The sequence below is a fragment of the Ammospiza nelsoni genome, chromosome 5 (genome assembly GCF_027579445.1).
Source record: "Ammospiza nelsoni isolate bAmmNel1 chromosome 5, bAmmNel1.pri, whole genome shotgun sequence".
Lineage (NCBI taxonomy): Eukaryota > Metazoa > Chordata > Aves > Passeriformes > Passerellidae > Ammospiza > Ammospiza nelsoni.
In genome coordinates this window covers 29,603,332-29,874,835 of record NC_080637.1, presented here as the reverse complement: position 1 = coordinate 29,874,835, position 271,504 = coordinate 29,603,332, and the positions used below count along the sequence as shown (strand labels likewise).

Sequence of the window (271,504 nt, the reverse complement as noted above, 5' to 3'; positions counted from 1 at the left end):
TATTTCCTGCAAACAGATATTACTTCAGTTTCATGTACTCCAGGAGATCAAAGGAAACTCATGCAATTGCATGTATCCAGTATGTATTCCCTAGAACCTGGATGATTTTGGATTAGGGGATACAAGAGATGCTAGGCCACAAAATGCTAATAGTCTAAAGTCCAAGAAACTAAAAATCAGGGGGAAAAATACCCAAATGGATATTTTACATTGAAAAAATAAAGTTATGAAGATGTCCAGGCCAAATAAAACCTTTTCCTCACCTAGTCCACAAATAACAGGTATTCACAGTTTTTTTTTGTTTCTGTTTTGTCCTATTCCTGGCAATCTGCAATCACTATTTTTAAAGAAGAGAGTTAGCTCCCTCCCAAAAAGGATGCTTTCTATGCAATGTTTTCTTGCCTGCTAGTAATTGTCAGGAGGTCAGGTTTTCGCCTCAGACTCTGAGGCACATCTCCAGTGGATTTCATGAGCTGCTGCTTGCCTGTTTCTGAGAGAAGGTTTAGCAGAAGTTGTGTACCCTCTGAGAACTGCACTTCAATTTAATTCAAGAATAGGTACAAGATAGACATAGCAAATGCATGAAGACCAGAGGTTTTTTTTAAAGAATGAACATTTTTCAAGGACAGAATCCTTGAGCTCTGTGAGTGGCTGAACAAAGCTCTGAAGAGAACCACTGGCTGGTACAGCAGATATCCACAGAACATTGTAAGTAACATTGTAAGCATCCCTGTTTTGGCAGTGAATAGAAAAGTTGCAGGTGAGGCAGTGGTCTCTGTCCTAAATCTGGTTCTGTGCATCTTCTGACTTTGGTTTCAGAGCTCTGAAAAATTTGAGAACTCCAAGGAAAATTGTCTCCAAAATATTTCCTCAATCCTTTTTCTAATAAATACTGGTGTTTGGTACCAGCTTTTAATCAAAACTGAAATGGTGTATAGATGACAAAACACCATCCATTTTCTTTGTTATTTACCATGACCTGAGTGTTGGAGGATCTTTCTACTATTGTGGGTTGTACACTAATAGGCCAAAAATCCAAAAATTGAGACATAAGGTAGTAGCTGAAACTTAAATCTGATCCTTGGAGAGACACTCAGTTGCATGGATGTAAAGAGCAGAAGTCATACTACTGAACAAAGTCTCTACTAAATAAAAAATGAGAATGGGTTCAGTGAATATTGTCTAATTTATCAATGCTTAAGGTTACTAACCAGTTGGGAGTTCTTCTAAAGGTCAGCAAACTCCAAGAAGGCATATTGGTGACCCTCATTTTCATTCCTTTTCACCCCATCTTCCCCCCGCCCATCATCTCCCTCCTGTTCAGCCCAGCCAGTAATTAGTACCTTTTATTAGTACTAATTACTGGCTGGGCTGAACAGGAGGGAGATGCTGTTAGTGCTTTTTATTTTCCTTGAAAAGTAAATTTAAATATGATGAAAAACTGGTGTCTAACTTCTAAGCCTAAATTATCTGTTAGACAATATAGTCAATAAATAACCCCAAAACAATTCTGCATGATGCAGGTACATTGTGCTGTCTTACTGGCCTTTTGTTATTGATGCACTGTTTGCAGTACCAAAATTCAATAACTTCCATAAAGGAATTGTCACCTCTCTGCAGAGTAATTGCCCTAAGTTAATAGACTTACAGATACAATGGCAGAGATATCTTCAGTTACAATGCTGAATTCAGTGCTATGGTGAAACAAGTTGACAAAATTCAGCAGCATTGTAAAACTGTTGAAAATGGACTTAACTGTGAATTTCTGGTACGTACAAATTTACTAGGGGTAATACCAGCCATTGCATTTTTATAGGATGCCTAAAAGTGGGTGTTTGTGCAGGGAGGGCTGTAAAAGTGCCCTCCTTCATTTCCAGCTAGGATCTCACCATTAGCTCCTCTGGCCTACAGCAGGTTCATCCTGGGTCACCTCAATCTCGTGAGCCACACTGAGCTGGCTTCAGATGCAGGATGTGCCTGCAGTGGGATCTCCCCCTGCTCCGATTCTCCAAAGTGCAGCAAATGGCAGTGCTGAGCTCACATGCCCTCTCAACAGGAGGGAACTCCCTTGGTTTCACAGATAAAAATAGCAGCAGCTTTAAAGTAGGGCTCTGCTAGTTATTTTTTAATAGTGTAACTTACTCACAGGCAAATGCAGTTTAGCTTGTCCCCAAAGCAGTTAATAATTTAAGCTAAAAATCGCTAGCTAGCTTTTGCCAGCTCTAAAAAGAAAATGTTTCAGAGTAGTGCAAGGAAGAAGGCTAGAACAGCTCTGGCATCTCCTGAGTGGGTGGCCTGTGTCTCTCCTTCAGTGCACCAGTGAAAAGCCACTGCAGTTGTGTCTTCTACCCAAGCCACAGTCATGTTCACTAAGTCACAGTGCTGGCTATGTCTCCTGTTGCTATTTTAATTTCCAATTAAAAATTAAAACCTTCTTGTTGATTTAGCATAGTGGCCAAACCTCTGTCCTGGGAGAAAAAACAAAGTGTACTACTGCAGTTTTGAGTAAGGAGAAGCATTTTAGAGAGGGCTTGAAAAGAAAAAGGTGGTGTTGAAAACTGTTTTTCATCTCTCTGTGGCTGTTTATCAGCCTTGTGAATGGCCGCTAGCATGTCAGTGTATTTCACTTTTTTTTTCTTTTTGACAGTAAGGTGCTAATGCAGAATGATAAAAATAAAAAAAATCAGCTATTGAAATCACTTACTCATCTAGGTCTGCACTAATCAGTATTTTTATATTGTCAGAAATTATATAGTCTGGAAAATACCAAACAGGCATTGTTTACTATAGCAGGAGATCTACATCCCTATATCCTACTAATCTCTTCATAGATTATTTATATAACTTCCAACTTTAACTACTACAAATAATAAAAATCTATTGATTGCATAGTTTTTGTCCATAGGATAGCAAAACTCAAAATTTGAGATGAAGGATAGTTATTGTTTTCACAGTAATCTCATGTTACCATTCAAATATAACTCTCAGTATGTCATACGTGTATCTGCAGTATTGCTTGGAATTGTAAACTAAAATCATTTAAGGGCTTATTTAAGGACTGAGTCATATATGAAAACAAGAATAACTAGAATTGCATCACTACATGTAGAGAGCTTCCATCTAAGTAGAACAACAAAGTAGACTCCACTGCAATTTCATGGTGAGGAAAGAAATTTCATGGAGAGGAAGAGGGAACAAAACAAAAAAACCAATCCCACTGATGTTAACTTGGTCCTGCCCTCTTTTAATGACTGCTGCTCTGAACAAGAAGTGGGATACAGCCTTGTGCATGGTAACCTTAGTTTTCACAAGAAGCTCCTTAGCTGATGCTGCTTTTGAATATTTCATCTGACTGACTGAACCACAGCATTTTACTATTTATTTTCTTTCTGCCTTTGTTAAAAATATAAAAAATGCCCAAAAGGGCCAGTGCAGGATGGGTGTGGCTCCCTTTGGAGCATGCACTGTATCACAGCTGGAGCATCCTGCCCAAGGCTGTTGTAGGCACCAGCCAGGCAAGGGTGGGGGGAGCACCACCCTACCCAAAGGTGTAATCCTGCTGGCTTTATCAGCTATAGGTAGTTGGGTGCACCATGAGCAGTGACCAGAATGACCCAGCTCATACTGATTCCTCTTGCAACCTTGCAGGCAAGGCAAAGCCTCCCCTTTTGCTGCTGTATGTGGATTTTGCAAGCCACATGGTTTGTCAGTGCAAAGAGATGCAGGGGTGGGATTGGTGCTGTCCCAAGAGCTCCCATATCACCCCAACATGTGCAACCCACAGCCCAGATGGGTCAGTCTGGTGACAAATGGATATCTGGTGTTGTGAGGTCCCCAGGACAAGGTGAGAGATGAGAATTTGACTCCATGTTCTCAGAAGGCTGATATATTATATTATATTATATTATATTATATTATATATATTATATTATATTATATTATATTATATTATATTATATTATATTATATTATATTATATTATATTATATTATATTATATTATATTATATTATATTATATTATATTATATTATATTATATTATATTAAAACTATACTAAAGAAAGAGAAAGGATTAATCAGCAGGCTTGAAAAGAATGATAATGAAAGCTGGTGCCTGACTCCTCAGAGTCCAACACAGCTGATGGTGATTGGTCATTAATTAAAAGCAATTCACATGGAAGCAATCAAAGATGCACCTGTTGGTAAACGATCTCCAGACCACATTCCCAAGCAATCAGGTAATTATTGTTTTCATTCTTTTCTGAGGCCTCACAGCTTCCCAGGAGAAGAAATCCTGGCAAAGGGATTTTTCAGAAAATATCATGGTGACAGATGTCAAAGTCAGTTAATGAAGAAGGTGTTAAAATTTGGCCTTGCAGACAGTGCTGGTGACAAGCTGAGGGGATAACACTGATACTACTTTAATGATCTTTTTAAAATCAGTCTCTTTTTAATTTTAAATTTCCATTGGGCAATTATGACATTTGATGGGCCCTGATGCGCCTTTGAAGAACTCAGCAGGCGAGGAAGAAATGATTCTTTCCTCTCTTGGTAAGCTTGAGAGGCTGTTTGGCCGCTGTTGCGTTCAAAGGAAGGAGAAGTGCAGCTCACAGAGCCTGTGACCCCCCAGCACTGAGCAGAAACCCACCCTGAGCACTGCGAGTGACACTGGCTGCCTGCTCTGGGCAGCCCCCGGCCTCAGCAGCAACAGCACTTTATTTTAGCATCCCTGTCACAATAATGGGAATTATCTGGTGCTGTTCCCACCCCCATCTCCTCTGTGGCCTCCAGTGTCAATACCTGCCAGATCATTTTCAGTGTTGGCCTCTCTCTGCATGGCTTCCATAACTGGTGGTTTTATTCTCCCACCTTTTCAAATGTTCTTACATAGAATTTGTCACTCCTTGGGCTAGAGATCACTCATGTTGGTTTAGAGGTTTTAGGCAGTGTTAACCATCCCTTTAGAAAAGCTCAAATATATGGATTCCCGCTGTGCATATGTTCCTAATATTCTGTACAATTAAGGCCAATGAATTTGGATAAATATTGGAGTCAAGTTCTTACCTTAGTCCGAGTTTTCACATTTTAGGTTCATCTGTGTTTTCTATTGCTCTGGAAATTGAACCAAACTGAGTAAGTGGTTGTGAAATTCTAATTAACTTTGTTTTCTTTTTGAATGAATAAAGCAAACCAAGAATCCACTTCTGTGCTTTTTTACCAGAAGCAGTTTCCAAAATCTGCAGCTCAGAAGGCCAGTTTGCACCCTCACAATCAGAGGTCTAATTTCTTAATCCCCTTATACCAAAATTTAAAATGCTTCATCAATTCCCAGAAAAGCTATAGATATTCAGACATTATATGTCCCATTTAAGTGATCTTTTTGTTTCTTATATAGCAAGTTTTTGTCATTTCTGAATCTTTCAAGGGATTTTTGCATGCTTCATGTATTTGAATTGCTTCTTGCGGGTAATATCCTTTTGCACATAAAGCTTCTCGGCTGTTGAATTTTTTTAGCTATTAGAATTTAAGGTTCATATATTAAATATATTCCTGAAATATATACACCTGGTCAGCAAAAGAAAATATTACAGAGAGATGAATTTTGCCCAATACACATAATAATGAAGGCAAAACTGTGTTTGATCTAGTACTTGAAATAGTTTCTGTGTTTTATTGTGTTCTTCAGCTGTGTTACGGCAGGTTTGCATTAATCTACTTTATAAGTGTAAACCTGGATTCTGAACAATCAATCACTACAAGGTCAACTGCAGCCATTGCCTGCCTGGTGTGAATCAAAACTTAAGACACATGGACATTTATGAGAAAATAGAGAAGCAGAGAGTTCACTGTCACCAAAATGCTTTTCGTGTTCAAAAATAAATATATGGAATGGTTGCAACTGAATTAGGTAATAAATTTTTTCCAGATTTTGAGAGTAAGATCAGGGGAAAACCTGGAGGTGAAGTTATAGTGTATTTGCCGAGTACTGTACTGGTCAACACCAGAAAATCCTGAGATGGCATTGACTGAATAGTGCAGATATTGGTCAGTGGTTAAAAAACTTCCTCAGGGTAAAAAGTGTCTTTGACTGAAAAACTCCTGGTGCTGAGCTTTAGACATGTTGCAGAAGTGAATAAAGGCAGCTGAACACGGCCAGGGGATGGTGGAGGAGAGTTTAGGGGTGCTGCTGTCCCTGCTTTGCTCAGGCACAGCTGACTCCTCTGCAGATCTCCTCACAGTGGGGCTGGGGCGAGCACATGGCAGCTGCACTGCTGTGGCTCAGGTTCCTCAGGAGGTGGGCGCTGCTTCTGGCTGTGTGGCCACATCCTGTGTGCTGGTTTGGGCCAAAAGCACCTGGTTCTGACAGCAGCCTCCTGCCACGGGGAGCTGGCAGCAGAAGGGGAGCCGCCACAGGTGCTGGCACCTGGTGGCTTGCTGTCTTGAGAATCAGTGACCTCTGCCAAGGAGACACCAACACACTTCAGGGAGCTGATCCGAGAGCCAGAGAAGTCTGTGGAGATTTTCCCTCATATTTTCCCTGTGTTAAAATCTGATTATTTTGTTTATTGGAGAAATACCTCTCTAATAAGAGAGGAAGGATCTCCCAGCAATGTGCCCCCTGAATTAAGGTGCAAACTGACCATATGCTGAAGTCTATAACAAGGGCTTTATTTAATAATAAATGTGAGGCAGAGATAGAAAGAAATAGAAAAAAAGCAGGGGGTGGAGAGAAACAGATTAAGTAGAAAGGTATCAGGACCCATGGATCCAGAAGGTATCCTGTTGGTTCTCCCTGGTCTTCTTGGTCGTGGGGGTGCCATGAAACATGGGGTTCAACGGGTTAATGTATGTTCAGGTGTATGTGGCAGCATCCAGGTACCTCCCTCAGAGTGGGTTAGATTTACACTGTCTTTTGAAAGGCTGGGGATCATGTGCAGTCCTCTGGTGAAAGACATTCAGTCTCTCACAGAGCCAGGCCCTGAAATATTTATTCACATGCTAAATGAAAGAGTGCTACCAGCCCATTGTTTTTAGTATGGTTGGAGCTCTTACATATCATATCTGGCACAGTGCAGATGTTCTCCTCCATCACTTTCTCCACCGCGATGAAGTTCAAAGAAGCTATAAATATATATAAATGTGAAAATTATGACAATGAGAAATAAATTTGACCTATTTTGTTTGACTGAGGCAAAAAGAAAATGAGTCAAATGTGTCTTTAATGTATTCTGGTTTCCAAGAGGAAACTAGGATGGCAATGTCAGGAAGGCCCTGTCTGTGTCTCTTGAAGTGTCCTAAAGAAAAGGATCAATTTCATGTGGGGCAGCTTTCCAAAGAGTGCACAATTAGGGGCAGCGATGCAAAAAATCACCGACACAAAGAACAAGAAAGACTTGCAGAAGTGACTGAAACATCATGGCTGGGAAAAGCATGGGTCCACACCAAGTTGTGTGCCTTGGTGTCTCTAATTACAAATGCAACCTGTTGGTTTATCTTCAATGGCTTAGCAAGATTACTTTCACAGTGGTTGCCTGATAAATGTCTGCTTGCTCATTAACATAGCTGACATTTCCTAGCTCTGCTTAGTTATGCAGCCTCAGTTAATTCACATCCTTTTTAGTTGATAGGCCAAAGTTCAAATGGAACAAATTTGAATTATTTGTATGGCTGCGTATACTTTCCCTCCTGTATGGTCAGAATAAGAACTTCAAACCCAGAAAGAAACCCCAAACCCTGAAACAGCAGAAAGCTCATTTACATTTATTCCGGGGCAAAACTTCTTTTGAACTCTGAATATAATTTTTTCTTCTTAATCACTTGTACCTTTATCTCTACAGTACAGTAGTAGTTCCTCAAATCTATATTGCTTTCCTACAAGTCCTATGCTATAATTATACATCTGTACCCCATTAAAGCAGCAAACATTTTTTCAATGTATTTAAAGAAAATAGATATATAAGCTCACTGGATAATATGTGTTGTTAGAACTGGCAATGTTATTGATGTGTGACAATGGCATCATTTGTCAAACCAAAGCCTGTCTTTAAAGAACTCTATTTATCATGACCTGAATTTGAAAGGTATATATCAGAAAATTTTTAGCCTAAAGAAATGAATAGAAATAGAGAAATTTTTTTTCTGAAATGTTTGCTTCAGCCCTGTAAATTTTCAGAGAGCGGTCTCTGAAATGGCAGAAATGAATGAGGTGAATGTTTGCTTTCAAGGACCCCTTGGGAAGATCTAGAATCGCCCACCTAAAAAGAAGCTGTATGCAGCTGAGCTGTGTTGTCTCAGTGCTCTTCTGGGATGGAGCAGACTGGAGTGCAAGACCCTTCTGTTTCCTTCTTCACTCACCCGGGAAGTAAGTGCCCAGCCGTAACCTCCTGCACATTTCTGGTCCCATTCCCACCTTTTCCTTTTCCCTATGCTTCTTTTTAGTCTGATTTTTTTAAAAAAATCCATCTCTCCTCCCAGCTAAGGGCCATAGCCTAGAACTGAGCTCAGTCTCCTTTTTGCCCAAAACACTTGCATTCCTGGATGTCCACTTGCTGCAAGGCATGTGGTGGATGAGAGGACCTTCCCCCAAGCCCTGCACCATCACTTTCAGATGCCCTTTAGTGAATGCCTCTGAGGAGACAGCAAGCTGAATTCCACAGACCAAGGGCCCAACGTCAAGAGTTTTTCCGCACTGCCAATGCACACAGATTTAGAGCAAATCAAACAGCAGAATGGCAGCTGATCATGCATTTGCCATTTTCATTCATGGACTTCTAAATTTTATTAAAAATACTGTCTTACAGTCACAGTCTCTTAGTATTTAATTTTTAATTTAAAAATATATACATGGGATATAATCTTAGTGTCATTTATAACATACTGAGTAGCTTTCATTCGCTAGACTGCACAGTCTTTTATTAACATCCATGAAACTTCAAAAATGCCATATTAGTCACTGGAGAGCTTTCAGTTTACTCCCAACCTACATTAGAGACAAATGCAGAATTACAGGAAAAGCATTAATAAAAAATTGACACTGAGACTACAAGGACTGTTGCAAAGTGCATTTCCTAGTATGCATCAAGAGCTAACAATATAAAAAATTCTCTAAAATTCATGCTTAATATAGTATGGTTTGTTTTTTCCAGAGGAACAATGTATTTTACACTAGGCCTAAGATGGTCTCCATAAATAATAAACCATTTGGAAGCACTAGGTCAGTGCAGATGAGCAGAATCAATGGCATCATGGTGTTTTTTTCCTAAAGTCCCTTCCATGTTTAGGTGGCGACAGGTAGGTAAGGTCCTCTCTTTGTGATCACAAGTTATTTACATTGACATGAAAGATTTAAAGCCAGTGAATGAACTGCAGAGGACATGAGCTCACAGGCAGTTCAAGTGACCAATAAGGGAGCCAATTCTGGTTCATAATTAAAAAACAAAGGAAGTCATTCCCTTCACTTCTATGTGAAGGACTTCTCACCTTTCTTTGAGGACCACTAGTGGGACAGAAAAAAACACAATAATTCATCTGGGACATTTTTCCTCCTCCTTTTCCTTTCTCTGCTCTTGTTTTTCCATGTTCCTGAGGTTTATCTGCCGAGGTTCCTGGCACTGTGTGTACAATGTTTTCACTCATTTGTCTTGCATTGCTTTCAGGTTCTCTGACCACTAAAACCAAGCCATACTTAACCAAACAAGCCACTGAGGAGTATCTGGAAAAATCAACTGAGCTGTTAAAAGAGACTGTGCATTGCATAAATGAAAAGCCATTTAGAAGAACAATGTCTTATCTTCATAAGCAAAAGTGGCTCATTTTCCATGTATTGGCATGCTTTTGAGCTTCCCTCTTGCCTTCCAATTATATGCTTGTCAAAGATAGAGCCAGAAGGTCACAACCATTTTACTCTCCCCACTGTACAAATCAGCCAATGAAAACTTCCACTTCTTAGTGTATTTCAATTATTTATGATAACCACTTTGAACAAATACACTTCTAGGCTTGAATCTGGAAGCTAAAAGGGGAAAAAAAGGCATAGCAACTCATTCAAAATGGACAATACCAGACTGGAAAATAGAGAGAAGTTCTCCTAGGATGCCTTTGCTGGACAGCAAGTCATGGGAAACATAAAGCATCTGGCTTTCTTTACACCGTTTGAAATGATCATTTGAAACTATACCATCCTTATACACTTCTAAATATTCTATTTGGAAGTACAGCTGAGACACATGCAAACACCTGCATTCTCCCAAGCAAATAGGGTGGGTTTAACTTGTCAGACTAGATGTGCTAGACAGCTGAGCATCTAGCTCCTTCTGAAGCCTTGATGGGAGCTAAAACAAGCATCTTGTCAATAAATACATCTGAGCTGATGTATATACTCGCGAGATGCCTGTGAGAATTTCTCAAAAGCAAGAGTTGGAGTAAACCACTCCTGTTAGAGAGTGCTGAGCCTGGTGGCCCCAGGGTGGGGAACCTGCCATGGCTCCCTGCCTTCAGACCATGAATTCACCATATGCCTCACTCCCAGAGCCATCCCCTTGGCCCCCAGGCCAGGCGCCTCCATTAACAGCTGCTCCATCTTGGTGCTGGTCAGGGTCAAGCACTGGCAGCACACCCTCACTGTGCCCGTGCTGGCTCACCCCTGGCCTTTGTGCTCTTGGGTCTGCAGGAGTGAGCCCGGCATGGGCCTGTGACACCAGGATGAGCTGGCCAGGGAGGTACGGGTGCTTCCCAAGCTGTGGTGCTCTTTGGGAGTGTGTGTGCAGCTGTTGTCATGTAACCCCACACTCCCTATCCTCCCCTAGCCAAGAGACCACCAGACTGTTGGCTCAGAGGGACTTACAGCTGGATATTATATGGCTATAAGCCATATGCGATTCTGGATCAAAATTCTCTCGTCAGAAGTCAGTTGTAATAAACTCTGTAATGCCAAAGAATGCCACTGAAAATGAACCAGAGAAGAAATTCTTATGAACCTCTCATAGATATAATGAATTTTTAAAGAAGAATGATCATGTTTCCATAGAAGGAAGCAAGTGTCAGGTCCTGTGAAGCTCTCCAGGACAAAACAGGTTGTAGCTAAACAGCTCTTCTCTCCTGAACAGCAAAACAGAGTAGAAGGGCTATTCATCAAAGTAGGGACACAGTGTTTTGGACACAGTATTCCAGATAAAAATTCAGCAGATGTGTTCTGTTCCTGGGAAAGCCCTTAGTCCTCGTTGGCTTTGGAAGGATCCACTTACAAAGAAAAAAACCCCAAGTGTACAGTCCAGCTAAGAAGAACCTTCACCCTAGTGCCTGTCTGCAAACCACTGATGAGTTGAGTAGACATTCCCAGGGTGACATGGGCACAGGAAGTCCCCAGATGCCTTCATGGAGCTCAGACCCAATGTGAACCTGCAGGAGACCTGCATGGGAAGGGTTTGAAGGGATGGTGGAATTTTTGACCTTGTTACAGGGGATGTGCATGCTGTGCCCAGGGGGTACCCACAGCCCCTGGCTAGCTAGCATATGCCCCAGGGTAGGGTACAGAACCCTGAACATAAATAAAGGGCACAAAGAAGGGACTTTCACCCACTCCATGTTCTCAGCTTAGTGCTAGTCAAGGCTGGACTCTATGTCTCACATGTTTTCTTCACATTAGATGCATGTACAGATGTTGAGGCTTGTCTCATTGTGAGGGTTGTTTATGCAAATTGCTGGACTTGGTTTTTTCATGTTTTATCTCCTCCCATATGATTACATGGTCAGAATCACTCTGCATTTACAGTTGGGTTTTTTTGGGAAATATTGAGGAATATTCAACTCCTCCTTTTGAACTGGCTTGCTCCGAAACAACTCCCAGAAAAATTCTTGTCAGGAGGAGCATGGTGTTCTCCATGGTGCTCTGAGCAGAGCAGCTCCCTGCCTGCCTGCCTGCCCATGGGGATCTGTGCCTTTCACTGGGGCCGTCCTGCTGGGCCTTTGTCCTTCCCACTGGCAACACTCTGGGAAACTGAAAAAAGCCTGTTTATCCCCTTGCTCATTTAAATGCAGACAGGCTGATGCCGTGGCTATTTAAAGTAATGGCAGTCAGCAGAGCAGATGCTTAGAACGTGAGTGCTGGACTATCATTAAAAGATATGGTCTATGATTAAAATATGTTTTTCCTATGGGAAACTGCAGCCCTCTGGGACTTTTTGGCTTATTAAGAAAGTTTTGAGCCACCGTGTCTCTCAAGCAGAGATAAAATAATGCAAACTTGCTACTGATGCCAGGAGCATGTTGATCTCATTCCCGCTGCTGTTTCTGGATCTTCAAACTATTCTGTTTCGATTCTTGCAACTAATTGACTTTGAGTAGAGAGAATGAAATAGCTTATGTTCTTGTATACTGAGATCTTAATTTCTTGTAAGTACCTACAGGTACTCTTGACTTTACCCTGTGATTTCATAATATAATATAATATAATATAATATAATATAATATAATATAATATAATATAATATAATATAATATAATATAATATAATATAATATAATATAATATAATATAATATAATATAATATAATATAATATAATATAATATAATATAATATAATATAATATATAATTAATATAATATATAATTAATATAATATATAATTAATATAATGCAATATATAATAAATCCTATTTTCAACTTTGATTTCCTCTTGATCATTATTTTCTAGATAAGAGATCATTCTGGGTGCTTAGATTGATAGTTTCACAGGTGCAGAATGGGTTTGGCTGCACACATTTCCTTGAAATGAGCAGCAACTGTGCTTCTAATGTAATGGAGTGATTCTGAAACATTTCATACTTACAGCTTATTTTTAACAAAGGAATTATTTCCTGTCAGGAACAAATCCTCTGTAGCATGGGAAGCTGCAGCAAGCCAGTTCCTAACTATATAAATTCTCACCAGAAGCAAATCTAGAGGTGTGTGTTCTACATTTCTTTTGTTAATAATGTGAATCAAGTTTTATTTAGTAAATAAAAAGATACGTGTTGCAAAAATTTTCCAGCATCTCATTGAGAGTGTAATAAACTGTGTGTTGTTTGCTAGTCTTGTGGCTCCTCTTAGTTTCTGATCGTATGGTATCAGAAAAATCAATATCTCATTTCTCACATCAGCCAGATGGATAGGCCAGGCAAGGGCTTCATCCAAGCCTTTGTGCCATTCTGACAGGGGAAAAAACACATTTTCCCTATTTCAAGCTCTACTGTTTACAAGCAGCTATTGACAGCTTTGCAGTACTTTCTCTCAGTAAGATCTATCACAGTAGAACTTTGAAGTCTTGCTGGCTTGGCTGTATTGCTTATACCTCCTCACTTACCAAGTACAGCTACAAATCCTTAAAGTGGTTACTATTGCATGCGCTCACTAAATGTTAAGATCAGCCACACAGGTAAAGGAAGTGTTCTGAATTTATGGTCAGCCTGACTTATGCTGATCCTTCCAAAAAAAGCTGTCGGGAGATTTTGGCTTACAAAATCCTGGCAAGCACACTGCCATGCCTGCTGATGAAATTAGTTTCCCTGCATGGCTGTGTGGCACAGCTCTTTGTATCTGTTGCAAAACAAGCTGTTTTAGAACCAACAGGCAGTAGGAAAAGTTTGTTTTTCTGCTCTGTGGATGTCATGGTACGCATTGACACAAAGGGTAAATTTTTTATACCACAACTTGGGACAATACTAATATTAATATAAAGAGTATTTTCAAACTTAGAAGACAGATGAAAAAAGTTCTATTTTGAAATGTATTGACTAAATCTAAAACATTTCTAGTGAAAGCATTGTTTTTTTACTTTTATGCACAATATCTCATAATCACATCCAAATGAGAGTATTAAAAGATAAACAGACCTTGTGATTGCCAAGTGAATTATGCAATGTATGTGAATATCAAATAAGAATTATCCATTTAACTCTGGCTGGCAGCCCTACACACAGTGCTTATTACACATTATTTTTTCCACAGAGGCACTGCTTGTCAAAATAAAACCCCTGGAATTATTTTCTCTCTCTATTAACAGTGGCTGAGTGCATGCAAAGTTCTCCACAACAGTTTCTTCACAGTTATGTCACTGCATATGAGATGGTTGTAAAGCTGGCTTCAAGAAAGTCAGTGCTGGCATTTAGTGAATCTAAAGCACTATCAGTGTAGTAATACTAATGGTAATTCCCATGTAATACAAGAAATTTAAAATTCAAATGCAGGTACTCCATTTTCCACATGTCAGCCTCAGGAGAGCTAGAGAGGCAGCTCAACTCACAAAGGGAATTTGTGTGCAAATTCGGACCCTTCACAGACTGGTGGAAAGCAGCAGAATACAAACCAGACCTGTGCAATACTTTTACATTAATCCTTATAAAACGCCACCAGTCCCTGTCCTGTGGTGAAGCTAGCAGTCCCCTTGGACCTGGAGATGTCTGGGGAGGGCAGCCCATGTCCGGACCCAGAGTGACAGCATGACAACAGCCCCCCAGGGCTGAGCCTGGTCATCCCAGGGCCGCGCCAACACAGCCCTACATTGTGTGCTGTATTCTGGTGCAACTCTGTAACATCAGGGGCATTACCCTTCATTTCCCTCTGAGTTTGTAGGTCCAAAATTTTAAACTCAGACCAGGAAGCTCAAACCCAAAGCAATGTTCCTGTGACTCCCAGAGAATGAAACCAGGAGCAAACAATGCCACAGCCTTCTCTGATGGCTGCACAAAACTATGAAACACAGTGGGACTGCATAAAGATTCTTAAATGACTGAGAGAAAGTTATGGGATCTATGCTTAGGTTTGAGGAATTAAATATAGTGAGGTATGGATCCATTTTCTTTCCAACTGCAACTTCTGAAGTGCAGCTGATTCAGAAGAAAGGCTCTTTTTTGTCTGATATCAGTTGGAAGCTCAAAATCAATGACACCATACCTCAACACAAGCAAAGAGAATATAATGTTCCCTACAATACCTTTTGAAGCTTACTTCTCTTAAACATAAACTGTATCATTCTTTTGGAAATGAAATTTAAAGATCATTTTGTCAAAGATATCATAAAGTGCAAAGAAACAACTTTTGTACATTTTTAGCTGGTCTAACTTCAAGGTAGAAATCAAAGTTAAGAAAGGAAAATAAACCATGACATAAAAGCAATGTTTCCTCCTTTTCTGGATGATTGCATGCTCAGATTGCGCTTAAAATTCCCAGGAGATGTACAGATAGAGATGAAATATTGGTTTGGTGTAATGGCAGCATGGAGATCATAGCTATAAGCAGTTTTTGTAAATCATAAATCAATGTCTGAGCACCAAACCATGAGAGTCTAGCATTCAATTCATATATTATCACTAATTATAGGGGTTTTTTTATTTGACAATGCATCATCACTCATGCAAGTAGCTATAAGCTATTTTTTTCACCCATAACCACACAACTTGTACACAAGACAATGACTCCTGAAAATTGTCAAGCATAAATAGGAAAAAGGATATTTCTGTTATTGGTAATTCTGTACCCAGCTGAAAAACTGTTTCTTCTCACTACAGCCCAGGGCACTGAACAGTTCCTTTCCCAAAGAGTTTATCTTTCAACAAGGCAAGGCAAGAGATTCTGAGAATGAGACACAACAGCCAAGAAATTGAGACTGAGTGACAGTTTGCAGTCAGCATGTTAATTCAATTCTTTATTTCCTTATAAGAAGAAACACCTGAGAATACTGTAAGTGAGGATGGGGTAAAGAGCCTGTGAAAGAGATTCTTGACAGCCTTGTAACGTGACTAATTAGCAAGGAGGAGGAAATACTTAAACTTCATTGTGCTTCTTTGACTTGTTTCCCAAACTGTTGGCTGTCCTGATCAGTTAATTTTCAGCATGTGCCCTCATCCTCAACCTGCTGCTGAGAACATTACCTCTGGAATTGGGGTCTGCAGAGCATGTGCCACTGCTTTCCCTCTGAACTCTCAACTCATCAGCTGCTCACAGATGTCACCTGGCATGAGCTGCAGACATGATCCTCACTGCAGCCCTTGCTGGAGCTGTCTTTATCCCTGCTCCCCTGGATGAAGATGTCTTTTCAATCTCCCGTGCTGCATCCTTTTTCTTCCTCTCCCACATCTATCTGGGCCCAAGCATGGCATGCTTATTCTGTGCAGATCTATCTCAAATCACTCTTACAGTGTTTTGGGTTTTTTTAAGGACTGTGTCTTCCCCATTACCATTATAATCAAGCTGCAGCAGCTCCAGATGGCCGGAATCACTCTGATATGACAAAGAGGAGCTCAGGAGACAAAATGGGCTGAGCTTCATCTCAGTCCCTTGCCTTTAGTTATGTTCACCAAAGCCTCCTACATTACAATAAATCTTGGCAATCATGCTACTACAGTGAGATCAGTACTGCCAGCAGCAGCCTACTCAGATGATGTGAGCCCGCTGTGTGCAGCCAGCATGGTGACATCCATGGGCACAGTGGGCTGTGCGGGGGATTTGGGGGTGTGTTCTCACTGTGGAGAGTCACAGAGTGGGGACCCCAGCAGCACCATCTTCCATTCTTCCATTATATTGACAGTGAGAGTAGCTAACCTGTGCTCTCTGAGACTGAGGAGCATTTGGCTGGCTCCAGCACAGAGAGCCAACTGGTTCTGAACCTCATGAGTGCCCGGATGGATTATGTCATGAGGTTGGACTTATAGGGAAGAGGTTTCCTGGGGTGGCTTTAGCAGGGGAATCCTGAGCTGGACTATGACAAGAGCATGGCTTGCACCAACCAGGCTGTCTACATCTCCAAAGCTATGAATTTACCCATAGAGGGTGAAACACGGGAATGAAGCGCTGGCTAACCAAGCAGCAGCTTTGCACTGGACTAGGAGATGTGAAGTCAGAATTTTTCCAGTGTGGAAAAAGCCTTCATTTGCCAGTGTCCATGTGCTCTGTTTTTGTCCCATTCTCATTTTCACATACATCATGTGGAAAACCAGGGCTTTGCAATTATCTGTCATGTTGTACAGAAAGCAGCATCTGAGAGTGTGACTAGTTCCCCATGAGCAGTATATGTGAAGTGAACATTTGTTGCCCACAAATCTATAACAATCTTTCTAGGAGCAGGTAGGAAACTTTCAGTCAAAAGCAGATCACTGAAACATTCTTTGGTCATCTAAAATTCTTGTCTTTGGTGTTCTTGACCAACATCTCAGTAAGTTTCCACCAGGTATATGAGATTTTTTTTATTTGCAAATATAGTAAAGGCATTATTAGAGTTGCTTCTGTATCTGTACTGAGAGACAAGAAAAATGCGAGACAAACACTGAAAACACCTATAAAAGTGTGATCATTTCACTGAATTGCAGAATCACAAAGTAGTTTAGGTTAGTTGCAGGTCTTCTGGTTCAACTCCCCTGCTCAAGCAGGGCTATGCAAAGCCTGTTGCCCAGGATCATATCCAGATGGCTTTTAAATTTCTCAAGGGAAAGAGACTCTACAACCTTCCTGAGCAACCTGTTACACAGTGTAAAACTGTTTCCTGATATTCAGAGGGAACCTCCTGTGTTTCAATTTGTTCTGATTGTCTCATCCTGCCGTTGAGGAGAGCCTAATTCTGTCATCTTTGCACCTTCCCTTCAGATACTGTACAACCCAGCATGCACACACATAAATGCAGAGCCAACTATGAAAATGTACAAATCCAATAAAAAGAGTGAAGTCAGTGGGATGCAACAACCAGTGGGGTGTAAGACAGTGGATTATTCCAGGAGATGCTTAAAGCAAACAGTAGCCTCCTAGAAGGTGTACTCTGCTTTCTCAGCTTCTGTTTTTTAGGGTGTGAGAGACTGAAATGTAATGGTTAATGGCTCAAACAGTTGACCACTTTCAAAAGCAGGGGTGCTTTGCTGTCAATGTGCAAGGTAATAGCCCAGGTGCAGAAGGGGTAAGCACCAGAGGATGACCATGACAAACCAAATTTTGTCTAGCAAAAAATCTGGGTTTTGAGTGAGATAAGGGAAGAGGCCAATAAGAAGCAGATCCTGCCAGGTGGAATAATGCATTTTATCACATCCTCCCTTACACAACTGGCTCAGGTATGAAAAGTTCCCTCTGGGGAACTACTGGGACATTTACACATAGGCCTGAAGGTATTCATCCCTTTTGAGGGGGTTTAACTGGCTAACAACACTGATGTGAGAGGCAGCTGTCATGTCTTAGAAGGTGTCATTAACCATCAAAGACCCCTGAAGCACCCACAGACTCATTTCTTGGGGCCTTCCATCAGAGGCCTGTCATGATCCACAGTGTCGCATCTGACAGTGTAAAACTCCCCCCACAAGGGAGGTATGTGGGCATTCCCCCCTACACCTGAACACATATTCCCACCTATACCTGATACCCACTGAACTTTGTGTTTCACAGGCTTCCCGCTACCCCAGCCTCAAGACTGCAACCATTGCTTTGACGAAGGGACATCTAAATTTCAACAATCAAGCCTCATCACTGGATCCATGAGCGGTAACATCTTTCTACTCTTATCCTTTCTTTCTCTTTCTTTATTTCCTTTCTTTCTCTTTCCTTCTCTCTTTCTTCTCCTAACTTCTCAAAATATTTTAAACCAGACTAAAAAAAGCTCCAGTCAATGCCTTGTGTCTGAGTAAGTTTAAAGTTGGTTATGCTTAAGTTTGCTGAGTTAAGTTTGTGAAGTGCCTTACATAGTCTGGATGTTGTTTTAAAATTTGCCAGGTGCCTTATTCTACCTTAATGGTCTGAAGTTTTCAAGTGAAAGTTTGTTGTTGAGCCTCCTAAGAATTTTGCTGGTTTTCCCACATATCACCCAGAGTGAATCCAACTACCTTTCCCTGCACCTGTTGAGTCGACTGGGGAGTAACACAGGCTCTGCTGGGAATCCTGAAATTTAGTCTGCAGGTCATAAGTGGTTGCTACCCTAGACTAGTTTAGTACTGAAGTTAGATAGTGCCAATATGTGGAAACTTTTGAGCTAAAACCTACAGTAGTCAGACTTAATTTCTTCTCTGACTTGGAAGCTCTGCCTCATCCAAAGGTCATTTTCCCCTTGCACATGCATTAGGGTCTTAGCCTTGATGTACTGCAGCATGCTGATGCTTCCTGTACCCTACCAGATGTCACAATTCTTACAGAAAAGAGGGGAAAAGTTGAGTTGGAAAAATAATTTTTTTCATTATAAGAACAGGTACCTGTAAAATATCTCCATTCACAATCTTTTCAGTTAAAGTTCAAATCTGTATTTTGCCACCTACATATATATTAATATTCTCAAAAGGGTTGAGCACCCACATCCATCAAGACATGCCAATGCAGTACACTTTTATAACAGATTTTGACTACTGTAACTCAGTCCTTTTCCTCCATTTTCAGCATTGATCACATCTTACTTGCCTGTTGAAGTGCTCTAAAAAGTCCAAGAAAGCCATTTTAAAACATTAAAGAAATTACGGATCTGACCCTTCTTACCCCAAATACTCTGTGCCCCTCACTGCTGTTTGAACAGATTGCTGCTTTAGACACTCAGCTGCTGAAATTCTCTTGGTAGCCTGTTACTGTTGAGCGTTTGATCCTCCTACACGCCCTACTTGTGTCACATCTGATGTCTCTCTAAGAAGGGTATGTGCTTGCATGCAGGTGCCTGCTGACATGTTACTTTTTAATCCTGGTAAGCCATGACACTGCACAAGAAATTGAGTCTGGTCTGTCTGTGAGATAAAGACTGCTCAAGGAACTGACTCCTGCAAGTCCTGGAATATCACTGGTAACATCTCTAGGCCAATTAGGTCCAGAAAAGGAAGAGTTTCAGTACTACCAGGGAAAACCAATCTCATGACCAGGAGAAACCTCTCAGTGAGAGCAAACCAGAAGTGGGAGCTCCCCGCACTGTGGGCAGTTTGAAACTCTCCAAGGACTGCTGTGCAACATCAGTGACACCCCAGGAAATCCCTCATGTGCTTCATAGAAAGGTTGCCCCCAAGCCACTCCTACCAGCATCCTCTCTGCACTTTCCCCATGGCTGCAGCCATCATCTCCCTTGACGGGCTGTACGAGGTGCAACACTTTTTGAATGAGGAAACACATTCAATTATTTGAAATTGAGTTAATTTTTCCAGTGAAGTTCCCAGTGCTGCTGAAAACCAAGCCTCTGTGTGGTGCCTCTGGGAGATGACTCCTGGGAGCACCCTCCGACACACACAGCTGCTCAGAAACTTTCCATGGTGCAATCAATCCTGTGGTGTGGTTTCAGGGGGTTTGTGGGGAGATGCTTCACTGTAATGGGGCTCACATCCCTCAGTCAAAGGGAGTCAGGGAACACAAGCGCACCTTTGTATCCAGGGTGAATTCAGGGACATTGCTTATGGCCACCATCCTCCACCATCATCCAATGGTATGTGTAGGAAGTTAATCATTGATTAGACAGCAGGCACAGTTCAAAGAGGTGATGCAAAACAAGTCAGAGAAAGTGTGATCAAAGCTGTACATAGAATGCAATCAGTATCTGAAAATCCTTTTACACCACAGGACCTACATAAGCTCTGCACACAAAGCTGACTTCTCAGGCTACACCTGCAGTGAGAACTAAGAAATTTCTTCTCTTTCTGTAAATTTTGGGGCTACAAACCAGACCACTCACACTAATCCCAGCTGTAGATCATTCTGGGAGAGGAACATTCATTTCTTTCAAAATTAGATTGCGAATCTGCTGACAGTTCAAAGTCGTTCCTTCTACAAAAACAAGAACAATGCTGAAATAACTTTGTGCAGTATGATGTAAGCGCCTCAGGTTTCTACAAACTGCCAGAATAGAGAACATGACTTTTTTAATATTACAGTTATCTAAGAGGCTGATATGTTTTAGTTTCCTCCCTTTTAGATTGTTTTAAAGACTTTTTTCCTTCAGAGATAGAACTCTGAAAATATGGCTATGTTATCTGTTGCTTTTCTTCCCTAGCTGTGAAGAAGAAATGTCCAGGCTTTTCTCTCAAAAGAATATCCAATTTATATTATTAAAACTCAAGGCATCTTTGAATTGATCTCCAGAAAGGTTCAGTCAGTAGGACAAAATTCTAGCAGTCTCACATTCCCCAATATTATTCAAAGTAAAGTTTTGGCTCAAGAAACTAGGAGAAAGAAAACCTTAAGTCTGGATGATAAAGCTGCCAGCAGATATATGTGTTAAAAGTGCTTATCCCACCACCTGCCTTTCACCATTCCCTCCATCTGCACACATTGACCTTGACTGGCAAAACACTCCAGCCTTGCTGTGTGCAGGCAGAGATGTAGCACAGTACTTGTCACTTTCTGCTGCTCACCTGTGCTCTCACTGGCCAAATGTTTCCCCTCATCCTGTCTTAATCTGATACTGGCAGAATTTCAATCTCAGACAAGACTGTGTACCAGGACTCTAGGTGCAGAATCCCATTACAAATAGATTGTTGCTTTACAGGTCTCTCTGTTTCATCATTTAAGAAAAAGTTAATGTATTCACAGTGTACATGACAGGAACATGTTAGCAGCATACTTTTTGTTGCTTGTTTTTTGAACTCCCAACATTGCTCCTCAGTGACACTTGATAGAGTTGAAGGAAAACACAGTCCAGTATAAATTTTGAAGTTTCAATCACAAAAATGCTGTCAGTCTTTGCTATTACTAAGAAAAGGAATTTAACTACTTCCTGTTTGCAAAGGAACAATAGGATGTCACTATTTGAGGTCATAAAAGAGTGGCTTTGTAAGTCCTTTGCATGTTACTCGCTGTTACTTGAAGCCCTGTTGAAGTCTGTTTTCCAGGTCACAGTATCTGAAAGCAGACTGGTTTCTTCTGAAGGAAACTCCAAAAGGCAATTGAGGAAGAAATGAGGAATTTACACTTCCAGTGCAGCTACCCTGAGGCAGTTTCATGGCATGAGACAGCGGAGATCTGATGCTAGCAAAACTGCCTTCTGATTTCAAAAACCTAATTTCTCCAGCAAAAACTTATGCAAGGGTGGAATATGCCCAATTCTGTTCCTGGGATATTTCCTGCCATGTCCATGTATATGTGAATCACATGAAGCAAAGAAAACATTTGACAGCAACAAACTAGAAAGACTGAAGTGCTAATAAAATATGCAAGCAGGGGATACCTGACATGTATGAAATTGAGTGAATAATTTAATGTCTTAGACTTTTAATTTTCTTCTCTACTTTTACATTTCTCTTGCATTGCAAAATCTTCAAGCAGTTTCTTTCCAATCTCTGTAGCTGTATTTGTCTGAGAGACTTACATGCAACAGTCGTGCCGTTATAAGTGCAATACAATGAGTGGATAGTTATAGTAAAATACAGTTTCCAGTGACCACAGAAGATGGGGAGAAATCTCTAGGAAAGGTCTTGTAAACTTTGTAGTTAATGTCTCCAAAGAGTTGGTGGGTATTTCTGTGATATGAAGCTGAAACCTTTAAAACCCCAAGAGGGACATTTGGGCTATACGTATTTATTCCTCCATGTGCACTTTGAAAGGCACTAAAGTACATCCAAACGAGCAGACACCTTTGAAGTCTAGTCAGATCAGTATTACACTGTGACACTCCTCAGAGCAACAGGGCCACACTGTTCAGGAGCAGTGACCTAAAATAGCCATATAGCCCACACAGATCTGAGCTTCTATCTTTGAACAGAAGAACATGTTGGTACAGACTGGTTGCTAACTAAGGACCTATCACTGTGCTCTTATCCCTGGGATTGAAAACTGAAAAAAACCCACTTGATTTTTAAAGTGCAACAACACATATTTCTATGGAGGTTTCATTAAATACTACACCCTAAACCTACCTGTGGCTGACAGGTTCATGCCCTTCTAGGGGGGCCAATATAATTATGGGGGGGGGGCTATTAAAATATAATTATAATGGGGGGGCAATTGCTATTGAAACAGAGCAGGAGGTTATTGCCAACTTCTATTGCATCCGCTTTAACTGTTTTTTATACAAATACAAACCTCCTTAGACCTTAGAATCAATATTTCTTTCTTTTTTCTTTTTTTTTTTTAATTTGAATGAATGATGTCTGAAGTCTCTCCAGGACTGCATAGGAAAGAATTTGATTGTTGTCCCCTTTGGGGTTATTTTTGAGGAGTAGCTTTGCTGTGGATCAGCAGGTCAAAATTGATGGAAAGGGCGAAAAGGGAGTAAGAAGGTTGCACAGATGAAGCAAAAATGGCTAGATTGTCTACTCATGATTTAGCTTTAACCTTGCAAAGATTTGGAAGACATTCTGTTTTTTTTATAGCTTCATGAAGCAAAAATAGAAAATTATCGATGTAACCATGGAAACATGGAAACAATGATCACTGGAAATTATCTCTACTTGTGCTATCATTAGATGACACTTAAGTTAAGGCACACATGCATCCTCAGCAATGCTGCCACAGCCAACACAGGGAATGAACCTCACAAAAGTCCTCAAACATCTGGAGCAGCTGGAGCCACTGCAGTTTTGGAATTTCTAATTCGAGCTGTTGGGGGTTCAAGCTATACCTGTTTGGCAAGTGATTCTGTGAACAATTAAATACTGAAACTCCAGCCATGTCTGACTATGTGTTCTGCTGACCAAATGACCTAGTAGCCACCAGCACATCAAGTGCCTTTATGTGCCCTCAGAACTCTCAAAGGAAAGGTCAGCAAGGCATGCAGTGTCTCAGAGCAGCCACCATCGATGTTAATCCCTATTGAAGGGGAGGGAGAGGGATCCAGATGGTACCAAATCAATAACAGCAATTTTGGGCCTTTGGAGGGTAACTCGCCGTCCAGGTCACTAACAATAAAAGTTTATTGGAAATAAAAACAGAGGAATGAAATGAAATGGACTTTTAGTGGGAAAAACGAGAGAAAAATGAAGATAAGAAGAAATTCAATACGAAGAGAAGTGTTGCAGATGTCACAAACAGCATGAGAGCTGGGTCTACAACCTGCCTGCCAGAATCAGATAAGCTGCTCTTATGCACACCCCAACTGCTACACATTAAAGGAAAAGCATGAGATTAGAAGTACCTCTGTGACTGTGCTGCTGATATATTCCTGAAAGGATTTGATTTTGCTACTTCACTCCTCTTTGCAAAGCAGCTGGATTCATGCTTTTCCTTTCTTCAAGGAGTTTGCTGTCAGGAGTACCAGCCTCATGAAGCATCTCCCTTACAATTTCTTTCCCACTTCCTTTTCAGAAAACTACTCCATTCTCCCAAACAGTGAAAAGCTGCTGACATCCCCCATGCAGAGGAAGTGTTAGGAGGGAATGATGATGGTGTTAAAACCTAGTTACCCAGAAGAGCTACTCACCCAGAAGTCATCTGGAAGCTGGGAACTGTTTGTGAACATTTGGAAACAGGGACTTGCTGCTTCTGTTTGAATATCTGAAGGGGATGGAAAAGATTTCTAGTGATTTCCTGTCTCTCCATTTGTCCCTTTGTGTTCCTACGAAACAGGACTTCTGCTTATATTGATTTGCTTCTGAAATGGTCACGTAAGTGACATTCTTCACCTCAAGGCCGTAAAACTGACAGACCAGACTTCCCCCTTTTGCCTGCCCTTGCCTGTCCTTCTTGGGAGTTGTATATTAGGCATTGCAATGACATGCCACAGCACTCTCAGGTAGCCCAGACTCCCCACTGGACAGTTTTGAGCGCACGGGGAAAGGAGCAGCTCCTTTGTCACTTGCAAGTTAGCATGGACGGACAGGACAGAGAGCGTATGGCAGCAGAGCTGGTCTGTCTGGGGCTGGCAGGGACGCCTCTGTTGATAAAGGTACTGCAATTGTTTGTTAATAAATGCACTTTGAATCTTTGCATTTATCCATCATTGCAAGCACAGGGCCACTCACACATCTGACAAAAGTGTTTTGTCTCCATCCTGAGCTGGGAAGCACAAAGTGAATCACCTTCATATTCTTACTCACAGTGTTGTCTAATTTTTATGGTTTTTGCAATCTGCTCAAAGTTTAAGTTGGTTACTTTTAAATGCACACTAAAAAGTGGAAACCTTTACCTCTGTTTGCAGGATGTACCTACTTCAAATTTATAGTCTAAGATAAAAAGTCCTCTCCCACTGAGCCCCTTCAAGAAGGTTGTTAAAATTAGGGCCAGTGTATTAAAAATCTGTTACATTTTTTACTAGTGAGCCATGACCTGCTCACTTGTGGGAAAATGAGCTTGCCAGACTACTAAGGAACTGGCTTACTACCTTCCCAGTCTTTGTGAGGTGTCTGCTCTTTGTTCCCAGGTGGTTGCCATGATGGATGCTGTTCAATGCAGGAAAAACAATAATTTAACACATACTGTAATCCAGTGCAGTAGCCCAAAGTATCATGATATTAGACAGAAAGGAAAGAAATCTTTTAAAACAGAAAACATTTAGCTTCTGCAATAAATTAAATTTGACAAAGAAAGAACTTGAGGACACAGACAGTGCAATTAAATGCTCTTTCTTTGGTGTTATATTTTCTCTGCAAAATAAGTAGAGGCAGAGGAGATGAAACAACCTGGAATAAGTAACTGATGGAGCAATGTAGCATGAAAAGGGCAGTAGTAAATTGCCTTGTGGAACTCAGCATTTTTCCCAACAAAATCAACTAATCCCTGGGCTCCTAATGTACATACACATAGACATTTTATATATGTGTTTTTGAAGATATCTATACACTTCCATAAGCATGAATATTATATTTAAGGTACTTTCTACAAAAATTCTTACTTTCTACTTGCTTCATGTAATTTCCATCTCAGTAAAGGTAATTGTTGAGAATATTAAGGCAATTTATGAGAACCTGTGGGCTCATAGATCTTATGTGCTTATCCTAGAGATGTATCTTCTATATATATACTATATCAAGTGGTTTCTATCATCCATCACTGTAAAATGTATCTATGGTAAAAAAAAAAAAAGATACCAAATCTGATCTTTGTCAAAGCAGACACTGGCCAACCCTGTAGTGATGGAAGCTTCTAGATGGTTCATTACAGAGGGTAGATTGGAGATGTGTAGTTTGTGAAAAAACTGACACTTCCTCCAGTTTCTCCCCTCCTATGGGTTTTTCAATGTCCTCAGGAAAAGAAATAGAAGCCTAATGAATTTATCCAATAGTTAGGTTTTCAGGAGAAGGTCAAATGTGGGTACTAGACTAGAAAGCAGTTCAGACTGTTTTGAGATAGCAACATGTTTTAGAATGTTAAAAGTGAACAAGTTGACAATAATGAATTGTGCTTGGAGAAAGAATATTTCCATTTTGGGAAGAAGACTCAGAATGACTCTGCATCAGCAGCTAAGCTCAGGAGTGAAGTTGTGATTGTGCTCACTGGCTCTCCTCCAGCTCAGACCCTGAGAGGTCCTCCAGCTCAGGGTCTCTGCATGTAGCCCAGCCACTATCCTTCATTCACTCTATCAGGACCAAACAAGAGCTAAACTGATATAAACCCCTGAAATGCACAGACAGTGGGCACTGGGTCCTCAGCACCAACTCCACATACCTGCTCTTTCTGGGTTGCACTACTCAGTAACGCAGAAATAAATGACTGAGTTAGGTACTGAATCATCTTTAGGGTGTGTGGCAGCAGCTCTGGCCATAGAGAGCAGGTACAGGCCTTCCCAGGAATTCTCCCTGGGGAACGCTGCAAGAAGCTGTGAAAAAGCTCAGAGAAAGAATTAAACCAATTCTTATCTCCACTTGCTGCACCTGTTGCTAAGCAAATGTGGAATGTGTTATAGAAATTTGTTTACCAATGGGTGGTAGTGTTTTAGTTAGTTGACCAATGAGGTCAAAGTTATATCAGACAAGCTAGAAGAAGTTATGAGTTTCTTAAGAATATAGTAGGAATATAGTATAGAAGAATAAAGCAATGGTTCAGCCTTCTACATCACAGAGTCAGTGCTCATTACACCTGGGTCAGGAGACCCCTGTGCTGACAAGGGTGCTCAGCTCTCTGCCTCCTTCAGAAGGTGCTTGGGGCAAGCCTGGCCATCTAACTCAGGCTTCTCAAACCTAACACTGGAAGTGGACAATGAAAATACTCCTCTCTTCTTCCATCTATGTCTGTGATTACAAATGAGACTCCTACATGACTGAGAAGTCCTTTCTCCATTAAATAACTAGATGAGTTGACCATGGTGAGTGGTTACACTGAATCTTTAAACCTCTTACAAATGATAAATAATATAAGCAATCTCTATGCTTGGCCATTATTTAAATACTCATGCAAAATCTAGGATTACTTGATGTTTTTCTCTCTTTCATGAAGGCTTATAATGACCTTAAAAGCATTAACTCAATATAAGGTCAAGGAATTATTTTAGCTGTGAAATCAGTTGCTTAATAATGTTTCCTCAGAGTCAAGAAATCATGCAGGCTGTAAGGCTCAAGTAATTATTTCATTTTTTCTGCCTACATATTCATGTCTTTAACTACTACTCTGCAAGAATAGAGAAATGAGTCAATGAGAGATTTTCAGTACTTGGGTTTACAGTGTCCAAAACATACAGAGAAGCATGTATCTGCAAAATTAAACAGCTATTTCTGTAACTACTTAAGAGATCAAATGCTGTTTTAATGTCATACATCAGTATATCAGCTCTTATACAGTACAAGCAGGATCTCACGCTGGTTTATCATTACTTATTAATGGCTTGTCTTTGATTATATAGTAAGTCAATTAAACAAGCTTATAGGTTGCAGTAGGCAAAAGAGAATAAATTTGGGTTTAGCCATAATTTTTAATTGATAAAAAATTACTATGATTACAAAATTAGTTTTTTCTGATAAAACATTAAATATTTCATTTAAAATATTAGATTTTGACATCACTGTGATGCTGTCTTTTTTAGTGTCAATTGAAATAGGGCAATGCATGGGTAAAGTGGTTTGAAAAATTGCAAAATTGACAGAGTGTGTTCCTGCCTCATAATAAACAATTGTTGAATGATGTTTATTAAAACTGGCTCTCAAGTGACAGTTAATAAATGCACAGTTCTATTATGCATGCTAAATTCAGCATTCTGAAAACTTAAAAGTAAATAGATCAAAACCAACAGAGATAAAAAAGTCACAAAGACCAAATACAGCAACACCAGAAAGTGACAGGGAATAATTCAGTCTTAAAAATTACTTATTTTATGGTAACTTGTAACAACAATTTTATAGAACTGAAATAGAAGCAAATCAGAGTCTTCTGATGTTTTAGATATGTGATTTCTCTAGTGCATATAGTTTGATCATATAGCAAAGAAATTTACATTACGAAGTACCCTTCAAAAAAGCAAAAACCCAAGTTTCCCTCTGTTTCTGATTTCAAGTTATGAATAGTCATGAATAACAAATGAAGGACAAAAAAAAAGGTGCAATAAAATTTAACTATTAATTTATGTTAATTAAAAACCTTCAATATTTTTTCAGTATTTGGAGAAATTAGGCTACAAGCAGTGTGTTACACATATACCCTGACCATATCTGCACAGAATTGCAAAAATGCTGGATTTAATGGGCTTTGTGTCCTTTACTACAATCATTCCATTGGCTCTTTGATGTTGCATGGGGTTGGTGTGATGATGGAAAGAGTTGCTTCAACCCTGTATTTTCACCTCTGTTTCTAAAAGGTGAAGGGCAAAACTTTAAATCAAGGAGCAGTTTATCTTTAATTAAGAAAAACATAATTACGCATTATCACATAATTGCTATTACTGATGGAGAGACTCATATTTTCACAACTAGTGACCCATGTCGTATTATGTCTCTGCTGTTTACTGCATAATAAATCTGTATTTGTGTTTGGCAGCTAGCCAGAAAAATTAAAAGGTAATCACCATGCTTCTCTGCAGTCTGGTCATCAAAATCTCTGACTTCACAGATGAGTAATTAACAAAGTCAAGTTGTGGTATCCTAACAGAAAACCTTTAGGAATAACTATATTTTTCTCCTCTGTCAAGATATCAAATGACACTTGAAACAACTGTATACAAAAAGCTTTGCAAAACAGATGAGAAGAACTGTGCTATACACCTGGTGTTGAGTTAAAAAACAGTTTAATGTCTCAAGGCACCACCACGGTAGAATTTTATACCTGCAAGTAATCATCTAATACACTATTATACAGTTAAGGTAATGTATTAATAAATAGCTTGTGCAATTTTGGGAAGCAATCTATAAAGGAATGTTAGATATACAATAGGCACATACTATAATACAAATAAAAACCAAAATTCCTAGAAAAAGCATGCTGAGCACCTCTTGGTATAGGTTGAGTTTCTTATTCTAAACACTATGTAAATCTTAACTTACAAAAGGTAAAACTGAAACCTTAGAGTAACTGCTTATTTAAACTGATTTTCCTGGGTATTTTCCTCTATGTCACAGGATTATTCTTAGGGACAGAGGAGTCTGGTACTGGCTGTAAAGGGCTGTCTTGTTTGTTCAGTTGTGCGTTCAAGTTTTCAGAAGTTAGAAGAGAAGAATTAAAAACTATTTCACTTAAGTCTGATTTTATGGATACCAGGTGTGGTTCTTGAAAATTCAATGGTTCTTCTAACACCTGTGTATTTTCTCGTGTCATTCCCATATCTGATGGTGACTTTCGTTTCATTCTTGTGTACGATTTGTCTAAATTCTCCATGCCTTGGTCAGTTTTCTGAAATCGCCCAAAGAACCAGATGAAGAAACCAAACAAAGCAAAAGCCAGCAAACTTGGAATAAAAGCCAGGCATTTGACATCAAGGCTGGAGCCTGTGAACCTGCTGTGCAAGAACATGTCCCCTTCAGCATAGGTCCGGTTCGTCAATGGGTTTGTGTTATTGGATCTCCACTCCCAAGATAACTTAGTTCTGTTAAGGTCTTTCAAGCTCTCTGAGTCCTTCACTGTGTAGATCTTCTGTCCAGGACCGATATATTGACCATATTCATGAGGTTTGTAAAATATTTGGTTCTTCCACATATTCAGATCCAAGATTAAAACAAGGAAGATAATTCCATAGTTAAACCATTTGCCTGTTTGGAAAAAAAAAATTCTGTCATCTGATATATCCATTTTAGAAGCAGTACAAATGCCATTACACATAAAAGATACTCAGAAAACAAAAAGTTCATTTTTATTAATCTGTAAAGATTAATAAAATAAATAAATGTATAAATATTAAAAATTAATAAATAAATTTCCACCACAATCAGATTTATTCTGAATATCCTCTAGTATTTCACAATTTGGTCTGGAACAAAACAATTTTGTAGCACAAGCACAGAAGTAGAACCATTCAATTGACATTACAGTTTGTAAGTGACCAGCTTATTAGATCGCTAGGTGATGTGTTATAGAGCAATAAAGCTAGAAAAAGTAATTAATTCCACAGCTTTAAAAATATTCACATGGAAATTTTCCATAAAAATGACAAGCTGTGATTTATAGAATTACAGTGAGATTGCTGAGAAATAGCAAGGGCTGATTGTAGACTTCTGAGTCTAGCCTAGGTTTTTTTATAATCTGTGTCAATGAATACGCATAATGAATTATACTATTTTCACAGTCATAGCATATCTTACATTTTAGTTAGACATATGTTAAGATCTCACCTGTGCAGTGATGACTGCTATCACCCAAGAACCTGGCAATTCTACATGGCAGCATTAAGTGAAAATAAATACATGGAGGAATGTTTCTGCTGGTGATGAATGATCATGGTCTTTGCTGGAATAATATCTAAGTATGCTTCAAGTGAAAAAGAAAATGTATCATAGGATCTATCAGATTATTTAGGCTAGTGACTTGCACCGAATTAATAGATTCCAGTTCCTGAAAGTATGTGTGTTCAAACTGTCCAACCAGAATTCTTCAGGAGAGTAAGGAGACTAACTTCATGCATTCAGGAGTTATGTTTAATGGTTCTCTTCAGTTCAGATTAAACAGATTGAAAATAAACTAGAATATTTATTCTCTTGTTATTCTCTTATGTTGAACAGTCGTCACTGTTTGGAAACAAAGCTGAACTGAAAAGACCTCGCAGACAATCCTATAATTCCTGAATAACTCCTCTATCAAAGTCAAGTTGGATGGGCTTTGAACAAACCAGTTAGAGGAGGGTATCCTGCTCACATCAAAAGCGCTGGAACCAAATATCCCTTAGGGTCCCTTCCAACTGAAACCATTCTATGATTTCTCCCTGTGATTTTGTCAATTTTATAATTGACATGTTAAAGAAAACTATCTTTTCATACTATTAACACTACATTTAATATTTTAGTTTCTTAAATCAACACCCAAGAGCTTAAAGTAATGCTAAAGCATGAAATAATATAACAAACAATTCAGTGTAACTTGATGTTTCCTGTGGATGTTTGCCATGTATTTAATGTTTCTATTTTTCCCATCACATTTGTCTTTCAACAGAAAGACACAGGATTCACTGATCAATTGCTGTTGTCAAGCAGAATGTAATTGCTGACTTCTTGTTTTTACCTCAGCTGGGCAATTAGGTGACTCCTTTTTACCTTACCACCATTTCTTAGGACACAGTGATAATAGCACTATTTTTCGTATTTTCACTGTCTGAAAATGTTTTGAAAATGGTTTCAGAAGTTATTTGATGCTGAGTGTTTGATAGAAAGATACACTGTTCCTGTCTCATAGAAAGTATGAACTTGAAACTCCCTCACTCAGCTCCTAGTCAGAGCTAGGCAGGCAGAAACCAAGTCCTGAGCTCAGCTGCTGTGATTGTTGGGTCCATGTGGGCCATACAAACCACTCAGGTCCATCATCCCATTTAGTGAGGATGAGCTGTCACCTGCATATCTAAATGGCAGGTAGCTGACTGAGAACAGCTGCTGTTCTATAGCAGATTTTCTCAAAAATCCTTAAATTTCTTATTCTCAGCCAATTTTTTCACCTTCTGCTTCACTGTTATGCTTGATGAGCTCTATAAATTTTCCTTTTCTTTTGAATACAGTTGTCACCAGAACCAAAGGCTGTGTATGAGTAACAGTCTCACTATAACCATATATGAACACAATGACATCTTTCTGCTCCTACTCAATGATCCCTTTATCCAAGGGCTGCATTAATGTCCTTAGAAACAAAATGACTGAGTTAGTGCTGTCTTGGGTACTCACAGAAAGTATTTACCTCTTTCGTGTCCTCTGCCATCTATCCCTCTCCAGGACAGGTATTCACTGCTGTGCTAGCTAGCACGACAGCCAAAGAAGCCAACCCAGCCATCCTTCTAGATCTGAGATGCTTTGGAGCACAAAGATGTCATTGTGCTCAAATGTGGTTATACAGAGATTTAATATATTGCCCAACCTTTAACATTATAACTTAAATGTGTGTAATGTATGTATATTAAATGATTGTCTATTGCAACTTAATTTTAGCATAATCATTTTCATAGAAATCTTTAAGTCATATACCAAGCTTATATAGAAAACAGGCTAAATAAATGAAAAGTCAATCACAACCTTTGATCTTGCACATGAACAAACTCAAGTTTGTAAGTTTGCAAAGGATTATAATAAATGTATTATGAATGTACAGATACTAATTTTATTTTAAAAAATTTCAAGTTTCATTACAGATTAAGAGTGACAAGGGAAACTGGATCCCCACACTACAAAGTCATTTAAGTTGTCTTTTACCCAGCTTCTGTAGGATTAGTATTACTGCTGCTTTAGGGTTGGCCCTACTTCAATGAAATTTGTGTGGCCAATACTGGCATATACCCGACCCCACTTAGCCCTTCTGGGATGGAAAGTGGTTTATTCAAAGACAAAATCTGAAATGGAAGGATGTAATAGGATCAACTCTCAAGACTGGAAGGCTAGTCAATCATTTCAGCAAACTGAAAAGAATTTTATCCGGTCTTAAATAGTTAACAAGTTAACAATGAAGAAAGTCATGTGGGAAAATAGGTTGTGTCATTCAGCCATGCACTACCTGAAAAGTGACCTGGTTAAAAACTTTATAACTTTCACAGCACTGACATCTTACATGCTGCACATAATATTTGGCGAATTAAGAATCTGATTTGGTGTATTTGGAAACACGGTACAATACTGCAATTTGATGCAACAAAGATCCTCCAAAATAAAAATTGGACCCAAGAGTGTTAGTGTCCTTGTAAGGCTGTGATGTAAAATGTGTCATGATTTTATAGGCACTGTAGACTGCAACCAGTACTTGGGGATGAAAATTCACTCCCGTTTTCTGCTAAAGCATGTCTGTCAAAGAGGATTGTATCCTCCTGGCTAGAATACTCACCAGAGAGGAAACCTTGACTCTACAATAACCTCCACTTGTGACAGCTTGGACCTGCATCATAAGACCATGCTCTGAGCATCAGCCTGTACAGAAGTCTGCTTAGAAACAGTCTCCCCCCACTGCTGAAGCTCAACAACTGTGCACTACACATGAATGCCAGGGGTCTTCTCATTTTGAAAGAAGTATGGATTTTTATTTTTCTTTTTTCCAGAAATTCACATATTTTCACCATCAAACAAGATTTTTGGGCAATCCTCCACACAATATTTGGAATATATCTCAATATTCCATAACAGCTGCTGATTCTGGAGCAGTTTTATTTTTGTATGCCCACTCTGGAACAGACCATTCATTTCCCAACAAAAGGATCTCATGTAGAAGCTAATCCTCAGGAACTTTACTGAGGTCAGGAGGTAATGTGAAAATTCTACTTAATAAGGCTAGACACAAGCAGCCTCATGCTGTGCAACCACAGCCAGAGGCTAGTGTAGGACATGTTTGCTTTAGACTTCTACCTCAACTGTAATTTGTGTCTAAAACCACTCAGACGCTGCTGTAAAACATTTGAAATGTTCTTCCTATCTTCTGTCACATTGGTGCTATTAGCTAGATACATGCATACAGACAGACCACTCACAGCTGATCTAAGATGTTAATCCTCTGAGGTTTTTTCATGTCTGTGTGCATGGAAAGCTTTGGTTTTACCTCTAACCTTTCTATTTATGCCCACAGACTCCCTCAGGCTACCCTGTGTAAGCTTGGGCTGAATCTAGAGACGCTGTTGGTTTAACTCCACCAGCCAGCCATGCTGGAAACTGCCCAGCTATGAAGGAGATGATTCCTCCTTTGGGTGGAAGGGTACTTGGGTCAGAGAGCCCTCAGAAACATGTTACAAACACCCAGAGAAATCTCCCATCTCTTCTGACACCTCAACTGTAACGTTTTCAGTTTGAAAATTACCTGCATACTTGACAGTAGATGCTCTTGGATTTTCAATGCTGCCATTAAAGGGTACAAGGCAGGCCCCCTACCCAGTGTCTTTTAATCACAAAAAAAGCTGAACAAAATTCATTTTAAGTTTTACAAATTTCCCTGGGTATTATAGAAACTAGGATAGACTATGTATTTTCATAAACATCAGCCTAAAAAGGAAAACACACTTTGCAATGAACCATCTGTCAAGGGAAATCCAGATGAGCTAAGCAGATGCAGGAATTCAAGTTTTTTTAAATGTTCACAAAAAAAAGTGGCTATCAAAACAGAATGAAAATATTTAATACTCAGTAAGGAGTATTGCAAGGAGTTCCTAGCTGCAAAGAAATGAGAGTAAAATGAGGTACTCACCAGTAAAAATAAGATAGCTTTTCACAATAAATTCAAAATTACACTGAAGAGTCAGAAGATGTTAATTCACTATTACTGCCAACAACATTAAGAAATCATAAGTCAGGACTAAGGAAGTATGTTATTAGTTTAAGGTATCATGGGTTAAAATAATATATTGTATAGCTGTATTTTTCTGCCCTTCTAGAAACTGAATTATGCAGAAGCAAATTTTAAATTCTTTTTCTCTGCAATCATGATCTTTATTTTATGAAAGCTGAAATTCTCATGTACTCACTGTATTCAGGAGATAAGTTTTTAAGACAAAATAATAAAAAAGGAAAAGAAAAAGAATAATAAAAAAGAAAAAAAGAAAAAGAAAAAGAAAAAGAAAAAGAAAAAGAAAAAGAAAAAGAAAAAGAAAAAGAAAAAGAAAAAGAAAAAGAAAAAGAAAAAGAAAAAGAAAAAGAAAAAGAAAAAAAAAGTGTAACTGCCTTAAGACTTGTGACAAAGTCAGGAGAGCAGGCAACACATAGCATGGAACTGAAATTATTCATCTATACACAACTTGCTCAAAGCCATCGAGGACAAACCAACCATCAAGGACAAACCAACAGAATGGTGGCTTGAAATCCTTGACTCCTCAGAATGCTGCTTTCCTTAGAGCTGCTCCTTTGTGGGACCATTGCTTATTTGAAAAAACAATATTGAATAGGATTGCTTTTATTCATATCAATTAACAGTGACTAAACCAGACTGTGTAAGAACTAATAAAGAATAAACTTTGCCAGGAAAAGGATGGCAAATGTTATTTCAGCCATGCTTTCTTTCTCCTTGCTATTTGGGAGAAAATGGTTTTCAGTTTCTAAAAATTAGAGCACAAGTCATAGATTTACAGCCTGGATTTATCTATGTAGCTAGTACTAAAATAAATATTTTTCAGGCCTCAGTATTCATGTCCTGCTTGTTACTTAAAAGTCCTATGGGTAAATTTAAATTCTGGATTCTGTGTATTAAACAGGTCTTAAATAAAGCTGGCTCCCTGTTGTTACCATTGTTCTACCCCCATGTAGAATGCTGTAGTTGCATTCATGTCTATAATTTTAGATTGAATTATATTAATCTTGATTTTATACATATATATATATATATATAAAATTAGGGGTTTTTTTAATTTCAAATATTCTACACCTTGATTTGAGTAGAATATTCAAGTATCTGCACATGCAGACAGTCACTAGAGCTTGCAAATTATCCAACATGATGCCCTAACCTAAGACAAGAACTGATGGCAAGAACAGATGGTTCAAGCAAAACTTACCCAAAGGGAGGTTTCTTGTGCCATGTGTTATGGCTGTTTATTAGATCTCCTAAAGGGTGGACTAGCTCTGAGATAAAACAGGCTCTCAGTAGACAGGATACGTGATGTGCAGTCAAATGGATTGATTTGTCTAGCGAATCTAATAAATGGATCTTGTTAATGCTGAGCAGGGAAAAATTTTCCTCGGCCCTCATTCATTATCTCATCCTCATTAAAAGAATGCCTTCTCACTAGAAAATCAGAAAGGATTCCAGTCCTCTCTGCAGAAGACTACAATGCATAAATATTGGTTTTATTTGGTTGGCCTGTTTTCAAACAGCAGCATTGCTACTGATTGCATTTCTGATCACTAATTTATGTTCTTTGCTCTTGTTTATTCTTTGATTATACCTGATTATCATCTATGTCTCTGTCTCTTCTGCAATGCAAAACTGTTCTTTGCTCTTCAATTCCTCTTCTATCACCCATTAATTAAATGCCAAGTTTCTGTATCTGGTGACACAGCCCAACCTACCATGCCTCAGCCATTTTTCCTATTCCTCTGTGCATCCATTCCACTACTTTTCCTGATACAATGGAATAACAGTATGGCATCTGGGAACCTTGTGGGACTGAGCCGCTCCAAATTAATTCCCTACCCTGAGAAAAAGGAAAAAAAATCATTTTTGCTATCCCTGAATTTCATACCTGTAATTCACATAAAATATCTGATGCTTAAACTAATTTTTTTTCCTCTGCTCCTTTCTCTTTCTGCTCACTTGGGAGAGAAAAATGTGTTCATCATGTACACATAACATCATCTCCTCTCACCCTACACCTTCCAGTCACTGACTGGTCGTAATTTATTTTATCCTGTTCCATAAACCACTAATGGCTCAATGGTCTCTCTCAGATATGTACCAGCTCTTCTTTCTCCTCGTTAGCTGGCTGTTCTCTGTCAGCATTCCAGCAGGGCACCTACCTTCAATTTTGAAAACTTTCTATCCCTCCATCTGTAATTCCTGCTGGCCCATTTGCCTTCCCTCAGTCAATAGCCAACAGGTACCTTCTGCACTATTTTTATCTTCTTTTCTGTTTTTTTAATCTCATTTCTGCATTCTCTGCTGAAAACCCTTCTTTCTGAGGCCTCATTCAGTCTGCCTCAGTTCAGTGCTGGTGTCATTCTTTCCTTGACACATTTTCTTCCCTCTGCTTCAGCTGTCTGCTGAGCTTGTGACTCACCTGCTAACTCTTGGCCTTATCTTTGTATCACCTCTGAATGCTCCTTTTGTCCCTGGTCTGCAGGGGTTTCTTTTGGCTTGTCCTTGGTTGCCCTCATCTATTTTATTTCTGTGTGGCGTCATGTGCTGTGACTTTTTATATTAGCAGTTAAAGACCCCTGCCAATTCACACCTGCATTCTTCTGTTATCCATTATTATCCATCTCTTCTCAATGTAGAGAGAGGAGCTATACTCCTTTTGTATAGCTTGAAGGTAATACCAAAATATTTATCCCTATTTAACCTCCTTCTCTTTTTCATTCCCTACTGTTATTAAAATACTGATTCACAGTATGCAAGGATCAGGTACTTTTTATCTATATGTATCATCCATTTCAATAACTGCAATTCTATTTTATTTGAGGTTATTTAACTGTCTGCTTCTTGTTAGATGACTGATGGAAGTAGGGTTATGAGTGGCTTTTGCCAGATGAGAATGACCGAAGTTATAAAAAGATATTAGCATAAATCATAGCAAAGGCATCTGAAAGCATAAGAGATTTGGAGATGAAATAAGCTGCTAATTTTCCTGAGAGAGCAATTTTAGATAAAAGATGTCTGAAGTTACATTATGTATTACTTAACGTCACAAGAAGTTGCTGAAATCTGTGAGAAATAGCAGGCCGCTCTGATTTGTAAGATACAGATTCCTCATTTCCTTGAAATGGTTATATATGGAGAATATGGATATGGACAGATAAAGAGGCAGAAAAAGTCTGGGACAAACACAAAAAAATACACATTTAAGACCATGGTAGCATACATTTGTTACATAGAAGCAGCTCACTGTGTGACTGAGTCACAATCTGTAAGATTACCTACCTGTTATGTGTATGTGATATTCCTCTTTCAGCATCTTTTGGAAATAAGGTACTTTGAATTGCATGTGTGCTGAAGGCAAGCCTGGAAGATTCACTTCAACATCACCCATAAAATGTGGAAACTCCCAGTCCTGTTAAAAAAGAAAAATAAGAGCCTAAAAGTAAGATTTCACAGTATATTTTTGCCTTTAAAATGTCTCAAATTAATAAAACAGAAATGTTCTGTATTTAAGCCTCCATTATTGGATTTTCTTACTTTAAATTTGACTGAACTACTTAAAATAGAATACCTTATTTATATTAGATATTACAATATAATTTTTACCTCAACTCCATGTAATTGTATAAAATGTGTATACAAAGTTCATCTCAGAATGACGGTACTGAATCCAACTTACCAGCTGATAGTACAAAACAGAATAAGGATAAGAATACTTATTTAAAACCTGGCAACACTATGAATACTTATATAAAAACCTTGCTATGCTACTTACTCTTAGTAATTTGTAATTTGGCAAACAGTTTACAGGTATGAGATTGGCAAAGGTGGCCTAAGCCTTTCAAACACCACATATATCTGCATTCTACTTGTTCAACTTGCAGGGTGTTTTCTGTATTTTGCCTTCATACATTTAAATAAACAATCACTGCGAGTGCAGGCCCTTCAGCATAATCTGCCTGAATCAACCCAAGCACAGTTTTCTCCACTGCTATATTTCAGCTGACAAGGTAATGCTGGAAATGTGGAAGCTCTTACCTAGCATTATGCAAATTTTTGTAGTGTGTGGTACCCCAGCTGAGGAAGAGCTGCATTTAAAGGAATTTTTCACTTGGTTATCTGTACCCACCATCAGTCACTAGAAAATGGGTATGACAGCATGGCTCATTAGAGCCCAAACTGAAAGCAATAGTGCTAGAATCAGGATGATTACTGCCAGTGTCTTTACTCTGTGCACTGCAGATTGTTGATGATCTCCTGTTACAAACACACTGCCCCTCTTCCCATGCACACTCCTGGATTTGTATTCAACAAGCTGGTGCCACAAGCGCCTGAATTACTAAAAATAAAATAAAGGAATCCAAAATGTGAAGAACTCTATGAACGACTTCTGATTCTTTCACATGAAAACCATTCCAGCATAGCTGTTTTCCTGTGACAACCAATTCCATTATTCAATTTTCAGTTTTGTAAGGATAGGAAGTTTTCTTACAGAGTAATAAAAAAATATTCAAAACTAAGAATCATTTACTAAACTGGGAGGAGCTGTTGACTCCCTCAAAGGCAGAGAGGTCCTGCAGAGAGATTTTGGCAAATCAGAGGGCTGGGCAACCACCAACTGTATAAATTTTAACCAAGACAAGTGCCAAATTCTGCACCTGGGATAGGGCAACCCTGTCTGTTCCCAACACACTGGGAAGTGCAATACTGGAAAGCAGTGCTGGAGGAAGGGACCTGGGGGTCCTGATCAATGGCAAGTTTAATTTGAGTCAGCAGTGCCCTGGCAGCCAGGAGGGCCAACCCTGTCCAGGGTGCATCAGGCACAGCATCACCAGCCAGGCAGGGGAGGGGATTGTCCTGCTCTGCTCTGCTCCTCACCTCGAGTGCTGGGGGCAAGTTTGGAGGCCATATTATGAGACAGATATAAAGCTATTACAAAGTGTCCAAAGGAGGACAACAAAGATGGTAAAGGACCTTGAGGGGAAGCCCTGTGAGGAGTGACTGTGGTCATTTGGTCTGTTCAGCCTGGAGGAGACTGAAGAGAGACCTCATTGCAGTTACAGCTTCCTCATGGAGGGAAGAGGGGGGCAGGCACTGATCTCTGCTCTGTGGTAACCAGTGACAGAACCCAAGGGTATGACCTGAAACTCTGTCATGGGAGATTTATGTTATAAGGTTTCTCCCCAAAGAGTGGTTAAGTACTGGAACAGGCTCCCCAGGCAAATGGTCACAGCACCAGCCTGACAGAGTTGAAGAATGTTTGGACAATGCTCTCAGGCACATGGTGTGATTCTTGGGGTTGTCCAGTGCAGAGCCAGAAGCAGTCCTTCTGGGTCCCTTTCAACTGAGGATATTCTATTCTATATATGACCTCTGAAAGATTAATCACTATATATAACTTAACTTCCAAGACTTGCTAAGATCTCCAACATTTTCTACAATGAAAGGGAAATGGAAGAGTTTTATGATCTGGAAAACACACGGCCTGATCACTAACAGCTGATCTGTGCTAACTATTTGTTATACTGAGTTAAATGGATTAACAGAAGTGCAGGCAAGGAGAAAATCTGACACCCTTTACCTAGTTCTTAATGTTCACAGAAATGCAGAAAGTGCCGGTTTACAGATGTAGAAGATAAGAAAATAAGGATGCTCTCATTTTGCCTCATCATTAATGCAACACATGCACTCCTGGTAATACCTGCCCAGCTGCAGTCCCTTACCCTGCATCTGTAGACATCCTCTTGCAGGGGGTAGGCATTCAAAAAATTTCCAGAAATAAAAATTTTATGTGTGCACACTTTCAGTTCACTCCTTCTAATATACATCTCAGGACTGGTGTCTCTTTTCAACTCATACATACTCTCACCCAGGAATAAAGGGGAAGAAATAAATTACATATTCCTGAAAGTAAATGAATGGAGAACTATGAACTCTGTGTTAGTTATAAGTAAACACGGGTCTATAAATTTGGCCTCCTGTTCCTGCCTTGCCCCAAGGCTCCTACTGTGCCTTTTGCTGATTTACAGATAAAATTCCACCATGCAGAATTTTGCAATGGTCTGTGTCTCTGCATCTGAGTTTTTCATTGAAAAGAGTTTTTTCTCATCTGGATCTGAGTGATAACATTTTCTACATATATGCCCCATACTGTGTGAAGCACGCCTGAATTGTATCGTGGCCCTTATTACACTGAAGCACTGTAAATGTGGTGTGGCCATAACTGCAGAGATGGGCACAGGCTGGTGCTGCAGACCTCACAGCTATAAACAACTCACTGGTGTTCAGCTAAAGAAACGCAGATCTGGGCTGGGCAAAACTACTTTTAGGGGTAACAAGGAGAACAAAGTATCTCACATAAGACGCTATCTGTAAAACCTATCTGTAATGTGAAGCTTCAGATCAAGGAGGAAACAGCAAGGTCTTAACATGTTATCAAACATAAAACCAGCCCCAAGCAACTTCTAGCACAAGAAAAAAGAAACCATCATGATGAAGATCATATCCTTCCCAACCAAGGAGTCCAGATGCCAATGACATGCATAATGCTCCCACTGAACCCCATCAGGCTGAAACTGCCCGTTTCAAGAACCACAGGAACAGAGGGAGAATGGATGAAATATCAGGAAAAGCAATAGAAACTAAGAAGTGTGTGCATAAGACTTTAGACATTGTTATTATTATTATTATTAATCACTACTACTATTACTACTACTACTACTACTACTGAAACTTCTTTCTGCACAGAAGTATTCTTTTCTGTAATGATTAGATCTCAACTAATAATCAGTGGATTACACTGTTTAAAAATAACACTTATAATAAAATCTTGGCTTTATATGTAAAACCTTCCTCCCCCATAAATAAAATTTTGAATGTAACACCTTTATCAGAACATTTATGCAGTCTGTTTTTTAAGAACAGTCCCATGAAATTACAGAAATAAAATATTTTTTAAAGCCACCAACAAACAATAAAATGTATTTGAAAGCAATTTTACGATAAGGAAACTAAAATAATGAGTTAAACCTACTGACTTCTATGGAAGTCACTACAGATGCAGCAGTTTGGAAAATGAAGCTTTAAGTTAGGGATTAAATAGCCTTTGGATCTTCATTTGACTCACAGCTTTGCGAAGTGTTAGTGTCAACTGTCTACTGAAATTATCACTTGCAGATACATAGCTGTAGTATTATTACTGTGCCAAAGAAAAGTAGATTATTATTACATTTTCAGGCTAATGTCAATATCAGGCGATCACATCCAAGCCCAACAAAGTGGCCATTTTACTATCTAGATTCTAAGAAAATGTTGTCCAAAATCTTTTGAATGTGTTTGGTTTTCCCTTACTGACAGCCAAAAGACAAATTAATTTCAGCAATATCCAGAAAAACATTTTCCTAAGAAATACAAGATGCCTTGTAGATATATTCCACCTCACTTACAACAGCTTCATGAAAAGACCAAATGTTCAAGCCCATAAATAAAAACACTTCCCACTCTGGAACATAGCTCAGGCCTGCATCACCTTTCCCTACACACTGTTTTCTCTCTATGGCCTCTGGTATCAGTCTGTGCACACCACTGGAATATGAGTGCCCTGTGTTATGTTTATAAAGATTTCAGCTCATAATTATGCAAAGTTCGCTTGATCAGCTTTAGTCCTCATTGCTGAGGTGCTTGTACTGTGCCATTTGTGGGGTCTCATTAGGAACTGGGCCCAAAATACCATATTTAGAATGCACTGCAGAATTGTAAAAATAAAGCTGTACAAGCACAAGGTTAGCTCATATATGTACCTTTCATACTGCACAAACAGATAGTTTCTCCTTTAAATCCATCAGCATCAGATTTCTAATATTCATTGACTTCATTGACATCAGATTTCTGATATTCATTGAGTTCAGTGGTTCCCAGCCTGGGGGGATAAGGCTGCAGCACACATCCACTCTGTGTGTGGAGACAGAGCCAACCCAGAACCAGCAGGCTTAAATCAGCCGCTCAGAGGTCTCTAACCTCAGTGGAAAGTTCTGTGGCATGTGCAAATCAAATAAGGTTATTGCCTCATTTCACTCTAGTCATTGAGGAAAGGGCAGCCAGGGGATGAATTTAAAATCAGTGAGGGTCTCATCCTGGTGTTGCAATGGGCAGAGAGTACCTGTGATTTCCCTCAGCTACCTCATTAAATGCAGAAGCACAGAAAAAAACTGAGGACATCATGGTATTTTGATTCTCTTTGCTTTGGTTCTAGCTACCCAGGCCAAACAGATGCACATACTCTCTGCTGCAATGCCAGGTGTTAGTTTAAGAGCCTGCAGTGCAGCTAGCAGCATCAGTTTGGTACCTCTTTAAGTAAAGATATTTTTAGAATGGTAACTAAGCATCAAAGCCAGACTTTCCGATATGATCTGGCCATTTTTTGCCATTGTCTGAGGGAAAGAGAAGGCATTTCCTGGGCAGCCCTCTCCTGACCATTCAAGCCAGGACACACAGCTGCCCAGGAGCACATTTGCAATGCCTAGTGTCCTGGTTTGTTCAGGATGGGTCCTTGGTGTTTTTTGTTGCAGGTTCTGGGCCATGTCCCCAGAGGATGAGGAGCAGGTGCTGGCAGGATCAAGTCAGGATCATTAGCTGTCTGGGAGGGGAATGCTAGCCCTCAGCAAACCACATCCCATGCATCATGCACACACAGCCCCACATGCCTCAGCCATAAGCCTCTTTCTTCCCAGGGAAAAATGCCACAGAGAACATGGGACCATGATTAGAAAACACTGACAACTAATGGTGAACAAATGTGCCACGGTTTTATCTCTCTTCCTGTTTGCATGTAGGTCTTGGTGTGTTCATTAAATATGAAATAACACTAAGAACGATATTAACACTGCTGAAATATCAGTGTTAGAGAGGAATATCAGGGGAAGAGAAATAATGCACTGAATATTTCTGCTTTAAGTAATGATGACATATGCTATATTTAATGCTATGAACATACTTGTACTTTAAATGTCTCAAAACAGCAAATAAAAACAGGGCAGGAACTGAGAAAATGTGCATTTGAATGTGCATGTGAATAAATGCCTATAGCAATTTTTATGTATTTATTAAAAGCATTTTGAGGTGAAGACTGTTTTCAGATATCTTTGCATCTTAGAACATGACGGACAGACATCATGAGGAAATTTCAGGAGATGCAATGGTTTTGTATTTTTGCAAGTGTTTGAAGTAAGAAATGAACAGCCAGAATTCAGAGACAAAGGCCCAACTCCTTTGTGGTTATGTCTAACTTCATTGCAGTGCTGCAACTCACAGTGATGTCTACAGCTGACAGATCTCTGAGCCACTAAACTGCAAACATATTTATAATATTTCATTCAAACATAGGTAAGAAAGGAAGTCAGCGGCCATGACTAGAAATCACTTTCATGCTTGTGAGATCAAGCTTACTGCTCACCTTCTGACCTTCTGTTCTTTGACAAATATAGGAAGACAGTTTGATAGGCAGTGCTGGTTTTAGCCCTTGTTAAACAATAAAATACATCTACTCTTAATGTTACCACCTGTATACCTGAATGGCTTCAGTGGGGCTACTCAGCTCCCACAGTGAAAGATGACACACTATTCTTCAGAACTCTTTCATGTTGGTACTATCAGCGCTAATCTCTTCATATTTTTCAAGTCCATAAAATTTTATTTGATCTGGTCATCTCTTTTTGCTTCACCTATCTGGATTGTTACTGACAATAATGATAACAAAATCCCATCAGGAACTGTGGTACCAAGTCCCTTATTGGAGACACTGCTTCACCTTTTATCACTTTTATCACTCAGTGTTGATTTAAAGAATTTAAAATATGGAAAAAACATTGCGGTGGTGGAATAACTGCTTCAGTTGAGATCCAAGGTGCAGAGATAGAAGATTGAAGACAACTCCCAGAACCAGACACAGGTATAGAAAGGCTATCCCTGCACTATATGGCAATGCATTAACATATACACAACCATTCTGTTGCTCTCCATAATTTTTGTGCTCTTCCCTCCTCAGTCTTTGCTTAGCTTCTTCAAGCTCCTGTGTCTAGAAAGACCACTGCAAATCTTGCTGGTTTTCTCTCATTTGAGAAAATAATAATAAGACTGCAATAACTCCCTCTATTAGAGAGCAGCAATGCATGCTTGGCCTTGAATGACCTCTTCCATGAAAAAAATCATTAGAGAATCCTTTGTCTATTATCTATTTCTGCTTATTTAAAGGCAACAGTTCCCAGGCCACATAGGACCCAAATAAGCACTCTGCACTCTGAATCTACACACTAATGCAATTTGAGCATAGACAAAGCTGCATATGCATATGTCCTCAAAACAGTACAATTTGTTACTGAACTGTCTGTATTGGTATTTAGCCTTTCTACAGGAAGCTCAAAGTAATCTCAGTAATTTCAGTCCACCCAAAATAAGGAATGCTTGCATTTTACTGAAAGTTGCATTTCTATGCCTGATTCATGACAGATGGCACCTCCCTCTCTTCCCCCTGTGACTGTGGCCTGGATATCATCCTCTATTCACTCCTCAGAACCTTGCAGTGCCTTGATACTGCAGATTTGTTTCACATAACATGTGACAGATATGAAGATTCCTACCAAACCTCACAGCTAAAATTTTTATCAAGGCTCTCATCATCTGCTATTCAGTTACATTGGCACCTTTCCCTCTGGCCTTCATGGGTTCTGTTCTCCACTGATACAGAAATGCTGCTGCAAAGACCTTTCTCCTAGTGTGTTTTTTGACCAATAAATTCTTCTCTTTCATACACTAAAGCACAGGCCACTTCCTTTCATTTAAATTATTTTCGATCTTTCAACACCTATATACAGACAGTTGCTCCTTCAATCAGTCTATGAGTTCAGGCTATAATTTTTTTATCTATTTAGAGATTTTTTTCCTCCTGAGCAGTTGTTCTCTATCAGCTGAAGAGCTTTAGCCTGTCTCATTCTTCTTTATTATTCTATTTTTTCATGACAAAACATTAGGATGTCATGAATTAGGTATCCTGGCTTACCTGTCATCCTGACCAATAAAGTTGCTACTACTTGTACCCACCTGTCTAACCACTTCTAACTCTGGGATTTTCTTTAGCAGTGAAATTCTCTAGGACTGGAGTTGTATTCTGGCTGTCTTTAATTATCTTTTAGCACAACACTGCCCTGGTCCCTAGTGATAGTGCTAGTTTCTTGATAGGACAAATACTGCTAGTAGTGTGAAGACTGAATGGCTATCCATTAATTTTCTTACATTACAAGCAAATTGTGTTTGAAAACAAGCCAGTGCACAAGAAAGGACAGACACTAGAAGGTCTCACATCTTGAGAAGTGTAGTGACCAGGATAGCAGTGGTCACCATTTCCTGCTGGGGGCAAGGACTGTTCTGTCCTACAGCTACCCTTTAAGTTTTAAGTACTTATTAGTGCCTAACAGGAGCAAGGTGAAACCCCTTTATCCATTCCTGAGCAGTGGCAGGCACCATAAAGCAAAGCCTCTGTGCACTTACTGCCAGGATGTCCTAGGAGCAAGTCCAGCAGTTTTTTCATCAGGCAAATGTGAGGCTTTATACATCCAAGATGACACTCTGAGGATTCTCTTTACTATAAATCACTCTTACCTGTTGAATAGCTATTCACAACTGCTGGCAATGCTGATTTAAAAAATGTACTCAAAAGTAAATGCTCTTTGCTTTTCAGTGTCTATATTTTCTGTAAGCTTTTACTCTTTTACTGTCTCACTCATGTCTGACCTCAGTTGAGCTTATCAGTTGAGATAATCCATCTGAATGAGAAACATCAGTCAAAATTTTTCCAGTTAATTCTTGACTCTGTTAAACTGTTAAACAGTGTGTTAATGTTACAATATTGTGTATCTGTAAAAGACAAAGATATCAGCTCCAGTAAAGCAACTGTGTCTTGTTCTCTACTTGAAACTTCCCTAAACCACCAGCCAGTTGTAATGGCTTTTCTAACTACCTCAGTGACACACTTTATGAAAGCCATTTCTGTGGTGAATAGGAGAAATGAAGATTCACTAATAATACACAATACTTATATTTACACATTAACTGAGACTACATCCTACTGTCAAAGGAAATCACAACAGAATAGTCAATCTTTCTGGTACCCTAGAAAACCAAATATCTGACTATGATGTGGAGAATAAAAATAAATTTAAAATATATTGTTGTACAATCATCTTCAACAATATCAGAATATTGCAGAAGTACATGCAATGAAACATATACCACTGCATTGTAGGAAATATATGCACACTGCAGCTGAACAGTAAAATGGTATCTGGGGCATTTCAGGATTTGTAAACACTGCTAATGACATTTGTACCTATTTGAGAATAGCAAGCTCTACTTAGGTTTCTAAAGTAATTTTACATTAAGACAACTGTCTGCAGCAACTTCAGCTGTATTAAAATGAATATTGTTCCTTCTCCTTCCAAGCACCCACATACATGAATTTCCTTGTTGCCTGATATTTAAATTTTAATGGTGTTTTTTAGTGTTACCTAAACCTGAGAAGAGACATTTGCTGTCAAATACCTGAGCAGGTATTTCCTCGCTATAAGCTTTGCAGCACAATAAAAATGGTGTTATAAAAATAAAGAGCGTCTGGAGTAAGGGGATTACAGTGTGTTGTTCACTGTAGGTGGAAAGTAAATCAACCCAAAGCTGCATCAATGTTAGAAATGCATGACTGAGGAGCCAATCTGTTCTGGACAAAATTCCTTTGGATTATTATATGTGCTCTGAAGAGCTTTACCATCACCTATTCTGAGTCCTCAAAATTTGTGTCTGGTTCCAAAGAAAACTATAAATTGCCTTTGGGTTTCAGTGTGATCTGAAGTGGCAGATTTGGACCAATGGTCTCAGTTTGAAACTTTCATCCAGCTTGTTTTGGTTTAGCTATAACTAAAAAAAAATAGCATGTGCAGGGTTCAGATTGCTGCAATTAAGGTAGTGAAAGAGTAATATTAAATTTCCATTGGAAAAAAACCCAAGTATTACATGCTGCATTTGACTGATATTGAAAAAATAATAGAGCGAAGGTGACATAAAGTAAAAACATTGAATGCATATGGAACACAGAGAGAAATGTCTCATGAATTTAAATGTGGAGTTTGCAAACAAGTCAATGTGAATTCCCTTTTCCTTAAAAAATGGTAATAGCTCTTTTACAAAATTATTTTCCTCTTCATAACTTGTGCTAATTAATATATCAGTTATAACATATAAGGAAAGATAAAGGAAACTGTGTGCAAATGTTGTGAGAAGAAAGGCTGACTGCAAAACATGGATATCTGTACCTAATTTTTGTTTCAGGGACAAGAGTAATATGGAATATACTTGGTCTTCCTAATTCCCTCAGGTTTTTAAGTTGAAATTTAAATATTTTCTCTGTCCTGAATTTTAGCCTGCTAGTAGGATCCACAGAATCGGCATACTGTTTGCAAACAGAACATTTCCTGAAGGCAACTTATCCCAACTCCTGAGCCCCATCTCCATTCTACCCCTCTACCTCCAGTTTTACCCTCAAAAGCTGTGGTATGGCCATTAGGCACATCTGTTCCAGGCCCTGAGAAAAATAAGAAAACTGTAAGTCTCCCTGTGTAAGTACAGGCCTACTAGTTTTATCATTTTTGGTAAATAAGAGGCTACACAAAACTGGTGTGTGGCTGGGATTACTGCAGTGTATCTTCCACTGAGGGCACAGCATTACATTAGTCATTCTCTGCAGTTCAGTGACATGGCATATCCTCTTATTAGAGACAGTGCATGCCTCTTAATAGTTGCAGAATTATTTGCTTAAGCTCTCTCTTTCCTATCTGCCCTCCCCTCTCCAAATAACCCATTCATTTTCTTATCCCTTGAGGAAGTGATGCTAGTACCTTATGTTACACATACATAAATTACATCCCTTAGAGAATGAACAATATCATAACCCAAAAGGATAGTCTTCAATGTGAATAAAAATTAGGGAAGATAACTCTTTTCTACAGCCTCCTCTCTGATGCCCCATGTGAAACTCACTTCCTGAGCATGAGAGAGGAAAAATGCAATTTCAGCTTTTTATACTAGAGCAATATATCTGCCTTTGCCAAGCACATGCAGAAAACATGAACTTCATCCTAAAAGGTTTTCAGTGCTTAGAAACCTCATGGGAGAGCTTGTCAAAAACACAGTGAACCAAGTTCTAATTGCACAAACTCACCCTGGTCTTGGCAAACACAGCTGTTTGGTCTGAATTTCAAAACTGTTCCCATCAAAATCCTTAGGAGCAGAGAAAATGTTATTAAGGTGTGTTTTTTAATCTCAAAGACAAAATCAAAGGCTGGTGGAATGCAATGAATTGAAGTATTCTCCTAGTGAGATTTTAATCTAAATATAGCAACTATGTTGACCATAAGGTAAGGCTGAATTAAAATATAATAAAAAAAAAAAGAAAAAGACAGATGAGACAGGGTGAGACAGGGTGGACAGGCTTAAAAGATTTGGAAATTCAGTGTAGATAAGAAACCATATATACAGCTCTTGGAAGAAACTTGTCCAAACTAACAGACACTCTTGAAGGATGTCCTCCTGCAACCCTTCTCTTTAGTCTTTACTTTTGATCTGAAAGACATTCCTTTCCCCTCTTGCTGATGCTACTTTTGGAAGACAACTTGCTAATTTCTATTCAGAGAGAATTTCTTTGAGGAAAATCATAAGTGCCCCATGAGCCACTCTTTTTGGAGGGGAAGATGGTCTCTTAGACTATTTCTCTTTTCAAAAATTTTGCTCTTTCATCTACCCACATAACACTGTGTCTCTCTAATTTTTGCCACAAACAATAACACTTAAATTGTTTTCCTTTTACTGTCTTTTCTCCCACAACTTCCTCTGTAACATCTACAAGTGATAGACTTAATTCATAACTGCATGTTTTTAATTTTAGGAACTTTCCTGACAAAAGTTTTGGGAACTGACATGTTGACTGTTCTCAGAGACACTGTTATGTGGGCAGTAAATAGACACAGGATCATGCCTGCAGATAAGTGCAGGGTTTCCAAACTTCCAAACTCCAAAACTTTTAATTGCTGCCATCAATGAATCAGGGGAACTGCAGCTGAGTGATTACTCTGTCAGTCTGATTAATAGGCCAGGTGGAGTTTTAAAGCAAGGTTCTCATGTGTATATGCATGCAGGCAAGAGGTAGATGTGTGTGGGTTTTTTCTGGGGAGTCCAGTTTAACTAGTCAAAACCATAACAGTGGACACAGCTACTGAAACTTTCTGAACAGGAAAGTATAGAATTCAAGCATTGTTTTCAATAGTTTAAAGAAATGCTAAATCAATTTTCTCATCAGAGGAGCTGTTTTAGAACAATTCACCCAGTCAAGAAAATGAATGAGCTGTTCTTTCACAGCATTCCTCAAGGAGGAATTATCCCAAATGATATGGTTACTTAATACGAACATTTATAAAGGGACAGTCATTATGTGAATTATGTATTTTACATAATTTATTTCAACTTTCAGTTTATAGCAGCACTTTTATCTTCCTTTCATTCAGTGATAAAAAAAGCATCAATTATAATTCTCCTAACACATCTACAGAACAAATGTCTGCTACTGAAATTGCTGTGCTCATTCAAACATGTCATTATTCATCAGAGGGTCCTAGGCAATCTACATTTACCAAAATAATGAATAGATAGAAACTGCACACTTACATGTAGCAGTTTTGGTACACAAGAAATGCTCTGCAAAACATATGTAGGGATGTGCTGGTCTGTAGCAGTGCTACCTGCTATGTGTTGACTTGGCTGGGTACTTCTGTTATTAATTATGTAAATGCAATTAGAGCCCAGAGAACAATAGGCTTGCTGCCATGTTTAAAAAAAAAACAGAGACCATTGCTTTGTTGTCTCCTCAGACACAGTACATTTTTCCTGAGGCTTATCCACTTTACATGTACAAAGCATGGCTTCAAGATATGCAAATATGAAAGAAACACGAGCAAACCAGATTATTACAAGTACTACTGCAATTTCAAAGAATCTATAATCAGAATTGGAGAGTTACAATGCAGGGAAAAATGTAGAACCACATGACAGGTTATTATTAAAGCCATGTACTATTTAGAAATTAAAGACTACTGGGTTTTTGGTCTGCATCAGCATGCCTGACAGCAGAGGTTGGCCAAATGGTCTGATCTGCCTAAAATTCAATTTCACTGGATTCTGCAAGCAAGAATTCAAAAGCTAAGTTACTAATAAAAAAACATTTCTCATGTCCTATAGTGAAGACACCCTTGCAGATGCTGAAAACACCTGAAAACTCCAGGTCATGGTCTTTCTACTTAAAATGTCGTTCACAAATGAGACTTCCTTGATCAAGGCTACAAAAACCACTGACCAGAAAAGATTTTTTTTTAAGTTTTTGCTCAAGTGAGCCATAGAAGATTACAAGCTGCTATAGGAACATAGCACAGGGGGATACATAATGCTTAAGTACACAAAATTCATTTTAACATTTTCCTGTCTTGTATTCTTGACCAATATAAAGAGCGATCAAAGTACTGACTACTCCCTAACAGTCACTTAGAATGACCAAGCCTTTTGTTAGAAACTCAGAATAAGAACTCGTATTATATTTAAATGCTCCTTCCTAAAATAATAATTTTTTTGCCTCTCATTCCCAATTATCTTCTGAGTTTTCCTGCAGCCAGCTGCCAAACTTTTTGCTTTAAATGCTGAGTCAGAATTCAAGGAAAATATCTCTCATTTAACTCTTGTAGCAATCATTTAAGAAGCAAGCAGTGCTATTTCCTTCCTATGATAAACATACTATTCAAGCCCACATTCCCTCATGCCTAATTTTTAACACTTAATTGTTTCCTATGAACTTATACTAGATACTTGGAAATCCTTTTGCTAATAAATAGAGTGAAGCTCCCTGAAACAGATTCTTTGACAGAAAATAGAGTTATTAGAGGCTTGCTATTTAATTAGCACTAATGACAACATTCTACTTCCCTAAAAAAGCACTGAAAGTGTTCACTGATTTCCATGATATAAGGGCAATTACTAATCACATAACTGATATCTACATTTATCTTTTCATGAGTGTGATTCTGCACAATGATTTCTACCAGAATATGTTACCTTTTTGAAACTAAATCACTAAGGAAAATAAAGTGCATGTTCTCATTCTACCTTTAATATTACAGAAATCTATGATTTAGACACAAAACACAGTAATAATTTCATTTAATTTTCTTATACAACCTGAAGGCCCACCTAGCCTGTATGGTTCTGTGTATGGCTATAAAGACACAGTTACTCTATCCCCAATGGAACTTGCAGTTTAGCTATAGTTTTTTAAGATTCTCACTACTTTTCTGATTTTCCAGTAGCAATCTGGAAATTCTTATCAAGAACTCTTAGAAACAAAGAACACCCTTAATTGATACAGTAGACAAAATACATTTGCTGGATAATACTGTCCTGATTGCCTCTCACTGTCCCAGTGAGCAGCACTTTCTGAAGAGCTCTTTGCAGAAGAAACCTCACAACTGTGTATATTTGCATTGGGACACACTGTAGAAATTTATTTACCAGAACTGTATGCGGAACAAAAACTTCATTTCCTTTTTTTTTTTTTTTTTGACAGTTCAAAGTTTCTTATACCTACAAGCACTATGTAAAGGAAAAGCAAGATTTTTACGGCTAGAAAAAGGAATACAAAAATTAGGTTGAGAAAAGTTGCATGGAAGTGGCTACATAACAACTCTGCTCAGACTCTGAGCATCACCAATATGAACCAGGCATTTTGTCTGCAAATCAACACAGTTGTGTCAAGTTGGAGCCACCATCTCAGTGAAGGCTAAAAATGGAGCCAGGATACTGGAGCACAGATGTGTAAAGCTGGGAAAAGTCTCACCTGTTGATCTAAACTTCAGCAGGTCAAGGGAGCAGAGGCTGTTCTTCCTTCCAGTCCCCTCCCACAGAGCAACAGAGTGAGAAAACTCAGCCCTTAGTGTAGTTTTATAAAAGCAACTGAAAGAAATGCAGGAAGTTCCTTGCAGTATGAAAAGAGAGTGGTTTCGGGTTCATTTTGCTATAAAAAATGGCACTAGAGGAATTCATACACGAGGGCACCCAGCTACCACTGTGGCAGGTGCCATATGGAACATGCAGAAATCACAGTGCTGCTGCTTACCATGCAAGTGAGCTTGTGCACATACTCATCTCATTTGCTTATAACTTTTCCAAATATAACTGCTTGGGCTGAACACGGCCCATGCCTGGTGTGTGCCTCAGGCTGGCTTTTGTTTTTTTTTTTTTTTTCCTACCTGGTTCTGTGTTTCTGGGTTAGGGTTTTGACAGTTTCAACTAGCACCATGTAATCACTTCTGAGAGTGAGACCTAACAGAAGATAAGTTGCTTTGCTCTGTAGAGATATCTCAAGTGGAGACATATAGTTTAGCAAGGGAGCAACTTTGTATCAGAGATGTGCCTCTTGCTTCCCTGTAAATACTTGCCCCAAACTGAAAAAGTTTCAGGTACCTTTGAAAAGTCAGTAATTTTCATACTTGCAAGAATCTAAAGGTTCAGAAATGTGCATCTTTCCAAACTGTGCATCCCTCAGCATGCCAAAGAGTCCCTCAGCTCCTAGAGCATCAGGCTCTATAGTGAAACTGCAAATAGAAGGGAGACAGAGCAGCCTCCATCTCCCCTTTGTCTCCATCCCCATTTTTTGCTGCTGCTGGAAGGACTCTGAGCTGCTCTCAAACAAGGACTGAGCTGGCCCTGCACAGCAGCCAAGAGACAGAGAGCCAGCTTTCCTCTAATTACTAATCCTAAGTACTCTGTGTGCAGCTGGAGCTAGTCAAGTGCAGCTTGAGCTGAGGGAAGATGCAAATGCAAAAGGGCATTTGGCTCTGGGTCTGAGACTGAGTGTAGCAGGGACTAGTTTCTAAAATTAATTTTAATATTTTGGTCTTTTTCTTTTTATTTTACACATAGCACAACACAGCAGTATGTTGAATCAAAGGAAAGGTATTTAGACCTTTTTCAAGCTGTACACAGCCAGAGCAAAACTTTGTATTATATGCACTGGAACAGGCTGCCTGGGGAAGTGATTAAGTCCCCATCCCTGGAAGTATGTAAAAGACACTTAGATGTGGTGTTTAGGGACAAGGTTTAGTGGTGGACTTGGCTGTGTTAGATTAATAACTTGATCTTAAGGGTCTCATTCTACCTAAATTATTCCATGCTACACCCTGTCCTCCTCCCTCCCCAGCAACCCTCTCTAAAGGCTGAGCAGAAGGCTTGGCATTTCCATGGGCAGCCACAGCCTGGGCCATGCTATGAAAGGAAATGACCAGAGACACAAGGGTTTGATAGGAAAATTGGAATAGACTACAGAAAAGGAGGGGGGAAGAGAGGAGAGACTTGAATGAGGGCAAGAGGGTAGGGATGAGAGCAAGAGGTTGGGACTGGCTGGTTAAGGAAAAAGGGGGAAGGGGAAGGTAGATGAGGAGTGATTCTGGTTTGAACAGCAGCTGCAGGGTAGATGAGTCGGATTCACTAAATATGGAGCCTAGAAATAAGAAACATGAAGACTTAAGGCTGGAATTGGATATAAATAATGGGATATGTAACAGAACAGGACTCAGGACGGAGACAAAAAGGGAGACACAGAGAGAGGATTTGGAAGTGACAGGGAGGAAAAAGCCATGCTTGGGGATGTGATCAGAAAGTGTCAGTACCACACTGGCTCTGGAGTTTGGACTGGCCACCATGCCTCTAATTATCACCACTCTCTGCTGTTAACAAGCAGATGTGAAGTCCAGAGCAAAGTATACTTCTCTTCTTTCTTATGAACTGTGTCATTGGAAGATAAAGCACACACTGCTATTAGCAGTTGCTCACATGGCAAACATCCCTTCAGGGGAGGTAAGAGTTCCAGTACCTGATAAGACATATTGAATTCATATGGCAGGCTTTTGATGTTGAGATTACTATATTTTTGTAAAAAGATATCAGATTTATGCACACAGGAAGTCGTGCATTAAGGCATCTGCCTGAATATTTCAGTGGTGAAGACTCAAGACCTAGATGTCAGACTAAGGTTATCTGTACCTTTGGGTAGGCATGGTACAATCCTCTCTTAGTTACTGGATCACACAGAGAAGTAACAACTTTTTTTCATGAAAGAGTATCTAACTTATGATTGTGAGGTGAAAATATATAGTGACAGAGACCCCTGTAGTTCTGCTGCACTCTGCATCTGCTGCACAAGCTGGAAAGTGTGTGGGAAGAGGGGTGTAAATGCAGGAGACAGCAGCAGATGTGAAAACATTTGCCTCCTGTTACAGAAGTCATTGCTGCTAGGAGAAACTGCATTTGACCAGCTCTGCTATGACACATCTCTCAACCTACTCTGCTATGAGACATCTAAGAGACACCAAGTGAATTTCTAGAACCAAACTATTATTTTTTCCCTGTGGCATTGCCTCCCCACCCTACCTAAGCTTAGATTTGTACAAGTGACAAGTGCCCATGGCTGGTATTGAAACTAACAAGAGCTGGACCTGAATTTAGCTTCACTTGGAAGAGATGACACAATATTTGTGGGGAGAACAAAAGTCTTGTAGTGCATGGCACTGTCCAGATAGGACTGAATTGTACTCCTTTAAGATCAGCATAAAAAAGTAACCAGGCTTTTTATGGAGCTAGATATTTGACACAGTTATAAGCATCATTCAAAGCAAGCAAAGAAACTGCTTTTAAAATAGTTTGAATGCTACAAGAGAAATAGGGCTGTCAGTATAATTATATATAAGATTACATCAAGTAAATATGTGGCTCTGTCTGTTACTGATGAAATAATATGCTAGGCCCTCCTCCCTCAATTAGGTAACTGCTCAGATAAGAGATGGGTAATAATATGAATTTTCATAATAATGTCCTCAGACATCTCAAATTAGGGGCCCTTTGACTTTAATTTCTTTGTGCTTCAGTGTAAAATGTGGACAATAATGGACAATAATACTCCTGTTGTGAAGGCTATTGTGAAGATAAATATATTAATACTTGAGAAGCCCTTAGGAAATACAGCAATGAGTGTCACAAAAAAAAGTCTGCAAGGAAATGAATGATTTCATCTTCATATCAAGGTTCCAATCATGTGCAGTAAGTAAGGCCTGGGGCCACAGGCTGCACAGAAAAGGTAAACCAAAATATCGAATAGCTTCTCATGAAGTGAACACCATTCATCCAGTGCAGCAAGTGAGAGAGGTCCTGTGGAAAAATGGAATGTGAATAGATAATTAAAGATTGTATCACAATGCATGGACAAAATAGGGGTGAAAAGTTTATACTGGTGACTTAATTCTGACATCTCCTAATTCCTGAATGCATGATTCTGCAGCTTCAGTGGTGTTGTCACATTTTTAACACCATTTTTTACACATCACTGTATTTGTCTTGCTTAAATTATCATCTGCTCATTTCTGATATTAGGCTTGTTTGTGTGATGCTTTTTTTTCTCTAATCCCTTGTATTTAGAACATATTGTCCAGATATGAAAGTCTTTGCAGCCTGACCTTGAGGAACAGTAAGAGTTTGTGTAATTTAGATTAGTACAGTAATTGTTTGGCCCAGATGCCAGAAACATCCCCAAGGGTATTTAGCATTCATTCAGAGGATGTAGCTGTTGCTTTTCAACTTAAGGTCAGGATGAAAGCACAACACAGAGCCAGAAGAACATGCTGCCGTTCTTGTCTGGGAGGTGGCACTTGCAGGTGGCTGGGACACCACCAAGCAGCTGCCTTCAGAAATGTCACCCAGCACCGTCTGGGGAGTCTGGGCAGCTTTCTCCAACACACAGTCTGCAAAAACTGGGCCAAATCAAGATCATAAAAATGTACACGTGCATTCCTGACAGGGAACCAGTCTTCTTGGTTTCCTCTAACTCTAGCTGTCTGATAAAGCAGATCACTTAATCACGTCTTTTCTGCCACCTACTCCTTAACAGATTGTATTTTATACATGGGATCAGTGCTGTTGTCGAGAACTATTTCTCCACTTTGGGCACAGAGTTCTGAAGTGGAATGAAATTTCATTATAGACCAAATGCGTGCTGCACATTGTATATAGTCAAGTCCAAAAACCACCTGAGCGAAACTAAAAGTAAAGAGCCATCCAAGGAGGATTATAGGATTATATCCTTAAATCCATAGTGAGATACATTAAACAGGGATGTACACTGTTTTCTCATTTTCATGTACAAGCAATAGAATGGATTACCTAGCCACAAATTTCCATCATTTAATTCCTTGTGTGGTACGTGATGCAGGAAACAACATCACAGCAAAGCTCAGTGAGACCTGATGGAGAGTGAAATCAAAGCTGGGTTTATATGAAAGAAAGAGTTTTAATGTCTCTCCTGAAAGATGAAATAAAATCACAGACAAAATGACCATTACCAGCCAGAACAACTATAGTGCAGTCTTCTGACTTACTGTATCACTAAATTAATGCTGGCAGGGGTGCAAGCCATGAATTCACTGAGAAGTGCAGTGTTTCCATTGTTTAAAAAGAGATGGAAACAGAGTTGACCAGGACAGAGTAAAAGCTTCTTGAAGGTGATGGCCAAATTTGGCTGGCCACAGCAGAAAAGCAGCCCTGCCAAGGCTGGGTCACTGAAACCATGAGTACTTCCCCAGGAGCAATTGCCTTTGGTCTGCGCCTCCTCCTGTGTCTCTGGTGCACCACACAGTGCTGCTGGATGGAGGGAGACCATTGCAGGGGATTAAGCCAATTTCAAACCTTTCTCTCTGCTGATGTGCTACCATGCACAGCAAGATTATCATGCTACCACCATGATCTTAATGCAGAGACAGGGAACTGCTTTTAAATGTCTGCTATGAGCTGGAGGTGGCCAGGCTTGAAGCTGCAGCCAAGACTGCTGGGCCTGGGCTTTTTCTACCTTATGGCCCTCATAAGTGCTTCAAACCACTCCCAGCTTTGGGCTGCCTTAGGACACACACTACCTTCCCCAGAGCCAGTCCTGAAAGCAGCTCTTTAATTCAGCTATTTTCATCCAGGGAGAAATGGATTCCATGCCTGCTGTGACTGATTTCAGAGGCTCTGACAGCTCCACCTTGCATTGGTTGCTAATGGATGGTCCCCTCCATGCCTGTGGCTGCCCCCTCTGCTAATGAAGCGGGAGATGAAAGCACATGGCACCATCACACACTACCTGAGGCTGTGTCATTCCAGCATTAGAGGTATCAAGACAAGTTCAGCATTGCTGGCTACTGCAGCAATCAAAAAAGTGTTGGGGAAAGTGAGGTGAAAACTACAACTCTTTCCCAATTTGAGCAGCATCACCTTTGTCTCTGTTTGTACCGTTTCAACAAGAGCAATGACGTGTTGATATGGCTACAGCACCCATTGGCTCAGGCATGGCTCAAAGGGAACTGAATGAAAAATTATATTGCAAATACTACCTGGGTACTAGGAAGAGATAAAGAAGAGGTTAATTATTTGGGGACCAGCCGAGGCATAGTGCAGTCCAAAGCCAGCTGCAGGACACTACTGAGACTTTGTGAGACTCTATAGGCATATTGATTTCATTGTTTTGCTGCTCCAGTGGGAAATACAGAAATTACACTATGTTATGTAGTGCTGGTGCCCAATCTATCTGTCAAACCTGGTGTTATTCTGGGGAATGTCCTTTTCCTAAAAATCATTACATGACAGAGAAGCAAACATGGTCTGATTCCAGAAGGAGGAAAGTTTTTAGCTTCTGACCTGTAGGAAACTAGAAACCTGGTTGACTGAAGGCCGAACTTACACAATACCTATGACCCACAGGGACATGATGCCAAACACACTAGCTGAGTAATTAAATGATAGTTGAAAATCAGAAACCACCACAACCTATAATTTCAAATCACTAAAAGCACTAGCGAGTACTTCCCCTCCTCTATACGTATGGAAACAAATTATTTCTTGATGAGCTCAGTAAAGTCTGGATTCTAACAGATGTAAAATATCTAATGCATTTGGTATCTCAAGACACTCAGTGATTAAATATGTCTGTTTTGTTATACAAATAAAAGCAGAAGCTTTATAGCATGTTAGAGAAGTCAAAGGCAATAAAAATAATTGTCTTTTTGTTAATGTTTTATATTATGGGCTTCAAACTTTTTGAGGAAGTATAAACAAATGCCATTCAACCAGCTTTGCAGAAATAACTCAGCTAGACTAACAATCTCAAGCATATTCTTGTTTCTTTTCCCCTCTAAGGTTTGATTAAGAGCAACCAAGCTGTTCTTGCTCCCTATTCTTGCTTGAACTCAGTATTATTGATAGGTGGATCTGTATGCTCTGTACAACCTGTCTGTAAGTCTTGTATGTTCAATATGCCACGTAGCTAAAGGTAAGATACAGATGGGCATGAAACTTGTTGCCAAGGCAGTGCTCTGTCTAATGATGGCAAACTGAGGTTTATCTTTCTCTTTTTAATTCATTGCTTGCATTTAAAAATTGCAAGCAATTCTATCACTTAGAAAGCAGCTGAACTTGTTCCCTCATCTCAGAATTTTTATTTTTACATAAAAACCTGTGTAACGCTAATAACAGAGCAGATTTCTACAGTCAAATAATACATTCCAGAGCATTGCTGTGGAGAGCTGAAATTATCTGAATGTCACCATTACTGTTATACCAACATAAATCACTCCAATATACTCTTAAGCAATGCAACATTTCTTACACATGCACCCAGCAATAACAAAGCCTATCACACACTGATTACAGCAGAATCTATGAAAAGGCTCTCCTTGCTGTTAAGGATGAAAATATTCCTGTGAAAGTTTTGCAAATAATTCCCAGATTTTCTTGTTCCTATGAGTGCATGTTTTTCTGTGAATTTGGGCTGGATAGGTTGGTTTCCAGGGGCAGTATGTGAAAATGCTGGGTCTGCTTTCAGACAACTGCTTTGTTATTTCAGGCAAACACCTGCACTGGCAAAGAAGGGCCTGAGTGTCACATGTATGGCATGTACCCGTTGTCAGGGTAAAAGGGAATGACTGTGACAAATGAGAAGCTTTTCTAGCTAATTCATTTTGTGTGTAGTCATCTCAGAGCCATGAGGCTCCAGCTGGGACTGGTGCCTGATTACACTAGAAGCTGTACCAAGTCAGCCTCCTTCACTGAGCACCTTGGGGGCTCAAGCAGACAATCACATAAATAGTGAAAGAAAAGAACTACAGTTGTTCCTCTTCTGCAAATGAGGAACTAAGTGACAGAGCTAAAAAAAGGGCTAGCCCTCAGCCAGTATAAATTGGCACAAGAGGATTCAGGTCATCACAAATACACCAAGTTACAGCAACTAAAGAAAACACTGGAGTTGGATTTATAATGCCTGAGATAAATATAATGCATCCGAGCAAGATTTAACCATCTGCAATCAGTATAAAAGATGAAATGTACTTAAAAATACTGTGCTTCACATGTCTTGTTTAATAAAATCCCCAGCATAAAATGATGGTGCCAGTTATCAAACTAGACACGCACAGAATGGTAACACTGCAAGAAAAACCAGACAGCTCGTTAAAATGGTAAGGTATATAATGTGCAATAAGGGACAAAATACACCCACCTTTTCTCAGCAGAAAATGATTTTGCTTATCATTTTCTTAGTCCCAAAGTAACTAAAAGACTTGAAGAAATAAACTCTAATTTATAGTGGGGTCTGGCAGGGGGGCAAAAGAATATTTCAAGGATTTTTAGAAGGAATTTATATATCCTGCTGGATCTTGAAAATATTTCAACAGAAGCTTCTGAGTTTTAATTACATATATCAATGCTTTTTGCCCTTCATCACCCTTTTACGTAAGCATTACCTACACTTTCATTAAACTCTAAAGTTTTTTCCTTTAAAATAAAACCATTGGATTGCCAAAGCATTATTTCATTCTCTGATCTGAAAACATAATACATTTCCATTCTTTTTGCCCTACCCTCAGTAAACAACAAAGTGAAGGAGGCTCCATGCCCTGGTTACTCAGAGCCTTACTTCCCTGCCAGGAGAAAGGCAAGGACATTTCACTCTGTAGGACACTCCATTTCTAAGTGCTTGTTCCTGAGGTGGCCATTCCTGGGACCACACTAACTAGTCCCTCCTAGCACACAATAACTCACTCCCTTGTTACCAGTCGCAGAGAGATGAGACAGGAAAATTAAGAGAAAACAGATGCCTGATGAATGAAAGTGGAGCTCAGGAGAGCTAGTGCTCTATGTTCAAAATTGAAAGGAAAGAGACTTGATATCATTCAAAGCAGTAACTATCAGGGAAAAAAAACCAGCACTTTGGGACTGGGGAATTCAATGAAGCTATAAATCCATAAGTAGCAGCTGTAGAGGCAGATTCAAGAAAAGAAATCTAGGATAGGAAAGAAAGAGTCACATCTGACCCACTACAAAGAAGGGCCATGGTGCCAATAATGGCATGAGAAACATTGTACTTTTTTTTGTTAAACGGTATTTAGGAATATACTCAGGTATGTCACTTGAACGTCATAATAAGTACAAAGGGAAGCTTTGGGTCAAAACTATTCTTTCCTCTCCTTTAATTCACTTTTATTTCTTTTATTTTCAGGATTATTTTCGAATGGTTTACATCAGTACTGATAAGGAACACTTCCACAATCTATAGATAGATGAGGATATAGAAAGGACACAAGAAGAGGGGGAAGTCTTTACTGTGTGAGAGACTGCAGGAAGGAAATTCTATTACTTGCTACAGAAAGGTTTCTCGCAAAGTCACCCCACTTGAACCTGTCCTTTCTCCTTTAAAGATCTGCAGGCCACCAGGGATGCACTACAACAGAGCCAGCCCTAACAGCAGGATTCCTGGGCAAACATTGCACAATTAGCTGAGTACAAGTGTGTCTTCAAAATGTTTATCCATTTCTGTAATGCTGTTTGACAGGCGTGTCTAAAATCTGCTAGGAAGAGCAATATACTCTGAGTGGAATGAAACACTCCACATAACTCTGACAAAAGTAGTCCAGAGTGTATGGCTCCTCCCTGTAAAACCTGCCTCAGAAATGGAGCTGGAGCTGGATCTGTCATCAGTTTTGTTAAAGGCAAAGTTCTATCTACCCCGACTCATCTGAAAACCTCTCACTGGTCACCTGCCCTTATTGCTAAGTTCACATCTGAGAGATGACCTTATCAATCTCTGTCAGTATCTGAAGGGAAGGTGGCAAAAGGATGGAGCCGGGCTCTTTTTGGTGGTTCCAAGCAATAGGACAAGAGGCAATGGGCAGAAACTGATGCACAAGGAATTCTACCTGAAAATGAGGAAGAAATTCTTACTGTGCAGTTAACCATGCTCTGGAACAGGTTGCCCAGAGAGGTTGTGGAATCTCCCTCACTGGAGATATTCAAGAACCTGTGCCATGTACTCTAGGATGACTCTGCTTGAGCAGGGAGGTTGGACCAGGTGACCCACTCCGGTCACTTCCAACCTGGCCCATTCTGTGATTCCATGTGATTTAATACTTTGCTCTCTCAACACAGCATTATTGCAGTAGCAATGCTAAAACTACACTTTAAATAAAATATGCCACCATATTTTCACAGTCCAAATAAATAACTTAAACAGATAACTCCATCATACAAATATCACTTAGAAATGCAATTAAAAAGAGCATCTTGCTTTGTGTTATAAAAATATGAAAGAGTACTCAGGACAAGCTGTTTCACATAAGATTTTTCTCTATATTCAGCAACTCCAAGATCAAAATACTGGGATTTCATTTTTCAAAGCCAAAAGGATGGTTTAATAGTTATTTTATATGAAGACAGCTCTGTTTTTCTAGCCTGCATGCAATATCAAATTCAGTATAGCTTGATACATTTTCATTCATACTTTCATTACAGCTCTATAAAGTACAATAATTTATTATACTTTCTCTTGAATCTTTTTGAAACATCAAACAAAATGTAAAATTCAAAGGTAGAGAAAGCAAAGCAACAGAAATCTTACAAGAAAAGCAGTATTATGAGAAAAACAGTATTTCCTTTCTTATCCTCCCAGTTCTAAACATGAACCACAGTGAGCACTTAACAGTAGTGGACATTGGAAAACAAAACTCAGCTGTAGGACTCTATGCACCTTGCAAGTCCTAGTACAGCAGTGATAAAATCTGAGTGCCATCACTGTCACCTCTATGATAATTACTCAAGTAATAGATAGCTTTTAAAAAAGAACTGAGTGTCTCAGAAACGCTCTCTGCTGGCAGAATTAATAATATATTGGAGAGGATGGATCCATTGGTTCTTGTCATGTTCTTTGCTGACCTTCAGTTCAGCAGTATCTAGAACAAAGATCTAACGTGTCTAGAACTAAGAGCAGTCATGGGCCTTCCATGCTCCTCTTCCTTACCTCAGCCCAAAAGACATAATTTATAACAGAGCTTTGGGTGAATTATTCACACAGGGCTCAAACCACATGCAGATACAAAGGGGAGAGGACAGCATCACATGAAGAAGGTTTTTGGCCACATAATTGTGACCCAGACTGCTTTCTTAGCAGGTAGATTCAAAGGAGCAGACATCAGGCAGATTACAATGAATCATCTCCCCAGTTAAGCTTTCAGGCAGAAGTCATTACACCACAAGGACCTGTCATCAAGTAAAAAAAAAAATTCACGTAGAAGTGGAAAGCTGAATCTTAATAGCAAATACTCATTTTCATCTATTAAAGTATTTTAGTGTGTGTATAGCTAATATTGTAAATGCTTGAAATTTGGAAGCATTTCTTTCTTGTCTGCATATATCTCATCTTCCTAAGAGAAGATTTGAATTTACAAAACAACCAGCTGCGGTTTCTTTTCCTGATGTAATTTTTGCAGAAAACACTTTCTAATTTGGAAACTCATGCAGTTCTTCTAAGCACTCTAAGAAGAGAAATCAGCAATATTTTCGCAATCAAAGGCCAGAGGCCTTTTTTGAAAAATTACTGAGAATGGTGTTATAAAATGCCATTACTTGTAGTGATTGCAAACTAAACATTTATTTACCTTTTTGTAGCCTTAGCTAAACACCATTTGCTCTAGAAGAAATGGAATGACTAGGCAGCCTCAACAGCCTGAGTGGAACATTAGGAGAGTGTACCTGCATGACAATAAGAAGGTCAAACACCAAGATGAAAGAAGCCAAGAAGGCTCTTGAGACCTCATCACTTGGCAGAAATCCACGATTCAGCTTGTCCCAGCTGATCCAGTCAGTAGTGATGACAAGCACAACTACAGAGGTCAGAGTAAACAGAACCGTCCTGGAAGGAAGAAGAAAAAATAGTTCAGAGAGAATACGACAGTAATGAAGATGCATCATTCTATTTTATCTATCTTCTAATGGTCAGCTAGTATTTTATCAGCACTTTCCCGCTAATGAAAACAGACTAAAAAAAAATTAAGTGCACAAAAAAAACCTTTTAATTTAAGAAAGAAAGCAGTCAGCTGTATCCTTAGTGAAAATAAATTTAGTATCTAGTAATAAGCATGTTGCAAAATTAGCTGGAGTATATAGCTCTGGTTCTTCATTCTGTACTTTCCACTGAAGACGAAAACCAGTTAAGTAAAGTAAGAAAGAAGTAAAATGTACCAAGGTCTGCATGATGTAGGCCAAATTCAAATCAACTAATTGAGAAAACATTGTCTAAGGCACCAAAGACATTAGAACCTTTGAAAATCTTTTCTAAGCTGTAGGAGCTGTAAGACACAAACTGTGAAGTCTAATTTTTATACAGAAACATGTCTCCATTTAAAAAAAAAATCAATGCATAAATTAATTGTTTTCAAATTCTGGAGATTGTAGAAAGATTTTGCTTTATGTGTGATAAAATTTCCTTTGTAAAAGTTTTCAACTATTTTATGACTTTTCTGAGAAGTCAGTGAAGAGTGAATCACAAAAGTATTAAGGCCTCTGTATAAATGCTACAAGAATTCCAGAAGACACACCTGACTAATTCACACAATTTTGAAACACAGTACTTAAAAAAATCTATTTCTAAGCTATCCCTGCAAAATACCTCTGCATCATTTCCAGCATCACTTTGGTAATACCTTACACAGCTGGCAGCAGTGACTGATTGAATTTCTCGTTCCGTGGAAGCTGGAAAATTTAGCTGGTAATTTAAGGGTGAGCAAGGCTTCTTCCAGTAGCCATAGCTGTCAGCAAATCTGTGCTATAATAGTGGCATATCAAAATCTGAATGCATGCTCATGGCTAAATAATTGTGGCAGGATTTTTTTTCTACAGCAATAATATCTCATTTTCTCCAGCTACTGAGGGTTGTAAAATAAAGCGAAGAATATTTCCCATGACATTTCCAAACAGGACCAATACTCAGCAGAGGGAAAAAAATGTACACCAGCAGTCACCCACTACCAGTCTGTATGCATTTATTTTTATACAGCAGTCTTGTCTGTATCTGTGAGGAAGGGAAACCAAATATGCACATAGGCAATAATATAATACATTTAGACTCATAGACATTATTCTTCTGTGACATGATAGGCTGCACTTCCTCAATGTAATGAGACACAAAATTACTTGATTGCTACCACCTTTACCTTGGAATTTCTATTTTTGTTCTTAATAAATTAACTCAGTTACATGCAACACTATGGTTGACACCCTAACAATTTTCCTTGAAAGAATTATGAGCACCTAGGCAAGAAAAAAACCAATAAATGAGGCATATTAGATGTAATCAGACCTAAGGAATAGTCAAGCCCTCTCATCCCAAAACATTTGCCTACCTACCATCTCAACTGTCCATACCTGAACCTGACTGACTTTTCTACAAGCTCTACTTTGGTACACACACAGAACATTTTAGTTTGGAAAGACAGTTCTCTCTCTTTTGCATATAGTCTCTTGAGACACACAAAGGTTTTTTTTTCCTACTTATGTCACCTTCATATCTGAAATTCTCATGGTTAATGTTCTTACTTTACCTGAAAGGTTCTCCAGAAAGAAAGCAATCCTCAGCACTTGTCTGCTGACCAAGGCAGACTCCCCCAGCCACTAGGCACCCTGATTTTCCTTGACCTCTTTCTGTGGAACCACCTCTCCTGGGGCAGAGGAAGTTTAAAACCATAATTCGAATCTGAGTATTTTGCTATAGGAAGCATATACCCAGAAGTTATGCCCAGGACTATTCTGCCTCAGTCCTCTTGAATTATGTATTTGCATTTTGGAGCAAGAGTTCAAAGCATGGAATATCAGACTTTGGCATGTAGACAAGCAAAGGCAGGCTTATTTTTATTCATGCTTTGTTGGCATGCATGCAAAGACCGATGTGTGTGCTCAAGTCCTGATTTCCTTGAGGAAATGCATATGCACTTAGAAAATGGCTTTGTTATTCATTCTGAAATGTCAAACAGGGAGGGAAGGGAGCAGAAAATGGGCTGCTAATAGAATAAGAAAATGCAAGACCAACAAAGAAGGTTAGAAATAGACTTTCAAAATGGTCTCATTAAACAGCATAATTAGTATTCAGTTGTATTTTTGACCTATGATACTGGAACACAGCACGATATTCAATACGTGCTTTTGGAGTTATTATAAACTGAGTTTTTTTGGGTTAGAGCTCAGTTCGCTTCTTGTGAAAGTACAGTGCCCTGGAGATTAAGAAAAAAAGATGAGGATTTAATTTTACTTGACATAACTTGTATTGGATAAACCAGTGTGAGATGCCCTGCTACACCTAGCCCAGTATAGTTTCCCTTTATTCTGCAATGCACATTATTGAGAAAGAGCTACACCGTCAAATTATTCCCCATATTGCTGGCAGGACCTCTCCTCATTACAGAAGGAGAAAGGCTACAAGGTGAAGGGCAAGAGAGGACTGACTCTTCTCTGTACCAGGCATTAAGAAATGCAATTTCTGTCTCTAGTTCACGAAGGAAATATGCTTTTATATTTCACTTCTAACTTGCTGTATTGAATGATTATGTGCCCTGGACACCTATTCAGCTGAAATAACACACATTTTACAACCTACTGCATACTCCTTAAGAGTGCAAATAAACACTGTCTAGACCAATAGCATACTGAATAGTTAAAATTATTAGGTAGGTCCAAAAAAGTCACTACTGTGCTTATCACCACCAGCGATTATTCAAAATCCACAGTGCTACTGGGGAGGGATAAAAAAGGAGAGGCTGAAAGAGAAGAACTTTTACTGCCAGAAACCTCTCAAAAAACAGGCAATTTCTTAGACTGTATCTCTATAATAATCTTTAATTACCAGGACTGAATTTGTCAAACCAAATCACTCATGGCAAACTGAATCCATGCTACAGGCCCATTTGTCAGCAGACTAATCTGGTTCTCAAGATTGGCAAGGTCCAAAACAAGTGCATCTTCCCTTCTGCCCCTTTCCACAACACTTTCTTGCACTGTAAGCTTTGATCAAACCGACCAACTTTATGTCTATCATCCAGCATATTATACATTATGAGAGGTTGTGAACCACATGGACCAGAAGCCTGAGCAGGTTTTAGTCATTGGTGATGGTTCCCTCATGGCAGACAGGATCACAACCTAAACTTGTAGAGAGGAAGCATAATGAGCTGCTGTTATCTTAAATCATGGATGTTTGGAGACACTCTTCTGCTGTTTAGCATGTCCTACCTCCCTCATCAGGAACTCCTAAGCAGAGCCCTTGAGGCCACAACTCCTTATCCTACAGCCCCAAGGCAGCACCACAAAGCCATTCCAAACCTACAGCAGAGGTATCTTTGACTCCATCCAGCCACACCCTCAGGAATCAGTCTGTTATTTGAGTGAAGACCTGAACAATCCAGAAAATGTCCCTGGAAAGATAAAAGACAACCTAATAAATGTATGAATTCACAAAACATCTAATGTTGGAAACAAGAACTGTTTCTAATTGGAGTCTCATGATTCTTCATGTCCAAATCAGCCGGGCAAAGTATATAAAAAATGGATTTTGGTCTGTAACTCAAACTGTAACATAGAGAAAATGAAGTTTTTAATTCAAAGGCTAAATACAATTCTCTGCACAACACTACCTTCCCTTTGCTTGTGACTTTGAGCTGCTCATTTTTGGAGATATTTAGAAGTTTCTTCTCTTACATGACCCTCTGCTAAATCTTTTGTGATGCTACAGCTTTGAAGATCAGATAGTAAGAGTTCTGTTAAGACCAACTGAAGAGATGAAAGACAAACTTTAGTTATTTTCTGCATTTTCATTTTGTCTTTTTCAAGAGGCAAAAACACTATCTGGCCCTTTTACTACACATTTTCCAGAAAAAACCAACTTGTACTTAAAAGTAGCTCTCAGATTTGTATGGCTCAGCATCTTGAGAATTTTTCACCTTAATTTCACACATAATTGTGACTAAGCTGGGTCATTTGTAAATCATGAAACATTGTTAAGAAGAATTCCAAGTATTGCTTAATACAATGCTTATTTGGGATGGAACACAGGACCAAGAAACTGGTCAGTCACACTCCTTACGGCTGCTCTTTGTGGGAGTGGGTGTTTGCCATTACTGCTGTCCCACCCACATCACACAGCCAGCTCCTGGCATGTCTCTGCACTTGCCCGGGGTTTCCCCAACTCAGAAACCACCCCCCATATGTCACAATCCCTCACTTGCTGTGGAATGCACCTCCACTGGCTCTGATTGCCTTGGCAACTTCTCATGAACATACCCAAATAGTAGCAAATATCCTGTGAAAACAGATACAGAAAAGGAACAACAAATTTTACTGCTCTTTATATTTAAAAAGGGCTTCCAGTCCTCAGCAAAGAAAGATAATCCATTGAGTCAAATACTCTGCATAATTTTTAATCTCAGAACTAGCACTGGCCAAATACACAGTCACACAGTATACGATAACTATAAAGAATAATGCTACTGCAGATGTTCATATACAAATGCCAACACTTTTTATTTCACTCATTTTAATTAAGAAGGGCTCTGTCATTTAATCTGTCAAAAATAGCAACTCTAAACCCATTCAAAATAAAATATTTAGTCTGCCTGTTGCTTGGTGTCAGAATCACTTCTGCAATTAAGCAAATATAAGGGACAGATGCTCTGGTGGTGGAAAGCATCTGTGTTCCCTGGAGCAGCATAACGTCAATCCTCCAGCTGGCCCCTGCTCTTCTGCCCCTACAGGACAGTTCTCTAAAGAGAGAGCAGGGCCTCGAGATTCCTGTGCTACCAGCAGCTACTGCAGTGCCACAGAGTGACACAGTTGGTGCTGAGGATCCCATTTTCACAGTGTTTGGGTAGTGTGGACTGACCTGAGCACACATCCATAACTTTAGCACACCAGGTGAGATCCCAGTCTCCACTTCAGACGTATCCAGAAGAAAACCCACCTGTGCACCCCAGAGCAATCCATACCATTAACCAGAGGGCAGATGGAGAGGTAACAGGCAGGTCGATCCCAGAAATGTGCTACTGAAGGGAATTGGTAATACATACAGACCCTAGAAATCTAGGAATATCTGGTGAGTTGATTAATTGGAACTCTTTTGTTAAAGCAAGGTGTTTGAATCTGATGGAGACAAGTACGTGGCAGAGATATGGAGCAATACTATTGTCAGATTTCAGAGCACCACACTCCCCATGGCATACTCTGCAGGCATGAATAAGTGGGAGAAATTACATTAATGCAGATTACCATCAATGAGACTTAATTATCTGAAGTTAAATATCAATTAGAAGAAAATGGTTTATAATTCAAATGTTGAATCACATTATTTTTTAACATTCTTGTCACCACAGAAGTGTATGCCTGACTTCTGTCCTGTTGAAAGTAATGTATAAGTAATTCAGCATTTGCCAGTAACTACCAGCTCTGAAATACCTGTCTGAAACTCCCTACACTGTGTATGGCTCATAACTTCTTATCAATAGCAAACACTGCACATTTTGAGAACCACAGGTTCCCAGTTAAGTCTTCTAAACAATGCTTCTTGTCATTCTGACTGGTGAGCTGAAGAAATTGGACACCACAGAGTATAAAGGATGCTCTGAGGCGGCAACATTGGAATTGGTTTTCTGCTTTTTTATATATTCACACTATGGGGTTTCTAGATCAGAAAGATGTAGGAGAAGCAAGGCTGGGGCCCTGATGGGATTGACTGTATGTCTTTTCCAGCCAGAGTGTCCCTAGAACTTGAGGCTCTTTCAATCTCTCATCCCGAACCTTAAGTATAACCCTAATCCTAACCCTAACACCAGCTTCAGCTCTAAACCTAACAAAATCCTATGGGTTTTCTAGACCAGAAAAATGGAGGGCCAGCAACACTGGGGCCTTGCAGGGATCATGCAGGCATGGCTTTTCCAGCCCCAGTGTTCCTGGAGCTCTAGGCTCTTTGACTCTCTCAACCCTAACCCTAAAGCTAACAATAACCCTAAACCTAATCCTGGCCCCAGCACTAGGCTAGCCCTAACCCTACACAATGGGTTTCCAGTTCAGAAAGATGCAGGAGCAACAAGGCTGGGGCCTTGCTGGGATGGCGCTGGCATGGCTTTTCCAGTCCCAGTGCTCCTGGAGCTCTAGGCAATTTGACTCTCTCAACCCTAACCTTAAACTGAACACTAAAACCTAACCCCAATCCCAGTTTAAGCCCTAACAGTAGCAAATCCTATGGATTTTCCAGATGAGAAAACTGGAGGGGCAGCAAGGCTGGGGCCTTGCTGGGATCACCTTGTCTTGCCTTTTCCAGCCCCAGATGTTCCTGCAGCTAACCTAATTCCAACAGCCCTTCCCACAAACCTTGCTTTACATCTATCTTTTGACTGTAACAGTTTTGGTTTTATTAGAGTGTATCAATATGATTCCAGAGCTATTTGGGATTTTTGCCCAAAGATTTGTATAAAGCCTGAAATTACATTTATGTTAATATATAAAGGAAACATTTTGCTATGTTTCATGTAATAAAATTAATAAGATTAGGTAATGTAATCACATGGTGCGAGATCAGAATTCTAGAGAGCATAATTTTTTTATTACAGGTAGAAGCATCTTTGAGTTTCTTTTTGCCACACCATTAATTTACTAAAATGAAAGTGTTATCTATTTCAAACAGCAGCTCATTTAAATTAAACCCACCACCACAAGCTTTACATTTCAAATGCTATTTCCTATCTGTGACACAAAAAAGCAAAACCAGTTTATGAAAGTTCAGGGTCTCACTTGTAAAAACATTTTCAATCACTATCATATGCAAGGTAGTATAAAATTCACATGAATCATATCCAATGAATTCTACTTCATGTTCAAATTCCAAAGTTAGAAGTTAATTGCTTAACTCCAGCAGAAAGCATCAGGAAAAAAACCTGAAACAAAACAGAAAACCAAACACAATTCTATATAAGGTAAAGAGAAGCCATTTTTCTATTTTAGTTTCAGATGGATACATCACCTTATTTCATCAATAGAATGGGGAGTGGAAGACAGCTGCTCAAAAAATCACAGAAAAAAAGATTTTAAAAAAATATTTTCAGAGCAACAATATGCCTTAGGATAGACCTGCCTGGCAATTATTCAGCAAAAATTGTGTATATTCAGACAAGTGCAGGTCATCAATATGCAAAATTTATCTGTGAAAGGGATTATTTCTGCCATGTGAGGGAAGCTGTGTCAGAACCAGGCACAATCCCTGCAGCTCATTGTGGTTGAGAAGCTGGGCAGCATCTCAGTTACACAGGATGATACAAACAGTGCAGAGGCCATTACCTGCTGAGTAAGTCAGACCAGCTATTTGAATATTAGTGTTAATGAGACCAGCTGAATGCAATAACAAGAAGATTTTTACATGCTACAAGGCACTATTTGTTCAGATTCTCTAGCTGGAGTTGGTCTGCTTACTATACATGAGTCAGCATTAGTCATGATATGACATTAGTCATGAGTCAACAGTTCAGGACACAGATTTCCTACACCCATGTGTCTTAGTGCTCAGTTATTCCCAGTCCCTGGTTAGAGTGAGGTAAAGGCTGTTTATCATAACAGCAAGACATGGGATATATGCCAAAACATACAAAACAGGGACTTTGGCTTTCATGTTTCCAGCATCCTCAGCAATTGCTAGAAACTCACTATGAGAAAAAAAATGTTATTGGACTCCATTTCTCAGTTAGCATGAAATATTCAGTAAAGTCTTAAATTCATTGCAATTTAGAACAGGAAAAAAATTTTGAAATGGAAAAGATATATGTTTTAACATTTAGAAGGAAAAACCTATTTCAAGTGCATTTCAATGGTAATTGAAATGCTATTCTAAAAGCCTAAAATGAAGCTTTTCAGACCTAGAGCAGGAGCTTGAAGTATGTCTCAACATCTCCTTGATTTTCCTGAATTGAAACACACTATTAAATTCTAATTTTAGAAACAAGAAAGAGTGTAAGTGTGGATTTAACACCATATTTTCAATCCTGTGTATAATCTGCATTATTTGGATTTCTAGAAGATTGATTTAAGACAAACTGATTGATTTTCAGAAGCACAATTGAAAACATCTAAGTAAGAAAATGGTAAAAATTATTAATTAATAAAGTGAGTCTTTAATGAATAATTGATTACTTCTCAATTGCTGAATTTATTAGCATTGCTTCTGTTCACACTTAATTTAATCATTAATGGAACTTTAAACCTGATCACTGTTTTACTATATAAACAACACTCTGAATGTTTCCTTCAGGATATTTTAGACTCATATTTCTTTTCTGCATTTAAGTTATTGCAGTTTTTTCTGAAAGCACAGTGAGATCTGCTACATTTTTTTAGAGCCAAGCAAAAAACTGATCGTTATATTTTAAAAAATACATTATTTTTACATATGGATTAGTTTAGTGCAATTAGAAAATTTTATAAGGAATTCAGAATCAGCCAGAAACCTAACCATTGAGGGGTTTTTTTTTCAGAAGTCTACATGTGAAATAACATATCTAATCTCTTGTGACAGCCAACAGAGATGTAGTGTGAGATTTGGTTGCCTAAACCAAATTTAGTTTAGTGTGATTTGGGCTGCTGTGGAGTACTTTGGTTGGTCTTCAAACTTTGCAGCAGAAGGTCACCCCTGAGCCCTGTGTCCTGTCCACCAGGCCTGTGCACTGTCTCAGCATACCACAGCATTCAAATTGTAGCCAATGCCCATGTCTAGGGACCTGAATCCCACCTTTATTTAAATGATGGAGTCTGGAAAATTATGCAGGTGACTACAGGTAAGTTTCTACTTGTGGCAAGCTGAATGATTGTCACCTGCATTGGCCAGAGCTCCACTGGCTGTAGCAGGAGCTGGCATGTTGATAGCCACGATCAACACATAAACACCAGACACCTGAACCCAGGACTGGATCTCAAAACTGAAGTCAGTTCTTGATGTTTTAATTTCTTTAAATGAAAAGCCTTTGAATTTTTGAATTGAAAAACAAATATATTTTATGTAGGAATTAACAACACTCATGTTTAAGTAAAATAATGGAAAATTTGTATTTATAAATGGTCACATGAAAGCAGTCACTGAAAAGTTGGGGTTTACCTGCTTTTTAAAACATATTTTAGAAAATTGAAATGATTTCACATATAATTTTGATGTGGAAGTCATAAAATTATCTTCACGAGTTTTTGGAAAAGAAAACAAGAACAGACCCTATAGAATTTTCCATAGTATGCGTGACTATAAAAATATCACTCTATGGTTCTAAGAGTTACAAAGCATAAAGGATAAAAATGGAACTTATTTTATCTAAGCAGAACATATGGAACATGTTGTCCTTGCCCAGATTCTGTCATGTTGCTACTCTTAGAAAACATTTATGATAAGTGGGGAGGAGAACTGTACAGTACACACTTACACAGTCAGGGCTTCTCAGACAATATATTAGAGCCAAAACTGAAATTTAAAATGCATTTCAAATTTAGAATAAATTAAACATAACAGTTTAATAGCTTTCTACGTTCTAGACTAGATTAGCTGTATAATCTATCTATACAGTACTTTTATGGAACAAGAAATTTCTCAATATTTTAAGCTTCATACACCATCATATCTATGGGATACAGTTTCTCATTCATCAAGATGTTGATGAATGAGAAACTGTATCCCACAGATATGATGGTGTAAGAAGCCTAAAATAACAGGATATATCATAGATACATCTGTGCAAACCCTATCACAGTTATATATAATTGCAATTGTTTTAAACTGCTCTTCAGGTTTTTTTCCCCAAAGCATTTTAAATAAATATAGGGTTTTTCACCCAACAACTTAATTCTATTTTGATTAAATGTATTTCCAAAACAACTGCAACATAAAAAAAAAAAAACAAAAAACCAAACAAAACTTTAATCTTGCTTCCTGAACAACACTTATTTGTGTAAAAAATCTTTCAAATAATATCAATTTTACCTCAGTGAGAAAAGGGTATTAGTAGACAGCAAGCTGAGTGCATGCCAGGCATGTCTGCTGGCAATAAAGAAGTTCCAACAATGTCCAGGGCTGCAATAACAGAGGCACAACCAGTAGATCAAGAGACATTACTTTGCTCATATCCAGAATATCACATCCAGGTTTTGGCCAACATTAAATAAAAAGTAGCAATAAACTAAAGTGGTTTTTTTTTCAAAGTGGAGCATTTTAAAGCTTTACTGGTTAGGGGCTGAAGCATTTGTGCCATGAAGAGAGCCTGGGGGATGGGAGGAACTAACAGTTGCTCCCCACCAAATGCCCTGGGAAGGTGCACAAGAAAATGGAGCCAACCTATTCCAAGAAAGCAAATGACAGGATGAAAAGAGAATTTATACTAACTCAAAAGTTCTCTAGAAAAATGAAAGTTCATATACCTTATTTTTCTCAAGTTGAGCCAGTTCTCGTATAATGCTGACAGGCCTTCTTAAGAAAAAAAGAAAAATTGCATGCAAATTACTGTGATTTTGACTTCCTGGAAAGTTAACCTTTCTAATAGTAGAACAGGACTAGAAATAAGATTGAACAAAAAGAAGTTAATAAAAAGACTCACCAAAATGCATCCTGACAGTCAGTGCTGTTCTAATAATTATATTCACAGCTCTATGACAATGTGAATATATTGTCACTTTTTCAGTGGAAGATAAATATTAGAAATTTCCAAGAAGAAGGTGCATAAGGGAACTTGGTAATTATTATGGCTAAATTCACTAAGCTGCCCAGATACATACTGGATAAATTTGAGTTTTCCAGGAAATAGTTATCCCCCTCAAACAGAAACATTTCAGTATTTCAGAAAAAGTCCTGTGTTCTATCCTGAGACTAATCTGCACTCTTTTCTAAATTGTTCCAGTAAACAGAAACCAGATAAATCTTGGAAGGAACAGCAATATTCAGGGAACTCAGCAAAGATGCAGTGAAACCTGGGCTAAAGCTTGTCCCACACCAGCCCTGCAAAGAGAAGTGCAGGGGCTCAGATCAGCAATCATCCATGCGGACTGGATCATCATGCTGGCTACTCTGAGGAGAGAGGGGTCTCACTACTTCTGCTCAGAAATTTCTTCCCGTAGATGAGAAACATTTATCAATGAAAGTTTAACCAATAATGATACTTATTTTAATTTTTTTTGTTTTCTTAAAATACAGCAATCAAAAGCTTTATTGCAAGATTCCCAAAAAAGTGTAAGCAAAGATCCCTTTCCTCAATAAATAATTTGTCATCCTTTACTCTCCAGTCTTGGTCTCTTCAACTTCTAACATCCTAACAAGTAATACTTAGCATTCAAGATGCTCAGAATTTACCATCTCAGTCACATAATTCTATGTTGAAATAAAAACCCATTTGCTTTTAGCTCACATTCCCTCCTTGCAGTCAGTACTCATTCAATTTTAGACCCATTTCTCCCTCCTTACCTGTCCGCTTGACCTTAGTTCTGAATGGATTTCCAGGTGGTTTTTAACTTGTAACAGAGCCTCTTTGGCCCTAAGATTTGATAGTTTTTTGCTGATCTGGGACTAATGCAAAGGACTAAGGACACCTCAGCAGGATTTAAGGCAGGGTAGTGGTACTGGACTGCTGAATGACACTGCAGAGCTCAGGCAGTAGGGATTGACAGGGACTGCTAAAAGCCGCCAGTTTTCATTTTTTTCCTGGGGTATAATCAGAGGCATTTGTTTCTTTTCCCACAGTTTTCTCTCATAGATCTCCTTTAGGGTTATAACCATCTTTTAGAAAGACTTAGAGAGTAATTGATTAATCACACCTCTTATACCCATCCAACAAGGTAATTCTTTCACCAGACCCAGGCTACAAGCTGGGGACAGGCCTTTTACCTTGCCCAAGAAATAGATGAGCTGTCAGGACAAGGGGCCACATCTAGGTGAGGTTAGGTATCCACCCAGTTTATTTCCAGAGACCCAAATAGTACATCAGATTTTGCTTTGCTTGCATGACTATACTGTGCTTAAAATAGTTTAGCTGTGGCTAAGGAGACCCCAAGTTTGATAGAGATTGTGCTGATCAAATTTTTTTAAACATATATTCCATGTTTAATATTCTCTTAAACACTTTTACTCCTCACTGATTGTGTCCCCTCTAGTTTTACAGCTCTATGATCCTTTTCTTCCTGGTAAATGCTTCAACACGTGTGTTTGACAACCATAAATGCCTACAAGCTGCCACCCCACCATGTATATGATTGATCAATCAATCTCCAGCAAGCACCTACAGTGAGAAGCTAGAGGAATACTTTTGGAAGGGCTATATTTTGCAGCATCTCACTTTCTCTCTAAACAGGGAACCTTTGTCTTGTTGATGAGACTTTGAAACAAATCAGAATTTGGAATAAATGGGCTTCTTTGATCAACCACTGGAAAGACTAGAATCAGCCACATTTTTAGACTTTTGTATTGCAAATAACTGCATCCATTTCACAGAGGTTCTAAGAGGGAAGACAGCTTTGGGGACTAGATAGAGCATCTCAGAAAGCTTCACTTAGTCATTTGGATTAACTTGGTTAGTTATCTTCAGTTTTCTCCTAGGTCATCCAGTCACTGTACAGAGTTGACATTAAATTAATTTGACCAGTTCTTCAATGAGATTTTTTGGTTTTATGTTCTTCCTGGGAGCCCTGAAAATAACTGTCATCTCTAGCTAAGAGGCCGTGAAAGATGAATGTGACTTAAAATCATCCCTGGGCCTTTCCATCCATTACTGGTAATCTATCACAGACATTTCTGAGTTGATAACCCCATCAATGTCTACTAAAAAAAAATCTATTTCATCTGAAGCAGAAGCTATCTTCACTAAGTTAAAGCAGGTTTTCAGTGCACAGGAAGAGTATTCTGATATTTATTTGGGGAGGAATAGACTTGCCATTCTGTTTTTTTTTTAGTTTGAAAAGTGTTCATAAATGCTATAACCAATGATTGTTTATATAGGCATTTCATTCTGCATTTAAAGGTGGCTTCAGATATGGGTTGTACAGGACTGGGGTGACAACCAGTTGCAATTACAAAAAGTAACTGCAGAATGCCACAACATCTTCTCTGAAGCTACCTGTCTGCTAAGCAAGATGCCCTTAACTTCATTCAGAATATTCTATAGCCCACAAGAGCTTGAGAATATGCTGCTAGAACAACTTTTAACAATGCTTCTAGACACTAATGCTGTTACCAATTTCTCTGTCAATCAACTTATACCTTCCTTGAATTTGCATAAATCTAAATGATGGGAAAACACATATTTAAATTTATTTAGATTTCTGTAATTACATTTGCATGAAATTTGTTTAAAGGATGGGATATGTGTAATGAACGACACTAGCAGAGCTCTATTGCTTTACTTGAACGGGAATAAGTGAATATATGAAGGGGTCTGGTTACAAGGCATAATTCAAAGAGAGTGTATAGATCACCTCTCTCTAAAGGAAAAAAAAACCCAAAAAACAACCAACAAACCAAAAAATAAGTTTTCATAACTCAGTTTGAAAAACAGAATAGCTCACAAAGCCAGAAAGTTTGGAACAAATCAGTAACTTAAAACCTGTGAAAGCTGATTAAAATCTTAGCTCCTGCTTAACATACTATGCTGGTGGTGTGTGTGCCTGCTGTGTTGACACCTTGGACCTTGCCATCGATTACATTCCAAATAGGTCTGACCTAGGTGCTCTTTAGAAAGGAATTGTTTAAAAATATCTCCAACAGCTTTCTACTTACATTATTACACTTTGTAGTGATTTTTTAAAGCCCATTCTTTTTGCAACCCAAGGCCTGCTAGTGATTGTGTAGTTTCATTTATATTGAAAAACTTAATATTAGGTAGCAAATTAAAATACTTCTTTAATTTTGAATTGTTTCAGAACACAGTCACACCTGCTGCCAACTAGTGTTATTAATGCTCATTCAGTCTGTTCATATTGCAAAGAAAAATAAAAAACTGAGCCCTAATTGCCAGTGTCCTAATGAACACAGCTGTGTCACAAGGCCAAAAGGTTCCTGAAACAATCCAAAGCCCACACCTTAGAAGGCAAAATAGGATAATAATATCTTTTTTCCTCTTTCTGCTCATGCAGGGAGAGACATGAAAGTTGAATTCTTCCTCTCTTGGTTCAAGGAGCTCTGGTTTTGTCCATGTACTAGGAATTACCTCAATCACAGAAATTTATATCACTGCAGATATCCACAGAGCATGAATGATCTTAAAAACAAAAATGATAAAAGTGAGGAGATAAAATAAATAATGGCATTACAAAGTAGTGATTCCTCCCTCCTAATTTTTTTAATTCTGTTTCAATTTCCAAACTGATCAGAAAACACAAAAAATGAGCATAGTAAGGTGGCTTGACAAGATGGATAGATAGTTTAAATTTTCACAAGGTCCATAGGAAGATTTTATGATAAAACTTTAGTTTGTGACTGAAGCTAGGGTCCTATATCCATAGCCAGAGAATTATATTTAAATGGTCTGATTATCTTGATTACTGCAAGCCCCACAAATATGTAGGTCAAATTCAAGATAATTTTTAATATATTTTGATGCTTAAAATAATATTATAGGATAGTAAATTCAGATTGATAAGGTATGAATATTTTGGCTACATACACCTAGATATTAGTGTCAGCTTTCTTTATTAGTCTGTTCTTCCATTGAGAGACAAAACCTGCTATCACAGGTTGTATCATACAAGGTAAGTATGTAACTTCTGGCACTGATAAAGTCAGATTATTTCCCCACATATCACAAACAATAACCCCATCAGGTTTCTTATATAAGAATCATAAAGATATACATGTTAAGAATATTGTTATTACTCAAAATCAGAAATTAGATCTGTAAGAAAAAAATAAATGAATGTGAAAAGGAGCCAGATAAGGTGGAAACAAATAAAAACTCCAAAAAAACAAAACACGCACTAAGCATCAGAATTTTGCTTATGGAATAATGAGAAGATAAGAACCAACACTGTGAAGAAAAAAGTATAGAAGTTCTTAGAGGGAAGTACTATCGAAGTTGAGAAAAGGGTTTAAGACTAAAGAAATCAAAAAGGACAGGTATTATTGTATGCTTGAATAATCTATTTTTATGGATGCCATGGAGCTTATTAAACACTTCAAGGGAAAACATCCCCTACACCTAACTGGAAAAAAAAATCTGTCAGTATCAAAAGGAGGATTAAAGTTTCACTGACGACTACTGGGCTTCTGTCATTGATTTTCAAAAGACAAAGGTCAGGTGCTTGTTTAAACACATGTGAATGTACCTATTCACTAAAAAAGTCAATCGTCTTGATGGTTAAAGTCAATATCAAAAGCCTTGGACAACAACTGTTCAGAAGCATAAAGATTTTCTTAAATTTGCAACTTCACCAAGATTGCTTATTCTATGCATGAATTGAAGGTCCTAACTAAATTCTGTCTCTTTACAAAATTAAATTATATTACATACTGCTGGTATCTCTGGTAATATGGGTGATATTAACAGTATATTTCTTTCATCAAAATTATTGATATTATTAGCAGTTACAGATTGACTATAGATAAAAAAAGATTTTCCTCTAGACCTAAAGAAAATCTTCTGGAAGTTCTGAGGTCTCAAAATCTCATTGCATTTAATAAAATAATGCTAGCGTCGCTAGAAAGCAAATTTTGCTTCAATAACAGCCTTGAAACTATATAAAGAAACAAAACCACATATCTGGCTTTAGTTCAGTGTTTACCTCACACAAATGCCTTTGCTTCACTGTTCCATTATCCACCAGCAGAGTATGCCATTCCTGGAAAACAAGCTCTCATTCCACTAATGGTATTGCTTAAAGAGCATATTAAGATGCTGGTGTTTTTATTCAGGAGATATCCATACATCTTGCACAAGTAATTTTATTACCAGTAATCCTTTTAAAAGGCTCTCTTTGCTCAGTTGCTTTGCCAATAGCCCTTGGCTTGGTTACACGACAATGGCACTCACTCGTAGCGCATGAACTGATAACAGATGAACCAGCTAATACACTGGTGCTCTCTGATCACTCAAAAATCACAGAACCCCAACCCATCAAAGGAAACAAACATGCTTTACAAAGCCCCAGATAGTTTTGTTTTATTTATGGCTGAAAACAGCAAAGAAAGCTGAATAGAGCATGTCCTTTTACACATTTTGCGAAAAACAGCAATTACCAGGAAACAGAGCCACTAACTTTTTAAGGAGAGCTGGCATACACAATGATATAAAAAAATCAGCCTCTAACTGCAGGACAAGCATCTCTTTCATGAAGGAAAGAAGCACCAATATGAAGGTATGGACTACAAGGCATATAATGAAATACTCTAATCACACCAAGAGATTCAGACTAAGAAGTTTTGCTAAATATTCAAACACTGCCTGAATTAAATCTGAAGACTATTTTCCATACTATGAATTATGTCAAATTCATTAATGAATAAAAACTGTTAACCTCAATACTAACCTTGCACTTTTCTACTGTAGAGTCTACTCCTTGTTCCTGAGATAGTGATTAAAAATAGCAACTGTCATTGTATGTATACACAGATGATGCAGGAGGCAGTGTGCAGAAGTGTTTTAGAATCACCAAGCAGCAGTACACAGAAAGGCAGAGAATAAATTAAACCAAAAAATAAGCCTCAGGCTGATGTGTTTGAACTTCACTGCAAACATTCTTCATACATATTTAATTGCTCCATTGAGACTGTGACTGTTCTGGAGATGTTCCAGGCATTATTTCCATTCCATTAGTACACTTGCAGTCTGTGTACTCCTTAACCCAAAATGATTGATTCTATAAATGTCTTCCCACTTACTGACCTGAACACTAATTGAGGTTGTGTATAGATTAAAAGACAGTGTATGCTTTTTGAAACCAGCCAACATATATTGTAGTCACTGAAAAATCTTGTGGCACAAGAAGAAAGTGGTGCTCTTAACTGAAGACATCAGTATGTGGTTTCACAGAAATGTTTCAGGTAGGAAGAGTTGGAAATCATACAACAGGTTGACAAACTTTGCTAAACAACACTTAATACAGAAGCTTAATTCTAAGTCCCACCTTTCTGAAACATAAAACAATCATTTTTTGAAATACAATTATCACGTACCAGATGCTTTTGTCTGGGCTTGCACCTTTTAAATTAAATTTCTTTGGGAGAAAGTACAAATTTTTTACATTCCATAAAAATAAAACTTTAGGATTCAGATAATATTATGAGTTCAGATACATAAAAGAGGAAAAGTTGAATTTTTTAAAACACCCTAATTAAAACTAAGATAATGTTGTACCCTACAAATTATTCTACTATGAACCAAAACTTTTCCTGTTCAAATTATTAAAGTTAAATATAATTACAGTATATCAGCTAAAATTTTGAGTAAGCCACCCTGAGGAAGCAATGCTCAAGATCTCCACAAGTACTGCCCTGATTCTGGATTAACCTTGAGGTGCTGGAGTATGCATATTCAAAGAAGGACAACAAAACCTATGAAGGGTCTGGAGCACAAGTCCATATCACAAGTATATGGAACAGCTGAGAGAAATGTGATTGTTTAGCCTGGAGAAAAGGAGAACTTTTTCAGGGGAGACCTTACTGTCCTCTACAACTGCCTAACAGGAGGCTGAGGACAGGTGGCATCAGTCTCTTGTAACCAGTGATATAAGATATGATATAAGATGAAAGAATGTCAAATTGTGCCAGGAGAGGTTTAGATTGGCTATTAGGATAAGTTTCCCCACTGAAAGAGTTCTCAAGCATTGGAACCAGCTGCCCAGGGAAGTGCTTGGAGGTATTTAAAAGACATGTAGATGTGGCACTTAGGGACAAGGTTTAGTGGTGAACATGGTAGTGCTGGGTTAACGGATGGACTTGAAGGTCCTTTCCAATCTCAATGATTCTATAATCAACCTGAAAACTACAGACAGTCTTAAATCCTTAGCATTTAAGACATTACAATATCAGTTGTGTCACATTTTAAAAGAAAAAATGCCTTATAATAGAGGTATGCTCATGCAGCTTGGTCAAGCCTGTATCAGAAATTGAAAGTATACTTGGGAAGCACTAATACTCATATTATATTTTATTTATAATTTTTACAAACATGAGTATGTTAGAATTCATGTGACAGAATACTAAAGAGAAGCTCAGACAAGAAATCTGGACCTGTCTTTGAGAGAAGTTTCATCCTGAGAAATAATGCATTAAAAATTACATTGCCAGTGCTGTCTTGCTCCAGACCCTCCAGATCAAATTTATTCAATTTAAAACTGATTGTTTCCCACTTAAATTCCATCTCTCAACTCAGTATATCATTTAAAAGCCAAATAAGATATTTCCAGCTTGTTTACTATCATTGAAAACATGCATCACTCTATTTCCTTCCCAAGACCTATGCTTCCCGTGCTATGCCAACTGGCCTTGAATATTTCAATAGATGAGGTCAGGTCAAAGCATGCAAATAACTGGAAGCTGAGCATGTGTTCTGGTCCACTTTTTTACTGGCACACCACTTCTGTGAGCTGCAAGTATATGTTTATAGTCAAGGGATTTAGCACATTTCTGTGCCATGTTTCTTTTTAAAATTACAATTCCAGGCAGTAACCTCCATGGGGCAGAGTTCACTTCTGGGCTGTCAAATGCTGGCACAATGGAGGTCCCCTGTAAGAGCATTTATAACAGCAGTTTGTTTTTAAACCATGGTCACAGGTGTTTGTTTATACCAAACTAATTTTCTAAAAATTATAAAATTATTGTTTTATTTTATAGTAGGGATCACAGAAGCAGAATGGTTTGGGTTGAAAGGGAATTTAAAGATATTCTTTTTCCAACTCCCCTGCCAGCACCTTTCACTATATCAGGCTGCTCAGAGCATTGTCAAACCTGGCCTTGAACACTTCCAGGGCTAAGACATCCACATGTTCTCTGGGACAATCTCTTCCAGTGCTCCACCACCATCACAGGAAAGAATTTCTTCCTTACATCTGGTCTAAACCTATCCTCTCCTCATTTAAAGCCATTCCCCCTCACCCTACCTTGACACCTCTTAGTAAAAAGTTCCTCTCTATCTTTCTTGTCAGCCCCTTTAGTCACTGCAAAGCTATGATAAGGTCTCCCTGGAACTCTTTCATCTTCAAGCTGAACAACTCCAGCTCTCTCAGCCTGACTTCAAGAAGAGGTGCTTTAAAAAAAAATTCAAACAAACCCATCTAAATGAAAAGTATCATGAATGAAAAAGGAGCTTGCACTGGAGCCAACAAAAGTGCACACTCTCAAAGAGGTTTGTTCAGAACTGGGACAAAGCTGTATCTAGTATTTTTAAAATAAGAAATTAATTACTTTTTTATTATTTTAAGCATAGCATTGAATAAATTAAAACTTCCATAGCAAGTCACAAAAGTGAAATTAAAACCTCCTTCATTTTAATGTAATAATTTGATAATTTCCTGGTCCTTGCCCTTTATCTTCTCAATTGTAGGATAGTCTTTAACAAATGAAATTAAATTCAATTTTTTCTATAGCAGAACTAGCAGAATCTGGTAGGATGTGTAAAAAAGAAATGGGGAAGCAGCAAACAAGAGTACAACAGCAAAAAGCAGGAAACAAAGCTTTGAAAAATATGAAGCTTTCTCAAGGCTGAATAAGTTGTTTTCCAATTGTTTTTCACTGGCTTTGCTTTACCCCTTGGCCATCACAAACAAGGGCTGATGCCCTTTTCACTGAAATCCAGAAATATTTACTCTTTGTCTGCATGAGAAGCAGCACTGTGCTGACCAATGCACCAACACAATCAGTAATACAAAGCAAACAGCAGTAAACTGGAGTCAAGGTGGTTTTGATTGAAGGAGTAGATAAATCATTTCAGTACATAAAGAATCTGAAAAGATGGAAAATGTCAAGTATTGTATTAAAAGTATTGTTTACTGAAGCTCTTTGATTAGTCAATATCACAAAATCACCCTGTTCATCAGGATAACTTCCTGCTAGACAAAACATGCTCAAATATGCATGGTCTGAAATTTAACTGGCAGCTGGTTTTGTAAAGGCTTAACTGCTAACATGATTTTTTGTGTTAAAAGAAGAAAAATCTAGCAAAGATGCTAAAGTATCAAAATGTACATAATGAAAACAAGAGCCCTGCAGGGCACCTTTTGTTAACAACCTTTTGTTGTGATTTCATTGAAAATTTAATCTACGCTTTGTTTTAGGCCTTGCTTTTTCCACAGTCACAATTGCAGTCAGACAACATGCAATTATCTGAAATAAAAATATAGCCACAATATGGTTCTCATTATGGTACCCAGCCTAAAAAAGATATGACTTTGAATGCCTTGATTAAGATAGCTGTCAGCAGATGCATTTAATTTTACAGCCATACCAATCTCTTCAAAGTAGAAAAGCAAGTAAGAAACAAAATAAAGGCTCCTTACATCTAAATTGAGGTTTTATACATGGACTAAATAAGTTTATATACATTCATATTTATAACTGTTTTAAGCACATCCTAAAAAGATAGTTTTAATTAAGTTTGCTTTTGTATTGAAAGGGGTTCATTCTGAAAATGGTCATGGAGTGTAAGAATCTGAATGGGGACAGAATGGGATAGAGGATGAAGTTGGCAGTACTCAAATAATAACTTTTTGCTCCAACTTCAAGTCCAGTCTTTACAAAAGACAGAGTACTATAATTCCTTTTTTAGGCCTAAATTTGGCTTTGAATATACCAAGGTATTTGAATTGAATTTGAATATACCAAGGTATTTTTTCCTTCTTTTAAGGCATCTCAGGTTAGAATTTACAACCACATTCTGGTCATGTGCAGCACTTTGAATCTCAAGATGTAATTTCACTGGAACCATTATAAATCTGTGGCTGTTAGCCTGTTTGCATCAGAAAACAGGTAGATATGGTGGAGAGTTTCACTAATTGTATTTGAAAAATTGATGCCCAAAACACAACAGAAGTCACATCATAAAGAACTATAAGGAAATCAAGAGGAATAAAACTTTTAAAATCAGATACTCAATGCCATATCCTTCTGAAAACTGCAGAAGATTAATAAGCTCATCCAAAGTGTCCCCAGGAAGACTGATTTCAGTTCCCACTGTTAAAAAATCCCATTGATACTGGTGGAACAGTTTCACTGTGCTAGTGTGTTCAGTTACACATGAAACCCACAGGTGTTAAAAACAGAATTTCTAGCTGACCTTCACTGGGCAACCAGTTTCAGAATTGCTTCTTCAGATGGATCTGAAAGCCAAGCAACATTTAACATGATAATGTGTAAATACTCAGTATTTACAGAAAATACAGGAATACTGATTTTATCATTAAGGGAAGATTGGTGTCTGACAGTTTCAGTGGTCTACTATGATGGCATTACAGCATTGGTGGTTAAGGAAAGAGCAACTGGCATCATCTACCTGGAATTGTACAAAGCATTTAACATTGTACTGCATGACAGCCTTCCTTCAAACTGGAGAGATGTGGACTTGAAGGATAGACCAGTGGGTGGAATGGCTGGATGACACTCAAAGAGTTGTGATCAGTCACTTGTGATGGGTTATGATCCCAGGGGTTGGAAGTGGGGCGGGCACTGTGTCACATCTGTGTTGGTGACTTGGACAGCAGCATCAAGTGCACCTCAGCAAGGTTGCCAAGACCAAACTGTGTGGTAGAATCAACATGCTGGAGGGAAGGGGACTTTCACAGGATTAAGGGGTGGGTCAGTGCAAACTCATGAAGTTCCAGAAAGCCAAGTGCAAGGCCCTGCACCTGGGTCAGCTTAATCCCAAGCACAAGTACAGGATGGGCAGAGAATGTACTGGATTACTTTCTCCCCTTGGTAAAGGAGCCCTGGGGAGAAAAACTTGCAGGTGTTAATGGACAAGAAGCTTAATGTGACCTGTCAATGGGCATTTGCCCAGAAAGCCAAACGTGCCCTGAGCTTCAGCAAAAGCAACATGGGCAGCAGGGTAAGGGAGGAGATTCTGCCTCTCTACTCCACTCTCAGGACCCTACTGAAATGCTGCATCCAGCTCTGAGACCCCCCAAAAGAAGGACATGGACATGTTGGGGAGAGTCCAAAGGAGGAACAAAAAGGTGATCAGAGGGTTGGAGCACCTCTCCTATGAAGACAGGCTGAGAGAGGTTGGGTTGTTCAAAACAGAGAAGAGAAGGCTCCAGGGAGACTTACTGCAGCCTTCCAGAACCTAAAAGGGGCTACAAGAGAGGTGGAGAGGGACTTTGCACAAGGGCATGTGGTGATAGGACAAGGAGGAATGGCTTTAAACTGAAAGAGGGCAAGTTTAGATTACATATAGGGAAGAAATCCTTTCCTGTAAGAGTGGTGAGGCACTGGAACAGGTTGTCCAGAGCAGTTGTAGATGCCCCATCCTTGGAAGTGTTCAAGGCCAGCTTGAATGGGGCTTTTGGAAAACTGGTGTAGTGCAAGGCATTGGCAGAGGGGCTGGAAAGAGATGATCTTTAAATTCCCTTCCAACCTATGCCATTCTACAATTCTAGGAGAAAGATGAGTCAGAAGTTAAGCTAAGTACATCAGCAAATTCTAAGGTACAAATTTAAACATGCCATTAGGGAGAAATATATTTTTTTAAAAATACTCCAGCATTCCAGGAAGGCAAATAATTTCATGACTTTAATCATCACATTTATTTTAGAAAACTGTATTGATTTTTGGCATCCAGCCATGACAAAGTCTATGAACTCTGGCTGTGAGCATGAGCAGCTGAAACACTCACTTTCTGATCTCCATTGAACTTTTTGGGCTTTCAGAGTTCACATCTTGCACAAAACCACTGGCTGACACTGCAGCTTCTGTATGTACCAGGTCTTTGGTGTGATGGATTCTTTACAGCTTTCCCAGAGAAATGAGTTTCACTTGAACTGACCGTGTTTTGGGCTATGATTTTGCCAGGCTTCTGCACACTGCAGCAAGGATGCAAGACTGAATTTCTCCATTGATAGTCTGAAATGTTTCCTTTTGTTGTAAGAATAATACTCCACAATATGCATGCTGATGTAATTGCAAGACTTGGAACTTCTATCTTGGAGTGGCTATCTCAATTATCAGACTATATATTTCTATTTTTATATTATATATTTCTTTATCTTTAGCACTTTTGTCTGACTATATAATCACATAATGTGTATTACATGACAGCTAGACTCATCCTGATTTTGGGGTGGACCAAGAATGAGGCCTAGGCTAGCTGTAAATGCTGAAGATAGAAAACAAAGTCTAATAACAAACAAAGGAAGGAAGGTAAAGAGCTCAAGCAGAAAGTGGGCAGTGATATAACAACAATCACATCACTGATTCTGCTCTTCTAGAAAATCTTCCAGTGCCTGAGTGGGAGAAGAGGTGTCTCCTGCTCAGCAAGAGTTCTGCAGAAAGTGGAGAGAAGGTGCTAGAAAATAACTTGCTCCAACTATGGTTGAACAAAGAACTGCAACAGCCCATTCAGAGAAAAGAACTTTTTGGAATTTCACAAAGAAAATTTTTATCAAAGAATTAGAGCTTTTCAGGTTTTGGCATAGAATGTGATTTTATGAAACTACTGTCATTTGGCAGTACTGTTATTACTGAAACATTGGAGACACTGCACTTAAAGAAGTTTTATTAAAGCGATACACTGGATGAAATATTTTTAGTAATTGTTCATGATATACCTCTTTCTCAGTAATAGAGATGGAATAAAATGTACTTTTAGACTTTTAGAAAGAGGTGAACATGAACTGCCATACCCATCCAATTACGAAGACTATACTTAGGAATCTAGCAATTATGTAGGAATAAAAACAGGTTTTTTTCCTAGCAGGCTCTCAACTACTGAATTGCAAGTATCTACCAAATATAACTCAAAAAACTTAAACAGGATGAGGAACCGAAAAGATATGGTATAAAATAAATACATACTACAGTGGTTCAGGGAATTTAAACCCAAATTAAAGGTGAAATTTATGTCTGTGGGCCCAGTGCAAAATCCCATTGCAGCTAATGGATAATGCTTTTCTCTCTTCAGTATAATTATCTTTCAGCCACACTGGTCTGTGAATAATTTTTTTCAAGCCCAGGACATGAAATGTTTTCACATGAGCCCTTACCAGGGAAATGGTGAAAGTGCAGGGGTGTTAGGAGCTCCCTTTCTGCCCTTTGCTGCCCTCTCAGGTGTGTGGTTGAGTGTGTGTATGTAGATGGGCACGTGTGGTGTACTTCATGCAAGAGGAAAGCTGCCACACTATACTCACTCTCCTCCTCTGCCTCCTGGTCTTATTCATGCCAATACAGATAAGAAGCCACATATGTTTTTGTTTGATTTTTAGGAGTCTCCATTAGAAAAAACCAGGATGAGACTGCTTTATGTAACTTGAATGAGACAAATAAAGCACTTAATCTTCAAGCTAAAGAGATCTCACAATTTTTGTTTGTTGCTTTGGTTTTCAAGTTGGTTTTTTTTTTTTTTAATCTCAGAGTTCAGATCTCCCTAAACTCAATTATATATCTCTCAAATGCTTTGCCTTGAGAAGAAAAGTGAGATGAAGAGTGATTTGTCTCACTATTCTTCCTATCACAACTAGGGTGTGGGAAAACGCATGACACAGCCTTTCCAAACAGAGACTGGCAAGGCAAGCCACAGATTTCTTTCTTGGTAGCTGAGACAGATGGGAGACTTCCACCTGCATGCCCTCCCATATGCATACCTTTTCTGTGCTCATACATAAATAATGTCATGCAAAGCACCCTCCCCTCGTGCAGTGCATTAGCAGTCTGTGCAGAACACGCTCCATGCGGCCACATGGGAGCCTGGCAGTGATTGCAGTCCCTGAGATGCTCCCAGGAAAGCCAGGGAAAGGTTGAGACAGACCACAGGGTTAGATCAGCAAATGCAATGTGGGAAGCCACCCTCCCCACAGCTGAACTAGGGCCCCAGGTCATCCTGACCCTTTCCTTTGGCAAACAATGCAGCATTTTGGGCTATTGCTGTGCTGGAGGAAGGGAAGAAGGGAAGAAGGGAAGAAGGGAAGAAGGGAAGAAGGGAAGAAGGGAAGAAGGGAAGAAGGGAAGGGGAAGGGCAGACATTCTGCAGGGACTGAGTGACACTTCCAGCCCTTTCCTTTTGCAAACAATGCAGCATTTTGGGCTACTGCTGTGCCAGAGGAAGGGAGGAAGGGAAGAAGGGAAGAAGGGAAGGGCAGACATGTTCCTCTGTGGACTGAGTGACACTTCCAGCTGACAGCAGTACCCACTGGGGAGAGCAGGCTGGTGGGAGAACCCTGAATTGCTGATACAATAGTTTTCATGCACTGAGGAGGGCTGGCATCTGAGAACAAGGTCCAAAAATTGTATCTGACTCATGTGGTTCCCAAGCCTCAGCCATTCTGGTGAGTTTTGACCACCTTTACTTTTCCATACTAGAACTGTAAAAGCACTTTTTTATCCTAGTGGAAAAGTTTTCCTCAGGACATGAACTTTTTTTACAGGACCAAACACAGATATGAATAAAAACTTTCCCACAAATATTTCTGATAATACAATATTTTTTGAATTTTTTCACTGTTTTCAAATATTCAAGGTAATAAATAATGAAAACTAAAAATAGGCAGAAGTCTTAAACAACCCTCATTTACATGAAAGGAAGTTCACCATTATGTATGATAATGAATTATTTTCAACATTTTTTCATGCTAACAAATTGTTATTTCACAGCATACCTTAACAATGATACCCAGGATTAAATAAATGCTCTCAAAAATCTTTTAGCCATTTCTTGAAAAATTATAATCGTACAACTTGACGGCCAGACTAAATGTAACAATCACTATTCATGGACAGTTTTATCCTGACAGAATATATTTAACAATGCCAGACAAGATTAGTAGTCAGATCACTCAATATAAATCATCTATGGAGGACCTTATTGAAATTTTTGTATTGAGACAAAAAGGAAACCATAAGAAACTTATGTATTGTCTTGCTTATCCAAACTGATATTATTGACTTGGGTTATAGTATAAGATTTACTGTGAACAATAATATTGGAAAATATTTGTATATTCTTTTATACTATTTATGCTATTTACCAGGAAATCTGCCTTACCTTTGGGATGATTCTAGGTTTCTGTTCAGTAGTCAGTACCTTATACCAAGATAAATTACTTAAATATGAAAGAATTAATAGATAAACTTAAAAGCCTTCAAACCAGAAAGAGAATACTGTATATGTATCCAAATGCACATATATCATACATACATTTATTTCATTGTTTCATGCAGTTTTATTTGTGGGAATGTATCCCAAAAACTTTTATTCAAACTTAATGAAAGGTTTGTTTTGTTTCGGTTAGCACAGAACTTAAATTGACTGAGCTATAATGTGTAGTTAGTTTTTCTCAATTAAGCCTATTGTGAGGAGAATGAATGTGTTTAGAAGCCATCTTTAGAACATTCATATATGTGAAAAGAACATACTTTTCCAGTATAAACTTATCCTCTTGATTGTGAAAACATACAATATGGAAATAAAATTTATGAAACTAAACATAAACATAGGTGCAAACTAAACATAAACATAGGTGCATAATAGAAAATCTCTTATAAAAACTGCTTTTATTTCTTTGTAGGTGATGTGGCTATCTAGCTCATAAGGAAGCTTTCTCTAGTTCCAGGGTACAAAATATTGTCCAGTTAAGAATACTAACCTAAGCTATGTTTGACACAATCCAGTATAAACATATGCACATAAATTAGAACTCTCTAGTAATTCTGCAAAATTATTTTTAATAAAAACTTCTAAACCTATATTACTAGCTTGATTTGCTAAACTAAAATACTGTGATTCCTAACACACATTTCTGAGCATTTATAGCTGTTTTTTTTTATTAAAGAAAGCTAGTGGGAGCTTACGGAAATACATACTAATATAAGAATATTTAGTTTGCAAAGTCAAACAGCAAACATAGAGAATCAAAAATTTACAACTATCTGTATTACTTTATTTCTTTTCCCTGTAGGTATCTGTTTTGCATTATTTCAGACAAGAATCCTGTGTCAAAGGACAATTGTCTTTATTGCACCAATAAAGACGGATCATTGTGTACACATACAGTGAATATCTAGCCAGGGACATCACAGAAATGGATTCCAGCCTGGAACTTGCATATTCAAAATTTCAGTTTGTGTATATTGTTCCATCACCCTGTCTGCAATCAAGATCCAGCTGCACAATCCACTCTTATCTCTACATTCCCCCATTTTGATAATCTACCTTTGAATATCAATTTTCTGTTACCTGCTTACACAGACCTCAGAAGCTCTTTTCCTCTATTGCCATAAACTTGTTTCTTTTTGACTGTGCTCTTTTTTTTGGCTAAAAGTTCACATTCTTTATGCTTTGCTTATTATAAACCCTCCATACTGTGCTAGGAAAATTTTGAGGGCAATTGATATTGGAGCAGTTTGTCAAAATAGAGTATTCAGGTCTTGCCTCTATTGAGCAAACTGTGCCCACAGCCCAGAGACGTCCTTATGATTTGATTCCAGCTACTACAGTCAGGTCCCCCCAGGATGTGGCAGGTGAGTGCAGCAGACACTGTAAGGAGGAGACAGTGATGCCAGGCACACAGCAGGCAGAGGCAAGCCCGGGCCTGGTGGCAGGGGCTGTGTGTTAGCATGGGCAGTGGCTGCGCAGCCCGAGCACCTACTGGGCACAGCTGTGGCTGCCCCTGACAGCACCACCAGCCGCACTGCTGGGGACAGCTCACTCCTGGGCAGATGTGTAGGGGACACCTTTAGTGTAGGTTGGGCTTATTAAATGGTTGGAGAAAAATAAAAATAATTATTTTTTAATACAAAACAATCAGTCCTCTCAAATTCTACTTCGGCCCCTGCTTCATCTAATACAAAACATCAAGTATGGTTCTATATTGTCTTATTTATTTATCTTACCACTAGCTACAGCTGTTGACTTGTCATCAGTCTTGTCTAAGATCTTTTTTTTTACTTTATTCAACAAACTTATTTTTGCTTCTTTCAAATGCCAGCCCTCTCTTGCCATATATAATTTATCTCTCCCAAATCAGCCAAGTTATCAACATATCAAAAAAAATCAGCCTGTTTCAAGTAATGCTTATAATTTTGTAATACTGATGGTGATGACAGAGTACTGGAGACAGTGGTCTGTAGAGAGACTCATCTGACAGCAGGAGGTGCAGATATTTGACTCCTTGTGTGTATCTTTGTTTTGTGACCCACAAACATGAATGCACTTCGTAGTAATTCCATCAGTGTTCAAGATGCTTCATTGCTACCTAGAAGTCCTCTTGACAACACACTTTCTTAAATCCATGAGAAAGTGTGTTTGTATTTGCATTGCATCACTTAGCAATGTAACAGCATTACACAAAGCTGTCTCAGAAGGCTGCAATTAGCCATGAGCAGAGCTGGAAACAACCAAAATGGGGACCTTTATGGAAAAAAAAAAAAAAAAAAGACAACCTCTGACTTCCAAAAAAGTTGAAGGCACTTCAATGAACTCCTCAGTGATGGACCACACAAAGGCAAATAGCAACTGATCATTCTTTAGCTAGATGAGCTGTTTGTGGAAGAATTACATTGTGAAGAAATTCACAAGTCAGCCAGAATCCTCAGGAGCAACCAACAAGCGGCTGCTGACAATGCTTCCAGAGAATGATTTAAAAGAGGAGATGATAAGATAAATCAAAATATTTCTGAATTAGTTGCATTGGAGAGCTGAAAACATTTACAAATGAAAAACAAAGCAGACACAAATTAGCTATCATAAATAAATGGATGGTGCATTAACCACCTTTACAATCCATCCATCTTTGGTACATTTACAGAAGTTTTCTAATTTTGCAAAGTAAACACAAAAATAAAAAAGACACTGGCAGAAAAGCAAGTCAAGTTCGTATCTAAGGTTTTCATATCATCAACCACTTTAGACTGTATATCATGTATCTATACTAGGAAAAATAAAAATAAGTTCACAGTGTTGCAGTAGCTCTACTAAGCAGGTGTGCTACTAGAAAATGTCCTGAATAAATGGATTTTTTGACCTACCAGTATCTGTGCAGGACACACTGTTGAGGATGCTTCATTTAGGACATTTGAGAAATGAGGCTATACACATCACATTGCTTAAGCAACAATAAAGTAAATACAAAAACCCTATGTTACCATGCTTAATATCATCACTCCTTTATTTTTCCTATCTGGAGGAGAAAACAAAAAATTTGCTGATGTCTAATTTGCACTATATAAATAATGTCTACAGAATATAAACTATCATCCAGGCTATTTTATTTCACTGCTTAAAGCTAAAAATAAAAGCATCTATGTCGCCCTTTAGGTTTTGAGCATACCCTTTTGTATGAGGTTCTTGCATGAAAACCCTTTTTTTTTTTTACTTATCACTAAATTGAACTTTTGGTAGGATTTGTCTCTGACTATTTTTAGAAATAAAATACTGATTTTTAACATTTCAGAGTAGAAGAAAATTGCTTGCAATAATATTTAAGTAATTTTAATACGGTTTTATTGGTCTCCCAGTCTGGCATATAAATTTGAAAACTATCATGTCACCTTGCTTTTTAATCCTTTTTAACAATTTTTCCAGTCTTTTCATGTAATTAAGTTTTTTCTTAAATCTTAACTAATCTCCTTTTCAGTCTTTCAGACAAAGCTTTCCTTCAGACAAGGGTGAAAAAAATCAATGATGTTTTAGACAGGGCTTTTTGCTCAGATGACATTGTAATCATTGGCTGCCCACTTGGCACCTGTCTGTGAATTTTTTTGATACATCTGCTTTACCTTTTTGCCCATCCCTACACAGAGACAGAATCTTCCTCTGCACATTCTGCAATGATGACAAGGAGCTGCTTGAATCCCCCTACCCCCATCTATAACTTAAGTATTCAGTCACATTATTTTTTTCACCTAGTTTTCTAAGATCACTCTTTCATGCATTTTTCAAATTATTAACTTGATCTTTAAATTCTGTCACGTCACTAATATTTATGATGTATATAAATAATGAATACTACTTCAAACATTAAATAGCATAACTCCTCAGCCTTATCAATGTAGCAGAAAATTATTATTTTATTCATAACTTTCACTGCACATTGCTGAGATTATTTCTAAATGTTAGTACACTTTGTCTTACCAGTTTTCTTAATTGCACTCAGTAAAGAACTTTGTCAAAACCCTTGGGAAAATCCAAATAAATTATACCAAGTATTTTTCCTTCAACCATTACTTGGATGACATGTGCATACAGTTCTAACAGATCTCAGAAGGTTTTCTTTCAGCAGAGATTCCCTGGCTTCCTTTAGCAGAAATTAATCTAAAGTTTTGCTCCTAATTCCATTATTGAAATATAATGATCTATAATATATACTCATATATTCAATCTATTTAGCTAAAGATGAACTCAGACTTACAGGCTAGTAGGATATTATTAGTTTGCTGGAAAAAAAAGGCAGAAAAAGCAAAACAATATCCAAATTTTAATATTCAATTTTTCAATAGGCAACTAAGTGCTAATAAAATTTGCATCAGCTTAACTCCTTCAGTTCCTTATAAGCTTTGTGTGTAGCCAATCAGCCATCTCATTCTAATTTCCTTTCAAATGTCTCTTACTATTTCCTTTATTGCCTCAACTTAATAAAATAGCTAATTTTTACTCTTTAAAGTGCAAGATAGCTAACTGCATTTTTTATAGGAGACTTCACACAAACAAATCTTTCAGCTTCTTTGTAAGAGTTCTTTTGACATCTGTTCTTTTAAAAACAGCAGGTCTGATAACATTTTCATGAGTTTTTTTGGTTCTGATATAATTGAAAAAATCTTCGCTATTTCTTATATCTTCAGCTATAAGGTCTTCAGAATGCTTCTTAGAATATATATTCTCCATCTTCCATTTTTCCTGTCATAATTTGTGTTCTGTTTCAATAGCTACATTTGTCTGGAATTTATCTGGAAGAGACTACATTTGAGGTGAAATAAACTCTTAACCCTCACATCTTTCCGTGTTGCTTTTTAATATTTTTCTTAATTATCTGAGGCAGATGTGATATTTTGAATCCTATTAATGTGGTAGTTCAAAGAATTTCTATAATTAAGTTCATGGCCACAAAAGGAAGTTCAAATATCTACTTTATTACAAGGAATTACAGTGGGAATTACACCCAAATATTATTGCATATTATCAAATATTTGATAATATGTGGGTGATTATATTATATACATATTATATATTATCAAATATATATGTACATTATATATATAATATGTATTATATATATATATTGTCAAATATATAGCAAAAGTTTCACAACTCAATTATAAAGCACCAAAATAGAAGAAAAGAAAATTTATAAATCACTTTTAAAATTGTATTTCTACACCAACTCTTTCGACTAGGAATTCCTCACTCATATACCATTTTTGCAATTTTTACTTAGACCAGATTTAGCCTTTTTTTCAACCATATCTCTTTCTGCCACAGACAGTCATAGAAGACATGTTTTTCAATGCTCCATAAAAGGTTTGTTTACAGTAGTTTGATTTTACTGTTTTCCTACCAGAATAAAATGATCCTAATATTTCCTTTCTTCCAGAAAGCTCTGGCAGACTTTCCCCAGTCTGGGTAGGGTTTATCCTGAAGCATCATATCTGTGACCTACAGAGAAAGTAGAAACAGTAGACAGTTACACTAAGGCAGTACTAGCAAGGACTTTAGGAACATTTTATTTATGTGTGGCACAGCTGCATCAGTTCTGATAATGATAACAGACAGTGCACTAATAGTGTGCCCAGTGTTATTTGCAATCAAGATAATGAATATTGGGCTACATATTGTGCCTCTAGAAGTGCATGCAACTCCTTGAGAAACAATGAAACCTGTAGAGATCCAAAGATAAGAAGATAAGAGGAACCAATCTGAAAGTTACAGCAACCTACAGGAGGTGAGTTACATTCCCCTGTGGCTGTGGAGCTTTCTGGCCCAGTCTGGGAGAGGAGAAGCACTTCCCTGAGAGCAGCATCAGCAGAATTTCCACTCCTGAGACCAGAACTGCAGCTAGGGAGTGGAAGCCTGTGCATTAAGCACTAAATAACACTTATAATGTCCTCTCAGTTCCTGCTACCAGTATAAAAAGCACACTTGGGACTGGCAACAGAAAAAAAACCCCTTAAAACTGGCAAAAATTTTTAAAAGTGTGAAATATTTATTCTCATTTTCATAATTCCTGTCTAAAGAGACCATCTGTTTCTCTGTCCAGATACTCATATGTATGCAGTACTTCTGGGTGGTACATGGAAGGATTAAAAATGACTTTCAGCTCACTGAGGGAGGTGAATACCCCTCAGGCACCTGCTTCTTTGGGAAGCTGTGTTTTCATATCCATTTACTTCAAATTAACTGTACTAAAAAGCACCAGAAGTTACACCACAATAAACTCATAAATTCTGTTGTGCAAAAGATGCAGAGTGGAAAGCCTATCCATTTGTAAAGATTTAAGAAATAATTGATCAGATAAAGGAAAATTGGGGTGACCACCTGCTTCAAAATGCAGATAAGTAACCAAATTCCATATCACTGTTATCAGTAGAGAGTGGGAAATTACTATGTGTTGTGATCAAAATGAAAATAAATATTAAGATTCCAGAAGGAAATAATTTCAAAGACAAAATTTCACACATGCTTTAAAATCCAGTTTGTCATACAGAGTGTAAGCTACCACTTTCAATCAATGACATTAAGAGGGTTTATCAAAGAGAACATGTGGCCAGTGAGTAAATTAAAAATAGATCCAAGTGCTAAATTTTGGCTTCAAATCCATTTGGGGTTAAAAGAGCTCAGTGTATTAGCATGGGCTGGGTCCAAAGGATAATGACTATGTTAAATAAATAGAAATGCACATTCTAGAATTGTATTATTCCATTAAACCTAACCTTAACAAAGAAAAGATAATATTCTAAAATACCACTTTTAATAGCTGTTTAATGTGGGTAAATCTTTTCTCTGATCAGCAAGCTATAATATTTTTTAATAAGATCCCAATTATCTAAATAAATATTTCAATAAATATTTAAGGTGGAACAAGACTTCTGTAAAGATTTGATTCAATTCATTTAGTAACACTTTTTTGTCCTCTTAGGAATAGTCTACCTAGTAATGAATATTTGCAAAGAAGAGCAGCTATTTCAAGAGGCTTTATACAAGTTTCAAAATAGTTTCTCCAGATGCTTTCTGGAAAATTATTATATTTGGGAGAAGGATGCAATTTGCAGCTCTATGACCAATTACCAAAGGAGCATGTTTCATAAGAATGACATTCGAGATGGAGATATTTTCTGAGGAAAATGGCAAGATGAGGCAGGAAATGTTCTTTCTGATACCAAATAGCTGGTTTTCATCTCCCAACTTTGGCATTTTTTTAAAGTCATATCACCAGATCAATGTCAGGTCAGTTGCAGCTAAATTGGCTAAAGCAGAGACAGTCATTAAAGGGATGCATTCCATAAAGAGAAATCCAATTACCTTTTGCATTAGAGAAATCAAATTCATTTTCTGATTTGGTCAAGGACAGTCACTGTAGAAAACAGCTCACAGGAGAAAAGCACTCAACACTGTCATACAGCAGAGAAGTTTTAAATATATATTAAATACCCATTGTTTTTAGAAAAAGAAAAAATATAAATTTTAATTTAATTTGCAGAGCTTCATGAAAAGAAATGTGGGTTTTCTTCTTTCTCTATTTGTATTTCACAATGTTATTCCTGGACAGCATATATTTATTTCTGCTTTGCTGGACTATGTTTGAAAACATTGCTGATACATGGGAATAGAAAAAAATTGGACACTTTAGTAAATGTCTGCCTGCATCTTACATAATCAAAATAAAATAGGGAAAGCTACTTGCAATGTAATTAAGTAATGTATTTTTTTCTTGAACTAGGACATGCAATACACTTTAATCAATAATTACACTGCTTCAGTTCAAAAAGGAATGGCCCCAACATACAGGCAATATATACATTTTTGTTTCATTTAGTGTCTCATGAGAGAGAAACAGCTACACTATATTAAATTTCAAAAGCAAAACTATATCACACATACTGTCTGATTTTATAAGTTACACAAATGCCACAAAAATCTCAATTTACATTAATAATTACTATGTTTTATATATATTATGACATCTTAATTTTTATTTTGTCCTATAAAATATGACTTTATCAACTATTCATATTACTCACATTATATTAATTATGAGGCTAACTCCTAATGGTTTAAAAAAGATATATTGTTGTCAGTAATTGCAAAATGTTATGATTCCCATTTTTCATTACAGAAATATAAAATTGTTCATTTTGATATGCTCCTTTTGATGTTTGATACAATCATTAAACCACAGAAAGGCTTGGGTTGGAAGGGACCTTACAGATCCTCTATTTCCAGCCCCTCCCTGCCATAGGCAGGGACACCTTACACTAGACCAGGTCGTTCGGAGCCCCATCCAACCTGGCCTATGATAGATACTATTTTACAATATATAATACAATAATTTGTAATATTATATTGTATCACACAGAAGAAACAATCTGGGATTCAAAATCATTCAGAGCAAGTAAGTTACTCAGACAAGAAGTGCAGAAAGCAAAATCATAAAAAACTTAAAAAAAAAAACCCCCGACAATAGAGTAAGGTACCTAAGATATCTGAGAGGTACCAAGTGGTGCAGGAAGACACCTTAAGGATCATTATTCCTTCCATGCAGTTACTCTTTGAGCCTATTGCTCAGGATATGCTGCACATACTTTACATCTCTCCACACACACTTATGTCAAGTGACACTGCGTTGCACCTCACAGGGTCCTTCCCTTCCCAGCAGAGACAACCTCTGCACTGGGAGTGTCAGCTAAGGCAAAGTATCCCTTCTAAGTTAACAGCAAGTGAAATTTCCTTGAAAGAAAAAAAAAAAAAACGAAAAAAAAAAAAAGAAAATGGACTCATACTTTGGTCATGCCTACAAAGTATCATCGAAATACTCCACTACCAGGAACTATGCTATCATCATCTTCAGAGCACTAAGAGATAACCCACAGAAAACTCATGTGGCACAGGCTGCTTGCCAAGCTGCTTTCATCTAACAAACTGCATTTTAGAAATGCAGAAATATAAAACTACATCAGTTGGTTTGATAGTAGTGCTTCTTCATATAACCAGCTGCAGAAACTGTTTCTTACTAGAGAAATGGGCTTTGGGCTTTAGGACACAGTATATTCTATCCTGCAATATTCATGAAATGGAGACAAGCCCTTAACAGAGAATTTTCATTGCTTTATTCATACTTGGATAAAGCATCAAAACAGGGTAAGAGCAGCACTCCAGAATTCAACATTAGGTAGAAGAATCTAAGATCCACAAGAAAAGCCTCAAAACACAAACCAAATTATGAAATATGAAATATTTTTGTATTCTTTTGATGTCGCAGTGAGTAGCAAAAAGTCTAATGGACAGCAGGACTCCAACATAAAAATCAGTAAAGAAGCTGTTTGTTTGTGTGCAACTACTCAGCCAGAAGGACATGACATCACAGTGTATTGTTGGAAAACTGAGTACCCTGGATAACTGCATTTGCCAAAATATACCTATCTCTACCACTGTCAAATACATGATTCAAGCATTAAAAGTTTTCATTTTTTTCTATTTTTATAATCTTATAAATTTAAATATCTTGTTTTAAATCATGAACCGCTTTGCAAGTAGCACTGTATTAAGTAACCTCTATATAAGTAGCACTTGACACTCAGCCTTTAAACAGTGCATAATGTGCCCATCTCCACTCACCCCAAACTCAAACCAAGAAACATTATTTTCAGTCCTGCAACTGGGGCATTTCATTGATAACAGTAAATATCATAAATTCCAAAATCTTTTAGAAATTATAGGGATGCCATAGTGACAGGACAGGCCAGAGGGCAGTTTCCCATGGCAAGATTATGAACATTGCATTCCTCATCAAAAGAATCCATCAATAGTTTTGCAAAGACTGAACACTGCCTATATGTTTCTGAAAAGTATGTGAGTTTTATTTCTAGAAAAAACAGGGGCTAAATCAGGTTAAAGTAATTATGTTTTCTGAAGTCAGAGTGTGAAGTCAATGAGAGCTAATGCACACCGCTGAGGGGATACACTTCCCTCGCCTTGCTGTTATGTGCTTTTAGGTAAGAGCTAAATATAGGTGTCCCACTAACTGCACATCAATTCTTTATCATATCTCAGTCTTCAAGTACTGTACTTCACCACAGTGATCATATACAAAACATTTAGTACTCAGTCATTAAAAGTTTCCATCCATCACTTTTCTCTTCTTTGAAATATGTAAAAATTGTGGAGCTGTTCACTTGATGTATAAAAGTAACCTATAGGGAAAATGTTTTTACACTTTTTTCATCTGGATTTCTGGGAGAAAATTATCTTCTGTGAATCGAGTCTGATACTCCTCTGATGGCATGACAGGATGGGTCAGCAAGGGGAGGTTAGCTGATGTTGTCTGTGTCAACTCCAGCAAGGCTTTTGACTCTATTTCCCATAATAACATCATGGATAAGCTCAGAAATTGTGAGTCAGATGAATGCACAGTAAGGGGGATCAAGAACTGGCTGAATGGCAGAACTCAGAGGGTTGTGGTCAGCCAAGCAGGATACAGTCAGTGGTGTTGCCCAGGGATCAATATTGGGACCAGCCTTAACTTTTCTATCAGCAATGTGGACAAAGGGATAGAATGGCACTGGAAGCCTGATAACATAAATCCCAACATGGTTTCCTACATTTTTTAGTGTTTCTCACAAAAGTGTCATTAAAACCTCATCAAGTTTGCAGAGAATGTAAAACTGTGGGGAGTGGTTGATATACTTTAAAGCTCTGCTGCTGTTCAGTGGGACCCTGGTAGGCTGGAGAGTTGGGCAGAAAGAAACCTAATGAGGCTCAGAGAAGGCAAATCAGGATCCTGCACCTGGGGAGGATAACCCCAAGTGCCAGCACAGGCTGGGGCTGACCTCCTGGAAGCAGGTCTGTGGAGAAGGGCTTGGGGAACCCGGAGGGTGTGAGCTGACTATGAGCCAGCAGTGCCCTTGTGGCCAGGAGGGCCAATGGTACCCTGGGGTGCGTTGGAAAGAGTGTGGCCAGCAGGCTGAGGGAGGTGATCTTGCTCCTCCACTTGGCCCAAGAGAAGCCACATCTGGAGTGCTATGTCAGTTCTGGGCTCCACAGTTCACAAGGGCAAAGAACTACTGGGGAGGGTCCAGGGGAGGCCACAGTGATGATGAGGGGTCTGGATCATCTCATCTTATGAGGAGATACTGTGGGAGCTGGGCCTGTTTGGTCTGCAGAAAACGAAGAGGGGATCTCAATACATATAAATATCTCAAAGGCAGGTGCCAAGAGGATGTGCCAGACTCTTTTCAGTGGTACCCAGAGACAGGACAAGGAGCAATGGCCATAAACTGAGAAAAAATAAGTTCTACCTCAACATGAGGAGGAACTGCTTTACACAGAGGTTTGCAGAGAACTGGAACAGGCCCACAGAGGTTGTGGAGTCTCCCTCCTCTGGAGACATTCCAAACCCACCTGGACACATTCCTGTGTCACCTGCTCTAGGTGACTTTGTTTTGACAGGGGTTTGGACTAGATGGTCTTCAGAAGTCCCTTCCAGCCCTTACAATTCTGTGATTGTATCTCAACTGTTACACATCTTACACATGAAAATATGCGATGCTTCTTTTAATTCTGAAATAGTTTTGGCAGTTGAGCAGAAGTGTCAAGAACTTTGTTACAGATTCTTCTGAAATAACTGTTAATTTATTTCAATCCCCTCTGCTGCATTTTGGAATAAACAAAATGTGTGTTTGAAAACAAATTTAACAAATATTTGTAATTAGGCTTACAGATCCATAAGGGGGGCAATATTTTTCAAGCTAAATATTATTAGTCAGCTGTAAATACACTACTAGATTTTAAAGTTTGTCTGCTTCCTCTATTTTGTAACATTCCTAACTTAGTTGATTTCTACCCTTAAAAAATTTAATCTTCTTTTAGGTTTCTTCTCCTTCAATTTAATTGCAATGAATTTTTTTCATATTTGCATTTTCAAAGCAACAACAATCACAGAGATAAAATGGCCCCTTCAATATACTTTTTATTGTTTTCTCATTTTAGTCAGAGCCAGAACATTGTTCTTGTCTTACGAACACATACTGTTCTAATAAGTAAACCCTGAAAAATAACATTAAATTGCTGTCACAATTCAGTAACCAAGATGGGTGATAAAGAATATTATGGTTCACTTTTGTGGCTCCCACAATGGCCTCCAGTATAATTTTGTGCATTTGCATATTTCCCACCATGCTCTAAGTATTGCTCTTATGAGCTTTTATGCTCCCAAACCACAACATTTGGACATGTGCACTATTTTACACCCAAATATCCACCAAAACCAGTTAAAGAACTTCTTCTGCATAAACATGGAGGAGGCTTATGTTAATTAATGCTATCTTTACTGATCCCTGCAAATTTATTTCTCCACCCATTGAGGAAGCAGCAAGCCTCTTTGTTTTTAGCTGGAATGTCTTGATTTGGTTCTGGTATTGTCATAATAGTTTCTGTTCAATCCATGCTGGGATAACAACTCAACAAGATGGCAAGAACTAAAAATATATAGACTTTAGGTTCAACTTTAGAAAAGTCACTACTGCCAGCATTTCCTTTCAATTTCCAAATTCATTTAGGACAGAATGCTCCACAAAGCCAACATCTAGACCACAATGAATTTCTGGTAAAAAACTTTAGATATCAAAAGATGAGTTAGAGAGAAATCTGGTCTGCAATTATTTTAAGTCTATTCAATTTTTCTGGAAATTATACTTTGTATTTCAATACCAGGAGAAATAATTTCTAAATATATTCTGCTTTTCTTAAATGCCTAATCTAAAATGAAAAAAAAAATTTAAAAAAAAAAATTCTTTTAACTGGAACTTCCTTGACAGTTCATACATATAAGTAATTGTTTAGGATCAATTTTTCAACTGAAGCAGAGCTTCTGCAGAAAATCTCTAAGCTGTGCCATTTCATTTCCTAACATTTCAAGTCCCTACTGTGCACATAAATCACTATATATGTGCAACAAAATGTCCTGGCTGCTGTGTGGCAAGCACTTGCTGTTTATATAATCATTGATAGCACATTTCAGAAGACTTTTTTCCTTGCTTTACAGCTTCCTTATTAGTGTTACAAATGCAGAAGCAGAGGTCTGGGTAATGTCATATATTACAGACAAAGGGCAAGATATAAAGCCACATCATGATTTTCATTTAAGGTATTCGGCTCAGTTCCATTTTAGATAGTCATGACAGGAAAGCTTGCTTTACTCATTTAGAGAGCGTGGTGGTTCAGGTCAAAGGCCAGAGACAGAAGTCATGCCATGTTTGATGCAATGGCACATACATCTAAATCAATGTAGATTCTTTTTATAGTCACTGAAAAGAAAAAAAACATTTCTGGGGTGAAATTCACTTCAAAATAGATTCTGTTGTGAAGATGTACCTATTTTTCTACACTCTAAATCAGAACCCGCTCAGATGATCACACTGCTGCCACTGGAAGTCTGATAGCATAAATCCCAATATGGTTTCCTACATTTTTAAGTGTTTCACACCCAAGTGTCATTAACCCAATTAATGACATCTATGATGGCTCATAGGTGATGAGGTTTTGTCACAGGAAAGGGCTGTATTCACACATCGTATGCCTAAAAAGTAGGCTTTTGTCCTCAGCAGGCTGTTTCAGGAAAAGATACTTAGAGAATCCTTAGAGTTCCTTTGGCAGGTCCTGGAGGATTTTAGCAAAGGATTTTAGAGAATGTAGAAGTCATATCACAAAAGGGTAACACAACCTAGGGAGCAGAGCCAGACAATGCAAATATCAGAGACAGAGGTACTTTCCTATGATTCCACAGGATGTGTTTCTATATTTTTGAGACTAAAACTGCAAAGTTCTATAGGGAATGATGCTAAAGGTGCATTGGTTTTCTTCTGTGCAGTAGACTATTGCTTAAAGCAGTCAAATCAGTGTGCCCATTTTTAGTCTTGGATCTAACAGTGCTCATATCTTAACCAATGTCATAGGCATTATCCATTGACTTTAATTCTAAAGACACACCTAGGCAAAGTAGCAGCCTTCAAGTCTCCCCATCTTCTGTAGCTGCCGATTCAGACTCTTCACAACTTATCCTTTCTTTAATCCTATGATTAAACATTGTACAGCTATCTACTAACCAAAGCACTGAAGAAAGAATTGAGCCAGCCCCTGATTAATATAGAGGTAGCCTATGGCAGAAGGTCCAAGATGAGTTCATGCTCAAAGGGAATTTTTATGCAAAATTCAAATAACAGTTTTTAAATTAGGTTTGGATCCATAACATTTTGGAATATTGGATGAATGCAAGCACTTCCTCATTTACCTCAGCATTTACAAGTTCCCAGCTTTGAGCTGTACAATCACATCCCATAATCACAGAGGTTTTGTTTTAGCATATATTAAACTATACATCAAATGGTGGCACTCAGTAATTCAGGTGTGGTTCATCCTCTGAGATTGTCTTAACCTAAACAAAATTTTTGATGTCTGAATGTACCTGTCACAGACAAGTCCAACTGCCTGGTCCCACACGGAACATAGAATTCAGAGCAGTCACTATCTGCAGCAATGAAACCTGGGAATAAATTCTGGTTTGATCTGGCACAATACAACACAGATGCTGAGCTGTTCTGGATATACTGCCAGCCATTCTGGAATGACAAGGAGTAGTTATGTCTCTAAAGACAGTTCTTCTGGACTTTGCAAACAGGAAGCTTACTGGAGGACCTGCTGTAGAGCAGAACATCAGCTTAGGCATGGAATAAATATCAGTACTCAAGACATGAAGGAGTCCCATGCCAGACAGGTTCATAAGACAAAGGTTTCTACTTATCAAATTCAATTTCAGGACTGTCTTCCTTCAACATCTCCATCGAACAATATTCTCAGTAACACCTGCACATACCCATGTGCTGTAACAGATGCAGACAGCTTTCTGCATGCGCCATTAGCTATTACTCTTGAGCAGTGCCATCATTTTTATTTCTATCATGATGCCCTCAGAGACTCACAGTTAGAGTTGTAAACTGTCAATGCAACGTCTGTGTAGTCTGTGTTTTGAGTGCCAGAAGGTCAGCATTTGCTGTTCTGACAATCGTAGTTTTGAAGTTCTTGCTCTTCAGAAAAAAGTGACAACATGCATGTCACTTGGTGCCTTTCACAAGCCTTCTCCTTTCCCACAAATATTTTAAAATTGTGTTTGGTGAGTTAAGGGATGAAAGAAGAACAACAAATGTATAAATAACACTTGTGCAACACTTGAGTACACAGTGTGATTCGGTGACACATGAGGAAGCAAAAAATGTAACCTTTCTGACAATATATTGTGACAATAGCATATTTCCAATTAATTATTTGGGAGGTTGCCATTAACTTCCACTTAGGGACTAACGAGGGAGTATCTTAATATGAATGAGTGAATGTGAGATACAATGGGTGTTTCTGACACGACTTTTGGGAATTGATTTCACTTTACACAGTTTGTTCTAGATCAACAGTTAAATAGGGTAAATATAAGATAGAAAAAACATATATTTCAAAATTCTCTATTGTTGTCTACATAATGCAGAACCTAGTAAAGACTAATGAATGTGTTTGAATGAAGAGTGTGACTTCAAGCTCTGATGTTTACTCTCTGCACCCAGGCACAAAAGCACAGGAGAACCATCTGAACACAGGGATGCCCCCGGCGATGGGCAGGAGGCACACTGGCCACTCTGCTGAGACACTCGCCTGTCTCCTCTTGCCAGAACAAGGCACCTAATTAAATGAAAATCCATCTCCATGCTGCTGGCACCGTGCTGCTTTTCCAGTTGATTCAAGGCTGTGATGTACTGACAGCTCAGAGTGGTTTCAATCCATTTCATTTCTTGAGTAAGTAAAGGGGAACTTGAAACTTCCTTTACGTGGCCTTTTCTGTTCTGCACTCAAGGCAAACACAGCTACTACATGACAATATTTTCAGTCTAAATAAAGAATGAGAGAAATTCTGCACAAAACAAGTTTCTCATGCAAACTCTTACTGGAAAACAAACTGAAAAAAATCATGAAGCACTTCTGAAAAACCTTACATTGGCTCTTTCCCATATTTTCTTTATCATATTGTAAAGGATTATACAACTAGAATAATATTTATGTGCAGCTGCTGGTCCTTTGACAGATTTTTGGGCAGCATCATTAATTGTTTTTAATTACATTTTTATACTGAAGCTACAATCACACTGAGAACATAATCCACCAACAAGTTATAAATCCTTCTATTTGTCCCCATTTCCTGTGCAATTCTGCACTTGAGGTGCAAGCATGGCCACAGTTTTGTTCAATCCTCTTTAAATGGTAAATAATTACTTTGGTCTAACTTCCAGTCTAAAGAGTACTCATGGAAGGTATTCAGTGGAAGGTGATTAGTACCAGTTTCATTTCAACAGCAGAAAATCTCCAGACTCTGTTGGAAAGTCATTTGCTATTCTGAATAACGAATATTTTGTTTTGAAAAGTCAGTCAATTATTTTTCCTGTTGGATTATGTTCTTTAAGAAAACCTAGGTAATTTTTTAACAATTCAGATTATAATTAAAATGTAAAAATACCCATCAAAAATTCACAAGAGGATGTAGCATCTTATTAGAAAGCTGAGAAACAATGATTACTCTTAAACAGTATTGGCATTGTTCGAGGAATTCTCAGTGCTGAAAGAAGAACACAAAATGAATGTCCCTATTCCCTAAATAGGGAACTTTTGGGATTAGTTATTAAAAAAATTGAGATCATAACTAAAGTTGTCTCTATTAAAAATTCATAATATTGAAGGCCTTGAGGATTTCAATTGATATTACTATTCCCTTAAAATTGTGTGATTGGCTCAGCTCAGATATACCAAATTAAGAAAGATATCACCATCAAGTTTCATTTTATTTTCAGTCAGGTTTTAAGGTTCATGTTTTTGTAGACTCTCCACCAAATGCGATGCCTTCAAATAAAGCAGAGGATAAGACACTCTTATATCACACAAAACTCCACTTTGGCTTTCAGATAAAATTTCTGCTCCTTCCAAGTCAAGAAAAAATATTACAAATTTTAACAGCTCCAAATATTGATATTTTTCTGTACAGTAAGCACCAAAGGGGAAGCTGGTTATTAAACATTAATGGATACAACTGAAAATGTTTCACACTGATCCTTGTTTGGGAGGAATATTGAAGACACACAGGGGATAAGGGTTTGTGAAGAATTCCTAAGTACTTGTTGGGTTGCTAGAGAGGATTTCAGAAAAGGAGGCGCAGCAAAAAGAGAGCTGAGAGAAATCACAGTATCTCTAGGGACAGAATTTTACACTCCCTTCTGCACTTGTGCTGAAATATGTTCCACAGCCAATTTGACAGTAAGTAGATAAGAGGTTCTGCAGACTGGGAAGTCAATGATTGCTAGAAATGATTGGTAGTAACACTGCATTCTCACATGCCCTTGGCTATAGAAAATAGCAGTCTTTAACCAAAATGCTTAGTTACTGAGCATAGGCAGAACTTTGTACCTTTGTTGGTTTTGTTCAATAAGAAGTGAAAGAATACCAGGACCTCTGGGCAAAGAGAGCATTCAAAGAGAATGGAAAGAAATTTGTTCCACTTTTAGGGACACTTGAGAACACAATCCTTAAAATATACTTGTTTTTTAGCCTCTGGTACACTTTCATTTGAAATTTAATATCTCTTATATAAACAAAGAATCTAGGTTGTTTTTCAGCTTTTATTTTTGGCTTCTTATGTATGACTATCCATCTGCAAACATTAATCCCATGGGGATGCAGGACTGATGTCACTTAGAAGAAAACAAGCAACATTAGATCATGGCTGCAGTTATTTGCCATTAGTTAGACATGTTTGGTTTCTAATCTACTGTCTACATACAAGACCATGGGAAATCAGCTAATGGTCACTCATTAAAACATACTTTTGCCTTATACATATTTATAAGAAACACTGTAGTGAGAACCAATACATTCTTTCAAAAAAGAACAAAGGAGAAAAAGCTCAAGGAGACCAACTTTACATGAAAGGGAAAGTTAGTTTTCTTAAATGTTCAGATGTTGCAAATTAAAAAATGCTGCTTTATCAACATGGTGTAAAGCAGATATTTTTATCAGATTCTCTTTTGAACAACAATTTGTGGTCAATTACTACTTCCCATGTGGATATTTCTCAAGGCTGAGCCGTACTGTGTGCACAGCTGATATGGTACAATCATTGCTCTACAGCTGCTCTTGTTTGTCATCTCAGCTAACTTGATTAAGTATTTTAATCAGTGTTTTGCTTAAGACCATGCATCTTCTGTTGAAAATTGTCTGGCTGGTATTTAGTTGAAAACCAGTTGACTTCTCAACATCTTTCTTAGACTTTGTCCGTTTCTCATGCCATAATTGTTGAAGGGTTTATAAATAGTACCTTAAATTCTTTCTTACAAAACAATAATGGATGTTCTCTAATACCTGCAAATTCTCTACTGATAATGATGATAAGCAGCTCCCAATGAAGCTGCTAAGCTGTTTTAAGTTTAGTATAATGCCATGGAGAATATATAACAAGACTGCCTTATTTTGCTTTAAACTTTCTGACTCTAAAAACCAAAATATTGTTTTTAGTAAACTTATCTTCCGACTGTTTTGTTAAGTTACCTCTTTTATTCAGCCAAATCAGGTGTTTTGATTATTTTCTTGGACAAAGTAGTTCTGTTTTTTCTCACAGACTTCTCTGGAAATGCAATGCAGATTATATTTACATGCTTGAACTAGCTTTGATGTACAATCTGAAATCACCTTTATTCTAGTCATGCTCCCTATGTTTATATATGTCTCCCTTATGATATTAACATAACCCAGGAGCATTATCATTTGGGCTTTTCAGAGTAGACCATTTGGCTGAGCTCCAGCTGTTTGCCTTTCTCTCTTAGCAAAAGGAGGGAACCACCACATTTTTGGGAAATGTAAATCTGCCCTCCAGAGCCCACAACATATATTTTCTTAATATCTTCTAGAAATTTTTGTTGAGAAATGAGAAACAAAAGCTAAGAATTAACAGAAGGACTTCAAAAATTATATCTTTACCTTATGACTGTGAAGAGAAGGCAAAAACTCAGATTATTAGTGTTCTCAAATAGTAACTACATATTCGCGAGTGATATGAGACAAAAAATTCTCTTTAACTGGGAAAATATACATATACTATCTTTACTGGATATCCACTACTGCAGTATTTGAAGTAAATTTGTATCTACAGATGATTTACTTTAAATTACATCACATCTTGGATAATTTACATCTATCAAATATGTGTGTTCTGCTTTACTCAAGTTTCACCCTCCCTGCCTTAGGTCATCTTTGAACCAGTCCTTAGACCACAGTTTTGATGCCTCTGAATTCTCACTGTTAATCCTGTCCTTGCTCAAAAAAAAGTATATTTTCAAATTACTCAGCCCAGGACGATGTAGCTCATTGGTATGAGAGCACTGTGACATTTTATCTGACAACTCCACTCTAATTCCAGTTTGAAAGACAGTCTGTTGAAAACTAAGCTTGGGCTGGTGCACTTCCATTTTAGCCCAGGTGGATATTAACCTAGGAGGCACACTGCTGGTTTAACTACTACCTAGCCTAATTACTGTGCTGCCACTTCAAGCATAAATGACAAATATAAGTAGTGATGCTCAGCGTATGTATAATGCATAAAGCTGAAATACACATTCCCTGATTTCTTTTGTCACATAAGCAGGAATCTCATGAAAATGTCCATGTCAATTGGCTGAAAAATTGGAACAGAATTTTTAAGGTTTATTTATATAAGCATATAAAATTTATCTATATATGCTTGAAAACTAGTAATGTCTGTAAACAGTTTTATTAAAATTGCAGCTCCTCTCTGTATATTGGCAAAACCATTTTATAACAGATGAATAATGAAATATGATTACAGTTCTAGATTAGCTAAAATTGATATGACCTTAGGTCTACTATGAAGCATTTTTCATGCAAAAATACAGTATATACAGGCATTTTAGTTTGCAACAGGGCCTCCTGAATCCTACGCAAACCCAAAGTTTAATAAATACCCTTATCAGCTTTGAAAACCTTTTTCATTTTTTGATAGGAAAATGAAACAAGAAAATAGACAGTCAAAGATGAGTGAAAGAGATTCTAGAAAGAGAGTGAGATGGAAGACAGAGTGAGAAGTGTGGAAAAGATATAATACTAAAAATGAGAGTATGAGTTGAAATAATCTTAGCAAATTGACATAGGAATCTATAGTTGCAAAAGAACAGAGATCCAATTCAGAGTTCTTCACACTTTCTTCAAAAGAAAGAAGGATTGACACTGACAGGTAGATTATCCCTAGATTAAAGAAAACTACAGCTTTAAACCAGAATATTTCATAGGACATCTCAGATTGACTATTAATTACTGAAGTGTTTGAAGGGGAATCCAAACAGCTGTTCAAATAAGACAAACTACCAACCCACAGGACAAGAATCAGGCCAAGGCAGATCAAAGACACAACTTCCAGGAGCAGAAAGTTCATGTCTAAGACCCCAGTGTCATCATATGCTTGAGAGACAGGCAGAAATTAGATATTACCTGAAGTTATTAAATATAAAATGCACCTAACTGGAGTAGTCTGTAGATTTTTCACATTCATGAGTAATTAAAATATCTTCAAAACACACAGAATCCAGTGCTGTCATGTGAATCATTGAAGATACAGAGAGGAGCAATGGAAAATTGCTTAGTGATTTATAAGCCTTACTATCTCATTGGATAAGCATGTGAAGAGACTTTATAGAAAGTCTTCAAAAACCTCTGGTCCACTATGGAGCAATGCGAGAGCCCAGCAAGGAAAACTCAAAACTGGCACCAGCACAAGGCAGTGTCTCCTTGTGGACTGCAATGCCATCGACACACGCTTAGCTTTGGCTCACAGGCAGCTGATCTAATGTACTTCAGCCTCCTGAGACACAGGCAGATTAATTCTGAGGGACCACAACACATTGCTTTCATTTTTATGACCCAGGTCTGACTTCTATGCATTGTGCACCCTTGTACTTCTTATGCTGGGTTTGCAAATATGGATTTGCTACTTTTTTTTCCCATGCCAAATGAAAAGTAATTAAAGTAAACTGATTCATGTTTATGTGAATGTTTCATTCCAGTTACTAGGCTAATAAGTTAAACCATGTCGTAATGCTGTAGTCAGCAGTCAGCAGTTCAATTAAATTTGGCATGAGAAGACTTGAGTTTTTCACTGCTCTGAATGATGTTCTATCAACTGTTGATTCATTGGGGCTTCTTCTGTACTAGTCTACAAACAGGAAGGTGATTATCACTGTTGAATGAATATTCTCTGTGTCAGATACCTCTGGTAATGCATCTTCAACCAGAAAACTTCTGGGTTCCAATAATATTGGACATAAACCTGAACAGCTCTTGAATCCAGTATTGCAAAGCCACCTATCCCTGGCTTTCCACATAGATATGCCTGCTAACAATCATTTTCAATGCAAAAATAAGGCTATGAAAAGTCTGGGACAATCCTGCAAACAATTTATACACAGAATTTGCAGGCAAGCTGGGGATCAGGCTATGGAAGGACTGACTGCAGAATCAGATTCTTCAATCTCAGTTCTTTAGCCATGGCTAATATTAAAAGTTACAGCCAGTCACTATTAAAAAAGCAATATTTCTATGATTTTCAGTAAAATTTTCTTCCATTTCTGACACAATTACCAAAAACCCCACAAAGCCCAAAACAAAATAACAAAAAAAAGATGAGAATTACCAGTAAACAGGACATATTTATAGCTGTTACTTGCAACCTGGTGCATACAACTGATTAAAATAATTAGAAACATGATTATTTGTTGGCTGTTTCAGTGTAACAATCAAGGTAGCATAAAAACAGCAAATGGGCATTTGATTTCCTGTGTCGTATATAATACACATGTATCTATATATCTGCATACTTCTGTCAGATACTTATATTAAGCAGTCTCACAAGGAGAAAAAGGAGGAAAAGGAGGATGTAGGCTTTTGGAAAAATAAATGACTTGATGAAGTTTTTAAAATTACGTTAGTTTATCTTAATGGAGAATTTTTAATAGCGGTAGTCACTTCGTAGTGACTACACATGCAAGTACAAAAATATTAATTTATACATAAGAATAAATTATGTATAAATTTATACATTTCCCTGTCTGTCCTCCTATGATCTGACTGGCAAAGACTAACACCCTGAAAAAATTAAACTGGGACATAGGTCCCAGTGCCACAAAGACTTTACAGTCTGCAGTTTACAGACTGCAAAGTCAAATGCAGTCAGCATTCCCAGGCTCAAGCTCTTGCCCCAGTCTCTAAGGCAGGGAAATCTATTACACTGGACTATCTACCTCCCTTCTCACTGTCCTGTGTGCCACCTGCCTCCCAGCAGCATGCCATCCTCAGATTTGTCTCGCTGAATATCTTTCCATTCCTATAATGAAAGAACATTACCTAATATATAAACAAAGGATCTCAAGGCTTAACACCCGAAGCTCAAAGATTAATTTTGTCCTCTGTGGGTTTTTCTCCATTGATGCTTCTGGTTACAAAAAATTATCTAAAAACATTCTTTGGGAGTCAGTGAGAAAGCTCAAAGTATGCCAGCTTTCTGGCAATCTGCATTGTCCCTACACTGCCACAACTCCACTGCAATTTTCACTTGCAAAATAAATTCAAAATACTAGAAAACAGAAATGGGCAGTAAGAAAATGCTTCTAGAAAGCAGGCTGACAAAGAGCTGAAGATACTCTGCTGCTGCAGAAATGTTACTGAAGCAAAGACCTAAGTACTTCAAATGGAAAAATTAGTATCAGTTATAAGGGCATACACAAGCAAACCAAGGCATATTTACATGAGTTTTTAGGCCACGGCATCATAGAAGTCCTCATTTCAGCACTAAGCAGGATATTTCTGAAGGGTGTTATTTATGAAGGGCATTTCTCTGCCAAAATTCTTATATGACATTCTAAATATATAGTATTTACACATCTATACTATTTTTACAGCAGAATGTCCAGTCAGCGCAGACACCATACATATGGCTGCCCTTAATAAAATATTTCACAGTACTCATTCTGCTGTAGGAAGATACTGAAATAGAACTAAAATACCTTTTGCCTCTGGTCATTCTTGCTTTTCTAACTGTTGTTAGACTATTTGATTAGTTTGAGTGTGTCTTCTTTCACATTCTAGAGCTTGTATTTTTTTGATCCAAGAAGTTTCTAGTTTTTTAATTCTTGCACTGTTTTATTAGCACTGTACATATTAGCATTATACAAATGTGTCATCCTTTAGAGAAATATCATTAAGCATAATTATTTTAGCAGTTTTTAGAAGTTTTATAGGTAAGGAACTTGCAACATATTTTCTTTCTTTTTTAGTAGTGTGATAGCAACAAAATTCCATCTTGAAAATAAATCCTGTGGTTTCTGACTATGCTCCTTTCTCATTAACTGCACTATAAATTAGAAACTCAACAATAAATATTATGGAACAATAATTAGGAATAGATTAAATTGTCAGTTGGAATATGACTAGCAGCAGATTCCTATAGCTCACATTGTTTCATGACAATTTTCCATTTATGAATAAAATTGGGGACTTGAAAATCTATTCTTAGCTTACTGAATCAAAATAATAAAGCTTTTGGCTTTTTAAGCTGACTTTGTACTGAAGCTGATGGAGAAGGTTCATATGAGCCATTCTGCTGACTCATGTGTGGTTGGGAAATCTGAAACTGATGGGTAGTAAAAGAACACTGAAGAGGCTGTTTAACAAAGTTCTGCATGGCCATGACCATCTTCATTTCCAGACTTTTATTTAGTCTCCATATCATCATAGCAATAAGAACATGCTGCTTTATAGTTCCCAGAGGATAAAAGATAAGAAAACCAGATAAGCAGTACCAACTACATGGAAATGTTAAGGAAGGCAAATGAACAAAGCCCATTTAATTTCAGCTCTTTCAAAGGTACTTGCTCAGACAGCTCTACCAGTTTGCTATACTGGAGATTTTATTGCTTTTTCATCGCAGTAAGTATTAAATTATGGGAATATTTTGGGCATGCTTTATTTTTTCTGAAGCTGTCTTTGCAGACACATGATATTTGTTTCTGTGTGAAAAACAGTCTAATGTGACTTTCATTTAAAATCATTTCCTAAGCTAACAGTATTTCTTGGCCCAGATCCCTAGTCCCAGACTTGGGCATTAGAAGACAGTAAAAGCTTCAAACTACACTTGTACTTTTCTGCTCCTACCTACCCTCAAGCTCTGATTCAGCTCTCAGTGTTTTGATTGATAAACAGCAAAGTTGTTTGATCCCTCTTCAAGGCATCACCATCAACTTGCTGTCAATCTGCCAGGCAAAAGTGTGATCTTTTTACACCTGAAGTTCCAGTTATAAATGTGCAAACTCCATTCCTCTAAGAGCAGTAAGGTTCACACACCTGGACTGATGAGGTGTAGCTATGGCTGTCCAAAAACCACAGATTTCCTTTTCTTTGTTGGGATTTTAGTAACAATATGCTGCAAATACAGCAGATAATGGAAGTATGGCTCACCATCCAGATACCTACTGGAGGGTGACCTAGTGTGAGAATCCTCCCAGAAAAATGTAGGATGTTGCACATGCATGCAAACTATAAAATATCTCTTTGGAACTGCCCTTTGCAAGGTTAACATTTTGATGTTTGATGTGCAAGAAATGTCTCAGCTGTTTTACACATTGCAATAGAAATGCCTTTTCCAAACAAAAACAAAAATGGAGAAGTTTATGATTCACATGGGATCTCAAAATACCTTCTGCTCATTTTGAAGGTTAACAGCAGGTCTGACTCAGGAACTACATCTTGCCAATATCAGTGGAAAGTTACTATGAAAAAAGGATGAAAGGGCTGAATTCTGCTCTCCATTGCACTGATTAGAGCAAGTCCATTAATGTGACTGTATGGCAAGAAGGACCCTTATTCTAAATCCACCTAAAGAGAACAGAGTTCAGCCTAGACTTTACTGTTCTGCCTGCACTCTTGTCCTTCACAAGGCAGTCAGACTTTGCTGTCATGTTTTATTGTACTCCCATCAGATTTGTTTGACACAAATTGCAGATCTGACACTCTGGGTGCCTGTCACTGCTCCTCATTAACAATATGTAATGCATATAGCACAACTGGCACCAATGGGGGTGGCATGCTCAATTTAGGAACAGGTATGCTACAAAGTTGCTGGAAAGTACATATGAAATGCAGAACTTAAAATTACAAAAAATCTTCATTAACTAAATTAAATTCCAATCATGGGTCACAGTTAAAAAAATTAGAAAACCAGCTTTAGAGATCCTGCCAGCTGCAAAAAAGTTTCTAAATATTAATTAAAGGTTCTATTTAGAAGTATTTCACGCATGATTTCCTTACCATCTGTATTTGAAAAGTCTGAAAAGAAGAAAAATGCAACATCTGGTTAAAATTGCTTGAAGGTACTAATACTACACTGCTTGAATCCAAATTCAATAAAGGCATTCACCCTCCTTAAAAACACATTCTTTTCTAGATGAAAAGACTACCAATATATTATCTTTGTAGACTTGTCAAGTGTCTACAAGCAGTGTCAAACTATATTTTTAGCTATGGAGTTTACTTAATCCCACAAGGTTTTATCTTGCCTTTATGTTGACAAATGAACAAGGCTGAAATATACAGGATCTGAGCTTCTGTCAAGATTCACCCTGTTTCAAAAGCCATTGTTCTTGTGCAGCTGTTTCCTTTAAGCTGTTGACTTAAACACAGTTTTTATTATTCTTCTGGGCTTATTACTGAATTCCTCAGTAGATGCAGTTAATTTTCTCCAAGCTTTATCTTTGTTTGTAGACAAGGCAAGAAAATGCAGCAGAATTATAACATGATATACCAAGATGCAATGGGGTTACTTGGATAACTAATTTAACACAAATGGCTGTGTTGTGGCTTGGTTTTCTTATTCCCATGTTCTTGTTTTTCAAAATATACTTGCAACATACTACCAGATGAGAGTGAAAATGCTACATGCATTGCTTGTAACACCTTTTAGTTATTAGCACAGGCAGTAATCATTAGTAGCACATAGATGCTGCAGTGAAATGTTAAAGTTAGCAAGTTGGCTTGCTGAACACAGCACAGGAGACAGATTCCTTACCTTGAATTTTCATGTCCTTTCTAACCACCATTCTTCACAAAAAGTTATTTTTCCTAGATTTTAACATTTCTGGTGAATTAGGGGTTGGTAGGCTGCCTATAAAATCAGTAAGGTGCACAAATACTTGAAAATAAGTGATTTGCTCATTGTTACCAATAGAAGACAGTGCAGGAAGATCCATAGAATCCTACAGTAATGTCAGAGGTGACAGTAGTGAATTTTCTTCCTTTTATTCAGTATCTATGTCTGGCAATATATTCTCTGCAGAAACGTGATTTGGAATAATCCTTCAAGGTCTTGTTAACTGCTCTGTGTAAAAATATTTCAAGAGTATGACAAGAAAACTGTTTCCACAGAGTAGTTAGTCTAGCTGTCAGACATGCTTTTGAATCTCCTCTTTTTTCATTTAGAAAAAGGATACTCATGGTTTTTTCTTAAAGCACCAATTACTTTAATATAAATACTTCTTAGTTGATATTTTCAAACAAATTAAAAGATAAAGAAAACACTGAGAAGCACAAAGAACATTCAGATTACAGACAGGCTGTTTTTCCCTAGTTATATAGACATGAATACAGAGGTAAATTTGAACTGCAGTTCTTAACAGGAAATTCTTAATCATCTAGTCAACAGCTGCCATCCTATGAGCAAAGTGGGGAACCCATAAACCTCGCACTGTACCCATGGAAACTGAATATTCTGATGTATGGGATAGATGGAATACAAGAACCACTCCTAAATCCTGTCAAACTACTACTTCTTCCTCTTCACTCCCAACAAAGACTACAAAGAAATGAAGAAAATCTGCCACCTTACTAAACATCAACTTATTGTTGAATGAAGTACTGAAAAAATATACTTCTCTTCAGAATCAATCTGACAGAGACTTGGCAGCAGGGATCCACAAACCTATGACCTCCAGACTGATTACTGCATCTCATAGTATCCAAGACTGAAAAATACATACTTGGAAAAGAACTCCCACTGCTACAAAAGCAGCTGCTAGTCTGCTTAGCAACACAAGCCGCTGTGAATGCATCATTCTGGCACACCAGTCTCTGCACCAGCTCCCTCACGATTTCAGAGTCCACGTGGAGGTTATTTCCATGGTCCTCAAAACTCTCTGCGGGCCTGGCCTTAGGTACTTGAGAGACCTCCATCCCCTCTGCAGTGATGACCTTTTCTGACAGCTCTGTTCCCTTGGAACAATGAAGCTGTCAGCCAAAGGAAGAAGCTCAGCAATGCAGAAGAACTAATTTTACAGAAGCTAAATCTTGGTAAGAGTGCTACCATTAAGAGGGAAACTACTAAAACTCACCAACCAAAATCCTCAGATCTTCCACAAGTTTCTTCCCCACCCAAATGCAAAATGGGCGGATGGATTGGATACCAGTCTTCAGTGTATAATCATTGCCAGATGTAAATACAAAATACACTCATAGTGAGAGATGTAATACTTTAATAACTGCTCCTATTTTGTGGTTCCTAGACTAGGAAAAAACACAGAAAACTGCCTACCTACTCTGTCTCAAACATCCTCTCTTGAGGCCAATGAAAATTACTGAAAAGTGAGTTTCAAGTCATTCTGCCCAATTTCTTGCTCATTGAATTAGAGTTACTGGTAATTAAAATTTAAGTTTTTTCTCTAGAAAGACAATGGTCCTTACTCCCAGTAAAAGCACTTCTCTCTCCTTCTCCCATAAAGTACTTTTACTTTAGGAAACAACAGTGATAGGAAATTCAAAGCAGCCAACTTAGAAGTGCTGTGTTTTAAACAGTGCAGTGCTTCAGATGGACAGAAAAATATCCTCTTGAATACTTTTGTAAAAGGAAAGGAACGTTCAGTCTCAGAAAATTTAACTCACTTTAACAAGTGTTTTCAGCATCTGAAAGAAAAATAGCACAGGCTGTCATAAACAGTTATTAGGATCAGAAGGAATGAGACAACTTTTAACACTCTTCATACTATCACAATGTCACACTTCAGTCCTGGGACTTTATCCTTAACTGAGATATGTGTGTTACTGAAGAAAAGTGCTGCACACAGTTCAAAGATGTGTCAGCTGGTGGAAGCAACTGGACTGAGTAAAAAACCTCAGGGTAATAAGATGACCTGGTATGAATACAAATGCATATCATTCACTCAAGGGATCACACTTCTCACATCATACACTGCCTAAGTGCTTTATGGACAGCAGCAGAACCCCAAGAACAAAATCAACACTGCTCTCTGAAGTCATTCAGTATACTGCATAGAATAAACTGTGAGCTCTTGAACATCTGAAGTTCAAAAATTTTAAAACCACAATGAATAATTCAATTTTTCTCTCAAGTGACCTCATGCAATGATGCTGGGGGCTGGATTCAATGTTTATAAGTGAACTGAAACCAGCTACAAAAGCAGCAGCTACAAAAGCTACAGAACAAGGAGTGGGAGCTCTCTTAGAACTTTTAAAGGGCTCCTCCAAATTTACTGGTTTGTAGGCTTGATCTGTACACTAATTTTTACACAAATACTGCTGTAAAGGTTGTGGGATGATCATTCTCACATTGTCAAACTAGTTTTGATAAGGATGCAGCTAAATTATTATAAAAGTGCATGTGGAATCAGACTTTTCTTTTAAAAATACCTCGGCTCTAATGTCATCAGTAATAAAATGATTTTTCTGACTTTATCGGTACTAATGCTGATAGTCAGGGCACTGCACAGAGGTTCACAAGCTATAGCTGCATGGGAGGCACACTGAGCCCTTCTGTAATGTTGACATGTTTTGCTGCCTGGTAATGTTCATCAGTGAACTGTCCACAGGTTAATGCAGCAAAGTGGGTACATCTTCCTGTCCTACTACTAAGTTTTAGAATTTATTTTTATTTAAATACAAGCTATTCAATCTACTCCTCTTCCAAAAATGAACTGATCATTTGCTGCAATTGTATACCTTATTCTGAAATGCATTATGATTTTAGCAATTAATTTTACTTAATTAATCAAAATTTCTAATGCCAATCTGAGTTTTCTCTGACAAGTCTGCCCTGCATTGCCTTGTTGCAGTGAATGTATGTCACCAGCATCTGTGCTTCATTACAAAGAGCAGGTGTAAAGTTATAGTTTAACCTCAGAGAAAGGACCACATTCACCAAGGCCCACCTCATGCAACTCTATACAGGTAAAAGTTACAGCCAGGGTTAATTCAGCAATCTGTCTCCTGCAATTTCCTTTAACTGTGTTATTAAAGTATAGCCATTAGAACTGGCTGGCAGATTGCTGTGGCCATGCCCCTGCTGTATTCCTGTAAATCTCCTCATTTTAGTTTCTTTTGTATAGTCTGGTGGGGCACTGATTAAATCCTCAGTGAAAAGGATTCAACCTTCTCCATAATATTGACCATTTGACAGAGAGGTCTCTCCTGGGCTGAAGAGGAGCGTGTAGATATCAGAGAATACACATCAGGACTGCACAGCCAGGACAGCCCTTGGTGCCAGTGAGAGCTGTAAGCTTGTACACTGTCCCCTCTGAGCCTCAAAACAGACTACTCATCATGTTTATCATTACAACAAGAAAACAGCAAGTGTGGGGGGTGTGCAGGACTTACTCCACTGCCCACAATACATGAGGAGAGTGAACCTATTGTGTTAATGCTAAAAAATTCAACTAGCACTAATATTTATTATTGCAGCATAGCTTTAGCATTGTATAGTTTGCAAAACCCCACACAGTCAGTGAAAAAAAATCAGTGCCTTTTTTACATCACAGAGGTGTCAAAAGATGAAACAGAGAAGATAGAAGTACAATAAATGAATAGATCAATTAAGCCATCATTAATTAAGTGGTCAGAATTTTAATTCCTGTGAAAGAATTGAAGTGTAATGCTTATGGAGAGGCTGTTCAGTGTAAAAAATACTGAACAAGAGATTCAGAATGAACAATTTACAAAGACAGAAGGAAATATGAGGAGTTTAAGACATTGTGTGGTGCACAGAAAGGATGAGAGCAGGAAGAGAGAAAGGCGGAACCAGAAATAAAATATATTTGGGAACCACTCAGAATATCCCAGAATACTGACACACAGAAATAAGAATAGAAAAAGACAATCTTTTTTTAGCATCTACAGCTTGAAATGAATGACAAGCAATGAGTTTTAAATAAAATAAACTTAAGAGGAAAAAGCTGATTTCTGAGGCAACAATTAGAGACATCATCATTCATTGGTTAGATTTCAGAGCTTTTAATACAAACTCCACATTACAGCTAAATTCTCAGTACCTTCCTTATTATCCTTTCTTGTCAAATAACTGGATTTTTGTAATACTTGTTGGTAATTCAGATTTCATTTTTGCAATGCAAAGTTTTATTCCAGCGAGTGCTAGTCTTCAATAACCCAACAGGGCAACACCATGTAATGTTAGAATGGCTTGGAGGTCTCACTACATTCTATTTTCAGCTCCAAATCTCTACGCATTTCCAAAGGAGAAAGAAGGTATAGAGTTGACTAGACAAGGAGCCAGAGAGAAGACCTCACAGAGGAATAGTCAGCCAGTGTTGGCATCTGTTCTGAAATCATTCCCAAGTATCTGGCTTTGAGCATCATGTGGCTGACTGAGGCCCTTCATGCTACCTCAACTCATTTAATAGTCCTTCATCTACCAACTAGTATAAGATAACCTTGTAATAGATTAAATCAATAAAAATAGTAGGTTAGCACAGCATGAACAAACAGCATGATACAGGCCCAGTCTGGCTTTGGTCACACCAAAGAGAATGTACACGAAAATCACCACAGGACAGAAAATTCAGGGGAAATCAATGAGCCAAAGCTTTCTGTGGCCACAGAACAGCTTAGTCTGAATAAATAAATGTTTGCCTTCAATTGCCTTATAAAGATTAAGGCTGTTTTGTATCAGTAACAACACAAAACAAGAAATGCTCCCTTTCAGGAACACACACACTCACAAATTACTTCCCCTATTAATGCCCGATATCCTTTGAAATACATCTTGAAATTTAGATAACTTCAATAACATTTCTTCTTAACAATTTTCCTAACTTCAAGGCAAAATATAAAGTTCTGGAGGATACTCTGACATGCTTATTCTCATTACTGTCCATACAATCCTTGATTTCACACTGCTGTTGCATGTGGATTCCTGCTGGTTTATTTGTGTTATGGTTTCACATTTACCCACTGCTGCATGAACCTCTGACTTTATGTGAAGTTCTTTTAATGCTTCATCAGGAAGTCCTTGACACTCTGAAAGTATTCCTTTACCTTCTTTAATTCCAAGGGATGGTTAACAGTAAACCATTACATGTTTTAATTCTGCTGGTTTGTGGGACAACTTCTGGCATTTCTCTAAGTGTCCTGGGTTTTCCCAGGACACAAAACCTGAATACCTTGAATATAAATATCTGAGTCGCCTTATAATTCCTTTATTACCAGTGGACAGAAATATGCAGTTTTACAATATGATTTATTTGCATCATTTTAGATGTCAAATATAGTCCAATGACTTAGCAGGACTTTTTCTCTTCATTGACCATTAAGACAACCCAGAAAATCAGCTCAGAATAAAATATCAAAATCTGTAACTGTCCAAATGTAAATCCTACCAATTCTGAGACCAAGCTACTACTTGGTCACACAAATCCTACCTTCATTCTCTGGGTCAAGTGATGAGCCAAGCAAAGTACAGTGTAAAGCCATACAGGTATAAAGCCTGTTCCTCATCTGCCATGGATATTCTGGAGGTCTGTGAGATATAAAAGGAAGTGCAAGCAAAACATGTCTGCACTCTGAAAATGATGGTCCTGCCTAATAAAACACTGAAGTGCTGCAACCTGAGCTGTGCCTTGCACTAGTGCTGGACCTTTGTGAGTGCTGCACCACCATAATCACACCTACGTTTGTCCTCATTCTGATAATGCTCCTGACAGGACTCTGTCCATTATGAAGTAGATTATCTTGTCTAATAACACCACTTAAATTGTTTCTTTACAATAAAATTAGGGTGGTGGGTAGTAAAACTAATTTTGCGTCATTACGTGATGAGCCAAAAAGTTTAAGCAAGAACCTCTTCAGGTTAAGAGATAGAGAATATGTGCCTTGATTCTCTGCAACCACACATTAGTATGAGCTTCATCCCTTTGGTACAGTTATACAAGCTATATACAAGTTATAAAAGAAACACAAAGCAGAAGAGAAGACAGGCCAGAAATGAGCCCAGAACAAGCCATCACAGGAAAAAACCATATACTCTGGGTTCACACACAGCTGAAGCCAGGGGAAAAGGGAGCACAGTCCAGGGGCATTCACCACTTGGAAGTATCTCCAGTGCACATACATTCCATTGCAATTTTCCACAGATGAAATTATTCAGCATCTTTGCAGAGGCAGACACCACTTAGAATGCTGCCATCAATGGGGATAGAGAGAATAATTATCCTTAAAGATTTGAGGAGAGCAGGGATGGGATTAATACAAAACTGAGGGCAGGGTCTTGTCTCAGCTCCATCACCATTTCCCTTTTTTCTTATCCCTTTTCCTTTGTTTCAGCTCTCTATTGTAAAACAGGGGCATATTAGCATATGTATCTCCATGAGTTGCTATAAAGATCAATCCCTAGTGTCTGGAAATGCAAAACCTTTTTTATTACTGCCAGTGTAGGAGGCAATGATTTCTTTTGTGATTTGGAGAAGCGTAGTACTGTAAGAAATTACAAAAATAGCTTTTTAATGGAGGTTTTAAAAGTACTTAGAAAAGTTTAAGTGAAACTCGACAATCCCTCTATCCATTAAAAAAAGTACTTCAAGTTCCCACTTCAAGTAATGTAAAATAAAAATAAGAAGAAACCAAGAGATTAGACTCATCTTACTGAGTGCTTTCTATTAAATGAAGCTTTATAATGAATTTTAATTCATATCCATTGAAACTTTTTAATATCTCAGTTTTTAAGAAGCAATTGTATATTTTAAGTCTGACACAATCAGCATAATTGCACCCAAGTTAGACTTGGGTTTTGACAGCAAAGAGCTTTTGGAAGCCAACCAATCTGATTAATTCTGTAAAAACTGGGTTTAAACATACTGAATTTTCATTCTTTCTTGGGCACAATCACAAGTACTGATATCAAAAAAATTACCTTTGGCTAGAGTATCATAAGCCTAAATTGGACGGTTTCTAAGATTTCTCTATACATGCAAGAAAGAGCTAGTGATTTCACTCAGAACTCAAGTTTCCTTGATTAATTCAATTTAGGGCTCATAGATGCGCTGTTAAGAGAAGACTTCTCACACCATAATATAATTCATATATTATGCAGTACTGCACAGGAAACTTAATTCTGCTCTCTATTTGCTCAAGAACTTGTTTAATTGCTTTGCTGACATATTGTGAGTTAAATTGACCTACAATAACATGGAATACAATTTAAGGTACTGTAGCTGCTGTGACAGTAATCTTTCATTTTTAGGCATAATGCAACATAAAATGAGTAATATTCTGGTAACTTGAGTGGTTTTTGGCCATTACTTTCTAGACATATTCTAAATACATTTTCTCTACAAAACAGTATCAGAGATAAAGTTCCTGAGCTGAACACCCACCCATAAAAATTACGCAATTTAAGATCAGAAAGAGTATCTTTCTTAATTTACCAGTTTTAACCCTGCTCTTCCTTGTAGAGACAAAGAGATAATGTACAACCATTCTCAACATTATTTTAGGCAAGAGTGCTGTGATATATTTTTTCATAATAAAAATCCTTCTTTTCTTTTTTCCCTTGTACACCGTGTACAGTGTCTAATAGTTCATCCCACAGATTATGAAGGAATTCAGAATTAATGAAATGTATTGCTGTGTACCACTGCCATCTGCTGCTAATCTCTCCCTGTGGATACAGAAGGTCTTCCTTCGCTATATATTTAATCCAGTAAAGATCTTCAGCTGAATGTGCATGGTTGGTCCAATACTCCTTTCATAATACTTTTTAAACCATCTTTCCCCATTTGATCATAGACTTCCTGACTGCACATCTTAGCTGAATCAATTGTTTCAATTTCAGTTTCAGAAAGAAAATTATTTTCTTCCCCCAGTCAGTGAAAAAGGTTTGTGCTGCAATCTCATCCAGAACCAGACTGTTCCAGAGAGGAAGTGTCCATCTTAGAGACTCCAACAGTTTACACATTTGCCATCTGTAATCAAAGATCTTCAGTAAGAACATGTTATTTCTAGAGTCCCACTTCTGCAGCACTTCTGACACCCACTCATTCACACCATTTCTAAGGAGTACATCATGTCAGAATGCAGAATTGCTGCATAGCTACTTTAATTTATATGCTGCTCTGACTTCAGTTTCTAAATACATATAACCAGGATATATCAAGATGTGCTGCATAAATATCATCAAGAAGCAAATACCATTCCACGTGAAAAAGAGCAAAGGCGAGTATGACAACAAGGAAGAGAAAATAGAGGTCCCCCAGGCTCATTTATAGCGGTATGGCTGCCTGAAGCTACAACACAAATCAATCAAACAAGATTTGAGTTGCAGGAAGACATATCTTCTCCTTACAGTTTGTCTTTTGACTTCACGATATTTGGAGAACAGAATTTCTCTTATTAATATTTGATATGACCCTTCCTTCATTTTTAGATGGGATCCAGACTGCAAGAAAAGTGTGCACAAGGTCAGAAAAAGCTGTGTATGAGTTTATGAGCACTGAAATTTAAAAAAAGATAGTTGGGAAAATGTCACCTATTTGAAAGAACTCCTACTACATTTGCTTATAATTGGAAGATGTCAGTAGCTGCTTTGGAGTATACTAGGAGATATTTTGGGGCCTGACTTTGGGGTTTGCATTTTTTACTCTTCAGCTCTGAGGTACAGCTCTCTGTGGCCTTCTTCAAAAATAATCCTGAGGCTTTTACTCCTAGATATACTAAGCACATGTTTTAGAGCCCAGAAAATGGTTATCAACAAAGGTAACTGCTGTAGCAATGAGCTGAAGGAACTCACTGGTGGGGAACAGACAGGGATGAAGTAACACCTCTGGCAACGCCTGGTCAGGACTGAAATGACAAAGTAACAGGGGAATACAAAAAAAGATCAAGCTTGAAAAGGCAGATAATTATAATCTAGAGCATATGAACAGATGGCAACACCATCAATCAATGAATAAATAATAGTGCAATCTGACTTGATGGAACGATTGGATGAACTCAGATGACACCAGGCACACTCCACCTTATATAACTAAGTGGCAGTCAGGAAGCAGAGCAGGATATGAGCACATTCATGCCCCAGAAAGTGGAAAAAAACAAAATTAGCAGCTCTCATATGACTGGATATATTTGGACTGCCATTGTGCTGATGAATTTACTAGTGGTTATCACCTAGAGACAGAACGATTAACTACAGAATGTTTCTGCAACTGGACTGGCCCTCAAGAAAAGAAATTAAAACCCAAACAAGATAGACAGGTGAACAAAAGGGGCAACTGGCTTTTGTATGCCTCTCTGAATGGAAAGAAACATATTGCCACTAATAATGTTATTAGTCACATTTCTGTGCAACCCTGGAAAGTGAGTTTAGGAACAGGTGTCATCCACTTTGCTCCTTCCAGTTCATGTTTCATAGTTTAATTTCATTTCCGCTACTCAAGAACAGCAGAGTTGTTAGCTGTACGGCACTTCGGATGCTGCTCCAAATTCAATTACAGTTTTATTTTGTCATTTGATATGCCAGTGGAATAGAAACAATCAAGAAGATTGACACTGATCATAATCTAAATTGTCATGCCCAAACCTTGACAGAGGCATGAGTTAAAAAAGGTGCCAGTCATTCAAGACCCCCGACTCTTCAAACTGCCTTGTAATGTGCATCAAAATGGACTCTTCACTGCTTGCAAATAAACCTATGCACTATTTTTGCTAAACAGAATTTCCTGGATAGAATAATTACTTTCCAAGAACAATATAAGTTTAAGAGTTAACATTTTTGGCTATTATTTTAGTCTAAAAGTTATATACAAAATCCTGGAAACTTTATTATCTTTAATGATGATGTGATGTTTTCTTTCAACATAGACTTTATACTGGTGTCCTTCCAGTAAACTAAAGTAAACTTCATTTTTTAGTCACATTATTATTTTATTTTGTCTATATTTTCACTGCAATAAGTTAGTGTGCCTGCTATTTTCATCAATATGATAATATTTTCAGCATCGATGTTGCTCACATTGTGTGAACATACCCTAGCAACACATATGCATTTTGAGATTAAATAAAATGAAGAGGTAAATTAATCTAGTTTCTTCAGAGTGGTAATGAACTCTTCATTACTCTAGGATGTTGACATAGATAGTTACATCTCAGCAAAAGAGGACAAGAATAATATTCTCTCTTAATGGACCCAAGAAAAGCACTTTGAGATCATTGAATAGCTTGCTATCCTACTCTACAAATAAATGTTTTTTGTCATGATCACAGAGGCAACAGTCCAAGCAAATATCTCCAAATACTGTTAAAACTCTTGCCAAGAGATTGCAAGCCATTAAAAATGTTTTAATGGCAATAAGTAAACATCTATTCTTATCACAAAAACTGTTAAAGAAGAAAATACACAAAGAGTATTCTACAGGTACCAGGTATCTACCAGACAATAATATCAAGTGATGGATTTACTAACATGTAATGCATGTACTTCATTACTTCACCCTACACTGCACATTGTATTAGATCATTATGTTTGTACTTTATAAAGAAACACCATAACATAATTTACAAAGTCAAAATGAAGTGACAAGTGAGAATATATTTGGGGAAGTTGAGTACTTCCATCCTAAAATACAGCAATTAGATTGAGTCCACTGTCTGTACAGTAGGGAATTAAGAAAAAGGCATTTCTCAGCAAGCCTACCAAGAGGGGCTCAGATTCAAAAAATCACTTTAGCAAACACATGTCACTGTGCTCAAAATTATGATTCAACAATTCCATCCAATCAGGAAAATATCAAAAACTTCTTAGGAGCCAAAGAAATCCACAGACTACACAAGATTTCTGGAAAGAGAGGTTATGTATCTACGGTTGATGTTCTCTAAACATGGAATCCAGGCCCATACTCAGAATTTAGGTCTTACCACAATCAGGGACATTTCTGTCTTCGACATAACAGCAACATCCATGTTCAGGCTCTGCTGAACATTCTTTTATATGCAAGAACATACAAAACAAAATACACACCGCTTAATTTTTTTTTTTTTCACATGCAAAATAATGCCCAGGCCATAAGACAAAGAGGTGTTGAGGAAAAATGACAGAGAAAAGTAATGATGAGGTAAGGTGAACATGAGGAAATAAGCTCACTGTCTTTCACTGATAAGGCAGATGAAGATGGCTCCATACTCTTTCACACATTCACAGCTCCTGAGCTGTGACTTTGTCTTTCCTGCAAACAGCATTTTCAGGGCCAGCCAACATTGCTAGAATACCTCTTTAATGGCAGAGGGAATATCTGAGGCTGCAGAAGGAGTGCTAAGTGGCTGGCTCTGTAAACAACGGGAATGGTGATATTTCAGAACAGAATAACTGAATGAGGTCAACAAAACTCATGGATAAAGGAGATGTGTTTAAAATAGGCAAAGCTGAATTTTCTAGTAGGCTTTTGAAAAATTCCTCGTCAAAGGCTTCTATGGAAACTCAACACTCAGAGCTTTAGGGAAGGTCTTTATGTTGATAAATAACTGATTAAAAGACAGGGAACAGAAGGTAAGTAGGTTAGCCAGAAAGCTCTAGCAATGGAGGGAGGTCATTACCAGAGTTCCACAGGGATTTTTGCAGGGGATGCAGTTATTTGTCATATGCCTAAGCAAACTGGGAAAATAGATAAGCAGTGAGGTGAGAAAGCTTTATAATTATATTAAATTTTGCAGAGTGAAAAGGATGATGGCTTGCTGGATGTGAAGAATTAGGCAAGGTGCTTATGGAAGAAAGTCCCTAGGCAATAAATTGGCAGATGAAATTCTTTGTAGTTGAATGCAAAGTGTTACAAAAAGACCAAAACAATTCTAAGATCAAGAGTCATTATGTACACAAAATTGCACGCATTTCAGGAGAGCGTTAGAGGACCCTGCCACATACTTTTGGCTTATTCTTACTGTCCTGTTTGGCTTCTGCTTATAGTCATAGTTTGAGGTAAGATACTAGCCTGGGTAGATTTTGGTCTGACCAGGTGGAGGAACTGGGCTTTTTTACAGTTGTAGCTCAAGATCTAATATGGTGCATGTGACAGAAAAACATTCTGGTTTAGGACTCTACAGATTTACTGTGTCCTTGTACGGCAGTAACTATGAACTTAAACCTGTCAACAATTGATGTTCATAGCATTTAGAATCTCAAGGAAGGTTTCAGCCCTTTAAAGTATTCTTTACAAACTAGCCACAGACCCCTCTACTGGTTACACTGTGACTGCCTAGGTAAGACACGTTAATCACATAAAATGCAAGAATACAGAAAGTTTCTTCACCAGAGGATGAAGACAAAAATGTTTAACAGAGGAATGTGAATTTAAAAAAAAATTGAGAAAATCTATTTCTTTCACAACCAGCAAAGTCAGAACACAAAATGGTGTGAGGTTTTCCCCTGGAATTATAAGGCTGAAAAACTGGAACTTTTACAGCTAATGCTGATAATCTCAGAGAACAGAAAATCCTTCTTGCATAAAATCAGATAATCTTTATCAAGGGGAGGAGCAGCCCACCAAAAGTTGTATTTCAGAATGCCACCCAATGAAGTGACTCTTTCCCCTAAAAGACTTCAAAGAAGCCCAGGCAACTTGTGTATATGGGAGTCATTATCCAGTTCCCCTATTAAAGAAAGGGAGGTGTAGATTCACTACTCAGTACTAACCTTTTGAAATCCCAGTACTGTGTCCTGACAAGAAGTCTTAGGCAGAAGGTCTTTACCTCCATATCCATCCATCCATCCATCCATCCATCCATCCATCCATCCATCCATCCATCCATCCATCCATTCATCCATCCATCCATCCAGATACGATGTGTCTTAGTCAGCACTGGATTAGCAGAACAATAGTGATCTCTCACTCTGCCATCTATGCTGGAAGTACTGCTTCCTAACTTCCTACTAATTCATCTGCTAAGATGATGAAAGAGAAACAGTCCCAGAATTCTTCATCGTCCCACACAAGGCAGAAGTCCAACTGAAGTCAAGCAAAGGTGTCAAAAAGAACAGCCAGGAATTGCTACAATGATTCAGTTCACACTCATTGTGGCAAGTGCTCTGCTAAAGCACAGTGATGAGGAAATTAATGGCTTTTCTTTTTAAAAAGAATATGCTGATACATCTTTGGTAAACACTAGTTTGATGAATAATGTACTAAACCATCCCTAGAGCTTATCATTGTTTCTGAGAACAGGAGCACACAGTCTCTGCTGTTCAGTGATTCCTCAAATATTCCCAGTTCTCCCTAGCAATTAACATGGGAAAAGAGAATCTCAACTAAATTGCCATTCAGAAAGAAGGTAAATAGGAATAGGATCCCTTGTCAGGAGGATCAGCCTGGTATATTCATAGAGATCAGACACTGGCTGAAGACAACTGCTTCAGATTCTGATAATTCTAGCAAGCAATGTCTAAGAAAGGTATAACAAACTTCTAAACTGTTTAGCCTCTTTCACATGTATGTAGGGTTTGTAGGCAGCAATATGTCTTTAATGCAAAGCTTGCCATGTGTACGAGTATAGTTCACAGCTCGCGGTCAATCTTTGTGGAGGCCAAAAAGCCACCACCAAAAGGGAACAGTTTTGACAGTGTGAAAGCCAATACTACCCTGCTCTCTGTGTCACTTTTCAGTGCCACTCACTAATTCCTGCAGCTATCCTCTGAGCATGCCTTACTCCACACGCCCAAGACTGTGTCCCTCACAAAAACACAGCTGCAGCAGGTTGCTCATCTTCACAGAGAGGCCACCATAATCATCAGAGATTCTGCCCTCAAATCAGCTCCCTCCTCAGCTTGCTTGCACTCTCCCAGAAGGCAGCTGTAATTGCTAGTTTATAGATTTGTCTGAGTGGAATCCAGCCTTTCTTCCAAGGTGTCCTACTGTGCAAAAATCTGTAGTGTCTGCCTCAAAAGCAGTCTCCATGAGGACAATGGACTTTTTATGGGAGCAGGAGGGCATGTCAAAGCAGGTACAAGATTGCAAGATATACTTCCATGGCTTCAAAGAGGGAAAAGTGCAGAGACAGTCAGTGTACTGAACAGACTTCACAGCCTTCAGAATATCTAACACTTACTACAGATTTCAGCAAAGATGTTTATTAGTAGCAGATGCTCCTGTCCAGAGGTACAAAGGAGAAGGTTCAGTGCGCCCGTAGCATGGCCCCATTCTCATTACACACAATGGAAATAATATTGCTGATTTTGTGACAGATCCTGTCACAAAACTAGTCAGTCAGCTAGGAAGTGTTGAGGAGAAAGTCTTACTTCTGCCTTTTCAATCCAAAACATATTTTCCCATTTTAATCACTTTCCTGATTTAATAAGTCACTCCTGTCTTGGGGAGAGTCATTAAATCAGGAAAGTGATTTAACAGTATTGTGTATTGAATATTCATTTTTTAAATGGAATTCCATCCATTTTATTTCTGCTTCTTCCCAAAGTTTCCAATGAAATAAGGAATAAGATCCTAATTCCAGTATGGTTCAAACACAGTGAAGTGAAGGCTACATCTCCACATTTATCTTCTGATTTAGAGTCTATGGATGGACTCCATACATAAAAAAACTTCTTAAACATTAGAAAATATAAACACTGCTGTGAATGGGAAGATATGCAAAGGTTCCTTTATAGGTTTTTTTCTTTTCTGTTTCAAAACAGGATGAGGAAACTTCATAAAATATAATACCACAGAAAGACTCATATTACTTTGACATCAATTCCACACTGGGCTTTACAAGCAGAAGGTCAAGTAAATTCAAATATAAATAACACAGCAATTTCTGTTCATATAGAATAAGATGGATTGCTTATATTAGATGCCATGGAAGATGACTTGTGCCAATGTACACATCCATGCACCAACATACATATCCAATCTCATCTTTTACTAATTGAGGTAGAGACCTTGAAATTGTAGTAGTTTTGTTTGATGCTCCCAGGCCTAGCTGCCCTTGAACACTACATTTCCATTGCATGGTTGATGTACTTTGCCAAGAGATTTGTATTGCAGAAGCAATATCACTATTCTCTTTTGCCCTGAAGACCTAAGCATAAATCCCTACACCTCTTAATTCTCCTCATGCAATCAAAGCATGTCCTAAAACACATTGACCCTCCAATCCCATGTTCTCTACTCTTCCTGAAAATTAATAGAATCAGACTAATTTAAACAGTCTCCTCTAATCAAACCACTTCTGTCGTTTCTCCTAGTCTCTCTCCCACTCTTCAGTGATACCTCCATCTGCCACAGGAATCTGCTGTGGCACAATCCAGTTGTGACTCTGCTGTTGAAGAGAGCTGAGAGGGCTTTGGGTACCCAGAAAATGATCAGGATTATGCCTTTTGAATCAACTCTTTCCATGCTTTATACAATGTTGCACAAAACAGGAGGTTTTTTAAATGGAAACAAGAAAAGAGAGACTGAAAAAAACCCACATTACCTAATGTAGAACAATTTGTCTTTAATCTATCACTGGAGCCCTAAGTCACATATGTAGGATGTACATGATCTCTCTCAGTTCAGCTTAGTTTATGCATCATCTCTTCTTGGATAGTGGAATAAAGGTGTGGAAGCCCATGAGAAAAAAGCAAGCTAAAGGTATTCAGAAGTACCCATGAAATTTATTACCAATTCAGAAGAAGTCCAACATTAATTGTCAACATTAGTCAAGGCACCAATTCTGTGATGTCCTTACTGTAAAGCATATACAAATTATTTTCTCTGCACTTGCTTTTCATGGCCACCATTTCACAGAGTACAGTTTGTCTTGGACAAACCACAGACACATACTGAACAACATCCTGAAAAACCCTTGATGCTTTTTTTTTCCCTTCGTTCTGTTGTACAGTATGTTCCAAATATGAAGGGTAGAAGACATTGTTAAAATCCAATTGCTAAAAATCTTACCTCTGCAAATCTTAAAAACCTAATCTTAAAAAACAAATTCACTTTTTATCACTTTGTGTTTAAGAAATGCTTTTTCTGAACAATTAAAATGTGCAGATGCTTTATTTTGTTCCCAAAAATCAGCTGTCATTTTCTGGTTCTCTTTCACTAAGCTGATCTTTGGCTTGCACATAGAAGATGCTTTTGTAAGAAGTATAATCCAAGTGAAAATTTTATTTTTCTAAGTCCTAAATTAGATCAAAATGAATCAGTCGGATCCGACTACTTTCAAATCCTGGCATGTAACTGGCTTGCTTTCCTCCTCTCATTCAATTTTTCTCTATCATGTCTTTCAGTTTAATTTTTCTTCTAATTCTTTTCATTAAAATTATTTATCCTTAGCTGTTACTCACTGTTTCATGGGATAGCAAGTTGTGATGCTACTTCATAACAAAGGACAGCCACCATGCAGAAGCCAATGGCAAAACTCCCACCCACAGAAAAAAAAAATCTCCCCGATACATTTTAACTGAAACTCCTCTGGACTGTCAATTGAATACCTGCCATTATGCATTTGTTAACTTTTTACATTTCTGGGTTGAAACACTTGAGTTAGAGAAATTGAGTTTTCTCTCCTCTCCTCTTTCTCTTGAAAGCAACAAACATATTTCTTTCCTTTTAAAATGTAATTATGTTTCTTACCATCCATGCTGTGACAAAATCTCCCATCCAAGTCCCAACTGCAGCTACCTTCATAAAATTTTCATTCCTGATGCCCATGAAGTCTGTTATAATGTATGCACTGTGAAAACAAGAACACAAACATAAGATATACATATTTGCTCAATGTGGTTACAAAGAACTTGGATTAGTGACAAAATTTATGATTATCTGTGAAAGATTTCCCATTGCTTCCATAATAACTTTTCTGCTAGAATCTGAGTCTTGACATAGAACTGAACCCATATGGGTCGATTTCAATTAGAAATGCAATGTGAATCTGATTTTGAAGTCCATGTCTCTTTTGAAGGTGCTAAAATAACAGTTGGCAAAGATTTTAGGATTATGTAAAGCTTCTGGAAGCAGAAAATGATTTATGCTTTTTTATCTTTTTCCTTTATACAAACAGAATTACAATTTTTCAAATCCGTGACTTTGTGAAATCTTCATGGAGAAAAATAAAAATCTTTAAGGTATCTTTAAAAAGATAATTGAGCTGCTTGACTTTTCACTGTATCAGTGATGCAACCATGTTTTTAACACATCAGCGTAAGCAAGTTTTGTAAAATTTCAGTGGGATGCCACTGTTTCTAGATTTATACAATTTATTTTCACAGATATATTTACTTAAATCCAAAAGAAGTATTTCCATTTTGCTTAAATAATGAGATAGACTTACAACCTCAATTGGAAATCGACTTCAAGTTCACCAAGATGCTATAAGGACAATTAAGAAGGTAAAGTTACTTGTTCCAGATTAAAACCTTTCTGAAAAAACATATATTTTAACATACTGTTATCCCTTTCTAAAAGACTTTTGTAGTGGTCAAGAAGAGGCAACTCTCCTCAAGAGCTAATATGATGATAATGAATATGAATGGCAGTTGTATTTTAACTTTACAAGTGATGCCTTTGCTTTCAAGATGCTTGTAAACATTTTTATGTATTGTTATGCCTATTTAGGAGTGTGCATAAGAGACGCAATTACATGTAAAAGTGTCCTTGAACACTGTGCTATCCATTATTCAAATCTTACCATTGTTACATACCAAATATTGCAAGGTCTAGGAGCTATACAGACCCTACCTCTGCAATTGGATCGGTGCAAACTGATTCCACTCTCTGGGCCAGTTCTGTTAAAATCTAAATATCCAATCAAGATAGAAGGTCTTGCTAGCACTAATCCATGCATAGCATATTATAATTTCTTAGAGAGAATTTAATATGCTGTAGAGCAGAAATATTATTGTCAGTGAATAGTTTCATGACACATGAAAAATGTCCTAGTGTAATAGCCCTTTTCATTATACATATTGTGACCTTTCAGCTGGTATGTCACTAAAAAAAATGCCATCTGTTTATTTTTTCTGTTGAACAGCATATAAATGCTGGCTCTGATTTTCTGCTGGAAAAAAAAATCCAAACTATTTTAACAGTATTCCATGTAGTTCAGAGATCATCAGTATCCTAAATTCATCATGTTACAAATAAGGATGCATTCCTGTGAACATCGGGTCAGCCTAAAGTCTCCCAGCTTCAATGTTCTGTCTCCAAGAGAGGGCAACAGCAGAAACAAAGGAAGACTGAAAACAGGCAAGCACAATCCTCCCAGATATATTCTCCTAGAATCTTTAGAACTGGAAAATATTTGGAATTCCTTTTTTTCTGTAGCTTGGACATGCCATTCTTGTAGCATCTGTGAAGGCAGAAAACTATCAAGTCTGCATTCCTTAAAAAGATGTCTTGTTCACAAAGAAGGCATGGCAATAAGCGTCACTTGTAAGGAATGGCCTTCAAATGCAAAGCATATCTTAGTAATTTCCATCACTGGGAGACACATACAAAACCCCAGGGTTCTCACCTTTTCTTATGTGCACTGCACATTCTCATTTGCATTACACAGGTGTACAATAAGAAAACACTTGCACAACATCCCCAGAAAATGGGCCACTTGGGCCATTCCTATAGCCCTGCACATAGAGCAGGCTGGCCACAGCCACCCTGTCCAGCAGCCTGGTTAACCAAAAAGGCTGAGAGGTCACTGATCCCTGAATGCAGGTATTAGCTAGCAGAAGAGAAATCAACCCAGACATAAGAGATTCTTTTTAATGGAAATTGAAATTCTCAGTGTAATCACTTGTTTTTATGAATGCTAGAAGTACCAGAAGGCTTATAATAAGGTTGAATGAACTGGATACAATACTTAAATACACAGAAAGGCCTTGAAACCATCACATCCTCCCAACAGCTCTTACTGTCATTTAGAACATGAAAACATCAAAGAAGCCTAGTATAAATTGGGCATTTCAGTCTACAAGTAATTAATGCCTGAATTAAATATGCAAATTGACAAACCTTCACCTAGTGTCAAAATAGCATATTATTATAAAGAAACTGTTAGGAATATAAAGTGTGCATGGTTTAAGTGCATTTACTGATTAAAATACAGCTACAAATTTTTATGAACAGGAAGAATATTTTTAGCATTGTCATCTTATTAGAAACAGTAATGAAATACCTCACTATTTCATTAACTGTTAGCATTGCACCCTCTGTCTTTTATTCTCTCTGCAGTATTATTTTTCTTTCAAAACACAAAGAGAAATTGACTATTTTAAAATAGGGATCTGGGGCTGCTTAAAATGAATTAAAAAAAAAGAAACCTAACCCTCTGGTTTTCATTTTCAGGTTTTAGTTTAAATAGGAATAAGAGCACTTGACATTTTCAAAAAAGACATGCTTTCCTGATGATACTAGCAGGGTACATATTATAACAGTACCAAAAGTAAAATTAATTCTGTTGTGGAAAATTCTCACATTCTTCTAGCTTTAGCTAGCGATTAGAGTAGTTTTCTTTAATTATTTAGTCTTATTCCTGGCTAGGACCCATGTCTGCACCTTGCAGGAGCATTAAGGTCTGCTGGGTTCCAGTTAAGAGTCATGGCCAGCCCAGATTTTCTATAGTTTTTCAAAAGGCTTCTGTTTGCTTCCCCATATGTGTACTGAAGCAAGGCACCAGCAGATTGCATGAGCATCACAACCCAAGGAAACACCAAGGGAAAAAACACCGCGGTTAAAGCCCAGGGTAAGAAAGCTCTTCTGAGACAGACAGGATAAGTGTAAATAATTACAGTCTGAGGAGCCAATACTTGTGAATATTATAGATAAAGGACAAATTTGTGACTGGGATTTGGGAGCCTTTCACAGTAACACTGGAAGCTGCAGCTCCAGGGAAACTGCTCTTGGCAGGCCAAAGTCTAAAGAAGGTAGAGCAACATTTTAACAGAACAGAGCAAAAGAGAGGGATCGAAAGACAAAGGAGACTGATAAATACAACTCTAAACACATTTTAAAAAAATCATAAGTAACTGTGTACATCCATGTTGATGCAAAAGGTATGTTAATGAGTCAGTAAAAAGACACATAGCCCAGTGTATTTGAACAGTTTCTGGAGTCAGCAGCTGTGTGCACAGAATGGATAAAGGGGAAGACAACCACGCTAGCCTGGAGATTTTATTCAAAGGAAGTTCTCAGAGCATTTTCTCAAAGAAGGATAGCACTGTTAAAATGACAAAGTGTGAAAGCAAACAGAAGGTTTTAAATTTTACATTGGATTAAGATGCACAAGTCACTGTGGTGCTAATACTGTTCCAAGCACTGGAAAAAATGTCATGACTGAGACTCAGTGCTGAGATGGTGCTTTCTTGAACATCACAGGATCTAAGAAAGGGTTTTAGCTTGAATAGAGACACTTAAATGTAAGAGTAAACCAGGAAGTCAAACTCTCTATGGAGCTTGATCAGACTGGGTCAAGGATTTAGTTGCTTTATATTACTTCTGGACGGCTAGCATGTCAAAAAAAAAAGATGTTCACATATTAAAAGGCATTGTTAAACCTATGTGACTAAGTGATTTCAAGTGAAGTGACATAACTTGATCTCCAGATGATAATCCAAAGAGTTCTGCATCCCTTGTGAGGTCTGTGACATAGCTGACAACCCAGGCACATCTGAACTGAACCCTGGGTGTCCAGGGACAGCAGTGAGTGCATAGACACTTTGGGGAGGTCTTAGTTGCCTTTTAAAGCAACTTTAGGAAGCTTGATGCATCTTAACTAAGCTTCAGCTGGTTCTTTGCTAGAGTACTGAAGGCACTGGGCCTGTACACAGAGCACAGTGCACATTCTGCAGTGAGCCAACAAGAACTGCATCCACAGAGAGTGATAACTTAATGCTCTTTGAAAAGGAGGGGAGGCCCAGGTATCTTTTATATCGAGTAACAAAAAGTCCATACATGTTCTCCAATCCAATATGCACTTTTCTGGGGTGGTTTTGTTATCTGGCCTTCCCCTTAAACAGTTGATTATATCCATATGGAACTCATCTTCCTTGGTGCATCTGACAAGTTAAATGCTTTGACATTGGCAAACAAGTGAAAGCACAGGAGTTTACACAGGCTGCAAAGAAGGATGTGTTTAGATGTGGCACCACAAGCTTCCATTACTGTCAATTTAGAAGAGGCAGAGAGTGTCAGAATAACTGAAAACACACATAAAAGACCGCAGATACAGCTCCTGATCTGTATTTGTCACTCTAAAATGACAGAATGGCAAATGAGACACTTGGTAGCAATTCACTCAGTTGAAAAGCTATTCTTCTAATGTTAGGAATTGAAGTCAGAGCCACGGGGAACTGGAAGGTGCCCAGAGACAGCAAGACCTGCTGTCTGAAAAACTGGCACATGATAATGAGGATGGCATAATGCACAGCTACCAGCAAACAGCATAGAGAGCACAACAGCGATTCATCCAGTCCCTGACCATCCCCAGTGCATGCTTTAGACATACAGACAAAACTTCTCCTATGACACCAGAACAGAGAGAATTAAGAGGCACTGAACCAGGGATTTTGCTTGACAAGATATCAAAGAGGTAACAGCCACAAGAGGATCAGCAGGCTAATCTCCAAGACACAAAAATCTGAGAAGCAAAACCAGCTTGGCTATAGTGCAGAGGATCATGGCACAGTGCAGAACACCTGAGACTGACAGACCGATTCTGTAACTGAGCACCACTGCTTGGTAACTATTTATACATGCTTTTTTTTAAACCAGGCAGCAGAACTTTAATTCTGCAAACCTCTCCTCATCATTCTACAGGCTAGAGGGCTGTGTGAGTTACTCTGGGGACTTTGCTTGTAAAGCTCCCAAGCCATGAGAAGTTCTGCTCCTCACTGTCCACAGGGACAGGCCATTTAGCTTCCAGCTTTGCATGCCTGCCTTTGAGACAAGGCCCATTGAAAAATGCAGCAATTTCAATTCTGTCAATGTAGAAGAGGTGTGCAACTTAAATGGCAGTGTACACATGAGATCCAGTCCCTATTCCAAGAGACACTGGTTTAATGCCCTTCAGAGTTAGAGAACTGAACCTCACTGTCATTCTCAATGTGAAAAGATGATGACACAAGAGGATAAGAAATATGTGTTTCAGGAGGCTGTCAGGTGAGGTGAAACTGAAGCTGGATATTCCATATTTTTTGTATAAATATCATCTTTCACATATAAGAAAAATATTCCCTTTCCTTCACTTTTAGAATGGATGCCACTGGTCAGTATAGGTGTTCAGCTGGATGATCTATAAGGTTACTTCCAATCCAAATCTTTCTATGATGCCATGATTCAGTTATGTATATTTGGCTTTGAATCTGTTTAAGATGACTGGTTTATATCAGTCTTGCTTCAGTCTATAAAATCAGACAGAGATATAGAAACTAGAGTTGTTAAACAAAAATTCTTTACCATGCTCACAGGTACCTTTGAGAAGAAATGGAAGGAAAATGAGGTTTGACAACTCAGGGGCTGGTCTGAGGATTTGGTTGGCTTCCCTCATGATGTACTATCAGTAGCAGATTGCAGAGCAGATGGAAAAGAACTAGACTTCAAGCAATGTACAAATTATGAAATTGAGATTGTTTCTTTACTGTATTACTTGAAAACTGTATGTAAAGAACAACTGTGTCTAGGGCCAGTCACTTGACAGGAGCTGGCATGTAATTGCAGCAGAGAGTTTTACATGGAAAACACAGCAAAGAGCACAGTCTGCTCTTCCACTCCTTGGCTGCCAAAGCAAACACCTTTGCTGTGACTTCTTAACCATCCAATGGTTGATACCAGTCCAACACTTGATATAACTTTGCTCTGTATTGTATTGACTGTTTTATTTTCTGGTCCCTACAATACTCAGCATTTTAAATAAAATTATCATTGAAATATAGAGGGAAAAGTGACAGAAGTTTTTAATTGATTTTACCCTAAAATCAACAGCTCTCTATTGCAGACTGTCCATTTTACAATACAGTCTTCTTTTAATGTCTTGCACATGAGTTATCAGAAGACAAACACATCAGAACCACACATTGGTCAGGTTTTTACTCCACCACTGTCACTTGTAATACAATATAAGACACCCAAATGAAGAAAATACAGAATTTGTGGTCTGAACTTCATTGAAAAGAATATTCTCCTAACTTTCCCTAAGGAGAAGCACATCTTCAAACAATGGAAAGAGATAGAAAGAGATAGAGATGCATGCACATGCCTTTTTGACATCCAGAAACTAAGCTTTGGTGCTTTTGGCTACATTTTTAAGGTCAGTTAGTTACAAATACTATTGAGTTTCATCTCAGCTACAGACTTAATAAAAGTCTCAATTTCAGCTGGGAATTCTAGGATTCTCTGGTAGAGTCCACTTCCTTTCAGAGTCAATGGAGAAGAATAAGCACTTTAGACATAACTCATTAGATTTATCTTAAACATCTGCACTGGGTTTGGCTGAGATTGAGTCAATTTTCTTTAGAGCATCTCATATGGTGCTGTCGTTTAGATTTGTGACCTAAAGAGTGCTGATGACACACTGATGCTGTTAGCTTACCTTGTTAACATGCAAGAACACCTCTGAATCAGATGAATCATCTTCTGGGGGTTACAGTTCAATTAAATGTAAAAGTAGCTAGTTAAGTGCAAACTCATCTTTATTGGATTCTTAAACTGTGAAATATGACCAAATATGGATTTTTATGTTTTGAGACTAGCACTGTTCAGATTTCTAGAGTGAAGGTCTAACATTCCTTATAGGCCTACACATTTACCAAACTGCAATTAAAGCCAGTGACTTCAGTTAAAATATGTAGTTTGGAAAATACCATTCTAACTGAAAAAAATTATCCTTATACAGAAGATTGAAAAATACATTTCCAAATAATACAAAAGATTACATGACAGAACATTGTCAATATGAAACCTTTAAAAGAATGAACAAACTTCAGCTAGGATTTCATAAAATGTTATGTTAAATCTCAAGTTGAAAAGAAGACATATAATGATGCTCAATGTGGAAAAACATTTCACAATGCTACTTTTCAATGATAATTTCATCCAGAAATAGTTTTATACTGACTGAATGTTATCATCCACATGTTACTAGCTAAATCAAATGGGGGCATTAATAAGGATACCTTGAGATCTTTATCTTGAATGCTCCCAAGCTTCAGGAACACCATCACTGTATTTTACAGTATTTTCTAAGTTTACAAATTGATTATGTGGGAGATTTTCTAACTAAACTGGTATTCTACACTGATGAGTGGAAGAAGTAGAAGGTTGCTGAAAGGCTTGGCAGAGCAATTCTAAACCCTCCCCTCTGCCCAGGAACAACAGTGCAAAAATTCTCCCTGTCAGTTGAAGCCATGAGAATGCTTAGAAGCAGGTAAGATCAAACGTAACTCTTCAAATAAAACCAAGTATTTTAAGTCTCACACAATAATATTGGGTCTTTTAAAGAAGAAGATAGAAATAGTAAACAGCTCACTTTCAAGCAGCAATGCTCACACCACTAAGAAGGTACATGGCAATAAAGTAATTTGAGACCACATCAATAGAAACCAGTCACTACAAGGAGAGTATGATTAAATGATCATATTTCAGGACTTTTAAATCTTATTTGCAAATAACTTTTAAAGACACTTTACTGTAAACTTATATTTTTTTGCCGAAATAAATATTTTCTAGGTATATGTCAGATATATTGCTCACTTTTTTTCCCTTTTTTTTTAATGTCTTTTTCACACACTCTCGTGAACAAAAAAGGATATGCATTCTAAATACAGCTTTATATCAGACATAATACTGCACATCTTCATTGCTACACACATTGGGTCTGATTGAGATAGACTTTTCTTTCATTTTGCAGCCCATGCAGTGCTGTGCTTCGCATTTCTAGCTCCAGGGGTGCTGGTAACACGCTGATGTTTTGGCTATTGCTGAGCAGTGCTTGCACAGCACCAGGGATGTCTCTCCAACCCACCACTCAGAAGGCCAACCGGCTGCAGACAGGCAAGAGTTTGGAGGGACACAGCTGGGGCACCTGATCTGAACTGACTCAAAAGATATTCCACACGGTATGCATCACACTCACTCATAAAAGGGAGGGATATTTTGGGTTATGGTGCTTGCCTTCTGAAGGAATTGCCATGTGTACCAATTCCCCAATTCCCAGAAATTCACTGGACATCTGTCTGCTGGCATGAAATGGTGAATAAATTTCTTCTTTTTTTTCTTCCCTTCCACAAGTGACTTTTGCTTTTTACTTTTACTAAACTGTCATTACCTCAACCTATGATCTTCCCCATTTTATTTTCTTTCTGCAATGGCAGCCAGCCAAAATCAACCCTCCACAATATATTCTGTTCATACTGACTTTCTACGAACGAAAGGAGTCCACCACTGATAAAGTAGTAAGTCCTCTGGTTTAGCATTAATTTAAACATTCCTAAGCAATATTTCAAATACAATCATAATGCCAAATTCCTGGTAGGACTTTCAGAGATCCCCAGTATCTACATTAATCATATTTATCTCTCAAATACATACTGTTAAATAAGATTATAGAGATTTTTTTAAATTAATTTTCTTCATTTTCTAATATCAATTATTTACCAAACCAAACTGCTCCATAAAATTTAATTTTTATATCTTTTCCAATTTCTTTTAATCTAGATAGAAGTACTAAATTCTTACATATAGATTGTATCATCCCCTTCTGGCCACTGTCTGGCACGTTCATACCATTTACATCCTCAGTTCAAAATTTATGAACCAGAAAACTTCACAATTATATTTATGATAAATGTGTTGACCTAGTGAGAAGTTTTAACATTACATGACAATGCAGACAATCTACAAAATCTCTAAAAATAAGTATCACCATGTCTGTGAGATACCGCCTGCAATGTTTAAAGAACATTTTCTTGGATTTGTTTGAAGCCTGTTCAGTCAGTAGTCTGTCACATTTGTGAATTAAATCCCATTTCTTGTTCTGTACTGAAAATGAAAACAAAATCCTCTGCTAGATAAGAGAAAAAAGAATGGATTGTGACACTGTCTCTTTTGATTTACTGGTTGTACAGGCACACTGTGCATTACACTGAGTCATCTCTTTAATTTCCCCAAAGATTGTATCTCAGAACTGGCAGGAGATCTTTCCCTTGCAGGAATCCAGTTCCACTTTTTCATATCCGGTTTTCACACTTCCTATTATACTGGAAGGGGGTCATTCACCAGCATTTAAAGATGGTAAATTTTTACTCTTTTCTGGCCAGAACTCAACTGCTTTACAGGTGCTCCTTTATTGCAAATAAAAACCCAGACAAATAACACTTCAAATATATATTACATATTTTCCTATTTTTATACTTCTCATGAACACACGAATAATTTAGGTCTGAAGAAAACTCTGGAGATGACCTAATGCAAACTCCTGCTCAACTCAGGGTCAAGATCTTCCTTCCCTCAGCAGCAGAGCACAATCCAAATGGTTGCTGAGGTTGGCGACCTCCCCAGCTGCTGTGGTCAGAGGTGAGGAGTAGCACAAAGGAAAGCCACTGCTGTGCTGAAGGGGCCACTTGGGAGACTATTTAGGGTTTTATTAGGATAATACTACAAATATTCCTGCCCTCTTTTGCAGCTTGGATGACCAATTTCAGGAAGACTGACAGGAGCAAGAACTCCAAAAGAAAAGTTTACTCCATGCTCTGCATACTTTAAATACATTTCAACTGATCAGATTTGGAATGACAAATACTATTCATCTAAATTTGAAGTAAAAGTTATATCTCCTTTTTATTTTTTTTTTTTTTTTGGTCAGAAGTGTATTAGTCTGCTGTGTTTTTGTGGAGGTTTTTTGTGATAAGCATTTTGAACGGATGAAAAAATGCACTCAATTTCTGAGAATTCCAGATGAATTACATTCATCTTGGAAGTAATCATGTTGTTAGATACAGAAAAACACAGTTGAAAGTACAACCAAATGCATTAACTGGTTTTGGACAGAGAAGCCCACAAAGACTTCTTGTTTAAAAAGAATTGACTAACAGAATGATAAATAAAAAGCTATAGTTTTGGATAGTTAAGAAGAAATCTTCACTGATCAGGCTTTGGTCTTTAACTGAACTGCTGAAATAGAGAGCAATTATAATTTTTTTAAGTATGTATTTTTCTATCCCCCTTAAAGGAAAACAAGATTTTGGCATTTATTACATTGTCAGGAAGCTTTCCTAGGGCTGAGAGAATTCTTTCTTATTAACAGACCCCTCAGGAGTGAAAGAAACCCTGCCCCCGATGAGGAGCATACTGGTGTCCTCTGGAGCACAGCTGGATTCTTATCATGGTGTGGATATGATACATTTTCATTTACTTTTCCAACATACTTTTTCACCTTGTGTTCTCTCTAATCAGTTGCAGGCTGACAATATCTGGCACAGCCCCACATCCATCCAGTGAGTGGTATGGCTGGCTGGGACAGTGAGCACAGTGCTCCTTCCTACGCAAAGATACCTGTGGGAAGACAGTACAAGCCATGTGGCTTTTTCCAGATAGCAGAATAAGTTAGTGTTTGGAAAAGAAGTACATGAACTCTGCTGGTATCACACCTTCAGTCTGCCAGAGGAACAGCCAACAGAAGTTTTCTGAAGGTTTTACACCACTTTTCTTAACGCCCTTTGTTTTAGAGTCTTATCATTACACACTTTTCTCTTTGTGTCCCTCAAAAAGATGTAGTCATCAGTGGTTCCTTTTCTCACAAAATGGTATATGACTACCATGAGATAAAACTGAAACCTCAAATAAAAACTTATTTATAGAAAATACATAAATAGACCTTTTTTTTCCCCACAAAAGAGATGATCATTAAACCAAAAAAAATATTGTTCTTTAAGTCAATGGGGAAGTAAAGAAACCCCATATGATTTGGCCAGATTGGCAAGGTACAAAATAGCAACATTTCAGATGCACTTCTTATCAGGGATTTGTTTTCATTTAAAAAGGTCATGTTTTCCCTTATGGAAACTTTGTGACAGAAGCGTCCCCTCATTAAACAAACACAAGCAGTTTGCTTCAAAACAATGAAGAGAGAAGACATTATTTTTGGAGTAAGACAAATAAGTCAATCCTGTTTCTTTAAAAGCTGAATAGACTGTAGAGACAGTCAGTGTTTCAAGTCCTTCAAGAGAGAAAGTAATCAAGAGAATAGAATTTTCTTGATGCCACCAGCAGTGCCAGTTTGGAACAAATATTAGCTTTCAATAATATCAGATGACCTCCAGGGCATAGAGAGAGTCAAAAGTGGAATGGATCCTGTGCTACTAGAAGAATTTTTTTCCCCTGGATAGTCTGGGGATAAGTTCCCAAAAGATGAGAAAGATAAGTAATATACGACGACCTGTTTGACAGGCCAAATTTGAAATGCTGACACTTTTTGTTCTTAGTGTTGTAAGATACGGATGCCAAACGTTTGTTTAGAACATTTGAATAACTTTTCTGATGCATTTTCAAATAATTATAAGCCCTGTGGTCAGCTTGAATAAAATATATACAAAATATAAGGTAAAAATGGGGTCTGCATCCAATATACTACATCCTGAAGTACTTCTGCGCAGGGGTGCAAAAATGCAGAAGAATCTGACTGGATACAGAAGAGATCAGCTCTAATAAAAAACTGGCAATTAAAAGATTTGCTATCAGTCCCTCTTCTCCTGGGCAATGCAGGCACTACAGTAAACCTTCTTACTTCAAGGATGTTTTTGCCACAATAGAGGCCTTTGTTATTAATTGGTAGTTCTTTCAAGAGTTGATGACTATGGCTGCAAAAAGAAATTTATGTTTAAGGCAGGCCAAGTGAGAAAGTGACTACTGCTTACTGGAATAAGACCCATGAAACAATAGTGTAGCAAGTGCCAAAAAGAGAAGTGATGCTGAAAGAGAGGAACTCATCTATTTCTATTTCAGACTTTGTGTGGCCTCTAGTCGAACTCATGAGTCTTTTCTTAGAGTCGATCAGTTTATAGCTGGAGAAAAAGGAATGTTTCTTGAGTTTTGTAGTACTAATTTCAGGCTCTGACTACTACTTCCTTGCAGATGCTGCTTAAATAATTTTGTCCTTATGCATGATGTCTACCTGAGGAGAATTTCTTTCACACTTCATGTTTTAAACTACTTTTTAACAATATTTTGTCTATAATATTTGAGTTTCAATTTAATTGAAACTATGCGTTGATTAGCAGTATAGTTTTTGATTTATGGATGGGAACTCAATGGCATTTATGAACTCGTAAACAGGAAGAGGGGACAGAGAACTTAAGAAATTGAAGTTTGGGGGATAAAACACTTTTAGGTTTGGTCTGTTATCCCAGCACTGACCTTTGAGAAGGTTAAGAGATTAAAAGTTAGCACAGTTGATCGTCAATTTTCCAGATTAATCTGCCATTTCAAGAGCAGGAATGCAAGCTCTGCAGGTGGGCAAAACACTTTCAGTACAGTGGAACACCAATTTTCTACCCTTCCAGTCTCCATCAGAGAAATTTTTAGACTAAGATCCTGAAGATAAAACTGTGAAATACCAAAGTGAAGCTGCTGATCAGAATGTAGGTGGTATAAGCCAACATGCTTTGGTTTAATAAAAATGTTTTAAAACTTTTTGAACTCATGAAGGTTCAACTTCTGACTGGGGAAGTGCTTCCTATAATGAAGTTCTTCGGACTGGAGGAGAACTTGCAGTGGTAACAAAAAAAAATATTTGGAAATTATTTTTAGAGTGGCATACAACTGATTTACCAGAGTACAAACAGCAAATGGAAATACTAATAGCAGATATCATTATCACTGTTTTTCAGAGCCTTGGCTTTTTACTTTGTTTGTTTATGGGTTTTAGAAACAAGCATGTTTGTTGGCCATTAACTAGTCTCTGAAGGTCCACCTCTTTCTTAATTGCCATTCTTACAGTCTTGAGCAATATAAAGACAACTCACATGGTGATCTAAGGAGGATCCACACTAATGGTGGATTTGTAAAGTTAAACCAAAAATGAAGAAAGCACACATTTAACCTGAATTATATTTTATAATCTACATAACCTGAGTAATGTTCATACTTACCTTCTAACATCAGTGTGTATGAGGCATTCTGAGCCTGATTTTATGCAAGTTCTTTATGGAAACAAGACCAAGCCACCTCTGTTCAATTGCATTGCTCCCTTCTCTCCTTCTTGAATGAAATTGACTACAGTTCATTTTCACTCCTTTTAAAATTCTAAATATTGCATTGCATTAAGAAATACAAATTATTAAAGGCAATAAATAAATTACTCACTTCTGCACAAGGGCATTTAAGCTCATTTCAGACTGATATAATCAAAATAGGATTTTGTTACAACATTTTGGATAGAAAAGCTGTTATGATCAAAATTAATGTTTCTCAAAATCTCAAAATGTAAGTTCCTTTAAGACAATCCTGTACAGAACTCACACTGTTCTTGTGTTAGTAGGATCGCAACCTTGGTCATATACAGGCAACTTTGCTGGAAAATAGCTTTGTAAATTCTGCATTTCACCAAATCAATACTGCTGTTAACAGGAAAGGTTGAGTTACATAGTAACTCTATGGGTTACTATTTAATGTCAACAACACATAAAATGGTTTGTGCAATGAGTTTTTAAATAATTGCATTACATGGACATAAGATAGCCTAAAATATCAGTATGATATTTATTAATTTATTCTGACAGGATTTCATTAGTGGAATTGAAAGGCATCACACCACTAATTTGCTAGGCTTCCCTAAAATAATCTGACCAACAAGATCAGGGATTTATGTGTATCCCCTGTCCAAAGGCTTTTATCTTGGATCCATTCCAGCCTTGAAATAGGTCCCCCTGAGAATTATTTACTTCCAAAGTGGTAACAGTCAATAAATCTAGAAGCTCAATTGAACAGTTTCAAGTCAATGAAATCTTAAAAATAGGTTCAAAGTTTACAGTGCTTGTTTAGTATTATCAGGTTACAAGAGTCAGTAATTTTTATAATGCTTTGCAATTTTAAGCTAACCATATTTTTAACTGTGTTCTAACCTTTTAGAAGCCTACACTCAATGTCCTAATAAAACCATAACACAACTGAAGTAAACAATATTCCAGCAACTATAGTATTTCCATGGGTTTATTAATTACAAATAAGAACAAGTACTGAGACAAAATATGCAGCAGTGATCCAATGAAACAACAGATCCAAATACAAGTTGCATTAAGGATGTAAGGAGTACATTACAGCATGTAAGGAGTAGTGAAATACATAACTGGCCCCTACATCTATGTGACTCCCAGAGAGAAAGTGAGAACTTAGGTATTTTACTAGCAGTTAGGTACTGAAATATACTTTTTGGTTTTGAAATAAATGTGCTGCAAGCTGGCTGCTATAGTCAGCTATAACAGAACACTTACCTTCAGGTGTATCACTACAGCTAGTTATATCAGGAAGTGTGTACTTAAATTAAGCATGGTTCCCTGAACCACAGTATTCTGTTAAAACAGTTATTTGGAAGTAACCTAATAATTCTGGGGAAACAGAGGCCTTTTCTTGTCAGTCACTACACAGCAGATGTTTCTCAGCTGGCTTAGGTGATACAGTCTGCAGAGTGCCCTCAGCACTCATATAGGAAAAGAGAACAAAACCAGAATTGAATAAACAAAAAACCAAAAATATTTTAAAACAACTGTTCCAAAACTACAACCATTACAGGCCTAGATCTCCACTACTTTGTGTCATATATGTAGGGCTTCACAGAAAGTGAATATAAAGTTACTAAGGAAAGTTGAATGCATTTTCTTTGGCAGATTACTGGACTATTCTCAGGATAAAAATTCCTCACACACATAGGTAAACAATACAAACTAAGAACAATTCACAATATATACCCATGGTAGGAACATACAAAACCAGAAATAATGTCTAAGTAGATGTTATCAATTGTGACAAAGCAAAATGTAATACCAGGTATTCGTCTCAAGAATTCCATGGAGAGACTTGCTTGAAGAAAGACAAAGGTAACCAGAAGACACAAACACTGGATTAGATGGGCAGCTAAGGAGAGCTGCATAGTTCCTTGGATTCACAAATTTAAACAGCTCATGGTTTCATCTCAGCTGGCTCTCCTTTTAGTGGACTCCTTACATTTTCAGAGTCATGGAAGTTGCAAATAAGAAGCAAATCCAATTAGAACAAAAAGGGCTAAGGTTGAATATGGGCTTCTAAATTCACAAGTGCCATTATAAAGGCTTTAATCTAATCAATCCAATAGTAAACTACCTATTCCTGGACCAACAAAAAGGGTAAAATAAAAAAAAAAATGCAGAATTCAGGACATTAATAATTAATGAAGCAGACATGTAAGCAAAAGATCAAAATTAAACAGTATCTGTTCATGACTGATTCACTAATGAAAGTAGTTGTCAAATAAAATATTAAATTCATAGGTATAGCTGTAGTTCAACTTGGTATTGGCAGCCTCAAAATAAAACTTTATTCATTGACATAAAAAGTATTTTGAATGTATTAATTGAATTACTACTACATGTTAGTTTTTTGTCAAACTAGAGCTAAAAGACTATCAGTAATTTAATGTTACAGCAGGTAATCCTGAATCTCTGCACAAGGCCATGAAATGCTATAAATAGGTACCAACTGGACTGGTTTAATTTACATTCACTGATGAGGTGACCCTACCTTTACCTCATTTCATTAAGATACATTAATGCTAGAGACTATCCAGTAAAGAAAAGGAATCTCAATATGAGATAGATGGTGGTCATTAATAGTGCACATTACCTTGTTGTTATACTGCATACAGACTGATTTCACCAAATACTAGCTTTAACATATAACAGAAGGCTCAAACAATAATACTTAAGAAAATTTCTGCTAGATGAAGAATGTAATATCTACAAATTTGGGCCATTACACATTTGAATATGCTCTGCTGAAACATCCTTATCAGCAAATCATTCAAGGGCACTTTTAAGTTACTGTAATTTAGGAATTAAATATACATACTTTCTCATGCAGACCTAAAAACAACAGTAATTTTACTGAATTTTCCCTCTTTTACTGCATTTTACAGCAATTGGCACTGTGTGCAAATCTCTTATTAACACAAGTGTGGGGGAAATGATATTGATTCCTTCATTCGCATTCCAACTCCTGAATATTTATCTACATTTTTTATTTACAGGCTTGGTTCTGTCATCTCAGTCTTTTGGTTTTCTATTATTTCTCTTTATGTCACCATGCCTTAGGCCTGCTTACACTGTGGATTACAGTGTAAGCATTGGATTGTGAACCAGGAGATGCTGACACTGCAAAAATGCCTGGCTGAGGAGGAAATAATTCTGTTATGAATTAATATCCCAGACACAGACAGACCAAAGAAACCACATGGAGCTGACAAGAGATAAATAAGATCATGCTGCTAGAATCACTTGCCTTGCTCTAGAGAATGCCAAAATGAGGAGGGCTGACATTCCCACTAACATTTCCAGCTTCCAGACATAAATAGAAATAATTTACTTTAACTCCTTGTAGACAGACACTCACTCACAAAAGTACCAAATGCAGTTGAGCAATTTAACAGATGTCATTTAAAATGAATCCTAAAGCTACAGGGAAAAAAAAAAACATTGGCTCCATACATACTAGGACAAAGGTACAGTTCTAGTCAAATTTTATTTCCTAATGGGATATGGAACTTGATGTGTTTATCTCAGAACAGTTCAGTCTGTTGCTTATGTTTCTGGAATTAATAAATTCCAAAGTAATTCTAATGACAGAAAATAATTTATGTATCTTTAGCATTATACATTTTTTATTTTCCAATAAATGACAGCCTGGGTTTCACCATCCAATGAAAAACAGCAAAGGTACACCAAAGATCAGATGCAGTTGGGCATTTGGGAACGTTTCACAGAACCAGAGAATCACAGAATGATTTGGGCTGCAAAGGAGCTTAAAAGTCATCTGGTTTCAACCCCCCTGCCATGGGTGGGGACACCTTTCACTAGCGGGTCGCTCAAACCTCCTCCAAACTGACCTTGAACTCTTCCAACAATGGGATATGCACAACTTTGCTGGGCAACTTGTCCCAGTGCTTCACAGCTCTCATCAAAAAACAATTCCTCCTTCTATCCAATCACTTCCAGTTTAAAAGTGCTGACCTTTCTCCTGTCATTAAAGACCTTGGTAAAAAGTCTCTCTCCATCTTTCTTATGATCCACCATCAACACTTTACTGATGGTGCTGTTCCTCAACCTGCTGGCCACACATCTTTTGATGCAACCCACAGTAAGACTGGCTTTCTGGGATGCATGTGCCCACTGGTGGGTCATGGGTTTTTTTTGGTAATGCAAGCATTTTTTTGGTAATGCAAGAAAGGAAACCCAGAGATATTTCCCACATTTTTATTTACAAAAACGTCTAGCTTTAAAGCCACTGACAGCAAAAAACTTAATAAAAAACTAAATACAGACATGCTTCATACAAGCAACAGTGTTAATGAACTGTTTGCATCACTTGAAGCAGGTTAAGACAATTAAGCCTTTCTTGCTGCCAAGTATGGCAGATAGATTTGTTATCTAAGAACTTGTCAGAGTGTCTCATGGTAAAGACATTTTTACATTCTCTAGTCATTGGTTAGTAAAAAGTATTTGCCCAAGATCACTAACAGATTATACATGTCACCTATATGGCAGCAGCTTAAAAGTCTGATTTTATAAATGGTCTATAGCTTAAAGATGACTAGTTCTCCTCCTTGGTACATAAGGGCCTAAACTGGACCTCACCTTCCTGGTAGTGCCTATTTTTAACAAGCCAGTGAATGTCCTGCCAAGTCTTCCTAGAGCTGCTTGAAAAATGTATGAATAAATCAATTAATTTTACATGCACATTTAAGCTGGCAAAAAAAAGATAATTTTCCAATTTTTAATGAATTAATTATTTAAATGCTCATTTTCCCTGAAATAGAGGCAAAACATTGATATCAGAAAATTTTCTATGGAAGATAAGTTTAAAAACTCAGTTCCAAACTTGAATTTTGAAAAAATATCTTCTGTGCTGTGTTGTGGACTATCCTGCTACCAGAGATGATTCACTACAATGTAAAGTTATAATTGGTAACAAGAAATTATGAAGACAGGAGTTATCCAAACTATACCTCCTATAATCCCATAAAGCACCACAGTGACCTAGATTTATGGAAGCTGTAATGGAAAACCCTTTTATAAGCCAACATTTTAAAACTATTTTCCTTAAACATTAAAAAAATATAGTGCCTTTTTGAAAATTTTATTTTAGCAGAAAATACAGTTTCTGTAGAAAATTCTTAATTAAAAGTTTTATCCAACTGTAATACAAATTTATGAGGGTTGATTAGTTGCTTTTTTCCCCCTGTCTGGAGCAGCAGATTTTGGTCGAACAGCACACTTGAAGAGCCACAGCATTTTCCACCTCGGTTTAGCTACAGTTGTCTTGACAGCAGACGTCAAGAAAAATCTGCCACAGGGAAATCAGACACATATGCAGACCAAATTTGGGGAAGACTTCAGGAATGGCAATGTGCAAACATTTTTAATGACATACTGCAGGAATGCTGAAAACGAGTAGTCCAAGAGTTTCAACCCACTGTTGAAACCAGTAACTTTCGTAAATACAGGCACATCACCCAAGTTCTCTGCCACAGTTTCTGCGGTAGATTTAGTGGCTGATAGAAGAAATATTTACATAAAGGGTGCATCTCCTTGTAGCTTAAAGAAATTACATAACTGCTAAAGAGAATTACTTTTATTACTACAAAATTTATTTCTTAAGAGATTAGAATTACTTAAAGTTGCTGTAAGGCCTCATTACTAAGGTATCAGTAAGAAAACATACACAGACCTAACCTTGCGGTTTTTTCCACTCCAGTGGTCAAAACAAAACTAAGTAAAAGCAGAAAATAAGGTATTTTGAACATAGACATCTATGAGTATCTACAAGGACATGTGAAGAAGTTCTATTACATAAAACCCGATTTAGAAATATTTATACTTTGCTATTTCCATTTCTTCTCTCCGCTCTTGGCCTCATGTAGTTACCCTCTCCTGGCTTTCAGGGTCTGAAGTGGCTTCTCAAGAAGCTTTCTACCTTCACTCTGTTTTGCAGCTGCTGATGCCAAAACTCTATGTACACAAAGCATGAGTAAGATTCTCAACAATGTGCACAATTAGATATAAATGTACCTTTCCTTCTCTCATTCCCTCTCCTGAATGTATAAAGCCACAGACAGATGCTGTCTCTTTTCTTTCTCAGTGGTCCACAGGCAGGAGGATATCCTTGGAATGGCAGGATTTTCAGCCAGACTGTCCCTTTCAAAGCCTTCATTACTGAGCAGTAAATAGAAAAAAGCCCTAAAGTCTTCCTGCAAAACTTCTAAAGAGAGGACATACCTTGCAAAATTAATGCTTTGTACTGAAACTTGTGTGATGCCATGTGTGATGAAACTCAGATGTGCTTGCACAGAGCAACCCTGGTCTAAGCAGAGCTCATCACCAGCTTCATAGAAGACCACACTGTGTTTTTACTCTATCATACTCTGAACTATTCACTTTATTTCAGTTTCAAACTGGTAACAGCAGTACAGTGTTACCCTTCAATTTCACTGCCTTGTACCATGTTAAAGTAATTTGTTCATTAAAGTTTTGTGTCACCTTAACTGGTTTCAGCTGCAGGCATCAAGATCAAATTCTTTAAAATTAATATTCTGTGATGATAGAAGCAGGTGGGGAAAAGCTTTTGGTGTAGAAATCACTACTATGCAAACCACAACAAGTAGGTCACGTTTTGGTGGCAGACCTTAAATTTGATTGACAAATAGACTGAAAAATCTTTTAAAAGGTTTTGAAAAGAAGCAAAAATTCCAAGTTTATGTGGCTTTTGTACATTAAGAGTTAGAAATGAGGGTACAGGAGATGAAAAGGAAACAAAATATTCTCTGAAGTGCTGCTTTCAATGGGAGCATTCCTCCCTGGGTCAAAATAGCACAGTCATCCAGCAGATTTAATAACTCCATTTAGTGATGATGAGACAGGATATATAGGACAGATGATACAATAGAGGAAATATGCAAAAAAAAAATATCATTCACTCTGCTTTGCTCCACTTCATTGCTATCTGGGTGTAATAACAATTCTTTTTTCAATGACAGTAAGCAGAATTTTAGCTTTCTTTTGCAAGGTGTCTGGTGCCAGCTAAATTGCTGTTCTAATACATAAGGAGCAAGAATAAATTCTAAGGGAGTTACCTGCATATAGATGCAACAAAGGGAAGAAAAATGCAGACTGGGACAATTTAGTGAATTAATCTATATAAAGTCTATAAATTTCCTTTTATGGTGTTTCCTTTAAATTTATATATACAAGAAAATAAACTCCATTTTATATGCATTTCCTCATGGGATTCTTCCTTCACTGCAAACTAAATCTCACCTGGTGCTGACCTTGCAGGTACAATAATGTCATTAATTCAAGATGGCCATTGTCCTCCCTGTCCTCATCCTGCCTTTTTTTTTAGCAAATTAGTCCCCACTTCTGTTTCCCAGATACCAATGAACACAATGCCATTTTTGAGGCTTAAGTTGAGCATTTAGGAGAAAAGAAAGCAAACAGCAGCAGAGGACATATAAGAGGATTATAAATTACAAAATTTTATAAGGAGAAACAATATGAACAGAGGGTGTTATTACAGATGTCTCCTAACACAGTATCTAGGAAATAGCCAATATAACTATCAGGAATTTAAAGTAAGTATTTTCCAGAGTGCTTAATGTAAGCAAAAAATGCAGGTAGCTTGAAAGAAGTGGAATTCATGTTAAGAAAACCCCTACTACTGTAACTAGTATAGGCTAATGTAGTATTAAGTACTACTATATATAGGTCCAGAATATAGGTCTTAAATCTATGTAAAATAGTATCACCAGAGAAGCTTTATATTGTTTCTGGCTCCCAGTGAAAACAAACATGTAGGAACAGTGTTTTATTTATGTATATGCTGGCAGCAAACCCGACAAATAATTTATTAATGTCTTAATGTTCCTCCTGGTACAACACAATTTCATCCAAGGACACTTTGGAAAATCCACAGAGCAACTAACCACTGTTTGTTTGAAGTGCAGACAGTTTCAGAACATCTTTTTAACATGTTGAGGTACCACTGTGCATATTTTAACTGTAGCAAATTACACCAATAACTAAAAAAATTTTTCTCCCCAAAAGAACTGCAGAATAATACAGTTCCTCTGAATTTGTAATTGTCTTTGACACACAATATCAACAGGAAATCATAACTTGGTGCATCTATTAAAAAAGATACTTTGATAAAAAATAAATGCTGCAAATAGACAGGAATCAAAATTCAGTTCTCAGTTAAGCTCACATTTTTCTTTGCTGTGCTGCATCTAGAGAGTCACTAGTTTTCAGATATTTTAGTGACCCACAAAATTTCAGAGAAACAGCACCAAAGGAAATTATTACAACCAGCCTAATGAACTGGAAGCAATGTGCTGCCTTTACTTATCCTAAGACACAACAAAACCGGAGCTTTCACTGTATTTGAGCAGATCTGTTTCATATCTCTCTACAGAACATCTGTCTGTTATCAACACAAACCATTTTCAAGGCTGCTGTGCAGCATGGTGCTGGTTTGGATCCTAGACATCGGCTGCCTCCCAGTGGTAAGGAATATAGGAACTGACTGAAAAAAAAATTGAAAGGGAAGGCTGACCACTACTGAGATCCCAGCTTTCTACACAGCTCCCACCTCCTGTGCCCCTGCAGGGGCACCTCTGCTCACCCCAGTACCAGACTAGAGCCAGGCTGAACCCCCTCACATCCCCCACATCACATGTATTAAGGATGCTCAGTCCTCAGCACCTCTCTTTTTTTCTTTACAGATCCAATCCTATTTTGCTAAGCAACTTGCTAGCACAGATATAGGCTGCACAGGTCCCTCTTGACTAGCTGGAAGCAAGACCAGTCTGTGTTTATTCTTGTCCTTTGAGAAAGCTAGCAGTTAGTCCTAGCTTAGCACAGAGCCTGTTCTTGTCACTTTGACTTTATCAAACTGTGAAGAGGTTATGTTCCATGACTTTTCCTTTTCCAAACAAGGACAAATTTTGACCTGACAGGATAAACTGGGCAAAAGTATTTTGGAATAGATATATGTTCTCAACAGAAAAAAAGCTTTGACACCCAAGGTCAAAAACTATGTACTAAATTAGGAGGTAGAGTTTTCACAGGGTGTCATAATAAGGGCCAGGAAGTTCCTCAGGAATGGTGGATCCCACCCATACTTGATCAGTCCATGATGTATAAGCACAGCAGGACAGCCTAAGCTCTGCCCTTCTGGAAGATGCAAACAGATGTGGGGAAGCAAAAAGAAAGGCTCCATCAAGTAAGTAGCAGTACGGAACAAGACAATCACAGTAGTTCTTGCCTGTGCCAAATAACGGGGTCCTGTGAAGATAACAAAGGCCAGAGTATATCAATAAATTAGGCTATTCATGTGAAACACCTATAGATAGTAATAGATATTTCTTTTTTCTGCAATCTTGACAAAGAAAAGAGAACCAAACTGGTGGTCTCAGAAGAGAAGTCAGACCACAGGAATATAGTCCATCATGTCTAAATTTAAGAATTCAGCTAGATTTAATGCACCAGGTGAGTCATACAAAGTCCTTTAACTATTTAAGTACATAAGAAACACTTAAAATCCCTTCTTCTCTTGTGGTGATAAGTAAATTGTACCTTGTGTGGTCTGTGTGCAGCTCTGTAGCCTGGATACTCCCTTCAAATTTCCTGCCTGACATTAGGAGGTGGTGACAGAGGGCTCTGTTTCTCAGGCTCTACTCCTTTCTCTCTTTAAAGCTCATTTTCCATTTTTAAGGTGGGAAAGCTCAACTCTAGCCAGAAATGAAAAAAAAAAGGTTTCATGAATTAACCAAGATATCAAGTAATTCTCAGTACCTCAGCCTGTCCCTGCTCCTCTGAACCTCCCCTCAAGTACTTGTCTCCTAAAAGGCAGTGCAGTGGCCAAACCAAACCAAATGTTCAGCAGTCTGAAGGAAATTTCCAATAAAAATGGCAACTCACACACAAAGTCAGACTCCAAGGAGGAGCTAACAATGCAAAAACAGATTTTAAAGCCAGTATGGGCACATCTCCTTGTAGCAAATCACTTACTACTGAAGAAAATCTGTGGCCTGGAGACTTGAACTACACTTGTTGGTCTCCCACAGATGTTTTCACTGCCCAGCTATGTATGCTCATTGTTCCTGTGACACTGTCATTTCCAGCTAATGAATTAATTGCTTCCAATTAATTGACAGCAGCCTCATACTGTATTACCGAAGGATTACAAATTAAATATTAATTATGCTTCATTGTGCAGAAGAAATCAAATTAAACATAATCACACTCCATTATGAAGCAAGTACACTAGACATTTTCCAGAACAGATGCACACTGTCCAAATTATAGTCAATTCTGATATATTGTAAACAAGCTAAGTCTCATTTATTAAACTGAAATTATCACACCTCCCACACAGAAATGCATGAGACAAATGTTTAAAGCTTCAAATTTTCACAGATGGTAGCAAAGAGAAAACACTCTTATAAGACAAGTATTTCATGCCTGCAGTCTTTAGCAGTCACTGGTATTCCACTGAAAGGAAAACAAAATTCCCAATATAGTTTTTCCTGTACCGCAGGATCAGTAAAATTGCTTAACTGTCATGGCAACTTTGGCCTGACATCATGCAGAACTTCATCCACAACCACTCCAAATTGTTAAAAATACATGTCTGAAAACAAGATATTTTCAGGGAAGAAAATATTCTTTTGCAATAAGGGCATCTGAGTTTGAAAAAACAGACAGAGAAGAGAGCCTAGAGAAGTGGAGTACATCACTCAGGAAAAGGGTGCCTTCATCAGTGTGGCGCCTTAGAAGGGACAGCTCTGTTTTCCTCCTCATGTTCCCTGAAACTTCACCCGCTCTGGGAGAGCAAGTGTAGTATTTTTGGAGGTAGTGGGAGGAAGAAGGATAAAGGAGAGACAGATATCTCCAGAGCAACATTTTTTTTCCTCTCAAAAGATTGACTTCAAAACATCTGATTGTCAGCTTACCCAGTGAGTGGAAAATTTATTACAGAAGCTGAGCCAGATCCTTAGCTGGTAAAAGTTTATTTAGCTTCACTGATTTCAGCAGGAGGAGAGGTGAGCTCTCGAGGAGCCAAGACAGCACCTTTCTCAGTAATATTGCCTATAGTCTTGATTCCTTTAAAAAGGTACTCTGTGCATAAACAGCTGAGTAAAATTTTCTACAAAAAAAACAAAACAAAACAACCAACAGAACCATAACAAAACACAATCCATAGTTTGAAAAGATTTCCAATTATTTTTTTAATCATCACTATTTCACTCTACCAGTTATAGCTAACAACCTGAAAGGACCATTTCAGCATATGATAGACTTCATGTAGGTAAGTATTCTCAAATACTCATGCAAGTGAGTCATCTCAAAAATTCTAATTCAAGACCTCCACCAACTAGCAGCCATCTAGCAAAGCCATGCATCATGTATGGCAGCAAGAGAATACAACCCTTTCAACTGATCACATCTGAATGCAAAACCAAATCAATTTTTCACAAGGGATATCTAAAAGAATGTGCAGTGAATTATTTTGCATTATAAGATGCATTTGTGTACATTTTGTTCTGAGGTCCTACAAGATCAGCTGTCATTGACCTGAAAATGCTACAAGTTCATTGCTAAAAAATTGCAGATGACACAGAGCTATACTGAAAAGCAGAGGCACAATTATGCCATCTGTATCATTTACAGATGTGTTCATTCATTACACATTACATTGTGTTCATTCAAATAACATTTTAATATTCAATAAAATAATCCTAATCTGTAAAACAAGACACATCATCTGTGAAAACATGCTATGAGCATCATTACTGCTAACAAAACACAAGGTCCCAATGCAGTATCACAGCCAATGGATAACAACATCCCTGGGAATATAAGCAGAGGAATATCTATTGAGACTCCAGTGATGGTACTCATTGTAAATATCTTGGTATTTCTGGACAGCATGTGCATTTTCAGAGTGCTGTTTTGGGTTCTGACGTTCTGAAGTAAAACACAAGCAAAAAAGAAAAAAAGACATATAGTGGAAGTACTAGATAATCAGAGGGCTGTAAATCCTGCCTTACAATGACAGACTTAAGAATTTGTGTCTATCTGATCAAAGCAAAGGTTAAAAGGGGACTTGATTACACTATACAAGTACTTACATGGGAGATTATTTATAGTAGAGAGCTCTTTAATCCAGCCAAAAAGAAAGTACCATCAGTAAATGATGGAAAGATTAGGTTAAGCACCGAAATAGAACAAGAGTAGCAATGTTCTACTATTAAAATAATTAATCTTGGAAATGTCCTGGCTCCAAAGGTCTATGAATATGTGACAAACTGGTAGAATTTATAATCAAAAAGAAAGACGCCTCCTATGCACCTAAGTTCTTAAACCTGAAATTTTTAAGAAAAGTGTCAGTAAAAAAGCTTTCTGACATTCTGTACAATGAAAATGAAGAACACCTTAATTTCATCGGCACTTTTCTAATATTTTACTAATTCTCTATGTTTATATTATACAAGTATAGCTAAAATTTAATTTATTGTCCTGCATCCTATTCCTGCTCAGGTAATCCTTGGGACTCAGGCACATGTTTCCGAAAACACAGGTACACATTACTAGCAATATTGAAATACTGCTTTTTAAATTTTCTACATGTTCTCCAATAGGAGCAGCTCTGTTGATATTCTGTGATGTAATATCATTTAGTTAAGAAACACAGGGAGCTGCTAACTGCAGGTCATAATACTGTCACCAGTCTTCACAGAAGATTTACATCAAGATGCATACAGGCATGTCAAAAAGTAGTACATGCACACATCACAACCAGATTATTGATGACAATTTTTCAGGGAATACTGCTGCAACTTTAAATGTACTCATATTCAGCTCTCGCATGGGACTTACAGTCTATTACAAGATGCTGCTTTATGCATACTGCAGACATTTCACTGTCATTTAGCAGTCTGACAACAAAACCAAAATTATCCTAGTGACACGCAACAAAAAATGTGTTACCTACAGGATGTGGAAAAACAAGACGATAATATGTGTACACTTGTGATGATAAACAGTATAAAAATTGCAAATATAAGGACAGATACTGAACTACTTTAAGGATTTGAATGTTTCATGTGATCCGCAACACACACGCATGTGTGCGTGTGGGTGCCAGAGAAACTGAGAGGAGCTGATTTACACTGCCAAGGTTTCCAGGGTTTCCTTCTTTGGATATTTATAATGTGATGTCACTCATTAGGGTCAGGGTAGTGATGGCTTATTTAGCTAATAACTTACTACTGTAGAGAAAACATTTGAAAATATTCAGTCCAGTGTCTGTTGGGTGCTGTATGAGTGAATGAATGAACTGAAGACAGACTGAATGAAACCAGCACCTTGTCTTTAGAACAGATTTGTTAACAGGAGGATTTAAACAGAACTAGAATATACAGTGTACTCCAATCTCTGCTGTACCACAAAAAAAACTTCAAAACACCTGTTTTTACTTTCCTAAGTACATGTTTTGCATGTTTCTTTCACTACTTGTGTCTTTTAAAGGAAAGAATAAGCTTTTATGCTAAAGAAGTAGAAACAGTCTGACAGAAGTCAATTCATTAGTTTGCTGACAAAACTGAAATATCTTTATGAATCATTCACCAACCTTTGCTATCTCTCTCACATAACACTTTAGCAATTCACAATGTCACTTACTCTTTTGCAGCTTTGTTACATTTTGCATATGATCCTTCCTATATGCTTAGCAGCATTGTGAGAATGACAAAATATTCATTGCATCTCTGATGGATATTTGGTTAAGTTTGATACACCAGCCCTGTACTTGCTGCAACTCTTAAATAATATATACTGAATAAAAAGCTACTAATCCAAATAGAATAGCACAGAAACAGAATTCCAAATAGAATTAGACACACAAGCAGAATCTCAGATGGCCATAAACATAGGCCAGCATTTTTAACCAATTTTCCTATTGCTAAGTCTATATACACTTTCCCCGATTTCTTGGTAAATTTCCTTTCAGTGCCAAAGCATTTCCAGATTTCAAGGTCACCACTCCTTATGGTATCTGGAAGAGAATTTCTATCCTTCATGAGATTTTTCATTACACCTTTCATGATAGTATCTGGAAGACAATTTCTATCCTTCATTGCTTAGATTACTTAGAAGACACCTCAAAAATCATCAATTTTGTGTTCAGAGAATGGTAGAAAGGGCACATTGGAGATGTGATCTGTAACATTCTTCTGTGTGTTTTCACACAGCTTAATGCAAATGTGACATTTTTTAAATTATCTCTTTTCTTATGATCAAACATTTGAGAGACACACACACTACCAAAGCTGTAGGATATAATAATAAGGGCTCCACTTTTTCCAAACATCTGTCTGTCCCATTATTTCCTTACCCATGTAAGATGACCAAGGAAAGTATTAGAATAGAGAAACCCGGTGGGTGATACCTCCCCACTACAGACTCCAAGACAGGAGGATTTTCAGGGACTTTCTCTGGCAAAGGTGATAACACTCTGTATAAAAGTCTAACATATTCCTGTTCCATGAGTTTCTTAATTGCTTTTCCATCTACACAGACATCTGCAGTTTTCTATGGCAATGAATTCCACAGCATGTTTTTGATATCACTTGATATAGTCTGAATTTTATAGCAGGATAAACAGCTTAATTAGTTAATTCTCTCTGTGCCATCCATTAACTTATAGACCTTTTCATAGACTTTAGTCTACTTCACAGCTTGTAATGTAGAAGGTGTTCCTTTGGCCATCCTTTCTGCACTTCTTTATGCATTCTTGAGCTCTTTGTACTATTTTCTGAAGGGGAGCAGAACCATGTATATTATTAAAGATGCAGGAGCATTAGTTGTATGAGGAGTTGCCCAATAATCTCTGCTTTGTTCTAAATGCAATTCCTGGTTCTCCGCTCTTTTTCTAATATTTCTTTACATGCTCTTCCTTGCCCTCTGCTCACCTCTGCACAGACAGTCTTTATACAACCACCTATATTAGCTCTGAAGTCTTTGTCCTGAGAGGGAATAGCTTGTCACCTGCCATTCTGTCATCTAGTAAATTAGTATTGTGAAATCCTTCTGTATCTCTGCAGTGAGTTTTCAGTTTTGCTACACTGCATAATTTGGGACCATCAAAACCCTTGCCATTCTGCTCCTTTCCAGTACACTTCTCCAGACACCAAGCAATACAAACATCAACACAGACCCCTTTAAGACACTCCAAATAATATCTTTTCATTTTAGAACTATCTGGAACCTGTCAGGACACTGGATTTTTAATGAGTTTAGTAGTTTAGGCCACTTTTAGTTAATATAATACAGCAATCAGAAAATAAAAGCATTGCAAACAGCAAACCAGGGGGGAAAAATAAGCAAAACAAAGAAACAGCTCCTATTGAACAACAAATGCCTGCAGTAGGGAACAAGATAATCACCCATAACTGTAAACAGCTTCAAAAGGCCTTAATAACACTATGAGAAACTCATGGATGAGGGAAACACAATTCTGTGTGAAAAAAAACCTATGAAACTGCAATACATAAAATCCAAAAGTGACTTCTACCTCTGAATTTCTTTACTGGCATGGGCAGTGCCAGTGTAGGGGATTCAAACATCCTCCCTGAGCTTTGTGCCTCTCCTACACAAATCTTATTGCTATCTCCTTCCCGTGCTCTTGCAACACAGTCAGCTGCTGGGCACTGAGGGCATTTGACTTGCACTAATTTCAGTATCTGTTTATCATTTATTAAAACAAGTTACAGGAAGCCAGCTACTGTGCTCTGTCTCCAAGGCACTCTCCTATGGGGCCTACAAGTTTCATTATTCTCCTATCTTCCAAGTCTTTCCTGTAGCTCCAGGAGTAGCTCATGCCATGCAACATACACAGCAGGACAGGGATGACACTCGTTCTCCTTCAAAACAAAGGCACTTTTGTTACAGACATCAGCAGAGGTTTAAACTCGATGTCCTTCTGGCCTTAAAAAAACAAAATAAAGGACTGAAGTTGAGCAGTGCAAGGTGTATCCCAGTATTCATCAACTGTTTGATGAGCACTGATGGAAGCAACCAAAACACTGAGGGTGCCAGGTGCCTGAAATATCTTCTCTTTCAGTCCAAGTGTGGGTTAACAACAGAGGACAGGCTCTGGTGGAGGATATTTGACCTCAGCAAAACTCAATAATCAGAACAAGGTGATATCTAATAGCCCCCAGTATACACACAGCTGGACTGGATAAGGGGTAAATAACATTTTCCCAGACAAAACTCAGTGGAATGAGGAGCAGGCTCATTCCTAGGAGTGGGTGAAGGGAGGGCTTTCACCTGAATCAGTGGCTGCAGTGTAGTGAGAACTCTATGACTGGACACTCATACCCACGTAAATGTCAACGCCACGCAGGACAGGAAACTGGATACACACTATTCTCTTCTAAAATTTTGTTATTAAAAATACAGCCTGAACATCAATCTCTGTGTGTCTTCATTTACCTGGGAAAAACTTTTATCAGTGTAAATCAGACTGATCCAGCCTGCCTTTCAAACCATCTATTTGACTATGATGCATAAGCAAGGCAAGAACAGGTGCAAGAGAAGCTATTTTGCTACTTTTGGTCTTACATTACCTAGATGTAAAACACATTGTCACTAATGACACAGAATTATTACAGGGATGAAAACTGCTTGCTGGGTTAAAATGTTATCAAATAATCAGAATAAAAGCAATTTTCAGGTTTCATTACACTTACATGAAATCACAATTCAAGTAGTCACAAAAAATAGCTGCAGAGCAATAACTCCCCTAGTTCACATTAATTTTCCTAAATAATAAAGGAAAAACAACTCTTTGTAGACTTCTGGGATTATACAAAATTACACTTATGAAATATGTGTTTTGCAGAATGATCTCCTAGGAGGACTTTTATTTAAAACCTGCACTGTACTGAATCCCTGAGTTACTCTTGTTTTGATCTTTATATCACAAGACAGAGGAGAGCCAAACAAGTTTCCTGTTGGACAGAGGAAGGTACAAGACAGAAAATCAATCCATTGTATGTAAAATTGCCTCAAACATAGCTTAGAATTGACAAAGCATTAATATAGAGAGTTAGCTTTTACCTTAAGACTCTGGATTTTAATGAGAGGAATCAATTATCCTCTCATCAATTACCAGGATAGTTTCCCTGTAATCTAAGGATTTAGCAGGTCAACCTGATTTTTTCATACCTACCTCAATAAACATTAATTTCTTTTTCATGGTATATTATACCATTTTCTCATTGAAAGCAAAGAACAACCAAACTGATAAGAATCGGCTTCAATTAAGAATACTGAAGGTTAATATGGTATAAAATCTTAAAAATCATTAATTTAATACACTTAGTGCAACCATTTGTTCAAGTCAGCACAGTGGGTTCCAATTAACATTTTTAAAGCATACTTTCTGCACTAGTCAGAGAAGTAGAATAACTATTGGTAGGGTGACAGAAATTCAATACCGATATTTAATGTTTGCAAGCCTACTAAAAATTCAGATCTTCTACAGGATATACTTAGTGCTGCTGTAAAGGTGCAGACACACATTTTTCAATGACACTGGAAAAACAAGTCCAAAAATCAGGAATAGGCTCAACCATAGGCAGCCTGAAAAGGAAAATACTTGCTCCCTTGGGACAGAAATCACTTTATCTTTGCCTCGAGCATGCATTCAAGTCACCAATAAACCCAAGGCCAATAACTGGCTCAGCTGTTACCTACACTATCATGTCCCTGAACAAAACAGAGACAAAAGAGAGGAGTTGAGTCATGGTGCAGCTGCAACACCCAGCAGGAAACTAATCCCAGCTGAACTGCACAACTGATAATAGTTACCAGCACACACCCAATTAGGTGGGATTAATAAATGATTCCATCAAATAGATGGTGCAATTAAATAACAGCAGTTAACTGGTATGTGATTTATGTAGATAAAAACATTCAGACATATCAGATGTAAACTTTGCATTAATGAACCTTATACATAGCCATTTTGCATCCTGATGAATTATTAAGCCAAGAACTCTGGAACTGTGAAAAATAACGTTATACATCCTTTGATTTTCAAAATTTTGATCCAGAAAGAAAAAGCTAGTGCTCTGAATCACAAATTTGAAATTTCATCACAGCCTTGTGCATCTCAATACACTTTTCCGTACACATTTAAAAACACATTTTGTAAAGATTCTGTATTTTCTCCATTAGCTGTGCATGTATCACTTATGCAGCAGAGATTATCTTGTGATTTAGAGTGGATTATCTGGCGCCTGAATGACTAATTCACAGCAGTTTAGCTATGGACAGGCTTGGTGTACTTTACTCACATGAGAACCAATTCACAGTAGGTTGTTCTACTGGTTTAAATGAGGTCACAGGAGAGCTAAGGCATTCCTCAAAGAAATCAATACAACAGAATCTGACAGTAAATCCAGCCTTGTCTGTTCAGAAGTTGACATTCTCAGTAAGTCAAAGTCTGGAACCTTGCTTTGGTAAGATTTCCAAGAGATATATCTCACAGCTGAAATATTGCCAGTTCTGTGTGAGGGAACTGAGTAGGTTACAGAAAATTATTAGTTTCATTTAGATTCCCAAACATTCAGACTAATGACCAAATAAACTCAAACAGCAATATTTTATGTACGGCACAGAATTCCTCCTTTGGAACCAACTTTTGACATATATAGCATATATCTCATCAGTCACTTATACACATAAATAAAGGTCTTAGTATAACATATGGATACCAACTTCCTTAAAAATTATTTATCAATTAGAAAGATGTGAGTAGTGGATAGAAGATTTCAGCATGTGAAAATGTGTAGATGGTACTGTAAAAAACCATACAGTTTATAGTCAATATATTCTTTTGTGGGACTTTAATAATATTCAGTTCTGTATATTTTTATCTCTTCATTCAAAAGCTCATGAAAGACAGAAAGAGCATTTTTACAGTAATTTTGATGCATTCTACATATGAAAAAAAGACATGAGGGGTAACTCTAAAGCTATTGTTAATTTCAATTTACAGTTTACATCTAGCAAATAAATCAGGTCTTGGTAAATAGCAGATTACAAATGTTTAGCCACAGTGCCCTCTAGCTGTCTTAATACTTATTTTACAATTTCAGTGTAGTCTTCATGGAAGTAAAAAAATCTCTGCATGAACCACCAGTTAGAGAGGTATAGGTATTGCCAACTGTGCTCCATCTACCCATTTTCCTTATCATGATGACCCACCCACCCCACTCTCTCTAACATCCAATGAACAAAATGTATTTTTCTTATTGCATTTCCCAGCCTGAAAATTATAGATCGGGAAACCAGTCTGAATAAAATAGGAACTGATTAGAAATTTTCATTGGGACCAAAGAAACCTCAACAGAAAGAATGGGTTTCTACTTATCACTGCTTTTTCCATCTGTGTGCAATCCATGCTGTTTGTTTTGAGTTTGAAGCACCAGTAAAGGGCAGCACATTTGGGCACACCTGGAAAGGTGGGCTGGTAGATAAAAACATGAAGGCCAGGCTCCCTTCTCAGATGACACCAGTCAGCTGCAAACAGGTAAGAGGCAGTTTATCATGTTTTTTTCTAATCCAGCTGGCTTAGGGACCTGGGCCACTTTTCAAAGGCTGTGTCTTCCAGAAACACTCCCTGATAGACACTTGATATTCTCTTCCTTCTCTTGAGACTACACCTTGCCCACTTCAGACCTCTTAAATCACACTAAAACTTGATTCAACTAAAACCTGATATACTCAGTGTCTTAAATACTCCTTCACAACTTTATTCTCTGTAACAAGATGCACTCAGCTTCTTTCTTAACCTTTAATGGACAAGATGACTTACATACAGGAAATTTTTACCCAGTCACTTTTGTTTCAAAAAAACACCAGGAAATTGCAGACCTTCACAAAATAATGATCTATTTAAACTATTTTGCCATGAATCATGTTCAACAGTGTGCTCCCAGTCCCCCTGCAGTCCTGAAGTCTGACACAACTTCCATAATAAGGAAGTTCCTTCCTTGGCTTTCTTTTTCCAGGAAAGGTGAGAAGAAGGGTTAAAACTGGAAAACTTAGGTGAAGCATCACAGAGGTACTAAAAACATTTCAAATTTCTACCCCAGCCTACTGTAATTTTAATGTATAAATCTTGAGCATAACTGTGTGGGAAACAACTTTTTTTTAATAGCCTTTTTCACTCTGTTCTCATTTTTAATGAAAACCAGCTGGAACTAATGATACCAGATGAGAACATTCAATTCTTTGCAATGTTCAGAGCTACAAAATTCAAGACATATCTCTGACACTGTGTGCACTCTGCTTATTTAATGCTTATGTTGCATTTATGGAGCTGCAACATAAGGCAAAACAAAACTTTGAGAACCTGGATCTGAACATCCGCTGTATGGAAATATCTTGAGGTAAGCCCTGTCTCCTGGACACAGGATGCTTTCAGCAATAGATTAAAAACAAGGTTTTCCTCAATACTACCTGCATATATGGAAATTGTTTCAGCGTGGAATAGTCCTAGCAGGTAAATGCTGTGAGAAAACCATTCTAAAAAAGACTAGAAAATATCTTTGTGACCTCAAAGTGCTACATTATGCTACATATGACTAGAGGTTAAGAAGAGAATTTTCAGCTCTGGAAAATTTCAGGCTTTTGTGATATGTTTCAGAAGTCTCTAATCTGGCTTTTCTTTTTTGTTGTTGTTGTTTTTGTTTAGTCCCAAGCCAGTCCTGCAAGCCCCAGTACTAAGCCCAGGAATCACAGCACACACAGGTTACTCTTAGCTGGTGTCACAGTCACAACTGCAGGTTTCTGCCTCTGCTGTCACACTGCTCCAGGGTGGGCTTGTCACCCAGGGAGTGCACACAGGACCAGCCTTCACTCCTCTAGGACAAAAACCCTCTGCAAGGTCCCTCACTGTACTTCCTACAGAGCAAGGCATCACCCTCCTGCTACAGCACAGTACTAAAGGAATATTCCCTTCCTTAGCCTCACAAGCATTTCAAGACTAGGAAAAGTTCTTTTGAGTCTATTCTCATTTATTCTTCTCTGTGGGACTAAATGTAGCACTGCACATGTCAAATGCTGCTGTTACCCAGCACCAACTTATGTTCTCTGTTACCATTATGAGTTAGATAGACTTGAGGTATTACAATGGGCCACCTGAAAGAAGCAGAACCTATTGTCCATCTTGACTCCACTTTTCAGAGCATGTGTCACTGAAAGTCATTTTATCACAATTCATTTTACAGGTTGATTCCATTTAGATAGGTTCTAACTGTGTCATTTTTAATGTTTCATTGTAATTTTTACAACCAGCAGCGCTCTCCATTGCAGTCATGCTGATTCTGTTACAGCAAAAATGTTTCTAAAAATAAATTCCTATCCTATGTTTTCCTGGGTGAACATTGGTAAGCGGCAAAACATTTCTAACCTATACTTAGAGATTTTCTGTAAGAAATCATCACATGGAGAATTTTGGATTAGAAAATGTTTGTATCCTAAGTTACATTAACTTTTTTGCATGCCTATATGAGTAACAGTTCAGCATGCAAATTCAAAATTCTTTCACTCAGCTATTTTTAAGTTCTTTCATTCCTAAAAGAGTGAATTGCATTAAAAGTTTTGCATACTTTCAAAAAGGAGAAAAATTCTTAAGTAACTACAGCCAGTAATGAATTTAAGGAAAGATATATGCCTGTAGAATTAAGAGTATATTTTCATTTTTTTTTTCAGAAACAGCAATATATCACAATTCCTCTCAATCTACATATATATATATATATATATATATATATATATATTCAGGTACCAATTCACAAACACTTACATACTAAAATATACTGTCCTTTCCTTCTTTCAAAGAGTATTACTACAGAATGGACAAGAATAGATGTAACTGCATTCTGTCTAAATAATACTGAAACTTTCACCCTAATTTTAAAGGTTTAATAGTAAATTTAATTGAAGAATGATAACATGGAGAAAGCTTTTGGCACATTAATTATAAAGAAGCTCTTTAATTTAGCAATTTTTTTCTGCCATCTGCTACCACCACAAGTAGTTATCTGTATATTATTCAAACTTATTTTTGAGTTCTTGAATTTTAGACTGCTTGTTAACTTTTTAAAGTAAGTACTCAATGTTTTGTTGAAAATATCTGCTTCAGTTTGCTGGTGCTTTGGCTACTTATTTGAATGTGAAGTTCCTTCAGGTGCTGAAACTACAGAATAAGCAGTTCTGGCACCAATAAAAAAAAAAAAAAAGGAGTAATTCCTGCCTCAAAACTTTGTACACTGTTACTGCACAGCAAATAAAACCACTTACTTCAAAACCTGGAGAGTTTGCTTAAATGCTCAAAATGTGTAATGCTGTGAAAAACACTGAAGACATTCTAAGACACTATTTCTTGTTAACATGCAAAAGAAAGTGGAGGGCTGCAGCTACTAGCAAGCAAAAAATTCCTGGATCATCTAGTGCATATTCTGACTAAAGATCTCAAGATTTGGCACGAAGACTCACTGAGAGAAAAAAAACAGCAATCTGAGTAATCAACTGGAAAAAAATAAATAAAGCAAAAATGCCTTTAAGGTTCTGAGTACTTTTGTAGATTAAATTTTCTGTATCAAATCTTGAAAATTTCTCCTCCCTCCACAAATTTACTGTCTTTTTTTCCTGTTGGGGGCCTAGTATGAAAGTTTCTCCATACTATGAGTATTGCTAAGAGAAGACTAAGGATTCAAGTCCAATTTCATAGTGAAAATACTGCTAGTTTCATTTTATATTAAGCTAGGTAAATTTCAGATAAAATAATGCAAGTAGCAGGAATGAGATACAGTATTGCTCTACCACCTTAATTTGTGCCCTTTACAGTCTGGTAACTATTTCCAATCTGTCCATGTCATTTCTGGAGATTAAAACACTTGGATATTTTAAGCATTTTCCTCCCACTGGAATATACCTGAGGGTTTTCTAGAAACTCAAAAACTGTTCATAGCTTCCCTTTCACAAACAAAATGTTAGCATTCATAAGCCTTGGTAAAAAAAAACCCAGATGATTTTGATTTTAAAAACCCACCACATTTTCTAGTTTGGAAAAAAGGTAGTCCATTTTTAATTGGCATCAAACATTTATAACTTCCTGTGCATAAGCACATTTCTTGGTCTGCTGACTTGCAGAGGTATGAACATATTAATGAAGAGGTGTCACCTACAAGTGATACCCTGCTTTAAAAACAACCTGCATTAACTACGCAGGTTAATCACTAAAGCACTGTTTTATTTACATCACACTTAGAGATTCTCTTTAAGAAGACCTAGAAAACAGGCAATTGCTGAAAAGTGCAGGTAAATATTTTTAAAATTTACTACTTATCTTTGTTACAGTAATGTTTTTAGGGTGATTGATGGTTTCACTATCAGATAAAACAATAGGGAGACATGCATTATTACTTGCTAAATTCAGACATTTATATAAAAATGTCTGTGCAGTAATTTTTCAAGATGACAATAAAATGTGTCATACAAATGCATGTACTTTTGGGAGGGACTTCAATTTTAAATGTTTTTTAAAAGCTCAAGTCATATTTTCTCAGAAAACAAACCTGTTTTTCTGTTTTCTTCCATTAGCCCTGTACTACTAAATGGCAAAAAAACCAGATACTTCAAATTGCCCTCTCTAGCAAGAGCAGTTTAACTTATGGCATTATAGCATTAGGGCCATAATCTGGCAAGAATTACCTCAAATGCTCAATTTAATTCACACAAGCAGTCACTTGCAAGCACAAGGCAGTTGATGCACCCAGGAGTATGAGAAGGGCAGAGCCCACTATCCTGCGTTACCTGTGGGAGCTGAAAGCACCACGGGAGCCAAATCTGGTGAATCCCATCAGTGCTGCCACTGCTGCTGCTGCCAGGGGACACCAAGCGCCTGCAAAATTTCTTCCTGTACTTTCCAATTCTTTCACTTCCCTGCCATGGCTTTCATGTTCAGCAGCTTTCATGTTTCATCCCAGCTGCAGCCTGCCCTCCATCAGCCTAAGAGGGAATCAGGCTGCTCCCATCTGCTGCCATCCCCACCTTGCTGCTGGCAGGCATGCTGGGGACAGGGGGGCTCTTCTCCCCAGCTCTGCTCCGATGAAAAAAGGAGAATACAGCAGCAGTACCCAGAGCAAGCAAATGGCTCACTAGGGTGGCAGCTGGGCTACAGAATTTTCTATTCCAGGTTCTTGGTATCTTCAGGGTTTTCAGCCAAAACTAAGAAGGATAAAAAGGGTCAGGAAGACTTCTCCTCTTAAAAAACTGATTTTAATGGAAGTTTTCATTATTAAATTTCTATTTTTGAAACACGATTTATCTCAATGTCCTCCTGTAAGCTAAAAGCAAACACTACAGTAGTGGACCAGCTCCTCAGCTAAAGTAAATTGGCAGTAGGTCTCTCAGAAGATAAACCTCAATTTTAGGTTTCCCTAGAAAATAAAAACCTCCTAGAAGTGCAGATTGCAGCTTTACAGATTTTCTAGTTCAAGGTGAGATGACCTAAAAACATGATATCCTAGACAAGAAGAAACTATGCTTTGCTCAGACCATTCCAAAAGGACTATTCCCTAACAGGCCTCAGGAAGTGTCTTTGGACCTTCTACACAGAGATATTACCCGTAGACATGTGGCCTCAGTTCATGAGCTGCAAACACAGGGCAAGCCACTAACTTGTTCCACAGACTGTTCTTCTCTTTGGAACTCAATAATCTGGGCTAGGGAAAAGTATTTTACAGTCTTCAGGGAACTCAACTCGTGTGTGTCATGGGCAAAGAAAATGAGAAATGAACACAGCAGCGATGCTATAGCTCCTGAAATGGCAGGAGAGCTGCTAGAGCAGAGTATTCTCACATAATCCTACTGGACAATGCCACAGCAGCAAGGTTAGTGTGGTTAAGGGAAAACACTCTCAATGTCTACATGTCAATTCAATACAGAGGAGTATGAAATAAGGAAATCTGTAACAGTGCCATCAATTAACTTTTGCATAAGGTTTAATAACATTGTGCTGTGATCAATTTACCTAGTCATTTATTCCTAGCACTGGAAAGGAAATTTATTTGAAAACAGGAAAGGGGAATGAGTCTATAAAGCCCTAAGACATTCCCACAGGCACATGAGTCTCATCATGGCAACACCACAGGACAGCTAGGACACAGCCACAGGGCAGTTGCCATTGTATTGCAAAGCTCCCATTCCTTCTCAGTGATTTCGCACAGGCAACAAACTCCAACTGTCTCCTCACCCAGCTAACCCACTCTTTTGTGGCACTCGTATTCTTATTGGACACAGCTGTGGCCTGTTAAGGGCAGGCCTGTTCCTAATCTTTGGGGATTGGTGCAGCTGCAGCTCCTCAGGGGTGAGACTGCCTTCTGCACTATTCTCTTACATTCTATCCCTCCACACAGGGCTACTTGTCCCTCTGTCTAGGGTTTGAACAAGATCCCTCTGGTGCTGGACATGCCTTTGTCTCTCCCATGTTTCTCCCAGCACAGCCTCCAGCATCCTCTGTGCTTGCTGCTCATAGCTAACAGGTCTGGTTGTGCTCAGCACGTGCAGTTCTTCCCTCTGGCATCTCTTAGCAGTGAGAACCTTCTTGGAACCAGAGTCATTGATTTTGGGCAATAGGAAAAAAGCTCTTAGAGGAAGGGGCTTTACAACAGTGCTACAACCATAATTCTTACCTAAACACCTACAAGTACCTGAGACTAATTCAGTCAGCCACATGACAAGTACTTTACTCCCAAGCTGTGTCTTCTGCCTATATCTTGACAAAGAACTCCAGAACTCCTTCCAAAACTGGTATGTGTCACTTGAGATTCCGTGGTTTGGCCTTTGCCTGTAAGCTTTCTAAAAGAGTTTACAGGAAAATAATTTGACTTTGATTTTTTTTTTTTTCTCACTGTTTGGTGTTCTCCACAAATTCTTATTAATTCAATCATTCTATCCAAGTGATTAACATTGCTCTCACCCTGACTGACCTGCCTTATGAGAGAGCCAGTTATGCCAGAGGAGTTTTGGCAGCCTTTGATACCAGCAACCAGCAGGTAGTCCTGGCACAGTTCTATGGACAAGAGAGCTCTTTCGTGTCCTGGGATACCATCCTCCCTGGGATCTATGATGATTCTATGCCAAATATTTTGGGATGTGCAAGACCTCCCTTGCCCTTTCTCTGCAGAGAGTGTGGTTTGGGGAATGAGTTTTTTGGTCATTAAAAGGTTTGGGTTTTCAGAATCATCATCTTGTAATTACACATAAATTAAGCATTTTCAATTCTTTGCCATTTCCTGGCTTGGGAGAAGGAAAAGTTTGATGAAGTCTACTTCACAGAAGACAAAAGCAATATGGCAGATTTAGCACATGGAGAGGTACTTTTTGACCAGTAAGTTTAGCTTTTTGATCAGTAAGTAAGATTTTTTTGGGAGTAAGTTTAGCTATAAAGGTTGAAACACCATGAACTAGCTTGGAATTTTCAATTACTTTGATTTTCAAGTACTAATCCTGTCTCAAGACACTTTCCAATCACAGTGCCTTGGAAAATACATTATCTATTGCTGCTGGGATCTCACTAGACACCTGTCCCTTAGGATGCCAGCTGGGAGGACGACCTGAAATAAAAAGGCTAATTTGTAAATCTCTTACAGACTGCATTCTTAAAGCAATAATTTACATCCATAATTTGTATAGCCATAATACAATAAGAAATAATAAACTTTATGCCTCTATATACTTCTACATAACGTAAACCTGTCACAGTTTTTGCTGTTTAGAAGCTACAAATATTCTAAGAGTGTTCCTGTTTTCCACTCATATTTTGAGAAAGAATGATGGCCCCAAAGGATTAATGTCTGAGAACAGCACAGAAGCCTTACAGATTTGGAACCTTTCCTTCCAGCAGTTCACAAAAGCTTGAACTTTCTGAAGCTCACAGTATAACACTATAATCCTTGCCCAATATTGAGCATGACTACAGTACAAATACACAGCTACACCAAATATACACAGAGGACACATCAAAATAAAGCCCACAAAACATATGGCCAGGTAGACACAGCTATGAAAGTATACTGGAGGCCTAATATAGATCCACTGTGGGCCTCAGAGTTCTGTAGAACAGTAACCATGGTTAGGAAAACAGACCAAATCTTTGTTGTCCCTAAACCTTGCTGTAAAATTATGCTAATGATGACTAATCCTTGACTCTAATGAGCAATCAAATTTAAGCACAGAATCCTGAACAACATGTAGCTTTTAAGCTTTGAATAAATACACATTTCCAGGGACACAATAATCTGTATCTTGGGGGAAAAGGAAAAGAAGCAGTAAGTAATTTGGATAAGGGTAAAATATTTAATAGAAAGCTATTATTGTGGCTTTTAAATTTACCAATGTTTCCTTGTTTCAGTCTGACAAATGAAATGCAAGCCCTCTGTACAGGCATTTGTCAGATGCAGATTGTAATTGGGTCCAAATCCACTCTAACTAAAATCACTCTAACTAAAATTAATTAAAGTTGCATTGCTATTCCTAAGGAATTTCTGCAAGTAATGCAAAATGTATTGAAATTCCACACTTTTTCTGCAAAGGAAATGAGCAGTAAGAGAAGATAAAACTACACCAAAAAATATGTGCTCACTTCTAGTGCTTAATAAGAATAACCAAAACCTTTTGACAGCACAGGTAACAAATTCACACCAAACCCTCTCCTGACACATGGAATGCAAAGAAGACAATCCCAACAATTTGTATTATTGCTACAGCAATGTGACAATTTGCAGCTAAAGAGAAAATGGGTTTGTCTGTTATTTCAATGACACTTTGCAGTGTTGAATAATGATGCACCTGAACATCCTTTGGACAACTGCAAATCTCTTCATCTAGGACAAGATAGCTGACATTTGTGACACAAGAGTCACAACTTTGATTTTTGGATGTCATATGAAAAGGGCATCACTGTGTTGTAATGTTAAACATCAAAGCATAATTTACTGATGCAGGCTCCCAAAGAAGAAAATGGGTTTCCTTTTGGTGGTATATTCTCTACTTAAAGCAATATGCTTGGGAAAACTTCAATGTGAGTAGGTACAGGCTTGGAATACCTCAGTATGCCAAGGATACAAAAGTCACACATAAATGACAAAAATATGGGACAGTCCCTGGACATTTCCAGGCCTGAAATTCCTTTAAGGAAAGAAACAATAAATAAAGGGGTCTGAATTTGCTTGTGGCACAGAAAAACCCAGAAAAAAAGTTTGATAGTGAGGATCCCCGTATACTTTCAGGGGATTTAGCGTCTTAAACTGTGCCCTTTGCTGCCACCACGCGGCCTTGTCGCAAGACACTTTTTGATATAGAAAACTGAAAGTTTCCTCCTTTCATTTATGTCTCAAATACAGCCTTTAATAAATAAGCCATGATGCTCATCTGTTACACAGCCAAAATCACTGCTTAATTTTAAGAATCTAAATGACCTAAGATAATAAATGTATGCCCAAGTCCCTCACTTTTTTAAAAAGTATTCAATGGCATTTTGATAACAGATATGGTCACCAGATATTCAGTTCTGACTACAAGAACACTGACGTTACACTAGTGATCAGTGGATTAGTGCCTTACACTGTGAAGTGCCCTACACTATGAAGTACCTAAAAGGCAACATCACAGAAAAAAAACCCCAGTGACTTTAAATTTAAAATGACACATTCCAATGGGTCACAAGATTTTTATTTCAAATAGTCATGCTTTCACCCAACAGACAGCTGTACAATGTAATTCAAATACCAGCAACTCGTTCACATAATTACAGAATTGTTAACACTGGAAAAGACCTCCATGGCCATCAAATCCAACTGTTTACTGAGAACCAGTGTATTTACCACTAAAACATATCCCTAAGAGCCACACCTCTTTTGAACACTTCTAGAGACTGTGATTCCACCACTTCCCTGGACAGTCTGTTCCAATGCTCTACGACCCTTTCTCTGAAGTTTTTTTTTCCAATATCCAACACACACCACCCTGTCACAATTTGAGGCCATTCCCTCTCATCCTGTCAGTAGATGCCTGGGAGAAGAGATGGACCCCACCTCACTACAGTTTCCTTTCAGGTCATTGTAGATGGTGACAGGGTCACCCCTAAGTCTCCTTTATTACAGAATACACAAACCCTGAGCCACTTCTCTTATGACTCCTTCACCAGCCTCACTGCCCTTCTCTGGCCATGCCCTGGCACCTCAATGTCTGTCTTGTAGTGAGGGGCCCAGAACTGAACACAATATTCAGCTTGTGCACTTCGCTGAAAATTCAAGTCCTTCCTGCTACATTTTTTTAAGGGATATACTCACAGTATTTTAAGTTTGCTGCACTAAGACACATGTGAAATGTCTTTAAAAAGTACTTTTTAAAAATCCCCAAATTTTGGCAACTGTAAAATGTACCTTTTTAAACTATGGTTATATGACAGAGCTTTCAGATTTCTTGAGCCCTCAAAAGGGCTTTTGCTGTAGTCATCCATGCTGGCATAATGCAGGATGTATGACTTTCCTACTTGTGTGCCAGAAAGGGATTTTCTTTGATGAGACCAAACATCTGACATAAAGAAACTTGTCAGAATCCCTCTGGTGCCAGAACCCAGGGAAAGGTGATCCAGAGACATTGAAGGAGAAAACAAAAAAAAAGGCAGAAAAAAAAGAATATTTTTCCCTTAGTCTTGTAGACAGGAAGGCTTTCATAGCCCTTGTATTGAGCGATGTGTAATCTGGGATGCCTGTGTTTCCTAGGAGCCCACAGGCTCAAAGGTCAGTTTCTCTGCACAAACACCATAAACCTTCATGCAGGCAAACTCTGACCTTCATCCTGGAAACCAGGCTCTCTGGTGAATCATTTCAGCAAGGCACTGTGGTAAAAGATATAGATAGAGCTGTTCTTTTGCACAGAAGTACAAACCACGAAGCAAATAGCTTTCATAAGGATTACATTTACTCAGGAAAAAAAAATGCACTCCTTGAAACACTTCATTAGGGCAACATGGAGCAGTTGGGTTTGATAATGTTTGTTGTAGAAGCCCTCTTTTCAAAAGTGCTACACATTGTTCTAGCCCAGCTTTGAGAGGACTGATCCAAGAGCTCTGTTTTACTCATGATTTAAGTTCTGTTGTTTGAGACTGAAACTGTTTGCTCCATATGCTTTCTTGCTGGAATGGAGAGCCAACATGTCTATAATGAGCCCTCAGCCCACTTTGAAGAAAACCATGCAATTCCATGAGGACATTATGGTGAACCTCTCAAAAGAATCACAACCCATCCAGAGCTGGGGTATAAGCTCCAGGAAGGAAGAGGCTTCACCCCACAGAATGCAAGAGGGCACATTGTCTGACACAGCTATTTTAGTACAAGGCTGTGCCTGTTTCCATGGATGTGGATGCTGATGGCCACCCAATCTCTTCAGAGCAGCTAATGGAAGCTTGTAGCAGAGACAGGAAGCAGGAATGTGAACGGACAAATGAAATCTGATTTCCAGACATGAGTCAGGCTTTCAAGATTCTTATTGCTTTGTCTAACAGCTAGCTGGTTTTAGTTTAAGGAACATTAGAAAGACCAAATAGAAATCTGAACATGATGCCAATAATAGCATGACTATGTAAATAGGGAAGCCAGAAACCTGCAATGCTCCCCACCTCCTCCTCCTAATTAGCCCACCTGTTATTGAGCATTCATATTTACCACATCATTACTGTGATTGTTTCATAAAACAGTCAATGAGTCTGCTGCTCTACCTGCCTGCCTCCAATACATTCAGTCTTCATGTCACAATCTCATGATCATCCCAGCTGGTCTGAGCTTATGCTCATTCAGTGACAGGCAGTCTGCCTCCTACTCACCTTTTGCTTTATGTCACATTATTTACAGGACTTTGAACACTGCACATTTTTGTTGACATGCTTAAGATCTGTAACACACCACACCAGAGCCCATTACTCATTCTGTTGGTATGGCTCTGATATTCTACTAGGAACAAGGAATTTAATTATCTGCATTGTTCTTCAACTCATAAGTTCTTTGGATTTCTTATTCCTTGCTGGGAAGTTTTTAGATGCTATCTTGCTTTTCATAAACAACATTGCTGTGGGGTTTTTCCCAATGAACTCATTTTGTACATATTAGATATGTAAAAATATAGATTTTCTCAGGAAAATTAACACATGAAAGTGTCGACATAATAGGAGAAAGCAGGCCTTAAAACAGAAAATTAATATAAAGTGGTCCATTTAAAATAATCCATATATAATAGATGGCTGTTCATGTCTCAGCCAAACACAATTTTGCTCTCTCAGAGCACCTTATGGGGAAAAAAATTAAGAATATTCTAAACAAATTGGATCAGCAAATACTATTGTACATAACCAACATAGAACTATACTACCCATTTAATATCCATGAGCTTCCTCAAATTTAGATATTTCAACTACTTTTAACTCCAAACTTCCTCCCCAGGCACAATGGTAATGGTTAATCTTGTAAACCACTCAGCCCTAATTCAAATCAAATTTGTTTAGCTACAATTTTAATTTTTTTTAAAAAGGCATAATATTCATTATTACTATGATTTAACAGTTGCTAACGATAGTCTAGGACTCAATTTTTTATAACTAATACTTTAATCCTCTGGGCTAATTAACCAATTAAATTACTATTCTACCTAAATTCAGAAAGCAGAGGAATAAAAAAGTTTACAGTAAAGTATATTCTAGAGCAAAAGAGACAAAAATAAACTCTGGAACCTACCTCATATTCCCTGCCATAATGAGGATCAGGTTATAAATGTGAGAAAATATGAAGAGGAAGAGGATGGTACTGAAGAACATCGTCATCCAAGACCCATGGTCCTCTCGAAACATTTTCAGACGAAGCAACCGACCTATGGTACAACAATTATGAGAAGGTGTATTTTAGTCAGTCAGTAAACACATGTTTACATCATAATAAAACCAAAATAAACTACTAAACTGTATTTCTTCCTATAGCAAATTATTGAACTGTGTGTGTGAGGAGGACATACTTAGCATCATGCAGGTGAAGTACCCTTCTGTACTTCAGCATGAACAGATATTGCTACGAAATTACAAATTACTTGCAATCCAAAGGGGGAAAAAAATGCAACAAGGGATAAATGCAATAACATATTAATTTCAGTATGTTTAAGAGACGATGAGAAAGACCACAAGCCATAACAATGCATTTCAAGTGCTAAAAAAGGTTACTGATTCATACATAATTTTCTTTTTTCATGTCCAAGACAGCTTTTCATGTCTGAAACAGTGTGAATTATTTGAGGTATGTCCATTGACAAATATTATTTGCTTTCCTAATTTAATTTGGTAATCAAATTATGAGTCTGTGTAGAATCTTGTACTGTATGTTTTTCTTAGATCTAATCACTTTAATCATGTGACACGGTATTATACGTTATTCTGCAAAAAATACCTTTTTTCAAAGAATACTGGTGTGTCTTGCCACTGGAAAAGAAGCTCTGCTTACTCTTGTCACTTGTGTTAGATGAAACTTTTATGATACTGTTGCCGCAAACATATTTTTCCTGAGCTAGCTTTTCTTCTCTGTCATCTCTTACCTTTAGAGAATTGTTTGGAGTATTGAAAACCTCACCAGCACAAGAGATGGGAATTTGCTTTTGCAAGGATGAGAGTGCCACAGCAGAAGCCAAGAGGGCGTAAAGGAAGACAAGGGATAATTCAAGCAGCAAGCTGAAGGACAGCGTCTACCAAGGAGACAGAACAGTCTGGTGCTAGAAGATGGGAAAACAGGGAGAACAGAAGTCATATGAGGAGCTGGACAGGAAGTGTCTAGAGAAGTGATATAGCAGACGGAGATGTGAAATGGTCTGGGATGGAGGCAATTTCTCTCAGCTGGTTGTTGAACTACTACTGTCCACATTTAGCATTGATTAGGAATAAGAAGCTATAAAGTGGGAGAAAATAACAAAAAGTTTGAAATGCTCATTCAGACAGACAGGAAGATTCCAGGACTGGTATTTGCTACTGAAGATGGATGGATAGGCAGGTTTGGAGGAACAAGACTTGAGGACCTGGAGCAGACATGGACTATGGGCTGAAGAGGTAGGATGTGAACTCTGGATTACGCAGCTGGAGGATGAGAGTTCTTTGAAAAAGCTGAGACTTTGGAATGATGTGGAAACCATGAGGCAAGAGAAGTGACAGGTCCATAGAGGGGGGCTGAATGAAGCTCTACAATGGGACAAGAGCAACATAGGTCCACAGTCCAGTCCAGTATTAGGGCAGCAACAAGGTTTCTGTGAGTGAAGAAAGATGAAGAAAGGGAAAGTGCAAACACACATATACATGCCCCAAGCTCCTGTACTCTTCTACATTTTCACTGCTGGAAACCATGATAGCCCCAGGCCGGGCTAGACTGAGGGTGTCCCATAAGTCTGTCCTTCCCTAAAGAGCAAGCTGAGGCTGCTATGGCAATGGCACATTATCCTGACTTACTGAGAGGAGGAGCTTAATGATAAAAGATATTTCCCTTGCAGTTTGAATCCTGCTCTCTGAACAGCTGCCATTGCATATGGAATACTACCACCACTGTGGATAATAAGCAGTACTCGCAAAATAGAGTTGTGATTTCAGGAGGTCCAGATTAATGGAGAGAAAGAACACAGCCTGGAATCTAGACTTCTGTAAAACAGATAACTCCAACTTTTCTAAACCAGGTAAGAGGAAAGATTTAATAAATATTCATTGCACCTGTACCCTCCAAAACAATGCTTTTTCCTATTTAGTTATTACACACTGATTAATACCTACTAATATGTATAAATATCATATTCTTAAAATAATATTTTCATAAATATTGTCTTCAGTAGGCAAATTCTTCCACTTTAACTTTCCTTCTACTGTAGCTTGTGTTTGCCATATGCAACTTCATTAACTCTCAAGCAAGGTTCATCAACATAATTTTTTAATGAAAGAAATAGTACTTTAATCACAACACTGATACGTAAAAATAAAAGGAATTTAATATTAGCACCATCTTCTTACCTAACTGCTTACAAATGTCACAGCTGTTACTTATTGCTCCCACCTTACCAGTAAGTATAACATGCTAAATGCACTTAAACTAAAATATGTTAAATGATCCACATAATGCTCACATTGTTTTATACATCCTTTCACATCAATTCAGTTGAAATAAAAATGGGTGATCAGATGATTGCCTAACAGGTAAGTTGTTAAACTAAAAATTGCAAATAATGCTTATTGGTTTTATAACAAAAACTAGGAGTCTATATAATCCTTTGTTTTTGTAAAAAGGTTACACTTTCAAAGCACACATAACAGAAATATTATGGGCTGTGAATGGTCGGAAATTTGGAAAACCTATCTAGTAACTGGAATAGACTTGTACTAGATTCAAGTACAATTCAAAACAGCCCTACAAAATTCTCAGAGTAATTCCAGAAAAATAAAACAGTTCATGTAAAATTAGGTCTTTTACCATAAAGAATAGCAAACAAAAAGTAGCAAGGGGAAAAGAGAGTAGATAAAGAATAATATTGCACAAAATAAGCTTTTGACTCATGTTAGCTTTCTTTTTTTGGTTTTGGGGTTTTTTTTTGTTTTTTTCCTTTACTTCAGGGAAAATTAGCTGCTTATGATGAACTTGTTAAAAATGTAAAATAAACTCTGACAGGTATGACAGAGAAGAACATGGTAGGATATATTTACACATAAAAAATTATATACTTTAAAAAATCCCAAATAAATGTGTTAAGCCTAACGGACCTTTGCAAATTCAAGTTAAATGCCATATGAATGACCATAAATTGGGAATTAACTAATAAAATGGGAATTAACTATATACAAAAATCAACACTGTAATATCATAATGTTTCCTAGCTCTACCAGATGTTTCCTCAAAATGTAATTTCTTGCTGGAAGTAAGTCTTTTTATCTGCTCCAAGGCTTTGGAGAGCACATCAACAGTACTAGGGGAACACAGGGTAGCAGAGATGTCACCGTTTAGGGTCCTGCAACAAACCAGGCGGTAACCAACCAGTATTTTTTTTCCAGTCCAAGAGGAAAGACAACTCAATAGGCAGATACAAAAAATTGAATCAAACAGGTCACTTTTTATAAAATTCAAGTTTTTCCAGTATCTTTAGATCCACAGCCCATAAGATGGTTGCACTCATTAAACTGCAGAAGCAGAAACAAGAGAAACAGTAAGTTCTTACCCATGCATTTAGGATGCTTTGTTGTATTAATTATGAGTGATGGAAACCATAAACTTCAACCATTTCCTGGGCATATTTTTAATATTCTAATAACAAGCTCTTCATTGAATCAGATATATTACTTTAATTCTGGGTGCACCATCAAGGGATTGCTCTTTCTGCCTACTTAGTGCTCCAGGTCATCTTCATCTATGACTGAAACTGTTCACCTGAAAAATTAACCTCAATAAATGGGAAGTATTTTTTAACCTTGAAAACCAATTCTACTTTCATCAAAGTTTGGCAAGTCTGATTTTAGCCAGTAGTAATAACAACATATGCCACGGTGCTGTTGCTCATTCTACCCCAATACAATATGCATATATGTGTTGGCTGGCTTTGCTTAAGAATATATGGACTTAGCAGTGAATGCTGTAATGTTCAGAAAAAGAAAGTTTTCTTAAAATACAGATGCAAAATTTTGGATTCAAACTGTGAAGACAATCTAGTCATATCCTGTAGCTTTAGTTATGCTGTTGGTGCTAAGACAGTAGACAGAAAACTTGCTATTGTCTGATATTAAAAAAATGTCACTTCTGAAAATTATTACAGCACATATCTTCTGGACATCAGGGTGGCTCCAATGGCTTCAGCATAGAGCAGGGCATGCTGCCTGTCTTCCTGCATGCAGTCAGACTGCATCTGTGATTGTATAGGCTTTACATTCTTCTGATGGAAGACCAAGAGATCCTGGAATAGCACCAAATAGGGGAGTCAAACCCCTTGTGTTTTCCTCTTGCTTATTAAGTTATCTCAGGAAAGGTTCTTTTTATCTCTCCAACTGTTCCTCTGTGTCCACCCTCAAAGTCACTCACTTCAGTTGCAAAGCAGAGCTTCAAGAACCAAGTCTTATTTATGGTCTCTAAGCTCTACTACCATACAAAGAATTATCAGGAGACAGCAGAATTATTTTAGAAAATTTAAAGAGGAATCCCAAGGTAGACATGTGGGAAATGCCTACACAAACAGACATATTTTCTAATGACTCTCTGAGCTCCAAATGCACCTTACACAGCTGGGCAGCTCCATCCCCTTCAGCTACAAAACCAGCTTCGCACAGCTCAGCCCTGAGTGCAGCCCAGCAAACTGAAGGTGATGAAGGAGATAGGGAGTTTGTTTTGTTTAAGTCTGTGGCTGCCCTAACACAGTTACACGGCTGCACATCCAGACTTTATATGGCCAACTTGGAGCAAAGCAGAGCATGTGGCACAGCTGTTTGCCTCCCTCCATCTAGACCTACCTATTGCCCTTGGCCAGAGGCTCAATAAGATTGGGAACCTGGCATTACAATTCCCTGGTGCAGCTATGGCCATACTGTCTGTAGCCAGTTTAGGACTTACTTATACTGCCATTTGTAAGGACTGAAAAGGAAGGCAGAGAGGTAGGAAATGCCATTTAGTTCCAAGAACACACAAACTCTAGCCAAGAGGGTTTTAGGAAAATATATATTTCCTATACCTATTCAAACTACTTTTAATTGAACATATAATGAGAAAATGTTACTTAACTATCTTTCCCATTTTAAAGAATCTACAGGGATATCTTATAAATGTCACAATCACACAGTTTGTGTAATTTTTTATATTCACAAAGGCTAAGGCGCAGGGAAAGTATAGCTACCTTAGGTTAAGGTCCAGTGCTTCAATACTTAAAAAAATACATTTATAGAACAAACACTCCCCACCTGTGAAATACACTGTGAGTAGAACAGATGGTTTTCTATCTACATAATTTCCTGGAAAGTTATTTGACTGCCTTTGTTGCTGAGCTTCTAGAAAAACCACTTTCCTTCCTAATTTTGTTGAGTACAGTCTAAACCACCTTTTTGTCCAGTAACTGAGTGGACCATAAATTTGCAAAGCACAATAATGCAGTCTTTATTTAGAAGGTCTTCACTGCAGCTTCTGTTTGTTATAGTTTGACCCATGTATGTGAACACACCTTTGGAAAAGTATGTATGAAGCTTAACACAAAAGCAAAGCATTACCTTAGGAAAAAATCCACTATTGCCAACTCAGTGGTTGAAGATGTTCCAAAATTTTCAATAAGTCAATAACATTCTGAAAAGATCCTTTCTCCCACTCAAAGTATGGCCTGTACTGATGAAAATTTTATTCTGTCATCCTATCAAGCACTGGAGTGGACTCTGATCTATAAATTGCTGTTTGGATGATCCTCATAAAAAGCTTCTACTTGGACAGACCTCACAGTCTGGCATCGTTTGGAAATTTGCTAGAAACATAACAAACTGCATTGGTAACAGCTCATTCTGACAGAATATTCCAGCCTTTGGTTTTATTAGGAGAAAAAAATCATTAGAATTAAGCATGAGACTTAATAAGCAGTAAAAATTTGCTTTGAAAAATACACTGCAGATCTATATTCCACATATTCCATAATGGGAATTGATACAAAGTAGGCCATAAAGTTAGATGAAAAGAATATTCTCTAACGCTACCAAAGCACAATCTTTTAATTCTGGGACAAATATTTACAGAAGAAAATCAAAGAAAAATGTTTAAAAAAGCACTTTGTGTAGCCCTTTAGATTGAAAAGTTTCTGTGGCCTTCACTAAAAGCAGAATTCTATCCTCATTTGTTTTGATGCTGTTTTGTGATCTCAGTCACAGCTCAGTGCACAGCTGCGCACATGAAGCTTGCCCCTAGGCCCCATATGGATGCTCAAGGCAATCAAAGCCATGATGGAATGAGCATGGGCAATTACTGTTCTTCTGTCACCTCCTCTGCTTTTTCCAAAGATAGATTAGTGGCCAAGGGACACTGCTCTCACTTGAGAGTGCACACTTTTTTTCTCACATCCATCGTACACTACAGTACATAGCAAAGAGGAAAGTACATAAAGCTTCCCATATAAGTTCATGAAGATCTGCTTGTGTGGGTGTTGTAGAGTAAGCTGTGTTACCTACTTGGAGTTTACATTTCTTTCAGATAGAGGAGAGAGTCTGTACATTATACTATGTTCTGAATTCTTTTGCCAGTTCAAACACACTGAATTTAACTTACAATTTTTGAATTTTAAATGCAATGTATCCAACTCTGTTTTTATTTTAAAGGTTGTTGGTATCTCTTTTCCCTTCAGGTGTACCCCGTGGACAGATGATGAATGGTACATGCAGTATTTTAATTTGCAACAGAAGTCCTAAGCTGGAGTGGTACTGTTATTTGCTGATTCTGGTTTGCCTTTTCACTTTATTAACAGGATTTCTAGGCAATATACTTGCACTACGACACTATGTTTACTGCATGAAGACATGGACTACCAATACCATATTTCTCTTTAATTTGGCACTGTGTGACTTTACTTGGACTCTTGTGGCACCTTTTTCAGTATATTATAATATCCAGAAGTTTGCTATCTATTTCAGTCAAGAGTTTTATAACATCATAGGAGTACTTTTTAGTATTAATATCTATGGAAGTGTGTATTTCCTGACACTCATCAGTTTTGACAGATACATAGGTGCTGTTCATCCCATCAGCTCATTGACATGGTGGGACAAAGAAAAGGCTGTGTTTTGCACCATCGGGGTTTGGATCTTCATAGCGATTGCATCGGGGCCTGAGATTTACTACACAGTTGCAGCTAGAAGACAGCACAGCCTCACGGATCACTTGGATAGCACTGAAGAACCTATACAATTTGTCGTGCCATTCACATGCTCCAAAATTATTCTGAGATTCCTAATTCCAGCCACAGTCATCTTTACATGCTACATGTTGACTCTCAAAGCATTACTGCAATTCAGTAAACGCCAGCAAAGAAGGAACAGATTTGTTAGGCCTCTCTTACTGATTTCAGCTGCTATGGTTGTGTTTGCTGTTTCTTTCATACCTTACCATGTCATGATGATGGTGATACTAATTTACAGAATTAGTTGTCAACCACCCTGTGGGAACATGGGCACATTAGGTGCCATTTACAAAGTCACAGAGATCATCTGCAGCATCAACAGTTGCCTTGACCCAATCATTTTTACAATAGCAAATAAGACATTCTATGAAAGAATTAAAAGTATAAAATGTCATCCCAAATGCTGTTGTCTGACAGGAAGGGTAAGGGACATCTCTCTGTCCCTGAGAACTATGACTTAAACTCCAGTGTACAAAGACTTGTATTTCCAGCTGCTCATGTGGCTTTGTGTCATCAGACCTATTTCATATTTGGTCGCCCACATTGTACAGATATCTCTTGAATAAGCGAGAATACAAAGAAATGCAGAGTAAAACTTGACAAGAAATACTAGCAGCTCCTAGCTTTACAGAATTGGCATTTTAAATATTGTTGTCATACCCAAATTTATTGTGAAATAATACTTCTATCTGTATGTACATGCAATATGAAATTAAAAATGATTAAAAGTTCTAAGTAGCTCCTTTAATTCTGGGAGAGAAAAATACAGCAAGATTAAGGGCAGACAGTGTTGAGGAGCCTCCTTACAGTTTCTGTGAATTATTTCTTCATCAGTTTGTAAGTGCTGCTTTGATTGTGATTGTGCAATTAATAACTGTCAGAATGCTTACAGCTGAACTGCTTGAGCATTTGCAGAAAGCTTTCTACAAGTACTTCATTTTAATGCTGCTTTCTCCAGAGTTCCACTGGCAGTGGAACCTCATTAACCCAGGAAAGTACAGCACATTTCCAAAAACAAACAAACAAAAAATAAATAGTAAGATAAAGTCCCTGAGGATAGTCAGAGCCACAGTGAATCTGCTCATGAAACAATCAAGCATGGATTAGAGAGCTGCGCTAAGCCTTCTCCCAGGCAGCAGGGGTTCCCTCCAAACCCAGGCAAACGCAGTTGTTTGTTATTAGTGCTCTGCTTCAGGGGAGGCACTTGTTCTGCCACGAACTCTGAACTCCTCAGCAGGGAGAAGCCTCCACTGGAAAAGCCCTGAAATGCAAGAAGGGTAAGAGATGCCACTACACAGAATGCTTCTTCTCCTGTTCCTTTGAGGTCTTAGCATCACAGTTTCAGGACAGTCCAAGATAATTAGACTACAATACATTTTAGTCATTCAACCAGCACAACAGTCATCAGAACATCCACCTTCAAGAGTCATTAAATATATGTTCTTTCACATCACACTGTACAGGCAAAATAATCATGTTCCAGTAATCAGCCACCTGCTGACTTGTTTTTGTGCCAAGTTCCACACATTACCTTGTTAATTATGAAAGCCCATGTATCAGTGAGCACATTAACTTTACTTTCAAAGTTACTGATGACAAAATAGATTTTAATATACTTTGTACAGTTTTAATTCTTTAATTTCCACTGTTTTAAATATAATTTTCTCCTTGTATGTATTATAAAATTATTCTATTCTATATGGGTATTCAATGTCTCTTGTTCTGTTTCAATTGTATTGACTAAATATATGAAAATACAACCTAGAATTTTTTTTAATTATCTGTAACTGTGATAAGAAAATAATCCAGTTCTGATAATCTGAAACCCTTTACAAGTGTTGGGATGTACTATTACACTCACAAAATATCACAGGAAAATTGCATGCCTATGTGTACTTACTTCATTCTAAGTACTGCTTCTTTCCTTTGATAATTCTCAATATTTCAATTTTTCTTACTTTAAAAGAAAAATATTCTTTTTTTAAATATAATTGTCTATTGGAAACATGCCTCCATTTCTGCTTGCCCCCATTGTCTGTGTCCACAAGTTCCACAAAGCTCATTAATGATCTCTCAATAAAGCCATCTATAACAGAGGGCCCAAGACGCTCACACACATAAGAGAAAAAGGGGAGAAAAAAGAGAGTAACAACCTCATGCTTCTAGAAAAATTAGTCTCAACCAACCCTGAATAATGAAGAACAGAAGGAAAAAAAGCAAGTAAGGGCATTGCTACAAAACACATCTGTGCCACGGTGCCTCTGCTGGCTGTTCTCCCAGCCTGGACATCTCATACAACATGCTGAGTCTAAAAGCACTGCATAATCTTAAAAATAAATCCTTCCATCTCTCACCCCAAGATATTCCTGTTTCTCATGATACTCAGCAGTGAATATACTCTAGTAGCTGATAAGGGTTCTAGACATTTGTTTTCCTGATTATAAATGGTTATATAATCAATTAAACACCTTTTAAAAGCATTTTTGTTCAACTCGGCTGATCTAATGCTCATGTTGCCCTGATTGAAACCAAAGGTTTTCTGCAAAGTAAGAGTTAAAAGGCACAAGACATCTGTTCATGTTTACTTGCTTGTAATTTCACTTTGAAATACAGGCTCCTAAAATGTTTTATTATAATATTACCTGGATAGAATGACATAAACAAATAAAATTATATGTTTATTCCATTTTGCTACAATAAGTGAACAATAAACTAAGCAGCCAAGAGCCAAAGTAAACAACTTCTACTATGAAAAATATGTTGCAATATTGGTTTCTCACTGATCTTTGTTTGGATTAAATCTGAGGACATGGTATCCAGTTAAATACCTAACTATTTTGAGTTTGAACACATTATAGTATATTGTAACAATGTATTAGCCTACAAAACAGACTGCAAGGTCTAGGTAGCTTTTGTGTAGCTTATCTAGACATTCTAACATCATAATACATTCAATGAACACAAGAGAGACCATGGCCTGAAAGATTTGACCTTTTATGTACATGGTCAGCTATTGTCAGAAAAACAACTTTCTCATTTACTATTGTACATTCAGCATGGTTTTGTAAGCAAAAATTACTAAACCAAAAATCTCTACATTGAAGAGATAAATTTTGGTACAAATTTCCCAAAGTTGCTAAGGAAAACATCTTTATATTCTCTATTTCTCTTTGTAGTACTTTACTTGTTGAAATAAAAATGTTCAGATGTTCCTTAAGGTTTGGTTTTCTTTTCGATATACATAAATGAGTGTATTCCGGTATCAAAGTTTTTCTTTGCATGCCTCAGAATCACCTCACTTGGCAAAAAAACTGTAACAATACCACAATGCTATTAAAATACTTCACTGCTGTACATTGCTTTAATCTGTGGAAGTCAAATCTCTTCAGACACAAGAAAAAATATGCCTAGACTGATTCTACAGCTGGAGGAACCACAGCAGCGGCAGGTGATACGTCTAAGTCCATCCTCTGCCTCGTAAAGAAATGCAACTTCTCTGCTCTTGCTTTAGAGAGACATCCAAGACTCTGAGGGGCCAAGTCTCCCTGGAGTCTGCAATCAAGAGATGATGGGGTGTGCTGGCCTCCTGCAGCAATCTATCAAACCTACAGCCCTCCCAAGTTCTTTTCAGGACTTCAGCTTGGCACTTACCAGCTTGGTCCCTTCCAGTTCACATGACTCAGCACAGATGGGGCTTCCTCCAGCTGGGAAAGGTGAACCCTAATCAGGAGCACTGCAGCTCTCAGCTTCTGCAGTCTAAGGTAAAATGCAGCTTAATGTCACAAAAGGCAACAGCCAAGGTCTCAGCTACTGACCCAGCTGGAAAACTGATGTCCTCACACAGAACACTGTGTGCTAAGACGAAGGGAGCTCAGGATCTCGGGTTTCCCACCAGTTCAGCCAATGCTGGTCAGAAGACTGATGTCTGTAGCCAGATGTCTTTCCACTGGGCTTCTTGTGCAGCCTGTCTTACCTGTTTTTGGTGGTCTCAAGGGCCTAATCTCAACTAATCTGTGCGAGTGCACACAGGTGAAATGCACAGCCCTCTGCCTTCCTTAGAGAAATAAATGCCATTTTAGAAATGCCACATAGCCTTTAAAGATTTCTTGCTATTTCTCAAAGAAGGAAAGAATAGAATTTTTCATAAGAATGCACATTCATCTTTTAATACCAAAACAAGAAGATGAGGACTGACTTTTGCTGCTACAAGGAAAGAGCTGACACTTTCTTTTCTTAATGGATTAGCCAAAGGCAGGAAAGAGCCGGGTGGTGATGGTCAGTGCCATCTGCCATAGCAAACCTTGCAGGAGGGTCCTGAAGGCACCACATCTCTGCTTTACTTCATGCCATTGCTACTACCAAGAAACAATACTTTAGGCTGCTGATTTGAAAGAGTTGTAAAAGGCAGATAACCTGGGAAGGCCCAAGACTGTGCCAGAATTATTGTGTAGGCAGGTTTAATTCTGAATTTTTCTGCACCTCTCAATTTCCATTATAGAGATTTAGCCTATAATTTTAATTTTAGTCTTTACTATTACTGCTTTTATTACTTCAGGTTTAGACAATTGTGCTGATGCAGATAAAGGGAAACTTGTAAAAATAGATATTGATTTCCTGTAATGTTTTAGAACATTTTTAAATGGGGAAGTAACTGAAAACCCTACATTAGCAACAGAAAATGCTAACGCATTTGTTCCTGAGATTTTTTAATTCTACGTGACCCAATCCCAGGTTACAAAACTAACAGGAAAAAATAATTCTCTTTTTAAGTGGCCTCACTGCATAATTTAAAAAAAAAGTTAGTTAGAGGACATGTAAGTATTTAATTATATTTTTGCACTCTTTATTCTTTTAGAATTTTTAGCATTTTTTAACTGCCAGACCTATGTAAGCAATTTCATGATCCTCCTTATTTTTAAAATTTTAGAGCCAAAATGTTTAAACATCATATATGTCATTCTTCCAGAAACTACATTTTCCTTCTTTGAATTCTTTGGAATCCAAACCTCGTAACAGATAAAAGAAACACAGCAGTATTTATAGTCTGTGTAATGTTGATGCTGAACTCTGAAGGGAAGTGCTGAAACTTCTGTTCTTCAATACCAGTTTACTGATGCTCTGCAACAACTTGTCAAAATAATCAGGGTTTTTCTACACTGTTTGTTCTTTTCTCCTGAAGCCAATTCATAAGCTTATTTTTAATAGTAAATAGAACTGCTTACAATGTATCTAATACACAGGCTTTTAAAATAAACATTTATAAAGAATTTTGAGTCAAAAAACAAAGCAGATTAAGCATGAGGTTTATTTTTTGTCTTCAATAAATATTTGCAACTCTGCTGTCTCTTATGGAGACTGTGACTAGATCTCACATTGGACAAACAGGCACCCCATTGCATTACTGAGCATGTCTGTGTTTCCAGTGCAAAAAGTGGAGAATTGGTTTTTTCGGGACCAAGAGGAAGCACATTCCTGTGACAAAAAATGTTCTCTAGCTCACAGTGGAGTACAGGGGTATGCACATAGACCTCAGCCTTTCTGGACTCTGTGAAAAGTTCTTTTCTGTAAGCTATACACAGGATGCGCCTGTATATGCACCCAGATCAACACCTGTCTGAGCACCAGGAAAGGATACAATCAGTTAATCCAGTCCTATGTCAGAATTAGTATGGCCAGCAATCCACACAGATCTCACACAGGAAGGCTGATTATTATTCTGCCAGACTTGGACCAGTCTCACATTTAGCAGTTGTACTTCTAAAAGTGACTGTTTGAATGTTTGTCGCAGTTTTGTTTGGGGTTTTTTGTTTTGTTTTGGGTTTTTGTTTGTTTTTTTTTTATGTTGGACTCTCCTTCAGACTTCAGACAAGTGTACAAACTCCCATTAGGGATGCATTCCACCTTAATTTACTCCAGGAATGGGTTTTGGTGGTGTTAGGTCTATGACTGGACTCAATTATCATAAAAGTCTTTTCCAACCAAAATGATTCTGTGATTCCTAACTTTACATAATGTGTGGTTTCTTAGTTCCACCACAATTTCCATGCCTCACCTTCCAGCAGAAATAACTAGAGTCCTGCTCAGATGGGATTTTGATTTATCAGAGAATGAGTGATAACAGATCTGTTATTTTCATGCTGTGATAATGGTTACAGCAGATGAAGTCCAGCTGGTTTATAGCAGGGGTAGCGGCTGCAATTACAGTCTGCGTAAACAACTGGCCAGAACCACAGTTATCAGAGGAAAATTAGCTTTTAACAGCAATTCAGAGAGAAATAATTATCTTTCAACAGAGGAGCACCTTCTAGTGGTCTCAAGTGAACATGGCAGCTAGTTAAACAGTTCTCCAAATAAGGAGAGCTAAATGTGCTAAATAAAGAATAGCAATGTATATTTCTGTACACTACTTTTATGATTAAATTCATTATTCATTTAAAAACAAAGGAGAAAAACCAAGCTCATATTGGAAAAAATTAAAATATTTTTCAATTACAATATTTTCTACTCCTCCCCTTCTCCTTGCCAACCTAATAGTTTGCTAGCTTTTTATACAGTTACCTTGAAAGAGTATTTTTGTATATTTTACTTGCAACCTACCCACCCTTTTGCTTTCTTAGTAATGAAAATTTGTCTTCATTAAACAGCAGTTCCAAAGGAAATTTGCCATAAAAATATTACTTTGTTCAGTTTCACTGGTTATTATAACACAGTTTCTCCAGCCAGAGTATTCCTAGTAAGCATAGTTTTTGCAAAATATTATTTGTCCTGATTACTCTTGCAAATAACATAGTATCAAATGACTGAAAATCCATTTTTTTCCTAAGTTACTATTAAATATAGTGGCTATGACAGTTTAGTCTAGTCTGTGGTCTCTTTCAATCAGTATGTAGTAGATAATCCTTTTTGGACACAATTATACAGTGTAAATAATACAAATGAATTATGTGCTATTTCTATAAAAGCAAATTAATAAGCAGTGCTTAATATAATGTCATTGCAGGATACTTATGCATTGGTGCAAGCTAACTATATGAAACAGATTAATACTTAGATTTTCATGACATTTCTCTGAATTTTGCAATTGAGGGAAAAATGTCAAGTGCAAAACCTCAGATTCTCAGGTGATTAAAAGAAGACATAGCTATTAAATTTTTGACTCTATAAACATTATAAACATATTCCTGAGTTATCAAAGTAGAGAACCTGACATTTTTTTTTTTTCTGAAGAAATTTTTCAGAAACTTCAGCCCAAAACTGAAATAAAAAATTTTAACACACGAAAGCTCATTTTGTACCATTTTGTATCGCTTTGGTGGCGCCATTATAAAATAGGTTTGTTGAAATAGTTAGTAATTTGGCATCCTTGATTCCCATCAAGGATTAGTTAGTAGTTTGGCATCCTTGATACCCAGAGTTTAGTCTGATAAGCTTTGGGTAGGCACAGGCTGCCTGGGCCAGCTCTTGGCACAGCAGCGTGGCCCTGAGCTCCGCAGAGCCCCTGATCCCTGCAAGGCAAGCACAAACACAGCCTCAAGAGAGCTTTGCTTTTTACCTGCTGCCTAAGAGATGGAAATCTGCAGGCATCCCCAAGAGAGCAGCATTCCTGCTTTACTCTCTGAATTTAGACAAGTCACATAAAAGTGACCTCTAATTTAGATAAAAATTGCTCCACCTTTGGCTGCCACAGAGATAAAGCTCATGGGATATAAGCCCCAAACCACTTCAAAGTCATCTTAGCTGGAACCTAGCAAGGATAACATGAAGCAAAGCGGTAGACATGGAGAAAACTGTTTGTAAATACCTTTTTATTTGCTGCATGGAAGCGATACAAAATTGAATGTTGTGCTAAGCCCTGAATTCCCCAGATCAGGAACTCCACAGACATTCCTTATAAAATGTTAGTTTTCAGTTCCTTCTCCCTTTTCTGTACCTTTAGCACATTACACTGTCAAGCGTGAATTAAGATCCATATTTTTTGTCACTTACATCTATTAGCAAAAGAGATAGGATATTTGTGAGGTTTTGTTATGTAAAACTGCAGTCTCTCAATCTTTAAGCCTTTTACTCAAGTAAGTTAAAATTAAATATTGTTGCTGCTATGACTCTCTAGGAATGTTTTTCTTCATCTTGCCTCATCTCTTTGCTCCCTCACTGCCCTAATTATTTTTTTCATTATTTGTTCAGCATGTTTGACTTTACCTGAATCTTGCACAGATTTAATTTCTTTTTTGCTTTACTATTAAATGAAAGTGTGCTTCATAGTAGACAGACATTACATCAGTGTCACAGAAAGAGAAAATATTTAGTATGTACATAAGTGAGCCTAAAAAGCTCTACACAGCTGGCCACTTTGAAAGGTCATACCCCAGTGGTGCACATGAAAGCAGAATTCAAGGCTCTGCTGCTACCTCTACTCAGATGTCCAGCCTGCTCCTGGGAGACTCCTTTCCCACATACAGGCACCAGGGACAGTGTGAATCCTCAAAGCAGGAGAGTTTCTGCTGCTCCTGCCAACCCCTGGCATGAGTTACTCAATGGGGAAAGGGGCATTGCCCCTCCTGATGAAAAAAGAAGAATGCAGAAAATCCTGTTTTCCAGCATCTGAAATTAGGGCATGTGCCTCATGTCTCAGCAATCACATTTAGAAAATCTGCATTTCTGGCCTACCTGTGTCATAGGGAACAATTACTGATCCTTCCTCCTTGAAAGTCATCTGGTTAGTGAAGACATTTACAAATTCTTTTTACTTTTGCCATATGTAAAATATCTATGAGAAATGCATACACCACACCTACTATTTGCTAAATAGTTCTTATATCCTGATAATGTATTCAAAATTTTTTAAGGACCAGAACAGGTTGAGGGTTTTTTTTTTTTTATTCTGGAATTAAATATATATATATAGTTATATTTTTATATTATATGTTTATATTTTTATATTTTAAAAAAACAAACATTATAAGGCAGGTGCACAGGCAGGGGAGTGCACAGGCTGGATTCAGGGGGTCCCAGCAGAATCACACAGAGAGAAATGTTGGTTTGTGTGTGAAGGACCTTCATGCCACTTACAGCCTAAGGGGACCAAGGAAATCATGTTCTCCTAGGGACTCTTCAGCAGGCATATGGCAAGGTGATGTTCCACACTCATATTCTCTCCATCTCTTCCTTGTATGGGATAATGATACATGAAATTTGCCCCTGCACTAGGCTGCACCTGCACTATGCCCATCAGGATGCATCTACTAAGAATAAGCTCACTTCTATTTCTGGAAATTGGGGAATGGAGACACATCATTCCCATAAGTGGCAGGCATCATTCCAAAATCACTCCTGGCTTCAAACAGAAAGAAAAATCTGGAACTCATGTCAAAAAGATCAAAACACAGATTTGACACATCAATATGAAATAGCAATGAACTTATTTTTAGTTTTAGTCACTGGATGCTAAATATTATCTAGAGCTTTCCCGTTATGGAAAATCTGACACACGTAGCTCTTCCTGCACTCTTATGCTACTGCTTGGGGAGTGGGGTATGCACCTCCAGTAGAACCAAATCTGCTACCAAGAGAGAATAATCTTTTTGTAGCTATTGCCTGTATTTCTCCAATTAAACTCTATCATTTACTACCCAAAGACTGATTCCACAATGAAGGCTAAGTGCAGACAACAGCAGTCTTCTCATTGAGTGTGAAAAGAGGAAGCAGTGAAATGTTATGGCTCTTCTAAAAATAAGAGTAAGAGAAAAAATCAGGAGGTCACTTGCATGCTTTTCATTTATATTTGAAAGGTCACTTGTGGTCTCCCTCATGAATGATGTAAAGTTTAAAATAAACTGATATCTGAAGTATTGTCAGCTTGCCAGAGCTGGAATCTGATGAGCCTGCAACTCATTCAGTGGCTGGCTGAGAGCTTCTTCTTTTTATGTTGCTGCTTTTTTTTTTTTTCTTTAATTTGAGGATTCTGGCTCTCAGAAATGCTTGCTCACAGTCATTTGTGCGTTATAATTAGCAAATTGCTAGACTGGCCCCTTGGCACACATTTTGTAGGACCAAAATAATTTTATTGTATTGCTTCAACATTTTACTGGTACAAAAGAGGTGAACTGACCCTGAAGCAATCACAGCAGACCTTGAATACCTTCAACAGTATTAACTTGGTCATTGTTGTTAAAATACTGAACAGGCTCTTGAAGACAGTATTTTTTTACCAGCTATCACATTAGTTGTTTTCTATCAGGCTGAAGTCATCAATGGAAAAGAAAGAGCAGGAACAAAGTTGCTGGGTTTTAAGTGACAGTCAGTGTAATGTAAGACACAGAGCTGACAACAGAAAAGAATATGCTCTATCAATCAGCTTAGAATTTTATGCAAGTATTGCTATATGCACACCACTGGTTTCTACAGATGGAGGTATAACTGTTCCTATCACTACCATCAAACAAAAATGGGAAGCAATCTGGCTGGAGAACAAGCATGCAAAAATCTTAACAAATCTATGGGAAGCTTCTTTGGCCAAACAGATCACATGGCTCACTAGCTATTTCACCACCATGAAAGTGATATGCCAACACCAGCAGCAATACTTCTGCCTAGATTTTACAGTAACATGATCCCTAAAATATCAGGATACTAACTGACCATATATGTAATATTGTATGAATTTATCCTTTCACCTAACATCCACTTTTCCCATGTAGTGCACCATCATCCTGAGCAAATCCCAGTCTGCCTAATTTCCACTTGCAATCTTCATTCAGTTAATAAACCCCTTAAATTTCAGCATAAAAGGTCACACTGAAGAGTCTGCTTTTAAGACATTTGCATGATCTTTTAGAGCCTTCCAGAAAAGATGTTTGACAAAAAGAGTAATGTTTTCAGATCACATAGCCTTGGTGAGTGTTTTGTTTGAAACCATCTATCATGAAATTGCTCCCAGCATGGCACTGCTGTCCATTAAAAAATCTGCAACATTTGTGTGCACCCACAGTTCAGTGCAATTCCTGTAATGAGTGATTTATTCATTTATCCCAGTGTCTATGAAGCTCACATTATCATTTAATTTTAAACAAACTGCATACTGTGAACATTTGTAAGAGAGAAACCTATTAAATTTAACATTAATTCAATGGCTCTAATTTACTCGCTGTATTATGATTCCTCCATTTTAAGAAACACAGATTTAGCTATATATATCTTGTTTGCTGTAATTTTTTATAACACATTAAGTATTTCATTTTTCCATCCACGCCATTTAGAAAGGAACTTACAAATATAAATCTAAGAACACTCATTGGCAATTGATTCAAATACAAATACAATACAAACATAGTCTCTGCAATCAGGCTTTTAACCAGATTTTAATACATCCTTAAAATCAGAAAAATGGACAAGTAGAAACATGTACATTTTGTAGTAAGGTTTTAAAAACTAATGTATCTAATATGCAGCAAAAGCTAAGGATTAGTACACATAAAGACCAGTCACAGCAAAAATCCTGGACTGAAAAAAATAAGGTATTTTTCCAAGTATACTGCCCATTTATGCATACTGCTAAAAGTCTATTCAAATTGAAGACTTATTTTTATATGTATAATCTCTAGGCTTTTTTGAGGTTTTAATACCTTTCTGGTCGCTGAGCTTAATCTCTTATCCAGAGATAGCTTCAATATTGTCCCTAACATGGAGTTTTTACAGTAGAGGGTCATGGATTAGAATACCTATTGTACTGGGCTCAGTGATAATGATTTATAAGGATCATATTTATCTATACTGATGCAAAATACACAGCCTGAATTTTGGGCAAACTCCCCCCCGCCACTGAACTCAGAATTTAGGTCTGAAGTAGTGCAGAAGAGCAACTGTGAAGATGCTGAGCAGGTGCCAATTAAAACATACACTTTCTATACCTTAAACACTGTGCTATCTTCCATATAATGCCACAGAGCAATATGAAAAATAGGCAAATGCTTATTTAGGAATTTCGTTTAAGTCAAGATTAGAATGGATTTGTTGAATGCATAGTGTCATCAAATGGGTCAGTTTGTAATAAAGCAGAAAATTAATCAAGCAGATTTAAATAAATCTGGTTTAAATAAAGCAGAAAATTAATCAAGAAATTACCTCTTTATCTCAAGTAATTCTTTCATACAGAAAGAAAAATCAAACCAGGGGTATGTATCTTTATTTTTTATTTCCCCAAACTCCCAATATTCTTCTATGACCTTTCACTTTCCATTGCAAAATTAAAAGCACAGCAGAACACAATACCTAACCAAACAGAAGATATGCTTAGTGATGGATCAAAATAACACAGTGGATAACAGCCAAAAGACAATGTTAAAATTCTACTTGTTCTGACCACATGTCATGAATATATAAGGAATGTCTTAGATAAGGGCTATTTTCCATTGAAATATTTATCATGGGAAACATTTATCAAATGAAATAAGCTATTTTTTGACTGAAGAACAAGAAAAGTAATTGTTTTCTAGTCTTGTTTTAAGTCATGAGGAGTGTCTTGAAGGATTCCCTGAAGATGATACCACTCAAAGGTTGCAACAAATATTATCAACAGAAAACATTCCACTGTGTCCTCCAGCTGAAATCTCTACTTCTCATCAATATAGTTTACCTACTTCCTTATCTCTCTGTAAGCTCAGAGTGATGAAGCCTAAATCAGGTTTTCAGCACCTGTCTTCTTCCACTTTTAGACACATAAGGTGCTATTTCTTTTATTTTTTTAATCCATGACAGTCATGGCTATCAGGCAGTGATTGTCACAGATGGTAAACTGTATTATGACACCATTCTAGCTACACTATCTTTCTAGTTTCTATGCAAACTCAGCAGCAAGAAATACAGAACACAAAGAATTAAAAAGCAGAAAGGCCATAGAGAAAGAAAATCCTTTCCTCTTCATTTAAAGTGAGACAGGCAGACTAATCCTTTTCATTTTCAATTTGCAGCCTCCATGCTGAGCCAAGACCTGACATGGGGAAGATTGACTGGTGCTATTTGGTTTCCTGACTGCAGGAAGTTATACACAGGCCACAAGAAACAACCAGTCACAATTTCCTCTGCAAACAGAGTTTAGCAGAGAAAAAAACCAAAAATAAACAAACAAGGATTTAAATCCAGAGTGCTCCTAAGCAATTATACATTAAAAAAGTAAAATAAAGAAAAATTACAAAAGTAGGAACTACTTAAAGAAATAGACTAGAGAAATTAAAAACCATAAAGGGGTGAACTCATTAACTGCTTGATGCCAGAAGATCCAGAGGACATATTCAATGAGGATCTCAATAAAAGGAATAATTTCTAGGCAATGAAGTCATTAAAGTAGTAGCAAATAACAGGCAGAAAATATTTCAGCATGGGTGTACAAATCTCTTGGAGACACAGAGATACTTGAAGCTGTAAACTCACATTCTCATCCCAGCAATGTCTATCCACACAGCCACACAGCCACATCAGTCAGCAATACAGTCAGCTCTTCAGTCCCACTGCCTGCCATCTGCTCTCAGTGCATCACCAGCAGCATTTCCACTGCCACACTGAGTGGGTGCAGCCCCACAGCACTGGAGCCAGCACAAGGTACGGCTGCCACAGCCCCCAGCTATCCTGGCTGCACAGTCCTTGGCCATCTCATCAGCACTGGCACTCAAGTGATCACAGCACTTCAAGGAGCTGCTGCAGATGACAGCAGAAGCAATGATTTTCCATGAGTTTGGCTGCCTGAGCTGGCTTGCTGCTCTGTCACATCAACAACAGCACTGGCTCAGAGTGATGTGGCTGGCATTAGGAGGGTGGGGTTGTGACAGATCCACATTGGCTCAAATTGCCATGAACCTCAATGTGCAGCCACAAATCAGATTGTACCTACACCCCTGCTGCTTGCCCAGACCACAGCCACAAATATCCATAAACCAGCACTGCCTTCAGGGTCAGGAATTTCTTCCCCATTAGTTTCCTCTCAATGCTGACCCCATCTTAGTGCTGCCACAAACATCAGAATGGTCAGACATGTGATCCTTACAGAAATAAAAGATGGGTGCTGCTAATATGGGTAATATCCTGTTTCACTGAGCAACTGCACAAAGCAGCAGACACTGACAGACTTTCCCTGTTTGGCAGCAAGACTGAATCAAGCCACTTTAACATTTATGTTTAGCTACATATGATATTCACTTACAAATCCAGAAGGAATTATCATAATAACCTACCTAGACAGAAGATAATGACTCTGTTGTCCGAAAAATGTGTTCTCAAAAATAAAAATTCGTGTCTTGATGAGGTCATAGCCTATAAAAACTTGTTCCACTGGTTGTCTAGCCTTTCAGATAAAAAAAAAAATGCTGGCTATTTGCCACTTCCAAGCACTGGACCTTGCATTACATATGCTGAACTAAAAGTTCTGCCCTTCAAATTTGAGCAAGTCACTCTCTAATCTTCCCTTTATCCTCTCAATCCTCTCACTATTGGGCAAATTTTCTAAATTTATCATCAGTTTCATCATTTTTCCTTAAACATCTTCAGTTTAACAAAATTTCTCAACTGAGGAAGCCAGAATTGAAAGCATTCTTTGGTAGCCCTTGTACCAGGTAAAATCCTCTCTTTATGGGAACATTTTACATTTACCATTACACTACGGTAAAACAGCTGAATAGTCTTCATGATGCTAAATTATTTTTCAGAATAACTACTTCAAGAGAAGTCTGTATTAAAAGTCATTTGATGTGGCTTTGCTTGCTCACTCCTCAACACAACGGCTTTACATCTGATTTATTGAAACAATAGTGGCTCTCTCTTGATCTTAATAGAACGAGACAGACTAAGGAAACGGCCTATTGCTCATGTGCTTTGAGGTGTTCCAGTAACCATCCATCCTGCAGTGCTACCAGTATAAGAATATGGGGGTTGTCCATCCAGACCAGCAGCAACACACCCAGAATCAGATGTTTCAAACAATAGTGCAACTGGCAGAGATGTAGGAATGTGCCCCCTGTTGATGGAGTAACCAAATTATCCTTTGTCTCCTTAAAAAGGGAATAATCCCAAAAGTTTCTCTCCTCAGTAAGGTAAAAAGACACCTCATAGGACCTTGGGGACTTCACCTCAAACTTAAGGAAAGCTAACTGGACAGAAGCAAAAAAGTCCCGCCTATGCAATTTACTAGAAAAAGAAGAAAACAAAAGGAACTAATCACTTTTGTGAGGTGTTCTAGCAGGAGCAAGAGCCTGTTGCCCCTGGCTTGGGTTTTCTCTGTAAAGAGCTTTGTTATTTTGCCATTTGTTAAAACTTTTCTGTTTCCAACACTACCACAGAAGCCATCCTGCTGATTTTATGCCATCTGAGATGGCTGAGCTATCTCAGGTGTGATATAGGTCTCCAAGAGCTCAAAAGATCTGGCTCAAGGAGACCCCTAGATTTGGCAGAACCAAAGAAATCTTTTCTACTGAAGATTTCTTGTTATCTCTAGAACATAGAGACAGCCTGGAGCCTTCAGATGCAACATTCTCTACAGGTGAATTAAGACAACAATGGATATTTTTCTATCTCTATATATTTACACCTAAGTTCTCAGTCTCAGATTTTTTTTCCAGAGCCATTTCATCCCCTTCAGTTAGTTCATGTACAGTACATTCCTCAGTTAAGTCACTGCTTGTGTATGGAAACATTTACTGTCATGTTTTTCCCCATTTCCCACTTTTCCATTTTACTGATTTGCTCTTGTACTAAAACAGAGACAGGTCCTATCTCTCTAAAATTCTCGTTTTCACATGGGAGCTCTTCAGCACAGCTCTGCTAATATTTACAAGAGCCTCTGCTTTCACTTAAGTGTCTTTTGACAAGACATGAAGAGCTGCTGCCCCAAGGAAGAATTCCTTTTCTTCAAATTGTTGAGAAATTACATAATAAGACATAAAAACTTTTCTGATAGTGCAAAGCAGTACATTTGTAACACAGAAAAACTGAAAGTTACTGGCCTCCCAAGTATTTAAGACATGTCAGCTTTCACTATTTTTATCCTTTTTTGACTGAAGTCACTGAGAGTTATGCTATGGCATTAGTTTCCATCACAGTGTAAGCTTTGATGTACTGAGTTCTATACAGCTCTAAACAGTAGAAGTCATTAAAAGCAAAGTTTACTAAATTGCCATGAGTAGAAAACTAAATGGAAAAGTCAGAAAGCCATTACCAGGAAGTCAGCAGATGCATCTTTTAACTTACCAAACAAGCACTGATGGAAGAGAAATTTCCCAGCTATCAGTCCTGTGAGAATGGCAAGGAGCCACATAAAGACCTTCAAAAATCTCCAGCCTCCTCCTTCAGGGTATTTGTTTGTTACAAAGGAGAAACAATTACCGACAACAATAACATTGGCTTCTGTCTGACTGTGGGATACTGGGTCCTCAGCAAATATTAAGAAGTTAAAGAAGATCACTAAGTAAGCCACAACTAAGCGAGACCATGGGTGCTGGAAGTAGTAGCGGAAGTCTTTACCCATCCTCAGATACTGCAGAAGTGGGTTTTGCCTGTAAAGACACAAATGCATAATGTTATATGAACTCCAAATTCTCAGAGTTTAGAAGAGACTCACACATTACAAAATCAAATCATTGCAACCTTGTCATCAGTAATTTTTAATATTTTAGACTTGACTAGAAATGAAAGTTTCAATCAAAAGATATTGTTAGATCCAGACACAGGAAAAACTGAAATCTCTCCCTATTCCAATGTAAAAACAACAACCAAACATATGTACATTGCAGCACAAGATTTTCAGTTTCAAATAACTATACTTCATGCACCTCCTCCATAATTGGGCATGAAAAGAATGAATATAAGAACATGGCAAGACACCTAAAACCCAGATTGCCTTTCCAGCCACACAAAAAATACAACACAGATTTCACAAAAAAATTATGCTAAGCCTAAATTAAATCTTTTTCCATGTAGGAGAAGGATGGAACCAGCCCAGAAGTCCAGAGGTCTTCTACTGGAAGCTTAAAAGCATATGACCCAGAAAGATCAGAAACGTGTGCTCACATGAAAGAATAACATCTTGGAAAAGTTTCTAGAATTAATTCCTGCAAGTCAGGCAAGCCTGTATAAATCTTTTCACTGACTTCAGAGAGTACACCTATATTTTCAAAACCATAAAATAATACACCCTGAAAACAGGCTGTTCTGTATGAATGCAAAAACTGTATTTTGAAACCTGCCTACTTATTAAGTACTGCTATAGAAACATGCAACTGACCATGGACCATTTTAGTTGTTTGCCATTTGATTTCTTTTTCTTTTATTCACAACCAATTAGTTGTTTCACCCTCTTCAACCACTTTGTATGCACAAAGATACAAAGTCTTTGTGCTGTAGAACAAAATTATTCAAGCGACACAGTGTGTAGGAAGAAAAAAAATGTGTCTAATAATACTGCTTGTTTATTACAGCATGATCCTTCAAGGATACAGTGGCAAATTTTTGCAAATGTCATATGCCCTGCAGAAAAAAACCCAAAACAAACAAGAACCAGCCCACAAAAGACCTAAACCCCCTATCAATTACTCTTCCCTTCCTGGACTTCTAACTTAGGACTTCCAAACTTAGAAATGGCATAAATTTCAATGTTTCCCTTTAGTTAGTCCCAAAATGATTTAATTCCATAACCTAATTTATATTAGTAAAATTGCAAGTAATCCTGTACCTAATAAATGAAAAGGATAAAAGAACCCCTCGACAGATTCAGACAATGCAATCAGTAAATAAAAGAAAGGAATAATATTCCATTATGCATAAATTACATATGAAAAAGAAAATAATACCACATTACAGAGTTTAAAAGTTGGCACAAGAAAGTGTCGGTCCTTCGAAAACTTTATGAAAAAAACTGATTTAAAGTAGGGGTCGTTGCCTAAGAAAATACCACTCTGGGGAGATTAAACTGCCTTTCGAGCCATAAGGATGCCCAAAGCTATTTCTTGTTCTCCTTTCGTTCTGTTACCATTAAGAAAAGTTTTGGTATTTCCTTATGTGTATGAGCCATCTTAAAACCCGAATGGGGCCGGAGAAAAACAACTACACGTCCTGGTATTTTTGACAGCTGCCGGATAGCCGAGAGTTATCAAACACCCAGCTGAAGACGCGGCTTCTTAGGAAGCGTTTTATAGCATCGGAAACCAGTATTAGCAACAGCAGCAGCGACAAATTGCTAACAAAAATCCTGCTCCTACCCACCTCAACGCCGAAATCGCGAGTGCCGACAGCGCCGCGGACCACACGCCCGTCCCAACCTGTTAAATGGACCGGATTGCCCCTGCCCCCGGCGCACACCGGGACCCGCGGCCGCCTCCCCCGGCGCGGTAGCTGCGGCCGCCGCCGCCCCGCCGGGCACCGGGCCACGGGCCCCCGCAGCGCCGCCGCCCGGGCCGCCCGCCGCACTCACCGCCGCGGGGATCCGGCGCCGCGGGCGCGCCGCTGCTGCTGCTGCTGCCGCCGCTGCTGCTCCTGCTGCTGCTGCTGCTGCTGCTGCTGCTGCTGCCGCCGCTGCTGCTGCTGCTGCGGCGCGGCTCGGCGCCCGCCCGGTGCGGCTCCCGGCGGCGGGCGGCCCCGCTCCGCTGCCGCGGCCGGCAGGGCCCCCAGCCCCTCGGGCGCTGACAGCGGCGCTGCTGCCGCGGCGTCCCGCCCCCCGGCCACCGCGGGAGGCAGCGGCTGCGGCGGCGGCGGCGGCTGCGCTGCTCCTCTCGGCTCGGCTCCGCTCCGCTCCCGGGCGCGGGAGAGCGGCACCGGCAGTGCCGCAGCCGCGGCGGCAGCGGGCGGCGCCGCTGCGGCAGGGTCCCGGCGCCCCCGGCGCCCGTGCCCGGCCGTGCCCGCCCCTCCCCCGGAGTCCGCCGGCAAGGACTCGAAACGTGCGCGGTGCGCCGCGGGTGTCTTTATTCACCCCCGGAAAGGGTGGCCGGGGAGCCACGGGGGCTTGTCCAGCCGCCCAGGTGAACGAAACCCGAGCAGCACTCAATTCCCATCGGTCAGACTCCAGGATTATGCAAATTTACAAACACGGAAAACAGGCGGTCAAAACTGGCTATTTATTATCCCAAAGCAAAAGTACAGGGCTGGCAATAACAGCCGGATCACTCAGGACGAGCTATGAAAACCCTCATATTTGGGATGGGAAGGAGGTCTACACCCAATTTACTTACTTGGAAAGGGGCTATGCTGAGGCTCCAGGGTGCACACCCAGTCTGTACGGTCACTGTGTCGGGCAAAATGCCCCTGTGCTGCCTGCCAGAGTTGTTGACGTTGCACTTCAGCCGAATTGTCAACCAAAGCCTTTTAATGTGGGATGTGGTCCCTAGTGCCAGTGTGCTGGTATTGCTGACATCCCAGGAAAACGTGTACAGGATGCCCTTAGCATTGCATTATGACTGGGATTTAATGCAGTATGTACTAGTTCTGGTCATTGCTGAAGACAGATAAAACAAACTTGAAGTTGCTAGACACAATATATTTTTGGGAAAAGTCAAGTAGCTCCATTGGAGTGGGTATCTGAAATTTGGCATCAGACAACTGGCTGCTTCAGGCCAAGGCATACAGGAATGTGGCTGAGATCCACTGAGAAATGAGGAAGGCTCTTTAGAAGACTCGCGTTGCAAAAGACCAGCACAATCAGAACAAGCAGCTGAAGATGACTTGTGAACCCCTTCTGTACTTCTGGCAACGCAGTATTATGTATTTTTGTAAATAAATGTAACTGCTATTGAAGATGTCCAACATAATCACCACATTATCTTCCTCAGTGGAATCGTCTGAGACCCTCAATTTTACGTAGAAAGATGCAGTATTCAGTATTTCACACTAACACACCCCAAGCTATCTTTACAGTAAAAAGAAAATTCAAAAAGCAAAATCATCATGTGCAATATGAGAGTACAGAAATACAGTGAAAGCACTGCCTGTTCATGCAACAGTTCTGTGTGTACTGCCACGCTTGCAGAACTCTGTCTCCTTATGTTCAGCTAATGAGAATCCACAGAGAGGGAGGCAGCATGCACTACAAAGAGATCATACTCTTCATGCACCTACACATCAAAAAATATTCTCTTCAGCTCAGATTGGAACCCACGCTACTACAAAACATCCATGAACGTTTTTTTTTCAGATAGTAAATCAGTGAGCAAGTTTTTGAAGTCACTAAGTTAATAAAATGAAAATCATCTACTTTTCTACTAAAGTAACCAAAAGCATAAGCACTCCATATATCTCCCCCAAATTTCATGTTGTTCATTTGCTGTTTTAAGAGGAAGCTGATATAATTTTTAAAAGTGTAGTGTTTCACTCATATATAAAAAAAAGATGGACTGCTCCTATTTCTTCTTTTTAACCAAGCAATCAAGATTTACTTGATGAAATACACACCTGAATATCAACAATTAACAAATAATATCAGTAGACGAGACTAATCAGGCCTGCTCACTGAAAGCCAGGGACTGCCTGCAACAGAAGAATATAAACAAACTCGTACCTACAAAACTGTCAGCAAATTAAAAAGCCAGAAGTAAAACCAGTAAATTGAACTTAAAAAGCAGGCTGAATCAGGACAATGAGTCATCTTGTAATGTTAGTTTTGATACTTGTGAATGGAACTAATCTATCAACACTCCTACTACAAAATAGCACTTGTGTAAAGGCTGCCATTTTACACCGAATTTCCAGCAGAGCTGTAAGTATTGAACTAACCATATATTGATACTACTAATTGATATTACAGTATCAATTTTTGTCTGAGTGTCATTTTACACTCAGATATGAGGAGTCAGCACAATAGTCTGTAACTGGAATGTTCTTTTTGTAATAAATTATATGAAACTTCTCATATTTCAGTTTGTGCCCACTGCTTCTTGTCCCTCACTGAATATCACAAGGAGTCTGTCTTCATCTCTTCTCCTCCTATCAGGCTTTTAGACACATCAATAAGATCCTCTTCCTTGAGCTTCCTCTTCTCAAGGTTGAACAGTCACAGTTTTCTCATCCTATCCTCCTTCTTTCATTTGTGGATGCACAAATGCCTCTTCCCTGGCATGCTTCTCATTAAAGGTACTTAATTCCCTCAAACCTCAAACCTCCACTACTCAGAGATTGTGCTCTTAATGTATTTTTCTTCCATCCTGCTGTTGTGGGTTGATCATGTCCAGCAGGTAAGCACCCACACAGCTGCTAGCTCACTTCCCCCTGTCTCCTTCCCCAGTGAAACAGGGAAGAGAATAGGAGAAAAAGAAAGAAAACCAGTAGGTCAACTGAAAGATGGTTTAATAACTAAAGGAAAAGAAAAGTGAGAATTATAAAATGTATTAAGTAAGGACTAAAAAAATATGTGCTAGGGCAACCACTCACCAAAGCCCACAGAAGACCATCAGTCTCTGATAAACAGCTTTGAATACACCCTCCCCTTTTCCTCCACCCTGTTTTATTGGTGGGCATGATGTTATGGATTATATGGGGTCAGCTGTCCCAGCTCTGTCCTCTCCCAAATTCATGCCTACTTGCTGGTATGGGAATGTGGGCAGAATGGGAAAGCAAGACAGCCCTGATCCTGTGCAAGCATTGCTGAGCAATAGCCCAAACACTGGCGTGTTTTCAACACTGTTTTAGTCACAAACACAAAACACAGCACAATTTCTCTGCTATGATGACAGTCAATTCTGGGCCAGAAGCAGTACACCTGTAAAAACATCCTTGGAACAAAAGACTCCCTGCTTTGGAATTTCACACTCATGATTATGACCACATGTCTCAGCTATAACACTTCAAACTTACTCCTTATCTCATCCCAAATTCATTTCTTACTATCTTCTAAAAGAAGAGAAAGCAGCACAATAAAACATGAAGCAAATGGGGGAGGAAAAAAACACACAAAAGCTGGCAACAGTGTGTAACTGAAGAACTAAATAGTTGAAGAACTTAGAGGAAAGAAAAGGCAAATAGGTACATCTCGTGGAAATGAAGAATGTTAAGTTAATCAGAGGCAATGATATATCAAACACTAATACTGCTGTACAATTAGATGTGAAAAAATAGAATTGTGTAAAAAAAATGGAACAGCAGAATGCTTCTGCTGCATATTTGGAAAACATAAACAGTAACAGTGTTTGCATATTACATAACATGAAATACTTTCCATTAAATCAATAATATGAAAGGATAGTAAACTGCATGAACTAAAATTAAACACTTATTTTTAAATGGCAGGTTGAAGAGTTATTAAAAAAATAAAGACATGATAGACAACAATGTTAATAATTAAGTTTGCTTCCTAACTGCTGAAATGCTGAGGAAAATTCACAGAACTAGAAGAAAGTTAATGTTGTAATGAGTGAAAGGGAGAAAAACAACCACATATGAATGCACATGTGTGTACACATGTTAAGGCAAAAAAAATAGTGAAAAGGGGATTTGGATATAGACTTTCAGAAATATAAGTGATGCTCCAGGTAAAAATGTTAATGGAATCTTGGGATGTGGGTGATCAAAATGTACTTTTTGATTGTTTTACACTAGGTTTTAGATTACTAAGAGGAAGTTAGGCATGGTTTCATCGCTGTTGATAGGTTAAATCCCAAAAAAATTTTTTTGAGCAGAATTTAATATATAGATATTTATTATATATATTTAATATACAGACACCTTTACAATACTGGTGGAAGTAGGAACAAAAAAAGCAGTAGAAGAACCAGAACTTTACATGACCTTTTATTTATGATCAAGCAGAACTTCAGTCCCAGGGTCAAATGATATAGGGCTTACCAAAATTGAAGCAGAACTGACAGTTTTGAAGATGATAGTCCAATGACAAACCTTACCCTTGAATTAATTACTTCTGTTCACCCAGAGCAAGTTTACTCCAAGTAAGCATGATTCTACTTCAGATAATCCATACTGGTTTCAAACAGACAGGCAATATACACTTAGCCTTGATGAAATCACTAAAGGAGAACTGAATGAAGTGAATTTACCCCACTCATTAAACACCTTTTAAGTATATCTGCTAGCCATATGGATGCTTTCAGCAAGTATAACAGCTACATGTGACTTCTGCACTAGAAAAAGAAAGGAATAATCAGCTTGCAGCTACTCTGATAGTGGCATGTACAGACTTAGAGAAAACACAAAATAAGAATAAGTGGGATCTGAGTTCAGCCTTACACAGATTCTCTTTAACCACACTGTGCAAGTTGGTTGCAATGGTACAGGAAGACCATAAAAATAGAGCTAAGCTGGAAGACACAAGTGGCAAGGTAAATTCTTTCAGAGAAAAAATATTTTCTAATATTGCTGAACCCTTGATGTGTTGTGGACCATTTTTGCTGGATGGTAGCACTCGAAGAGCTGTGGTCAATGGCTCCATGTCCAAGCAGAGACCAGTGCTGAGGGACCCCTCAGAGGTCAGTAATGGGACAGGAGATATTTAACATCTTTGTAGGTGACATGGGATTGAAATGCACCTCAGCAAGTTTGCCAAGCATACCAATCTGTGTGCTGTGCTTGATACACTGAAGGGATGACATCCAGAGGAACCTAATCAGGCTGAAGAGGTGGGTCTGTTCAAACCTCATGAAGTTCAACAAGGCCAAGTGCAAGCTCCTGCACCTAGATGAGGCAATCCCAAAGGTACAGGCTGGGCAGAGAATGCATTGAGAGGTGCTCTGGAAAGAAACACAGGTGTTGGTGGGCAAGAAGCTCAACATGACCTGGCTATGTGCACTTGCAGGCCACAAGGCCAAATGTGTCCTAGGCTACACAGAAAGTAGCACAGGCAGCAGTGCAAGGGAGGGGATTCCCCTCCTTTGCTCCACTGTCATGAGACATCACCTGCACTATTGTGTCTTACTCTGGGGTCCCCAACGTGAGAGGGACACAAACCTTCTGCAGAGAGCCCAGAGAAAGGCAAGGAAGATGATCAGAGGGCTGAGACATCTCTACTGTGAAGACAGGTTGAGAGAGTTGGGGCTGTTAAATCTGGAGGTTTATTTAATACTAAAGAAACATTTGATTAAAAATAATGAGGGGAAATTTCTTAACCTTACAAAAAAACACAAGACAAAAAAGTCCCATTTCTAACATACTGTGCCTCATGATGCTCCTCTAAAGTGCAATGAACAACTCTAGTGTGTACGACTACAGTACAACAATGCATTGCCCCTGTAAAATAAAAACCCTGGAGCCTTTACTGTGTTGTCATTTTAATTCACTACTTCTTGGTCCTGTTTCTGTTAAAAGTAGGTGTAGCATGACATAAAAATTTTGCATCTTGAGAGAAGTACTTTTTGCATCATGGCAGAAGTATTCTTTTAAGCTCAAGCACAGTATGATAACTCAAACAATTAAATGACTTTATTTTCAAATCTCTGCATACCTGAAATTGGTGTATGCTATCTATTACAATAAAAGGATTGTAATAGGATTGTAATGATCATGCATTGCCATGTACAACTGATCAAAATAGGGAAACAGAAATGCAGCCAGGACAGGGAATGTTATGAGGCACTGGCTGCTTTGTTGGCTGTCTCAATAGAGGCTGTGGCAAAGCAGACACTGCACTAATGTAAATGAAGAGCAAATCTGATGCTGCCAAAGCAGATCCCTTCAGGTGTCCTGCTCAAAGCACGGCTGGTCCAAGCAGTGGATTGAATACAGGAATAGAAGGGACATATGCTTGCTAACAGCTTCAATATGACTGTCCCTATGGTAGCAGTTGGTGAATCAGAACTATAATCTCACTGAAAATAATTGTGTATCAATGCTAAATATGAGAGAGCTAATCATAGTCTGAAGAAAATTAATAAGGGAATCATATATATACTGCTATGTCTAGAGAGTTGGGGCTTTGCTGTCTGATCTTTAGTTTTGAAGTGATGAGAAGACCAGGTTTTGTGACCTTTCTTTTCAGCTTTTTCTTGTCCTTTATAGGGATATGCAGTATCTATTATGCAATTAGACTTTTTCAATGTCCAAAGAACAGCCTGTGGTAAATGCCTGTTATTTTTATCTCACACTAATGCACTGTGAAAAAGCATAGTTATGCAAAAAAAAAATTCAATGATAAATGTAATAATTTATTTAGCAGCTGGAAATCTGTTGAAAATGGACACACACTTGGACTAACTGCCTGAGAGAACAAGTAAGAATGCACAGTGGACTCAAAATATCCATTGTTCTTTCATCCTCAATTTCCTTCCATTTCTAAGAGCACGGTAGTGAGTGCACTGTAGAATCTTTTGGAACTAACATGAAGTACTGGAGTCCCCCAGCTTATGCTGAGACATAGCTTATATCTGAGTTTGTGTGTGCCTGTGAGGGTCTTCTTCTGCTGGGAATCAAGTGCAAGGAGCTGAGCTCTAACAAAGTAGGCTGACCTAGTCAAAGCAGTCACAGTGCTAGAAAGGAACAGTGTAACTACTTTGGGTTGCACTGCAATTCTTTCTCTTACCCTTCTTCCACATTTCTCTCTATTTAAACAGTAAGCACTGCATAGTAAGGATCTGTGTTATATTTTATTCTCTAACATTTCAGAAATGATCTGCCACATCTCAGAAATGCTTTCCACAACAAACTAACTGGCCTTGTGGAACCCTTTTGGGATAAAACTTCCCATGTTCTCTTGCTACTATTTTTATATTGTAATTCATGGGTAGAAGAAATTGGGTGTCACTTCTATATGACTCAGATGAAAAGCCTGTCCTACTGAATTCTTCTCCTGCAAGTAAGACCCCATGAGCAGGAGGAATCCTTTGTCCCAGGTCTTCCCATTCTTTCACCTCAGCTTAGACATTCCTCAGGTCTTAGCTCTCCTCATGAAGCCTATATAAAAATGTGGAATTATCTAGCAACAGTTTGAACCTTTCCTTATCTTCTTTGGAAATTTGGATAAGACCATAAAGCAGCAATAAGAAGCATTGGAATCAATAAGGAGTCGTTGGAAGGAACCTGATACTTGGTGAATAAGGAATTGGTTGTATAGCTGCATGCAGACAGTAGAGGTCAATGTCTCAATGCCAGGATGGAGATCAGTGATGAGTGGTGTCCCCCAAGGACCTGTATTAGCACCCATACTCCTTACTTCTGAGTCAGTGACATTGACAATTGGATGGAGTGCACCCTCAGCAAGTTTGCAGACAACACACTGAGTGGTGCAGTTGACTTGCCTGAGGGATGGGATGCCATCCAAAGGGACCTGGACAAGCTCAAGAAGTGAGTCCATGTGAAACTCATGAGGTCCAGTAAGGTCAAGTGAAAAGTCCTGCACCTGGACTGGGACAATCTCTGGAATCAATAAAGGCTGGGGGATTACTGGATTGAGTCCTGCTGAGAAGGACCTGGGGGTACTGGTGGATGAAAATAAAATGGTAATGAGCCAGCCATGTCTGCTTGCAGCCCAGAAAACAAACTGTACTCTGGGCTACGCAAAAAGAAGTGTGGTCAGCAGGTTGAGGGAGATGATTTTTACCCCTACTCAGCTCTGATGAGATTTCACCTGAAGTACTGCATCCATCTCTGGAGTCCTCAGCACATGAAAGACATGGAGGTGTTGAAGAGAGTCCAGAGGAGGGCCATAAAAATAATCAGAGGGATAGAATACTTTTCTTATGAGAAAAGGCTGAGAGTGTTTGGGTTGTGGAGAAGACTTCTCCTTGCAGTTTTTCAATACTGAAAGGGTGTTTATAAGAAAGATGAGAACAGTCTTTTTAGGCCTGTAGTGAAAGGAAACAGGATAATGGTTTTAAACTAAAAGAGAGTCGATTCAGACTAGATATAAGGAAGATATTTTCTACAGTGAGGGTGGTAAAACAGTGGAAAAGGGTATCCAGAGAGGCAGTAGATGCCCCACTCCTGCTGACATTCAAGGTCAGGTTGGATGGTGCCCTGAGCAACCTGATAGAGTTGATGATGTCTCTGCTCATTGCAGGAGGTTGGACTAGATGGCCTTAAGGGTCCCTGCCAACCCAAAATGTTCTATGATTCTATGATCTGTTACATCATGGCCATACGATGTTACATACCATGGAGAAACAGGCAGGAATCCGGGAGCTCAGAAAGGCCAGGCAAAATGTCAAAGAAAAGATAAGATAAATGACCAAAACTTTGAAATAGTGATACTCCTAGGCTACAAAGTAAAAACTCTCAGCAAGGCCCAGCGACTCTGCAAACGCTGATTAAGAAAGGAAGTGACTTGGGACTTTGTCTTCAGCATCAGGTGCAAACAATGCCTTGGCCAGAGCTGTGTTTGCTTCCTCTGGAATTAGTTTGTACTAGCTGTACCTTGTCAAGAGAGGAGCTGCCATCCCTAAAGTAATGGAAAACAAGATAAACAACTGCACAAATCAGCACGGTGCTGATGTCTGAGCTGATACTATTTCATGATGACTCAATGCACTCCTCTAAAGTAAATAATAAAAGAAAGTGGAAATGGGCATGAAAGGAATGTTGCCCAGCATGTCTCTTTTGAGTTCACTAGGAAAATTACTGGATCCATGCAAGTGCTGCACCATTTTATCATCCTAGATCATCAGCCACTAAAAGCATTTCACATACTTCCTACTAGTAGATCCTGTTTGTACCAAAGTCAGTGAGAGAATTCTTAATTATTTCTATAGGGTTATTATATCTTCCACATAATGTTAGGAAAAATAGAAGCATAATCTCTAATTTTTGTAATATGCATTTTCACCTAATCATTGTGTATGCCTTGGAATTATTTTTTATATATTGTAATAACAGAACATTTGAGTGAGGAAATCTTTGAGAAAATTACTGCTTTCCAGAGTACTCAGAGCTACCTAGCAGCTCATTAGATCATGAAAACTTCAAATACTGCTCTATGTTTAGACATGACTACTGGCCAGACAAGTCACCCCTGCAGGAGGTAATTAACAATCTTGGCAGATAAGATCTACTCTAAATCTAGGCTGTATTGTGTTTGGTGGCTCTCTGCCAGGACTCAGTAGCTTTCTAAAAGGGGTCTTTCTCCAGTCACCATGTGCTGGGCTGCCAGTGTGATCATCCAAATGGAACTGAAACAGTCCTAAGCATATTTTCTTTGTCTTGGAGAAAAAGCTAGCAAATCAAATGGAGTGGAAGGTAGAGCAGTCCTAACTGACATGAAAACATACAAGGAGAGGCTGCTGTAAGACATACCCAATCTCCTAAAAAATAAATAGATACTTGAATTTTTTTTTCTATCTTGAGTTACACAAATAAATGTTTTACAAGAATGCAAATAGCACCTCATGTTTGTCTTGTAGTTTTTTTCAAATACATGATCTCCATTTTTAATATAAGTGTTATTTAAGTGAAGTTTCTATTTGGTAGTATGAAGACCATTTTCACTCCAGCTGAATGAAAATAGTAATACGGCTTCAGTTACTGCTTCATTATATCATCTTTGATCTTTATGATTTGGATAGGAGTTTAATGATTTAAAGCAGTTTAGCGAGAATCTGAAGGACACTAAAATTCAGAACTTTAGGAATCTTCATTAGCTAGAAAATTCCTACTTGCTCATGTTAGTTTCCATGCAACATCTCTTCTTGGGCATACATCAAACACTGTAATATAGGAAAATATATGTGATACTGAGATTTTAAAGAAAATAAGTTTGACTTTCAGTTTGTCTTTTTGCCAAAAAGGTGCTACAAAATGTCAACGTGTGCCAGTCTTGTTTCATATAAAACTGTTGTTAAGATCACATTCCTGCACTTCAGAGCCCTCAGACTGGTGGAAGCTGTAGTGGTATGTCCTCAGACAGACAAATAAGACAATCTGAATACAGTGACAAATGTTGAACCATTTTGGTATTTCCAGTCTAGGCATAAATTTCCACTGAAAAAACCAGTTCCACAGTCTTAACCACACATTCTTGTTACCACTTTGTGACAATAGTAGTGGTTCTGGGGACACATGACTAACTGGAGCAAGGAACTGATTGGTGTTTTCAGGACATCTGTCTATCAATGAAAACTTCTTTTTCCCTCATACATTTTCAGGCAACTCCATCTGTTACAAGCACTAATACCAAAACAGGGATAACCCTAGAATTTAGAACCTGTGTCAAGCTGGGGATCAAATAATTTAAAGTAATTGTGATAGAACCACATCTTTGGTTGCCACTTTGACTGGATCTCCAGTACTCTTTTCCTCTTGAAAAAGCTCTTATCCAAGAGTTTCTTTCTTTTTTTATATAATCCTGGTGCTCCTGGAGCCTTACAATAGAGGAACAAGAGCCAACTACTGAGTACCTGGTAGGTGCTACCTGTCTCTTATTTCCTGGTTTCACATGAACCCTTTTCTCTGTTTCTTTCAGCCTCCTTGCTAGAAGAAAGAAAAACTGCAGCCTCTCTGTTTGCCCAGCTGCTGTCAGTCCCAGCTCATTAGCTGGTGACTTGTCTCCACAGTGACTCTGTATGTGCTGGACTAGCATTACATAGCACAGTCCACATAACAGTTACAGTGCTGTTTCACATTTCCCAAATAGGACACTAAATCCCACATGTTCTTTAAACTGGGGATCTGACAAAGCACAGGCACCCACATTTATCAACACAGCTGACTTCAGAAATTCCTGAGCTGCAGCATCCTGGAGGCTGGAAGGTGAACCAGGGAAGGATTACCATGTGCCACCTTCCTCTTCAATTCTTGTCTGGTCCATTGGGTTGGATATTTGATATGCCCTCTTACAGCACTTCTTGTGTTCCCTAGCTGAATAGCAGCCCATAAAATCTGTATGGGGTGCTATTGTAACTCCCAGGAACCTGAAGGAATCATCAGCATCAATGCCTACAGCATGCACATTTTGTCTGTAAAGTCTTAATCTAGACCACAGCACAGATTAAAAATGCCGACTACGTGATGTTGGAACCCAGGGAACAGGGAATATTTCTCTGCCTGCCCTGAGAAGTCCTGACCCCCAGGGGAGCACTGCTTTTAACCTTTGTCCATGGAGAAAGCTTCTAAGACTTTGGGATGAATTGGAATCTTCGAGTGTGTGAAATAGATAGTAGCATAGTTTATCACAGGGTGAAAAATTTAAAGTTTTGTACGAAAGTGGATAGGAGACAAGATGGATGATTTTTGGTGTTGTCTGATCTCCTTCTTGTTCTTCATCTGCTCCATCTTCTGCAGCATTGGGAGCACAGGGAGATTGGTTAGAAAGAACCGTAATGCAGATATTGCATGGAGAGAAAAATGATTAGTTATTGGTAGAAAGGTAAAAATAAAGTATGTTCTGATAGTTAATTGGACAAAATAGCTGTAAAGGACCTTGAATCTGTGTGTCTTGTGACTTTGGTGCCTTCTCTTTGTACACTGAGTCTGAGACGCAGACATCATGCTGAACTTCTGATAAGAGAAAAATAAACAGCAACCTGAAGACAGAAAAACCAAGAGTCCCATCCATCTCTCATTCCTGGCACAGAACTTTTTAGGGGTCTCCCCATCAGGGGGACCCACCAGGGAGGTTTTAACAAAACGACAATGAAGCAATTTTCAAAGAAGCTATAGTTCCCATCTTTTTGTTGTTAAGAGGAGGATGCTTCTCAACCCATAGACAGATAAGCCTGGAAAAGAGCTAGCAAAGCTCTTCAGACCTTCAGAGCTTGCTTAAATTCATGGTGCAGGACTCTTCTTCACTGTAAACTTTGAAAGAAAAAGCTGAGGGGAACTGTATCAGCACAGTTTGAAAAGGCATAAAGGAGCCTTTGGCTCTGCATAGGGCCCTGAGAAGCAGATGCATCCTCCTAAGCATAGATCCTTGCCCTCTGAAGCAGACAAGTGGCTCAACCATCAGATCCGCACTAAGAGAGAAGAAATCTTCATTGTGTCTGTTGATACAGTGCCACCACGTACCAAATACTGCAAAATTAACAAAGACTGCCTTGTCAGGGGCAAGGGCTGGAACGGAGTGAGCCCTGGCTGTGGGCTCTGTTCCCTGACTTGTGCGCTCTTTGTCAGGGACTGTTTAATCCAAAATTTACACTATATGCATGCAGCCTGCTGTCATACCTGATGGATCCTTCTGTGCTGCCCCAAGCGAGAGAGGGGCAGGTCTCCACCACGGGCTTCTACAGACCAACTAAATTCATCTCAGTTTTATTTCGATTACTTCGGTTAACGAGCAGCCCGTGCCGCGGGGTACACGGCCCTTCCTGCCGGGCATGACTGACCGCAGGCTTTGCGCCCGCGATGCCCGCGGCGGGTCGCGCTGCCGGCTCCGGGACAGCAAGTGAAGGGGGCGGCGGAAAGGAGAGGAGAGGGAGAGCAAAGAGCACGGGAGAGTGAAAAGCTGCGCCCGGTCCCCGCTCTGAAGCGCCGAGAGGAGGCGCAGGGGGAGCGGGCGCGGGGCAGGGCGTGCCGGGGCAGGGCGGTGCCCGGGCAGGGGCGGCCGCTGCCCTCAGCCCCCAGCTCCCGGCCCGGCCCGGCGCGGCCGGCGGGGCCCGGAAGGCGCCGCGCTCCCTCACGGCCGCTGAGTGGCGGCGGTGCGTCACGTGCGCGCGGCCGGGCCGTGCCGGGCGGGCGGGGAGGCGGCGGCGGCGGTGGCGGTGCCCGGGCGCGGTGCGACATGTCCCACCAGACCGGCATCCAAGGTACCCGCGGGGCTCTCCGCGCCTCCGCTCCGCGGTGCCCGCTGCTCCTCATGACAGCCGGCCCCGTCTCCGGCGTGGCCCAGCTAGCCGGGCGGGAGGCGGGCGCAGCGCCTTTCTCCGCGGGTCGGGGCGCGGCGCGGGGGCAGGCGGCCGCGGCGGGCGCTTAGCGGGCCGTTCCCGGCGGGATTTTTCCCACTGCTGCGCTCTTTGTTTGCTGCCGGAGGAGCCCGTCCTTTGCGCCGCGGGCTGGCGAGGGGGCGAGCGAACGGGGGAACTGCTGCTGGTTTCGTCCCCTGCGGCCACGCTCCTCGGGCTCGAACCCATAGCTCCGTTCCCAGTCAGGCGGAGCGTGCAGGGTTTATCGGCCCGGCGAAGCGCGCCCGTCCGCCCCGGAGAGGCAGGGAGCCCGCCCGAGAAAAGTGTTCGCTGCAGAGCCCCGTGAATGGCAGCACGGCCCGCCTGGGCTCAGGTAGTTCCCCCAGTGCAGGTTTCCCTGCGGCAGCGGAGTCAGCGTCCGGCCGGGGGCTGTCGCCGGCTCGGGGTCGCCGCACCGAGTTTGGGATGGGTTGGACAGCGCGGGATATGCCGGGGGCCGCTGCTGGCTCCCGTGGAGCGAGAGCCCTGGGGAGGAGCAGGAGCCCTGGCGTACGAGAGTCCACTATAAAGCTCATCACTGGAGGCCACAAAGGGGGAAAGTATGTGGGAACCTTTTTTTCCGTGTTTCCAGGCCTTGGACGGTGCGAGGAGCAATTAGAAGGAGACAGCGTATTGTTTCGCAGTATTAGCGGGCTCCTCTGAATCACAGAATTGCTAAGCAGGGATTATATAGCAGGATTACGGAGGGGTCGGGTTTTACTGTCTGGATTTCTGCAATCTGCGTGTTCGGTGACTAGCACCATGTACTTTGCCTGCTCTCCGGTATTTATTGTTGAAGGTGACTTTTGTCCCAGCCACGGCAGCCCTTAGCTGCTCTTCTATGCCCTTTTTTGTCCATTGGCTGCGTGTGGTTTGCACCCTTTTCCCGCTCTTCTTTTCCTTCCTTTGCATGCCAATCTTTGGTCTTTTTGCAGCTTCTTGTTTTAAGTTCTTCAGCCGTTCTCAGGCTAGAGGTGCACCTGGAATGGTTTTGGTTTTTTTTTTCCCAGTCTGGGGAAACCTGTTAGTGAATCGTAATCCCTTGTTCTCCAGGCGATGCAGGCGGGGAGGAGCAGAATAATACTCTGTTGCTTATTGTAAGCAAAAGAGTGGCTAATCCTCTTCTGCAGCTCTGCTTCGTGTTTGAGAATCATTTGTCCTCTGAGGAGAGCTGAAGAGAGAGAGCTCGGCAGCTTTCCTTCGGGAACCTGCCTCAGCAGGCACTAATCAGGAGTCCTGTTTGCAGCAAAGCATCAGCCTCTGCCATTTGGAAGAGGAATAGCTCTACTTGTGCCATTGCTGGCTTTAGCTACAAACAGGCTACTGTCACTCATAAACAATTACAAGATTTGGCAGCATGGGCTGCTTTTTTCTGGAAACAGAAATGAAGTCATGGGCACAGTGATATGTACCAGGCAGCTGCTAAAAGGACTGGACGTTTTAAACAGGCCAGTGCAGATAAATACTGTAGGAAGTTACAGAGTGCGGAAACTGAAGGGAAATACAATTGAATGGGTTTACAGTCTTCTAAATAGTTTTAATATAATGTTCCTTGCAAAATAGTTGTGAAATAAACCCAGATTTTGATTCTGTTGCCCTCTGCTATGCAGAAAGTTTAAGAAGAAAATAATATCACTGTTAGGAATTTAACAGCCTTCATGATGAGCAAAACCCATAGGTCACTTGATAGTGAGCTGGTTTCACAAGTGCCTCAAAATATTTTTCAGGAAAATGTCACAATTCTGGAATTGGTGTAGAGGCTGCTGTATTTTGTTCTTGTTTTCGTGTGCAATGTTGTAATGAGAGAATAAGGAACAAAAGGGTAATAGACAAGAAGAGGACAAAGAATGTTTTGGGGCAACAGAAAGTCTAGAAAATGGCACAATGTTTGGTTGCCGAATGGAATGGTGAGGACCAGCAGAGATGACTTGAAAAGCTGGCAGGAAATTACTGTGGGGGTCTGCACTGGGGAAGTCAGCTGGGATGAAACTGGGCTTGAACTGGAAACCCACTGCAATTGTTTGTTTAACACGTTCTTTTAACATGCCATTTTGGACTCTCAGGATGGGGCTGGCACCACTTGGATGAACATAAATGTAAAATGTTTTGAGTATGGGCAGTAATGTTGCTGGATCCCATCTGTTCACTTGGCCTCAACCTGACTATAAATAATCCATTTATTTGTTTCCTGGTGTGATGTTTGTTTTGCTGGTGCTGTGCTCTGTCCTGTGGGATTATTTAAAGGACCAGCTTGCAGTAAATGTTTTTCAGTAAATCCTTACAACTCTGGTATACTTAAACTGATTTGCAGTTGGATTATTTAGCAGGGCAGTTAAGAATAGTCTTCATGCGAGTCAAAGGCAGTTCTTTGGTGTGCTTATGGAATTGAGTCTGTCATGATGGTGGTATAGTGTCAATGTGATTTACAAACATGAAAAAATATTTTAGTTACTTTGTAAATTCACTGTAAAGCTATCATGCTACGGTGGGTTGGGGCTTGAACAACGTTGTCAACTATAGAAAGAGATTAGGTGGTATGAAAGGTGAGCAATGAGTGGCAGCTTCCACTGGTACTCTGCAGAGAGGTGCTCTCAGGAAGGACCATCACTTCAGCCAGACAAGCTCTAACATTTTCCTGGCAGGCGTAAAGTTTCTGTCTGAAAGTTTGTGCTAAGCCTGCAGACTTGGTGAAGCTGTTGTAATTTGAGATGCGTCATATTTTTATTGTGTTGCTGTGTTAACTCTGAAACATGAGATTGATGATATGATGTCACCTGTAGTTTTCACAATGTTGAAGATCATTTGGTATGCTAGAAAGCAGGGCTGTTTTGTAATGTTGCCTTTCATCTTTGTGTGGTATGCTGATGGTTGGAACAGTGTGCAGCATAGGAGCAGCATCACTCCTGGGTTTGTTTTGCTGTCCAACTTTGCAGCAAAGGGCCAATTGTACATTTTTTCCAGTATTGTTCTTACCCTCATGAATATTCTTTGTCCTAGGGAAGTGAAATGTGTTAATTTGATTACTTTTATTTTCTCTTTTCAGCTAGTGGAAGTGTTAAAGACATCTTTGTTGGAGCCAGAAATGGACAATACAGGCTTTTAAAAATAGTCATTGACAATGGTTAGTCAAATTTTATTCTTTTTTTTTTTTTCTGATTCTTTTAGATATTTTCCTAGTTCTTTTAATGACTTACACGTACAATTGTTTAAAAATCAGAACTCTGCCAAACTTAATGTTACTAAGGTTTTTCATATACAGAAGGTAAAATTTAAATTTTCGTGATCCTAAACTTTTTTACTACAATACTGTTGTATTTTTGCGTTTGAATTTTTCTCCCAAATGTAATTTTATATTTTACTGAGAACTGCCCTGTATTGTCTATGGATAGTATAAATAAGCTTATTCTTATTGCTTACTAAAGAAAGAGTAGAGGAAATTAAAATTTCCACACCTCTGTAGCATTTGGGCACTGTTTACTTTCACTAGACAGAGAGCTATTCTTACACAACAACCAGTCACCTTAAATGTAGAACTGTAAATTTTATACTGATATAGCCTGGTATAGGCAGATAAAAGTGCTGCATGTAGAAAGTCTTGCTAAAGCAGATGTTTAAGTGGTAATCTGACTACATAGAAAATGTCTTTATAAATCTGTGACTTTATTTAAATTTTCAAGGTTAAAGCTGTTTCTTAAATCTCAACATGTATGTATAAATAGAAAATTACACAGTTTCGATCAGAACTGGAGTTTGATTTTTTAACTTCTAGGCAAGGGGTGTAGACTGCAAACATTGAAAGACAGACTATATAATTACTTTTATTTTCTTTAATAGAAATGTTGGTTGTATAAGATATTTCCTGGTTTAGTCCATCTTTTCAAGCATGTCCGTTGTCCACTTTGAAGGCATTTGTTTTAGACTTCATTCATTTACAGTACAGTAAAAATCTGTTAGCTGGAGAAAGTTACATGTACATACATACACAAATACAGATACACTTTAATTGGTAGGTAAATAACCTACTGTTACCTTCCTTGTGTTTTCTTTTCTTAGGAAGTCTTCTGATATTTTAAGATAGGTTTCTTTGAGGCTGTGGGAGTAGTAAGATTACGGGCAGGACTTTGTGATAGTGTGAGTAGCACAAAGTAAATGCTGACAAACCATTGTTTTGGGGTTTTTTTTTCCCATTAACCAAGGCAAAACAATATGCTTTTGTGTATATGCTACTTTACAATATGAAGTGAAGCCTAGAAATAAGATACAAATTTAATACTTTCCCTATTTTTTCATTTCCTATTTTTGTGTGTATGTACTCATGTGTATAAAAATATATATATATAGATATAAACATATAGGTATAGGTATGTGCATTTCATCTCCATAAGAAGCAGAATCCAGTGTTTGATAGTATTTTCTGCAGTTCAAAAAGAAACCTGTAAAACTCCCGGTATACTGGAAGAAGAGCAGTTCCTCATCTGTCTTCAGGAGCTTTAAGGAACAGATAATAGCCAACAGATAAAATTCAAATCGTGTTTTGCTAATCTGAGTTAATAAGAGAAGAGATTTGCTGCTGGGCATGAAGTTTCTCTGTCTGTATCTTAAATCCAAGTGGGTATAAATCCACTTAGAGTTCAGAATTGGCAAGTACATTCTGAATTCCCTTGGTTTAACTGTCCAGCTTCAGGTAGTTCAGGTACTTTGTGTCTAATTCAAATAAGGGCCAGACACCCTTGCCCTGAGCTGTTCATGTTCTGTGAGTTACTGTGGTGGAATGTTTTGCTCAAAGTTTTGCTGTAGAGGCATTTGTGTGCTGTTGTACTTTTGTATGAAGTTTTGTAAGACCTAGGCTCCCAAAAGGTGATTTGTATACTAGCTACTATGATGGTCTTCCAACTGCTGCAGGACCCCATTTAAACAAGCTATTTCTATTCCACTTGTGTGGGCTAGTATTTCTTGGGAAGCTGTTAAATGTTTTGTAAGACAGTATGCTAATATTTCCTTTGGAAACAGAGGTGTGATGTATAAATAAGAGAAAAATCTTGTTGCTACAGCTGTTCACATAATTAAATACCATTGAAGTATTCTATACAGACTTAAACCAATTATACATAATAAACAACTTCAGTCATTTAAAGAGACCATAGCTGTGAAGCTATTTTAGAAAGAGGTTTATCTACTTACATAGACAAGTTAGTGATTAGTGCAAGCATATTCATTCCAAACTCTTTTCACTGTATAACTGGGTTATTGAGTCCTTACAATGAGTACAAACAGGAATACGTTATACCAAGAGCGATATAATTATAATTCTAAAATTGGAAAGTTTACTCTTGTCTTATTTATACCTAAGTATTCCAAATTTAAAAATAAACTTTTAAAATTTATTTTATTTTTGTTTATTTAAAAATAAACAGTTTTTATTTCCCTTCTGTGTATGTTATGCTAAAAAAACTAAAATCAGTAGTATTGCTTCAGATCAAAGAACCTGATGACAGCCAGCTTGTTACTTCTCTACTATCAGAATTTTGGTTAAAGTAAGTTAGGGTTTGAACATACACAGCTTTTGTAGGAATTCACCTACTTTTACACTGACTGTTCTTGTCTTCCATTCTTCTGGGCATAATTATGAACAATTAAGTGTCCAATTAACTTCTTATTGTAATTATTAATTTTGAGGGATGCTATTAACTGTATAGTTGCTAACCTGTAGCTTTGGTTATTGGTTTTAGAGCAGCTTGTTGTGGGATCCTCTAGACAGCCAGTTGGATCATGGGAAAAGGATTATGATTCCTTTATCCTTCCCCTTCTTGAAGACAAGCAACCATGTTACATATTATACAGATTAGATTCACAGAATGCTCAAGGATATGAATGGATCTTCATTGCATGGTCACCTGATCACTCTCCTGTAAGTAACATTCGTCAGAGGCTTCACGGTAATGATTTTTCAACAGTACCATTTGATCTGAATCTGAGATATGGAGGAAAAGGATTTGAGGAATGAAGCATTCCCCAACCTCTTCCTACATTCCAAGAAGAAAACAGCTAGGAAGATGCTTTTTTAAGATAATTAAAGAGCAAATCAGTAGGTCTGGATGGAGTACAGCTGATCCTATGTATTTTTAGCCTGACTGGTGGACACGATACAGTTTTTTTGCCCTGTTTGTTGGTCTTACTGTCAGGATTTCAGAAAATTTATGGAAAGATATAGGACAGAAGTCTTAATGGATGCTCATATAGAGAAGAATTACAGTGTGAGCTCAAGCTGTTTATTCTGTTTGGCTTGCTGGCTGCCCAGCTGGCACTCGTGGCTATGTGGTGTGCCACAGAATACACTCCTTCTAGTGCTTTGAGAGCATGGGAGAGGATCGAGGTCAGAATTAAGGATTTCTAGGAGAAACTAGGATACCAGTTCTGGGAATGTGGGATAAGGGAAGGCAGAAAGCAAAGCTTTTCAAGTATTCCTACTGCTTTCACTAGCAGTTAGGAAATCATAAGACATCAAAAGTTGATGTGCATAGAGAGGATTATGTGGAAAAGGTGAATGAAGTATTGTGGAGAGGATAACATGATGGTGAAATAAAGTGGGAAGGTGGAACTGCTGAGAGAGAAGTAAGTGACTATGTGAGATAGCAAGTTAATAGGGAGCAAAAATAATTTTTCCACTCTAGTTGAACCATAACTATCTGAAGTCACTATCAAATCAAAAGTAATAATGAGTTAGTTCTGTTGCATCCATTAGTAAACAGACAAGGTGACAACAGGTTCAAACAATTGTGGTTTTTCCCATTTAAAATTAGTAACAATTATGTTGATTTTTTTTCCTATTTAAAGAAAAGCTCATACTCCTAAGGCTGCAATTCAGTTTTGAAGTTACTTTGATAATAGTACATAGTATCATGACCTTGTGAGTTTAATAATATGAGCAAGTATCATGATTCAGAGCTCTTCTAGTTTAATAGTGCAATTTCAAGACTTGAAATACTTGTTCAAGAAAGTATTGTTTGTTGATGGACTTGGTACACCAACATGTTGGATTCTCTGTGTACATCAAAATTTTAAAAAAAGAACCAAACCAAAAAGCTACTGTTCTATGTTCATACTATTATATGCTAGGTTCGTCAGAAAATGTTGTATGCAGCAACCCGGGCAACGCTTAAGAAAGAGTTTGGAGGTGGCCACATTAAGGATGAAGTATTTGGAACTGTACAGGTATGTTTTTCTTTTCAAGGTCAGGACACTGACTTTAAATAATTAATATTGTAGCTGATGTTATTGGTATGAATGTGGGTTGCTTATGGTCTTTTTGGATTAAAGAAAAAAAGAGTTAAAAGCTATGTGTGTTATTCCAGTGTTAGAGTGTGTTTAAGCTCCCTCGAACAAGTTAATAGATATAGTTCATTGTCAGGCTTAAAGTCCTTGCTTCAAATCGTTATGGAAACTAAATAACCTAAGAATAATAGGCATAGCTCTCATCTCTTTGCATGAGCATGAGTTCTTTAATGGAATGGAAGGAGTTGGAGGTTTGAGGAAGAATAGAGGATATTGTAGTAGGGAAAAAAGCTGTGAAAGAGAAATGGGCTGTTGTGGTGAACATGAGGCTAATAATTCTGTTGCTCACTGAGTAAATAATTTGTTATATTTATCATTAACCTGTCATGGAGGCTTCATTATTCTAACAAACATATGGAGAGGCTGTATTCTAGGGGAGTAGATAACTGATGTGCTAAGGGGGTTTACTGGTAGGGATCCTGTTATTTTTTTCTTGTCTGTTCAATCAACCAGTCTTTCACTGCCTCTTGCAGCAAACCATTAGCAGTCTATGTAATATATGGAATTTGTGTCTAGCCCTACAAGTCTGAGCTTCCATCTCAGTTTTGAGGAGAGAGCGTTAGTTCTGTCTTACTGTTATTTCAGAATGGGCCTGGGGCACATGGAAGATGACATTGATATAACTCACTTTTCCCAGGCTCATTATGTTACAGCTTATATATCTCTAAAATGTTGGTTTCAGTGTCTTTATAAACTTCTTAATTGTTGTGGTCTTTAATGTTCATCTGTGTGAAAATCACAGCTTCTTCAAGGTGTTCAATTTGCTGATCTTACTCAGGGTCTTGATCATCAGCGTCCAGTGGGTTACTTTGTCTTTATTTTGTTAAACCTAAGAATGGTTTGGTTGCAACAGGCACTGTTACTGTGGTGGAACCCTACTGTGATCCCACCTGCTAATTCATAGGTATAAAACTGGGTACCTCTGGGCTTCTGAAATAAGACATAATGGAATATCGGAATATTGAAATAAAATGAACATAATTGTATGGAAGGCAACTGATTTTTGGAATGCTCCATAGAAAATTATTGAAGAAAAGTTTCTAAAATTCTAAAAAAACCCTAATAAATATTGATATTATGCTTTCAGGATGATGTTTCACTGAATGGATATAAAAAATATTTGATATCACAATCCTCCCCTGCACCTTTGACTGCAGCAGAAGAGGAACTTCGGCAAATTAAGATTAACGAGGTACCTAAAATGTCTTCAAGAATGTGTGGGAAATGGTGCAGAATTCCAAATGTATTGTAGGGAAATGTCTTTCTAGGGCAAAAAAAGGCAGAACAGAAAATGGAAAGTTTCAGAAAGTGTGAGTGGATAAGCATATAAATATACTTTTGAATGGGTTGAAACTACAGGGGGATGGTGGCAGGCATTGAAGTGGCATGAGATCTCTCACGGTGGTTGAAAGGCCTAGTGTCTGAATCAGAGGCCCGGCAAATGCAGAGCCTAATTGTTGCAACTTGAGCTTTTAGTATCACTGGATGTCCTTCTTTGTGAAGGGTGACTGGGCACTGGCACTGGTTGCCCAGGGAGGTTATGGGGTCTCCATCCTGGAGATATTCAAAAGATGTTTGGACAGACAACTGGGTAGCTGGCTCTAGGTGGCCCTGATTGAACAGTCTTGTTGGACAAGGTGATGTCTTCCAACCTCAGTCATTGTCCACATGTGATTGCCTGCATTTCCCATGGTGACAGAAATTGTAGAGAAAACACAGAATAGCAATTATTGCAGTGAGTGATTGCCAGGAGAATTTCACCAGCCTTATACTTAGAGGAAAGGTGCATAGTTTCTGGTACCAGTGCATATGTCTTTAAGACTGAGAAGAAGGGAAGAGGATTCCAATAAAAATAAAACAAATAGCTGATCACTTTAAAAGACTGATTTGCTTATGCTAAAACACTTTTTAGAAAAATCTCTATCCTGAGAGAGAGCCTTTAAGCAGAAGAATTGATGATTGCCAAATCGCTAGTGACTGAAAGTTTCAGAAGACTCTTTTTATCACATTTTTCCTTCATTTCAACACTGTTTATGTCAGATGTATATTAAAATAGGTCATGTGCTGAACTTATTTGTTCTTTAGACTTGTATGTTCGAGCTGTGGTACATGTGTTTGAAGTATGATTTATTTCTGCAGCTGGGTACCATTGTGTTAAATACAGTTGTGTATCTTTTGTTTTCACTCTATTGTGCTTTTGCTGCAATTTTATTCACTTTTTTTCCCCAGTGGTGTCTTTTGTTAGTTTTCTTGTCTGATTTCAACAATTCAATGCAGAAATCATTAAATACTGCATTTTACTTGATCAGCTTTAAAAAAATAAAACAGTAATGAATGTAAAACTTCTGGATTGGGATTGGCAATCGCTTCTAGTATTAGTGTATGTACAATGTGTTTAGAAGGTGATTCATACAAACCAAGTCTTCATGTGTTCTGAAATTTCAGCAGCAATACCTTTGCTTTTCAGGGACACATAAATTATATATTGCTGCCATTTTTGCTTTGTTTGAAACATCTCACAATACATTAACTTACATCATTTTTCTCTTCATTGTTTGCACCATTACAAAGCCTGTAGTTAGACTTAGAAAACGAAAAGCTTTCTGATTTTAAAAAGTTTTCCATATGTATATTCTTTCATAATTACCCTAAGAAATATTTTACTGGGCCAGATCAAAGGATCACCTAGACTGTTGTCAAGTCCTTGAGGGAACAACAGAAATCTGGGAAGGATGTAGGAGCAGGGCAAGAAGGCCATAATTACCTTAAATTCTCTTCTGTTGCTTCAACCTTTGCAGGTAGGGGGCTTCCTGTGCAACAGATGACATCTTACTATATTGTTCTTCTTAATGGGATTTTCATCCATCATCCATGTAGTCTTGTCATTTCTATAAATCCACATAAAGGTTTTGTTGGCCACAGGTCCTGTGACAGCATATTCCACAGCTTGACAAAATACTTTGTAAAGAGCCATTGACTGCTCTGTAGAATCTCTGGTTTATTCTGATACCCCTACAGATAGTATGGTGAAGGCAAAAAAGAGTAATTCAGTCAATCCTCAGTTTCCCCCTCCCCTTAGATAAAGCCCTCTGTATCCCAGAGTGCCAGCCATGTCCTGGGCTGCATCAAAAGCAGTGTGGCCAGCGTGTAAAGAGAGGTGATCCTCTCCCTCTGCTCTGCTTTGGTGAGATCCCCCTGGAACTCTGCAGTCAGTTCTGGGGTACTCAGCACAGGAAGGACATGGACCTGTTAGAGTGGGTCCAGGAGGGGGCCACGAAAACGATCATAGGGCTGGAACATACTCCCTGTGAGAAAGGGCTGAGAGAGTTGGGCTTGTTCAGACTGGAGCAGAGAAGGCTTCAGGGAAATCTTAGGGGCCTTTCAGTACTTAAAGGAGACTTGTAAAAAATAAGGGGACGGATTTTTTAGTGGGGCCTGTTGCAATAGAACAAGGGAGAATGGCTTTAAACTAAAACAGGGTAGGTTAGATTAGCTATGAGCAAGAATTTGTTTTATGGTGTGTGATGAGGTACTGGAAGAGTTTGCTTAGAGAGGTGGTAGATGCCCTATCCCTAGAAACATTCAAGGTCGGGTTGGATGGGGCTCTGAGCTACCTGATCTGTTTGAAGATGTTGCTGCTTTCTCTGGGGGGGGGGGTTGGACTGGATCACCTTTGGAGGACCCTTCCAGCCACAATTGTGCCATGATTCTCTATCCATGGACTCTGTTGTATTCCTTATCAGTTATGTCTTCCAGGCTGACAAGTCTAATCTGGGTAGTTCTTCCTCCTAAACAAAGCACTCCGTACTTCTGATCCTTTTGCTTTTCTCTGCAGTTTTTCCAGTTCTGCTATGTAATTTATGAGATGGAGGGATGGGGAAGCCAGATCTGCATGTGGTATTCAAGATGCAGGCATGTTACTGATATCTCCAGTGCGTAATAACGTGTTCTGTTCTCTACTCTTTTTCCTAACAATTTGTAACATCTCATTGTGGATGGGGAGTGTTCAGATTTTTTTTTTTGCCTTGGGGTTATTTTCAGATTTAGTCAGAATGACATGCAAGGTCTTGCTCCTGAATGGTAGTAGCCAGCTCAACTCAGTCACCATACAAGTAGAAGAAGAGGGTTTTTTCCTCCTGGATACATTTACATTTATTCACAGGAAATTTCATCTGCCATTTTATCCAGCACTCAGCAGCCATTATTAACTAAATCTTAGCAGTGTGAATTTAAATATTCTTAAGTGACTTAGGTGCTTTGTTCATTTTCCTAGATCTGGAGTTACACTGGGTTACTCTCTTCCCTTGTCTATCTCCACACTTCACAGCTTGTTTTTAAGTTTGGAATACTTATTTTCTACGTGTATTCTAATCTAGATTCTAGACTATGATATTTTATGATGGTTTGTTATTTTTGTGATGCCTATTTTACATTTGTCAGTCAGGCTTTTATGCAGATTTAGATTTTGCAAAACATTTTTTCTCTTACCTTGTTCATAAATTTACCAATCCTTGTGCAAAGTAAGCTCCCCACCTGCTTTCTTTTCCTCTTTCCTTGTTGCTGACAAGCTTTTCTTGAAAATGTGAAGTACAAGTATGTTTTGCCACAAGTGTTTGTTTTTAATTTTTTATCAGTTTGTTTCATATTTTATTAGCATCTCTTTTTAATAAAGCTGCACATCTTCTAGTTGATAGATCTAGGGCAGGAAAGGTCCACACTTTCCATTTGGTACACTTTTTTGACTTTTGCAGCTTCATAACCAATGTTAAATGTAATTGTGAAACTTTAAAAGTAAGTAAATATATTAAAAAAGCAGTAGTTAGACAATAAACTAAGACTGAAGAAGACTGGAGGCCAGAGCTCATTTTAAGAGAAACTGAATGAATACTTAGATAAACATAAATTCTTGAACATCAGCTTTAAAATAACTGTTCTCTCCAATAATTTGACACTAATATAACTTGATTATGAATAACTGTCTAGCTTGTCCTGGATTTTTTTTTTTTTACTTTGTGGTAGACTGTCTAGAAATAAAAAAATAGGATTTTGTTTGTTTATTTTGTTTGCTTTCGTTTTGGTAGATGCTGTTTGCAGGAGTATGTTGAAGCAGGAGGGAGAGTAGAAGCTTTACTTATCCTTCTAGAATATCAGTTTGTCTCATAATTTCTCTCTTCCTTCAAAAATTTTGACTCCCTAGAAATCATGTCTTTGTTTTGATCTAAAATTTTTTAAGCTATAACAAAGTTTATAGGGAATATTTTCAGTTTAAAATATAACACAACATGTGAAAATCAAGATTTTTTTTCCTGGATTATTGTTGTCTTTGTAACAGATTTTAACTTAGAATTTCTTCACTGACACTTGAACCAGTTTTCCCTCTGATGACTTTGTTGCTCTCCTAAGCAGAACAGAGCATATTTCAGAGATAAGAAATTTTGCAGGCTAGCAAACAAACATGACTTGTAAATTAAAAAATGCAAATCTTTTGTGTATGGGGATGATTTCTTGGGGTGGTTTATTCTTGTAATAGCTACTGCTAACTCTGTGTGTAACCATATGAATTGCATAGTCAGTCATTGTATGAAACCAAATAAATGCCTGCAGAGGTTTCTTTTAACAACTCAGCTGACTTGTGTTCCAGGTACAGGCAGATGTTGGTGTAGATACCAAGCATCAAACACTGCAAGGAGTAGCATTCCCCATTGCTAAAGATGCTATTCAGGCTCTGGAGAAACTGAAAAATAAGAAACTCAATTATGTACAACTGGCAAGTATAAAATACGTCAACTATTTTTTAATAATGAGTATAAAATAGATTACCCACCTATTAAATAATGTGTGTTGATGTAGTATGCTGACAAATTACTATTTTGAATTAGATTAATCCAAACTTTATTCCATCATGTCATGTTCTCTGTTTTTTTTTTTATGTATTAACTATATTCATGTTTGCTTTGTTTACAGCAAATTGATATGAAGAATGAAATTATTATTTTGGCCAACACATTTGATACTGAACTTAAGGACTTGCCAAAAAGAGTTCCAAAGGATGCTGCACGTTACCACTTTTTCCTGTATAAGCACACACATGAAGGAGACTATTTGGAATCCATAAGTATGAGAAAATTTCTCAATATGAGACTTTACTGGCTTGTTTCAAATTCCTTAGGAATTTTGAGTCAGAGAGAAGGATGTGTCAGCATGATCATAAATTTCAGTCATTTGGTTGTGAAACTGTGAACTTGTGAAGGAGAGCTCTTATGTGAGCTGTCCCTTTTGATTATGAGCACCCATAAATGTGAAAACATACAGATACTGGCCATTCTCTTGTCCCCTGTTTGAAATGAAACACTTGCTGAAGCAAGAACGCTCCAGAACAGCACTACACATTTTGCTTTCAGATTGCATAGTTGATTTCCATTGCCTCTTTGCTATAAATGGTTTTATGATACAACTTTTGATGGAGTGTATTTGTGGTCTGATTTGTGTCATTGTTTTCTTTTCCTGCAGTTTTCATCTACTCTATGCCAGGGTATACCTGTAGTATACGGGAACGAATGCTCTACTCTAGTTGCAAAAGTCCACTGTTAGAAATTGTAGAAACACAGTTGTGGATGCAGATAGCGAGAAAGGTAAGTGCAGGGGGTGTATGGGTATTTTCTCCATACCTGTCTTCCCTTCTTAATTAAAATCTATAATTGTCTCTGTCACCACCTTGTGTAAACAATGACAAGTGTAATTTAGTTTGTCCTGAACAGGAAATAATTGTTGATGGAGCTTGAGGATCAAAGTTAAGTCATGGAAGTTTTACTGTGTTTCATAATTTCTACACTTTTATCTTGAACAAAATATCCTTGTGCATCAAGGAAGTATTTAAGAGTACTTTGAAGGACTTTATAGCATTAACATGATTTCTTACTCAGAGTTGTGTTGTATTTTGGACCACGACATATTGCTGTTGTTAAACACTAAATTTCTTTAAGCCATAGTTATGTATGGATTTTCAAAATCATTTCAAGCTGCAGTTCTGAAAATTAAGACTGCTATCTTAGGAGTCCTTGATGGGGCAAACAAGTATTTGCAAGTACGCTGATCTTTTCACTCTAAAGATTTTACTGCAATACAAAAAGTTGCTTCTCACCTCCCAAGTAGAGACCACAGAAATGATCCACTTGTTACCTATGGATATGTTTTTAACACTTTTGTGGAAGCTTAGTTTCTGTAGAGATTATGTTTACCTTAAAATAGCAGAATTAATACTAACCATTTTTAGTAAGATGACAGGAATTAACTAGATATTTGCTATGTGCATTTGTATGTAATTATTTTTCTGAAATTGCCTTTCTGCAACAAAACTAAAGCACCATGTGACTCCTGAAAATTCCTGCAGACTGAAATTTCTGAAGCATGTCCTTGTAGCAGCAAAACTGGGGCTGGCAAGTCTGTCAGGTGTTATGGTTGGCAGGGCATGAAGTGCTGAATGCTCAGCAGAGCAAGGCCATAGCATTTCTCTGAATCCTAAATTCCTGCAATTTATAACAGGGGACTTTGGCTTGAGAACACTATTTTCTTTCTGTTTGGTTTCATATATCTAGATTTTGAAAACTAAAACACTCCACTCCATTCTGTTCATTATTTTAGCTTTTCCTTGTTAAACACTTGAGTACTTGCTGAGTGGCAGTAGCCAGCTAATAATATAAGCTTCTTTATAACTCCTCCCCCTCTTTCTCAAGAGATAACAATATGCATCCACATTGTGTAATTAGTTAGTGTTTAAAACATGTTATAGGGAACAGTTTTGATTCTTAAAATGTCTAAATGCTTAAAATGAGTAAATAAGTAACATAGAATGTGTTCTCCTAGTTAGCGTTAACAGGTACACTGTGCCAAAGCTTGTGACAAAAAGAAGTCCTTAGCATATGTACTGTTTAGTTGTGCTTACATTTCAGGAAACTAATTAAGTCACACTTAATAGTGGTAAGAGTATAGGGGAGTTTCAGAAAAACTATCCAAGATTTCTCAGGGCATTAGGCACAAGTTGGAGAATTTTTCATGCTTGACTTTGAACATTATTGCACATATGGTTTTAATATAGTATTGAGTTTCAGCAAAGTTTCTAAATGTTTTTGACTTTGAGTATGATTTTTTTTCTGCCAGATTGAAATAGATAATGGTGATGAGTTAACTGCTGACTTTCTTTATGAAGAAGTACATCCAAAACAACATGCTTACAAACAGAGTTTTGCTAAACCAAAAGGTCCTGCAGGGAAGAGAGGAATACGAAGACTGATCAGAGGTCCAGCAGAGACTGAAACACCAAGTGATTAGAAACTGTGTTTGTATTTAAGTATTAAAGTAAGAAGTGGAATTCTGGCTTTTGGTAATGAACTGAAATCATTCCATTCATAGATGCTAGGGATAAATAAAAGCTCTTTGTACTCTTCTCTTTTCTGACCTCAACACTTTTTATATTGTTACATGATTATATTTGTTGACCATGTTTTATGACATATAGAAGAGATAATTATTTTGAAGCTAGAAGACAAAAAAAACTAAGATAGTACCCCTTTATTTTAATTTAGAAGCCATTATTTAATAGCTGTACATGTGATCATAAACTTTGCAGACATAAGACTGTGAAGCCCATGTATTCTGTCAGTAAGTCACACCTGTATTTTTATGTGTAGCCTGTTAAACCTCTAAGACTTTCCATGTGAGAAGAGATGAAGGACTGGTGTTGTCCCAAATAAAACTTTCTTTTTCCTTGTAGCACTTAAGGACAATAGTAAAATAAAAGGTTGTCTTTGGATTTTGACAGGACGCATTGCTGGATTTTGTTGTTGTTTTGTTTGGGTTTTTTTTTTTCCTTGTAATGGAAAAGATAAACTAAAATCAGTTATCATTCAATTAATATAAGCATTCAGGAATAGATGGACATTTTCTGAGGCAAAGACTTGGTCATCTCAAATTTATAACTGATTTAATGAATTATCTTATAATGAAATCTGACATAAAACACAATAGCTTTTCCAGACTTCTGTATCACTCATAAGTGTTACATACTAGGTACTGAATGACCAAGTAAAAGGAGATTAAAAGTCAATGAGTTAGTATATGCAATAGATTATGGAGCTGCTTTCAGAGCAGTATGTCTAAAGTAATTAATTATCGATGCAGTTGGATCTAAAAATGTGTAAGTTCAGTAAAAATGAAGCAGTGAGTTATCCTTGAAGTCCTACTGTGTTTGTACTATCAACTGCAATTTTTACTTTAAGGATATTCTGAAAATTAGTTTTTCTATATGTTTGAACTTCAGTGTAACTTACATCTGTAATTTAAGTCCAACTAGGTCTTGAATAACTGCTGGCAGCAAGCCCCTAGTTAGGATTTTGATGATTTTTTCTTCCCTTCTTCAAAATACTTAAATCAGCCAGAATAGTCTAAACTTGATTGAACTGTAAGTAATGTGTTTAACAGGAAAAGGAAAACTAGATTATTTTAATAAGTGCATTAAGGGGGAATTAGATGTAGAAGTCAAGTATTGGATGACCTTAAATATTTAAAACTGTGTGATGAGGCAAATACTTGTGAATAGATTATATTCCCAGTGAGGACTTGCTTTTTAGTGTCTTTTATGTGACTTTTGTGGTTTTTGAGTTTTGTTGGTTTTGGTTTTTTTAAAGCTACATGGGAGTTGCCAGCTTTGGTTATTGGATATTATCATAGCTGCTGGATATACTCATTATAGAGCTGAATAGTGTGTTTACCTGGTGAAAGATGGATTTAAGGTTTGTAGGGGATAATGATTTGACAGAAGTAGTTCCTGAAAAAAAATTTGTTTTATCTATTATCTAGTCTGGCTATACTAGCTTACTGTTGACATCTGAGATTGCACTATATAATGTGAAGGTTGCAATAGTGGGTATTACCGTGGGGTTTTTATATGCAGCAGAAATTTTACACTTCAGCTTTTTTTTTCATTTAATTTTACACACTACATCAGTCCAATTCAATAGCTCTTGATCCTCAGCTAATCTCCTGCTTGCTTTTGTGTTCTTTTCCTGCCTCTTGCCTTCTGTACTATGTGTCAGGCAAATGTCATTGTTTTTTAAATATGGTTATTGTGTGTGCAGCTCATTGTACTCTCTAATTAAATGTATTTTTGGTTAACTCAAATATTTGCAACACACCTAATTCACTTTGGAATTTTTGTATTGTTTTGGTTTTAAGGACTGTAGCATTGAAAAATTACTGCTTGAGGGTTGTTTGAATTTAGTATTCCTGCCCTTGTGCCAGCCATAGCAAGAGTGCTCATACCTCTACACTTTCTTGAGCTGGTAAAGAGGTTCAGCTTTTTAAGACTAAATATTTTATTTAAATAATGAACAGTTTGACCTGATATGGTTGTGTGGATGTTGTGATGGTTTTGTTGGATGTTTGTTTTGGGGTTTTTTTCACTGTTGCTTTTTGGTTTTGTTTTTGGATTTTTGTGCAATGCTGCCCTAGGTAGATGAGGATAGGAGATGGAAAACTTAATCTGGAGGAGGATGAGAGCTGGTTAAATGGTTATGCAAGAGCATTTATGATGAGCTACTTTAGAGTTCAGCCCAAACCAGACATTGTAAATTTCCCTATGTGAAAATATTCTATGTGATGAATATAGCCCAGACAGGAATCAGTCATAGCCTGAGCATGTCTGCTTCTCTTTTCCCAAAAAGAGAATTATATGAAGTCTTGCACTGCTGGCTGCTTCTCCAGGCCTCTTGTAGCTATTCTCCTAAAAGCAATAAGAAGTATCTGTACAAAAAGAACAATCTGTCACGTTTACATCTACATAGTTGCCTCCACTTCTGTTCATGAATGTTCAGAACCAGGGCAAAATGTGGGCATTAATCAAAGTTGCTCCATTAACTGTCCCTGGTCATTAAATAATTGAAAGTGTCCATTCAAATTGCTGGCCTTCATAAAGCCCAAAAGCAATGCAGCTGCTTGCAGTTAAGTCACAAGCTATTAAATAGTTAATTAAAAGGACAGGTAATTATTTAATAAATGTTTATGTTGCAACTTAGGGAGATCTTGATCTTTTAAAACACTCCTATCAGTGGTTAAACTAATCAAGGTAAAAATTGCTTTGTTGCTCAGATTGACACTCTAAATGAAAAAATTTGTTTATCAGTGTGTTTATGTATTCAATGAAAGCCACCTTCAGATGCTAAAATTAACTAAATTTACCTTATCTATTTTGTAATTTACTTTATAAATAAAGATTGATGCTTTAGCTTGGTGTTGTTTGAATCATTTCATAGTCTCTTTAATGGAGATCTAAGATCAGAATGTGTAATAGGCAGTTCTTACACCCCACAATCACCTAGTCCCATGAGAAGGGAGGTGAGCAGAAACAGAATTCCTGGCTTTTGCTGTTAGAGAAAAATCTCTTATGTTAGAAACAGCTACTCTGTCATTGCACCAGGGGCTCCATGGCAGAATCCAAGGGTGTTCTCCTGAGGTTTCTGTACTTTCAGTAATATGCCCCTTCAAAAATTTCTTCTGTACTTTTAAAATGCTGAAATAGTTGACAGGTGATTGAACAGTTCTATCTGTTCTTACTTGCTCAGCATGAACTACTATACTATAACACTGGATTTCTCTCAGCTCCAGTTCTATGAAACCAGATCATCCCAAGTATCTTGAATTACCTTATTATAGTAACTAAAACAAACAAGTATGCTAGGATAATTTAATGTTTTTGGAGGGAACAAAAGGAACTAAAGTCAGCTACTCTTATCCTCTGTTAGTGTTTAGAGATGTTGACTTTACTGTATGGAGACCTCAAAGAAAATCTGGGGTGGGAAAGGGAAGTTCCTTCTCCTTGTCCCCTGAATATTTAAAAAAAAATTAGTTGCCACATAAGTTAGCTAGCTTTACTTAGTTAACCCCTCATATTCACTAAAGAAGTTCCAAACTTTTTTCTAAATTGTATGAAATAGAAGCTAACATGCTTCATTTTCAGTGAGGAAGGGAAACTACTGCCAAAACCTCACTGCTGTGAGCAGCACTGCAAACAGTAATGGTCAAATGTGACAGAGCAGGAACTCCTATGCTTGTGGCTGAGATTCTCCTCACTGAAGAATGTCACAGTTGGTGTAGGAACAAAAATGCTCTACCCTACCCGAGGCAAACAGAGCTGAGCAGGGAGTTGCTACAGCAAACACTTCTAGACAACACTGTAGCTGCATTCCAGCTCCAGGGATAGTAAAAAGCAGGTGTGATCTAATAAACCTTCACATAACAGCTGGAGGTGCTTAAAACTGAAGAATGACTTCAGCAGATTTTATTCTAATTTAGCTTTATAGCAGCTTTTTTCTCCAGGTTCAGAGCTGTACAGCTTTTTTCCATGCAGTGAGGTTACCATAATGTTATTAACAGAAATGCAAGCAACATAAAATTATTATTATTATTTTCAAGGCTCAAAGTTTTAATAGTAGAAAGAAGTAATAATGCAGCAGGTTCTTCTATGTTAACAGATTTTTACAATTTATACTCAAAAAATCTAGAAGCCATTAGGTAGATCCTTTTTTCTAAATTAAGCTAGCAGTTTGAAAAGGCAATACAAACTGAATAAATAGCCAGAAATCTAATGATATCATTACACTGAAATCACATGCTTCCTACAACAAAATATATATTCCTGAATGAAGTCACACATAATCACAGAATTTCAAATTTAACTGTAGGCCAGACTATGTTCTTATCCCTAAGCTATTAACAAAGTTCACGAGGTGCAAAATGAGTTTATATGAAAATAACATCTTTCACTTACAATGGTAATATGCTCATACTTAGTCCAAAGTATCTGGAATCTTACTAGGCACTTTCATTCCAATTTTAGTCTGCTTTGATCTGTCAATGTTTCTATTTTTAAAAGCTTTCCATTTATACTTTCAGAAGTGTATTTTTGTATTTAGTTAATATAAATATATATATATTAAAAATAGCTTAATTATTTGACTAAATAAAATGCAGAACTGGTCTTCACATCATCATTCTGATCCCTTTAAGAAAAGCAACCATCTGTATTTATAATCCATATGGAATCTTCTCCTAAAGTACTAAAAATATTCAATCCTCCTAAAATAGTCAAAGTAGCTAAGAGTCTTCCTGTGAATAAAAATTAAATGGTTTGTCATCAAAGAGTTCACTGTAAGAAAGCATTTGCAAGTGTAAATGCATCTGCACAGCAAGATAACTATTTTGCTTGGGAATCCTTGAAATAAAAAAACAACCTAGAAAATGTCTTGCAGCCTTTATTTGACTAGAACTAACACCAGGAAGACTTTGATAATCACATTCACTAACAGTACCAGACCATTCACTCTAATATCAACTCTCAAGCTAAAATGTTAAGTAGAAGCTTGTTTAAATTGGGTAATTGTCATTTCTCAAAAAGACAACATTAAATACCACTATAGCTATTAAATGGTTTTGTCTTCAATAGACAAAGGCGTAGTAAACCTGGTCAAGAAAGCAATTTGCAGAAAAAATATTCTGCCCAGTTACAGTCATATTTCTTTGCAGCAGACATACTAAATATGGAAATAAAAAGATTCAAATAGATTGTAATATGGAAATGCATTTAAAAAGTTGCAGGAGAAGATGATGTACCAGCACTGCAATTTGTTAATACAAGAAAGTTTTCCCATGTTAAGGGCCCAGTGACCAAGGAAATGTGAAAGAGCTGCTGACAGGCCAACAGCTCACCTTACAAGTGTCCAGAAAGTTCTGGAAAGCAGTTGCACTAAATACAGATTAAATGTTTGGTACTGGTGTCTCCATTACAGAAACACTGGTGTGTCAGAAGAAACACGTTATCAAGTATTTATCTCTTGGAGCTGCTGTTGGACCTGGAAGAGAACAGACAGAAATATAATTAACTGATAGTGTGACCATATGCAGGGGAAACACACACACTCACCCAAAATAAGCCTTTTTTCTGAAAGACTACATACCATCTTAATGTCTGGCCTTCTGGTTTTCTTGTCATTCAGACACCGATCAGCAATTGAATACATTTTATGAATTGAAGGTACATCCCAGTCACTCATCTTTTCATCAACATAATCCTCAATAGTTGCTTCCTCATCCTCAATTTCATCTTTTATACTTAACTATAAGAGAATTTGAACCAACAAGCAGATAACATTGTAAGTATCTGAACAGCATGTGAGACTATAAATAAACTATAAATTTTTATTAATGTATTATTTTTATTCTATGTAATTTTAATTACCACAACATCATAAAGCAAATTTCTTTAAGCCATATCATACAGATTTAGCTGTCTCCCACTTCAAGGCTCAGTTTTCTAGTATTGTTTCTTTTGTAAGAGAAGAGGTACAACCAACTGAGTATCCTAATAATCCACAAATATCCAAGCTTAAGCTGGTATAATTTTTTAAATCACTTTTATAAAGCCTCTTCCTATAAATGAATGTCTGTGTGTAAACTAATTTTCTGTCTCCAGTCTCAGTGACTGCAGTATCTGCTGGAAACTTCTAGTCAGAAATCAAATTTTACATCTGACTGGTTTAGTCCAAAAGTCCTCAGCTCCAAAACACTTGAAGTGGGTTATCTTAATCACACATGTACTGTTTGAGGAAGCATAAATGAGTAAATAAGAGACAGTGAGTAGAGGCAGATATTCTGCCTTCCTCTATGGGTCAGTCTGAAATTGCTGACCAACAACTGATTCTCAGAACCTCTTTACTGACTATGATTTCATAAAAATGATCCTGGAGCAGTGAGAGGGAAGGAGAAAACATGAAGAACATACCAGCAACTGTGGCTCCCGGTTTTCATCCACTGGAGGAAGACCCGTTATTATTTCTAGTAAGACCTAGAAGGGAAAAAATCAGAAGATAAAATAAAGCACAGAATAACCCCTATCATATATATGATTTGCAAAAAAGAGCATGACCTCCAGGCTGTCAACAAATACCCTCAGGATTTGTGTTTGGTTTTGTTCTTATCTTTGTTTCCATTAACAGCAGTGTGGCTTACGAATTCAACACAAGTTATTCTCAGCCTACATGGTGTTCCTTCACAGCAAGACTGAAGGATTTCCAAACTATTCAGACATAGTGTTGGGCCTGCCTTCCCATGAAACAAAATGCTGGGAAGGAAGTGGTCAATAGTGAGTAGGGTCTTGGATCTATCCAGAACAAATTAAATTTTCTTCCAAATATTAAGCTCATGTCTTTTTGTACTCAGCTCTAAGGCAAATTCAACAGGGACATTGTCTTTTTGGTGTTGAATATAGTAAAACAGTAATTTTGGAACATTTTATTACATTTTCTTTTTCAGCCTGAGTTACACTTTTGTGCAACACCATGCAAGCAAAAACGTTCCACACACTTCAAACCACATTTAGCTAGAACCTGGAACATTATTTTACTGAAATTTATTTTATTATTATTATCTTTTTCTATGGTCTTTCACATAGTAAATCAACATATTCAAATGACTTTAACACAAAATTTAGAAACACTATCTTAAGAAAATATCTTAAGAAAAATTATAGACCAGAGTAATCATTTCATTTCAGATACTCTTGATTTTGTGTGCTTTTATCTTTTACAACAGAATTCATATACTGCTTCCCACATTCTACTTACTACTCCAAAACTGAAGATATCAGATTTAGGGGTTATCTCTCCTCGCAGAGCTTCAGGGGCCATATAGGCTGCTGTTCCAACAATTCTTTCAGTCATGATTGTCTGTGTGAATGTTACAGATGCTCTTGCAAGGCCAAAGTCAGAAATTTTGGGCACATATGTATCAGTTAATAAGATATTTGCACTGGTGGAGAGGGGAGGTAAGGGAAGAAACAAAAAAGAAAAGAGAATTTTCTGAACATTACAGTAAATAGGTTTTATGACAGACTAATAATTCTTTAATAACCTGCTATGTAAACTGCTATTTTGATTATCTTGAAAGCTAAGATATTTATATATTATTCATAAAACAAGTTATGTAAATTTAGTTTTGCTGGAAATTGTTCAATTTCAAAATTCATTCCTCTAAATACATGAAGAACTGACTGCAAGATCCATCTTTGTTTTTCTTGTGTGTGCATGCATAAAAAAATAAAAGGCAGGACAACAAAACACAAGGAAAAAAAACTAGACACTCCCCCTATCCCCAAACCTTAGAAATACAAAACTTTCTTTTAACAGACCAATTATGTTACATTTATGGTTTGGCTTTAAGAGAGACAATAGAGAATAATTAGCTCTGATCAACTTCTATTGGATCACAGTTTAATTCTTACAGTCTAAATCTCTGCTCAGAACTAACAAAAGCAGGTTTTTTATACCTATTATCTAATACCAAGCCAACCATGACAAATTCATGTGCTAAATGAATAATACTCTTGTCTTGAAAGAAAACCAGAAACCTTATTACTGCTAGAATATTCTATGTGCCATGTTTTCACTTGACCTCCAGCTTTTACTTTCCTTAAAAAAAGGCAACCCTGACAAATGAGGCTCATCTCAAAGTCCTTAATGCTTTCATAAAATGCTCAGTGGGATGAATTACAGCAGAAATCTACTGGGTTTTAAACTTGTACCACTTAAAACCATTTTAAAATAGCTTGATTTAATATTCATGAAATCCTCATTTTCTGATCCCTTTAATGGGACTGTAAGAAATCCACAATGCCTGATATAACATATAACACTTGCTGGAAAGTTATACTGCTAACTTCCCCTTCTTGTTCACCCAACCTGAACACAATTAACACAGCTGTAAGTTACAATGGATCACTTGATGTTAGAGCTGCTGTAAATAATGACCACTACAAAAGGCATCATCCACCAAGAGAACAAGATCACAACTTCATAAATCTCAGCTTCTTATCAACTTGAATCCAGTCCAAAGAATGGTCATTTTTTGGGTACACCACAAAAAGCACAATAAATGCAAGTTTTACTGCAACTTTCAAGCTTTAAAAGAGAACAGAACTATTTCCTGGGCATAACCAACCCAAAAAACAACTGTGAGAATACCCATTAAATCCTGTCCCCTCTAGCCTAGAGAAGCTGTTCTAATGCCTGTGTGTTTATGAATGGTCTACACATCGCAGCAAAATGAAGACTGAAGTAATCTTAGATGTCTCTTCATCTAAATGTTATCTGGGAGTGGCAGCACTATTAACAGCACCAATCAAACGTATTGAACTACTCACACAAGTTGCAAAATGTTATTCAAAAAATAAACCCCAAACCCAATTCTCTAATATGATCAACTCACAGCAGTTAGAAGGGCAGAGGCACATAAGGTAAAAAAGTGCATCCCTTGCAGTCATTACACTTCTCCAGAGGCTTAGGCAGGGAAGAAAGAAGAAACAGACTGTCAAAGCAGCAAGCACGTACATGAGATAGCTGAAGCAAATGCTTGTTCCCCCCAAGCTGAAAGGTCACAAAACTGAATTTGCCTGTATTTAGCAGAGTTGCCAGAAGCCAGAAAGCTACTGAAACATTCATCTGTAACATGCAGTCAGTCGTTCCTTCTTAACCATCACAGAGAATAAGGCATTTGGGGCTTCTCTTCAAAGATTTGGCCTCTTTTTTAAGAAAACCAACACAGTAAACTGTAGCAGCAACAAAACAACAACAATGAAAATACCAGAAAAAACCAGCCAAACTCTACAACAAACCCCCTATTCTGAGTTCTGATGTCCATAGGAAAAAACTCTGGTATAACAAACAATGACCATTAATTATCATTGAAGAACCCTGAACTTCATGAACCTGACTGAAGTAATTTTACTGTATTCATAAAAAATAGGGGTAAATCAAAGGAGACACTGAAGAAGTGTTCTACGAAAACAAAACAAAAAAAAAGATGTGTTTTTATCTGAAGAATTCCCTATTTAAAAATTAATTGTTCTTCAACAGCAGCTTCACTAGAAGCAGTTAAAGAACAGAATTTTGTGTGTTCTCATGGCACTCAAGTAACTATTTGAAAGTAACAGATACAATTTAAAATACAAATTACAATTTACATAATATAACACAATTACAATTACAATGCAAAACCTCATGGCTGGAAAGCTGTCCAGCAGCTAAGGGAGCTGGCAGAGAAGGAGCCTCAGGGAAGACCTTATTGCACCATACAACTAACTGTCTGAAAGGAGGCTGGAGCCAGGTGGGGGGGAGGGCTCAGTCTCCTTCCAAAGCAGCAAGCAACAGGACAATAGGAAATGGCCTCAATTTGTGCCACGGGAGGTTTAAATTAGCTGTTAGGAAAAATTTCTTCACCAATTGAAGCAGTGAAAGAGGCTGCCCAGGAGAGTGGTGGAGTCACCAGCCCCAGAGATATTTAAAAGACATGTAGATGCAGGCACCTGGGGACATGGCTTGGCAGTGGACATGGCAGTGCCATGTTAACAGGGTTAACAGTTGGACTTGATAATTTTAAAGGTCTTTTCCACCCTAAGCAATTCTATGCTTCTAACCCCATAATTATCTTCAGAAATCTGTACTGGTCATGTCCTTGTGGCACAGACAAGATTGTGGAGATGGATGTCACTTGCAGAAGATTGTGCCCTTGACTGAAGTAATGCTCTTTGCAGTTTGTTCTCTCTAAAATTACTTTAACAGGGGAAAGATGAAGAAGCAAAATGAAAATGTGAAAATGCAGCCAGCAATAGTCTGCAGGTTTTACCTTTTAATATCTCTGTGAATGTGATTATTTTCATGCAAAAAGTTGATGCCATTTGCTGTACCTTGAACAATTTTACACCTCATATTCCAAGGAATTGGTGGAGTTTCATCCTTGATTAAGAAGAGAGAAAGGCAAGTAAAAATCTGAAAACACTCACATAAACCAAAACAAACATACAAAACCCCCACAACCCAAAAGCAACTTCTTGCTATGTTTTGTTGTGTTCAAGTAGATGATTAAAAACACTACCAGCATACATTTTTTAATTGATCGGGGCAGAAATGCATGCCTTTGTCACATTACATTTTTTTTTCCTGCATTTTGCCTTAGATTAAGTTGTCAGTTGCAAAACATGTTCTTGGTTAAGGTTTCACTCTGACTCTCCAAGGCCAGCTGCTCTGCAAAGACCTATCTGTATCTACTGCAGCTCCCACTTTGTACTGGCACTGATAACCAGGGCCTTCAACCCAAAGCAAATAATTCAAAGCAATCCACTGTTCTTTACTAACAACAAGAAGCCAGCGTTCCAGGATTTTTGGATTTTTTGAGAGTATATTTTTATTCATGCTACTAATTAAACCTCAGAAGTAAGGACATCTACATTTAAAAACCAGTAATCAAAAATGTTGTCAGTAGCCAAGGGAAGTGGATTACAGTATCTCCCCATTCTACCAACTCCCTTGCCTGCTCAACATCCAGACACAAAGATGATACAAGCAAGAGTCCATGCATCAAACACATCCACTGAAGTCACAAAATTAAATTATCAGCAAGAACAGATGTTCAAGTAAATACGTTACTCACCTCTCTTATCTTATTAGAAAAAGATTCTAATTTATAGATTCTGATTTAGATTCCTTGATTTATGCCATAAATTTGTCCTCTTGTAAAGGAAGAGACATTTATTTCTCCTTTAGCTTTCAATTATCCCCAATATTTAAAGCTCCCTTGATGATAACAGCTAGTTACACTGATGACCATTTTCATACACATCCTTGTTAAGCACTGCTCATTTCTATAGATAAACTTGCACTGCCCTTAGGTAAGACTTATCTCTCTTCTGCACTGATTCAATTAAAAAAAAATTGCACCTGTAGTAGTGTAGGCAAGCAAATAAATGTAAACTGACACAGCAGTACTAACAGGACTAGTTCTTTCCTCAAGCACTGCTATTCATTCTCATCATAGCACCATGTTTTCCCCACTGGAGCAGAATTATTTGTGCAGCCCTACAAAGGAAATGTCTCCAGATGAAAATTAAATATTTTTTCACCAATTATTATTTTATCAACTTAATCAGTTCCCTAATCCAAATCTTTCTCCAACTAATAGATGCTTGAACCAGTACAACCAGATTATCAGTGCAGAAAAAAAAGCAAGCCCAAGATCTTAGGTCTGAGGACATGAATGGTTGAAGTAGCACCAATGTAAAATGTTCACCAGATTACAACCTCAGAAGCTGCAATTACTTAGTATTGAGCAGATTTTTTGAACTCCTTCAACGAATTAACACAGACACTAATCTACTACCTTAAGTCTGGCTTACTATTGGACTGTGTGTCCTTGATAAACAGAGTTGCCTCACCAAACCAAAGCAACTTGTTATTTACATAAGGCCAAGGCTAGAACATACACCATTTGATTAAATCATAAGCATTTATACAAAATAATAGTTTTTTAAATTGAAATTTACATTTACTTATGTACTTCAGAAAGAGATAAGCAGACTGAGCACTGTATTATAACCACTATCACAAGGACAATGAACAAGGTCAGTTTCACAGATTTCACAGAATCTCAGGAACCAGCAGAGAACATACCAACATAAGAACTGGGAACAAGACTGCAGCACCCTCTGCACTGCCTCACACAGGCACAGTCAGTGCAAGCTTCTGTGATGCTTCAGATACCAGCACATGACATTGCACTGACAGCCTGATTTAACTTTAATCTATCTAAAATGTTTGTGTAAAATCTTATTGGAATACTTGTTACTAGAAAACAATAAGAAAGTAGTAAAACATCATTTGGCCATCACAGTTCAGTTCCATTTGAAAGACATTCCACAGGTTCTTGTACTTTAGCAAAGTAAGGCAATTGGAAGCTAGAAAAAAATTCACTTACCAGACAAGCAAGTCTGTCAAGCAATGAACCGTTGGGCATGTATTCATACACCAGACATGGCTGAGCACCATCACTTGAGAAACCAAGCAATTCTACTAAATTTTCATGCTGACACCTATACAAAAAAAAAATAATCTGTTCACATGTGCTCTGAGAGACTTTCAATATTGAGGAAAACACAACGCACGGGGAACTTGATTCCCAATGGCTTGTTTCACCTCTACTGCATAAAGCCAGGTTTGTGTGGTGATGTTTTAAAACAAACAAAATGTGATTGTGTACAAGAAACATTTTAAGTTAACATGCAAATCATTATGTTAGAAAGGCAAAAATTGCATAATGACATACTCACTTTGCCATTATGTTTATTTCTTGCTCAAACTGCTGTTTTAAGTCCTGAACACTAACATCGACCATCTAAAAAAACAAGTATTTGACATTAACATCATTGGTTCATAATAAAATGCACAGCTGCTCATTAAGAAAAACAAAAAAAAAGAATTGTATGCCTTTCTTAGTTAAATTTTCACAATACACCTTCTACTAAGTTCAAAAATAAGTATCAGATTTTCACTTTAAATTCCTTGGAACATTGTATAACTGGATAAATGGATCCATTTTCAGCAATCAACAGCTTATTCCATTCATTGCAGTTACACCCCAATAGTACTTAATTACCAATTCAATATTCACACAAAACAACAGTTATGAAGACTAAAATTCTGTGACAAATTCTGTGACAATTTAGCTGGTGAATCTCAGCCATTGTAATCTGAAATGGAAACCACCTTAGGACCCCTTTTCTTCTGGCACTTCTTGAGGGTGAGGGGAAAACAACTGGGGAAACACTCTGCTCTTCCCAACAACTCGCTTAGCCCCTCAAAGGAGAGCTACAGAGAAGGCAAGAATTAGCTCCTGTGACTGTACTCACCTGCAACACTGATGGGACTAAGGATAAGTTTCTTAAGCCAACTAATGCGTAGGACAGTGACAACTTTTGGAAATCTATCATTCAATGCTTTTCACAATAAACAAGATAAACAAGTATATTTGATAAAGTACACAGTCATTAAAATGAAAAATCCCCAGGACAACTCACAGCAATGAGCTTCTTGACAGCCACGTTTTTGCCATTGATGTAGCCTTTGAACACAATGCCAAAGCCGCCTTCTCCCAGTTTATTACCTCCAGCTGATTCTGGTCGCACATCGAAATTATTTGTCATGCTTTCCAAGTCATGAAACAAAAAATTCTGGAAATCTGAAAGACATTGACATTTCGCACAAAACTGTGTTTTCACTTAAGGAACGAGGTTTTCTGTTTCAGTTCTGTTAAAACAAAAACTTGCTACTGCACAAAACCTGACCCAGTGGAGCCCTACTTCCAGCTCTGTGATGAAGATACCAGAATCACAAAAGGAAGGCAGATAAACATATACAATTACCTATGCATCATTTTCTTCACAACTAACACTGTAGCACACATCTGATTGCATTTTTGATTCATACTTGCAATACAGGTAGCAGACATTAAATGTGTAGCAGATCACAGAGAGAGCCACAGTGCCTTATATACAAAAAATACACCAAGGTTACATCCTGGCAGCAACCCAAAAGTGAACCTTTAGGAAACAACAGACCAACCACATACTTTCCTAAAATGCCTTCTTCAGTCATCTTTTCTGCAGCACACAAAATCTAGTTTCAAAGCATGAGATGCTGAACAGTCTATAAAATAAGTATTGGAAAAGCACAACAGGATTACGTGTGGCAAAAAAAGAAATTGCAATTTAATCAACATTTAAGTTTTCCATCAAAGTAGGTGATTTATTGGCAAGATGCTGTTTCTCACAGATGCACCATGACAGGAATAGAGTCATCATTCTTATGAACTGCTATGATTTATTTCACATGGGGTGAAGGACAGATCAGCAAAAAAACAGCACTGAATTCTACCAAAGTAAATGTCTACCTGTGTTACTGGACTGTGAGCTGCTTTTTTCTTCACTTGAGTAGGAAGAATCTGAATGCTGCTTCTCAGCACTCTGAGCTAAAGCAGGCTTTACAGATGTCACCCTTTTTTCTGGTACAGGTAGTTGTTTCTCATGTATAGGCAAGGTTTCCTGTGAAGAAAGAGGTAATGTAACTTCCTGTGGCATCCTTACAGCTTCTGAAAAGGGAATTTAGAAAAAGCGTTAACTACATTAGGAACCAGAGAAAAACTAAGTAATGTTAATGCCAATATTTTTCAAAATTAGGAGACACATAAGTATCACCAGGTTATATTGTGCCACTATGTGTAAACTCCAGCACTCTTATTGAAACTTTAAATTCATACTTAAACTGTTATTACAAATGATAGAAAGTGGAAAATATATTCATTTTTGGTTATTTTAACCTAATCCTTTCTGCTTTTCAAGTTAGCATGAAGCTCTTTAGCATCTTAGAAAACTGAGAACACAATAGAAAATGTACAAGAATAACAGTTACCTGGAAGCAAAAGGCTTGCTGGTGCTAGGAACTGATTCCTGATCAGCAGATCCACAAGATCAGCAACTGTACAGTTAGTGGTTCCCCAGTCATAAAGCAATTCACACGTGGGGCTCTTTCCCATTTGTACAAATGCCTCAAATTTCCTTAAAAGATAAATATTAAGACCAGTATTTAAAAAAAGAAAAAATTACCTCAAGAAGCATAAAGGGAAAGAGATTAAAGGCAAATGACAAAAATAATCCACATTAAAAAAAAAAATCTGAATGCACTACAAAAACCCCAGTTTTCTGAAGACACAGCAAAAAAAACGAAACACATTTAAAATCGGGATAAAACCATGCAAAATATGGGAAAAGCTATGGGCTTTTATATATACATATACATGGCTTCAGCTGTCTGTCTAGGATCCATAACATATTGGCATCTTGGACTAACAGAGAAGAGAATGTCAGGCAGAGACACAGAGCTAGTCAGACCCAGATCAAATGGCAAAAATAATTGTTTTGCATCCATTTAACATTCACACTCCACCTTGAATATTTTGAGATGGCCATTAAGAAGAAAATGAGATCCAGCATTCTGACTCATTTAATATTATTACTGACAGAAAAACAAAGATTTAACACTACCATTACTAGAAAAGACTGGAAACCCAAAATTATATATACAGCATGTAAAAATCTCAGTCTTTGAAACAGCTTCAACAAAGATTCAACAAGCCCTTCAAGCAATGAGGTGCTCATAAAATATTGCAAGCATTACTCCTTAAGTGAATTTGTGAGTTTTAGGCCTCGGGTTCCCTACGTTTGTTGGGCATTTTCTTGAAGCAGTGAGTTAGGAGTTACAGTGCAGCTGTCTCTTGGGCACCGTAACATCAATGCCTACTAGCCTTTAGCGTACAGAAAGTTATGCAGCCCGTCCTGTATCGCTAAAAATACCTGCGTCTGGAGTTCTAATTAATCCTAATTTCTTCAGGCAATTTTCTGAGGCTTGCTTAAACCCGAGCTGCAATACAATTAGGAGTAATTACCTTGCGTTCCCTAAGGAAATGGGAGTGTAAGGCGCAAGGGCCCCCCAGCACACGAGGTGCAGCAAGTTACAGTAACGGGCTGGCAAGCGGGGCTAACAAGGTACTTGTGGTGATGCACGAGTTTGGGTTACGGGACTTTGGTGTAGGACCTTATGTGCACTTGGCTGTATCTGCTTTCCCCGGACGGGTTGGTTATATCCACCGCAAGTTTCTTCCACCCTTCCTGCGGGTCGATGAGCTCCGCCAGGCGCCGCACGAGCCCGTAGCTCAGGGAGCGGACGCGCGTGGAATCCGTCACGGGCTCGCCCATCCTCCGCTCCTGCTGGGACACAGCGTTACCCGTGCGGTTCGCCGGGAAGCGCCCGCCCCGGCCCCCGCCCACCGTTCCCGGCAGGGCGCGCCCCTGCACCCCGCAGCCGTGGCGCTGCCGCCCGGAGTCCCCTCACGCCTCACGGTTGCTGCCCGCCCGCGATCCCCCAGGCGCCGCCGCCCGCCGGCCGGTACCGCCGCGCCGCTTCCCCTCCGCCTGTACAGCTTCCCCTTTAAGGGGGCGGGGCCCAGCCCCCGGTGCCGCTGACGTCACCGGCGCGGTGGGGACACAGCGGAAACGCTCTCCCACCTGGCGCTCCCATAGGCGGCCGAAAGGGGCCCCGCCCCCGGCACGACCCATGTCCGGACGCGAGGAGGGGGGGCTCGCTGTCTCGTTGTATTTCCCCCCGGCCCTGGGGAGCTTGGTAACGTCCTTGGGCCGCTCTGATGGGAGGAGGGGGAGGAGGAAGAGGCTGTGGCGCCCCTTGGCGGCGGCTTTCGGGGGCGCGGCGCGCCCGCCTCGCTGTGTCTGTCCGTGCCCCGCTCCCTCCCTGCGTCCCTGCACCCGTCCGTCCGTCCAACCATCCCTGCTTGCCTCCCTCCCCGCCTTGCAGTAGCAGCTGATGCTCTTCCGCCCCTCTCCCCTTTTCCTGTCCGGCCAGGCGGGGCGCAGGGCAGGCCGCGGCCATGCTGCCCTCCTTCAGTTACCTGACCGAGCACACCGGCTTCCGCGGCACCATCAAAAACGCGCCCGGGGACTTCGTAGTGACGGAGCTCGAGGTGCCCGAGCTCTTCCTCGGGGACTCCCGAGCTGAATTGCTCCCGAAGAGCAGCGAAGCGGCACAGAGCGGCCCGTGCCCGCGGGAGCCCAAAAGGCGGAGGACGGAGCCCCCCGGGTGCCCGCGGGATTCTGCTCCTGGAGCTCCGGGGCAGGGCCCAGGCCGGGCGGGAGGCGGCCGTGCTGCATCCCCGGAACAAACCGGGCCTGAGGGAGAGCCCGAGCTGCAGCCCGGCCTCGGGGAAGCCCCAGGGTTGGAGTCCTTGCTCGGCGAGCCCGTGAGCGAGCTGCTCCACAAGTTTGCCTGCGATGTGAAGGATGCGTGGCGCTCGGGAAACAGCGCGGATGCTGCTGCTAGGGAGTTCTCACTAGGACCGAGGCTGGACAAGAAAATTCGGGCTGATTTACACAGTGCTGTTAGGCAGAAATTCCCCTTTCTAGTCACTCTTACAAAAGACAACGAAATGATTGTAAAAGGGAATCCTGATTATAGAGAACTTTGTCAATTAGTGACTGAAAAGGAAACAAGTGGTTTCTTTAAATTTTTAGATGCAAAGCTAGAAAATTCTACGTTTTCCTTTGAGCCTGATGGAAACAAAGAGCACAGAAAAACAGTTCACCACTTTATCAATAGAAAATTTGGAAAGCTTTTAGAAACAAAATCTTTTACCATGACAGATGTCAGTGATCAGCCAAGTACATCAATAATGGTACGGTTTCGAGAAAAAAGTGGGTCCAGAAAAAGGTGCGCTGGTGGCTTTGAGGACAAGCAAGATGTTTATACAGGTAAATACATTTTTAGTGAAGGTGGCAGGTATTACAGTGTTCTGTAGGTAAGACTGATACTCAGGATAATTTTTATACTGTCAGGTCACTGTTTATGTTGAAATAAATCATTATCAGTGCACTGGTGTTACACCCTTGGAGAACGAAATGGAGGAATCAAGTTACTGCAGGGATTTGGCATCAGCTGCTTGCTGATAATGGTTACAGTTCTTTTGATTGTAGCCACTCACTCTGTGGCATTCCCAGGGTGATAGCTTTCCTTGAAAATAATTGTGGGATTTTAGGAGGTGCATCTAAAGACTGAACAAGTTAGTAAGGTCAAATTTGACTTATGATCTCATTCTTCAAAGCATTCTCTGATACAGAGAATGTTTCCTGCAATACATCCATGCATGTCTGTTGAATTGTGTTGCATTTTATGAGGTACAGTTCTTTAAGGCATCAGGGTTTTTGGTTGGTCTGAGTTTTGTGTACCATTTTTATTTTTTTCCTTTTGTGCTGTAAAAGTCCCATTTGATTTAGATTTGTGGGGTAGGAGGGCAGTTTCTTTACAGTTTCCATGCTGATACAGTTCAAGGGGCAGAACCTGCCCATCTGTCATGGCAGAAGACTGAAACATAAAGGCAAGTTTCTAATAATTCTGAGATGATTGTTTCAGCTTTCACCCTTCAGAAAGAAAACCTAGAAACACTAGAAGCAATCGGCTTGTTGGCAGCAGAACTTGATGTTCTTCCTTCAGACTTCAGTTACACTGGCATCAAAGATAAGAAGGCTATCACTTTGCAGCCTATGGTGGTGAAGAAGGTGACTCCTGAGAGGTACTTAAAATTGGGTGCAAGCAATTTACCATGTAGTTTTTGGTGTTAATAAGTATCAACATGGTAGAATCCCTCAAAATGTTGTTACTGATGTGTCTTCCCCTTCCCTATATAGAGCACAGTGGAAATGGCTTTAATCTTTTGTGGCTTTAGGGAATATGCAATTTAGCACTCAAGTCAATGGGAAAACTCTACTGCAAACTTGACTGTCAGGCCACTTGTCCAAGAGATAATTAGCAAAACTTTGCATGAGTGTTTAAATGATAAAGAAAAATAGGTAAATGCATCCACACAGTGAGAAAAATAAATATTTTTTTATAAATTAACAGTTTATGATGCTATTAAAATATTGCTTAGGATTCAAGCTCTTATGCTGAAATTTTCCTTTGATTTATGTTGCCATCTTATTACAAAAGTTCCCATACATTCTCGGTAATTTCTCATGGGTATTTGCTCACAGCACTGACTCCTTCTTCTGCACAGCCAACAAACTCCATCTCTCTCCCCACCCAGCTATCCCACTCTTTTGTAGCCCTCATTCTTACTGGACACAGCTGTGGCCTGTTAAGGGCAGGCCTGTTCCTAATCTTTGGGGATTGGTGCAGCTGCAGCTCCTCAGGGGTGAGACTGCCTTCTGCACTATCTTTATTTTCTTACATTCTATCCCTCCACATATTTGAATGACTCTTATTTACACATAAGAACAAAGAGATTGAGTGGATATTTTAAAGAGTAAATATTTGAACTGTCAGCTGTGTTTCCAATTACAAGCATGTGTGAGCACACCTAGAGAATCAGTGCGCTGAAATTGTTTTTGTTAAGGCTGATGGAGAAAGAGCAATTGTATTTTGGAGTCTGCTACAGCACATTACCTTTTCCTTTCTCTTTAATGAAAAACAGATTTTGAGGAGGTAAGAGTAAAAAAATTATTAGATTTTCAATTAAAAAAATTAAAAATTCTGTGCACTCTGAGAAAGTTCCATTAATTGCTTAATTCCAGCATAATAATGCCAATAATTTAAAAAGTACTTCTGAATTATAACTAAATTTTAAGACTTCTATCTCTTAATTTGATTTTGTTTTCTTGTAATCGTTGTTTTACATCCCATTTTATTTTTAAAGTGTTTTCAATGTGAGTGCAAAGGTGAAAAAGACATTAATTAGAAGTTGTATAGCTTTAGTAGAGGATGGTCCATAATTTCTCCCAATTTCCTATTTAGGTTGAAGGAAATTGGAAATAAAATGGAAAAAAAAGGCATGAAAATATACAACATCCGTCCAGCTCAGCAGCACCTCAGACTTGGTCAGCTGAAGGGCAATCACTTTGACATAGTTGTGAGAGACCTCCAGCACCACAGTCATGACTCTGGTGATTTGGAGGAGAGAATAGCTGAAGCAGTGGAAAGTGTTGAGGTAAGAAAGACTCATGATAATGAACAGAGTTTTAATTCTTTGCTGTTATAAAAAGTACATTTAAGGAAAGTGCTTGTAATAGCACAATAATGGCAATGTTTCCCAAGTTTGGTGCCCTTTGCAGTTTTATGTCTTTCCTGCATTACTTAGGGAATCAGGAGTAAAATTGCCTTCCAAGAAGGAATTACAAGTGAATTGATTCTGTGTTTCAGACTGGAGACCCCAGGGTGGTGCAGCAAAAGAAAAGGGGAATTCAGTAACAAATGTGTGGATATAAGAGCCATTGCTGCACAGAGCTGGGGTGACCAAAGTGATGGGTCTCACTGTGGCAGATGAAGGGGGAAACAATGTACTTACACATCCATGTAGTGTGTATGGGATACCTGTATACACACACACATGCTCACTGCACATCACAGCTCGTTGCCTTTTTTGGTCATGTGAGGAACATGCAAGTCAAAAACTTTCATGGTATGAACATATGTGGAATGTCCATCTCTGAGAAGGAAGACTCCTCTGAAGTGCAGTGGATTTTGATTCTGCTTTCCTTAGTCCCTGAAGAAAACTCCAATCATCAGACATTCTTAAGCCACCAAGAAAAATAAAAGCAAATAATAGAAGGGAAAATTGTGGATATTTTTACAGTATTGATTTTCTTGCCCTATCTTTCAAAGTAATAACTATAATATAAATTGCTTTTAGAAGATTCATCCAGGAATAAACTCTTGAATGAAAATTACCCACTGTGCAAAAGCAAAATACATTACATGTATTTTGGAAAATAATTTTATTATTGAGAAAAGCATTCAGCTGGTACTATATTGCTTTCTTTGCTCCATCTGACTTGTTTTATTTTACTGTTTGGAAAATGAACCCAAATTCCTGTGATCGTGTGTCTTGCTTTATTAGAGTTACCTTACTGGTCAGAAGATAAATGACAAAACAGGATACATATTTATCCAAAATATGCATTTTTCATCTTCTGTGAAAGCAAAATTGTGTATGGGACCTATAGGTGTCCAAAGCAAGATAATAAAATTTGAACCTAATAACCATTTGCAAAACAAATATGTGTTTTGTGCTTGTCTACTCCATGTATACTTACTATTTTCTAGAAAAGGGTGTTCTCCTTGGGTCACATGACTATGATTTTTCTTCACACATGTGACCTAGAACTCATCAGGAGATTTAAATCCCAATTAGCAGAAGTGTTCACTTTTGACCTTTATATTGCAGTAATAACAGAAATTATCTCATGTTAAAAAGTTTTGTGTTTTTAAGAAAAAAATGTCCCGTGGTTACTGTTCATTAGCTGTGCTGCATTTGCTTGAGTAGAGATAACATAATCTGATACATGTAAAAAGCTTAATTACTTTGACTTGACCTATAGTTGTAATTATAATAATTAACTATATAGGAATAATTTTGTTTCATTTACCTGCCATCTTTTTAATAATGTGAAGACAATGGTAGAACTTGATTGTCTTTTTAGATATCTTTTTAGTGCCAAAATAATGAATTTTGAATTTTGCTTTTCATGTTACTTCTGATTCTGGTTTTATACATTTTGGATATAAATATAGATGTATGTGTGTTATCTGCCTGGTCTTGATCATACCCAGTACTTTCATGCATGTAACATATTTATCCTTTCTCATTCTAGACAAAAGGTTTTGTGAATTACTACGGACCTCAACGATTTGGACAAGGACAAATTGTTCAGACAGATCAAATAGGATTGGCTTTACTGAATGAAAAAATGGTATTTCCATTTTGCAATTTGAGTACTTACTGTCAAGAGAATTTCATATTACTGTTGCAATATCTAGCACTGGAGTTGACTTTCTCATTGAACAGTTTCAATTGTGAGATAAATCCACCTGTGTGCTGGAAGCAATTGCTAGATCAGTTTCAATAGCAGCTTAAGCATGAAGATAGTCACACTGAAACTAAAACCTTCTTTTAAACAGCAAGTGAAGCTTTAAATAGTTCTGGGGTGATAGTTCTGTCTGTGATTGGGATTTTCATCATGCCCCTTGGCAGGAAAGTGGTTGCATTCCATACAGGATTTGAACACTGCAAAGAAGCAGGCTTCATACAGTGTTTATTCATGGCCCTGATCACCTCCAAACTGCAGCTTCTTTATCCTGCTGGGGGTCTGTTTACTTCTTAAAAATGTCACATAAGTTTGTAAGAGAGGATTTGCTTTTTCAATACTGCAGTAATTTATCTGCAAATATAGAAGAGATTTCTGCTTTCCATTATTCCTTGACTACTTTCCCAAACTCTCAGTTCTGAGCTTATTAAGTAATAATTATAAGATAAGAGTAATGTACTTTTCAGTGTACATAGTATAGTGTTTGGCACTATAGAAGAAGTAGGTAGGAGACTAATCAAACACTACAAAGTCAAAAGGAAACTTGAATATCCTTTTCTTCTAATCTTGTTTTGATTCTGAGAAAAATCAGGAAAACCTATCTCTCAAATATAAGAATCAAGATTTGAGGGCAGTCCATGAAAGTTGCTGTTGATGTATCTGACATCAGATAGCAGTTGGACCAGGTGCCAGTCCCTGAGGAGTGATGATTTAAATCCTTAGTCTTAACTTAGTAATTTAATTTAAAATAGGTAGGAATTACTGTCTGTATTAAAAATGTGCCAGTATGTGCTTGCACAGTCCAATTCAGAGGAGGACAAGAGCGAGGTGTCACAGGTTGGTAGAAGTGCTAGCAAATTGAGCAGCTCCTCCAGTATTGCAAGCAGCAGAGATTACTGTAGTGTTTTTCTTGTCATAGTGTCATCTAACCTAATACAGGTCAGTATTAAAAAAACAAAATTAAAAAAGTTTTCCCTCTGTATGAAACTGTGAAAGTGTTCAGTCTAAATTTTTCATGAAGCATGCAAGATGGAAGGAACCTTCCTGTTCAGGATAGAATGATGACAATTTCATGTGGAAAAGTTTGAACTGGATGACCAAGAAAGTGACTTGTTTTCTCACAGAGCTTTGAAAACTGTTTTGCATTTTCTGGGTGACTAAAACCTCTTTTTAATCTGAGAAGGGGTACAACACATTGTTCTGTGGTTCATAAGATCTTCTGGGAAAGGGAGAATTTGACAATAAAAACTGATTTAATTTTGAGAGCTTGCAGAATATGTTGAGACAGAATTGCATGCATGATTACCTGTTTAGCTAATAAATAGTCATATTTAACTGAAAAAAAAAATGTACTTTTAAGGTGAAAGCTGTGAAGTTATTTTTCACACCCGAAGATACTGATGATCCTGTAAACAATGCAAAAAGATACTTTCTTCAAACTGGTATGTCCACTTAAATTATCCAAGTATTTATGCAGAGTTGATATTGTGAGGTACTGTGTTGCTGCACAGGGAAATACTTTTTATTTTCCTACTGCTTTATGCTACTTACACTTCATTATAATGAACTTCATTATAATTTTTATATGTGCAACTCAATAGAATTGCATGTTTCAAAATTATATGAGGGTGAGGTCTTAAATGTGCAAAATAGTGGAAAATGAATGTACTTCAGGTGCAAGAAAATATGGAAGCAAACACTGTATATCATAATGCTGGAAGAGACCAAGATTTATCAGGGGAGTTCTGGCCTCCTTCCATCTGTCTGCTTTTGGATAATGACCTTCTTCTCCCTAGTGAGGGAAGTGTACAGGAATATGGCACCCAACTCATACTCAGCACTTAACACATCTACTTTCTGTCTTTCTTGAACTAAAATCAACAAAATAGGTCAAAGGCAGGAGTGTGTTGAGTAGATTGCTCTGTTTGCCATATTTATTGGTTATATCATTCAGCCAAACTTTCTCAATAATTTGAAGTTGCTTTCAACTTCAAACATACTTTTCTTTTCAAATATTCCACATCTACTAGCCTGCTTATCACTGTAGATTGTCTTACCAACTATGATATGTAGCTTCAAAAGCCAAAGACGTTTTTGGTTTCACAAAAAACTGTAAGATAAATGATTCTGTTGTGTACATGGCTGTATGATGCATGGAACTTCCAATTGATGTGGACCCTGAAAGCAGCTGCTTGCCTTTTCCTGAAAGCAAACATAGAAGTTTGTGCAAAAGGCTTCATCAGGTAATCACTTGTAATATGAAAAAAAAAACCCAATAAAATTTTAAATATACAGCATTTATATAATGTAGTAAAAATCTGGTTAAGTGCATTTTCATCTTGGTTAAGAGTCAGACTTCCCTGAGGCCAGTGTAATTTTTGCCTTTAAAATAAAGACATGGTTTTTATCTGCTGTGAAATACATCTTTTGAAATTATGAGAAGTAGAGATTTAATTTTCTTTTATAGCTTGGTTTTTACTTCCAGTTACCTGGTTCAAAAAAACCACTTTGGAGTGATACAATAAGTTTCTAAATAAAAATTGTTTGAACTAGGCTGAATAACTGAATGACAGCTAGTTTAATTTATACTGCATGAAACAGAATAAAATTCATGGGTCTGTGTTGATAGGCATACAAGATGAAATTTGTCTAAGGCAACACATTGAAGGAAAGGAAATAATCAAAGCATGGAGACATTAGACTGACACCTTTTTTCTGCATTTGATTATTTTATGTTTTTAAATGTCAGGTAATACTTGAATAATCAGGGATTACTGACATGGTTATTTTTGTTTATGTCAGAAGATGCAAAGGGCACACTTGTAATGCTGCCAGAATTTAAAGTAAGAGAGAAGATGTTGCTACGAGCTTTAAATCGCTATGGTGTAAATCATGAAGGTTGTACCAAAGGATGGCTCAACATTCCTCACTCCTTGCGCATATTCTATGTCCATGCTTATTGCAGTAAAATTTGGAATGAAGCAGCATCATATAGGCTGAAGACTTATGGCTCCAAAGTGGTTGAGGGTGATCTTGTCTTCTTGGAAGAAAATGATGAAAGCAATTCCCTGAATGACAAGGTGAGTTTTGTAAAGTAGTTCTTGTAAAAAGAAAACACCAACAACAAAAACCCCAAACAACTCAATGTACTTGAATACATAAGCAGACATACTCTAATGCCTTTATTTTGGTTCTTTCATTAAAATATTTAATATTTGTGACTAAGTTAAAAAAATCATGTAGTATTCTTTTTTGTTTCACCATAAATAGAGCTACAAGCTAGACATACAACTAGCATCTTTAATCTGTTTTGGCTGTTCATTTTATTCAAGTGAGAGGAAGGAACAGGAGGTCAGAAATGATACATGTGGAAATTTAGTCTCCATGGTATATAATGCTTTTAGGATCTGACTGGGAAAAGCCTTCAGAGTAGAAGACTCTGGGTGTTTCCATATTACTAGTCAGTGCAGATTAGAGTCTTGCTCTCCACATCAGGCCTTTCCTAAATACAATTCTGAGTGTGAGTCTAGGGTGAAAGGTAGCCTCAGGCTGATCTGATAATCTCATTGCAGTTACCGAGGCAAGATGAATTTAGCACAGTTTCACTGGTGCTGGGTCTAAACTGGTACCAGCTATTCAAAAAATGCAGCAGTCTTCTTGGTAAAGGACTAAAAGGCAAGGGAGTGCTTCTGCTTGCCCATAGCTCAGCCTGGGAGCTGTGCATGGAGCCATAGGTGAGCCAGTGAGTAGAATCTGGCAGTGAAGTGTCTGGTCCCAGGTTTTGACGTACCATAGTCCATTCTGAAGTGCTCTCTTCAGATGCTTTCTCTTTTAGGGTTAGCATACCTTATTGTGAAGACAGCTGCCAAGTAGCAAGTGGTAGGACAAGAGGAAATAGCCTCAAGTTGTGCCAGAAAAATTTAGATTGTGTATTAGAAATATTCTTCACCCAAGGGTTATCAAACACTGGAACAGACTGCCCAGAGAAGGGGTTGAGGCACCATCCCTACAGGTCTGTGATGAGGGTTTAGTGGTGGACTTGGCAATGTTTTGCAGCTGGATTCAACCTTTTCCAATCTAGATTATTCTATGATTCTATCTTTCTCCTGATCAGATCAATCATAAACTGTGCAGTGTTTCCTAGAGAACAAACAGGTGTGTGCAGAAGCAGAATATAATTAATTTCTTTTGGGTGAACCTCTTACAAATTTGAAGGCAAGAGCATTTGAAAGGCTACCTCCAGTCCCTATGGAGTAGCTTGTGTTTCAACTGATATTTTTGTTTACTTGTATTTTTGAGAGTGAATGTTAATGGAACAATTAGATCAAATAAAATTAAAAGATGTATTAAATTCAGTATTGAGTTACTGAGTTTTATATAGATATATTCCTTCTTAATATAAAACTTTTTTTTGTATTTTTACATTTGCTGATGTAGCACAAGATGGCATTTGTTAACTTCAGACTCAAAGAATAATAGTGGCAGACATCAGTAAATATTTAATGCAATGCCATCTACCAGTAACTGATTAATATAAATTAAGCATATCTTAAGACTTTTTCATACCTGAGTTCATTGCCCCTGCAGTAGTCAAATAACCTTAATATTCTGTGCAAGTTTGTGAGTACAGTGCATAATTCCTAAAATAAAGCATATGACTTTACTTTTTAAAAGGTTGGTGTTCTTTTCTTCTTAAATGTCTTGTCAGGTTCATGTAGTCACTGCTGCAGAAGAATCAGCTAACAAATATTCTATATACCAAGTAAGTCTGTATGAAAAATTCTGAGTTGTTGATCTTTTTATCTGATTAAAATGTTTTATTTTAAATAATGTGATCAATTTAACTGGTGCAGTCTTTGTCCCTGCCAGAATGCTCATTGAAGAAAACACATGTGAACTAATTTGCACTCTCATAACAAATTTCCTTGGTAGTAGAAATAAGTACAGTGTCATTTGCAGTATAGCAATATTTATCCTGAAGCTGAATACTTCGGGAAAGATTTCAGTCTACTTGGAAAAACTTTCAAAAGAAGTTGACATTCTAATTTTTGAAGGTTTCAAAGTATAGTTGTGAAGTCTTGCATGGCAACTGAATGTCTTTACTGCTATACACTGCTTTGTTTTAGGAATCCTGATACATTGATTATTTTTTCTGCTTTAATGACATTCAGTATATCTGGCAATGCACAAGAGAATCTGTTGGTTTACTATTTCAGGCCCCAAAACACAAGGTTTAAACACATTTTAAATGATCACATTTATTTAAAGGGGAATGGGTGAGCATTACCTCAAATAGGTTTGTTTTTTCTTTGAAGGTAGTTCTTCCGATGGTGGGACACAGTATCAAGTATCCCAGTAATAAAGTTGGACAATGGTACCATGAAAGACTTTCTAAGGATGAGCTGGAGTTGTGCAAATTCAGAGTGTCTCCGTTACAGCTAAATATACCTGGATGCTACAGACTCATTTTGAAAAATGTTAAGAATGTCTCATATTTTTTGGAAAGTAGTGAAAAAGAGATCAAAATTGAGGACAACCATCTGAATGATTTAAAAGTCTCTCTTCATATATCATTTGACCTTGATCCTTCATGTTATGCAACAGTCTGTCTGAGAGAAATAATGAAATGTGATTTTTAAGATTCCACTTAACAAAAGATTGCAGGAATATTGTACAATGTTGTTATTTTAGATGTAATGCCAGAAACATAACGGAGAATAAGAGGTTCAAGTCACAAACAGGAAAAATTTGTAGATTGAGATTCATATAGATAAGGAAAAAAAGCATTACCAAAATCCTTTGGAATGTTTCAAAATAATTCCAAACTCTGAATGTGTTGAATTCATTGGAGTAAAACTGTTGCACCAGGAAGGTCTAACAGAACTTGAAGAAACCATGGGCAACCAGCATGAATTTCCTCTTTGCATAGGCATTTGGCTTGCAAAGTCCTGGAAAAGTATTTGGAGCAAACAAATGTGTCTTATAATTCATAGTATTTTTTATATGTTTTATACTAAATGCTATTCAAGCAGTAATGTTACAAGTTTACAGCCTAAAATGTTTCTAACTGAAAAGTTGTACTAAGGTTTCCCAAATATATTGTGTTTCATTGTGTTCAAGTACTTAGTGTTAAAATGTTAAAGTCCTGAGTCAACAGCGACAAATTGTCGGTTGCATTATCAGACATGTGATGATTGCCCCAAATTAAGTTAATGCTGACCTTTTCAGGATTCAGTAGTGCATAGCTGGGAATGCCTATTTCAGTAAGCTCTTCAAGATCAGGTGAGTACTTGACACCACTGGAAAAACGTTTATAATAAAATCAAAACCATGTATAATAAAACCATTGTTTACAAGATGCAGGCTCTACTGTTACTGTCAAGTCTTGTGCTAGTACAAAAAAAATATACTAACCAACTTTGGAAAAAAAACTTTTCTATTTTCTTTTTGATTAAGTAAAAAAAAAAAGGCAGTTAACTGTGATAAAATAAGTGGATTTTTGAAAAAGGGTATAACAAAAAAAAGCATCATTTACCTTGTCTGTTTGCCTCTGTACCACAAATTTGAAACCAAGTTAGGATATTGTGGTTTGGATAGGTGGAAAACCAGATGAGTGAAAATGTGATTGGATGATGAGATGCAGGGAGTAGTAGTTAAGGGGTCACACCCTCCCTGGAGTGAATGTCACTGGGGTGTCTTCTAGACCCATCAAGCTTTGTGTCTTTGTCAGTGGCCTGGAGGAGTGGATGGAATTCACCTTCATTGAATCTGCAGATGACACCAAATTAAGGGAACAAATGGATATTCTGGAGGGTCAGGCTGTTGTTGTAGGCAGCCTAGATATGTGGAGGGAAGAGGCCAATGGGAGCTGTGTGACACTCAACAAGGACAAATGTGAAGTGCTACTCATGGGAAGGAAGCCCCAGTGCCACTGCCAGCTCTGCAGGGACATGGTGAGCAGCTGAACAGGGGCCCTGTCCAGCTCTGCTTCTTGGCAGCAAGAATGAGCAACAGCCTTCTGGAATAGGTTAGCAGGGACTCAACCATTAGATCTTGGGCACGTATTACATCCCAATTTCCAGCAGTTGTTTGACCACATTTAACTTTTACATTCAGTTTTGGTCCCTAGCACTAGAAAAATGTACAAGAACTGTTCCAAGTTCAGCAAAGAGCCTCTGAGCTATTAGGGCACTGGAGCCCTTGTCATTTGAGGAGATGCTGAAGGAACTGGGCTTCATCAGCTTGGAGAAGACATAGTTTGGGGGGAATCAACAGCAGCTCACCAGCACCTATGAGGAGGTTAGCAATAAGGTGCAGCCAGGCTCTTCATAGTGAGTGTGGCAGGAGAACAAGAGACAATGAGCCTAAATTGAAATGACATTTACAATGGTTAAAAGGAAGGACTTTTTACCTGTGAGGACAGTCAGGTAGTGGAACATGTTCCCCAGAGGCTGTGCAGCCTCCATCTGAGGAGGTTTTTAGGACCAAATAAAGCTCTTATCAACTGTCCTAGTTTCAGCTAGGGTAGAGTTAATTTCTTCACAGTAGCTGTTACAGTGCTGTGTTTTGCATTCAGAATGAGAACGGTGTTGGTAACACTGATATTTTGGTCTTTTTTTCTAAGTTAAATATCCTGAGTCAAGGACTTTTTTCTTGTCTCATGCTCTGCCAGTGAGGAAGTACACAAAGGAAACTGGGAGAAAGCATAGCTGGGGCAGGTGACCTCAGCTGACCAACGGGATATTCCACACCATAGAACATCATGCCCAGTGTATAAACTGGGGGAGTTACTTGGAAGAGGAGCTGATCTGGGTTCTGCTGAGGGGAGGTCTGGCATCAAACAGAGGGTAGTGAGCAATTGCATTGAGCATCAGATACTTTTTCCCTTTTTGTTATTGTTTTGTGGAGGCAGCTAAACTAGAGATCTCCTCCAACCTGGATTACCTGTAGATGGCAGTATAACTTAAAGTAGGAAAGTATAATCATTTTTACTGAGGAAGAATCAATCCTATAAATTGATTTATCTTTATTACATCAGTTGATAAAATGATTGCATAATTTTCCAGATTATGCTAACAATTTACGATAAATTTCCCAAGCTTGAGAATTGTAGGAATAGAAAAAATAGAAATAAAGCTCACATAATTTCAATGCATGTATAAAACTGTGCAGCAATGAAGGATACAGATAATTCTATACCTGAAAAAAGAGGATTACTCTGTAAGTCTGTGTCAGTAATTCAGAATTTGATCCTTAGCTTTTATATGAGGAAATAGACTGTCATGCACACAATAGCTACAGAGCTACTGCAGGTGTCTTACAATGCTTACCCTATTACAGTGTTTACTGCACACCTCAAGTTTATGGTATAAAGGCAAAATGATGGAAAAATCCATTTCCCTTCTATGACCCAAATGAGTGATCTTTCTTCCATCTTTGCTTTTCAGTATCACCTCTTCTGTCTTCCACCTGCCCTTAAAAACCCCCTTGTTTTGGAAAATTATTTTTAACTTAAGTAATTTTGATACAGCATGGTTCAAAAAGACTTGTGTCAGCACTGGCATTGTAAAGTGCTCCAGTGCCGACAGGAAGCTGCATGCAGTTACAATGACCAGAAGAAATAAACTAGCACTAAAGTTCTGTTTAAGGAGACTATTGTAGTCATCGTCCATGTGGATGAAAAGAGCCTTGAAAACCATCTCATCACATGCACAATTTGAATACAGAAGGTATTAAAAGTTGAGCATTGATTTGGAAAAACACAAAAGGTCAGGATAAAAGGTTTTTGACTGAAAGGCCTGCTATTTCAAAATAAAAGATCAGAAGATGGTGTTGAAAGAGTTCCCCTATAATCATTTTAGGATCATTTGTCAGTACTTCTATTGAACACTAAAAAACCCTAATCTTCTTAAGCAAATCATTCTTTCAGCAACTTTAAGGTGAAAGAGCTAATTATGTGTGCCCATAGGTTAAATTCCTAGTGTAGAAATGTTCTACCAGGGAAGTCAAGTTAGCTGTTAGAGTGTTTATATGATAAACATCCTTTTTTACTTTATTTTATTTCTTTGTAATTAATTTTCTTAATCCTAGCAGCTATTTTGCAGCTGAATTCAGAGAATTTTGTATGAGTGCAATACTCAGCTTTGTAAGTATAATCTATATAAGCAAAACATCTGCACCCCTGCATTTTGAAAAAAAGATTATCATTATGCACTGATCTGAATTTAAGGAAAGGATTCATGTGTTAGTCAGCTCTCATTTTACTGTGCACTTCTATTGCTACCATCCTTTTCTGATAATCCTTAGAGCAATTTGCTAGTACTAATGAAGAGGAGTTCCTGATTTTATTCTTAACAAAAGGGGTTTTAGGTTCAGTGACCAGTTGATTTTTTTTCAGCACAGATGATAGATAATTGGGAATTTGAATGGGAGAAATGCAAATGTTCTTAATCTATGAAATCCTATTACTTTTAATTCCTTACAAATTTGACAGCTAGTATGATCCTCAATGTGAATGTACAAATTTTCAGATCTTTCCGAAGGAGACGGCCTAAAATTACATTCCTATCATGAAGGCAATTCAGAAGCCAGGTAAATATGTGATTATTGGCCCAGCTCATTCATTAAAACTCCATTAACTCCTCTCAGTGCCAGTTCCTGTCAGCTGCTGATTTGAGCTCCTACAACCTGCTGATGAGGACAAACTTTTCATTTTTCTTGCAGAACTTCTGCCTGTAACAGGTACTCAAGGGAACAAGCTGAGAAACTATTAATACTTTCCTTTCTTTCAGTCTGAGGTCATGTCTTGCAGCACATTGGTTCAGATCTAGATTTCTTCTGGAGGAAATAAAACCAGAAGGTGAGCTCCAGCTGCAGGCCAAGCATATTCATGTCCTCATGGAGAAACAGGGATCCAAATGAGAGGCTGGTCATTTGGAGAGTCTCAAATCCTACACATGGGTATGTTCTGTGGAGTACATTTCAGTGCTCCAATATGTTCATCTGTTTCTGTCACACCAAAAAGCTTTCTCATGTAGGCATCGTCTGGGAATGTTGTCTTTGCAAGAAAGGCAGAATCAATGAAGTCAGATGTTCACACCATCTGAAGCTACTTTATTCTGCTTAGCAGAATAAAGTAGCTTTTATATTACAAAGTTCTTTTATATTATAGCAGTTTAAATGTATTTTCAGCTTATATAAAAGTGCTTCTTCCTGCTTAGAACAGGAAGGTTTTTTATGACCTTTAGAAATAACTGATTTAAAAAATTGATTCTATCTTCCAAAATGTTCCTGCACTAAAAAACTTGAAACCGCTTCCTTCTTGGCTCCTACATTTCAATTCAAGGGATGGTAGGGAATTCATCCAGCTGTATGTATATAAGTACATCTGGGTATGCTTGCCAAATGTATCTCCTAAATGAAGTGCTTAGCACAATGGTGCAGCCGTGCAGTCTTTGCTCCTATGGGTGGCTGTTCCATACTTACAATATTTGTTGTCCTTCTGTTAGCTTTTACTAGTTTTTAGTGTACCCTTTTGAGATGAGTGATCTATAACTGCAAATAGTTAAGGATATATTTTATTTAATCCTATTTTTGCTCCTAAAGGTCTGATAGAAGTTGCCAAAGCACATGCAGTCGCTCCTTGGAGCAATGGGGACACCTTCCCTCTACCTTCAGCACAGGTTGAAATGGCTGGGGAAGGCAATACCTACCTTCACCCTAACCTGCTAGTGGATACATCAGATGATGTGTTAAGCCAAGCACTTTTGGTCAGGTCATCTAGCATTTTCCCTGGATACATAGCTCAGATGACAGCTATCCCACAAAGGCAGCTAAAAAGGCATGGGTATTTTTCCTGCCGGAAAGAAGTTTCTGGAAGGAGACGAGAAGTTGTTCTTCTAGAAGTCAAAATGTGCTTCAGATTCAGCACTGAATTTCCCTGGGTCCTGAGGGTCTGCAGCTCTGGTTAGTCCTGATGCCTCGTGCCAGATTCCCCTTTTCCTGCCCATGGTGTTCTGCCTGGTTCCTGGGGCTGGGCCTGGCCCGTGCCCCCTGGTCACCCTGCGCCTCTCTGGGGCAGTGGAACAGGCTCTGGCCATGGCATGGTTGCCTGACAGACAAAAGATTTTCTCCTTCATAAAACTCAAGTTTCAACATGCATCATTTGTGGTACACACTGCAACCAGGCCATGTAATTTATCCCAACACTTCCTTTGTAAACCACTTTCTTTTGTACCTTGAAAATAATGTTTTTTAGCTAAATGGCTGACAAATTATTAAACTATGTTACTTTAGAAATCCTGAAAAACTACAGGGCAGAGTTCACCATCTCACACTGTCCATAAGCCCTAAATCTTGGCTAGACACCTGATACAGATAGTACTTATCTCCTACCAGCATGTCCAAGGCTAAGAGCAGTTTTCTGTTTCACAACATTTTCACATAAACATGCACTCAGACATTTTAGTAACGCCTCAAGCAGCCCATCAGTTGCTTATCGTCCTAGAATGAAGTATAATGTAGTGTTACTCTGAAATAACTATTGTCTATTTTCCCCTTGGGAAAACAATATACTCCATCAAATTATAAAGCACTCTTAAAGGCTGAGAGTCCTCTACCTCTCCTTTACTCAGAGAGCTTCTCACAGCTAAACTAGGGAAGTACATCTTGGGATGGAGCAAAAGAAAATTTTCCAAATAAAAAAGAAACCTTTGGGCTGGATTCTTTCAACAACTGTTTTAAGAGATGTGTGAAGGAGATGTGATTTTGGAGGATAGGATGACTGCTATATGAGAAGGGGTTATTGATAAGAGTGATACTCTGTGCAGTGGTGTTGAGAAGGGCAGAAAAGGAGAGCAAGATGTTCTGAGAAAGAAGCAGTGCTCGTAAAAGGAGAAAGTCAGTAAGAGATAAAAAACCTATATCTGTGTAAATTGTCATTGCCCCATTTCACTCAATATTTTTCAGCATATTATCAGTGTATCAGTTCAGAGTGTGACTTGTACTCACCACTGTTGCATTCACTTGAAGGAAGGAGAGCGGCCAGTTTCTGAAATAGCAGTTCTGTTAAAAGCTGGGTGGAGATCCTTGTTAGCTTGACTGGCAGGAGCCAGCTGAGATACTTCAGGGAATATATAGTACAGTGGGGTGTGGGCTGTCAAGGAACATGCTGATTAAAGGGCAGTTTAAAATAAAAGACAATCTAAAGGAGAAAAAGCATTATTTGGGTCTATCTTGCAGCAAGTGCAGACTCTGTGATTATAGTATTCAAACTGGCTCTAAGATTTTATTTTATACTCCTTGTTTTCAAAAGAAGCCAAAGGGTGTATTCTGCTATTAATTTATAGCAGCTTTTCAGTATTTTTTAATCAGTAAATAGGAGAAAAGCATCATATCAACCTTCCCCCGTCTTTCCATGTCATGCATTTTTATTTTATTCTTTTATTTTGCCCTGACTTCCTAATTTCACCTTTTATTTGAAGTCATTCCTCTCTCTGATGCTGAGAACCATCCTATGCAGCAAATGACTTGTGCCCCACTAAGACAGAGCTGTGACCTTTTAATGTTACCATCCTGCCATGGTCCTTCAGTGCTCATCCCTGCCTGTCCCTGCGCTGGGGACTGTCATTCAGCTTTGCATTTCTTTCCCATCTTGGTGATACAGAAAGAGCTCTGTAAAGTAAAACTGCAGGACAGAGGTCCAGTTTCACTGTAGGAACGTAGGTTCATAAAGTCACTGCCTCATTTTTTGATTGAGCTCAGCCCTTCAACGCTTGAGAGCTCTCCAATATGGGCTCAAGAGTGTCAGAGCAAGAAGAGACCCAGTTGCACCCAGAGCTTGTCTGACTTGAATTTACCCAACAAAGACCTTAGCAAACAGAAGAAAAATAAGTTTGCAGAAGACTGGTATATTGTCTTTGGCAAAGCAGCTGGCCTACAGCTGATACTTTTTCCTCTGAGGACCTTTTTGATGCTGAATCTGTTCAGGAACTGTGAAGTGATTTGTTATCTTCAAAGGACAGGTTTGTCTTTAGTGCTTTTAAGGCTTAGTTGAGCAAACAGATGAAGTGCTATTCCTAAAATGCAGTAAAAAGTGGTGCTCTGTTCAGAATCTAAAAAATTCTAATGAATTGAAAAATGAGAATCAGGTGAATGAGAAAACTTCATCCTTGAAAACTTCTCCCTCCTGCTCCATATATCAAAGCAATGCAGATGTGGAAGGTAAATTCCTTAGTGTGTGGTACAACTATGTTTTATGCTGTGGTCTCTTGGGCTAACATCAGGAAGTAATTGTAAAAATCCTATATCAAAGGTCTTTGTTTTGTCACATGCAGTGTTTACTTTTTAACATCATTCTCTTGCAATGTTATAATGCTGAGAAGCAATACATGAAAAGAACCAATTAGCATTTCTACTGTTGGAACTTCATCTGTCACTGGTATTTACTAGCCTCTTTTATGTTCTTCACTGTAATACATGAGCAATTTTCTGTGGCTTATAACACTCCTGTTTTCAGACAGGAATTTGTGCAGGTAGAACAATTCATTATTCAGTTTATTACTAGCATAACTGTCCATCTGAGGTAAGAACATCACAAGAAATTTGATTCTAGGATTTAAATTGCTTTTAGGCATTAGGAGATTTCCAGCCTGTCATATTTTTAACAATTGAATAAAGCATAAAATAGCATATTTTGCAGAGATTCTTGTTGAAAGACCATCATGTGGCTGTGAAGGAATGTTAGAGGTAAAATCAGAGCCAGACAGACAAATTCACAAAAAGTATTTGTGTGGGAAGGGCATTTGATTTTACATGCCACAGTCTAACCACAAAGGTTATCAGAGGGACCTGCGTAGGCCTGGAGTGCAGTGAAACAAGGTGTTGAGTCAAAAGAGCTGCTACTTTCCAGAGATACACATATGGGGGAGAAACTGTGAAAATTGTGTCACATTCCTGGTGTTCTGTGTTTTAAAAGGCACATTGACACATGCTTGCTATAAAATAATTCAATATGCATTCCTTATTCCTAAAACATGAGATTGATGCAATTCATACAAATGAGATTCCAGTAGAGGCTGCACATACAGGCACACATGTACCTGCACATTTTAGAGAGTATCTCTGACCTGTCTCTGGTTGCCCAGAACATCTGAGGCAGAAGGACTTTTCCAGGGCTCTTTGTTAGCTCTTTGTGGAAAGATCTCTGCATTGGATACCTACATTCATGTGGAACTTCTTATCTCAGCTACAAACAGATCATTCTACTGGAGTGTAACAATTTGCATGACAGTACTAACAGGAATCAAAATGTGGGCATAATTTACTGCATTTTTTTTCCTTTAATGGCTTATTTATCTATAAAAACAGTCATTCCAAGTTGAAATAAAACAAATCTATTTTAATAGACTCCTGAAATGAATATGCTTCTTTTCAGAATTCATAATTAGTACATCATGCAACTTTATTCCATAGGTATTTATTTTGCATCTCTTAGTAAGCACAATAGACTAAACAGAATTTGCTAGATGTACTAGATTTACTAGATTATTCTGGTATATTTTAATGGGAAATGTGCAAAAGACTATTTTATGGGGTTTTAGATATGCTATATTTTAATGGATAAAGCATGGGTTTCCAGGGCAAAAACCTAGTAGGAATAGCAAAAGACAAAATAATGAATACTTCCCTTTAAAAGCTGAGGCATTCCTGATATTTCAGAACTGCTTATAAAAGTCAGGCCTGCCTGAAAGCCGTACATGAAGCTGACTGCAGAGACCTCCCAAGAGAAAAGAAGGCTTGGATGTTCTAGATGCTTTAGAGTAGAGCCAAGCTTTTACCCAGTTCATGAGGGTCAGGATATTCTGAGCCAAGCACACTTACAGCCCCATCCACTAGCAATACCCTGAGGCTGGCTTTTTCTAAGCAGTTTTAATGTTCTCAGCCAAGCTACAACAGAGTCCACAGTAAATAATGTGGGCAGTGCAGGTGTGGCTTTCCCAGCCTTCAGCCTGCTCTTACTCCTGCTGTGTATGTAGGGAGGTTACGTGTGGACATAATTTGCAATTCCATGTTGAAGAATTTTTGGGGTCTATGCCTGCTTTTTTTAAAACCCTAGGAAATTGCTGGCTAGAAAGTGCATAAAAGAATAGCAAGAAGAAGGATACTGAAACTGAGATTCCCTGTGCAACCTCAATTCAATCTTCTTCTGTGTTGCTGTCATTATACAGCCCTTTATTAATTATTTTCCCACAGGAAATGTGAAGGATGGATAGAGTTCTGAGGAAGACTTAAGAACTGTCTAATGAAAGAGGCTTTGTGTTGTGATCTGTTCTTATGATGGAGGGATCCATAGAGAAAGGAAAAATGGTCTTTTGTTTCAGATAGTTGAATACAGAATTGTGAAATGTGGAATTGCAGCAGCTGAGTTCTGTGGGACTAGATTCTGTCCTTGCCTCCAGCATAAAATTCCTGTGTAGGAAATTTGTCAAGGCATTTACCCACAGATTTTTTACAAATGTGTCCTCACTTTTAAGGAAAGCTTTTTTTGAGATCCTGTCTTCTGCAAAGTGTGAGCCATGAATTGAAATTGAAAATAACAATACACTGAATTTCCTTTTTTTGAAAATTCAATGGTAAGAATCAGAGTTTTCACCTAAATTACATGGAGAATGTTTCCTTTAATTTCTGGGCCCCACCCCCCCCACCCCCATTTGGAGATGAATGATTCTTTCATATTTACTGTTTGTGAGG

At 38.2% G+C, this 271,504-nt stretch overlaps 5 protein-coding genes across 15 annotated transcripts; 3 read left to right on the top strand and 2 right to left on the bottom strand.

The window, feature by feature from the left end:
* Positions 1-27,939: 27,939 nt before the first annotated feature.
* On the bottom strand, positions 27,940-205,609 carry TMEM117 (transmembrane protein 117). Of its 4 annotated transcripts, none has more exons than XM_059473336.1 (8): positions 205,504-205,609; positions 202,532-202,836; positions 179,125-179,257; positions 133,599-133,698; positions 95,912-96,009; positions 63,938-64,097; positions 37,988-38,117; positions 27,940-30,006 (listed from the first exon to the last, which is right to left on the bottom strand). In XM_059473336.1, exons 2-8 carry the CDS (start codon positions 202,806-202,808, stop codon positions 29,369-29,371), a joined length of 1,536 nt encoding a protein of 511 aa, XP_059329319.1. In that variant the 5' UTR covers positions 202,809-202,836; positions 205,504-205,609; the 3' UTR covers positions 27,940-29,368. The 4 variants fall into 4 exon arrangements, with proteins under 4 accessions (XP_059329319.1, XP_059329320.1, XP_059329321.1 ...); XM_059473337.1 differs by lacking the exon at positions 205,504-205,609 and adding an exon at positions 204,542-204,617; XM_059473339.1 differs by lacking the exons at positions 27,940-30,006; positions 37,988-38,117 and adding an exon at positions 62,573-63,445.
* LOC132072939 (P2Y purinoceptor 1-like) lies at positions 181,018-186,762 on the top strand. The gene is made up of 2 exons (XM_059471514.1): positions 181,018-181,087; positions 185,750-186,762. Exons 1-2 carry the CDS (start codon positions 181,018-181,020, stop codon positions 186,760-186,762), a joined length of 1,083 nt encoding a protein of 360 aa, XP_059327497.1.
* A 12,165-nt stretch (positions 205,610-217,774) lies between the features above and the next one.
* Positions 217,775-236,680, top strand: TWF1 (twinfilin actin binding protein 1). Of its 2 annotated transcripts, XM_059472722.1 has the most exons (9): positions 217,775-217,935; positions 221,114-221,191; positions 223,800-223,978; positions 225,187-225,282; positions 226,490-226,598; positions 231,048-231,169; positions 231,367-231,517; positions 231,913-232,034; positions 233,560-236,680. In XM_059472722.1, the coding sequence occupies exons 1-9, from the start codon at positions 217,911-217,913 to the stop codon at positions 233,728-233,730; spliced, it is 1,053 nt and encodes a 350-aa protein (XP_059328705.1). In that variant the 5' UTR covers positions 217,775-217,910; the 3' UTR covers positions 233,731-236,680. The 2 variants fall into 2 exon arrangements, with proteins under 2 accessions (XP_059328705.1, XP_059328706.1); XM_059472723.1 differs by lacking the exon at positions 231,048-231,169 and having other exon boundaries at positions 226,490-226,594.
* A 1,167-nt stretch (positions 236,681-237,847) lies between these two features.
* Positions 237,848-250,956, bottom strand: IRAK4 (interleukin 1 receptor associated kinase 4). 7 transcript variants are annotated; one of them, XM_059472715.1, is made up of 12 exons: positions 250,792-250,956; positions 249,924-250,093; positions 248,742-248,887; positions 248,224-248,421; positions 247,352-247,512; positions 246,605-246,669; positions 246,253-246,367; positions 244,129-244,238; positions 241,074-241,257; positions 240,233-240,295; positions 239,409-239,567; positions 237,848-239,303 (listed from the first exon to the last, which is right to left on the bottom strand). In XM_059472715.1, exons 2-12 carry the CDS (start codon positions 250,082-250,084, stop codon positions 239,271-239,273), a joined length of 1,395 nt encoding a protein of 464 aa, XP_059328698.1. In that variant the 5' UTR covers positions 250,085-250,093; positions 250,792-250,956; the 3' UTR covers positions 237,848-239,270. The 7 variants fall into 7 exon arrangements, with proteins under 7 accessions (XP_059328698.1, XP_059328697.1, XP_059328700.1 ...); XM_059472714.1 differs by lacking the exon at positions 250,792-250,956 and adding an exon at positions 250,228-250,343; XM_059472717.1 differs by lacking the exon at positions 250,792-250,956 and adding an exon at positions 250,279-250,317.
* PUS7L (pseudouridine synthase 7 like) lies at positions 250,531-262,112 on the top strand. The gene is given in 10 exon segments (XM_059472713.1): positions 250,531-250,589; positions 250,591-250,745; positions 250,748-251,647; positions 252,306-252,465; positions 253,686-253,878; positions 255,542-255,640; positions 257,115-257,196; positions 258,557-258,834; positions 260,463-260,516; positions 261,070-262,112. Coding segments are annotated over 10 exon segments (2,304 nt in total). The 3' UTR covers positions 261,394-262,112.
* The last annotated feature ends 9,392 nt before the right edge of the window (positions 262,113-271,504 follow it).

Excerpts from the sequence above, each read along its gene's own strand:
- LOC132072939 (XM_059471514.1), top strand. The coding sequence starts at position 181,018 with ATGGAGAGAAAGAACACAGCCTGGAATCTAGACTTCTGTAAAACAGAT. Across the intron at positions 181,088-185,749 it reads CTCCAACTTTTCTAAACCAG|GTGTACCCCGTGGACAGATG; the intron begins GTAAGAGGAAAG and ends TTTTCCCTTCAG.
- TMEM117 (XM_059473336.1), bottom strand. The coding sequence starts at position 202,808 with ATGGGTAAAGACTTCCGCTACTACTTCCAGCACCCATGGTCTCGCTTA. Across the intron at positions 64,098-95,911 it reads ATTAGGATCATTTTATTCTG|GACGGTTCTGTTTACTCTGA; the intron begins GTAGGAAAACAG and ends TCTTCCTTCCAG. Across the intron at positions 38,118-63,937 it reads ACCTTCTTATTGTCATGCAG|GACTGGGAGTTTCCACATTT; the intron begins GTACACTCTCCT and ends CTTTTTTAACAG.
- TWF1 (XM_059472722.1), top strand. The coding sequence starts at position 217,911 with ATGTCCCACCAGACCGGCATCCAAG. Across the intron at positions 223,979-225,186 it reads GGTCACCTGATCACTCTCCT|GTTCGTCAGAAAATGTTGTA; the intron begins GTAAGTAACATT and ends ATTATATGCTAG. Across the intron at positions 231,518-231,912 it reads AGACTATTTGGAATCCATAA|TTTTCATCTACTCTATGCCA; the intron begins GTATGAGAAAAT and ends CTTTTCCTGCAG.
- IRAK4 (XM_059472715.1), bottom strand. The coding sequence starts at position 250,084 with ATGGGCGAGCCCGTGACGGATTCCACGCGCGTCCGCTCCCTGAGCTAC. Across the intron at positions 244,239-246,252 it reads TTGACAGACTTGCTTGTCTG|GATGAAACTCCACCAATTCC; the intron begins GTAAGTGAATTT and ends TTCTTAATCAAG. Across the intron at positions 239,304-239,408 it reads GAAGGCCAGACATTAAGATG|GTCCAACAGCAGCTCCAAGA; the intron begins GTATGTAGTCTT and ends GTTCTCTTCCAG.